The 285,126-nt window shown below is 46.3% G+C and overlaps 8 protein-coding genes and 1 long non-coding RNA gene across 15 annotated transcripts in view; 6 read left to right on the plus strand and 3 right to left on the minus strand.

The window, feature by feature from the left end:
* Positions 1 to 48,564: 48,564 nt before the first annotated feature.
* LOC108501202 lies at positions 48,565 to 53,302 on the plus strand. Of its 2 annotated transcripts, none has more exons than XR_001876147.1 (3): positions 48,565 to 48,808; positions 52,809 to 53,006; positions 53,114 to 53,302. It is a non-coding gene; the product is annotated as an uncharacterized LOC108501202 (long non-coding RNA). The 2 variants fall into 2 exon arrangements; XR_001876148.1 differs by having other exon boundaries at positions 52,809 to 53,002.
* Positions 53,303 to 90,140: 36,838 nt separating this feature from the next.
* Positions 90,141 to 92,732, minus strand: DUSP1 (dual specificity phosphatase 1). 2 transcript variants are annotated; one of them, XM_017823006.1, is made up of 4 exons: positions 92,282 to 92,731; positions 92,019 to 92,167; positions 91,705 to 91,924; positions 90,141 to 91,204 (listed from the first exon to the last, which is right to left on the minus strand). In XM_017823006.1, exons 1-4 carry the CDS (start codon positions 92,652 to 92,654, stop codon positions 90,834 to 90,836), a joined length of 1,113 nt encoding a protein of 370 aa, XP_017678495.1. In that variant the 5' UTR covers positions 92,655 to 92,731; the 3' UTR covers positions 90,141 to 90,833. The 2 variants fall into 2 exon arrangements, with proteins under 2 accessions (XP_017678495.1, XP_017678494.1); XM_017823005.1 differs by having other exon boundaries at positions 92,019 to 92,732.
* A 29,236-nt stretch (positions 92,733 to 121,968) lies between these two features.
* ERGIC1 (endoplasmic reticulum-golgi intermediate compartment 1) lies at positions 121,969 to 182,752 on the plus strand. 3 transcript variants are annotated; one of them, XM_017822959.1, is made up of 10 exons: positions 121,969 to 122,063; positions 143,727 to 143,788; positions 150,991 to 151,063; positions 161,306 to 161,400; positions 162,002 to 162,126; positions 164,572 to 164,676; positions 168,127 to 168,187; positions 169,313 to 169,413; positions 172,088 to 172,210; positions 179,057 to 182,752. In XM_017822959.1, the coding sequence occupies exons 1-10, from the start codon at positions 122,044 to 122,046 to the stop codon at positions 179,162 to 179,164; spliced, it is 873 nt and encodes a 290-aa protein (XP_017678448.1). In that variant the 5' UTR covers positions 121,969 to 122,043; the 3' UTR covers positions 179,165 to 182,752. The 3 variants fall into 3 exon arrangements, with proteins under 3 accessions (XP_017678448.1, XP_017678449.1, XP_017678447.1); XM_017822960.1 differs by lacking the exon at positions 121,969 to 122,063 and adding an exon at positions 122,172 to 122,191; XM_017822958.1 differs by lacking the exon at positions 121,969 to 122,063 and adding an exon at positions 142,368 to 142,464.
* A 1,559-nt stretch (positions 182,753 to 184,311) lies between these two features.
* RPL26L1 (ribosomal protein L26 like 1) lies at positions 184,312 to 188,991 on the plus strand. The gene is made up of 4 exons (XM_017822893.1): positions 184,312 to 184,380; positions 185,211 to 185,383; positions 186,299 to 186,439; positions 188,821 to 188,991. Exons 2-4 carry the CDS (start codon positions 185,216 to 185,218, stop codon positions 188,947 to 188,949), a joined length of 438 nt encoding a protein of 145 aa, XP_017678382.1. The 5' UTR covers positions 184,312 to 184,380; positions 185,211 to 185,215; the 3' UTR covers positions 188,950 to 188,991.
* Positions 188,992 to 189,955: 964 nt separating this feature from the next.
* Positions 189,956 to 201,168, plus strand: ATP6V0E1 (ATPase H+ transporting V0 subunit e1). The gene is made up of 4 exons (XM_017822900.1): positions 189,956 to 190,102; positions 192,132 to 192,179; positions 197,349 to 197,476; positions 200,187 to 201,168. The coding sequence occupies exons 1-3, from the start codon at positions 189,999 to 190,001 to the stop codon at positions 197,440 to 197,442; spliced, it is 246 nt and encodes an 81-aa protein (XP_017678389.1). The 5' UTR covers positions 189,956 to 189,998; the 3' UTR covers positions 197,443 to 197,476; positions 200,187 to 201,168.
* A 1,734-nt stretch (positions 201,169 to 202,902) lies between these two features.
* On the plus strand, positions 202,903 to 228,677 carry CREBRF (CREB3 regulatory factor). 3 transcript variants are annotated; one of them, XM_017822894.1, is made up of 10 exons: positions 202,903 to 202,998; positions 212,380 to 212,557; positions 213,535 to 213,660; positions 214,702 to 215,785; positions 216,279 to 216,380; positions 219,117 to 219,311; positions 221,318 to 221,507; positions 221,944 to 222,017; positions 222,404 to 222,526; positions 223,147 to 228,677. In XM_017822894.1, exons 2-10 carry the CDS (start codon positions 212,549 to 212,551, stop codon positions 223,260 to 223,262), a joined length of 2,019 nt encoding a protein of 672 aa, XP_017678383.1. In that variant the 5' UTR covers positions 202,903 to 202,998; positions 212,380 to 212,548; the 3' UTR covers positions 223,263 to 228,677. The 3 variants fall into 3 exon arrangements, with proteins under 3 accessions (XP_017678383.1, XP_017678384.1, XP_017678385.1); XM_017822895.1 differs by having other exon boundaries at positions 216,282 to 216,380; XM_017822896.1 differs by lacking the exon at positions 216,279 to 216,380.
* Positions 228,678 to 230,697: 2,020 nt separating this feature from the next.
* Positions 230,698 to 235,311, plus strand: BNIP1 (BCL2 interacting protein 1). Its single transcript, XM_017822897.1, has 6 exons — positions 230,698 to 230,810; positions 230,900 to 230,992; positions 231,258 to 231,349; positions 232,185 to 232,286; positions 232,954 to 233,072; positions 235,065 to 235,311. The coding sequence occupies exons 1-6, from the start codon at positions 230,724 to 230,726 to the stop codon at positions 235,259 to 235,261; spliced, it is 690 nt and encodes a 229-aa protein (XP_017678386.1). The 5' UTR covers positions 230,698 to 230,723; the 3' UTR covers positions 235,262 to 235,311.
* Positions 235,312 to 255,093: 19,782 nt separating this feature from the next.
* NKX2-5 (NK2 homeobox 5) lies at positions 255,094 to 256,879 on the minus strand. Its single transcript, XM_017822871.1, has 2 exons — positions 256,512 to 256,879; positions 255,094 to 255,719 (listed from the first exon to the last, which is right to left on the minus strand). Exons 1-2 carry the CDS (start codon positions 256,804 to 256,806, stop codon positions 255,112 to 255,114), a joined length of 903 nt encoding a protein of 300 aa, XP_017678360.1. The 5' UTR covers positions 256,807 to 256,879; the 3' UTR covers positions 255,094 to 255,111.
* Positions 256,880 to 285,095: 28,216 nt separating this feature from the next.
* STC2 (stanniocalcin 2) overlaps positions 285,096 to 285,126 on the minus strand; it is a 7,797-nt gene continuing 7,766 nt past the window's right edge. Inside the window, exon 2 of the mRNA XM_017822952.1 lies at positions 285,096 to 285,126. This exon is cut by the window's right edge and continues 3,583 nt beyond it. The gene's annotated coding sequence lies outside the window, so the exon portion shown is untranslated.

Below are 285,126 nucleotides of genomic sequence, written 5' to 3' on the forward strand. Positions count from 1 at the left end.
TTCAGGCTGGGAGCAGGGAGATGGTTCCCAGGCTGTCTTAGCATCCTTTATGGAAACAACTGCTCAAGAGGCTGCCCATCCTCTGAACTCCCTGCCTCATTTTACTGCCAGTCAGTTGCTTTTTTAACATGGCCCATGGATCCCCACCTATTCACAGAGTATAAAAAAGATAAAATCACCTACTACAGAGCAGTTTACATATTTAACAGGATCCACTAAAGGGAATGGCTCTGCTAGCAATGCCTAAGAATGCACAGACTAAACCAAGTTTTAAACACTCATCAAATGAGCCAGATTCTGATCACATTCATGGAAAGCACTCTCTGTTCATTCTCATCTCAAGACAACTTGCTTCTGCTCGCTCCAGAGTCCGTACCAAACAAGGTTCACTATGAAGTCCTGCTTGGAAGAGCTCCTGGAAATGGCTACAGCAGTCTATTGCAGCAGGAAACAAGTTTTTCAATTTTATTTTCCCCACTGAATACAATGTTTGCCATACCATCTGCACCACTGCATTCAAATGGCCACCTTGCTATCTAGGGACCACCACTCATGGTTCCCAACACCACTAAACCACTGGATTGTCCCTGGCACCTTGTCCAGACAAGCACTGTGCCCAGAAGGACTGGAGAAATTGTTCCTTTCTTTGCCCACTGGCTTATAAAATCTGTGGATCCCTACATATTCTGGAACAGGCAGCATGTACAAATGCCCTTGAGGAAAGGCCAAGTTTGTGTGCAAGTTAATTGCCCAAATCCCAGCATCCAAAAAAACCACAGAAGCTCCTTAGAGACAAGCCTGCTGCCTTGTGAAATTACGGATGCTGTTTTACCACTTCAGCAAGTACTCGGTGTCCCCAAAAAAAGGGGAGGTTGATTAAAACAATTTGCTCTTCAGCCTTCGTCCATCTGCTAAAACACACTGATCTTTCCCTAAGAACGCTTCAGCACAAGCCAAGTCAACAGGAGCAGAGATGATGGGAAAAGCTTGGATAATTGGGCTGTCACTGCCATAAGGGAACTGTATAATCTGGGAGAGGAAAAAAAAAGGCCTGGTGGCTGCCTGCCAGGAGGGCTGTCACAGCTGCAGGTGAGCTAATATTAGACTCTGGGAATGGAGTCAGAATGAGCCGTTTGGGCTGATCCTACACCGGCTTCCGCACGGCTCCAGAGACCGGCTCCCAGACCGGCCCCGCACATCACTCCGTGTTGGGAGTGCGTTATCTGGGAGCTATTTTCAGGCTGTGACAATGAGAAGCAGAGAGCCCTGTGATGCCCCAGCTGAGTGGCAGCCAGCAGAGTTGTTGCCGTCACCATTTGAAATCCTCAGCACCTGTCACCTCTGGATTTGGCATCCCTCCCCCATCCCTACCGGCATTATATCATCCGCTTTTCTGACTGTGTTTCAACATCTACCTAATGATGAGTTATGTAAATTCCCACAATAAAGAAAACCTTAGCAGGACATAGGGAATTTAAGGATGCTGCTGCTGTGGAAGACAGGGATCTCTACCTTTGAGTGTCAATCTTCGTCACGGCTCTGGCTGCCGATCTCCGATATCAGCACACAAAGGCAGACCAGACCTCACACAAGTTTGGCAAGAACTGTGATCTCTCTAGTTGGGAACCACTGGAGAAAAAACAGGCCTCCTGATATTTACATAATCACAGAATCATTTAGGTTGGAAAGCACCTCCAAAACCATTGAGTCCAACCTGTGACCCATCCCAACCTTGTCAAACAGACCAGAGCACTGAGTGCCACGTCCAGTCATTCCTTGAATACTTCCAGGGATGTGACTCCACCAGCTCCCTAGGCAGCCCCTTCCAATGCCTGACAACTCTTTCACGAGGAAATTCTTCCTGACGTCCAACCTTAACCTCCCCTGGCACAGCTTGAGGCCATTTCCTCTCATCCTGTCATTTGTCACCTGGGAGAAGTGACCAACCCCTACCTGGCTACAACTTCCTTTCCTTGATTTCCCCAGGTCACCAGGGCTGTGCATAAGAAGAAATCTGCATTTTCTCTCTGTTATCCGAGGATAGGGAAAGGCTTCTGGGGGAAGCTGCAGATGCACAGAGCTGCACTGATGTTACACCAGCACCCCACAGCTCTTGCTGCAGGTTTGTGCTTAGGTTTAGTGTCATGGTGGGTTTTCTTATTGTTTTACACACTCAACATTTTTCTTAAGTGGTGGAGGTCATTTGAAAAGTATTTCATTTTCAGGCTTGGACAAAGATTTGAGCTTTAAAGGCATGCTGGAGTGGCTGGTGCTTAATAAGAATTAGTGTGAGCTAAGGTAAAGAAGACAGCTCTCACTTCTAGCCTGGCAGCTAAGACACAGGTATGTCACTAAGCTGCCTGGGATTTCCAGGGAAGAATTGAGGATTGTCCTACAGCACTACTCACACAATCAGATGAAAAGCAATAGTTATAGAAAACAGTGTGTTCAGATTCCATAGAAACTGTCCCAATACCCAGCTGTTACCACTGGAGTATTGCAGAGGCCAAGTTTCCCTGGTGCTGACTCTGGACAAAGATCTGGATTTCTGAGACTGACTCTGTGCTATAGAAATGGCAAGACTTCTCATGGCCAAAGCTGTCCAGAGAAAATGCAGGAGATCAGAACAAAATACTCAATGGGGCTGGGAGCAGCAGACTGAGAGAAGCTTTCAGTCTCAGAGACATCACTTTGGAGGGTTTGAAAGATCCTTGCAAGGTTACAGCAGAGCTGGTAACTCAGAAAAAAAAAGAAAAGAAATCAATGAAAGTTTGCAACTTGATTGTTCCTAGATGTGGGGTTTTTTTAAAAAAATGACACTACACACACTGTCCTGAGCTGCTACTTGTGGGAAGGACCTGGAAGTACCACAGTGACTGGCATTTCATTTGTTTACTCTAAGGCTCAGCAACTGTGTTAACCAAGGAAATTAGTTTTTATTGTTCTTTATTCAGTCCTCAATTATTTTACACACACCTAGTGTAAGGAGTTTTCTAAGGAGCCTGACAGAATAACAGCTATTTTCCAAAATGAAAATCTACTTCTTGTTCAAAGCAGGACAACAAAGGAAGGAGATTCCGTGGGCTGCAGGATGTCTGACTGCAACCCAGCCACTGCCTCATGAATAGCCAAATTCAGCACAAGCTCCCCAGTCTCCTGTCCTGGGAGAAGAGAGGGCAAAAAAGGCAAGAAACAGCCTGCATCTTTGGAGAGCTCTGCTCTCCCACACTGCATTTCCACAGGGATGATGTGCTGGACTGATGGAGCACAGTCGTGCCTTGCCTGCCCTCAGTTACAGTATGTTTCACGCTTCCCCAAGGAAACATAGAATTTTTCTAATTAAGCGTTAAAGTGATTCAATTATGAGGAATGCTCTCTTGTGGGGCTAAAATCCATCCCAGACAAGAGTACAGCAAGGCTTTGGACAATTCTGGGGAGGCTCTGCTGACCGGTGGGTCAAGAAACAGCACATCTCCAAAATGGGATTTTTTTTCACTTATGAAAAGCACTGAATTGTGCTCTCTGAAAGTGCAAAAGGCAGTGGAAAAACAAGAGAAAATTGTACAGACAAGGAACGAGAGACACAGACAGGCTTCTTGAGCTGCAGAAGAGGGGCCAAGCAAAAGCACACACACGAGGATTTCAGGCTGCTGGGGCTGTTAGTGGGGGTGCTGCCCCAGTGCCTTCCAATCTGGCATGGACAGGACGAGGTTGCATTTTGAGCAACCTGACAGAATGGCTTTTGTCAACACATTCCTCATAACAAATCTCAAACCCCTTGATGAGACTTGCTAATTGGCACATCCAAGTACTGTGACTGACAGCTGTCAAGCCAACACAGTCCAGTGTCAGCTCTGCGAGGCAGCCAAAGTGAAAAACATTCCACATCTCATAAAAGGTGCATAATTATTTTTATCTTGAAAACAAACAGCCCCCCTACCCACAGGGCTGATGTCTCTGACAATACCAGCTCTGTGGTGGCTGCAGCCCTGCCTGGCTGTGGTGCTCAGTCCGGTCCCAGGAGGGGCTGCCAGTCCCACTAGGGCCAGGCTGCAATGAGCTGTTCAGAGAGAACAGCTACTCCATTACAAAAATAAAATAAATAGTAAAAAACCCATTACAGACACTGTCTAGACAAACATAGCCACCTTCCAGGCCTCTCTTCCCTCCCATCTAGTCCATTTGCCTTCACACACTCCAGCTGGCCTGTCCAACATCCCTTCCTGGTCTAATGCTCTGTGCTCATGACATCTCCATTTGTTTAAGTGTCTGGGAAGCTCCTTCCCAGCCAGTACCACACACTTGCAGGGACAGCAGCAGCACAGACAACCAGCCCCACAACTGCAGCTCCTGGAGCCAGGGCTGAGCCAGCTTTACCCTGGCTGGAGAGGGCCTTGGGAAGCACAAAGGTGGGGCAGATTGAAGCTCAGTCCAAATCCTCACCAAGAAACTGAATAATTTGCTGGATTGATGGGCTGAGGCCAGCGGTATGAGGTTCAACAAGGTCCAGTGCCAGGTCCTGCCCTTGGGTCACAACAGCCCTGTGCAGCACTCCAGGCCTGGGGCAGAGAGGCTGGAAAGCTGCCCAGTGGAAAAGGGCCTGGGGGTGCTGGTTACAGCAGCTGAACATGACCCAGAAGTGTGCCCAGGTGGGCAAGAAGCCAATAGAATCCTGGCCTGTATCAGCAATAGGGTGGCCAGCAGGACCAGGGCAGTGATTGTCCCTCTGTGCTGGGCACTGCTGAGGCACCTTGAGTGCTGTGTCCTGTTCTGCAAGAAAGACATTGAGGGTCTGGAGCATGTCCAGAGAAGTGAATGGAGCTGGGGAAGGGTCTGGAGAGTCAGTCATGTGAGGAGCATCTGAGGGAGCTGGGGGAGCTCAGCCTGGAGAAAAGGAGGCTCAGGAGGGACCTTCTGGTTCTCTACAACTCCCTGACAGGAGGGGGGAGCCAGGGGGAAGTCGGGTTCCGCTCCCTGGGAACAAGGGACAGGACAAGAGGAAATGGTCTCAAGCTGTGCCAGAGGAGGTTCAGACTGGACATCAGGGAGAATTTCTTCACTGAAAGGGTTGTCAGGCATTGGAAGGGGATGCCCAGAGAGGTGATGGAGTCATCATCCCTGGAGGTGTTCAGGAAATTACTGGATGCGTCATGTAGTGCTCTGGTCTGGTTGACAAGATGGGGATGGGTCACACGTTGGACTTGATGACCTCGGAGGTCTTTTCCAACCTAAATAATTCTGTGATTCTGCAAATATTCATGCAGGGAGCATAGCACAAGCTGCCTGTCATTGCTCTCTGCCATCAGCACAGCTACATCTGCCATGGGGACAAGACCCTACGACAGAAATCTCTGCCCCACCTCAGATCCAGACTCTGCAGAATTCAAAACTGCATTTAACTGATGAGGGTGGTGAAGAACAGAACAGGTTGTCCAGAGAGGTGGCAGGTGCCCCATCCCCGAAAACATTCAAGGCCAGTGTGGACAGGCCTCTGAGCAACGGATCTGGTTGAAAATGTCCCTGCTCTTGGTCTTCTCAGTAGACAAGTTGGATACAGCAAGTTCAGACCAAGAGCCAGCAACACGATGGATGTCCTTCCCAAACTCCTCCTCCACTGTTTATATGAAGCTCAATGAAAAAAGTAAATTTTTTTTTACATTTCCAAATCAGTCTGGGGAAATGGGTTTCTGTCCTGGGTGGTGGGGTGACGCAGAGTGTCCTATGTTCCCACAGCTTCAGGGCACCAGCTCCCATGGGAGCAGAGCCCAGAGGGCTGTGAAACAAGTGTATAGCAGTAGGTGACCTTCCATGACCCAGATAATTTGTGCCCTACTTTACTTAATCCCTGGAAATCCTGGACCATAACCTAAGGACCTGCCTTCAGCACACTGTGCTAAAATTAAACCAGACTTTTTCCAGTGAGGTTTACATACCTCAGCCATGTATTTCTCTCCTCAGAAGCCTTGCAATTTAACTATTTCCAGTCCAGAAAGGTGAACTGTGGATAGACTTTGTCAAGCACAGATGAACCACCTCTGTGGGCACAGGGGTCTGGGGCAGCATCAGTGTTGTCTGGTTGAACTGTAAGAGTTGAAGGCCTCAGTTTTGCCACCTGCCAATGGAGATGATGATACCCTTCTTCACAAAGCATCCTATCTACCCCAAATGAAAGTGTGAGGAAATGTCTAAGGGCTATTTTTCTGAATTATAATTACTATTGAAAAATTTGAGGACAGGAAAGACTCTGATTGTTACTTGGGAATAAGCAGCGATCATTGCTGATACATCCTCTCACCTAATTTTCTTTGTGTCCATACACATATCTTGGCTTGCTGCTCCAAATTTACACCTCTGTGTCCCCTAGGCAGGACAGAGACTGGCTTTCCATCCAGCTAGAGAAAATCTGGTGGCCAAGAAGCGCGTGTTCTCTTACCCCCAGCAGGAAGCAGGTGCCATGTTCTCAGGCAGGAAGATGCACCCTCAAAGGGATGAACTGTATCAAATGAATAGTTCAACATAATTTGGCCCAGGTTCAGCTGACCTAAATTCTGCCTAATTTACCAGCCTAGTGTGGTCTGTGGGAAGACCCACAGCTTTCAGCAGCATCTGCCAACAGCAAACATCAGACAGAGACAAAGGTGGAAATTAGGGCATCTGAATCTGGGCCAGTGCTTTTCAGTCCTGAGATCCCATCCATTGCTGTGGTCCTGTCCCTGCCACTGGGATGGGAGGCCAGGAGCCCAGCCATTCGTCATCCTGAGGATTCTGGATATTATTTTGCTTCTAACGTTGGACTGACAGCAAGAAATTGAGAGGTGAAAGAGCAGCCTTTTGGGAGAGAGAAACAGAAAGGGAGCCCATCAGCACCGGGAAAATGACACCAAAAACGTGGTGTAAAAGAAGATGAAAGACTGAAACCTTGTTCGCTCACAATTTGTTAATCAAAGCCTCCTGCCATGGTGTTTAATCCAGGCTGTGGTCCTGGCTGCAAGGCTGTTCACATCCAGAGCTGCTGCAGTTGTGAATGTGCAAACGTGCAGCAAAAGGTAAATCCAAGAGCAGTGGCCCATCAGCCAGCACGACACGTGCATCGCTAAGGCTGCCTGTGTGCAGCCTTCGTGGCTGTGCTCATCTCCTCTCCCTGTGCATTACAAGGCTAGGCCAGCATGTGATGGAGACCTGGAACTTCAGCTGAAAATCAGGAGCTACAATTCACAAGCAAATTGTTTCCCCATTCATTATTCATCCATTTCAAGCAGTGCACGCTACTTTTGCTGCCACTTCACCACGTTTCAATCATTTCCAGTAAAGCAAATCAATCATTTACATGACTTACTATTTGGTTCATCCTACACACAGCTAAAAAAGACAAGGGCTCTCCCTGAATGAGGACAGCACACTACTCGAATGAGGCTGACAAGAACAGGATCTCTTTGGCTCATCTCCTGCCACTCAGTGACAGCAATTTAGAAAGGTCTGTTTGACAGTAATTTCCTCTTTACATTCTTATTCTGCCTGACTGTAAAACTACCAGTGCAGAAACAAAACCGTTCAGAAAAAGACAATCAACCATTGGAACCAGGTGCCTCTCAATTTACCAGCTGAGATTTGCAACAGCTTTTTGAGCAAAAGCAGGGAAGACCACAGGCTCCATGGCATGCTACCAAAATGGGTCATACCTCCTGGGCATCATCCACTTTTCCCAGGGATCCTGTGACTTTTAAGTACACTGTATCACCAGGATGTCCCTCCTATATGGGGGGTACTGGCAGCCCCTGAAAGCTGCCTGGATGGTTTGCAGTGCTTGTTTTGGGACACTTATTGGGCTCACTGCTCAGGGCACTCTCAACCCTGGGCTCAGTTACGTGTGGAGGGACGAGTTTTGGAGCCTGACACATATTCCACAGATGTATCTCCCTGCTACAGAGTCTTTCTGATGCTTTATTATTCTTGAGATCTCACCTCTTGCAATCTTCTACCCAGGCACTAAGCCACTCTGCTGCTGAGCTGCCAGAGGATTTACTTATACATGTCTTCTCCTTGGAACAGTCTCAAAATCTGTGTCAGTCATGATCACCCTCAAATTCCACATCAGGCAGCTTTCCTCACCTACCTGGAAATATTATTTTAGCCTGCTGTCATAAAGAGACAGATTGGAATCAATTTTAGATCAAGCTATTTAAAATATCGCATCCTCCTTTTCAAATCTGACTAACTGCAGGCCACACACACCCCCTTGAGATGCCTGAACTGCTGGTGCACATCGTGGGCATAAATCCCCATCCTCTACAGGTTACACCTACAGAAGTGAATGATCGTGTGTAAAAACTTAGCCCTTAAGTTGTGATGTTTCAACAAGGAGAAAAATTACAACAGGGGAAGGGAATAGCTAAGATTATGAGAAAACATAAAATCAGGGATTAGATGGGAGGAAAGGAAGCTTTGCAGGAGGTCAGCTTCTCACAGACATGCTGCCAAAGGGCTAAATGTGCTATCTGAATGTAAATAAGATGATGCACAAACAGGACTGGGGAAGCCAGTCTGTTCTAATGCAGGTGAGATTGAGGTGAGCAGGAAATCCCTTCTGAGTATGCAAGAAATCATTTTCATCACAGCTCTGGCTGTGCCTGTATAGCCCAGCACATATGGAACTACATATACTAAGGAACACATGCTCCCCACTGGGGGGAGAGAGTCCTTCAACAACATCAGGACCTTTACTGCATCTTTTATGATACAGCTGGGGATGAAAATCCTTTCTCCTCTGCCTACGCCCCTCAACAAGCAGCTCTACCAGACATCTCTCTATCTATAGCTGCAGAGGTTGTCAGATTAATCCTAGCCCTTTTCAAAAATCCGCCCACTATATTTTCCCCTTAGAGACTTGTGTGTCTGCAAATCTGCTGTGTGGCTGCGAGTTCACGTCCCTGAAACCTGAGCTGCAAAGGGAAGAGACATTGCAGGCCTGATCACAGCACTGACACCACGTTACCTGTGCAGTACATCTACAGGAGGGCGAGTTCGGGGACCTTCTCTTTGGCTGTCGTGTCTCATCTCCTCGGCATTGCCAGAAAATATCTTGGAGGTCCACAGAGAAACAACAGGGATGAGATAAATAACAGGAGACTCAGCAATGAGGAGGAGGAAGTACCCTTAACACACACACACGCACACACACAAAGAAGTAATATGAAAGAGAACAGAGGATACTTTCCTTACATGCTTAACTTCAAGATAGACAGTAAGGCTAAAGAGATTTCTTATTCAATCTTTTTCTTTGCCCTTTTCAATAAAAGTATTCTGGTTTGCTTCTGACATTCTCCCTGTCAGAGCACAGAGAATCAGGAGTACAACAATACCAGTTTGTCTTCTGTACTCAGGAGAAGAAAACGGGGAAGAAAAGCTTTAAAAAACCTGCCCAGTTCCAGACTTCCTTTATGTACTGTGAAGAAGGACGCAAGGAGCAGAGCATCTACTCTTTCCCCAGTCACCTTCAACATGAGGCACACAGCAGGCTGTAGGGTTCAGTCTCAACTCTTGCATTCACTGGAGGAAAATGACTGATTTATGGGACTGTGGCATTGCTTCTAGGCCAAACACAACCAGAGGCTCAGCACTGAGATGTCTCATAAAGCATTAGCCTGGCTCTCTTTTCTGCCGGCCTTCTGTTTGTGCAGGCGGGAGGCACTTCCTCTGTGCTTTGCTGTGCTTGGCAGCATCTTGGGAATGCTAAGTCAGGCAGATTGCCTTTCAGGCATGGGAAGATTTCGGCTGAAACCATAAATAGATTGTACATCTTCATCCGCGGCTTACGCTGAGCTTATCAGCACACAAACAACACGGGAGAAAGCTCAGCCCATCACCCACACCCTGAAGGGGCTCTTCTGAGGGACCTGCACGAGCCCACATGAAACCTGGATGCCCCAGCTGCTCCCAGAGAGAGAGGCACAGCACAGGCCACATGCCAGGCAAACCACAATTTGCTGGATCCAGTGGAAGGGCTGATATCTCTAAGCCCAGGAAATACACTAATATATCCACTAGTATGCGATCAGCTGTGCAAAGGACTGTGCTGGTAAGACATAATACAGTAACTTTACTTACTGAGAAATTTTATGTACTTGATGCATTGATTTTCCTTGTCAGTATGGGAAGTCTGGAGAGCCTAAATATCTATGAGCACCCCTGCATATGCACTGTTTCTAGAGGCAGTTACTCTCCTCAGATCCAGGCATGAAGGCAAGGTTATTTCTGACTCCTTGAGTAACAAATGATTACCCATATCCTCCCCTCTGATGACAGCTCATCCTAATTTTACATGTTATATCCATGTTACATGTTATATCTCCCTTGTCCTCTTCTCAGGCCCAATGGGGTCCTACAGTTCATGTTGAGAGAGACCCAGTGGTTTCCCCAAGGAGGTGGCTGACAAACAGAAGGGATTACAGAGAGCACATAAAGGCTCACAGAAGTTGGATGCTGGAGGAGACTCAGGACAAGGAGTCACCAGAGGCAGCAAATTCCTTTCCTCAAAGTGTTTTTCACCTTTCTGCTTCTTTCCCTGGTCTCACCCACCAGCTCCTTGCATCCCAAGCCACAGTTCTCAGTCCCTTCTCTGGCATTGCATGTTGCTCTTCCAACTTCTCCCAGCAATTTACTCCAAACATTCCTCACAAATACTTTTTTCCCCTTCAAAAGGCATTAAGAAAACACATGAGGGAAAGCAGAGAAACCAAGTCTAAACAAATCCAGGGCACTTCAATCTAAACTTGAGATCACTGACACTTTGCCATTAGTCTTTCCAGCCTCCACCCTTTCAGCTGAACGCTTCCATTTCAGCTGCAAGCTCTTTGGGGCAACAATGTCTTTTTTATTCTGGCCTTAAGACATTCTTTGGGGAATGATTAAAGTCTGAAGTGGGCAGAAACACAGACTTTTTGGAGTTTACAAAAGCCCAGGATCTCCTTCTCTCATGTTCCATAGGCAACTGAATGGTTGCATATGAAACGCCAGGAGCAAGAGCTTGAGCTGAGCAACTGGCTAACTCAGGGCATGGCAGCTCACACACACCATCTGGAGCAAATCATAACAGTTTGGAGCTGAAAAGTGCCAACTGGCACAAGCTCAGACCCAGCCCCAAAAGCCAAGAGTGCAGCTCTGTCAGTGAGGACCAGGCAGTCAGGGGAACTCCCTTGGCTTGAGCTGGATACTCTTGGAAAATGGAACTGCTGCAACAGAGCACCAGAGGGGCTGTCCATGTGCTCCATTCCAAACCCCAGCAAAGGTTGCTCAGCTCAGAGGTTCCAGCAAACTCTGCCATTTCACCTCTTGTCAAGGAACTACCTCCTGTCATTTGCTGAACAGATGTTTGAAAGCAAACGTGAAGTGCCAAGGGTCAGTCCTGAAGTAGTGGCTGACAGGTTTCCAGGTTGTCTCACAGAAGCTTGGCTTGATGCCATAGGGACATATGAACCAGAAACTCAGAGGCTGAGCTTGCTGGCCAGGCTGTAGGCAGCCCTGGCTCTGGAAAACAGCCAGAACCTCCTCCTCAGCTTCCTCTGCTCTTTCCCCCACCCCAGCCCCCAGTTTTCTTCCCTGTTTTCAGACCACTGCCCTTCCTCTTGCAGTGCGTGTCCAGTGCTCTCACATGCCTCACACACCCCATAGGGACATCAAAATACACTGACCCCCCCCACAGACCAGCTCCCACCTCTCCTTTCCTCTCCAACTCTCCAAACACAGCACAACCCTACCAAGCCCATTGCAAACATATTTTTATGGGCCAACCTGTGAGTTACAGACCTAAAGCACTGACATACAGATGTGTGTGCCCCTCTGCACTCCTACACAACCTCAGAGATGATTCCCAGATATCCCAGCAACCATGGCACTAGAAGCCTCTGCCCTGGGAAGGAAAGGGACCTTTGCATTCCAACCTGATGCAGAAAGCCCAGGACTGGCACCACTGGGAATCTGGCTATAAACAAACTAGGGTGCAAGGCCTTCCAGTAAAGCCCAGCAGAGCAGTGCTGTCATGCAGGGACCACTCCACCTCCATGTCCCCCCTCTTCTCACCTTGAGCAAACCCCACCCTGGTCCTGTTGATGTGCAACCACAACACCTCCACAGTGTTGTCCTCACTGTCATTTTGATCAGTCATTCCTCTCCTATTTCCCAACTACATTGCCTCTGACAGGAAACATCAGCTATCCATCCTCTCACCCGTGTCCCAGTAGCAGCTCTCATCTCTCAGTTCTGATCTGCAATATTGCCTGCCATCACTTTTGCCCTGTTCCTTTTTCCTGGCACTTGGACAAAACACCTCAGTGTTGACTTGTAACATTTTTTGGTTTATTCTTTCCTAGGAGAACTGCCAGTCATGTCACACTGACCCACATTGCACAGTTATTTCTGTCAGGCAGAAACATCCTTTTCAAGAAACAAATGCTGTTTTCCCCTGTGATCTCAAAACTGATGGCAGCCCAGGTTCTTCTTGGGTGATGTCAATTTTATGAGTTAGTTACACAACCTCTTTGGCATGTCAGATGGAAAAAAAACCCCAAACAAACAAAAAACCAGAAGAGAGAAAACCTAATACGTAAGTTGCAAAAAAAATTCCAGGCCACAGAACAGCAGCTTTTCCTGCTGTGGGGCTGTACTGGCTCTGCCCAGTGTGATACAGAGGGCGTCCAAGCACCAGCAAGTGCATCATGGACCTGTTCCAGAGCTCAGCATGACAAATTATGCCCTTTACAAGGGGACCAGAAGACAATAGTGAACTTGTGACACACCAGATCCTAACTAGCTCTGACAGGACAATAGAAAAATTCATAAATAGAAAAGCAACATTTCTGGACTGCTTTCAAAGTGCAAAAAAGGGACAGAAGATTTTGAGTGACCTGAGCCGAGAGAGAGGAAGTCTGGATCAATGAAAAACTTTGAAAAGACTTGACAGAAGATACCCCTGGTCTTCTGACACAGGTCCAAGGCTGGAAAAGCCAACGCTTGTATGGAGCATCTGCCTGAAGCATGTCATGGTGAGCAGTCACCACTTGGTAGGAAGGATGGTTGGGAATCCCATTTCAGGGGCATGGTGGTATCAGGAGGCTGTTTCTCTGTATTGCATTTGTAACATACAGAAATAGGCAAACCACTCCAAAACCTCATCCTAAAGAACAGAATATATCCATTGTCATTCCCCTGAAAACAGGCTCTTAGTTTTCCCAGAGAAGCTACATGCTTAGTGTCACTTTTTTACATCACTTTGCCTGTAAAGCCAGGATGATCAGGAAGTATTTGAATCCAGATCTCTTTTAGAGAGAAAAAATAAAATTTATAAACTTCTATAAAAATCCAAACCAAAATAGATCCCACATAGATGATATTTTTAAGATTTAATTTCCAAAATTCAGTCAGAGAGAACAGCCATGACTAGTTAACAAAGGGATGTTCCCAGGTGGAACAGAGCACCCAACATCAACAAAAAACCGCAAAACTAACAGGTCTTAAATTTTTCCTACGCATTGGGCTCAATTTGTCCTACGCATTAGGTTCAATCTGACATCCAGGAAAACCTCCAACATCTAAAACCAAGTGCATTAAAGTGTTTATCCCTGCCATGGCAACAAAGAAAAAGCTGTGAAACACCTCCAGTCTGAGGCACACCCACTGGATGGAACCATCAGGCCTGTGATGAATTCAGTCATTTTGAGTAAGCGAATTAATGTGCCGTGGATGTCACAGTGAGGTGGTCTAAATTCGGAGCGTTAAATACACGCTGCGATTCTTCTTGTGTTCACCTCCACATTAAATTAGAAGCCAATAATTCTTGATCTATGGCCTAGTGTTCAATTTGCTCAGTTAATTTTGCAACTTAAAAGGCTATTGAATACCTTGGAGAAAGAAAACTACACACAGAACAAATGTGATCTCATCAAATCCTCTGCCCGCTGACTGCAGCTGAAGAGTTAGCACAGCCAGTTCAGCAGTTCCCACTGGGAAGAGAGCTCAGAGTGGGTTAACCAGGAAAACACTCTGTTGTATATAACTCCTCCAACCAAACCCAAAAATGTTTGCTTTTTTTTCACACCTATCTCACCCTTTTTCTAAACAGCCTCCTCCTAAGGGAGTTCTGAAATACCTGCTGCAGAGATACAATTCCAAACCCTGACACCTGGAGCGCTGCACTTTTGGGCGTCACAAAGCTGAGATAACAAAACTCTGCTCCAGCACCCTGTGTGGACATCTGGCACAGAGGTTTCCATGACATGCTTTTCCTATTCTCCAGCATCCTGGGCACCATCAGCAGCTCCCAGCCAGGGAACAATACAGGACTTGAACGACCAGGACCAGCAATTCCAGCAGGGAGCTGAGCACTTACACCTTGGCAAACCCAGACCTACACCGCTTCCTTGTGGTCAACCATAGTCTCATACCCGAGGGAATGGTATGAAGCTGCATCAGGGGAGGCTTAGGTTGGATCTCAGAAAAAGGTTCTTCCCCCAGAGGGTGGCTGGGCACTGAACAGGCTCCCCAGGGCAGTGGTCACGGCCCCAAGGCTGACAGAGCTCAAGGAGCATTTGGACATCACCCTCAGGCACATGGTGGGACTATTGGGGTGTCCTGTGCAGGGCCAGGAGCTGGACTTTGATGATTCTCATGGGTCCCTTCCAATTCAGGATATTCTATGATTCTTGCACAGCAAGAAACTAGCCCAGCTCTTGAGAGGCCACATAAGTGCTGTACCTAGAGGGCCACCACATCTCCTCAGGAAATGCTAGGCATATTTCCCAACTAAGTAAACTTGAACCCTTAGCACAGGGGAAAGAGAAAGAGGCAGCTCCCACTGGGCTTGGGGTGAATTCTTGGCAGTGGTTGTGTTTCTCATCGCCAGTGCAGCCACAGCTAATGTTTCCTTTAGTGAATTATCTTTACAGCCAGGAAGTGGGTCTTTCCATCTGGACAGTGTCAGTCTCTTAGCTTATTCTGCTTAAATGTTAACAAAACCCTGCTGCTGCCTTTATTTCCCCTCCTCAGGGATACTTGGAATTTTTATTTTTCTTCATAACCACTGAAGAATACATATTTCACAGAGTCCCATGATCTTATAAAAGGACTAAGAGCGAAAGAAAATCACACTGGGCCTCAAGGTTATCTGTTTAGCCTAAAAAAAAAAAAGCAGGCATAACACAAAACACAAAGACAAGAGGTTGCACAAGAAATTTGCGGGGCCTTAGGGGATGAAAGTCTCATTTACCAAATAGATTTCACAGAGAAATCCCATGAGAGAAAACAGATATAACTAGATATAAACATATTTGCACAAACAATGTGAAGGGTCTGTTATGAATGGATATCTATAGTTTGCTGGAAGTGAGATAGAGAGAGGCTTAAGGGCAAAAAAAAAACCCCATGGCTGAGCCAGCCTGAGAGAGTAAAAACTTTACTATCCTGAGAGGAGCTCAGGAGGGGTTTCACCCCTCTGCCTTATCCACAGGCAGCACAGAGGAGCCACTGTGGGATGAACAACTCTGGGTCTTGCACAGCCTCAGTGAATACAACCCAGCATATTTTTCACCTCTCACACAGCCTGGACACAGGAATCTTCTCCACAAACAACGGGCTGTTCTCTAGGGACTTTGCCTGGTCTCATCAGTGTGGAAAGCATTGGGACACCCAACACCTTCCTTCAGCACTTTAAGCCTCCTGTAGCAAGAAAACTTCAACCCATTTTACTCCACTGCAGTTCTCAACACTCATTCTCTTCCTGAGCACAGAAGAAGAAGGATGGAAGCACATTTGCATCCTGGCTCCTCCTGGCAGGGCTGGAGCAGCAGGAGGGACAGGATGAGAGGAAATGGCCTCGAGCTGTGCCAGGGGAGGTTAAGGTTGGACATCAGGAAGAATTTCCTCATGAAAGGGTTGTCAGGCATTGGAAGGGACTGCCCAGGGAGGTGGTGGAGTCCCCATCCCTGGAGGTGTCCAAGGAACAATTGGACGTGGCACTCAGTGCTCTGGGCTGTTTGACAAGGTGGGCATCAGTCACAGTTTGGACTCGATGATCTTGGAGATCTTTTCCAACCTCAGTGATTCTGTGATTCTGAGAGGAGCCCTGTAGGACCATGCTACTGGAAGCACTGTGGCTCCTTTGGGATTGGGAGGAGAAGCAGCTGTGCTTGGAAGCTATAAGTGATCACACTAATTAGGGCTGTGCAAAGTGCCTATGCTGTCAGCCACAACTCAGCTCCTTCAGAGCAGGAGACTTCTACACCCACAGCCCATCACTGCAGCTATTTCTGTCCCACCCTGAAGGGACCTGAGGTGCTGACTCAGGAGGTCACACAAAGGCAGAGGAGCCAAACTTTTGAAAAAAGTTGAGAAAATCTGCTCTGGTTTAACTCCCATCAGGTGTTAGCCTTTGGCATCAGCATCTGTGAGAAGTTTTCATCTCTCCCACATTAGCTGTCATTTAGCTGAAGAATTCTCATCAGCTTCCTCTTAATTCTTTAATCCCTGCTGCTTCCTTCCACTGGTGTCCCTCAATACTCAGAGGATAACCTCCACTCCCCACCTCTCCTACACCAAGTGGAAACAACAATTCTCCAAAGGGAGATGTAACTGGGGGAAGTATCCTTGGGTTACCAGACCACTGGAAGACCTACTGTATTTTAAAACATAGCTATGCAAATCAGTAGTGCTTTGCACTGCCTTCTGCAAACAGGGACAGAGGGAGAACCAATTTTTAAGTGGTGTCATTTCAGAATGCCCCCAAAGTATTTTATTTTCTCCTTCTTATTGGACTGAAAAACCTGTGAATCATAAATTCATTGAATGGTTTGGGTTGAAAGGGACTGTAAAGATCATCCCATTCCAACCCCCTGCCATGGGCAGGGACAGCTTCCACTAGACCAGGTTGCTCCAAGCCCCATCCAACCTGGCCTTGAACACTTACAGGGATGGAGCAGCCACAGCTTCCCTGGGCAACCTGTGCCAGGGCCTCACCACCCTCAGACGGAGGAATTTTTTCCTGATATCTAATCTAAACCCGATCTGTCAGTTTGAACAGTTAATGTGTCTCAGATACAATGTTTTGTTTGTCCTCGAGCAAAATACTTGGGAAACTTTGGCAAAGGCAAGCAAAGGATTAGACTGCACCAGGATCAGACTCCTCCAAAACAGCTGGAGAAGTTTCTCTTGTACCTCCCAACCCAGGGGTTAAAGAGCTCACCTGAGAGATGGTCCCATACAAACACACACGTGCTCCACATCAGGTGGAATCCTCCTCCTCCTCCCTTCCATGGGATCCCTGACAAAGCTGCTTTTATTGTGAGAGCAGGGGAACAGCCTTTAGGTAAAAGAGTAAATTGCAAAAAACCACTGTCTTCCACGCTGTGGGCATGTCAGGCACACCTCTGGATGGAAAGTGAGTATCACTTAGTCCAGCCCTTAGTTTTAATTCAGCTGTCCCTGCCCAAAACATTTGAGAAATGTCAAGAAATGTCCATTATAGATCAAACTTGTGAAGAGTTTAGTCGTACTCCAACTACATATTTTTCCATGGAAAAATGACTCATCGGGGCAAAATATCTATTTTTAAGTCAAGTTCATCTTCACCACAAAAAATACTCGGTTCAAGACAGGACCTAAGAGGGCAGGTGGTTGCTATGCAACTCCTGACAGAGAATAGCAAGTCAGAAAGGTACTTTCACAGAATTAAGATGTTTATAAAGTTGAACCAATCTCATAAAGTGCTATTTTCACTGTTTCACGTTCTATTTAATAATTATAAAAATCTGGCAAATAAAGCCAAATAACGAAAGGATGATGTTTCTTGGAGCAGATGAGCCAGGATGTTTAACTAGGAAAATTCTGTCTTTATGGAGAAAATATGTATATTTTCACAAGATAAGAACTGTGCTTTTCTAAAGGAAAAAATACTAAATAGCCAAGAGGGCTTTCTTGCCAAGTTGGACAACTTTACAATCCCACTCCAAGCTGCCTGCATAGAGCACTATGAAGTTTTTACATATAATGTAAGTCCTGCCTCTCCCTTTCAGGGCGCTTGTGCTCTCTAAGCCTTCCTGTAGCTTCCCAGCTTCAGGTGACCTCGCTTTGCAGAGCTCCCAGGCAAGATTACACCATATCTTCTCCTGAAAAACTCTCAGAGAAGCCTTAAAGACTGGCACAGAGACTCACAGGCAGCTGCTGCTGAGAATTGGAGGCAACTCAACAGAATTTGGGAGAGATAAGAGGAATATGTGTGTTTAAAGAAAAAAAATAAAATAAAATAAAAGCAAAGAGTGAGATGAGACGGAGCTCCCCAGATAGCTGAGAATCACTCACTGGCATATAAATATTCCCCCAGGTTTGCTCTAGCTAGATGGACAACACTCCTGCACTCATCCTGGGCCATTCTGCACAAGCAATGATGGACAGACATTGGGCAGTCATTGCTGAGCTGTGGCAACAGGACCAGTGAAGCCCTGCAGCAATTTGGCACCTCATCCATCTCCAGATACTGTTCTGAATTCAAGCTGCCCTGTAGGGCAAGGTCTTTCCATGCAGATTACTGTCATTTCAGGGTCAAAACTATATTTACTCATCCCTGGGCATTTCTGTGGTATCTCCATACAAAATCCAAGCTCATAACTTTAATCACTTTTCTTACTCCCTTCCATGAATCAGAGCTATCTCTTCTGTCATTTCAGCAGTCAGGCACAACACAGCAGCTGCAGACGTGACAGTTACTAGAAGGAATTCAGACTGATTTTGGGACAGGCTGACCCATATTATTCATCCCCTGAAGCAACATAACCCCTCTCAAGAAATGCAGTCAGGGAAGGAGAAAATAATGCCAGCTACAGCTTTTCAGCTCTTCAAGAAGCATTCCTGCATTGATCCTAATGACAGTCTGTGACTAGATCACTCACTAATGGGCAGAGAGAGAGATGTTAATGGGGTGAAAAATGGCCCAAAATATGCAGAAAGTTTTGGTATTGTTACTTCATAGGATATGTGATGCTTCTCCAGGTAGTGGAAAAGTGCTTTTAGCCAGGTAAGAGAAAGAGGCTGCTCATCTAATGCCAAGATGCCTGACCCATAGCACCAAGACAGGGAAGGAGAGGTTTGCTGGTTTCTGGTCATCCTCCAAGACAGTCTAATGCACTACTCCTATCAATCCATCATGATGGAGCAGGTCAAAAGCCCCAGCCCAGTTCCACCCAAGCCAGGAGTTGTTGTTGTCCAGCTCCGAACAATGTGAGGCCTTTGCCAGCTTCCTCCTCCAACACAAAGGAAGGCAAGAATGTCCCAAAGCAAACGCTGCTGGAACCAGCCAGCCCTGGCACACAAACCCCTCAGCCACGGTGCAATTGTGTGTCTTATCAGGGGCTTTCCCCACAAATCCAATACACGGAGGCGCCGTGTGCGCACTTGCCAGAAATAGCAGCTGCCTTTTAAATAAGGACAAAGCCCACGACATCCTGGAGGTGAACATCACGGGCAGCGAGGGAGAGCAAGTCTGGGGGCCAAGAGCCAGCTTGACGACGCAAAGTGCTTTCCAAGGAAAAACAGAAGGGCACCTCCCAGTCCAGTCCACCAGGGATTGCTGGGGTTTTGGTCCCCAAACAACTAGGCCAAGTGGCCTTTTGTTATTTGGATGATGGTGACTGTAACCTTTTGTGCCAGACATCAGAGACACACCCTCTGCTCCAAAGTCTGCCATAAACAAGCATGTGGACCAAGAATGCATTTTTCCAAAACAAGGAGGGGGGAAAAAAACAATAGGGCAAAAAAATGGTTAGGAATGGGAACACAGAGACATGGTTCTTTTCTTTTGTTCTGTTTCCCCAGAAGTTCCCAGCAGTTTAATCAACCGATTTCCAGGCCAGGACACAAGCCTGTTGCTCTTTTCTGCTGTCTCTGGGAGAAGGTGAAGTGTTAAAAGTGCAGAGGCCGGGGAGAGAAGGAGAGCACTCCATACAGAATACAAAAGCAGCCAACCCACAAATCTGTGCATCAGCATCTTCACTTGGCAGCAGCAAAGAAAACCACCACATGCAATTATGGTAGGTAATCTTATTTTCAAGTTTGAAATAATTTGTCCTGGGATGGAAGTTGGGCACCACAACCACTTACCCAGTAAACCACACACAGCAATGAACGGCTGCAGGGAGGGAAGGGAGGATATAATAATCTTATTTCTATTCAGCAAACCATACCACTCACATACTGATATTCCCACATATTTTAAGATGTCAGTGCAGGGGAGTTGCACTTTTTTTTTTCCTCTGCAAGATTGTCAGAGGAGAAAACACAGGGGAAAGCAAGACGACTCAATCCAGCCTGGAATACAGCTCTGATGGCTGCTCCCAGATGGGTTCCCAAACCTCCCAACAGGATGCTGTTGTGCATTATCAGCAAGGCACAACTTTCCATGTACATTAATGAGAAACACTGCTGTGCTACCAATTTGTCTGGCTTGGTCTTGGCAGTATTTCTAGGCTGGAAATCCCATAGTTCACATAACTGGTCTATTCACCCCGCTGCTTAATCTGTCTTCACTTGAGAAGATGAACTCCGTATATAAACATGCAGTGCTGTATATAAACAGCCCCCAGGCCCATGGACAGCAAGAATTAAGCACTGCTTGCTGTGTATATGTGTACATGCATGTGTGTGTGTGTCTGGGAAAGGGGCTGTTGTTTTCTTGTTTATTGTTGTATTCTAAATTGTAAATGCAAAGTTATCCAAACCTCAGGCTGGGCTCCAACCTCAGAGATAAGTCCTGACCAGAGAAGGGCTCACAGGGGTAGACTCACAGGCGACAGGATACTCCACTGTTTGTTGTGCTTGGCAGTTTAATAGAGATTTCACTCTTTCTGAAACTAAATTAGGGGGAAAACACCTAAAACCAAGTGATCCATCCTGATTTCTGGAAAAGAAGAGGATTCGTGGACTGCAGGAGACTGTATTGGCTGGTGGGGCAGGGGATGAACTGGCATTCTGTGAGAGGGAGACCCAGCCTGCTCCCCTGACCCATCCACCTGGAATACAGGGAATTTAGCTGCTTGGTGCTCAGCCCCCCTCCATTCCCCAAAAACACACATCCCCCACACACACCCCATGTTATGGCCCCACTCACAGGGCCCAGGCTGTTTCCTATAAAGAAATTACAACAGTGAAGATCATGTTTTCCTGCTTATTCTTTACAGAATTTGTGAACTTAAATGAAAACAAATCTCTGATTCTTGGAGATTTTTCTCATGCTTTTTTGGTTGGTGCTTTAATTCTCTTCTTGATGTTAACACTGGCTTCTCTCAAAAATGTCAGAAATTATCAATAAAGGGGGAAACAAAATAAAACAACAACAACAAAAAAACCCCTAGAAACTTTGAAGCCAGGGAGGGAATTCCCACATGCATCACTGAGCAAAACACCCTGGATTTCAGGAAGTGCACGTGGCTGGCTGAGCAGTCTGTCTGGCTGAGGCATGTCGTGTGAACCAGCAGCAGGTCTGGGCTGTGCAGGAGGAGCAGAGCACATCGTGTGCCTGTGACAAGCACAGACACTGTGAACATCTCTGCTGGGAAAAGTTCAAGCCCCTGAAATAAGAAATGGTGGAGGAAAATATGTGATTTGAGACCCAAACAGCCAATGCTCTGCACAACTCCTGCCTCATTTCCTCCAGTTCACTTCAACTTGGGGCAGAGGTTCCCAGACAGTGTCCTTTGAGAATCACCCACATCTCACTTTTTTCCTGAATAAAGACTGGAAAGGGAAATGAATGAGAAACTCCAAAAATGACTATTTTAAAAACTCCATATTTTGAAGGAGGGGTTATCACAGGCAGCATCCACTATACCAGCACAACTCCTTTGAGAAAAGTAGTGGGTAGAAAACCCTTATCTGCAGCTGATTACTATTCTGGGGACTGAAAAGAACAAAAAAAAAAAAAGAGGAAACAAAAAATGTGGCACCTGGGTGGGCAAGCAAAGGTTTTAAATTCATAGCCTACCCCATATCATTGCATGTTGCATTTCACTGGTCTCAGTCCCTGCTGTCTGCGACCAGATAACGAATTCACCAAAAAGAAATAAATTTAGTAGGAGATATTATGTTTATCCTGCATCCAAGCTAATCACCGAGTGCACAGCGTGTACTGTGCTGTTACTGATTCGTTCCCAAGTGCCTCCAAACAGCCTTCAACAAAACAAGAAGGGAATAAAGAGAAGCCAGGGAGATGACAGAATGAATAAATTAGACACACGTGGCCTCCCGTATTCATCTCCCTCTTTCTTCCTGAAAGGAACAGAAGCTGTGCTGTTACCTAAGCCCAGACCCACAACAACGAGGCGTGTGGTTGGAGCAGGTGCCTGCAGGCTTTGGGCATGCTGTGGGAGGTACACAGGAGGAGAGTGCCTTGAATCTCTCTCTGAAATGCAGACAGCTGGCCCAGCTCCAAGTGTATCACTGCATCCTCAGAAGAGCCACTTTTGCAAGCACGCGTCGAAAACCCGGGCGGCAGTTCTGTACCTGCACGCAGAACCCTCGGTGTGGAAGGAGCCGTGCCCTCAGCCTGCCCTTTGGCACACAATGCCCAACATCTCTCTGGGCTCTGTGCCCTCTCCCTCCTGCCATTACAGTGTAAACCACTGCTGGCTACAGGAAAGCTTCAAGAATTAGGTCTGGAAAATGTCTCCTTGGGCAGGTGCCCCTAAGACAAGGACTTTCAAAGAGGTTGGATGTATCTCGGCTACACCTGGAAGCAACCAAGGTGAAGAAAGTTTTTGGAGGAGGTCACCCATCTTGCAGTCAGAAGGAAAGTCCCATACATTAGAGTTGTGCATATAGAATCATAGAATCATAAACATCACAGAATCACAGAATCATTTAGGTTGGAAAAGACCTCCAAGGTCATCGAGTCCAACCTGTGCCCGATCCCCACCTTGTCAACCAGACCAGAGCACTACATGACACATCCAGTCGTTCCTTGGACTCCCCCAGGGATGGGGACTCCATCACCTCTCTGGGCAGCCCCTTCCAATGCCCAACAACCCTTTCTGCAAAGAAATTCTTCCTAATATCCAGCCTGAACCTCCCCTGGCACAGCTTGAGGCCATTTCCTCTTGTCCTATCACTTGTTCCCTGGGAGCAGAGCCTGACCCCCACCTGGCTCCCCCCTCCTGTCAGGGAGTTGTAGAGAGTGAGAAGGTCCCTCCTGAGCCTCCTTTTCTCCAGGCTGAGCCCCCCAAGCTCCCTCAGCCACCCCTTACAGGACTTACAGTAGAGACCTACATGGAGATGGATGCAAGAATTTGTTTGCAGTCACTTTTGCTGGTGATTCAGTGGTTGATGGAAACTTTCAGCTGAGGGAAGCAGCATTTTTTACTCAGAATTTGAACATTTCTAACAGAATTTACTGTCCTAAATTTGAAAGGGATTTCTTTTATGCTCTTCTGCAGACAGGAGTCTACAAAAGAGCTCCAGAAAGGAATCACCGACCATCGCAGCAGAGGTGCTCGTGGTTTCTCTTGATCTACGAACAGTCAGGAAAAAAAGTTTGACTGCTTTATAAATCACATTTTAATGGTGTGAAAAGCAGAGAATTTCAGAAACCACACGTCTATCTCCTTTTACATATCACATGACAAGGCACTGGACCAGTGTTTGTCACTTTTACAGTTGCTGTGTCTCAACACAAAACTCAGTATAAACTGAAGATTAAGTGCCCTGAATCAATGAACCGTGGCCCTGCCGTGTTCTCTGCAGGTCTCTTACCACGTCCATCACCTGAAAGACAATACAGCTCTGCTGCATCAGGATGCTTATTGGGAGGGAGAGATATGAGAATTGCTGAAATCAATCACAATCAGCTCTTTCCCCAGTGTCTTCAAACAGCCTTCAATAAAAACACAAATGGAGTAAAGGGGACCTGGAGATGACAGAGCAAAGAAACAAGACCCAAGTGGCCTTCTGCGTTCATCTGATCTGGCCAGGACACACTGCAGGAAAATCCTCTTGATGTTATTAAAGCATGAAACAAGGCATATTGCAGAGACAAGCTGGGCTTGTTTTTTTCTTAAACTGTACTTAGGCAAGATCTAAACATCAGCAGTTTTCTTGCCGGAGCCCAGAGCATGCTGGAGAAGTTGAAGCACAAGTAGCTGGCCCCAGACACCACAGCCTGACAAAATACCATCTCATTGCCTAGGAGGCAGACTCAGCTAAGTAGTAGGCCCTGGACCAGAAAGCTTCTGCTCAGAGTGGGACCTTTCCAGGACTTGCAGCTTGGCCAGAGCCCCGAGCAACTCCAGGGAGCAGAGCAAGGGAGGCAGCCCAGGCTTTCTGCAGAAGCCAAAAATCACAAGTCCCAACCTCACCTGCCCAGCCAGTGGGGAAAAGTGGAGTTTTTGCCCCAAGGACTGATATTATTTACAAAGGAGGTTCTAGAAATAAAGCAGCCCAAATCGACAGTCACGTTGCCAGTTCGTGTAAGCCGAGGCAGCTCGGCTGCAGTCACTTGAGGTGCATCAGCCTACCAGGAGGGATTAATTCAGATTCATTACTCAGCTTCGGGTGCAGCATGTCCTATCTGGAACGTAAACAGTGACTTGTACAGTCTGTCTAGCTCCTTCCATCACAGAAGATTTTAGCACTCTGGGAGGATTGTTTTACCCCACAGCACAAGGCAGGAGCTACCAGGGGAGAAGGCACCAGCTGGTTTCACAGCACACAGGCTGACTGCAATGGAGAAAGATGTAAAAGCTGGAGAAACTGCACAGGTTTTCTCTCCAGACTCAAAAAAAGTCCCTACAATTTGTCCAAAATGCCAAGGCCTTAGAACTACTCTGAGAAAAGTGCCTGTCTGTACTTTCTTTTACATGGATTGCACGTATTCCCAACACAACAGATTACCCCTGTGCCAAACACCTGGATGTGTTAATTATGGACATTTAGGGCAGATTTAGCATCCCTACCTTGCAAGCTGCTGCACTTCCCCCTCTGTGCTGCATTCCTCAGTGACATTGTGCCGTACATGCCCAGATACCTTCCTCAGCTCCTCACCACAGGGCTGTTTCCATCACAGAAGCCAAGAAATCCCCCGGCACACTCACATCCACTCTGCAAGGAGTGGCTCAGACCCTGGGAGAAGGTCTTGGCTCTGGTTTCAGCTCTTGGACACTGAAGCACCTTCCCAGGGGCTGAGCAGACAGCAGTCCTGCCTTCTCATCTCAGTTACAAGCAGGGGAACTGAACACCAGGAGCAAGAATGGGATTGAATTCCTGACAGAAAGCCACAGGACTTGCCTGCCATATGTGCACAGAGGGATTAATTACAGGTGTGCCAGGTGACTAGGTGAGCATAACCCGAGCCAGAACACTGGCAAGCGGATTTCTGCACCAGGGGGGTCATCAATTATGCACACAGGTACATAGTTAGTGTAGCTTGACCCACCCATGGGGTTATTAATTCTCCATCTCATTAACTCCAGTTGAAGGTCTGCTGATGGCTAATTCCTATCCCTTGAGGTTCCTCCTCAGAGCTCCTTTTCATCTGTTTATCTAGGAACATTTGGCAAGTATGATGAGATTTAGAGAAGCAGAACTTCCATTTTATGAGTGGGGAAATGGAGGCATCTTTTTTCTTACAAGCAACTTCCACTAATTCATAAAAACCCACAGAGCCAGGATCTAAGGCAAGCCCCATCAGCCTCTGTGACCACACTCTGCTCATGGGGTGACAAGGGCTCGGCACACATCAGAAGGAAGGAGCAGGGAAGCCAGTTGTGAACCACTGGGCAGTTCTAGAGGGTTCCTGCTTTAAACCATCACCACAGCAGAGAATTCATCCCCATACTGTGTCAGTTGAATGTCTCTTAGAATTAGTAGGGAATAGGAGGTGCTGGTGGTTTTCAGTATTAGAGAACATGTGACACAGCAACCTTGGAAATGAAGGTTCCTCATAGGAGTGTTTTTCCTCACCAGGCTATAAGGACCCCAAAATTTCATACTGCCAGCATCCACCCTTTTGTTGAGGGTCTTGGCCAGGAGGGCACCAAGATGTTTTGGGTGGCTTTGGGAACCAGGGAATAGCAGAGACATCCCACAGAGGCAACCCTGCAGTTACCCAGTGGAGTTACCCAAGTCTCATTGGAGCTGTCTGGGAATAAGAAGCTCTAATTCAATTTCCCGGTACAAATACGTATCCACCACAGAAGAGAGGTTTGCAATAACCACTAGAGGATTTCAGCTCTGAGGAAAATTCTCTGCAGGCCATTAGGCCATTAAGACACTTCTTATTCTTAACAAACAAACAGATGCTGTTTCTGCAATGACTGTGTTATGAATAAGTAACTTTACTTTTTAAATACAAACCAACTTTTCAGATGTACTTCGAGACATTCCTCAAGAACGAGACTTCATACTGCCTCAAGAGGACTAGATCCAATCCCTGCTCCAAGACCAATTCCCTCTGACCTGAGGCAGTTCACCTCACTTGCTGCTGCTCAAACTTCACAGGTCTCAGCGGTGATGTAAAGGTTTATGTCAGGGCATGAGTGCTTGGAAAGACATCTATATGTTCATTTTTAAGCACAAGATTGCTTAGACACCAGCTTTTAAGAACAGGTTTAGATGTTACCATCATGTCAGTGAAAAATACTCTGAGAAAATGGGGGGAGGAGGGAGAAGTGTTTAATTAAAGTCTTAATTAAGATACTTAAAAGCATAACTCATTTTTCTGTAGTTCATGGATATACTTATCAGGCAGAGGAGCAGCAATGCAAAGAAACTAAAAAGGAAAAGGAAAAGCAACAGTCACGTAGTGAATAAGGCAGATGTAAAAAACCCAAAGGAAAAAAAAATCTTATCCAGAGGTCACTGCAATATTCCAGAAACACTGAGAATGTCTGCCTCATAGCCTAGTCTAGGAGCAATGGTCCTGCTGCTGCTTCTTTACAGCCTCTGCTCAGAGGTTGCTATTGATTTCAGCAGGTCAAAAAAGTCCTAGAGATTGGCAACTGTTTGCTAGTCAAGGTATGTACTTTGATAAATGATCATCCTGCAGAAATCAGGCTGTGCAGGCCCATTAAGCTCCAAGTGGGCAAAAGACTACATGTCCCAAAAAATGAGCATCATAATTAATAACTAGACTGCTTGGGCTGCAGTCTTGGAGCTTTTGCTCCTCAGAGTAGTATTTCAAACTGAAAGAATTGTGAAATGGCTCTGCTGTACTACATACACATGGCACTCCAGCACCTCCACAAAACCTCTGCTAGAACAAACCCCAGTGACAGACCACTGTCCAGTGTTCTACATTGCTTATTCCAATAACAAGAATTACAGAGATGGCACAGCTAAAGTGTGACCAGTCTACCAAAGTAAGGGAAAAAGGAAATAGGTGTGCATTTCTGCTCTAATCCCACCACTTCACACAGCCGTACAGCCAAGGCAAGAGCTGGGCTCTCAGGGAGCAACCACATGGAGTTGTGTCCCCACAGCAGGTACCAGCATCTTTTCTCAAGCCACGTGTCACTCACAAAAGCTCATCTCCAGCCAAGCTTTTCATCCTCTCTTAATCTTCTGATTCACTTTGTACCACTCTCAGTTTTGTGCTTCCTTCCTCCATGGGACCAAGATGGGAATCCAGGCCAGAATTTTGCAGCAATATGTAATTAATTGCCACTACTCTCATAGAGGCTGCAATTTGGGCTGTTCAGGCAGACACACTCTGCAAGTAAGGGTTCCAAATCACTCCTCTTGTTCAGCAAGCTGTCGTAGCCCTGGCTGTTCTTTAGCACATTAAAGCTGAGAGCATAACATGGTTATTAAATCAACCTATGAAGCATACTATGGGTTTGTATTGCATGTAATACTTTATCTAGAGCAACACAACCCAGAAGGGCTTTGCACTTTCGAAGTGTAAACCACTATTGCTCGAGCAGGAGAATTAAATCCATTAGAGCTGACTCAGAGGCAGCTCCTTATCCAGAATGCCAACCGCCCACCGGTAAAGACATGATCTCTATACATTTAGCATATGTAGGTAGACCAGAGAGTGTGGCTGACTCTGAGGCTGATCACAGTATGTTCTCCTGCTACTACACAGCACACAACTTAATTAAAATTGTACCAACCTCCCCCCCAAAAAACCCAAACAAAACCATTTAATTTAGATACTTGAACCCCACATATTTTCAGAGTAGATTTAGAATCCTAAGACACTTCTGAGATAAGTATTCTGATTCCTATTAACATTTAACCACCAGTCAAAGAAATAAATAAAAGCCGTGTCACAAATAGACTTTCAATATCTAGAGCTCCAAGGCCAGTGAACGATCCAAGAGAATATTCTCCTTTGAAAAAGTCTCATTTGCCCTCACACTTACGGATTAAAACCTCATGCCAATATTATCACCACCAAGACATAATGATACTTTTATCTGTAGCCAACATCCATATCAATAGATACTGCTAAGGGAGTTATGCCAAGGCTAGTGAGTAGCTTATTTATGGTTTTCATCACATACAGTTTCAAAGTGGTCCACAAGAGCCTTTAAGAGCTACCAGCATTAGCATTCTAGGGAAGAAATTCAGTTGCAAGGGATTCATGGCTTGCTCAAGTTCACATCCTAAGTAACTAGCAGATCTAGATAGTAAACTAAAAAATGGCCAAGTAAAATAAAAGTATTTATTCTTCTTATATGTGCTAGACAATTTTACCACTAAACCCTTGAGATTAATTAGCTACAGCTGCTAATAATTTATAACCATTCAGAGAAACTTATGAGACATCACATGCCTTACACTTGCATGCAAAAAACCCAAAAGAATGCCCAACTCCTCTAGCCTTAGGAGAACTAATTCTGAGAAGCACAACTGCCCAAAGCTCCTGCTGGCTGATGACCCAGCTGGACAAAACAGGCCATTGCAGAGATCCACTTTGAGAATCACATTTATTCAACTATTATTTATAGAATCATAGAACAGTTTGGGTTGGAAAAGACCTCAAAGATCATTTAGTTTCAACCCCTTGCCATGGGCAGGGACACCTTCCACTGGACCAGGTTGCTCCCAAGCTCTGCTCAACCCGGCCTTGAACACTTCCAGGGATGGGGCAGCCACAGCTTCTCCAGGCAACATGTGCCAGGGCCTCACCACCCTCACAGGGAAGATTTTTCTTGTGTATATCTAAACTAAATTTCCCCTCTTTCACTATGAACCTATTCCTCCTTATTTTCAAACAGGATGAGTATTTTGTTGAGCAGGAAACTGTGTTGTTCTTTATGTGGGTGAGTGGCTCCTCATTTTCAGTGCATATTTTATGGATGCAATTTTCTTTTCTAAATGGTAAGGATAAGACTTGGAAGAAATATCTCAGGAATTAAAGGGTCTGGATCTCATGTACACAGGTTAGAGGCTGGAGTCAGTGCAGTGGCTTGGAAAGGACAGCACAACCCTGAGGAGGTTGGGAGTTCCTGGGAAAGCGACAGCAATGAGAGCTGGAGCTTTCACCTAGTTTTGCACCACTGCTATTACTAGAACAGTGATAACATCGTGCATTAAACAATTAGTGACTTCCGACCACGCATTCTCAGCACCAGCTCAGTATCAACCAGCCCCTCGGGCTGAAGTGGGCAGCTGATAAGGAGCCCCCACTTGGGATGTGGACTGGGTGAGCTCACTGCCTTGTACAGCATCTAAGGAAAGACAAAGGTCTATGTCCCGCCTCAGAGATCTAAGGGTTTGCCTAGAAAAGGCAGATCTCAGTGAGGTGGAGCACCAGTGCTTAGCACAGCCCTTTGGCTGCCCATCTAGAGACCTCCATTTCCATCTGCTCGGGTCAGAGGCAAAACGAGTTCATCAGCCTCATTCCTCCCAAAAGCAGCCGGTACAATAGGTCACAATCGAGTATGATGTACAGCTCTCCTGGGCCAAAGCCCAGAGCTGAGAGCAGATAGAGTGCAGGTGATGATCACAACATACTGGGGAAGCTGGTGGAAAGGCCACAGACAGAGCAAATACACCAGCCAAGCTCAGGGAGGGAGCTTTTTCTGTTGGATTAAAAGAGCTGAGATTTCTGGAAAGAGATCAAATCTTCCAGAGGCTTTGAGGGTGCTCTGGACAGAGGGTCTGGGATTTGTTTTTTCAAAAGATACAGTGGGGTCTAAAGGTGTGAACACCCTCCAGCTACCTACAACACATCTTTCTGACAAATGCTTTTCCCATCACAAAGCAGAGGGAAAGAAATACCCACTGGTTCTATGGCTGTGCAGGGTGGTTTTGGGGAGTCAGGGTGAAGAGCTTCAGGAAACAGAGTGGAAAACAGAGAGATATTAAGAGAAGGCAAACAAACTCGGCAGCTGGAAGAGTCACACTTTCTGCCCCAAAAAGTAAAAAAGCAGAAACAAACAGGAAAACCAAGGAGAGGCTGAGCAAGGGCAGTTCCATTCCCCATTTTTCAAAAATTAAATATCACAAAAAGAAAATAATACCTTACTTGTGATGTGTTCTGTCTGTGTCTCTCAAAATGTGTGTGGACTCCCCTGCATCTCTAAGTGAGCCTCATCTCATGCTTAAGCTTATTATTGCTGGAGTATTCTGGGATAGCCACTTGCCAACACCACCTTCGTCTGATGACACTGACAAGGAGATAAAGCTGAGGCCACCAGTGCCTGTCCCTTGAGATATGCAGGTGATGGTATGTGCCACTTCACCCCACATGGTCTTTGTCCTAGAGGGGTCACTCCTGGGGTCACAAAAGGGCATCGACGGATCAGTAGCTCAAGACAAATCATGGATATGAGGGATGGATTATGTCTCATAAGAAGTTGTATTGCAGCTGATTTATAGGCAGGAAAAACAGCTGGGTGCTCCAGCTTCCCATTTACTTGATGACAAAACCCTGTCAGCTCTGATGCAAGCAGGCTCTAAAATCAAAGGGCACTGGGTGCAGGTCTGACCACTGCTCACCCCCAGCGCCTGGACAGGGGCTGTCATTGCTCCCCTGCATCACTATTATCCATTCCCAGTCTGGGGTAAACAGGAATGTGCTTTACTGTCCTGCCTTAAGAAAAAATACTTATGGAAAAACTACTGCTGATGCACAGGAGTCTCTTTTGTTTGGAGATCTAAAGGCACCATGTGTCCAGACGTCCAAAAGAACTAAACACCTGAGCAATTCTCAGGGAGGGAGAAGCTGGAAGTTTGCACCTTTATCAACAGATCATGTTCAAGCTTCATGCAAATCTCACTGCAATACAGCATCATCAGGAAATAACCTTCCTTCTTCTCTTCCACTTCCCCCATTGCCTCAGAGAGGAAAGACCTGAGCATTTGAAATATTATTTCTGTCGCACTAACGCTGAAGTGGTTGGAGCAGCCACGGTTTTATTAACAGATGAGATCTTTCTAAATCACCTCCATCCCCCCCACCCCTGAAAAAAAAAAAAGGAGGTGGGGGAAGAAAACAAGACAAAGGCAAAAGGACTGGAGGTGGAGGAGGGTTGAAAGGAAACATCCATTTCACAGAGCTCACATCTTAGCATAAAGCCGAGCTGCGAAGAGGACAAAAAGCAGATATGAAAAGTCATCACAGCCTATTCATGAGCATGACCGTCTCTCCCTGGGTCTCTTCCTCAGTCTGCCTCTGACTTTCCCTGGGGAATGCAAGAACACATCCCAGCCTGCAAAGCAATTGCAATAGGGCTTTGGGGTTATTTTTAAGATAGAGTCATTATGGCCCTTGTGACTCACTCACTTGTAATGATGGAAGTATGTTGTTTGATCTGCACAGACACAGACATCCAAACACAAATGAAAAAAAAAAAGGGATCCTGGGGGGGGGAACATATTTCACAGAAATAGCAATAAATAGATGGTTCATTGGAGCATGGTCTCACGCTACCCACAAGCATAGAGCCAGTCATACCTTCTGTTTTAACCATCCATTTTTAACAGCTCCTCACCCTTGATGTCCTTGGCTTCCCAGGGCCCATTACAGGGCTGGTCCTAGGTATGGTACATCCAGAGGATGTACAGAGACAGGGATATATTGGGACAGCCTAATTAGAAAATAACCCTAATTGAGACCAACCTTTGAAACACACTTCCTTCTCCCCAGCTCCCTTTCTCCAAGAGCATTTTGTGAACCCAGTTTGTCCTCATTCTCCTTCAAAGTTCTTTTCCATGGATGGTCTTCGGCTGCTTTTCCTGGACAGAAATGGTGATGGAAGACAGCTGGCAGGAAGGACATCCAGATGCAAGCCCCCTGGATGCTGCTGGGTGTGCAAATGCCAAGGCAGGATCAAAGTATTGCTTGTTTGATAACCTCCAAGTGATATTCCTAAATTAGAAACAGCAGTGGCCCCAGATGCATTTCAGCCACTGCATGACTTGAAGGCTGATTTTCTAACATAGGCATGAAGAAACCACTCCAGTGTCTTAGAGAGCATGGCAGAAGCCCCCAGAGCTAAGCCTAACATGTGTGTTTTCACTGGTCTTTCAATTACGTAAAGGAGAAAAGCAGAGCTGTCCTGGTTTCTGCTCCATATAAATCATATGGCCAGGGACTGAGGATAATTTTGACAATGAATTAATATTTCTGGGTTGCTATTTCTGTTTCTTTGTTTGCCCAGACACAAAGGCTCAGCCTTTTGTAGTTCCCGGATCACAAAATCTATGTTGCATGAGATCATGTTTGTGCTTTTGGACATGTCTCTTTTTTTGAACAGCGCCTATTGAATTCCCTCAACTCAGCACTTTCCTTCCTCTTGCTCTCAACTGAACAATATCAAATGGAGCCCAGGAGCTACACACATCCATATCCTTGGTGTTTTTAATAAGGCTGGAGGAGGTAGTTTGCTCTGCATGGTAACTTTTTGGGGGATAAAGCAGAGGAGAAAGGAAGTACCTGACAAACAGGAAGCAGCTGGAAAGAGGTGGCTACAGGAGGAGATGATGGACAAAGCAGCAGGAGCAGAAAAAATCAGAAAGAGGTGACAGTGACAGTAAGGATGAGTGGGGCTGAGACTTGATCCAGGCGAAGTCTTTGCTTTGTTCATCTCAATCTCCCCAGAGAGAACACCAGGCAAGGGATAACATCACCAGGTTGGGAATCATAGAATCATGGAATGCTTTGGGTTGGAAGGGGCTGTAAAGATCATCCTGTTCCAACTCCCTGCCATGGGCAGGGACACCTTCCACTAGACCAGGTTGCTCCAAGCCCTGTCCAACCTGGCCTTGAACGCTTCCAGGGATGGGGCAGCTACAGCTTCTCTGGGCAACCTGTGCCAGGGCCTCACCACCCTTTCAGGAGAGAATTTCTTCCTAATATCTAATATAAACCTACTCTCAGTTTGAAGCCATTCCCCCTTGTCCTATCACTACATGCTCTTATAAAAAGATTACAGAATGCAGAGCATACAGGAATACACAGCAGAAGCAGCTCAAACTTTTAAAGAGAAATAATTTGTTCCAGGTGACTTTCGAAGATGGGGACAGGGATGCTGGGAGCATGTGGGCAGTGCTGGCACACTCTTGGTGCAAAGCACACAGCCCTTGGTGCCCAAGGGGCTGGGGGAGGAGCCCTGAGCCTGCAGGGACCCTGACCAGAGGATTTCTGTCTGTTCACCCCCACCCTCTTGAAACCATGGGACAGCTGAACATACCAGAGATCCCAGACAGACCTGGAGACTGCCGACAGTTTGGGATGGGCTCTGACTGCAGCCGGGGGCTCTCCCCATGCTGACACAGCAGAGGTGTGAGGCAGCAAGCCAAAATAATACTTAGGGTGCAGCAAAACTAAGAGAAACAGATTTTAAGAGAGACAGACGCTAATTCACTCAGTCAGAAACAAATCTCCAATTTCCTGGTCTCCCCACAGCTGGAGTTTTCAAGAGGAAAGAGGATCATAAAGCCCTGAAGGATCAGAACTCCTCTCTCCATGCCAGCTCACATCCTCCCCATAGGATCATAAATACCATATTCCCCAAACAGGAAAACAGTAAATCAGGAGAGCTAATTAGCAGAGTCTATCCAGTGTGTGCTTTAGAAAGAAGCACTCCCTCAAGCCCACATCTTTCATCAGCATCCCTCCCCTTTGTAATGAGCAGGGGAGGCAGGAACTGCCCAATAGGATGGTCCCAGCAGAGGGACAGGGTCCCACACAGGGGCTGCCATGACCTGCTGGGACACACAGGTCTGGCCCAGCTGTCCCACGGCAACAAGGACTGCCTATAAGAAGAGTTAATAAGATTTTAAACAACTACTACTAATAACCTTGCCTCACTCCAGTTTTTCCACTGACAGGCATCTTCAGTTTGTTTTCATTCCTTTAATTGATATTTTATTAAATTCCCTATAAATAGAGCTAACAAGCAAAGAGCACCATGCAGGCAGCTGGGGGAAGCAGTGCTACCAGCAAGATGCCCAAAGGAAGGAGAGACAAGACCTCACAAATTCACAAGGGAAATGAGTCATCTCCAGCTTTCCACAGAGACCAGACCAGCCTGGCATGGGGACCAGTGGTGCTATGCAAGATCTTCTTACCCTGATTTTGCACCAAAGTCACCAGTTCAGCCTCAGGCCCCCTTTGTGCTGTGATGCTGTAAAAGCCAAGCTACCATCTTTCGGAGGACACAGACAAGTCCCACAGCGCTCGTCTGCAGGAGGATTTTGGCCTCTGCTGCACACACGTCACTCGTGTTGGCAGAACTCCAACTGACCTCGATGGACGAGAGACACAAAACATCTGCACCCAAGTCAACACTCTCCAGCAAACGTTTTCTTCTTAAGAAAAAAGGCAAGGCTGAGTTGCCCTGTGTTCCCATGCTGGTCACCAGTGTACAAGGCTGTGGGGAGAAGGTAGCCAGGAGCCATCCTGGTGGGCTGTCCTCTCCAAAATAACCAGCTACTCCAACCAGTTCCTAACACTCACCACATCACCTCCCAAAAATCTTGTCATGTCAGCTCCATGCTCTGAACTGGCCACTCACGAAGAGCCAGTTGGTTGCAGGGTAAGAGAGACTTCATTTCATTCACAACTTCTTGTCTAAGATGCTTTTGTGGGGCTGATCTATGAATTTAAGTGTGCAAAGCTGGCAACTGCTTTATTCCCAGTTTTATTCCTCTAAACTGTTTTTGAGATGGGAAACCAAAGCAGAGTGGGAATAGGGGATCAATCTAAGCTCATACTGGAAGCAGGAGGCAGAAAAGGGGCAGTCCCAGAACAGAGCATCCTTCCTCTGCCACTGCAAAAGGGCTGGTGAGACCCCTAAGCAATGCAGCAGACATACAGCTTTCCCAAGCAGTGGAGAACTGCAAGGACAGCACAAGGGATGCTCCTGAAATGCTCATCAGGTGTCAGCAGCCCTGCCTGAAAACCTGCCCAGGTGTTTGCTCAGCGCCTGTGGTTGTACTCTGGTTCCTGCAGTGCCACGCACGGTCCCCAAAGTGGAGCTTCCCATCAGCTTCCCCTCCTCGACAGGAGAGCGTTAAGAAAAAGAAGACAGACAAATAAAACAGGATTTCTCTTTGTATTTTGCAAGTGTTACTTTTGTGCAGCAGCTGCCCAGCCCCAAGGCAGAGCCAGGAGAGTTGCAGGGCAGAGAAACCCCAATGTAATCATGTCCCACCAGTGGCTTTCTCCCAGTAACTAATCACAAGGTTTACAGAAATTCCTCACAATGTTCAGAAAGCTGCCCATAAATAACCAAATGGAACACTGACTGCAGAGCACTTTTACTTTCATTAACTGTTGTTATGACCTTTGTTAGCTCAAGTAGAGGGCTGGGGTTTTCCGGTCACTATCTGATAACCATATGGAAAAGCTGAGAGCTTTTTCCCAAAAAATACACTGTGAAGTAGTAACTGTAAATTAACATTTCCATTAAAGTTGCACTCCAAACTAAAACTGAGAAATAATTAGCATTGTGCTGATTTGAGATGGAGAACTGCAGCAGAGCAGGAAGGTGAGTGACCCAACCACAGACTCACAGTTAATCAGTCTCAATGCAGAGGAAGTAAGTCTGCTCTCAGCTGTACAGAAGCAACTCAGCTGCACAAAACTAATACGTTTCTTTCTTAATAAAATACCTAATGATAGAACTGTGCTTAAAAAAAGATTATTTACTTATCATCCAGTTCCCCAAAGAATTTTGGACAAAGTGGGCCCTTCTTGTGCTGTCCCTACATCTTCCCTGTGAGGGTGATGAGGCCCTGGCACAGGTTGCCCAGAGAAGCTGTGGCTGCCCCATCCCTGGAAGTGTCCAAGGCCAGGTTGAGCAGAGCTTGGGAGCAACCTGGTCTAGTGGAAGGTGTCCCTGCCCATGGCAGGGGGATGGAACAAGATGATATTTAAGATGCCTTCCAACCCAAACTATTTCATTCCACCACTGGCACCCCACCCCGCCCCCCATGTGATCCTGCACCAAGATCCCCCTCTATCTTGCAGCACAGACATGTGTTGTTACTCCACAAAGAAAGAAGCTAAAACAGATGGAGATTGATTGCTGCCCCAAAAATCACACTGGGAATTCTCTCTCAAAGCCAAACACAACAAGCAGAGCCCTCAGTGCTGTGCTCAGACAACCCCTGAACTCCTACTGCTGCTTCTATATGATAAATTCCATAATTTTGTGGTTTGTTATTTTTTTAGCATTGAAAATAATCCTTGCCCAGATATACAGGGATCACAGTGCCATGTCCAAACAAACACTCCACTCACTGGCAAGGAGCTTTGTTAGCACAACTCGATGTGCTGAACTATACGCACGGTTTGCCTGAACATGTGTTGAAGTTACAGAGATTGTCTGGAGCCTTGGACCCTGTTTTAAACCAGTCTCTTTGCAGGCTGCATTCAAACCATCTCCCCCAGCTGCTCTGCTCCAAGCCCTGCCAGGGGACCCACATCCAACATGGCACAAGATCTCTTATATTGCCCTGGTACAGTTCCTCACAGAGGAGAAAAGGAAAAAAAAAACCGACAAAAAAAGGGTGAACAAAAAAAATTGAAGCAAGATGAAGGCTTTGATCAAAAGATTTGCAGCCTAAAGTCTTGATAGTCCTTATACTGGTTTGTACCTATGCAAAAACTCCTGCTACATCACCAGCTGTGATTCCATCTTAAACCAGAGCACAGAGAGGAGTCAGAGACCACTCTGTGCCCATGAGCAGGTAATTCAGGTTATGTCAACCTGCTCTTTTCTCCATCCACACACAGCACAATTCTTACCTCCTGCAAGGAGAGCGATGTGCTATTCCAGATCACTTATCTGCCAATTTCCATTTTCAATCATACGCCTTCCAGCATTCCCAAACTGTTATCCTGTGTTTCTTTGCCTGACACATTGTAAAAAAACCCCAGACTGCAAAGCTTAGTTGATGTTTATAGGAGACTGTGGAAACTTACAGCTCACAATAATTAACTTTAAATAAAATGTTAAGCTACATTAAAAACAAAATAGAGGGCAATGGGGGAAATGCTCTGAAATCCACCGGTGGAAGACAGTGTACTCTGAGTACAAATTAGTAACATCTATTAATGGGAGAATCTCGGTGGATTAGGTTAACTAACAAAAGTAATAATAATTAACATTAGTCACATAAAACAGAATTGACTTCCAATTGCTTCTAACATTATTTTTTCTAATGAAGTTGCTGGAAACTCATCAGAGTTGGCAGGATAGCTTATCAGGGAACAGCCACAGTCGGCAGGATTAGCTGCTTAGTGCCAGGGCGTGATTCACCCTGAGGAAGAACTGCTCGTCCTTCTCAGCATCAGGAAGGAAATTTTCAGCAATCAACTCTTTGCTGCTCTTTCATCCCCTTCCCAGGCATCGGCAGCTCAGCCTGGGCAGGCAGGACTCTTGAAGGGCCCATGCATGAAGCTGCCTGCCAGGAACCAGTTGTCCTTTTTATAGCTCCACACTGATTTACTTGTGCTCATGGGCCTTGCCTCCCTGGTTTGTTTTGGGTTTATCTTGTCAGAGAAAAGTTTAACTTTGCCCCCCTTGCACATGAAGTTGTACATGCCATCTGCTCAAAGCTGACTGCTCTGGAAACCAGACCTTTTCCTCTGGGTTAAGTGCCTTTTCCACAAAACCTTTCTGCAAATAGCAACTTACTTCACATGTTACAGGATGACTCGTCAAACCCTGAAGACAGTCTTATATTGCAACTGCTCTGTGACACAAGCCACGCTCCTTGCTGGAAAGGGTCCTGTGGAAACCCTTTATGTCCAGTGAAGACAAGGACAGCCACAAGCTCCACAGGGCAGAGACTGAAAATTAATTTCTAGGCAAAGCGAACTTCACTTTTGCAGCAGTTTTTCTCAAGCTTGAATGCACCACTATCCCATCAGCTCCCTGTCTCCCGTCACCCCAAGAATATCTGTCCCTCCTGAAGTATCCAAAACACATCCACTGGTGTCCACAGTGCTTCATTAGCCCCCAGAGATTCACTCATTTACTAGAGCATTTATTTTCCACATGGAAAACAGGACTGCTCATTTCAAATCCCACACACCCTGATGCTGCCTGAAAAACCACATAGAAACATAAAACAGTTTAGGTTGGAAGGGACCATAAAGATCACCTAGTTCCAAAAGCCCTGCCATGGACAGGGACACCTTCCACGATTCCAGGTTGCTCCAAGCCCTTTCCAATCTGGCATTGAACACTTCCAGAGATGGGGCAGCCACAGCTTCTCTGGGTAACCTGTGGCAGGGCCTCACCACCCTCACAGTAAAGAATTTTTTCCTGATATCTAATCTAAACCTACTCTCTGTCAGTTTGAAGCCATTCCCCCTTGTCCTGTCACTACATGCCCTTGTAAGAAGTCCCTCTCTACCTTTCTTGTAGGTTCCCTTCAGGTATCTTGCATCACCCTGAACATGCCCTTCCCAGCCCAAAAGGAGACAAAGCAAACGTGCTCAACTCGCACAAGGGCTGGTAGCAGCAGCTGATGGTCTCCTCTGTGCCTCACTGACACATCAGGTGAGCTCAGCACAGGGCTGCCACTGTCATGAGACCACCCAGCAGCCACTCCTGGGAGATGCTGTCCCATCACCATCAGCAGCAGCACCGATGGGGTCTGTTCTCAGTGACTGCTGGGGACCACCAGCTGGAACAACAAGGATGACTTAGATTGTCATCTGTCCCTCCCTGAGGAACAATACAGCCTTTCAGCAATAACAGCTCTTTGAGAATTAATATCCTCAACGTGGCACGGTGTCACAGTGTCACAGGCCCCCTCCCCCTGCCCCGGCTGGTGGCCTTTGTCTGACATCACTGTTTGTTCCCCGCTCAGCAGTGGTCAGTCAGCTCTAACAACAGTGCCCCTAATCAACACCTCCCAAGAGAATTTGGGGAGGACGTTCCCACCCACCCATGCCTCTCTGCAAACTGCCCCTCGTCATCCTCAGGGACTGGGAGGCTTGGACTTTCCAGTCATTGCAAAATTCCAGTTCACACTGGCTCAGAGAGCCTTTGAGAGACAAGTTTGTTATGGAGAATCCAGATGACATTTTTCCACCCTGAACACTATCTTGTTTGTGCCCTCTCCACCCTCCTGTCCCTTCCTCTCTCCCAGCCAAGCTGGCAGGAAACTCCATGGGTTATTTTTTTCCCCCCAAGCAGATGTTTCATCTGCTTTTGTTGCTACAAGATGCAGGTCAAGTCCTGGCAACGCACACAAATCCTGAGCTGCACAGCTAATGACTAGCATCTGCATCCAAGATTAATCAAGGAGGTGGGAAAAGGCACATCCAACAACAAAACACAAATCCCCTTTTCTAATTATTTTGCACTAGCAGCAAAACATTTATTTCCCAGGATTTCCAAGAGGGGAAGAGGTGCCTGGATTGGTCAGCATCTCCAGTTTACTGGGCTGAGAGGGGAGCAGGGTTAAGAGAATTCCTTGTTCCATGCCAAAGCATTATGTTCTGGAAGAGATCCAGAGAGAGATCCTTTGTCTTCAAGAACAAAAGGAATGGCTCCCTGTTTTCAGGGGAGCTCTGCACACTGTGACATGACCTACACTGGCAGCATCACTACACAGTGATGTGAAGCTCCCCAGGCACTCACCCACAGGTGATGGAGCTTCTGCCACTCGTTGCACCCCACCACCCCACCTCCCTTTTGTCATGGCTTGCTCTGAACCATGTGCCACACTCCCTTCCAGCCACCTCACTCCAACACATTCCCTCGTCTCCTTCCAGCCCTATTGGCACCATCATTTTGATGATGTGAAGCTCAGAAGAGCTGCATCTCAGAGCAGTTTGAGAGGCAGTAATATTCCTCCATGTAGCCCAGGCTGGTCCCAGGTCTGTGAGGCACCAGAAGGGACTGGAGCCAGCCTGTCACATCCAGGCATTGCAGATTCCTGGTGTGATTCTCCAGCAATGACAAAACCTCTGGGACAAAGCCTGCTCAGCTTTGTGTCCCCACAGAGACATTGGGGATGGCAGTCAAACCCACCCAGTCCTCCCCTGCCCTGCATCTAGAGACCCATGCACAGAGCTAAAGATCCTCTGGGCTTTCCACTGACCTCCTGTCACTTCTTCTTCCCCACCCCATGTTCCCCGGAAGCCCCAGAGATCAATCTCATGCCATTTGGGGGGATAAGACTCATAAAAGCTGCCTCACACAAACAGAAGGGGAAGGCATCTGAGAGAGCTTGCAGCCAGCCAGCTCCCAGGGGTGATCCATTCCCCAAGGCAACATCTGGAGCCTCACCAGCAGCTGGCCTGCTCCCTCCTGATGGCCTCGGGAGGTCTGGAAGTATTTAACACCAAAAACTCAGGTCTTGTGTACCCTACCCTTTTTCCCTTAAAGTCTCTGTGGACAAGAGGCAATTTAGAACAAGGATATTTGAAGAAACAAGTCCAGAGGAACTGCTGACTGTTGCTAACTCTCCACTTCACTTTTTTTTTTTCTAAGTTCTATTTTACAGTCATGCCTGTTGTTCTCCTCATGGAGGACAAATGATCTGTTGACATCCTCAAGGCAGAGAAAGTTCCCAGTGGGCAGTTCTTCCTAAGAGACTGCAACAAAACCAACCTGACGTGGCATATTTAATATTTGTAAGGCTGAAAAAAAACCTAAGCGTCAAGAAAAAAGCAACAGTAATTTTGGGGCTTCATAACAAAGCAGAACAGTAAGCACAAGTTACCCGACAAGTCACCTTTAGGCTACAGCCATCTATTTTTAATGACAAGGCTCAAATAAATTTTTTATGACTGTTGTCTTAGTGTAACCATCACTGCAAAGCCTCCTGGAAATAAGAGGTGAGGGGGAACAGGAGGAGATCCCAGTTGCCCAAGATAATGTATCTCCCATGCAGGCTGCTACTGTGAGGTGCCCTTGCTGGGTGCGACTTTCAGCCCTTCCTCAAACACTTGGGGTGCCTGCAGAACTCCCAGATTCACAGAGATGGTTTGTAATGGCACAAGCACCCATCCCAGCTCCTGCTAATCACACAGGATTAGCATTACTTCCCTGTCCCTGCAGGACAACTCCATCCATGAATGTCTGCTGAGAGTCAAGCATGGAAAGGTCATTATACCTGCACTGAGCAGGGAGGAGAGACCCCTGCCAAAAAAGATTGCCTATCTGGCCTGTCTTCCTTCCTGCCACAGTGGTCCAGGGCCAGTTCACATGTTTCCCAGGACGGAGACTCCCACAGGGACATGTTCCTGCCTCACAGCCCCACCAGGGACCCCAAACTCCCCTGACACTCTGCTTTCTTCTGCCTGAGCTACACACAATGGCCTGGGAGGGTGTCCCCAGTGCCACACACAGGGCTGTCAGCTCTGATGTCTGTTCAGATGTCCACTTCCTGCCTCCCAATTTTCATTATTTACAGGCACTAACAAATTCGCTTCTTCATGGAGCTGGGCCAAAACCAGCAAACGACTGCTCCTTCCCCCTCCTAAGGGCCCAGAGCCCAGCGCACAGGGAAGGCATTACAACTATGTAACCTGGGGTCACATTTCACCCTGGACTCAATTACCAAGGGTTAAAAATGGAACAAGTCTTTACTTTCCCATAGGAAAGTTGCTCTCTGTTGCCCACTGCCTCCAGTGGCCTTCTGACACTTCTACAGAAAACAGCATCCTCCTCAGTTCTGGTTCATAGGGAATTTCTCCAGAGTGCCTTCCATGCTGGCGGCTCCCCAGCAGACAGATCCTCTCCAAACCACCACATCCTGCTCACATGGAGCATCCCTGGGTGGCTGGTCCTGCTGTGGGGGGAAGCTCCCGTCAGCCTTCACACAACAGCAGCAAAACCAGGAAAATCATCACAGTCCTCCTGTAAAAACCTCTCAGACAAAACCCCCTCCCATACAAGCGGCGCCAAAAGGAAGATGGAGATGATTTCTGCTGGGAAAGGGGATTCAGGAAAAATGCCTACAGAAGGGCATGACTGAGGTCAGCAGTTTGGGCCCTGCAGCCACATCAAAAACACTCAGTGAGAGGCTCTGCTCTCTTGCAGCACAATTTACTCTTCCCTGTCCCACCAAGATGCATCCACCTGAGGAAAGGAGAGCCAAAAACACCTGAAACCATAACGGATCTACTGATAGGAAGGTCCTTGTCCCAGCACAGCTCGTGGGACCAGGGGACCTGTGACTCCACAAGGTCACATCTGGAAATGCACAGGGAAGCCCAGACCATCCATGGACCACAGCAGCTCCAGCCTGCTTCTTCTCTCTTTTACATCCTTGTTCTGGGACAGAGTTTTGTGCACCATGACCACACTTCGTGCTTCTCACAATTACCCTCTTGTCACTTGGCTGATTTCACACCACTTGTCCTGTGTCCCCTACAGGCCTGGGGCAAGCCACTGGCTGAGCAAACACTGTCCAAAGTGCTCTCCCTTTAACAAAGCCTGCCAGGCAATCAGGAGTGGGAGAAAGTCTTAATTTTCCCAAATCTCACCCCCAGAGACCCTAGAGTGCATGAGTTCCCGTGGGAGGAAAAATATTACATATATATATTTTTTATATATATATATATATAAAAAATCGGGGCAGACAGTACACAGAGTGCCCAAAACACCCTTCAGCCCCTGCTTCTGCCCAGCACAGGAGGCACCAGAAGGTGCAGAGGGCACATGAAGCCACAGTCAATTCCAGCCCTTGCAAGAGCAGCACAGGGAGGGATTTTAAAACCCACGACTTGAATATAAGCAGAGGAAGCCCAGAGCATGTCCAGGGACAGCAACATGCGTGTAGAAAAGGAGAGGCAGGACCACATCTGTAAGTACAGCTGCCTCACTGTCTCAAGCCTCCAGGGGCAGAGGGGTCTGTTCAGCAAGAATTGAGCAGCTGCCAACCTCCTCTCTGCTTCCCCAAGCACCCAGTAGGCCCTCAGCCCCAGAAATTTTGGGATCACTGGGATCACAGGCAGCAGCAGCAGCACATCCAGCATGGGCTGGTAATCCAGGGACTTAGAAACAAGTGCCACCTTGTACCTATTAATTGCTGGGCTCAGGGAGGCCACTCAGTCCCTCAGCTCATCTCCATGAGGAGCCAGATTGGTGCAGGGGCCAGAGGCAGAGCTCCACACTGACTGCAAACTGCTGCTGGCATCCCAACGGTGGGGATGTGAAAATCACCCCCCTGGAGCACAGACAGCATCACCACCAAGCCCCTCAAAGCTGCCTTCAACCCTGGTGCAGACGGGGCTCTTCCAAAGGGTCCTGTCTCAGAACACACAACCACACCAGCACAACGAGGCTCAAGTGCATTGGGTTTTCTGTGCACGGCACCACTTGTTTACCCCCCACTGCTGCTCCTTCTGCATCAGCCAGGTCTCCCCTAACAGCTTCAAACAGCGTGACGTGCATCAGAAGAAAAATGAGAGAGATGTTTTACTAGCACAGCCATTGGAAGCAGAGCGAGAAAATGCAGCAGCCCTCGGACTGGAAAGGCTGAGCCACAGTTTGGGAGGTTTCCCAGCTGGGCTAGGGGGCTCTGGAACCACTCATGCCTGATCCCTGGGCAGAAAAGATTATCTGGTGGAAAGAGGAAGAGCTCAATCCACAGACACACATTGCTGAGCCTTGTTTAGAGACACTGCTGCTGTCTTTGCCTGTCTTGTTTAGCTCATGCAGCCACACGACTGTGTGGAGCTGAGGGAGCCCCCTTTGTGCCCACCCGTGACAGCAAAGCCAGGCACTTAAGGAGCTGGACACTGTCCTGCTGGTCAGGGCTGGGACAGTCCACCCCTGCAGAGGTGCTCAGACACCCTGGCTGCAACCAAGGGTGTGCAGAGGAAAGAAGAGGCAGCACAGGACTCTCCTGGGGTGGGGGTTTGGGTCTCCCCTTGCTCACATGGGCAGGATGGGGGCCAGGTCTGCAGATAGTTGACACTGACTGCAGGGGCCAGGTTTCCAAGAGCTGGGACACATCTCCAAAGAGCTCAGCACCCAGCACAGGAGGGGTGCCAGGAAACCTGGCCCCCAGGATCCAGAATGCTTCATAAAAATACACACAGCAATGTCTATTCTGTCTCCCACACACACTGCAGCATATATAATTTCCACCACAGTAAGGGGAGAGATCTACATCAATGATCCTCTTTCATTTCTCTTGCTGAAAGCTGCTGGCTACAGAATTTGGCAGCCAGGGAGCTGATGGTACAGCTCACACAGCCACTCCAAAGGGGAGCATCAACTCCACACGCGGTCCCATCCCCGGCCTCTGCCCTGTAGCAGGCCAGGCTCATTTCTATAGCTCATTAAAGAGGGATAAAAGTAACCTTTAAAGGTTGCTTTCATGTGAAACAAGTCTAAAACCAAACAATGACTTGGCAAAGGGTGAATTGGATTTTTAAAAGCAATGCATTTTACTGGAAATCTTATTTCTTTCTTCTTTTTTTTTCCCCCCTCTTTTTCTTCCTTTGAGCCTGATGGTGGATTATTTTTCCTTGACACAATCCCGCCTCCGCTGTGATAGATGACGGCACATTTAGCAGTGTTCAGCCAAAACTTTTTATCTCCATATGGAAGATGGATGGATGAGGACTCTGCAGCCCGCATCAATTCCTTCAAGAACAAACAAGGATCCAGCCCAAACCCCCTCCCAGGTTTGTTTAAAATACACGGAGCATAGGGCAGATGATGTGAACCTATAAAGCTCCATCTGGCACCGTTTTCAGTGTTTGTGAAGCAAAACGGAACGTGCACTGCCCGAGACATCCGGCCACCTCCCTGGAAAGCACGAGGGACAGCTGTAGCTTGGAGGGGCTTTGTGCTGGGGGCCAGGACTGCCTGCACCACCTGTGTCAGATGTATAACATGTCAAGCACTGCTCTGTGGGGCAGGGTGAGCGGCTGAAGAGATGTCCCCAGCCATCTGAGCACGGATCACACATAGCTCCTTGAGGGCAGAGGCTGCAAGAGCCAGAGAAGAAGCCAAGTGGCTCTTGTATAAAAAATAACAGGCAATGCATCACTGCAGCAGTCCTTCCTAGGAGCACACAATGCAGGAGAGTCATCCTGGATAAGCAAAGCAGAGCAGGAGATCATAGAATCACAGAATGGTTTGGGTTGGAAGGGACCTTAAAGATCATCTTGTTCCAACACCCTGCCATGGGCAGGGACACCTTCCCCTAGACCAGGATAAGGAGGCCCTGGAGCAGCTCTGGACTTTGAAAGTTCCTCACCAGCATGGGTGACTTCCTTGCATCATCCCAGGTCAGACCCCATTTGCTGAGGTGAGGGAGCAAGCAGGTGACATTCAGGATTTCAAGTGAGTAAAGGAAAATTCATCAGCATCACAGCTCATTCTTTCTTATCTTTACTTTTCATAAGAGCTGGGCCACAAGCCTTCAAAAAGCTTCTCTGAAAGCAGCTCAGCTCCATGTCCAGAAATGCCATATCCCATAGGACGACCTCCCAACCCCCTGACTACTCCCTTAGTTTCCCTTCCCACCTGACCCAAGAACTACAAAGAGCAGAGGTTATGGGTAGATTTCTTCCCTACAAGATGTTAGCAAAACTCCAGAGGAAACTTGCTGGGGAGCACTAACCCTGAAGCAGGTTGGGTAGGAAGGACACAAGAGGTGAAGGGGGCTGAGAGTTGTACACCTGTAGGAAAACACTATGGACACATCCTGGCACAGGGCTCAGCAGCAACAGCCATTACACAAAACAACACATGCACCATAGCACTCACACACCTCATTAATAATGTCTAGAGCTCCCAATGCAACATGCCAGAGAAGTTACCTAACCAGCAATAAAAACTCCTTTGGCCCCGTCTCTGGTACAAAAGCCAACACTCTTCATCTCGTAAAATGCAAAAAGCCCCCAGATGTTTATAAAACTCCATTGGGCGGCTCAGTGCAAATGTTGTTTAGCATCAAAGCACTAGGGATCAAAACTGACCATCCAGCTGATAGGAGCTTTGTAGATGCTGTCATGTAGCAGCAGGATGATCCTCTCCAGCTTCCCTCAGCATCAGACCAGTGCCCTCCAGCCCCACACCTCCCGTCACACCAACCCATTGAACACATCTTTCAGAGCAATTCCAGCACCTACTGCCCAGCAAGAGCAACAGGCAGGAACTAGTTTAGAATATGGAATAAATTCCTCCCAGTGAGGGTGGTGAGGCCCTGGCACAGGTTGCCTGGAGAAGCTGTAGCTGCCCCATCCCTGGAAGTGTTCAGGGTCAGGTTGGACAGGGCTTGGAGCAACCTGGTCTAGTGGAAGGTGTCCCTGCCCAGGGCAGGGGGTTGGAAATAGATGGTCTTCAAGGTACCTTCCAACCCAAACCAACCATTCCATTCATTCTATTTACACATGTACATACGGGCACATATGCACGGATGTATACACAGGTCAGTGGAAGATGCTGCCCACACGTAGCACATCCACATTGTGGATCCCAAATCATAGGAAGGCTTGCTGCATCCACGTGGCTCCTGCTGTTTCCTGGGGACTCTTTTGAAGGATGGAGTGCATGTGGGTGCTCTGCAGCCCACACCTGCAGGGCTGAGCACAAAGGCAGCTGGCACCGCTCTGTGCCACAGTCGGCAGCACATTGTGAGGCTTTAGATAGAGGAGCTCCCCAGGGATCTCCCAGTGACAAACACCATCCCAGCTCCATGGCTAAGACCAGGCCAAGTAAACACAGAGTATATTTATTGCTCCTAGGAAACGCTTTCATTTTTCCCCCCCTCCTCCTCCATGTTCAATTCAAGATAGCAGCAGCGAGCTACGAAACACTCCCTCCATGTGGTGCTGTTAACCATGGGAAGCGAATGCATGCTAGCTTGGACAGATCATTATCCCTTCATGCACAGGGCTGAGGAAGGGGGTGGCAGTCTATAATGACGCTAATTAAGTCCTTAAGTGCCTTGGTAAAAAGCAGGTAAGACTTCAGCAAAGGCAGAATATTCCATTAGGGCAGGCTTCACCGTAGACACAATGCTGCATAATGGGATCCTGTAATTATGCCTGCACTGCAGAGACTTTTAAAAAAAGGAATCCTGTTTTACATTCTCTAATGCAAACAGCATGAAATGATGTTGCTTAGAAACCTTTACACTCCTACAGTGTGTGCAAAAAAGTTATTCCAGACATCTGTATTTAAAATAAAATTTAAAAACAATCCTACCGCACACACTCACATGGATCTTGGCTTCACATTGAGTGATGAAGCCTATGAAATGTCAGAGGAAATTTAAATTAAAAAAAAATGACACATGCATTTAAAAACTTGAGCAGCTTGTTAAGTCATTTCAGGTTATGTCTGGTACTGTTCCACCTCACCCCTTCACACAGAGCTCCATCTCTGTGGATTGATGGTACCATTTGTACCAATCCAGACTGAGAGGCTCATAATTGTTTCCCGTGTCAGGCTGACCTCAAATACCTGGAAAAGATTTTCTTTTTCTAGTGAAGCGACCCCGGGTTTCACTCCAGGATTTGCACACACAGAACAGAGCACTGTCCAGGTGCTGGAGCCACAGGAAAGCCCCTCTGGTACAGACAGTGGGACAATTTTATGCACAAGTCACACGGCAGGGCACAAGACCCTAACACCCACTGCCGGTGGTCGCTGCTCGGTGCCTCACCTCAGGCTGAGCAGGGCAGAGGGACACAGTGGTGCCCTGAAATTTCCTACACCAAAGGCAATACAGTCAGATCTGCAGCAGCCCATAAATAGCATTTTTACCAAGCATCATCCTGATACTTCCTCCCGTAATTCGGGCATTGCACCCCACAGGGATGGCAGGGCCCTCTGGGGAAAGCTTCGTCTCAATCCAGGTAGGCAGGTGGGGATGGGGCTTTCTGCGCCCACGACACCACGCAAAGTGGGAGGGACTGTCAGCTTCACTCCATGTGTCCAAACCTAGCCCTGACCTGAGCCCCGGGCACAGCACAGCCCTGGGAGCCCCATCCAAGGCTGCCACTGCCTCCCACCCACCCATTGCTCTCCCCACCATCTCCTCCTCCTCTCAGAAAAGGTCACCCCTCTTTGCCTGGCAACAGGAAGGAACGCTCGGCACCAGGCACGGCTGATGGATGCGTCACAGCTGCCACCACGCTGTCACACGCCACGCAAAGGCCAGCAGTTACTACAAGAGGAGCGCTGGGGATGTGACAGACCTGAGACAGGGGGATGTGTCCCAGCCGGCTGCGCTTGGCACGACGCAGAAAACTGAGCTGATGTCTTGTCTCCTTTCCCACACCCAAACCCCACCGCTTGCAGGTTTCTAGTGGGTTTTTTTGACATTCCCTGCTGGCAAAGGGGGATGGAGACAGGAGATTGAACCTGAGCACCTTCATCGACAGAGAAATGTAAATATCCTGAGGGATGGGCAAAAGTGGAAACTCCTGTCCTATAGGGAAAGCCTTCAGTGATGGGAGACTGAGTGCTGTGCCTCTGATGCAAAGGCCAGACTCAGCAAGATCATCTGAACCATGCTAACAAGTTGAAGTTGTGTCAGGGGAAGGTTTAGGTTGGATATTAGGAAAAGGTTCTTCCCCCAGAGGGTGGTTGGGTGGGCACTGAACAGGCTCCCCAGGGCAGTGGGCACGGCCCCAAGCCTGACAGAGCTCAAGCAGTATTTGGACAATGCTCTCAAGGACAGGGTGGAATTGTTGGGATGTCCTTTCCAGGGCCAGGAGTTAGACTTTGATGATCCCTGTGGATCCCTTCCAACTCAGGATATTCTACAATTCTATGAACAAGACCCCTGCATAAAGCAACTTTTTTCAGCTCTGCTGGTACCCAACCTCTCAGTTCTCTCCCAAGACTGCCTTGATCCTCAAGACTATAATGGCCAGAAGACATTTGTCTTAAAATCACCCTTCAGAACTGCCACTTTTCCCTCTATCCACTGCAAAGAACCTCCTCATAAGAGCATGTTAACTGTTACAACATTTTAAATAGCAGAGAAAGCGCTTTCTCTGCTCATGCTTTTGTGCTGATACCTGGGAAGATCCTTAGGCAGCATCATGGGTGAACTCCAGCTCCTGTAGGTGTTTCAGCCTCCTGCCAGGGAGCTCTTAGTGGTGGTACAGGTATCTACAAGCTTGACTCTTGTTCACTACACGCTGCTTCGCCCACAGATGCCAAGGATCCAAATCTGGAGCCTCATTCTCCATATCCCCAGGCTCTGCAAATTCCTCTGCATTGCTCTGGGGCAGGAAGCAATGCCCTTTTGATCTACCCCACGTGGGTTACCTTTACTGGTTATTGCAAGCAGAAAAGAGCCAGAGCCAGACCACAGGCAAAGGAACCAAACAGAAGGGTTTAACTTTTTGGTTTCTTGCTGCTGTTACAAGTCCTCCTGCAATCACAGGGAATGGATGGGTCTTGAGGCCAGAAATGCATAAAGCACTAAATCACAGGTTTTCAGCTCCCCAGTTTGTCCCCCCCAAAGAAGCAGCTTTGCCTTTATCACCTCTGGCTGTCACAGAATTGCCATCACCAGTAAGGCTGAAGGATCAGCACCTGCACTGAGCAATCAGCTCCCTGCAAGGCACTCCAAGGTTGGTCAGAGAAGAAGAGAGAAGGTGACAGGAGGAAAAGCCCTACAGTGGAGTGCACAGACCACCTATCACCCCAGGGAAAGGGCTGTGTCCTGGATGGGTGAGAGCTCTCAGCTCTGAGACAGCACCAGGAGGATCAGGAGCTTACGGAGGGATCAGAAAGGAGTTCTTAGAAGAAGCACAGGGACAGCTTCCCTCCACAGACCCTTGGCTTGTCCACATCTGCTCTCGGTGCCTCTCATCCCCCACCACTGGCACATGGAGTGCAACAAAACTGCTCACACCTGGATGAACTGCTCACAAAGTGAAATCGAGCACTAAGACGCTTTAAAGCCTTCTAGTAAAACAGGCATGAAAATTATTATCAAGTTGTGAGACTTTGTACGTCATCCAGAAGGCAGATGTTCGGCAGCTGCTGAAGGCAGAGGGTTGGCAAATTCCCCACTGCACACTGCTCTTGTCCAACTGGAGCAAACTGCAGAAACACATCCTTCCTGGGGGAATGTGCACGGAGCGTGGCCCGGGCAGCTCTCCTCTGCCGGCTGCTCTCCTCCCACTGAGGGAGACAACCGACCTACAGGCACATTCTTCTTCCATCTTTGATTGTTGCTAAAAATAATCAATACAAACTACGTGGCTCAGCCTGTTCTCACCATTGTTCATTGTGGGGTGAAGTCCAGATCAGATCGAACGTAATTCCATGTGCGGAGTGCTGCTGGCCTCCCAGAGCTCATGTGGGAGCACAGTCAGTGTCTGTCTGTCCACCAGATACACACAGTGCTAATGGGCATGAATGTGCAGATAGATATAATGCACTGACTGGGCCTCCAGCAACTGGGAGATGAGAAAACATGCACAGAAATGGAAAATGAAGAAAAGGAGCTGGGTTTCCCTGTGTACGTGCAAGTAAGAAGTTGGAAATCCTGTGCTCTTCAAAATAATGGGAGAATGTTCAACCCATTACATCGTACAACATCAGTCATCTCCATGCTGGTATCTGCACAGCCACCTGAAAACTCAGTGTGTGCTCCCCAAATCTTCTGCTCATTATTGAAGTTTAGGTAAATGACAGCAGTTACATAGTTATTTTTCCTCCCGGTATGGTGAGACCAAACAATTAAAGGACAAGTCCCAAGTCTGAGAGATAACACTGCAAAATACAACATACTGGCAACTTCTGCCCATGCTCCAGAACAAACCTTAAAACAGCAAGGAGGTCTCATTTCTGCTTGCTCTTCCACTTCAAGGGGCCAGAGCACATCTGACTTCTTATAAATAGCTAAGCAAAGTACAGGTTTCATCTGGCTGCCCTCTGCATGGATAATGGATATTTTACAAGGGGAGTGGGGAGGTGAACAGCCAAGAGAAATAAAGTGAAAGTCTAAAACTGCTATTAGAGATGGGAAGTCGGATGAGTAGTACCTGCAGAGCCCACGGGATCTCTTTACCTTCTGCCCCAAGAAACCACTAATACCACTTGGGGTTATTTCTCCTGTGTAGTATTTAAAAGCCAGTTCTAAAGACTGGATTCAATGCCCACAGCAGTGCAGAATGTTCCCAACCAGCTCCAGCAAAGAGTTAAACACAGGAAACCTGTTGATTAATTTGCAGGCAACAAGCTGCACTAATAAAGCCCTGGGGACCTTAATCAAGCTGTTTGCTGGTTGCCAGACCAAAGCAGGAAGAGGGGCAGAGCTGTCAGGATGGATTAGTGTTTGCCCACTGGCAACGTTGCTCCTGAATGAAAGAAAGCGGGGGAGAAACACACACAGAAAGGTCTTTTCCAGCCTCAATGGCTCCATGATTCTCTACATGCAGCTGCAGAACACAGAGTGGAAGTGATGTGCCTGGTGCTGGCCGGAGCAGGGCCCGAGGCCGGATGGCTGCGGAGCTCCAGCCTACACAGGGGAGGTAACTCAGGAGATGGGTTTGGATCTTGGGTTTTACGTTCACCTCCATTGTTTGCAATTCCTTCCGAAAAGCTGGGAAGGAGAAATTTCTTCCTTTTTCTATTTAAAAAGATCCTGTGCTTTTCCATTCAGTAATTTTTGCTGACCTTCATTCTGCTCCTATTCCATGGAGAGCTGAATGAAATAAAGTTGTTTATGACTGACCCCATTTTGAAACGTTTTGGTGGCACACATTGGGGTAGGATGTTTTGCAAATTCAGCTTAAGTTAAAAAAGAACCATTTCCTTTCATTATGACAAGGTTTGACTTGGGTGCCTTTACTGTTCTGACACAGCACCATTGGGTTAATGCAGCAGAATCCAAACAAACCCTCTGCCTTCCCATCCCTTAACCAGCTGCAAGGAACCCAAGTGGAATCAGTAACAGAATAAGTAAGAATTACAGATATGAACTATGTTTCTGGTTATTTGCATGTTTTAAGCAGCTAAGCTTTATTTAACCTGATAATCCTTTCCATCAGAAGCATGTCCCTGTGTGCTGCCAGGGAGCATCTGTCTTGGGGTTCCAGTTCAACAGGCTGTTGTATGTCCAAGAGGATGTACAGAGCTTGTAAAACACCTGACTCTATACAGGAATCAGCATGGAAACCCAAAAGATTGATTTTATTTAGCTAAAATTTAACAGACCAGAACAAAGAAGGAGAGAATTGCTCAGCTGTGTATCTTACTTACACAAGGCCATTTCCCCCACCAGCTTTCTGCTGTTCCAGCCAGCAGGAAAGAAATATCCTGTGGGCATTCCTGCAGCTGGTGTAAGTTGCTATAGATCCACTCATCTCAGCACAGTTTTGATAATTTACACCCACCAAAGATCATCTTCTCCTGTGTTTACAGCTCCATCAAACATCACAAGGGACACAAGCAGGATGTTGACACCTCATGACTTGTACCCATGGATGAAGGGGATGGTGAGCACTAAGAAAATGCAAATGCAGCTGAGGATTAGCAAAAGCAATTATGAAAAACAAGTAGTGGAAATAATGATTCATCAGGAATTGAATCTGATGTTGAGCCCAGTCCTGCACTCGGTGGGTGAGGATTCCAGGCCTATAGAAATAATTTTTAAAGCTATTTAAATGAAAAAAAAATGCCCCTTGCTAGTTTTGCAATAGCATGTTTTTCTCTACCCTATCTTACAGACAGCTCAGGACCCTGGAAAACACATCCTTCTCACCCCACAGATACTCCTCTCCCCACCAAAACTTCGAGTCAAAAAGAAACACTGCATAACATTGAAGCCAGATAGGAAGATCTGTGTGAAAGTTTGCATCAAGCCAGAGGCCAGACTGAGTGGTTCAGTCTCTCTGAACAAAAATACCATAAATATACCTGCCTATATTATTTCCTAGCTGATCTCCGAGCACTTTCAATATACTTTAGAAAATATTGATGTCACAGTAATTGCTGGAAAACATGGACGCACAGAAACACAGATGACCTTGCTGAAGGTCAGGTATTCCTGAGACAACACTGGATGCTCTCAGCCACCATCTCCTCCACCTCGTGGGGAAACACACCAGGCATTTCCCCAAGCACAGCCCCAACAGCCAAATGCCATGTCAGCTCTAGCCAAGGCTGAAAGGATGTTCTCTTTGGGTACAGACATCAACAACAGGTCTGTGCCTTGAGCTGGAGAGAACCTGATAACCAGAAACACCCTCTCATGAGACAATATTTCCATTGCTTTCACTGGGAATAGGATCAGATCCAAAGCTGGGGAAAGGCTGGCACAGAACCCTGACAAGGGCTGAGGGCCATCAAACCTGGGTTAGCTCTCTTCACACCAACTGAGCAAAACAACCTTGCTCCGTTAGTGTCCGTCCTCCATCTGCAAAGATTCAGGTTAAAACATTGCAATTACAGGATAAAGTCAAGTGTCAAGGAGTCACTACCATAAAGATGAAATAAGATAGCTCGACTCGAATCCCTCCACCCCACTCCAGGGTCAGCAGCCAAAACATTTCCCTCGTCAGCTGCAAATTCCCTGCATTGCCAGTGAAATCACAAGCAAAAAGCCAATATTAGCTTTTTCCCCTCAGTGTTCAAAGTTGGATTCCCACAGGCTGTAATTTCACCACCCCTCAGATAACTCAAAACCCTGCCAGAAACACGTTAACGCCACACTGACACACTGCATCTGCCCGGCTGGTTCAGCTCTGCTGAGGCCACTGAGGAAGGACTGTGCTGGGCTGTGTACTGGGAACAACTCCTGTTACTCTGCCTGGAGTAAGGAGAGCTGGCAAGGAAGGGTTGGTCATATGGCCTCAGATTTTTCCTTCCAACAGCTCAGACAGAGGCACATGAATCTCCCTGAGGGAGAAACATGGGCCCGAGTACAAGGCAGAAGTTTCTAACATCAGCTCTCATGTCACAATGAGACTGGTGAAGTTATACTGATGAGGAAACTACATGGGATGACTAGAAAATGGGCTTCCTGGAAGTCCCTCACCTCCTTATATTTCCTTTGATGGAGCTAAGTGTCCAAATGGGGTCTTAGCCAGGATCTAACCCATGTTTGTCGGCCCCTGGGTGCAAAGCCACCAGGGAGAACCTCTGGGAAGGGGAAGAAAGAATATCCTTCAGGGCATTCATGCCCTTAACAAGAAGCACCTGGTACATGCCACAGACATGGACCATCAAGCAGATTCAGTATCAAAGTGAACAGCAAAGTGAACAGTGCCACCAAAAACCCTCAGCATCCAAGCTCCCAGTGCAACCAGTGCAGGAAGGTCCGTGTCACGGCCACACAGGTTGTGGTTGCTGACAAAAAGCCAGCTCTGCTCATAGGCTGCCTCAGCCCTGAGCTTCGCTGCTCAGTCCCCTCTTGTGGTCAAATTATTTGTTAGTCACCAAGGCACCATGTCCCCAAAGCTGTGGATAAGCCATGGGAAAGACAGAACTACTGATCCTGTTCCAGCTCCAGTTCTATTTAATAGTCCCAAGGGTCACAGTAGTTCTGGGACAAAACCCCAGGCAACACTGTCATCAAAGAGGAGAAAAAGCCTGGCTAGCCAAGAGTAAATCAATGGCAACAATTGAAATGCAATTTCCTAGCAAAAAGCCAGAACATAAAAACAGCAGGGGCAATCCATTATAAGATAGATAAAGATAATTCAGGGGAGACAAAAATCAGTAGGGAGAGGGGTGGGGAAAAACCCAGTGTTCAGAGCTTAGATCACTTACTGCAGCAGAAAAACAATATAAAAATACAGAATATAATCTTACTGAAGCCAGTGGAACATTACCATGAATTATAGGCTCCAAATAGCTGAAAACAAAATCAAACAGGGAGTTTGTTTGCAGGAGAATTTCAGATGACTCTGTGGGTCACCTCGATATCCAGCAGTTATGGAAGAAAAGGAAGGTAGTGAGGAACTAAATTATTTATGTCAGTCAAGCTTATCTGTCACAGGGCTACACCTTTCCTACCGCAGCACATTTCTGGGATTAATGATCAGGCACTATCTAGAGCTGGGCAGAAGAAGAAAAACTGAAGTGATTTGGCTATTGGGGAAAAAAAAAAAAAAGATGCATTACCCAGCTCAGCTAACACTGAACTTCAGAGGGCTATCTCCCTGAACCAATACAAAGATACACTTTGTGATAACTAAAAAAAATTAAGCCCTAAAGGATAGCAAGAACAAGAGCTCTGCTGAAAAGTGCATCCAGGAATGACAATTTGGTTAGTGTGGTGCCAACGCCTGATAAACTAATTAAGATGCTAATTAAAAGCAGAGCACTTTTCCATCTGGGGTTCCCAGCAGAGACTGGCTTTAGCCTGAACAAGTCTCACCAGGGAAAGGGGATAGATGAACAAAGAGGGTGACTGATTGACAACACAGTTAGGATTTTATGCCCTCTTTGATGAGACCCTTCACAAAAGGTTGTTGAAGAGAACACAAAGTCATGAGAAATGGCAAAAAAGCAAATTAATTAGGGAGTGGATAAAGAGGAGAAATAAGCAGGTGGTTTCATTAGGGCAATTTCCTCACCTTAAATTACTAACTCCCCATTGCAATCACCAGTTTACGAACCTAGAAAACAGCCAGAGGGGTTAAAATTCTCTCTTCCACAAGTTACTACAAAGGAAAGCTGAGAAAACTTCAGAGGAGTGAGACAAAAGCAGTGGATGGGTAGTGGTGGCCAAACTGACACCTTTTTCACCCACCAGGTTGGTCAGCACCCCACAGAAAGCGCTCTGCACAGCCCAAGGACAACACATCCCCAAAAATACAGGCAAGCAAACTGGAAATCAACTTAGTGATGTGGAACAAGGCTTGTGAGCCCAGTCTGTCCCCATGGACATCAGCACTGAGAACCCTGCAGGGCCTCAAAGGGGTGAGAGGAAAACATCCATCTTAGAAAGACAGAGCAAGGAGGCGACAGAACGTCCCAGCTTTCACTTTCTCCTTTCCGAGAAAGTCACTGATTAGAAAAAGATGTTGATGCTGTGAAATGAAAGTTTAGAAAGTTATTAATTGAAAACATTCGTGTTGTATAACCTTAACTCAGCATTCCTTGATACTCTTGCTTTCCAGGAAATGGAGCAGGTTTCTGTCAGGAGAGGGAGAAAGGATGCCTTTAAGGGTAGCCATTGAGTGTTTATCTTTGCAGCCTCTCAGAATGTTTATTTTTGTTTGGGCGTGAACAAACTCGTTAGAGGAAATTATTTAAAAGACACCATATAATTGCACAAAAGCACATTGTTTGGCAATAATCCTCCCATGAAATTCATCACTCAATGCACCATCACCACAGGGCTCCCACAAAAACCCTGCAGTGCAAACTTCAAAGGCTCAGCTCAACCTCCAGCCCTCCCAGGATGGCTTTCACCTGGCCCATGGTGGCACTGAGGGCCACTTGGCTTAACACAGGTCCCATGCAACTTGCTCAGCCCTAGACAGTGACAGGAAACCTTGCCCACAGCATGCACAGCACCAGTTGTGGTCACATCCATGAAGAGGGTCAGCAGAGCTAAAAGGATGTTAACTGGGAACAGCCACCAGCCCAGGAAAAGGTCTTGCAGAAGAACAGAGGCAGTAGCAGTGGAGGTGGGCATGGGATCTCCTAGATGGGTCTTCTCCCCTCTTTCCTTCGCTTCCCAGGGTTGGGGAGCCATGCGGTGCCCCAGGAGCTGAGAGGAGAATGCCACCAGCCCCAAAGGCACCCAGGGACCATCTGTCCTCAGGCACAACTCAGGTCTTTCAGCACATCTGAAGAACCAGGAGAAAATGATAACACGGTATCACTGCCCATGGCCAGCAATCAGCAGGCTCAGAGGGAACAGACTGCACAATTATCTAAATAACAGGATGATCCGGCATTATAAAAGATGCTGATAACGAGATTTTCATAAGTACTTCTAGGGCATGTTACTGCTGCCCTTAAGATAATCTCAAAAGCATTCAAATGACAGTTTGAGAGTCAGGGATACATTATTCCACCTGGAATTTTACAAGGCTCCTTCCACCATCTCCTGAAGCATCTGAGACTGGTAATGTTTTGGAGAAGGCTCTACTGGTCCATGGAAAAGGATCCCTGCAGCAATGCCTAAGAAAAGCTCCCTCCCAGCAAACCACTACACTGTGAAAAAGGTGGGTGGAGGGGGAAAGCAAAGGGTCACTTTTGGTTTCCACTGGCACCAATTATGCTTCTGGCACATTTATATATTTTTTTTCCCCGCAATCAAGATAGTGAGGTTAGGCTTTTAATTTTTAAATAAACAAAGGCTATAATGGGAATTTGTGCTGGGGCATGTCTGGAGCCTCCAGCTTATCAGAGCTGTCATGGGACACAGAATTTTTGTTCATTTTATCTGGGGGGGGGAAGTCACTGAAGCCCACAGACCCAGCCCACAGGAGTGGAAGGGAGGTCCCCCTTATTTCCAGCTGATCCTGGATTTAGCATGTCAGCTTTGACTGGAGGTGACAAGGGGGCAAACACACAGCAATTAGCAAACAAACAGCTTCTGCTGCCATCCCGAGCTCTGCCGGGACTCGAGCATTGATTGGCAATTAAGAGTTCAGAGGGAAGCCCACGACACCCATCTCCAGGGGCACATTTCTAGTCCTGAGAATGTCCCTTGCATAAAGATGCGGCTGAGAGGAGCTTCTCAGTGTCCCTACCTCATGCTCTCAAATCCTCGGCTAGTTTAATGTTCAGCCTGGGACCCCCTGGAGCCAAGCCAATGTTTTCCATGCTCGGATCTCAGTCCATCCAGCAACAAGCTGGCTCAGGTCCCCCACAGCCCCCTCCCCCTTGGAGGGGCAGTACCAGGGTGGGATGCAGAGGGGTCACTGGCAAAGGAGGGTACCCCAGGTTCTGTCTGGTCTTGCCTCTCCCAGCCTTGCTCTCCCCGTTTATACATTACTGGGGGAGAGAAGGTACTTGACAGCTGCAAAGAAGCAGATAATTCTGCCTGCCATGCCTGTGTTTACGCAAAAGCCGCTGGTTTATGAGGAGCAGCTTAGTCAAAGCACACAAAGAAACACCCTGCAATATTTTTTGAAGAGGTTGGTTTTTTTATTGCTTCAAGAAGTAAAAGGTTACCTACAGAAATAGAGAGAACAAGACAGCTTAACAAACAACTGCTTCTTGTTTTTCTTATTCTGCATCTTCTCTTCCAAACCCTGTTCACCCCCAGCTCCCCTTCCAGCTGCTCCCCACGCCCAGGGACCCTCCTGTTCCTGCCTGATGCTGTCAGCATGGCAGACCCAGCAAGGAGCACCCAGCACCTACAAAAACATGCAGCTGGGAAGGGGAAAAGCTTCAGAGCATGGTCAGAACAGTTCAGTTTGTATTTGTTTCTCCACATCACCGTAAGGGGAATGAGAGAAGCGGGAGATCCTCCATCCTCACTCTCCAGCCTTCTCCATTCCCCAGCTGTTCCCTCTGCCCTCACTCCTGACACCAGAAAACTTCACCAGCTTCAGCAGCCACATGGCACAGGTCCTGGCCTCATCCTGCCACAGGTGCTTTCCCCCACTTTGGTCTGTACACATGCAGGTATGGATATGAAGTAAACCTGGACTTAGTGTCCCTGGTATCAGCAGGAACCCTGAAGCATCTTAAAATCACTCTTGAATACACTGGTCATAATGGAGAGTCAGCTCAGCCCCACAAGGCTTGGGGTGGCTGTGACAATCCAAGCCATTCCCAAGGGACAGGGACCAGGCAGCACCACCGGCCACAGCCCACAGCAGGAAATACTCAGGTTATTGTTACCATGTGGCATCTGAGAGGGTTGTTTGTCTCAGCCCCATTGGCCTTCAGAAAATTATAGACAGAGAAAAACATTATAAAACAAAATAGTAGCAGCTCTCAGGCTCTGACCAACCTGCTTTCCCAGTTTGCAATACAGGCTCTGTTCCCAACACAAACCATGTTATCCCAGTCTGGGTAAGGAAAGAAACAACTCCTGCCCTTACAGCACCCCACCACCTTCAGCTCCTCTTTGCAAGGCACAAGGACAGGAGAGGAAGGGAGGGCTCTATATCTCCCAAAAGAAAAGTGTGTTTTCTTGCCCAAATGGAAGGTGTTGTGGCCATGCCCTTCCTCACATATCAAGGTGTGACTTGAAAGAGGAACCATGCTGGTTTGAACCCCATCATTTGGGAATCTCTGAGCTGAGATCCAGAGCCATCTCTGGATGCAGCCGAGGCGCAAAGGGCTGCATTTCTTCAGAGGGTTTTGCAGGTTGAAGATTTGAATTTATTTGCACAGGAGTGCCACATGCAGGAGAAGAGACACATACACATTTCTGGGAATTGGATTCTCCCACTCACAAGGCTCAAGTGAAAAACAAAACAGGTTTGACAGAGAACAAATTAATTCAGCATGAAGAAGCTCTAAAAAAATAAAAATTATCTTTGACACACGAAAAATAGATAAATCTTTGCAGAAGATTACTTTAACAAGGCCAAAAATCCATCACAATGCTGAAGAAAGGAGGCATAAATAAGGCTTTAAAATGTATGTGATGTTTTTATACCCATGAGCACTGAGAAGGCAGCACAGTTCAGAGATGACAGCAGAGATCTCAGCCAGGACTCCTGAACCGCCCTAGGATTTGGGGGATTGCTGCAGCCAGGAGAAGAGAAACCCTCCATCCACAGCAGGTATTATAAACTGCTACAGATAAGCTGTATCATCTCAAGCCTTAGTTTCCCTTCAGGCGATCAAGACAGTAGGACAACCCCACAGTTGTGGATTCTCTTAGTGTTTGGATGAGTGTTTGGTAGGAGTGTTTGCCCTGAAGATGCAAGGTGTGAGGCAGCCACAGCAGTCTGGGTGTAGGGTACATCATTCCCATCTCCAGTTTTCCTGAGCTCAGCGCTGGGTTTTAGACCCTCTCTAGCATCCCTTTTTATTGGGAATACAGCCCCATGGCACTACACCCAAACACCTGGGACCTCTCCCCAATAACTTAAGCAACTCTCTTGTCATGCTCTGCCTTCTTGGCTTTGCTGGTCTAAGATTTCATCCTTGAGGGCCACATAAAAGCTACTTTTCACAGCATTGACATTTTCTTGTAACTTCTTAAATACACACACATACTTTACTCTTCGAAAAGCAGGGGGATACAAGCACCTGTAGTCCTCCAAAAAAAAGCAACAAGAAGAAATACTCTGCCCCATCTCCTCAGCAAAGCTCTTCAGACTTGTTTATTTACAGACTCCTTCAGGATTCCAAATCCTGCTCAATTTTCAGGCTGCCCCCCCCACCTTGCAGCAGACTTCCTTCAGCTTGTGCCAGTCCAGAATTCAGACAGGTTCCCCTCTCCCACCAGTGCAGCACAACCCTGCTGGATGTCACCTCCAGCACATCCCTCTGTGCTCTCCTTTCCTCCTGGGGAATTTCCAGCCTCCCCCGAACAACCTGCGACAACCAGTTCCCTTCAGAACAGCCTTTAGCAAGTGCTTTTATTGTGTTCCTCCTACTGCCAGAACAAACACGTTCCAGGTTTGCAGCCTCTGCGATAGTTTTGTAGCTGCTTTCAGGCCGGGCACATGTTGTGACACTTCAGGTTTATATTTATGGATCTCCACGAGTTTTAAGTACGTACTCCTGGCCTCGTTATACAACAAAGGACACTGAAGGGTAAAAGGCTCGTCCGAGATTCAAACAGCAAGACAGAACAGAGCCACGAGTGGGAGACAATGCCTCAACTTCAGACCAGAAAAAGAGCACCCAGGCATGGGCCATACAGGTTACTCTGTAGTACAGGCTGCAGTATATTGTGTAAACTGCATCCAAGTTCCCTTCCACTGCCTGTTTATAATATTCCTCCTTGTATTAAAGAAATCCAAGTTAACTTGCTCAGCCCAAAGCTTCCACCTCACCAAACCCAAGTGTGCACCACGTCTGACCTTTGCATGTGTTCTAAATTCGAGTGCACATTGTATTTCGCTGGCCTCTTGTCTGTGTTTTCCATAGACACAATGACACAAAAGAGGCAGAGCCTGTGAGCCAAGCCCTGCAAAGACGGTAGCTTTAAATAGACTCTTTGTCTTGCTTTTCCTTGCTGAAATACTGCACATTATTTAGAACTGAGTTTTAGTTTTATCAGAGACCCAGAAATAGAGACAATAGAGGGCTGGGTGAATTTTTGCATCATTTTAGGACCTAAAGGTTCTCATTCCTTCCTATCCTCACCTCATCTCGCCCTCCACTGCAGGATTTGTGCCTGAATCCCAGGAACCAGCAGTGCACATTCCCTGAGGGGCTCTCAGACCCACAGGAATGATCTCATCCAGGAAGGGAAGAGGTGCACAGAGAAGGTGGGACATGTGTGAGAAATCTCACCTTTGCAAATTGAGGGCAGGATTGTAAAACCAAAGCTTCTGTCATTGATGGGAAAAAAGTCTGCAACTTCAGCAGACTTCAGGCTGGTACCCAGATGAGGTCAGAAAATAAAAGGTGTCTCAACACTAAATTAATGGAAAAACTGTCAAGAGAGTAACAGGAGTTATAAACATTTATGTTCCTATTCAAGGCAGGCGCAGGCATTTATAACTGTGTTATTTGAGTGCCAAACATGAAAACGGGAGTCCTTTCTAGTCAGAGCACATGGATGCTCCTTTTTAGGTATGTGCAGCAGCCATAGAGAAGATAAAGTGCTTGGCCCCAGTGAAGAGCCCCAAATAGGGGTGTTAGGGGTGACCTAATGGTAACTCATCCACAAAGGCATTCCCCATCTCCCCTCAGGGCTGCAATCACTGTGTGCCCCACTCCTCAGGACAGTCCCCTGCCCTGTGAAGGTTTGTTTCAGAGTGAACAAGCCCACAGGGCACTTTGTATTTGTCCCAGAGCAACACAAACCACAGCAAACCACAAAGAATCCAGATCTGCAAAAAAGACATCACTGGTAAGCATCAACTTTTCTTGAGCCTCAGCTCTGAGCAACCTGGTCTAGTGAAAGATGTCCCTGCCCATGGCAGGAGGTTGGAACGAGATGAGCTTTAAGGTCCCTTCCAAATCAAACCATTCTATGATTTTATGAAACGGGGCTGCAGGGAATCCCACATGGCCAGACTTCTGGGCTGATTTGAAGCAGCACTGTGCATTGAAAAGAAAACACATACTCTCTATCATCACCTTTGTGATAAATTCACATAAATGTTGTTCACTTATCAGTAAAAAATCCACCTAAGGCTATGGAGTACAGTTCAATCCCCGGGCACAAGGTGAGCTGAGCTTGGCACTTGTCCACGGCACTTTGAGAACTGCTAAACTGCAGCTCTGCAGAAGCAATTTGTTAATGAGAAAACAGACTCTACGGTGAGAAATGCAAGTGTCTCTGAGCAAATCATGCTTAATATGAAGGGAATGTGCTATTTGCCTCACAGCTAACCCAGCCTGCCCAGAGCCTAATGTGTGCAGGTTAACTCAGAAATGTAACTGCTGTGAATCCATGCGTGACAGGCAATGCAAGCACAGTCCATGCTGGAATTTACTGTGGTATGGAATATTTTGGCAGCTGGTTACAGTGACTCGGAGTAGGAAGCGCAGCAATAAGGACAAAATGTGTTTAGTAAGTTCCCAGCTGTGGGAATCACGAGATACCAACCAAACCTTTCGCTTAAATCCACGAGGCAGAACCAGCCTCGCCTCTGCTCGGCATCAGCTCATAGGTAAGGGATGGGCTGAGCCCAGATCTGCTCCACAGGGGAGCGGAGGTGAGCAGTGCTAAGCCCCAGGTCCGTGCTGGAGCAGGAATACAGGGCAGGCAGAGCCCAGGAAGGTCCTTTCTTGAGGCTCTGGCGCCACCTAAGCCCAGCGATGGGATCCTGCATCCTTCCTGCTGCCTGTCAGAGCAGACAGAGAGAGAACAAAACCTTTCCATAACAAACTCCTCTTGCTTCTCCAGCACAGGTTCCCTCGGGAGAACTTTCTGCAGAAGCAGAAATCTGGGAGCTAAGAGCCGAGAGAAGCTCAGGAAAGACACTTTTGTAGAAACCCAAGCACTGAATAAGGTCAGACCCACCAAAGAGCTGGGGGACTTCAAAATGGTTGTAGGGGCTTTTCCTTCTGCCCAGGTCCTGAGAGCTCCCCTAGCACATTTCAGAGAATTCTTGAATATTTGCTCATCACTATCCAGTTGAATACTGGGGTCAGGAAAAATTTTCACAAATCAGAAGTTCAGCTGTCCCAAAGCTGAAGGAAGACCAACACAGAATGGGCAACGGGTGCCCCAAAAGCCCTTGCGAGACGGTGATGGGGCTCAAAAATAAACCTCAAAGATCACATGAGTCACAAGGTAAAGAGTCAGAGAAGGACTCACCTGGCAGTTACTGACAGACCACACAGTGACAACACTGACAACAGTGTGCAGGACAACACTTCCCAGTTGGAGAGACAGAAGCATGGATACAGGAGCATGTAGGGTTAGAAGGGGCTCCTAAGTGAAGGATGGGAGGACAAAAACTGCATTCTCAGAGGAAAGAGCTGCTGACCAAGTGGAGAAAGTAAGCATGACAAGAGAGATGCACCTGTCAACATTTGCAGTCATTTTTATCATCCACCCACAAATACAAGCAGCATGTCCAGTGCTCCAGCCCAGCTGATGCTTAACAGGAGTTTTCAGACCAACAGTCAAAAAGTAACCCAGTACAGAAGTCTGTGTACTCTGTGCTGACCTGTAACATTCCCCCAGCATTGCAATTTGGTTTTACATCCAAAGACCATTAACAGAGTTCAATCAGGGAATGATTGTCTAATACAGGCATACATCAACTTGCACTATGCAAAGAAAACTTTCAGCAACTTTTGACCTTGTTAAGCTGCACATGATGCAAATAATTCAAAGTTTCTCCCACACAGAGACTTCCTGCTGTTCAGAGGGATGTCCATTGCTCCAGGAGGAGACTACATTTGGTCAGCTGATCTGATGGAAGGTTTAGGAAAAAAAAAAAGGAATACAAAAAAGAAAGTTGACATAGAGCCAGAAGCTCTCCTTGGACTCTCACTGAAAGGAGCACCTCTTTGGATCAAGAGATAATCACATCTTGAAGACTTCCCTGTCCGTTGCAAACTTTCCCAGAAGCTGAAACAAACCCTGGGATTTCCAGCCATCCTGTTCATATCTCAGCCAAATTCTCAACTAAAGCATCTCATTCAGGCATCAGCCCCCAGCTGAAAAAGTCCCAGGCAAGTGCCCTTTGTGATGCCATGAAAGGCACCCACACTCTGAGCAGAATAATTAAATATCTGTCCAGATGAGCACAGCAAAACTGTCCAAAGCCATCAGCCTCACAGAATCATAGAATATGCTGATTGGAAGGGACCCACAAGGATCAGTGAGTCCAACCCTTAGCCCTGCACAGGACCATCCCCAAGCCTCTGTGACTTGTACCAGATCCCTTAGGGAAAGGAGTTCACCTTCCATCTTCCACAGGACATGTGCACACGTGGACATTTGAGGAGTAAGAACTCACTCCCAGCTGTGTCCTCCTGAGAGATTTGCTCTCCTGGGACCAGGTCTGTACATGGTTATTTGCTTTTCTTTTGATCAGGCTCAATCCCTTAAGCAACCCCCTCCAATGTGTCCTTTTCATGGCATTTATTCAGCCTTTTTTTTCTTTCCCGGTGAGTTATGGAGTAGCAGTCCTGATTTTTTATCCATGGCTGCCCTCCAGTGACAGTGCCCACCCCCAGGGCCTCACTGCCCACTGGGCTCTCCTGTCCAGGACCAGGGGACCTGCACCCTCCACAGTTCACCTGGCTGCACATCCTCAGCCCAAGCTCCAGCTCTGCTGCTCCATATAAAAGACATGGAAAGCAATATTTCTAAATTGAAAACCTGTGTGCCTCAGTGACAACTCCAGCTTTCAAGGATTTACTGATTTTATAATCCCACATTCCTGCTTTCTGCCCAGTGGTACCTCAAACGTAGCTAAGAGAGGGAAAAAAACTCAGTCCCCAGCAAAATCAGAAATTCACAGCAGGGGGTGGAAGTCAAGGAGTTCAATATTTCCCCAACATTTTCTGTGTTTTATAAATAAACTGGGACAGGCCTGGGCTTTAGCTCAGGAGCAAGAATATTTTACTGTGAAGGCCACAGAGGAACAGAGTTCCTAGCCATGGCAGGAACACACTTGATATTAGAGATTATTTATTCCCTTTCTTATCCTAGAGAGAGATTAACCTTCCAGTGAGGCTTACTCTGCATAGAAATACAGCAAATCAGGTACCAAACTCCAAGTCCTACTGAAGGTTGGAGAACAGATAAAGTAAACTTTATCATAGTCTGAGAACGGTGCCATCAGCCCAGGATTCCAGCAGAAGGGGTGCTCACGTTTGGCAATCCCTGAAAGTTTCCTGATCCTGAACAGAGATCAGGCTCCAGAGGTTGCCACATGGCAGCCCCATGGAAGCTGTGTTGGAGAAGTTGAGTGGTTTGAGCATGGGAAGGGGGCACAGCTGAAACTTCAGAACCAGGAGAGCTACAGAAATCATCTGAAGGGGTTTTTTTAATTAGAATACAGATAGAGCTACTGGTTTTGGAAAGGGATTTCTCTCATTTCTGACAACTATATTGTGCAAGTGGAGAAATTACTTCAAATTGAGAGCAGATTGAGATCTGTATATGATCTATCTCAGCCCTTGACAATTATTTCCATCTTGGTTCAAATTCTTGTATCCAACACTGCAAGCATTACCAAATGCATTTATTTACCTTCATTGTTAAGCAAACGGTTATAGCCGTAGCTGTTGACACAATGTATTATTGAGGTCTGACTGACTTCATAGTTCATTAACTTTCAGAATGTTATCTCCAATTCTGTTTTGCAGAACTGGCTTTATAATCAAAGACTTGATGTTTGGATTTCAAAACAAAAACCAACATTAGGGAGCACAGTTATTCACCAGTTAGAAATAATCTTGCATTACATAGCAAACATGTAAATCTGATGGCGACCGACCACCCCGAAACCAAACCCAGCACAAGTAGCTCTCAGGAGAAGGAAATACAAGAAACGTGAGAACCTGCTACAGCAGAACATTACCTGCACCCAAAGCACTCACTCTTAGGAACAGCGAGCTCCTAATCCCCTGGGGTTAGCAACACCTCACGAATAGCAGAGACCCTCCCTTAAGGTACACACACCTCTGAACTCAGTGCTGCTCCACACACCTGAAAGCAACTACCAGTAGGAAACAAAACCCAGGAGTATTTTGTTTTGGTTTGTTCTTTTGGGTTTGTTTGGGTTTTTTTTCTGTCCATTGCCTTCAATTGCCCAGTTCCTGAAGGGAGGATTATTTCCTGCGGGTTTAGACACCCAAGTCTCCCTTTGCATTGCCCTCTATTCCTTTTTCTTCTGCTGGAGGCAGTACTCAGCATCAATGGGAATCTGCTCTGGATTTCTGCCAATGCACTTGCCATTCAGGGCAGTGCAACCTCATGTTCCAAACGTTCCTGGCACAGAGCCAGGGGGTCCTTTCCCTCCCCTCCATACCACACACACCTGTACAGAGGCTCAGGCAAGAGTATCCAGCAGTGCAGCTTCATGGCTCACCCAGCTGCACATCACGCTACTGACACATGAAGTAAATGACAAGACCCTCATCCTGCCAGCAGCAAAATATTTTGGGCTTCCCCAGAGGAAGAGAAGAGAAAACAAAACTAAGTACTTAAAGCTTTTTGAAAGAAGTCATCAAATCAGACCGTTGCGTAAATGCCTGAAAAAAGCTGATCAAATTTCTAACACCAACGTTAAGAATCGACTGTGAAGAATGACAATGTTTTATTTAAAACTGAAACTGTAGCAGGTCACAGATCTGAAAAAAAACTGTTTTGCAGTTTTTGCAAATCCCAAATGCAGATCCCAAAGGCCCCAGGCCAAGGAGAGGTTAACAAGAAACAAGTTCAGGCTTGCTGAAACTCACTGCTATACAGTAATACAAGTAACTATGATGCTGCTTCACATTAACTTGCACATTACTCAATACTTTTCTTATTCCCACCCAGGATTATTTGTATTCCAGAGCACTGGCACCTCGTCCCGGTTGGCTGAGCTCAGTTATCAGCTCCCTTCAAATCCAGCCAACCAGGCTGGCGGCTGTTGGACTTCTTGGACACGAAAAAAAAGACGCATAAAAGGCAACAAGAACCTGACACCCAGCTGCGCGGCCAGCGCCAAGCCGTTTGTTTTCCCAGGTCTGTTTTCCCAACCCTGGAGCTGGGATTGGCAGGCGATTTTGGAGCGAAGGACTTTGAATTACGGCGGGTGGATTTGGCAGGGCTTTTGCGCGGGCAGCAGCTGCAGGGGATGAAACTGCATTTATGGCCTCATTTCTGATTTGGGAGGGGGAGAAAGAGCTCACAGTCCCCCTCTCTCCTCCCCCCCCGGCGCTGTCTGGGGGTCGGTACCAGCATGGGTGAGCAGGGGCTCAGCCCTGCGCGACCTGCCCTGAGCGCGGCCGTGGCTCACCTTGAGAGCCACTGACATTTTACCTGCCACCTCCCTCCGTGTCGCCGAGGCCCCTGTCACATCCTTCCCACCCCGAGGGACACCCGGGCCCCCCCGGGTTTTGCACCAAGCGATGCGGTAGCGCCAGCGCTGAGGGAGCCCCGGGCAGGACCCGCACGAACACGCAACTTACCGGTGCCGGCGGCGCCGCGCGGGACGGACTCGGCGTTGCCCATGGCCGGACGGAACGGAGCGGAGCGGGTCGGGTTGGGTCGGGTCGGTGCGGGGCGATGGGACGCGCTCGGGCAGCGCCGCGATCCCGCCGCGATTCGAAGCTGCCGCCCCGCCCCGCCCCGCGCGGCCACCGCCAACCGCGGCCGCGGGCGGGACAGCGGGCGGGACAGCGGGCTGCGCGGGGCTGCGCGGGGCTGCGCGGGGCTGCGCGCCTGGCTCGGACCGGGCACGGCGCTGGTAGGCTTGCTCGGCTCGGCTCGGCTCGGCTCGGGTTTGGCTGGGCTTGGCTCGACCCGCCTTCGACTCGACTCGACTCGACTCGGCTCGGGTTCAGTTCAGGCTCGGCTCGGCGTGGATCGGGGTCAGCTGTGCACTGTCGGGGCGTGGCTGGGCTCGGCTCAGCCCGGATTCGGCTCGGCCCGACTCGGCTCGGCTCTGCCCGGTCTGGCGCGGCTCCACGGCACCATCCGGACCGGCACAATCCGGGACGGGTCGGGCCAGTACTGATCGGAGCGGTGCCGCCCCGCAAAGGGCGCTCCCCGAGCCCGTGGCAGCCAAAGACGAGGCGCCCACCCCCGCGATCCTGCCCGGGCTGACCCCCCGCCCACTCTGCGGCTGTGGCCGTGCCCCCGCCGATCCCAAAGGTGCCTGTTCGCATCCCTGTGCTCACACTGTGCCCGTGCCAGCCCCAGGGAGAGTGTCACTTGTCCTGACATGTTGAGTTACAGACCACGGGCACGAGGTAGCAGGTTGCTCGGGGCTGATGTGGACTTCAGAGGAAGTAAAAGAACAAAACAGAAGGGTTGAAATTTCTGAGTGTTCCTACTGTCACAGCAGCCCAGCCACCCCTGGGAGTAACAGAAAGAAGGAAAATGACAGTGGGGAGGCCACCATTTGTCCCAGTGCTGATTTCCTCTTCCACAGCTGCATCCAGAACATCAGTACTGGGTACTAGCAGCTTTGAATTGCTTAAATAGAGATGAAGACACATCCTGCCCTGAAAAATATGGACAAAATAACGGAAACATGATGTGCAGATTAGAGTGTTGCTGCTCTGAGCCTGGGAACAGGCTGAGTCCAAGAGAAAAGCAACAGTGATGCACTGCTGCCTTCCCAGTGCCCATATCAGACACCAGGGTTATGGGTTGGGATGTATTGCTTGAGTGTGAGCAAGACCAGCAAGGGGGTGACAGTGACATGTGGATACTCCTTATCTGCCTGCTAATGCACTTTTTATCTCCTCCATTACGTGAGACCAATGTGGCAAAGCCTCTCTGGTACTTGAGCAACCTTCAAAGCAGCCTCCTGAGCTGTCGGTGCTGTCCTCACACACGGCAGTTTGTTGTTGCCTCTTGCCTCATTGCCAGGTTTGGAGTCATTAGTGTGGCTTGGGTTTCTAATAATAAATCCTGTAACAACCATCTCAATCCAGTGCAGCCCGGAGAAGAGGAAATTGAGGGGAGACCTCATCGAGGTCTGCAGCTTCCTCACAAAGGGCAGCGGAGGGGCAGCTCCAATCTCTGCTCTCTGTGACCCAAGGGAACGGCTGGAGCTGTGTCACGGGAAGTTTAGGTTGGATATTAGGAAAAGGTTCTTCCTCCAGAGGGTGATTGGGCACTGAACAGGCTCCTCAGGGCAGTGGTCACGGCTGACAGAACTCAAGGAGTGTTTGGACAACACTGTCAGGCACATAGTGAGATTCCTAGGGTGTCCTGTGCTAGACCATAGTGGGACTTCAATGATCCTTGTGGGTCCCCTCCAACTGAGGATATTCCGTGATTCTATGAATAGTAACAACAGCACAATGCAGAACTGCTGAGCATTCGCAGTGGATCACAAGCAAGTCAGGACTGGCGGCAGGATGCGAGCTCAGCCCTTGGGAACACCAGCTGGTGCTACAAAAAGGCACAGATTTCTCAGACTTTCTCAAAGCCAAAGGGAGGAGGCACTTTGCTCTGTTTGTTCCCAGAAAATACTTAGACATACTCACATTCCTGAGGAGGGCGAGTAGCACACAGAGCAGCTTTCCCAGCCCTCTAATAACAGGGAAGTTGCTTCCACCTGAGCAGGTGCAGTGGGAACCTGACTGCAGAGGCAGCACGTGCAGAATTGCCTCCTGCCAGGCAAGGGGCCCTGGAGCCAGGTGCTGTACAAAACCTGCCCTTTTTCTGCACCTGGGCCTTGTCCTCCTGGCAAGAACTTCCCAGCTGATCAGAGCAGCCCCCTTTTATCTACATCTTCTCCCATCATTGCTCCAGGAGCTACTGGGTTGTCCCCAGGAGGAGGAACAACCCTGTGCAGGTCACATCATGTCACTCAGCCAGACACTCGCTGGCAGTCTGAGGAGGCTAAAGGGAGGCTGACACCTCTGCTCTGAGGGGTAGACATAAAAACCCTGAGAGAGGGATGCAGAGGAGTTGTGTGGCTCCTTCCCATTTCACTCCCACTGATCACTGCCCAGCTCCTCTGGGACAGGGCTCTCAGGAGGCATTGCCTCAGCTGCTGGCACAACACAGAGGTTCAGAAGATGATGTTCTGACAGAGATCGTCTGTTTTCAAGGGCAGCTGCTGTCTCATCACTTTAATCACCCCATGCTGCTTAACCCCATAAAGGAGGGATAACACTGCTTGGGGAGGGCTGCATGATTGGTGTTTTAAATTGGCCTGTAATGTTTGACAGTGTCTTGAACAGGCAAAGGGCTATTGAGCATCGGATTGCCCTAAATAGCCCCTGCATAATCCTGGACTGTTCCTGTGTCAGTGTCATGCTCTGGACAAAGGCCTGATTAGGCTAAATTTTCTTAACATTTTTTCCGCAGTTGCAATATCACAAACAGCACGGATTTCACAAAGAGATTTGGAGCCAAAATGCGTCGATCGTGACTCGAAGAAAGACTTCTTTATTCTTCCATGAAGTCTGGCTAGCAATGATCATAGTAAGGATTCCTTTAAAACACAAACATCTGTCTCTGCTGGGAACCAAACTGAGGTTCACCAACTCACTCCATGCCAAGACCACCAAGCAGCTGTCAGGCAGGGCTAACCCTTAGCATGTGTTATTGGCCTGGAACCAAACCCCTTCAGCAAAGAAAGCATCAGCTCCCCTAAACCCCACACCTCAGCTCTAGGGACACAGCATCTGCATGATGAGCCAGCCACACAGCTCCATGGTGCAGTTTTCCCAGCAAGAAATGAGGAGAAACATATTGCTTTGGAGTTCAGCCCTATGTACACACCCTTGATCATTTCTGCAGAGGTAGAAGGTCCAGTCAGGGGCAGATAGGCCTCACATCTGCAGAAGTAGTAAGAGGATGTCAGCCTTAACTTCAAAGCTGAGCACTGCTCTAGGTACAGACACCAGAGAGAGGTTACATGAGGCCACATCCTCCAGCAACAACGCAGTGAATTACCTCAGTGAGTACGAAAACATGCCCTTTGCATTCCTCTCCTCTCCCCAAAAGCCCTCACTCCAAGAGCCCTGAAAGAATAACTCAATACAAAAAACACAGAAATGAGAGCAGCCCTTACACAGGCAGAGCACTAGGGAGATTGCCTGGGGCACATCTGGGCTCAGCCCAGCCCCTGCCAGCACACAGCAGTTGCATTGCCAGTCCTCGGGTGGCTGTGCACTGGCAGGTGGTTATGGAGAAGCCCTTGAGATTGCCTGTCCCCTTGCATTGCTGGAGAGATGCTTGGAAAAGATGCAGACACACGGGTGCAGAAGACACCCTGGATGGAGCAGTGTCTGGTAGTAAGAATCAGGCCCTCATTAATGCAGTGATATAGTTGGTTCTGTCAGTGTGATCCTCAAAAACACATATTTTCCTGTCTGAAACTGACAAATGCAGTAAATAGCAATAATGTTTAGCTGGTTTTGCAGCAATTTCGTCAACTTTACATTTTTCAGTGCACAGCTCAGTTAAGGGCCACTTGCAAAATGACAAAACTTGGTTCTCTCTGGGAAGAACATCTTAGTGATGTGACAGATTAGCACATTTGATTCAAGCGAGGTTCCCTCCAGCATCACTTGAATCCTGACCTTGGATGACTTCAGCAGGCCAGGTCCTTCCCCTGCTTTTCCAGCATTCTCTCTCTCTGTAAAAAGCGGATAACAACAATACTGAATTCTCCTCTCAGGATGCTGTAGCAATTAAACAGACACTTATTGCTAAGAAAATTAAGGGATTACTAAAAATGCTCTGAAAACACAGTTATAAGGGCTGAATGGCTCAATTGCATCATGACCTCTGTTCTTGTTACAGGCAATTTAATCAGTTATGAACACCCTTGTGCTGGTTGGGCAGAGACATGCAGTAAATGCTTCTGCTTTGAATTTCACAGAATCACAGAATCATTTAGGTTAGAAAAGTCCTCCAAGGTCATCAAGTCCAACCTCTGACTGATCCCCACCTTGTCAAACAGACCAGAGCACTGAGTGCCACATCCAGTCATTTCTTGAACACCTCCAGGGATGGGGACTCCACCACCTCACTGGGCAGCCCCTTCCAGTGCCTGACAATGCTTTCTTTGAAGAAATTCTTCCTGATCTCCAACATGAATTTCTCCTAGCACAGCTTGAGACCATTTCCTTTTGTGCTCTCTCTTTTTCCCAGGGAGCAGAGCCTGACCCCCACCTGGCTCCACCCTCCTGTGAGGGCGTTTTAGAGAGCAAGAAGGTCCCTCTTGAGCTCCTTTTCTCCAGGCTGAGCCCCCCCAGCTCCCTCAGCTGCTCCTCACATGACTGACTCTCCAGACCCTTCCCCAGACACGCTCCAGCCCCCTTTCTTGCCATGAAGAGCCCAGAACTGGACACAGCACTCGAGGTGTGGCCTCAGCAGTGCCCAGCACAGAGGGACAATCACTGCCCTGGTCCTGCTGGCCACACTATTGTTGATACACGCCAAGATGCGTGTGTGCCAAGGTGGCCTTCGTGCCCACCTGGGCACACCTGTGCTCATGTTCAGCCGCGGTCGACCAGCATCCTCGGGTCCTTTCCGCCAGGTTTTCCAGTCACTCCTCTCTCCGGGAGCGGGGAACACTCTCCGGCCGCTGGCGCTGCGGGGATCCCCCACTAGAGGGGAGCTTCTCCCTACAAACCGCCCGTCCTCCAGCGGCAGGAGAAGCATGTCTCAGGCTAAATTGGGAGAGGGATTTGCGCGGGTTGGTTTCAACAAAAACGGTCCCGGCGAGCACCGTCAGTCGGGTGAAGGAGTTTCTGTCTCAGTTTAGCTCGTGGGAAGGAGCTGGTGGCATCTGCTGATGGTTCCATACACACCCACAGCCCTGCTGGTACCTCACTGTTCACCTCTGGAAGTGGATAATGTCACTCCAGCTACACAGATGTACAAAACCAATGTCAAGGATGTACAAAAGTGATGTCAAGGCAGCCAGCAACAGCCGAAGAAGGATGACATTCTTCCAGTGAGCTAGTCCAGGGACCTCCCCAGACAAAGCTGAACACTTTCATGTCTTACACTGTTTTGCAAGATGTCAAAAACTCTGGGAAAAATTTCAGCTCTCTGGGGAAGCTCTCTGGAGTAACCAGAGACTCTGCAGGAGGAGGGAAGGGAGGTGGTACCATGCAGACATCCCTTCACCTTCCACTGCTGCCTCCTGCAAACAATCTTCCCTAGGACACGGGTGGGCAGGGAGAGCACAGACTCCTTGCTGAGGCAACAGCAGACTTTTCAGACACCTTTGGCAGGTCATGCGTGGACCTAAATGTCATCTGAGAAGAGCATGGAAACCCAAAAGAAAAAAACAAAAAGCATGTGGCTGCAAGGCCACATGAAATGAGGTCATTGGCAGTTCCCCACCCTGGTCCCACGGCTTTGTCCCCCAGAGACTTCCCCAGCCATCATCTGAAGGGAGCCATCCCGATTCATAGCCCAGCCCAGCAGAGGGCACACAGACACACGGAACACGCTGGAATTACAGACACGGTTAATAGAGCGATACCCGACACCTCCCAGCCACAGTGCCAAGTTTTATTGGGCTGAGCATGACAGGATGATGTTTCTATGGCACTTTTCACCCCAGAGCTCATTCAAGGCTGGACATGCCCATTTCTGGCCTGTGAAATAAATGCTTTTTATGTTCAGTGGATGCAGACAAGTTTACATGCATTACCCTGAGGACTCGTGCACTCTGCAGCCTGTCCATACTGAGAGATGCTCCTCTAACCCACTCATTCTGTTCCCTCATCCACAGCAAACCTCTTTTTGGCAGCTCCCCAGCGCCCAGAGCCCATTCAGGTGAACACTGTTCTGGCCTCATGAAATCCAGGAATCACAGATGAGTGTCCCAGCTCCTTGAATTCAGCCTGTAAAAAGATATCTGTGTAGGAAAAAAGATCCTTCCAGAGAACACAATGAGCAAGGTAGCCTTATTTAAACTCCTGAGAGTTATTTATTTACTCATTTTGCCACAGCTATTTTAGAGGTTGTCATATGAGAAGCAAACTAAAAAAAAACTCTTTTGGTTAATGTGACAGTGAAACCAGACAAGATGAATCTCTCTGAAGGTGGGATTGTGTCTCTGTGGGTGGCTTAGGTGGCTTCAGCCCAGCTCTCTGGGATGAACAGTGGTGTGACAGTGACAGCAGCACCGTACAACAGCCTAAGGCAGGAGATGAAAAACGAAAAGTCAGATCATGTTTAATGGGGTTCTCACCAACCTTTCTACCAGACTGAATATCAGGTATGACATTTTCTCATCACACCTTGAAGATATGCTGTTTACTACTGCTGATACAATGCCATGTAAGAGTGGGGTAGTGTTGCAGGTTTCAGAGCAACACAGACAAGTGTCAGCAACAGTTTGACGTGGGGCTGGAAGTCCAGATGTGTCAGGTGTCTGAGAGCAACTTCTGCTTTGACTTAGCATGAGTCACTCCATCACTCCCATAAGTCATAGGATTTAGTGTACTCTCATTTCAGATGGAAAGAAATGGTGGAAAATGTGCTAAGGGATATTTCAAATTGAGTCGGAAGACGATAAAAGCACTGGCATTTTGTGCCTGGGACCTGGCAGAGGTACTTAAGGGACCTGAGCACCACTTCTCTCTATCCCTCTCTCTCTCCTTCATTGACTTTCTGGATGATTTTTAACAGGTCATGACTCAGTCACCCCTTTCTTTTGTGTAAAGATGGTGGAGACTCACGTCCTTGATAAAGCACAGCAGGTTCTACAGTAGATGTGACTCCTGTATGAATAAGAGCCTGAGATCACTGAAACCCGTCATACTTCTGTGGTGGTCACTGCTGATGCAATGTCTCACAGAGTGGCAAAGTATTTACTAACAAACCAGGCACATCCACTGGTCACTCAGCAGGTCCTTTCTGGACTGACACTGCTGGACTTCCCAGAGAGGCCATTCAGGTGGGCACAGCAGAGGTTTTCTCCCCAGGTGGCAGAATTTTGATTGAAAAGAGGCACCTGGGTTTATTTTTCTTCCTTAGTAGGCTCCAAATGCCCTGTTAATGTCCTATCATGGCTCTGGAGGTACAGGTCAGCGAGTCACAACCTGCTTTTCTCCTCCCTATTCTCTCTGCTGTATGGTTTTGCATCTAGGTTTCCACTGTGAAAGCCTTGAGTTATCCAAGCATACATTTTACTGTGTCCTGGGAACACACAGCTCAAGGCCACACAGAGTAGAGCCCTTCAGTGACAAAAATGACACAGATACAGCACAGCTGGGACAAACCTCTCCCAGGGCCGAGGAAGGGCCTCGCTTTACCCAGCAAATAAAGTCCAGCAAATAAAGTCCAGAAAATAAACCCCAGAAAAAAGATCAAGCAGCAAATAAAATTAGCACTGTGGGCAGCACTTACCCTGCCAAGAGCTTATTTAGTGTGGGAAGGGGAAGTGCTGGAGGTAGCATGACCAAGGTATGTGGGAGGAGGCAGAGAAGGAAAGCTGATCCATCGTACTCCTTTGCACTGCTTCAAAATAGGAGACCCAGCAGCCAGAGGGGGAGGCTATAAATGGCTGGTCAACTGAGGAGTGATGAAAGGACCTGCTGTATCTGCAGCACTCAGCAAGCCTGAGAATGCATGGCCAGAAGGGTCAAGAGAGCACAATTGTGCAAGCAGATTTTAAAGGACTGTCTGTTTTTTTCTATTACCAGCATTTGAAGTATGATGGCACTGAACTCAACTCCTGCTGCATGGCATCAGCTGGTCAGTCTTGGACCAGTCAGGTGAACTCAGCAGGACTGCCCCTCCCTCCCTCCCTCCTTGACCAAGTTGTTTCCATCCACATCAGAAGCAGGACACTGATCAGGGCAGAGGATACGATCCAGTGTGAGGGCTTCCTTTCCTGACATGCCTGTCTGCACCCCCTCTCCCATCTCCCAGTTTTCTCTGCCACCTAAAATGGTTTTCAGGTTCTTCCTAACAGGAGGTTGTACAGAGGATGACCAGCTTCCCTGTGCCAAGTTTGCATGTAGCCTGGGACCTCTCCTGCACCTCTGATCCCAGTTTCCATGCATTAGAAGGAGCACTGGTACCTCTGGGATGGCAGGGACTGGCATGAGGTGCACGGCAATGTCCTATCCAGGAAGGCTGTCAGGTTGGGTTTAGGCAGGTGGTACCTACTCACACAAGGACTTCTCTTTTTGTGGGTCAGAGTCCCCTCCTGAGCTCCCACAGTTCAGGACGGCCAAACACAGAAGACTAGTTGGGCCCACTATGGAGACAGGGAGCAGATATGACAGATATGACCTCACATTTCCCTGGAGTTCCCAGCAACTTTGCTCCCCTTCTGAAGTGTATCCCAGGACTCAGAAACCCTCTGGAACTAAGGTCCAAGTAGAAGCCTTCAAGGCCAGGTTGGATGGAGCTCTGAGCAACCCAAGTCTAGTGGGAGTTGTCCTGCCCGTGGCAGGAGGTTGGAACTAGATGATCTTTAAGGTCCCTTTTAACCTAAGCCATTCTGTGATTCTATGATGGATTCTGTGATTCTGTGACCTTCTCCTGGGGCAGTAGCTAACCCCCTTACTTCTCCCTTTGATCCTGTGAAGGCTCGAGGGGGACAGCAGACGACTTGCACATCTGCCGTGCCCAAATGAAGTGAATGGGAGGTCACTGCTGAGCTGTCAGTGAAGGAGGCAGAGCAGGACAGGCAGCACTGAGGCTCCTGCCCTGCCTGCACAGCCAGTTTCAGGGGACAGCTGGGCCAGGGAGGTTCCCTGACTGCCCAGACCAGAGCAGCACTGCCTGAAACGCTCCCTGTTGCAAGGGGTGGAAGTTTTCAGAGCATCCATAATGATCCCTTCATGGGCCAACATCCATTTCCTGGAAGCTTTGCCTTTTTCTGTGCTGTGAAGTCTGGGCAAGCCTGAAAAACCCGTCTGGTTTTGTTTCACGTTGATTTTTTATAATTTTTTTTCCTCTTTGCACGGGTGCCAGCGCTGCTGTGCTGTTGCTATGTTTTGTGGTGGTTAAGCACAGCACAGTTCTCACTGCCAGCGCTGACGCGAACCCTGAGAATCTGGAACAAGTCAAACCAGCCCTGCAGCACTGCAGGGAGAGCGTGGGGCTGCTCCTACCCCACAGTCCCCTCCTCACACCCCCAGCACCCTGCAGAGACGCCGGGAGGGGAGAAGCAAAGCGGCAGCTCCACATCTCCAAATTTTCAGGGAAGGCTGTCGCCAACAACAGCCCCAAAAGAGCTGGAGCTTAGCTCAAAACCTTCTTGATGACAATGAATTTTTAGACCCTCCAAGCTGAGGTTGGGATAAGAAGGTTGTAGCCAGGGGTGGGTTGGCCTCTTCTCCCAAGCAACAAGTGACAGGACAATAGGAAATGGCTTCAAGCTGTGCCAGGGGAGGTTCAGGCTGGACATCAGGAGGAATTTCTCCACAGAATGGGTTGCTAAACTTTGGAATGGGCTGCCCAGGGAGGTGGTGAAGTCACCATCCCTCAAGGTGTTCAATAAACAACTGGACATGGCACTCAATGCTCTGGTCTACTTGACAAAGTGGTGGTGGGTCACAGGTTGGACTCAATCTTGATGGTCTTTTCCAACCTAAATGGTCCTATAATTCTTTGACTCTGGCAACACTGCATGTAGAGAACATTCCCAGCATGGGTCCGTGGGTCTGACACCCTGCAGGGACATCACCCAAAGCTTTCAGGGCTGCATGTGCTGTTTCACAAGGCAGACACAAAATACAAGCCCCCAGACCCTCATCACCCCAATACCACCCATTGTAGGGTGGGTGCACAGGGCAGGAGGAAGGGGCTGAGGTGCTCCCCCCACCAGCTCCCTGTGCGTCAGGAGAAGCGCAGGGCTGCTGCTGGGGTTGCAAAACACTCGCCTGTGCTGTGTTTGAGGCTGGTTTTTGCCAACGTTACTAGGGTACAGGAGTGACTAATTCTCTCCGAACTTTCAGTTTCAGCCTCAAGCACTACATTTCAGAGGGATCTGGTGTGTGTTGTGTGGGTAAAAATCCCTGAGACAGCTCAGTGCTGTGGCTATCTAGGGCAGAAATACCCAAATCCAGAGATCAGCCTCATCACCGTGGTGCTACGCCGAGCTGGCAGAACCAAGCCCGGCCCCAGATTACAGATGGGGCAGGAATGAGCACGCTGTCCCCTCTCCAACTTTCCTACAGCTGCTGAAGTACTGCTGGCCAAAAAAATCATTTGTGTTCTTGTAAGGCAAATGAAAGAAATGCTGCAAAAAGGAGAATGTTTGCAGGCAGAAAACTGAGCAAAATACAGCGAGCAACAGACCTTTTAAGTAACTTCTATAAATGCAAACTCTGGACGCTCATTAGACCTTAATCAGCAAATAAGGAGCAGAAAGAGGGGTGAAGGGCACAAGGACATGGATGGTTTTACTTGTGGGGAACCTGTTTTCAAGCACCAGCCTGTGCATCCCTCCTGCTTTCCAGGAGCCCTCAAGGAAGCCATGGGGCTCTGTCCTGCCTGGCAGACACAGCAATGCTCTGCACATGCTGGAAAAGTACAGCCACTGCGAGAAGTCTCTGGATGAAGGCTCCAGGGCAGGGAGGGGGGGTTTGCTTCCACCCTGGCGTGTGAAAAGGAATACGGGTCTGGAAAGGTGCCATGGAAATGGTTTTCAATAACAGGCTCTGGAGACGGGCTCATGTACCGGGGGGGCCACAGCAGGGAGGGGGTAAGGGGGCCCCACACAGCTATGGGAGGAATGTCCCCTCAGGAACTCGCTGTTCCTTCCTGCGGCACCGACGTCACTGGGCAGTGCAGGAGTCAGGCAGGAAGGCTCTCACAGCCCCTCTGCTCCCAGCCTCCTCCTCCAGCATGGATCCTGTGTGCTCAGCCCCACACAAACGGCCCCACTCTTGGTGGGGAAGGGGGGGGGCAGGGGAGAAGAAGGAAATGCATGGACCTACGGAGCCAGCTGCTTCCACTGCTGCTGCTGAGCTAAAGAGAGTCCAGGGGCACACACACTTCTTCCAGCGTCATGGGCAAAGGCCAGTGGTGTTGCAGAGCCCTCTCTCCAAGGGTGGGCATGGCTGTTGGCAGGCGTCTGCTCCACCTTACTGCGAGAGGAGAAATCCAGCGCACCCAGCTGGTTCCTCTCCCACCCCTTGTATGCTTGGAAAGGGGCTGGGTGGCCACTGGTCCCACATGGCCATTTTATCTATGTGTTCAGCAGGAGGAGGCTGTTCCATGCCCATGTACAGAGACTTGAGAGGTCCCCTCCCATGTGCAGGGATAACCCAGCGAGGAGCATGCCAGTAACAAGCTCCTGTGCTGGCAGCGATCACAGAATCATTTAGATTGGAAAAGACCTCCAAAGCCCATCGAGTCCAATCTTTGACCAATCACCACCTTGTCAACCAGACCAGAGCTCTGAGTGCCACATCCACTCATTCCTTGAACACCTCCAGGGATGGGGACTCCACCACCTCCCTGGGCAGCCCCTTCTACCGCTTTACAATCCTTTCAGTGATGTGCTCATCATCATTCTTCCTGATGTCCAACCTGAACCTCCCCTGCTGCAGCTTGAGGCCATTTCCTCTTGTCGTGTCCCTTGTCCCCTGGGAGCAGAGCCCAACTCTCACCTGGCTCCATCCTCCTGTCAGGGAGTTGGAGAAAGTGAGAAGGTCCCCCCTTCACTTCCTCTTCTCTAGGCTAAATGATTCTGGCATGGACACTGCCCAGGAGCATCTTGCTGCTTGTCTGGAGAGCCGACCCTGTGACACCCACACTCCCCTCACTCCCCGTGCAGGCTCTGCACCCCCCGGCTGCAAAGCCGCTCCTGCAGAGTGGTCGGCACAGCAGCTGGGCCATCACTTTTTATAGCCACTGAGCAACAGCACCTCACCTGAACTTTGCAGCATGAGGGAACAGCAGTTCCTACAGCTCAGGAAGAGGATAAACATATCACAGCAGCCTCCAGGCAACGGGACAAACAGCACGGTGCATCTGCAAACATGGCCCTGCGCCTTTGGCCGTGACAAGCAGTGGCTCAGCTGGACACCACACTCCTTGCAAAGCCACTTCTCATCCCTTTAGCTACCTTTCAGAGATCCATTACTGGCTTGGAGGGGAGGAGGAGGGGAGGAAAACTGAGATCTCTGGCCAGATCTAGAATTGGTGATTTGGTATGAAGCCAGGTTGAAAGGGGAACAGCCTGCAGCAACTGGTCTTACTTCTGACACGGTGATATCTTATATCCACTTATGTCATTCTGGGAAGGGCAACAGAAGGGAGAATCAGCAACTTTTCTCCAAGGGTTAAACTGTCTTCCTGAATGGAAACTGGCTCTTGCAGGGGAAGGGGGAAATGGAGCAACAAACCAGCCAAAGCTGCAACACTAGGTGAGCAGCCTGAGCAAGCACTGTGACAGATTTCAGGCACTGCAGTCAATATTCACCCTTTATTCACCCAGATAAAGCACACGGCTCTGCAGCTTTACCTCACTCAACTCCTCCTTCCCTCTCTGTTTCTCCCAGTTGCATAAGGAACAAACAAGGTCTCAAAGGCTGAAAATGCTGTGGCACCATGTGCAGAACCTGCCCATGAAAGAGAAGTGCCCCAGCTGGTTGCAAGAGAAATCCAGCTGCAGCACTGCACAGCCCAGCACAGACCAGTTTGTTGGGAATAGAGACTTTCCTGAGAAAGAGTTCTTAGAGAGTTCTCCCCCTGAAGGACCCCATCTGGACATGGGTGCCTAGCTCTAGATGCGAACACAAGTCAGAAACATTTCATCCAGTCTCAAAAAACCTAAATATTCCTCCAAAAGAACATCACAAAGAAAAAGCTGTCAGTCTTGTGATGGATTTTGGAAATGCCAAATATTTCCACTTTGAATTTATGGTCGAGGAAAAGCTCTTCCTGGTGCACAAGCGAGAAGAGGTAAAAGAACAGTAGGTTTCGGAGAACAGGACTTGAATTAACACCACGATTTAGTGTCACATCGTGGTACTTTTTATGCCTACTGCCGTTGCAGAGAGGGTCCTTATAAGGCAGCTGAAAAATTAAGAATGGCAAATTCTTCTTAAACTTCAAAGAAAACTCTTTTACATCCTTTTCTATCTTCTCAGAAGCCTTTGTGTCATCACCAGCCCAGGAAGAAGGAAACACTTCAGACCTCCAGTTTCAGATGTTGCACTGGCAAAACCCACAGCCATGAGGAGTCAATCCATGGCCCTGCACATCAGTTTCTGTTTGTAAAAATAGGTTCCTGCAGTGAGAAGCCTGGCAGACCATAGTCCATCTGCTTCAGCACCTGGAGGCAGGAGCAGAGCTTTGTTTTTGCTACCCCAGGAATGTGACATCCCCACTATAATGGAGCCTGCAGCACTATTCTGGGCCTCTTGGTATCACTGCAAGGCATGTAGTAAACAAACAACTCCTTTTGGTAAATTCTTTTTAGGAGCTTCTTTAAGCCCTGGTGAACAAATGGTGTTCTCCTGCTCTTGAGATCTAGTTGATCTGGATTTAGAAGCGGGTCCAAAATTGGTGAAAGCAACCAGCAAGTTTACAGCTCTGCATTTAGCATCCCTATTCATCCCTTTCAGCCTCATTAAATGTTTTGGAATCTCAAACTTCCCCAGCAGCCTATTTCAAACAAATGCAAAGCCCTCCAGTGTCCTCAACAAACCCCAGCTGTAAACCAAACCCAGACCTTTTTTGATTCCTGATCCATGAGCAAACCATTGGCAACAAGCATTTGAGAGCAGCAGCAAGCACAGATCTTTCCCTCTGGGAGAGACCTTCATGGCCACCAGCTCTTCCTGCTTTTTCTTGTGCCTCTCTTCCAGTTGTGCCCAGCTGTTTCTTTCTCTCCCTGTCTCCAAACCCATGTGTTTCATACAAAAAAAAAATCTCTGCGCCCTCCACCCAGGAAGATCATTTTGCACCAGAAATAGAGCACACTATACTTGGGATGCAGCCCAGGCATCTTAAAAATAGCTCAGCGCGTAGCTCGTGGTGCCACATTCGGCTGTGCCAGCTGCCTGGACAGACGGACAGGGTGCCAGTGGGCAGGCCCTCCCCTCACAAGGCCATAAATGACCATGGTGCTCCCCAGAAAACCAATTGGTGCCTGGCAGGGAGGGCAGGGTGGGCAGCATCACGCCGTGCCCGACTGAGCGCTGCCTGCCTGCCTCCCTCCTGCCCTCCTCGGGCCCCCTCTCCCTGTGCACTCCACATTCCTGCCGCTCATGGAAGGCATTAACACCAGATAAAAGTATGAGGAGCCCAAATGGAGCACCCTGACGTCAGCCATCCCTGGAGCCTGGAAGGGAAGCTGTAAACAGAGGAACAAAAGGCAGTTATAAACAACCATCTTCATTGGCGCCTGCGGACTGGCACTTAAAGGATAAAGAGAAACAAGGGAAGGTGCTGAAATTTGGGGGCTGCTCAGCGCTGAGATGTCTGCTGGCTCCGCGAGGGAGGAAAATCTCCTAATGGAGTGGGAAGAGTGAAAGACAAAGATCGAAAGGATTTTTTTTCTCCTTGCAAATAGCTTTGTTCCCTTCTGTTCCTCCCAGTCAGTAGGAAAGGGTGGGGACTATTGTTCGATCCTGCTGTTCAGCTGGCTCCTCGCACAGCTCCCAGGGCAGCCAGAAATCCTTCGGCTCAAAGCATCCCGGTGATGCAAGAGACGTTCCAGCCAAGCTACAGCAGCCAACAGGGTTTCAACATTTGACCAACTTCGACTGTCCCACTCACCCTGTGCTAAACTCTGATGCTGCAGTTTGCATTAGTGCACTTTGGAAAGCCCTGAGCAGTTGGATGCCTCATATTCAGTCACCAATGAGACCTACAGGTGTTTCCAGGTGTCATCTCCTCTCCTGAGGTGCCAGGTGTCATCCACCTAAACATAGGAGTGGAAGAAGTGGCCATCACACAGACATGGTTATAGGATCACGGAATGGTTTGGGTTGTAAAGAAGCTTAAAGATCATCCAGTTCCAACCCCCTGCCATGGGCAGGGACAGCTTCCACTAGACCAGGTTGCTCCAAGCCCTGTCCAACCTGGCCTTGAACACTTCCAGGGATGGGGCAGCCACAGCTTCTCTGGGCAACCTGTGCCAGGGCCTCACCACCCTCACAGGGAAGAATTTCTTCCATACTGCTAAGTTAAATTTCCCCTCCAGGATCCTTCCAGGCTGCAGAAGAGCCAGGCTGGCACCCGGACCATCGGCCGGGGGCTTTGATCTCCCAGTAAAGCTCAGCAATGCAGAGGAAATGCCACATGTGCCCAGACACAGACAGAGTTCACAACTGATGCTATCGCAGCCGACGCGTGTAGGACTCATGTCTTTGTTTTAACAACAAAGACCAAGAAAACATCCTGTAATGTAACATTTAAACCAGCGCTTATGTGATTGAAAAAGAAAGACCCACCAGCCATGGTTACATAGTTTAGGCCACTTGTTTATATCGACAGTGTTCCCATTGCCTGGCTAATGGGAACAAGTGCTGGGCACTTTAAATCACTAAAAAGCAGCAAAGTTCACATATTTTTGTCATGTATTTTATATGCAAGATGGATTCATAGGACATCCTGAGTTGGAAGGGACTCACAAGGATCACTGAGTCCAGTTCCTGGCCCTGCACAGGACACCCCAACAATCCCACCATGTGCCTGAGAGTGTTGTCCAAACACTCCTTGAGCTCTGTCAGCCTTGGAGCCGTGACCACTGCTCTGGGGAGCCTGTTCAGTGCCCAACCACCCTCTGGGGAAAGAACCTTTTCCCAATATCCAACCTAACCCTCCCCCGACACAGCTTCGTGCTGTTCCCTCAGGTCCTGTCACTGGATGAAAGATTGTACATGCACCATTTGGGACTGCCAACAATAGTTCCAATTTTTAAGATACTTATCACTCAAAAGCCCCTGAAATATATATATCTGCAATCACCAAGATCTCATTGCAGAAGACAAGAAAGGAAAGAAGTTACTAGTTGCAAGTATTTGCAGACTTGCAAGTCTGCAAATATCACAGAGTCTCAGGAAAAATTATTAGAGATAATGAACATCTGCAGTTTACATTAGAAAAACCTGCCATCAAAACCACACGGTGCTATGACCCAGCTGTCTTAACAAGAACCTTAACAAGATCTGAAAGAACACTATACTGATGTGTGACACAATTTTACCATAGATGATATTTTGACAGGAATTTAGAGAATATACTGAAAATAAACCACCTCTTTTCAGTGTGTAAAAGGCACGAAAAAGCCATCATTAGTTATAACCACAATTGCTGTGGAACAAAAAAACCTCCTTTCAAATAAAATTAAATTATATCAGATATTAAAAGTCTAAAAATTAACACTGTAGTTTCTTATTTTAGTACAAGTAGGAGCTACGTTGGGCTCTGAGACAGACTACAATGCAAAAAATAAATTGTGTAGTGAGAACCTGTTAATTTGTAGCCAACTGGTTACTGAGTTAGAAGGCAACTACGTCATATTAGAGTCCTCTGGGAGTTTATTTTTAAACATGGCCTATAGTTTGGGAACGAAAAGGTATTGAAATGAGAGGGACTGGTGTCATACATAACCTTTTTATGAGAAATGAAGCATTTTCTGCAGCAGTCGTGGTAGCCCCAACATGGTCTATACAATGTGGATACTGGAATGAACTGGCTGCTTACTGTTCCCACAGGCCTGACTCACCCAGCCTGAGCACCGAACAAGACCTGGGTGAGATATAACGGGGTTACTAATGTCCACTGTTATTAGCTGTGCTTCATCCCCGCTCCACAGGCCAAGCACATCCACGAGCATCTTCCCTTTTGGCTCTTGAAACACCTTCAGTCCTCCAGATTCCAAACCATCACCACTGAGCACCCACCTGGAGAACACCCCCACCCACTGCCAGGCCCCGGGGCTGAAGGTGAGCTGGAAGCTGCCCATGGGTGTCTCATCTCGCCCACTCCCCAGCGCGCCAGCGGCTCCGAGGGGAAGCCCAGACCGAGTCATCTCCGCGTCTGGCAGGAAATACATGCAAATGCACGAGCTTGAGAGCCCCACTCAGGAAACCCCCGTCCCATCAGGCTCGGGGGGCCCTCAGCCAGCCCTCAGCCCCCTCAATTGTGCCCTGGTGCTGGCCAGGCTCAGCACACACAGCCTGGCACTGCAAGAGAGATGAACAGCCACACGCAGCAACGGGAAAACCCTGGACATGAAAACTCCCACAAGGAGGAAAAAAAACCAAACCCACACCTGGAGAACAGGCTGCCCGCACCATGTAAGGACAAAGAACAAAACTTCTTTTTCCCCTGGTTTTGGCCACGAGTCTTACAATAACAGAGCCAACTTGCTCCACGTAGGGCCTTGGCGCTGCTTTCCAGACAAACACAGGTTTGTACAACTGCCCTTCCAAAATGGGAAGCAGCTCCCAAAACCAGAAATCCATTGACCACCCCAGCAGCAGAGCAATTCGGCTGCTTCCCCTCAGGTTCATTTCCTGGAGATTGTGCTCAGAGCCACATGGCCACAGCCTGAGCCAGGTCCCCAGCAGTGCCAAGCTGAAGTCCCCACAGCAACACCAATTAAATCAGTAAAATATCAGGAGGCTCTTCTTCTCCCCCAGACTCTCAGATTTCTCACATCAGGGCTACTTTCCCTCCTTTAATACCTTGCTCCCACTTAACCTTTTATGCCCCTGATAGGTGCTAATGGGATCCACCTTGTCCATGCCTCCCGGCTGGGTTGCCAGCTCCCCATCATCTGTGGCCTCCGGCTCTGCACTGTAGTAAACAGAGTGTAGTGGGAACCACACGCAGCACAAACCTCAGAGCTAATTTATTCTTTCAGCATGAGTGGATTTGAGGCTGTGCTTAAGCTGTTTTCCCAACCTCCCTACAGCCTTGGATGGGAGCAGATTTGGGGACGCCAAGGCCCTGGGTGGAGTCTCATTGGCTGCACTCTGAGTAGGTGTCTGTCACAGACATTGCTGCTGGACAAGCAAAACGATCAGAAACACGTTTAGATGGGGTTTGAGGTGTAGTGATTTCTCACCACACTAGACAGTCACACACCACAAGCTTCTGTCCTTCCCCATTGCACTGCGACTCATCTGCAGAGCTGGGGAGTGGGATCTATGGAGCTGCACTTAAACACCACTTCCAAATGACTCTCAGTGCCTTTTCTGCTACCCTGGAGCCAGGCAGAGCTAAAAACCTAGGTGGTAACCAGGCAAACAAGATCTGCCTGTGTGTGAACTGGATGTAATGTTCTTTTTTCCACGTAATGGCATCACACATCCTTGTGGCCCTGCGAGTCTGCTCCTGGGAGTGACTAATACAGGATAGTCCCTAAGCCTGAGTACACCCAGCGCCTCTCCAAGTGCTGATTACAAAAGAAAGGCAAAAGCTTTGAGACAAGGGGATTACCCAAGTCTAATCTGGAGCTTTGTGTCTGTTTGTCATGTGATAACTGGGTATATACTGTAACCCCTGAGTATTGCATCTTGCTGGGAATATTACTTGTGGCTCATGTGCTGTGTCCCTCTGTGGGTTGGCCATGGACACCCTTTGGATGTGTGGACCCATCTATGGGTGCTGGATGGAGGCCCATTTGTAGGGTTAAGTGCTGCCATGTGTTCTCTTTGTAACCTTTGGGGTGTCAGTGTCCACACTCTGGCATTTTGGGGGCCCGAAGGTCTTGTCTGTGTGTCCCCATCCCTGCTCTGCACAGCACACAATGGCCATTGTTTGCCTTCGGGGCGGGTGAGCAGCCTCTGGCTTGAGAGGAACAAAGCCCGGAGCCAGTTCCTGAAAACACAAAACATGCCTTTTTATCACTTCATGACAAATTGGTTTGTCAGCAGCAGGAAGTGATGTTACTGTTGCTCTCACCAAGGGGAAACTCCTCGTGGTTTCCATGGGGATGTATGCAACTGTAGAGCTACAGGTTTATATAAACTGAAAGCCCCATGCTTGCCTGCTGTGTGCCAGGATTCTGTGGATTGGATACGAGTGGATGGCTCTCAGCTGAGTCCTGCTAGCACAGTGGGACAGCCAGCTCATGTTGGAGCCAGGGAAATGGGAGTTCAAAGCCCTAAACCAGGGTGAGCTGTATGCCTTGATATTCCAAACAAACAAAGCAGCAAAGCTGGGAGAATAAATAAGGGGCAAGAAGGAAAAATGCCTCCCTAACACATCCACAGCTGGAAAAGTTCAGCCCAGCTGTGTCATCAAGGCGTCCTCCAGCTCTGCCACTGCCCATCTCAACCCCTTGTGCCTTGTTGCCCAGTTGATGCCTCCTCCTCTGCCCCACACCTTGCCAGCCATCCCATCCCACTCCTTCCCTCCTACTCCCAGCAACCCCCCAGCTGAGCCCATCCATTTTCCCCAAAACTGTTGCCCCAGAATCACGTTTGGTATTCTCACTCTGATATCTCTTCCCCCCTTCTCCTCCCCTTGTTTGCACAGAGCTATGTGCGATCTGGGTGCAATCCCAGAGTTTGCAGGAGTCTGAGACTGGGCACTGTGAGACTCCAATTACGCAGAACGGCAAAAGGATCACAATAAAGACTTGGAAAAGGACACTGGATGTGCACAGAGCTGGAAGTGCACATCGGTGCCTTGCTGGGACTGCAGCCCTGCTGTCCTGGCTGGCTGATCCACAGAGGGCTTTGTGCTGAAGCAGCTCTCTTTTGCTCCCCTCTGTCAGGTGCCTGTTTAGGTTATAAAAGCTGATCGGCTGCCAGGTAATGAGTTTTATTGTTCCAAGAAACACATAAACAAGCTCCTGCGGCTGACGGGGAGCGGATTTCTGTTTGAATTGCGATTAACAGGCAGGATTTTTTTTATCAGTTGCATGGCCAGGGCTGCCAAGGTTGTATTTTTCCACTGAACAAGCTCTGCTTTGCTTTGAAGGTGAAAGTTTGTTCCACCCTTTACTGCAGGTGTAAAAAGGCTCACGTAGTCAGTCTTGCATATTTAACCAGGAGAGCAGTGGTAGGTGCAATGTGCCAAGGGAATTTCCACGGATGAAGGGGGTTTGCAGGATTTGCAGCATGGCACAGGTTTTGGGGAGGATATTCACTTTGAGGTTCGGGTACACTTTAGGGAAAAAAAGGGTTTCTAACTCCATTCTCAGTGCCCAGGGATCTCTCCTCCTTTTAGCCGCTCCATTTTTTTTTATCCCTTGCTGTCAGGTTGAAACTTGGTGACGGCTGACGCGAAGTGCTGACGACAGAGCTGCATCCGAGGGGCAGCTCACGTGGAAGAACTTCAGAGGCAGCAGTGCATCATCCAGTCCTTCAAGGGCACCTTCTCCCAGGAGGAGAGTCCTGGATTTTAGCACCATTAATACTCCAAGTAACTTGCAGGATTTCGGCTGCAGTTTGTGGTGCTTTGCTTGTCTCCAGTTATGTGACAAGAGCACAACTGCTTTATGCTCACAGAAATCTTCATCTGTACACTTAGGATCACAATGCCTTGATTAGGATCAAATGGCTTGATTTTACAAAGTCACAACCTGCTGTCTGCCCAAGCAAAACCATTTTGGACAGGGCAAGCATAGTATCTGACTCCTTGAATATTAGATTTGCAGGGACTAGTGGCTCCCTTCTGGAGCAAATAGAAACACAATGTCCTACTGCTCCCTCAGCATCCATCTCCCTTTTACTACCATTACTACTCTGCCTAGCAAATCAAGCTTTCAGCTGCATCTCATCCCCATCAGCTTCCGGGGCAAGGGGATGTCACAGCAGTGCTACTGCCCTGCCCCACACAGCCCATGGAGAGGTGCAGTTCTGCCAGAGCACCCAACATCAACCCTGCTCCCTTTGCTGCCTGTCACTCTCACCCTGCAGCTCCTGCCCATGGTGCTGCTGCTCCAGCTCCTCTGGCTGGCTTTTGCTATGCTACATAAACTCTTCATTGCCTCAGCTGCAACACTAGATACAAGTCACTCTAGTGAGAATCTCCAGCAGGAAAGAATTCGTGTCTGGGTAAGAGAATCGGTGGCTTGTTGGTTACCTGATCTCTTGTCATGCCCCAGTTTGTTTACAGATGGCCTAGCAAGCCAAATACCTCACTCCAGACACCAGAGGCTTTTGAGTTGCAAAAAGGAATTAGGAAGGTGGGACAGAAAAAGAAAATACCCTGTGAACTTGTGCCAAGCCTTAGAGATCTGTTACTAACAGGTTAATTTTTAGACTTAACCTCTGAAGCATTAAAAGTACACAAGGAATAAAGACTCTTCTTCCTCCTTCTTAGAAGAAGGACTATTTTAAATTCACTGTAGCCCAGTGCCCAAGTCTCAGCTGGTTCAAACTGTTACAGCTCTGTGGCCATCACTACAGCCAAATCCACCTCACAGCTGAGAAATCAGCCTTGGCTCACTGCCACTGCACATAATTATATGGGGACAAAGAAAAGCTCAGGTTAAGAAGCTGCACTAGTTTCTAGTCAATTATGTTGTTTAAACCTATTTTTCTATAAGTCAAGCCCTGAGGCCAGCAGAGTTGAAGATTCAGATTTCTTACAGCTCTTGATCAGGGAGCTTCCACAAGAGTTTTGGGACTGTGAAATGCAGTACTTTAAAGAACATATAATACAGATCAATAGAAATATCATAATTTATTCCATTTGTATAAAAAAAGTTATAATCATGTAACAAAACTATGTCTTCATAAGAAGAAATATATTATTTCACATCATAAATAAATCAGCAAACATACAACCCTTGGCAACTCAAAAAAGCACTCGCCTGGTGCTTTCACGTCAGTGCTTGGGAAACAAGAAGAGCTGACAAATATACACACACAGGATTATAGTACCAAAAATATTGAGGTATTTGGTTTCTCTAGAACTGAAACTTTAGGTTTGTGAAGGCAAAAAAAACAAACAACAAACCAACAAACAACAATGCACTAATGTAAAAATAAATAAATAGGACTGTCATATAAAAGGGGACAACATCAGTGTTGCTCAAAGTGTCCAGGAATGGGAATACTGGTGAGCATGCTACTATACACGGAGCAGGCCTAGGACAGACAGAAGACAAGGAGGAAGAGCTCAGGAAGAGCCACTGTCCTTTGATCTCTGTGTAGACATCCAGATATTTGCTTGAGAAGTCAGAAACACCCAGTTCTCTGGCATTGGGTGAGCTCCTCTCCATTTAGGACACTGTTCTGGGATGCAGGAATGACTCCCCACAAAACACAAGTGACTGGTGACACTGTCCCTGTAGTTATTGCACTTCTGAGACAGCAAGTCTGAATTCTGACCATGTTTTCAGCTGCTTTTCAGCAGCTTGGGGAAGTAGTGATGGGGCTCTGAAGGTAGCTTAAAGCACTGGATGGGGTGTGAACAGGGATGGAGACCGGGAAGTTAAAGACTGTGGTGGTGGATGCTCCTCTGTCCAATACTGCCATAGCGGGGCTCCCGGCCTCTGCTGAGCAGTTGGGGGCAAGGACCTGCGACTCAAACTGAAGCAGCTGCCCCATGAAGCTGAAATTTGGGGAGATGATGCTTCTCCTCTGCTTTACAAACTCAAAGGCTTCATCCAGTTTGACTCTGTTGGTCCTCATGAGATAAGCAAGGCAGATGGTTGCTGACCGGGAGATGCCAGCCTGGCAGTGCACAAATACCCTTCCTCCATCGTTTTTAACAGAGTCTGAAAGAATTAAAGCACACAGTTAGCAAACAAGTCCCGCTGCTTCCAGAGGTGGGAAAAGCACAGGCTGCTGTTTTACATTTCTTTAATCCATCCCTTCCTAATAGGTGCACCCGGAGGTTTTGAGACAAAGGGAGTCTTTGTCTTGAGGAAAACAGCTATTTTCATTCTGGGCTCCAGTTCCAATTATACTAATAGCTCCTCCAGGTCACTTTAGCAGTCTTGCAAGATTACTTTAATACTGATCCGCTTAAATTCAGTAACTCTTTTCTGCAAGACCAATGCCTCTTGATTCAAGATTTCAAACAGCCTTATGAAGCTAAGATTATGCCTCTGAGTAAAATAAAATTAAGGGAAATGTTCCCCAGGTATATCTCTCCAATGGGATGAAATTCTCCAATCTCAAATACAGGTTTTACTGGGGAAAACAATGCCCAAAAGTCACTTGCCAGGATACAGTAACCCAAAAAAAGAACAGACTGTAAAGAGGGCTCATTTACCTATGAAATCAATCGCCTCGTTAAACCAGGAGCTGATATCCGCCTTGTGGTTGTCCTCTACAGGGATACTTTTATACTGGTAGTGCCCTTCGAAGTGGTTGGGGCAGTTGGCCGAGACATTGATTAACGCCGTGATCCCCAAAGCGTCCAGCATGTCTTTTCGGGAGGCGTGGTACGCGCTGCCCAAGTACAGGAACGGCAGGATTTCCACCGGCCCGCCCTGAAACACAGAGGACAGACCACCGGTTACCCCCTGCCCGGTGTCCCGCGGCATCCCCCGCTCCCTCGCCGTGCCGGACCCCGTCCCCGCTCACCTGGTCGTACAGCGGGGTCCCGCAGGAGCTGCATCCCGAGTCGGCGCTGCCGGGCGCGGGGCTGGCGCTGAGGGGCAGGCTGAGCCCGGCGGGGGCGGCTGGCTTGGTGCAGAGCTCGGAGCAGGCGGACGAGAAGGCTTCGTAACCTCCTGCGGGGGCAGAGCGGGGAGAGGGGCGCGGGGTGAGCGCCGCGGGGCCGGGGGGCGAGCGGGGCTTTCCGAGCCAGCCCCCCCGTCCCCTCCACGGGCCGCGGGGCCACTCACCCTTGAGGAAGCAGATGCGGGCGCCGCGGGCCTCCCTGCAGAGGGTGCCGAGCGCCAGCAGCATGGTGCTGTCGCGCTTGGGCGCGTCCAGGTCGGCGCTGCGCTCGTCCAGCAGCACCACGGTGTGGAACAGCCCCTGGCGCAGCCGGGCGCGGAGCTCCTCGTTGGGCACGACGTGCTCCAGGGCCAGCGCGCCCTTGGCGCGGCGGCGGACGATGGTGCTGAGGCGGACGTTGCAGGAGCCGCGGATGTGCGCGGCGTTGAAGGAGAAGAAGGAGCGGCAGTCGAGGACGAGGCACTGCGCGCCGCGCTCCTGCAGCAGCAGCGCCCGCAGCGCCTCGCACTCCAGCGCGCACACCCGCAGGTTCACCATGGCTCGGGGTGCGGGGCAAGGGAAGGCAGGCGCGGTGTGTGCCGGCAGTGCCACTGTCCCGGGACGTCCCTGTGTCCCGACCGCTCCCGCCCTTTATATCGGGGCCGCGCCGCCGGGACGGCGTTTTCTCAATGGAGCGGAGTCACGTGGGAGGGGGCCGGGAGGGGGCGGTGACGTCACCTTGGCCGCGCGCCAACGCGGGCGCGCCCGGCCCCGCTGGTGTGACGTCACCGGCCGCAGGCGGGTACGCGCGCGCTGCCCCCCCCGGAGATGCAGAGACGGGAGCGCGCACGGACAGACACACAGATGCGCGTGTATGTACAGTGTGTCTGTACACACACATATATATGTGTATGTATATGTTTGGTTGAAGAAAAACACAGCATGATCCAGCCGTGTGCGCTCACAGCCCAGAACCCCCCCCCGTGTGTGTCCTGGGCTGATCCCACAGCGTGGGCAGCAGGGGAGGGGATCCTGGCCCTCTGCCCAGCTCAGGTGAGACCCCCCTGCAGAGCTGCCTCCAGCTCTGGGGACCCAGCTGGGACACGGGCTTGGAGTGAGTCCAGAGGAGGCACTGAGATGATCAGAGCGATGGAGCACCTCTGCTATGAGGAAAGGCTGAGAGAATTGGGATTGTTCAGCCCGGAGAAGAGAAGGTTGTGAGGAGACTTCACAGCCCCCTACAGTATCTGAAGGGGGCCTACGAGGAAGCCCGAGAGGGACTGTTCATCAGGGACTGGAGGGACAGGACAAGGATGAATGGGTTCAACATGAGAGGGGAAATTTAGATTAGATATTTTTCCCTGTGAGGGTGGTGAGCCCCTGGCACGGGTTGCCCAGAGAAACTGTGGCTGCCCCATCCCTGGAAGTGTTCAAAGCCAGGTGGGATGGGGCTTGGAGCAACCTGGGATAGTGGAAGGTGTCCCTGCCCATGGCAGGGGTTGGAACTAGATGATCTTTAAGCTTCTTTACAACCTAAACCATTCTGTGATTCTATGATATATAACATACACACATATACACACGTGCATGTGGTACATGGGACCACAGGGACATGGGTTCCTGGTGGACTTGAAGTGGTGGGTTAAATAAAGGCTGTACTCAATGACCTTAGAGGTCTTTTCCAAACTAAATGTTTCCACACTGTGCCCTTTTTCACACTCATCCACCCAACCATTCACACCCCCCACCCCTGTGCCCACCACTCCCAGCCCAGGAGCCACTGGGCTGGGTCACCTCAACTGCTGGATCTCCAGGCTGGGGCTGGGGCAGCCTTTGTCCATCCCCCAATCTCCCCAGCACTGGCTGCTCCCCCTTTCCCACAGAGATCAAGGGGACGTAGCTGCTGGAGCAGCAGTGTGGGGGGCTGTCAAGCCTTGGGTGCTGCTGTGCTTATTCTCCCAAAATATATGTATAAAGGGACCAGCATACACATACATATATTTGTATTCATGCATAGGCATATATACATGTACAGACATATCTACACAAATATATATGTGTATACATATATTTGTATACATTTATTATGTAAACAGATATTTGAGAGCTGTTCCCATCATGTTTTATGTGTAAGGCAAAAAATGTAGCAGACCCATGCAAAGTTCATTTTTCCCCATTGAGATCACCCCCAGGGGTTGGGGCTGCCCAGTAACTGGCAGCACAGTGGTGGGAGGTTTCTTTTTTCCCCTCTTTGTTAGCGCATCAGCACTTCCCAAAAGTTTTCTTTTTTTCTGTGGATGACTGGCTTTCACCAAGCCACTCGGGTGTTTCTTACTCAGGACTTCCAGTCAGCACTGCTGCCACTTCCCCTGCCTCCCCTTCACCCCTTCCTGCCTCCCCTCCATGTCTCCCCAGGCTTTCCATCTCCCAGCCACTCACTGCCCACAGTCACCGCTGTTCCCAGCACCTCCTCCCACTTAAGCCCTTTCCCCCAGCCCTTCTCCACCAATTCCTCTTCCCCCCACACTGCCCTGCTGTTCCTAGCTGCTCCTTCTTCATCCCTTTCAGCAGTTTGCTGTTTTCACTTCCCCCCTTCAGAGGAGATCTCTCCATCCGCCCCTCACACCAGGGCTCCTCTCCCACTCTCCTGCCCCACCAGCCTCGAAGGCTTCCAACCATCACTCCTCAAATCATCTATCTCCTCCCCCACCAATGTCCCCCAGTCTTTAACCACCTCAGACTAGCCAGGCTCTGTATCTGGCTGAGATCTCCAGGGTTTTCCATGTTCCCACAGGGACCAGGAGGAGGGGGCACAGAGAAGGTGAGCGAGTGGCAGCTCCTGCTCACCCGCTGTTGCAGGGCTGTCTCTGCTCTGCTGAGCAGTGAGGTTTTTGCCAGAACTGCAGCCTCAAAGCAAATCTGTTTTTTCAACACATTCCTTAAAAATAAACACAGGATTGCACTTTTCATTCCATTTATTTATTGTTGTTCTTTTTAACAGCGGGTTGGAAACAGATTGCAAGAGAAACACTCATACGCTTTGGTGCTGGGAAATGACTCTGCTCGACCACACCGTCGCCCACTCTGGCAGCAGGACCCCCCAGCCATCCATGGTGGGTCACTGGGTGTGAATCATGGGGACCACCAGTTGGGCAGGTGACACATGTCCCTCCACTCCACGAGTGCACGGGAAGCAGGCAGGGACCACACCATCTGTCCTCAGATGCGCTCCAAACCAGCACCTCAAAAGATGTGATATCGCTGTTACATCATGCCACGACCAAGCTCTGGTGACCTTGCATGTCATCTGTCCAACACGAGCCTACCCAGATGGTTCTAAGGAGCTGAACAGCAGGAATTCTCAGTGATGACTCCTTGCCAACTTTCTGCAGCAGAAGCCAATACAACAGATGGCCACAAGACAGGACTGTATTCATCATCTTTTCCTAGAGGAAATGGACCTCAGACACTGACCTTTCTGTAGGTCTGTACCCAGCAATCACTTCACTTTACTCCTCTGGAGTGTGATGCAGGAGCGATTTAAGGCATCACCTGGCAGGAGCACAGGAGAGGGAAAGACTTGGCTGAGCCACAGCAAAGTAGCCCTGTGGGATTTTAAGCTGGGAACATCCTTAGAATCATAGAATCACAGAATGGTTTGGCTTAGAAAAGACCTTAAAAATCATCTCATTCCAATGCTCTCCCACAGGCAGGGACACCTTCCACCAGACCAGGTTGCTCAGAGCCCCATCCAACCAACCACTTTTCCCAGGGAACTTGATCAGGATGTTGCATTACTCCAACCTTGCACATTCCAGAAGCAGCAATGGGTGGGGAAATTTCCCTTGAATGCTTGGATGGAAACCAGTATTTTTAATGTGCTAGTGGCACAGCACCATGTTAGTTATGGGAACAGCCAGCCCTGACTCACAGACACAGGTATCCCTGTGCCACTGACAGGCTTTTCTCTTCTTGTCCTAAACCCCTCTCAGTGTCCTACACAGAAAACAAAGCTAAAAGACAGAGATGTTTTTTCCCCCAATTTGGAGAAAATCACCATGTCTGACACCTGCCCAGCCAAGTGACCATGTGCTCTCAATGACAACCACTTTTCTCATCACGATGTTAACCAGCATCGCAAAAATGTTGAATATGAGACAGACACTGTGGGCCAGGTACCTTGGCTGCTCTGATCCAGTGCAGAGATGACATCCCATCTGTTGCACAAAGGGAATTTACCTCCACAACAGCGATAATTGCTCTTCGATGCACTTATGTAACTGTGAGACTTTTGAATCTGGTCTTGTTTACACCCAGTGCAAATCAGGAAGAAAAAAATTCATCACATGTGGCAGTGTGTACTTAGTCACTTATAATCCTGGACTAGCTATTTCCTTGCTTTATTTTTGTTTTCTTTTCTTAAATAAACCTGCCATAAGAATGAAAGAAAGGAAAATACAAAACAGGGCCGAAGTGGCTTTTAGAAGCTCAGACTGACTTGAATGACTTTCTTAAGGGTTAGTTTTCCTGCCCTAACAAAAGCCAGGAAATACAAAATTAACCCCTTCCTCCCAAACAATCTGTGTTTGCACTTGGGCCACAATGTCTTTGTAAGGGTAATAATAGAAACATGAGTGTGAAGTGTGGGGGTGGGAGGTGATGCTTTGATTTGAGCAGATGGGACCCACTGCTGACTCCCTTTATCCCCCCAGGGTTTTAACGGTGTTGCTCTGCCAAAACATGTTCAAGTCCATAACAACAGCAGTGTGAGCCCTCACTCGAGGCATTAAAGACTTCTTGGGAAAATGACTTCATGGCAATTTCATCATGTCCCAGCCGAGCATGTTGTCTTTGTCTCAGCAGGACCTAAGACCTGTTTGGTTTTCTCCAGAGACCTCAGGTCTCCCAGTGCAACCTGGCTGATGTTTCTCAGAGGTAACAGAGACTGCAGAGACCTTCTGCACAGCCTGACACGGATGCCAATTTGTCAGCAGCTTGGTGACAAGTGTAGATAACCCGTGGCCTGGAACAGGCCCATTGCACAAACCAGTTACCCAGTAACACTGGTTATTCAGGTTTTTAACTAGTCACCCATGGCCAAAAATCAAATGGAACAGCTCCAGCAAAGCCAGAATTACAGCACCACTGGACCTGACCCGGGCTTGGATCTTGCTGCCCTTGGTGCAAGTTTTGCCTGAATAAAGATATGAAGTATCAAGCCTCAACACTTGAGACACAGAACAAAAATGCATGTGGGAACATTTGGAAACCGTGCTGGATGCATTTCTTCAGCATGTGTAACATTTTCTCTGAATTCGGTTTCACAACCCAGCATTTCCTTTTGTAAATATTTGGACAGATTTTACAGAGACACAGATTCATAAGAAACAGAAGGAAAAAGAAATGAAAGATACACAGGGAGGGAGGGAAATGAAAAGGAAGGAGGGAGGGTAGGAAGGAAGGAAGAAAGGAAAGAAGGGAAAAAGAAAGAACGAATGAAAGAAAGAAAGAAAGAAAGAAAGAAAGAAAAAGAAAGAAAGAAAGAAAGAAAGAAAGAAAGAAAGAAAGAAAGAAAGAAAGAAAGAAAGAAAGAAAGAAAGAAAAAAAGAAAAAGAAAGAAAGAAAAAGAAAGAAAGAAAAAGAAAGAAAGAGAAAATGATTCAGAGATGAAAGGTCGCAGTAAGTAGCACAAACAATATAGAATTACTGATGACTCACACTGCAATGAAAACATTATTTTTTATGCATTTAAATCCTGAGATTTAACCCTTTGGCCAGGGTTTGGCTGAGCTCAGACTGCCTCAGATTTTTCTTGTTGGAGTTGATGAGGTGGGGGAATGGGGAGGCAGAATCGTCAGTCCCAATAGCTGGGGTTGGGGTCTCACTCCTGGAGAGACTGGCTGGAAAACCTGGTACATCTTTATTTCCGTGTGACACGTCCGATGCATAAGTGTTCCTTGCTGAGTGGAAAACTGTTGGCAGAGCAGCTCGGGTATTTCAACTGAGGACACATCCTGGATACTGATGTATATTGGGGAATAAGGAAAACCCCTTTCTCTCAGCCCTGCCTAAGGAAATCTCAGCTCACTGCTTCCCTGCCTGCCCCAGACTGCTCAGTGCCTCCTGCTCCCAGGGCTGTGGCACAAGGGGGGACAGCAGGTGCTGGCAGCAGTGGGTGCCTGTCTTGCAGACCACAGTGGTCACTGCCTGGACTCCAGGCTCCTCACCACGAGCCTTTCCCTGCTGCTCTCAGCTCCCGTCACCTCCTGACGCTGCAGGCAGCACTCCCCCTGCTCCTGTGGGCCCCCAGAGCTCTGCATCTGCCGCTCGGTGCCGCGACCCGAGGCGCCCGGATGGCACTGCACGACCCCACACGTGTGTGCTTGCCTGTCACATATGGTTGTCATGGCCTGAAACCCAAGACACTTGGGAAGCTTGCAGCGTGGACAGTCCCCCATCCTAATTTTGCAAGTCTGCTCGAGCAGCTAATGCAAGTCAGAAGTTGTGCTTTCTCTTCCAGTGACTCACTGAGCTGCCTCGGGCAAGTTGCTTAGTGCTGCTTTTTAACATGATTACAGGCATTAGAGAGCCAGTCTGGGATACCATGGATTTGATATTCAAAATCATTAAATACCTGCCTCCAAAGGAAAATCTCTGGGAATTAGTGGCACTGATACAGTTCACAGCTCTGGGATCAGCTTAGTAGGGCAAATGGTTTAGGCAATTTAATCTTACATTTAATTGCTTCTATTAATCTGCTATGAATCATGCCTTGCACTAGGCATGAGGGTATTTATTCAATAAAATCACTATATTTGTAAAGTTCTCATATTTCAAGATGAAAGGTATTAGATATACAATAAAATATACTTATGGGAAATTATTCTTCCTACTTCTTGAGTGTGTATTTTCTCAATAACATCCTCTAATGGCTGGTAGGGTAAGGCAAGGCTTCTGTGGGAGGAGGCTGAATTTGAATTGAAAACAAATGACGTACCTCGCACCAAGAAGCCGGGAGAGGCGTGTTCTCCTACCCAGAAACATGAGCTCTGGGTTTATTGCTTGTCATATGATGTCAGCATTTTGTGGGCACAGTGACTATGTATGAGCTTCAGATTCCCAGAAGCACCCACTCTCATAAAGATTGAGATAAGAGCTGCTGAGGCACTGCCATTTGTATGTTGTTCTTGTGTTCTTCCTATCTCTACAAAGAGGCGAAGGCTTCATAAATGTACGTGGCACACGTACACTCAGAGAGGCTGATTTTGAGCCTGGGATGACTCTGCCCATTAGGATGGAACTGAGCTGGAATGGGTAGAGCTGGAGTCAGGCATCTTGTTACCTGTCCTGGAGGGACCACAAACCTGTTCTCCACTAGTTATAGCTACATCTCTTCCCACCAGATCGTGGGTGCAAGGCTCTGTAAAGCCAGTGCAACCAGCTACTGTGGGAAAGAGTTTCCTGCTCAGAGTCCTCGCACACACTAACTGCTCCCAACTCACAAATAAATTTGGGCGGATGAAGCCAGCTTGGAATAATATAGGGCTTTCAGGGCTGAAAGCCACAGAGCTGACGGAAAGGTATTTCTGTCTCCTCCTGAAGTCCTGTGCTAAGTGCAGGAATCAAGGACCCAGAAGGCAGGTCCTCCTACTGTACTCCCAATGCTCATCTAAGCCACTTCTGCCATCCTCCAGATCTAAATTTGTCTCACCGTCTAATGGCGCTGAAAGGGGTTATTTGCTGAGGGGACAGAAGGGGAGGATGCAACAGCAAAAGCAACTGGAAACTCTCTGAAATAAAGTGAGTTTTTTTTATCAAAAGCCATGATTCCTGCACTCTTGGACTATGGAGTAACTCAGTGTGGGGACCCAGAAGTCCAGGAGTGACACTTCATAAAAACTGATGTTAAAATACAAAGAAACTTGTAAGGGAAGCAAGGCACAAAGAAATCCCAGTGGATATTACATTGCACATGCTCCAAATGAGTCCCTTTGTTACTCATGTATCTTTTTCTGCGCTTTCTTAGTATGAGCTCCCAAGGTGTTTATAGCCAATCTTTGTATTTAGTTTCTAACTGTTAAAAAATACCCCCATATTGTTAATTACAGAACCGCTTATTCATTTTCTGCTATGCAGTTTGTGAAAATGTTTGCAATATGACATGATTCTCTCATGTGATAGAGTGAGGTGATGTTTGTGTGTAATAGCGGTTAGTGAAAACACAGCGTTAGTCATAGGGGAGAATAACACTTAACTGTTTAGAATATGAAAACCTTTAGGCTGTGGAAAAAGCCAAACTTTGGCCCACTGTGTTGTTTTCAGAATTACATGAGAACACACAGGGCAGAGTGACTCACAGTGTAGCATCCTCTCAGTGTCACTGGAGTGGGATAGGGCATGATATCCATGGCAGGAATCTAATCATCCGTTTCTTTGTCCATGAAATGCCTTGTCACGACCACCCACGACCCTCCCACGCTGCTCATGGCCCACCTGACTCCATGAAATTCAGCACTGAGCTGATCTCGTTGCCTCGCTGTGAAACCTTCAGGTAAGTCCATTGACTGTTCTGCCCTTCTCCAGTGTGCTGGACAAACTGTTTCTTGGTGGGGATGAACGAGGAGTGAGGTCATACAGCAGCATTGGCTCAAGTGAATTTGCCCAAACATGGGATGTTTCTCCCTGGGGGTGGCCACACGTGTGGACAGACGCCCTGTGGCTCTTGGAGCCTGTCACAAGCTGTGATTTCACCTCAGCTGCCACACAAAATCCAGAGCTCTGTTTAGACAGAGGCCCAGCCAAAGGGACACTCGCAGGAACACACTTCTGAGAATGTTTTTTTACAGATGCTGTGGTATAAAAAAAACTCTCTTCCCAATAAAATCACATAAAAGCAGCAGGATGAGGGGAGCCCTAAAATGGAAGGGGTTGAAAGCTGAGGGAGATTTTCCTTCGAGCGTGGCAGCTCCTGGATGCCATGAACAGCCAGAGAGCCCCACGATGGTCACAGCTTCAGCTGGACAGGGACCCTGGGTCTGGTGAGGGCTGCACTGGCAGTGAGAGAGGGAAGGCAGAGATGTTCCCTGAGTTTAAAACTCATCTCATTACTGCAAGGTTGTGCTGAGAAGCACAGTGTCTCAGATGGAAAGTGGGGACAAGAGTCCAGCTGTTTTCCCAAGGCCTGACATAATTATTTCCCTATGTTCCTATATATCTTCTGGCCGTCTCCGAGAACTCTCACATGTAATCAGGTAAATCAATAATTAATGCCATCTCCCAGTTAATTGGTTGAGCCAGTCACAATCATAATCAGGCACCAGAGAACACAAATTAGAATTGAATAACTACATAAAATACTGTTAAACAATCAAAAAAACCCATTATACTGGTTATATTTGAACACACATATTTGAACACAACCTCTCACTTTAACAGTGAAAGAGAACAGTGAACAGAATTTCGAAAACATGCGAAATGTGAGCCAGGGGCTGAACTTCACAGTTTGGGCTCTGATCAATTTAATAATTCAAGGTGTTTTTTTTCCTCTCTTTTTCCTCTCTTTTCGATTCGGGTTTAGTTCACGTGCCAGGTTCACCAGTGGGGTATGTCTCATCGATCAACAATCACTATACTTCTCACAGCACTCTTTTTTTTTTTCTCGAAAAAGAGGAACAAGAAGTGAAATTAGTTAAAGGAATCGGGCGCATTCTCAGATGGTAAATACAAGAGGAGCATGAATCATCCTCTTATAGAAATGACGAGAAAGGATGGAAAAGGTAGTGGTTTGGGAGAAGCAAGTTAAGTTCTCCATGGCTGATTCAGCTCTCCGGAGTGAAAATGAATCATCAGAATATTTAAATCATATTACCAGTATTAGGACACACAAAACCCCCAAGCTCAGGAAGCCTTTGTTATGAAACGAATTTGATAACGGGCAACAAAAGAACAAAGGACAGATTGCTAAAAACCCTTTACTAGCTCAGTTCTGCTGCGTGTCCCATCCCACAGAACCTCGGAGAACTGGAGTTTGCAATCGCAATGCCCCAGCCACAGCAGAGCACTGCAGAGCCTCACAGCCCCAAATCCTCCAGAAACCAACAGACAGACTCTCCTGTACCTTCTAGAGCTTTTACACTTCAGCAGTGACACTAAATTTTTAAAATGAAGGAATTACCCACTGGAGAGTACATTCTCCAGGGTAATTACTCCTGAGTAAGGATTCATTACTCCTGAGCAGCATCGTTAGCGGGTGATACAGACATCAGCTTGGGGACCCGAGTGGGAGGTTTGACACTGAACCTTTTCTTATCTAATTGTACCCAGCCCAAGTTACAGCATTAATGAAGCTGTAACACATCAGATTTCAAACAGACTCCAGGTGGAGATAACAGAAAGGTTAAAGGATGGTTTTAAATCCCCTTTTTTTCCTTCCACCATTCTGGCTCAGCTTAGCTCATCTGGGACAAAAATATGTTCAGGGATCTTTTCCTTTGCAAAGGAAATATCCTATACCAGGATATATCACAGCAGAGACAGCAAAGCAAACCTGAAGACTCTTTTACATAACGAGATGCAAAGGTGTTGTAGAGAGGTATCTTGTTCATATAAAGTACATTTGTGCATTCCATAAAAGTCTGTCACAATAAAATTTCTCACTACCAAAAGAAACATGTTTGTCCAATAGCTGGAATCCTCAGAGGGATGAAGATGGGGTGGAAATCCATCTCCAAGTTTTGGTGTGTTTTTTAGTTTAAATCTTTCAGCTTCTTTCTCCGATCTCCAGTTTAGTCTTTCAGCCCTAAAGAATGAAAGCTTTCATTCTCTGCTAGCAGGCAAGAATCCTAACAAAGATTAGCCAAAAATCCTGACAAGCTATTTTTAACAAAAACTTTTTAATAAAGGAATGTATATTCCTGAAGTAAACACGGACAGGAAAGACAGAAAGGGAGACTGACAGGCCGGGAGACAAACGCTTCTTCTTCGCAAAGAGGCCTTTGAAACATCTGGAATGTTGCAGCGAAAGGTTATTTACCAGGAATGTCAGCCAGTCCCAGAGCAGATGGTTCTCATTAGCCTGAGATCAAGAGACCAGCAAGGCTAAAAATACGTGTTTGCTTTTTTAGTAACTGGACTTCGTTTTTTGTACTTTAAAAATAATAATCACTCTTACGCAACTTTTGTAACTTAGAAATATTTTCTTGGAATATTGTTTGGCATGCTGGTTGGGATGCAGGCTCTGTGCCATTGCTATTACTCACACAGCCTTTCCCCTTGAGGATTTTGTGATGTATCTTCTACTTAGAAATAGGAGGATGGCACATTACACTGAAACCAATGACTTTTGTTTATAAAGTGTCAGTGACAAAATATCTGAACTGCTGCTCCAGGCCAGCCTCTTGCCTGGTGTAAACGTTTGCAGTTTCCCTGGAATCCATTGGAATATTGTATTGAGCCACTGTGGGGGCCACAGAGCCACTGCCCCCACCCAGACCAGCAGCACATGCCATGCCAAGCTCTACACCTGGGGCAGGTTGGGAGTGGAGTGCTCACAGTCTTCCTGGAAATCTATTTGGGAATAGTGGGTTAGAAGACTCAATGGAAAAACATTGAGTTACATAAGGCAGGAGCCTGACTCAGTGGGAAGGAGAGCAGGCAATTGTGTGAACAGATCCTCACTTCTGTACCTAAGGGAAGATGAGAGGCTCTGACTTCTACTGCCACTGTTTATGAGGCACATGGTCACCTTCCCAGAAATCCACCTGCCTTGGAGGCATTTGGGACTTGAATAAGATAAGCAGATCTATCATTACTCATCACAACACATTTTATATTGAAAGCTCTGATGGTCAGCCAGCAGTCCCCACAGCACAGGGAGAAAAAAATATCATGCCATAGGGAAAGGTTCAAAGGTTCTCACTGGGGTTTTGCAGCTTCAATTCAGACTTTGAAACCAACCAATTTGCTTTCTCAGCATGGGTTTAGCAGAAGGGAAGGAAAGGAAAGGGAAGGGGAAATGTGAATGTGGTCTAATGAACAATTCTTAACTAAAAGATTTGAGCACTCAGTGGAAATAGTGAAGAAAATTGTTCATGTCTTTTCTATGGACCCCAACTGAAAAACAGGTTTTGGAAGAAGGCATTTGATAAAATGGTTCCCACTGTCATGGGTCTTTCAGTGGTGACCAGTCCTAAGCAGAAGAGAGTCACAGGAATGAGTTCAGCTTATTGGAACCTGTTACTAAATACAACACTTTTGTTTGGGAAATAGAATTTGGGAGGACACCTGAGCATGCAACATGAGCGGGGCCTGGCCACCCTGGTTTTCCTGGCTGTGTCATGTCCTGTCCATGACTGACAGCAGACACTAAGGAACCTGGACACCTCAGCTGTGACCTGATGCCTCAGTAACCTTCTTCTATAAGCCAGCAACTTTCAGTCTGCACCTTGAGGGCAGGTCACAAAGCATCACCAGCCACTGGCATTTTCGTCTGAGTTCGGATATCACCAGGACCTCTACATACACATGAACTAGTAAAACATAAACATTGCCCCAAAGGCCTTGACTTTTAAGCCAGGGTACAGCAAGGTAGTGTGACAACCAGCAAGAAAGCTAATCAGATGATTAGGTGCGTGTGCTCTGTCAGTTGGTTTAGAATAATTTCCTTTTTTTTTTTTTTTTGCAGTCAGTACTGACAGAAAAAGTAATGTTTCAAAGGGGAAAAGTGATTACTACTTCTCTCATTGAATTTCAATATTTGAAAGATTATTTCTCAGAGATAGTGGCTCTCTGAGATGGGAAATGCTTTCAGATCTTTCCTCCTGGACAGGCAATATATAAAAATGAGTTTGTGGGCTTTTATTAGTAGCTTTTGGGGCTTTTTCTGAGTGGGATGGTAGAAAAAGCACCACTGGTATCTTTCTGTCAGTGAAGAAGCCTAGTTCAAGTAGGCTGCAATGAGAGCAAGGAAGTGTCTTGTTTTCTTAAGAAAACAGGGGTGAGAGGCAACAAGAAGTTGATGCCCAGGAAGTTCCACCTGAACATGAGGAAGAAATTCTTCCCTGTGCAGTGATCGAGCACTGGAACAGATTGACCAGAGAGAGTGTGGAGTCTCCCTCACTGGAGATATTCCAGAACCATGTGGACACAGTCCTGTGCCATGTGCTCTGGGATGACCCTGCTTGAGCAGGGAGGTGGGACCAGTGACCCACCAACCCTTCCAACCTGAACCATTCTGTGATTCTGTGAAAAAACAGAGGCAGCCTCAGCAGGCAGAGCAGGGGGAATTTGCCACTGCCCAGGCTGAACATCCTGTACAGAGAGCACTGGAGCCTGGAGGGATGTCTTATGGCACCTACCAACAGCATCAAATTCACCTCAGGAGAAGAATAGAAGCAGATGCAAAAAAGTGAAAGTCAGAGTGGTGCAGAATGAGTAAACAACCCCCAAAGTATTCAGTGACAAATTCCAAGTCCTCTCACCCACAGAGCTATTTCTTTTTGAACCCAACACTAACTATTTCTTGAAATAACATCAGTCCCCATCCAGGGCTGTGCACTGTTCAGCAGGGCTGTCAGCTTGGCAAGTGGGCGACCTTCTGTGTAATGTATAATTCAAGTATCCAATACACAAATGATTGCAGCAGAGTCAGAGAACATGCAAATTATGTCCCACATCCTGCTGTTAGTCATCCTCTTGGGGGAACTCATCCCTACAAAGGCAGTATCCCAGAACACACTGTATATTTGCTAATCCTCACTTTTTAAGTGTTTCGACAGCAGCAGAAATCTCACCGCTCTTCACTTGAAAATGTCTGTAACCTAAAACTCCTGGAGTAAAATACTCAGTCCTTTCCCTAAAAATAGCAAATGAATTATCCATATTTCGTTTTACTGCTGCATAACAGTTAGAGGTATTAATTTAAAATATGGTAGCAAATTACATAGAATCTTCCATCAAAGGGGATCAAAGCACTTTGCATATTAATTACATTTCAAAATAAGACTCTGAGCTAAGCTTTATTATAGGAGATAGCAAGTTCTAGGGATTCGTATGGGTGAGAGGAAATCAGGACACCTGGTGATTTACTGCCTGTGACTTGCTGCCTAACCTTGTACAAGTCCTTCACATCCTCTGTGCCTCAGTTTCTCTGTCTGTAGGAGAAAAATGGTTATATTTAACTTTGTTTTCAAAGGCTGAAAAAAAATCCTCTGGCAAAAGTGATGTCTGATGGCTTATGTGGCAATTACAGTGCCAGAGCATTACACATAGTAGGTGGAGAGGTGAGGTGACAAACTTACCCAGTGGAGTCCTAAAGCTGCTCTGTCTGCCAGGCAATTTCCCCCTGGGAGAGGGTTGCCTTGGAAATGCCATGAGCACTCCTTCCCCCTTCCTCCTTCAAATGCTCCTGCAGGCAGAACAGAGACCGCCTAAACGACCCTCACCATCCCAGCCCTGAGCATCTCATGGGCTTGGGAAGCTGCCACTTTCACTGTAACTTCCTAGGATATAACCTGCTATTTCTATTAGACAGCTCAATGCAGTCTGAGGATGAGATTGTCAAGGTTTCAGGTGCTATCAACAGGAGCTAGGTAACAAAGTTCCTCTAAAATTTCAGTTGAGAGTGATCTACAGGCTTCATGCATGCTGCCCTGCTAGTGTTCTGTGTGCTCAAGAAACCTTCTTCCCTTCTAGGAGAGACCAGAAGGAGAAATTCTGCTCATTTCTTAGTGTATCTGGGACAACATAATTCATGGAAATTAATCTAGAGTCAGTTTCTAACACTGATGTCATGAAAAATTACCCCATTTTACAACACCGATAAACAGCAGCTTATAAAAAAAGAATCAAGAGAAATGCCTTGGACAAAGGTTATTTTCATTTGTACATAATCTAAATAGGTCATGTAGAATAATAAATGCACCTGTGAGTAAACCTGAATGGCTCCATATCACAAGACCAATGATAAAATCATAAAAATCAGGAATAATAATCATCCAGCCCAAGAATGAAAGACAATGGGTCAAGGAGCATTTGCTTCCTCATTATCAAATACATGGAGAACAATCAAAACAAACATTTAGTCCAACCTCAGGTGAGTATGTGATTAGATAGGAGAGTGCAGAAGTATATGGTGATCCCAAATGATGGCAAATATCAAATTCCACTTGGAATTTAGCAGATGAAGAGATGTTTTTGAGTGATACCTGAGTGCACTGAGATGTGTTGGACTTTGTTTGCTCTCACACAGCAGGGTCATAAGTCCACATACTGGGGGGAGGTCTGTCCTGCTATTGCCAAAGCCTATTGCCTAATCACTTGCTGGAATTAAACTTGGTGTTCCCTGAAACAGCAAAGAAAGTATTCCTGTAGACATGTCAGTGCACTGGGATGGTTTTTGTTCTCTTAGAAAGCAGAGTGGCCCACATGGCATCTGGGAGGAAGGGGAGCACAGCTGGTCCCATTTTACCAGGAGAAACGCAGCCAGTGGTAGCTGAACAACTGGAGAGGAGAGCAGAGGTTTGGGGTGAGACCAGACCTTTTGCAACCAAACCAGCACCACCCACAGGGCTGCCCTTCCTCTTTTCTACCTGACATTGCCAGCAACAGGCCAAGAGAAAAGCCACAAACATCACTGTGGTCTTGCTTCAGTTCCGTTTGACAACTGGGAGAGCCCCTTCCCCAGACAGCAGTGGTGCACAGTTTGGGGCAGGTGCTTTCCGTGGTTTTCATGAAGAATCCCTTGGCAAAGTGCTCTTGCAGAGTGTCAGTCCCCACTGGAAGCAAACAGATCTATTCAGTGACCCCCATCTATCCCTAGCAGGATGTGACAGAGACCTCTCCCCCTCTTGTCTCATCCTCGTGCAAACAAGGCACAGCATGACCAGCAAAACAAAAAGCCTGAAGGCTTCTGAGTTGCCCCTGTCAGCACCTGACAGAGCTGTTCTGAGATTTGGCTTGCTAATGTCTGAGAAGTTGAGAACGATTATGGAAATCAGAGACAAAAGTCTGGGATGAATGCTCCTGGATTGCTTCTTATGGTGCATGTTCTCATCTGCAGTCCTTTGTAATTGCAAAAAGTGGTGCCTTGCAGATACCTTGAAGAGACTGGAGACAGACAGATGCATCTCATCATCAGGAAGTCTGTCTTGATAGTCAGCCAAGATCCAAGGGGAGCGTGCATTATTTACTATTATCATCATCATCACCACTGCCACTAACCTCATTTCCCTAGAGATTTGACTCCAGTAGAAATGCATGAAGCCCTATCCTGGCATTCATGATGTTTTTGTTAACCATACTGTCATACAAAGCCTCCTTCAGCTTCTCATGGAACTTTCTGCCTAAGGAGTGGGTTACACACAGTCTAAAGCCCTCTGAATGCTGCTCTTTTTCATTGCAAGCTGCACTTGAAAGCCACGTGATAGGAAAGCAAAAAACTGGATGTACCATGAAATGCCTGCAGGGACTGCCTGGCTACCTGGCTCCCCACAGACATCGACTTCAGTGGAGAGAAGCAGGACAGCAGAAAATCAATAGCAACAGGCAAAAATTGTTTATTTGTGCCAACATGGAATTATGAACCCCGAGCTTTTTGCACTTTGCATGTGCAGGAACATGATGTCAACACCTCCGTACTGCAACAGGAAACAAAAGATAAGACTCGGTGCAGCATCAGCTTTTCCTGAGCACCGACCTGTCACTATGATTTTGTTTATGTTATGCTTCACAAGGCCGAGGTTACCAATACAAATAATCTTTTTGGCAACTTCAGCCTTAGTTTTATTCCACAAACTGTTTTAAGCCGATTGCCAGCGCATCTTTTATTTTTAAATACCTGCCTAATTTTTAGCATGTATACAAATGCTACACTATCTGCAGTTTGGGATGTACAGTCACAATGTAGAACTTCTTGACTGGATGACAAAGAGAAATGAAAAAGAAAATGAAAAATGATGTGCTAGTCATAATTAGTAGGCATTGCAGAGTATATTTCCGGAGAAGTTATTTGTCCTAAAGATTCATATGCCTGCTTTATAATTGTCAGATGACTATGCAAATATTAGCAGTGACATGACAACAAATGACATTCCCCCACGTATGGAAATGAAGCAGAATCTAAATTTACGAACCCCTCATTTTCATTACTCATCTGAGCCTAATCACAAGCACTGGGAAATATCACTGTAAAATCCAGTGAGTGCTTTTTTTCTGAACTGAAAATCAGGGGGCTGTTTCCCTACTTTGACAGCACACTGAATTTAGCACACGCTGCTCCTGGTGTGCTCTGTGAAATGGATCATCTGAATTTCTGGGGCACTGATGCTTGACAGCCCTGAGAGCGATGCTCCATGAGAAGCACTGCTCCTGAAAGGAAGAGAACCCGGCACAATGGAGCCACTGATTAAGGAGAACAATCATGGAGGATTTCCTATTATGCCAAGCTCCAGAAGGAAACAGTAAGCAACGCAAAGGAAATGAGTGCATTTGCTCAAAATGAAAAGGTCAGCCAGCCACAATTTTTCAGCTTTGATATACACATAACATTTCAACTCCCATTTTTATCACAAATTATAGCTTCCCAAGGTCCTCAGGAAGTTGACAGGGAGATTGTAAGGTTATTGGGTGGTGTGAGAACGGAACTAACTATGATTTACAAACTTGTCATTGCAGCATATCCACTTCTGTGTAGTGAAGAACAAAGCAACCACCCTGGCAGCATCCCTTTTGCATCTTCATCACACAGTTTTAAATAACAGCTCCTGTCAGTAGCAGAGAGAGTCAGACCTCTCCCCTCTAAGCCTCCTGCAAAGCCAGTTTAACAGAATACAACATGGACAGGCAAAAGCTGGGACCCTCCTGTGAATTGCAACTCCACACAGATTCTGCCAGATGCTTGTTCACATCAATATCACTCAAAGGTAAACAACAGTGACCGTAAACACAACAAAATCTTTCATGCAAAATGTAGTTACATTGGGAAAAAAACCATACAGGGCTCCTGGGTTCCATCCACAATATTTCCATTGCCTCCCTACCGCAACTTAATCTCCCCCAGCCTTAATTCCATTGTTTATAAAATGGAAACAATAACATTTAGCTTTCTGTTGTGGGCCATCGTGAGAAGTGGTGAATCTTCACTGCTTCTCTGAAAGAAAACCGAATTAGTATTGCCTGAACAAATGGACTATTTCTATTAATGAAATAGTACCAATGGGATTCATATTATTTCGTTTATGTCCCAGCTTTCTCAGCTTTTGCACAGCTCTAAAAATCAACTCTAAACTCTTTGTGTCGAGTGAAAACAGCCGCTGAACATATCATGATGCAAGTATAAGGCAGTTTTATGTTTTTTTTACCTAAGGAAGCACACAGCACACAGAGTGAAACCATGGCACTGCTGAAGTTAATGGGAATACTCATAGCATATGATACAAAACAGCTCCTTGTACAGCATCTATTGTATCTCAAGAGCCTCACTGAGACATAACTAAAATACCGAATCAAAAAGACTTCCAAACACTTCCTCAAGACGAGGCTGGTAGGACAAAATTTCAGTCTATGGTACTTGAATGTATAATGAAAAATCCATTAGTGACTCACATTTTCTAAGGATAGAAGGCAGCATACTTTATGAGTCAGCTTTCTGCTGAGAAAAAAGTCCTACCTTCAATGGAGCAGGAGCTACACCACTGAAAAGAGCTCAATTATTAGCCATTACGCTGTGGGACAGAGTGGGGAACAGGTAATGAAAAGAGAAAAAATATATGAAGGACCCAGCTCATGGAGGAGCTCTTAGCATCATAAGACTGACCTTTAAATTCAGTGAAAAATTCATCACCTGTCTGGAAAATTTACTGCAGGCTTTTCTGGGAGTCAAAGCACACTTTGATGCTGTAGCTGCAATACTAACATGAGTAGGGTTAAAATAGGTAGGACTGCTTGCCAAAGATAGATGTCTGAATCAATTAAAAAAAGGGAAAAAAATGAAACAAAGGTAACAAATAAATGTACTGAGCACTATCGAATTAGGATGACTGTAAGGGATGTGAAAAATTTTGTATAGTGTATCAGTCAGATAATACCTACAGATAAAGAAACAGAATCAAATAGAGGAGGAAATGTGCTGAATACTGACAAAAAAAAAAGTTATATGGGCTCTGAAATGATCTGAGGGAAGTTACTTGCATCTCCCTGAAGAGACCTGCATGGAGTAAATGAAGGGAATCACTCATCTGTGAGCTCTGGGCTAGCAAGGTACATTTTTTTCCATCTCTCACTTCAGCTCCTAAGCCCTTACTCAGGCAAAACTCCCACTGGAGTCAATTAAATCTTCCTTCTGATTTGAAACAACTAAGGCAAGAGAAATCCTTTCAAGTTTGTCAGCTTTTTCACACCTTTTGGTTCCTTGCAGTCATCTTCAGCAGTTGAACTGTCTGCTCACCATACACACACATGAGTCATGGCACCCTAGAAATAAAACAGCTAAAGAGGTCAACATTTTGGAGGTTGGCATTCTGTCTCAGATTAGTTTTACACTAGATTAATTCCATTGTCTTCAGTAAACTTCAGCGTGATTTTTGCATGGGTGAGTCAGGGAGTTTGGCCTTCTACTTGAAATAATATTATCTGTGGCTTTGGAGAGACACACAATTCAACTGTGCTGCTTTTTCACGCTTCCACTCCTCCTCAGGGCTCCTGCCTGGGACACGCTGCCTACACAAGGCTGTTAGGACAGGGAATGCAGCATTAGGCCACTCAGCAGCAGGACTTTTTCTCGTGCTTTGGATAAGCTAAATCAGATTCTTAGCTGTGTCAGACATGACCCATAAATCTTACTAAGACTCTAAAACTGACTTATTTCCAGCAAGAGAACGCTCTGCCTTAATTCAATATTTCCCCCTCAGAACTGACCATCAGTGGCTCAATCACTTTTGCAATAAACAGGAAAATGCAACAGAAAATTTTCTCCGGGCATTGCTGGTGGGAAGGAATCTTCTGTTCCAGGGGTTCACTACCAGCTTTGACCTTTTGCCCTCTCTGGGGTAACCACAGTCACCTTACCCCATTTCCCTGCCCTGCCTCGCAGTCGGAGGGGACACGGGAACGCAACGTCACTGACGTGAACTTTACGTGGCCCCGCTGGCACATGGGATGAAACGCAAGAGGTTCCCCATTTACATAAAGCTCCAGTCATGACTCATCTCTGTCTTCTGCAGCTCCAGCTTGTCACTCTGACGAGCCTCCGGGTGGCAAGTGAACGCACTGTGTCGTTTGTCATCATACGCTCCCAGCGTCGGCCTGGCTGTTGCAGCTCCTGCAGTGGGGAAACAGCAAAATGTGAAATGTGCACAGAAAATTTCCCTGCAGCGTGGGAAAGTCTCGTGTCTGGCTTCTTGTACTTTCTTATTTGTCAACTCACACTGTCACAAGACAACACCTCAGCTTCAAGCCTTTGCTAACACTGAGTGGTTGAGTGCCCATCAAGTGTCCATGAAACCTCTGTCCTCCTGGAGGAAGGTCTTACATTAATTAACATAATGATTTACATATTTTCCACGCAGAAAACTAAGGCTGGTAGCCTCCTGTCTCAGAACTGCTTAGAAAAATCGTCTCAGAGCTGGGAAGAGGACTGAGGGATGTGGTCCTGTACAACAAACCAGTGGTCACTCAACCGAGAACATCTCTCTCCATGTCAGCACAAAAGGCACAAGTCTACAACAGTGGGATTAGATACATGTCTGCTGTAACTCCCCTGGGCAAGAGTGGATTTCAATCTTTTAAAGCTGTTAAGTTTTAGGCTTAAGGAGTTAATCTCTCTGGATAGCCTATGTTCTCCATGGAATGAGGTTACTGCTCTGAATTGCCTCTGGAGGAAACCTTTCCCTGCACATAGGCCTGAGAGGGAATCTAGGAAAATTGGTTTCATTAGGCCAACGTTAACCTTTGTGAATGCCCTTGTAATGAAGTTTTCATTTTCCTGATGCTGTTCACACGACTGTTGCTGGCAAAAAACATCCACTGATACGGAAAAAGGACATCAGGGAAATTCCATTGAAATAAGTAGAATTGGAAAGTTCTAAAGTTCTCTTTCTTTTTTTTGCATAGTGTTGTTCCCATGACGATTTCAGGGAAGAGAGCATGTGAGTAAGAAGATGAGGAAGGGACAGGGAAACACCAAATACTTTGAGTGTAGCACCCTCAAAGACTGGATAAAATATGAAAATATTTACTGTAGAATGGAAGCATTTGGGATGGAGAGTGGAAGAAAGTGAAACACAAATGATGAGAGACTCATATTTCAGTGCTGGAAAAATCATGATGAACAGGACAGTCATCTTTATGTGTTTGTTATACCCATACTATGAAGCCAACCAAAAGGGAAGGGGTTAAATATTGTATCCAACCCAATGTGCCAAGGTTTAGTATCTTGGGCTCAATTCTGTGATAACCAAAACCTGTATATATATTTCAGACTGAGAACAGGCCAAAGAATTTCCCTGGACATTATAATTTTGGCAACCAATATTGCAGAATGATAAAATATGAACTTTAAGAGAATGGAATATGGATATTGTCTAGGCCTTCTTACTCACAGAACCTCACCAAATGCCTGTAGATTGCATGTCAGGCAATCACAATCTGCCCAAGTCTCTGACATGTTCCCTTTAGTAGCCTCTGACCCCGAAGATGAAAGGGTACAGATATCTTTACACCATAGGATGCACCAGAGCCAAACTACATTAACTTATGGCAGCTAAGATTAATGTTTGGAAGTAGCCCAGTCTCTGAGTCAGACTGATCTTTTCCGTTCCTAAACTTTAAAGTGCCAGGAAAAAAGTTAAAAAGTCCAATTAAAATAAAGCCTGGCTAACTCCAGGCTTATCATCACGGCATGAGGAGGGCAGGATTTTGTTTTTTCTTCTGCAAGAAACTTGAGAAAGAAACCATGAAGTGGCCTCACAGGAGACAGGGTGAAAGAGGTCTTCTGTGCCGAGGGTGAAATCTGGAGACTGCTGGATTTGGCTTCCTCTAAAGGACAGAGGAGTTTGCTGGAAGTGTTTATCTGTTGCTCTGTTCAAGTCACTTTGGTTTAGTGATTTCTGATTTTGCACATTGTCATTTGAAAGGGACCTTTCACTTGAGCTTAATTTTTGATGACTCAGCTCCTCGGGTACATCTCCTCTTAGCTTCTGCCATAAGCTGAAACTTATCCTCACCTCTTAAGTTCCTGCACAAGCCTGCTTATGTGTCTGCTTTCATTTCTTCCCAGTTCCCTAAATCATACCCTAACAATGACACTTCGAAATTGCAGAGTCCATGGGCTCCAGGTGAAACCAACACAAGGTCAGAGACAATGATTTCTGGCTTAATTCATTAGAGGGTTAATAAAACCTCTTTATGAAAGACTTTCTCTAGTCACGCCCTGATTTCTGCAGCAGATTCTTTAGCACTGACAAAACCTCCCCAATCCACTGACCATCACAGCACTGCCAAGAGATCCAAGTGAGAATGAGGAAAACACAAGTCCCACTTGCAGGCAAGGCAGCAATTAAAAATCCATATCCTTACTACGAAAAAGATGAAAATATAGGTATATACCTCTTGTCTGTAACATCCCGGTGGGCTTACTCAGCTCCCCGAATGCTACACAATATCTGGAGGAAACCACTGAGAATGCTGATAAGGCAGCACAGAGGACATGCCAGAAGTCAGTCAGTGAAGTGCTATTTGACATCTGACGCACACGGCCGGCTCCAGTGGGCCCAGTGATGGGTGAGAACCCGCTCAGCTGCAGCAGCACTGGCTGCCCCCAGCGCGGCAGTGGGGTTTGGCAAATCTTCCAACAAAACTTCCACTGCCTTGTTGGAAAATTCCTCCTTGTCAAGGTTTTGTTTTGGTTAACTCGTTTACTGCCTGAGGGTCTTTGTGATGACCCAGTGCTGCTGTACCCTCACGTACTGATTCCCTCGTAAAAAGCTGGTTTCCATGTGTTGCTGGGCACGGGAGAGCATTCCCTTGTGCTAGACATGAGCACAGCCTAACTTGCATTTGGGTGCCTGAGCTGGCTTCCAAGGCTCATACCTAAAGAAGCCACCCATTCTGAGAAGGTCAGTCTTGATGCAACGAGTGAGGCACAGCAACCCCAGTCCCTGCTGAGCCTGTGCACTGAGTGCCCATGGAGACCGTGCCGATGCAGTGTCTCTGGGAGAGATCCAAAATAGCACTCAGGCACCAAAGTGCAACTTCTGCAGACTGCTGGCGCCTGTGCTCATGAGAGCAACCCAGGAAAGCTCTGCCTCCCCTCCTCAGCTACGTCAGATGCTGTAAGTGCCTACAGCTTCTGGGGAAAGCTTCCTTAGGCGCCACAAGGTCTGGCGCCTTTTTGTGCCCAGCTGCTCTGGGTGGGCTGAATTCTGCCATCTACTTCTTGCCTAAGTCCATCCAGAAGTCAGATGGGGGTTTTGCCATGAAGGTCTTAAGGACTCAATTTCCCAGGCATGCTGTACACAGCAGAATGGAACTCTCAGGAGGACTTACAGGTATTTAACATTAGTGAGTCATGGGCCCCTACACCAGTATCCGAGTTCTGTCAGTATCGTCGCTGTTTCCCACCTAAAATCCCTAACCAGTCACCCTATTCTGACACCAGAAATCTTGTGCTCCTGGTTAAACCGTGGCTCAGCTTTCAGAAGCTGGGCAGAGTACATTTTTATCCCTTCCCTGCATGCCCTCAGGTTTCTCAGGGCACTCCCTGTTCAAAGGTCCAGAACTGGCTTCCAGGGCAGTGCTCTCCAGCACTTGGTGAGTATTTAAAGCAGAGGGGTGGCTCATCTGCCAGGCATATTTTCACTGACAAGACTAATTTAGATGTTGATGCCAAATGTGTTACTTAAACACATAAGCAAACACTTTTTTGGTCCTGTATGAGTTCCACAGTGAGATATCCATAGGTTCCCTTCTCCTGAGCATTTTCTACTGCCTGATGTAGGCATCTCACCACTCAGAGTACAGGCTAAGGGCACTCAAACCCTGAGATTCTAAGCTATTCCTCTCCAGTGTACAGGGGATTTTAGGCATTTAACTCACTTGAGAGCACCATGCCTTTGAGAATCAGATTCTAATCCTCAACTCTCCCTTGCTGCTAATCCCAAATCTCTTTGAGATCCGGCCCTCTTAGTGTTCAAAGTCCTCTATTACAAGACTTCAACTTAGTTAACTGTTAACTTGCATTTGGCCATGACCTTTGGTCAGGTGTTTGCAGTCTCCTGAACTACACTAAACACTCACCAATATAGGATGCTCTGAAAGCACGAGGTAAGTCTGTGACAGGACCTGAAACTTCCTTGTGGAGTTCATTTCCATAGTGGAAAAAGAAATCAAACACAAATTGTTCTGCTTGCTGTGACTTTCCCATAGTAAATTCCTTGCACCCAAAAGGTGCCAGGAGACAAACTTGAAAACAAAGAGAAATTGTATTAAAACCAGGGTAAATTTTCTAGGGGCTTTAAGAGTGGCAGATTCCCCTCAGCATTGCCCAACAATGTGCTGGGTTACTGTCATAGGACAAGGAAGAGGCCACGTGGGTGCACAGACCCTCTTCTCCATACTCAAACACACACATGGCAGCTGTACCCAGCCCTGTGATCTATCAAATAATTAGATTATTTCTTCCGCCTATTGAGCAGGAAGAAGAGAGGTTGTTGTTATGTCTTCTAAAGGAAAAAGCTCAGCTACTCAATAAAGAAGGAACTTACAAAGTAAATTGAGAAGATACAAATTTAGTTTACTCTGTTTTTTATGTCAAATCTCACAAAAATAGATGGACAGCATAACATATGTGATAATGATAAACACATACTGCATTTAAAGACTTAAGTTCTTTAAGACAACGCTTCAAGCTTGCTTTTTTGTTCCCTGGAATTTGGAAAGTACTGCCAACATGCAGCTTACCAAAATCCTAAGAGGAAGGGCTGAACTTTCATTACTGATTATACTTAGCACAGCACTTGTATTTGAATTCTTCACCTCCATGCGCATCCTGTTCCTTCAGAAAGATTTCCTCACACACTGTTATTTATATTTTTAAAATGCCTTATAACATTTTCTCTTCATTCTCTGCAGTGTTTTTTCCTTTTCCTGAACGGCAGTTGTGTTCAATGCCCCTTGCAGCCAGCGACACACCCTGCAGAACACAACACATAATCAAGCACACACGCCCTGCAGAGCAATGCGCTCACTCCAATTCCCAGCCCACCCCGACACGAGTGCTACAAGCATATCCTGTGAATAAAAGCACAGGGGGAAATGTCCTGGGGTGGGCCCTGGCACACAACACCCCCCCAAAAAATCCACACTTCAGCTGGGAGCAAACACACCTCGGTAGCAGAAAGGGTACAAGTGAATAAGCACTGCACCTTCTGTAACAGTCACTGCACATTCCCAGTTGATGAACGAAGCCTAATTGACCTAAACGATGACTGTATGTACTCAGCTTTACCTTTAGCAAACAATGCTGCTCATAACCCAGTCACAGCACAGTTCCCAATGCAAGAGATGTACCATGAGCCAGAGGCTAAAATAAAACTCAGCTGTGTGTAAGGAATCACAAATAAAACAACAAATGAAATCATATATGAGCGTCACAGAATGTTATATGATGCTGAACAGGTAAGGATCAAGGTTACACTTTTCTGGGAAAGAGGAAACCTTGAGATCACAAAATAGAGATAAGCAAAATTCATAGATCCACAGAATCACGGAATATCCTGAGTTAGAAGGGACACACAAGGAGCATCCATCAAACTCCTGGCCCTGCACAGGACACCCCAACAATCCCACCATGTCCCTGAGAGCATTGTCCAAATGCTCCTTGAGCTCTGCCAGCCTGGGGAGCCTGTTCAGTGCCAACCACCCTCTGGGGGAAGAACCTTTTCCTAATATCCAACCTAACCCTCCCCTGGCAGAGCTCCAGCTGTTCCCTTGGGTCCTGTCACTGGTCACACAGAGCAGAGATTGGTGTTGCCCTTCCACTACCCTTTATGAGAAAGTTGTAGACAGCTATGAGGTCTCCCCTCAGTATCCTCTTCTCCAGGCTGAATTACCAATTATTAATATAAACTCTACAAATTTGTATTAATATAAACTCTATTAATAGGAAGTTAAAACTAAAGAATAATGTATAATCTAGAAATTAAGAATATCTCAGAAACCCGAAGATGAATCATTTTACCTCCATAAACAAATTTATGAAATAAATATCCAGGAAGATGATTCAAACAAAGCATTTTTTGGTCACTTTTTTTTAATAGGAAGGAGGTATCAGTTTTGTTGCTGTGAGGCATTAGTTAGGAATCCAGATAGAGTCATCCATGATCTGATTTATCTATAAGAAAGTGAACTGGAATGAGGAAAATATTCTTTTTTTTTTTGCATGAATTATGAACACAGAATTACGAATAAAGGGATTTGTTTGCTAATTATAGAGCTGAAGTTGATCTTACTCTGTAATCTTAGGTGAGTCAATTCATCCCCCTGCTTTGGTTTCTTCACTGTTAAAGAGTTCTGAAAATACTGACTTACTTGATTTCAGAGTAGCAGTTTTGCTCAATTAATGTTCCTAATGCAATTTGAAGAGAAACGATAGTTTTAGGTCTACAGTTGTCAGGAAAGTGTTGGGTTTTGCTCACATGAAAAAGAAAATGAACTTTTAAATCAGTTGTCAGTATCAGTTTACTCATTCCAGTTCTAATGATTTGACAACCACCTCGAATAAACCCCTTGCTTTTGGTTCCCTTTCTAACATACAACATGAGCTAAGCTGCCCCACCCAGCTGGACTGCTGACAAATTCCTGTTCTTATCTCAAGCTCGATAGAAGATAGAAGCCTTATGTAATTAAACAATACTGTGACGAGGGTCTTATCTCAGGGCATTAACTTCTTCTTCCCTCGACAAGGATGTAAGTGAGCTGGACCCAACTGGAAAGCGGCTGTGAGCCCATTGCTTTCTTCAGAGTTTGACCTTTCAGTGGAAAATAAAACCTCCACAATGTGAGCTCTCGCTGTGTTGTGTTGTTGACACTTGAGCCTGCAGGAGGAAGAACTCTTCAAGGCCACCTCCAGATTTGTCTGCAGCACAAATGAAGAGCTTCTGTAAATCCTTCAGCACTCTCCTGAGTGTTGATGTCTTTGCACAAGACAGTTAATAACAGCTAATGATGTCGGGGCCTTGCCAGAAGCTCAATGAGCACTTGGTTGTGTAACTCTAACTCAATAGGCACTGTTTGTTTTGGGTTTTTCCACCACAGATAGTACCCCCTGGCTATGCCAAGGCAATTGGTTGACCTCATGAGAGATGAGAATTGTCTCATTAATTTCAGTGGGTTGTTCAGTTTTGGAGCACAATGCAAAGTGCAGCAGGATTCGTGGCTGATCTGGTAGCAATCTGCTGAATATGCTTGCACACTGCGGTTGGACAATTTAGGTGGCTGAGATAAAAAAAAAAAAAGAATTAGCTATTTTTATCTATTCCCTGGGGGCTTCTGAGGGATTATGCCATGTTATCTCATATTCGTGATTGCTCCAGTTTAGTTTTTAACACTCCTAACATGAATTATTATATCTTCCTTTGAAAGACTATGGCATTGATTAACAACTCTGAGTCTTTGGTAAATTCAATCTGAATTTCTTTTTTTATCCAGGTATGCGCCTAGTTTGTGGGTGAAAGTTAAAAATGGAAAGATGTACATCTCTAAGTAAAGAGATGATGACAGCAGGAGGAAGAAAGCTGCAGAATCAATTAGAAATGCAGTATGTTGCACAGAGCATATTTAGATTGCTGTCATTTCCCTCTTTCTCTTGCCCTGCTTTTAGATTTAAAAAGCAAGAGTAGCTGTATTTTGTTCCTGCACTGCAATTTAACATGCACTGTATGTGAGTGACAGCAGTTCTGAATAGAGGAGCAATCACACTACCTACAGCAAAAAGTCCCTGATGGATGCTACAAGCTGGTGACATTAATATGGGAAGCACCTGAGGTGGTGCATGAAGCAATGCAGGATTAGCCATGTGTATTGCACTGAACCTGGCAGGGATGCAAGAAAAAAGCATTTAGGCAAGATGGCAAGACTGGGGAAATTTCTCACCTAATTAATGGAGAGCTTTTCCTTATTTTAATTCCCTTGCCTCCAATAAAAGTGCAAAAAAGATTTTCAAGAGCAAGTGAAAGAGCCATGCTGGCACCAAAGGAGCTCATTATAGAATCACAGAATGGCCTGGATTGGAAGGGACCTTAAAGATCACCTCATTCCAATCCCCTGCCACAGGCAGGGACACCTTCCACTATCCCAGGTTGCTCCAAGCCCTGTCCAACCTGGCCTTGAACATTTCCAAGGATGGGACAGCCACTGCGTCTCTGGGCAACCTGTGCCAGGGCCTCACCACCCTCACAGGGAAGAATTTCTAAATCTAAACCTACACTCTGTCAGTTTTGAAGGCATTCCATTCCCCCTTGCCCCGTCACTACATGCTCTTGTAAATAGTCTCCCATGCTCTGCTGGGAAGGATATGTGGAGGTGCAGGAGTTGGTGCTCCCCCTTCCTTCACGGGCACTTGGAAGCGTGAGACTTTCCCCGGTCTGTCACCGTGGCTTGGCTCTGTCTCCAGACACAGATCATGCCACATTCACACGCACAGGCCGTTGTTACTGCGATGCTGAGGATTCAAAAGACGCCCGACAAAGCCTGAAGCACCGCACCCATGCGAGCGGCCACGCTCTGGCCTGGGGGCCTGGGCAGTCCTGCTGGGCTGGCGGCCGTGTCCACAGGCAGTGCAGGACGGCTGCCAGGAGCCGAGGGAACGTGGGCAGTGCTGAGGACAGGCGAGCACAATGGGCTGAGCCCGCTCCACTGGGCATGGTCAGCGCTGGGCAGCCCCAGCCCTGTGGCAGGTGCTGAGAGGGTCTGTGGGCACTGACAGGGCCCTTGGGATGTAGTGAGGGGACAGTGGGGCTCAACAGTAGGATGCCCTGGAGTGCTCCTTGTACTCAGCACTTCCCACCATGCTGGGCACTGGTGAGGCCACAGCTCTAGTGATATGTCCAGTTCTGGGCCCCTCATTGCAAGGGAGACATTGAGGAGTGGGAGCATCTTCAGAAAAGGGCAACAGAGCTGGGGAAAGGTCTGAAGAGTCAGTCACATGAGGAGCATCTGAGGGAGCTGGGGGGGCTCAGCCTGGAGAAAAGGAGGCTCAGGGGGGACCTTCTCACTCTCTACAGCTCCCTGATAGGAGGTCGTAGCCAGGTGGGGGTCACTGTCTTCTCCCAGGCAACAAGTGGGGACAGGAAATGGGCTCAAGCTGTACCAGGGGAGGTTTAGGTTCAACATCAGGAGGAATTTCTTCACAGAAAGGGTGATTAGGCATTGGAAGGGGCTGCCCAGGGAGGTGGCGGAGTTTCCATCCCTGGAGGTGTTGTTTAAGGAAAGACTGGACGTGGCACTCAAGAGCTCTGGTCTGGTTGACAAGGTGGTGGTCGGTCACAGGTCAGACTCGATGATCTCGGAGGTCTTTTCCAACCTAAACGATTCTGTGATTCCATGCTGGCAGCGCCCGCGGGGCTGAGCGGGGCACTCCGAGCCGCGGGGCACCGCGGGCATCGAGGGGACCCGGCAAGCTGCGGGGGAGCCCGGGGTGCTGCCGCTGCCGCGGGCTGGGACCAGCCGCATCCCGCAACCCGCATCCCGCATCCCGCTCCCCGCATCCCGCATCCCGCACCCCGCGCCCGCCGCTCCCGTAACCCGGCGGCGGAAGCCCCGTCCGGCCCGGCCGCCCAATGGGCTGGTGCTGCGCGCCGGGGCCGGGGCCGTCACTTCCTGGCCCTGCGGCGGCGGCGGCAGCGAGGCGAGAGCCGGGGCCGGGGGCGGCGGCGCCCGCAGCCCGCCCGCCACCAACATGCCCTTTGACTTCAGGAGGTGAGTCGCGACAGCGCCCGCCCGCCCCGCGGGGACCGGCCGCGCCCGCCCCTCGGCGCTCCCCGCCCGGTGGGCAGGGAGGGATGCAGGGATGCACGGACGGACGGATGGATGGGTGGATGGGTGAAGTAGGTGTGGGCAGGGAAGGGCCGTGGGAACGGGGAGGCTCTGTCCGACGAGCGGCTGTTGTTCCGCAAGTTGGTTGTGCAAAGCCAGAGGAGTTTGTTGTTTGGGGCTTCCCCGGGCAGGACCTCGGGGGGAGCAGCAGGACCTCGGGGGTCATGGATGTGCGTGTCCCACGGGACCCCGCAGTGGGTATCGGGGTGAAGGTGCGGGGACCCTGCTCCTCCCGCAGATCCTTGGGGTCCCGCTGCAGCTTCACGGGGTCACGGTGGGACTCCCACAAAGCTTTAGGGCATCACTCCTTATGGTGGAGCTCCCACAGCATCCTTAGGGGGTCATCATTCCTTACAGTGGGCAGAAAGCAGTGCTGTGTGTCTGATTGCTGGGAACCAACATTGGTGCCTCCACCTTTGGCTTTGCCATCCTCAGCAGGTATGAGTTGTAGGATTTGGCCTTTCTGTGGGGCTCCTGCATCCCCTGGGCCATAGCAGGCAGTGTCAGGTACCAAAGCAAAGTGAAAAAGACCCCTCTGGCTCAAGTGGAGCTGAAATAGCAACTGTGGGTTCATTTTGGTTTTGAGCCATACTTGAGCCAATGATTTGTAACTTTCCAAGTTCAGAGATGCCAGTGGGAGGATGCACAGATGAGTTTTCTGATGTAGGTCTTACTAGAGCATTAATATTACAATAAAAAATACATGCATTTTTGGGAATATACAGTCTTTTCCATGTAGGATCATCATGATCTGTACATGTGACCCCTTTGAGATGACAGGGGGAAGTGGTGATAATGCAGGTATTTAGTTCTCCCAAACAAAAGTTGTGTGTTATATTTTCACTGTAATTCTAAACCAGGCCTCTCATTTATACAGGCTGACAGGATCTTGTGTGATCCATGGGGCACTGTTGAACATGGAGGCAGTTGCTTCTGAATGAAAACTTGTTGAAGCTGGAAACAGTATCTGCTGGATCTTGTGGGATCTGGGGCCCAGAGCCTCGTTTCTGCTTTTGCATAAAATTTGATAGAAAAAGTCTTCTCAGCTTTGGAGACATTCTGCCAGCTGTGAATCTTATTACCATCTATTTTCAGACTTGTAAAATACATGAACAATAAGGGACCCTGGGTTGTGGCTGTCACTTTGTAATAGCAGATAAAGCAAATGTTATTTCTGATGTCTTTGAAAATGTAATTTTTGTTGGGTCTCAGAATACGTGTGTGGAAACACTGGCTCACCAAGAGAATAATCACCTTAAGAGACAGCACTAGTGCTTCACTTTGGAATGGAACAAAGACATTAAGTAAAGACTGAATGGCAGGGTTTGTGTTAATGAGTTACAAAAAGAGCGGCATCAGTTCAGATCTGCATTTTAAAGATTCACAATTGCAAATAACTTCTTTGTCATTCAGACTGGAGGATTAGAAATAGACACTTCAAAGCTCTTTCTGAAGTAGTAAGCTTGCTGAAGTTCAACTGTTCTCCAGAGATGAATTTTTAAAAGGTTGCCGTTGATATCAGGAATTTTATATTTAAATTACAGAGAAACTAATGTCACGTGCAACAAACCACTTTCCTGTTTTAGAAGCATGAACAGAGTTCAGGGCCAAAATGTGAAGGTTAGAGCCCTTTTTAGATGCTGTGGGTTTTGTTCATTGTGCAGTCAGTGGAACAAAATCTGCTGAGGCTGGAAAATTTTACTGTTGTAGGTGAAGTATGATGCATACGTTAAAAAAAATGTACAGGTACTTCCTGACAACTCTAGAACATACAATACAGTGCTCTTAGAGAAATGAGGTTAGCACCTTGAGTGAGTTTCTGAATGAAGAGGTGACTTTTTCATCGTGTGAAATACAAGGTTTTTCTCTCAGAGATTTCAGCTGGATGTTCTCTGTGGCAGGTACAGTTTGGCACCTTGTCTTTAGCACACACTTTGGAGTGGGTGTTACGCCTGTGTATGATTAGAGGTTTGAGTCGTTAAGCAACTTTTAAAAGTGCCCCTTTATATCTGCTAGAGTCCCAAAATTCAGACGTTCCAAGTGGAATGGAGTTTTGGTGTTCTGGAGGCCACAGATTTTGCAGGTCTGTGTTGCTAATGCAGCTGAAAGAATCACTGTCCTTAACTGCTCTTGTCAGGACATTTGGGAAGGCAAGGTCTTCTTGTTGTTGTATCCTCCCTTTACTGAGAGCTTTTATTTTTGATGTTTTAGATTGGCAGGATATTGACAGCTGACATCAGTAGAGAGGGGCATAGACCTGATAGAAGTTCAGGCCTCAAGCTCTGTTTCCACACAAGGCAGCTCTAGCATGAATAGGTTTCCAGAGTCTCATCTGGAGACGATAGAGACACCAATGACAAGTAATTAAAACAGCCCATGATCAAAAATATGCACAGCCCATGATCAAAAATATCCCTATTCTACACCAACTAAAAGTCAAAGAAAGCCTTTCCATCTATGGGATTAAATCTTCTTCCTCTCACCTAGAATTACGGGTTCATATCTGGCCTGACTGAAGAACCCAAAGTGCCTAAACATCTTTCTTGAAAGTGTCTCCATCAGTTAATCTGAGCCATATTTATTGGTTCATGTCATGGTTCCATATTGGAAGTAGCTTGTTTTGTTACTTGTAATTTTTTGTACTGTTTTTTTTTTTTCTGTAGGACTTCTGTTTCCTTGGCTTATTGATAGTTCCCTTTGCTAATACCAAAAGCACTTAATTCATAAATAAAACAATATTTTCACAGTAAATTCACGTGAATAATAATCATTCTGTCCCAAGTATCTTTAGGGTTTTAATAATACTTAGTACCTACCTAATGCTTTTCATATTTCAAAGCATTTCATTCACACTAATCTCTCCAGTCCTGCTGTGATGTTGGTATGAAACCAAGATTTTAGCTTCCAGATTGGAGCCTTCACTGCAGGTCTGTTCAGTGCATGTCACAAGATACCAGCCCTCCTACAGAATTCCTAAATCAGTTTGTATTTCCAGAAGGCCTGGTTCTTTCCTATTTTTTAAAACCCATTTGGCTGAAAGAGGCAGGCAGATTTGTCCTTGTTTCCCATCCCCTGGTTCCTTAGAACTCGTGTCAGCAAAGCAGCTTCGTACCTATTTTATTGGGGATTTTGAGTTATCTCACTGGAGCTGAAAGGGTATTTCCCCCTCAAGCCTTTAAAACCCAGTGTCACCTGCACACTTGCAGCATCTGAGGATGGTTAAAATCATAATTAGATTAAACTGTAAGCCTGGGTCATCTTGAGTGGTGATTATGGGCCAGAAGGTTTCTCGTATGTTGTGTGATCCTGTTAGCGGGAGCTTGAGCTGGTGCTGGGACTTCAGACTGCTCTGGTGTTGAGAATTACATACATAAAACCGAAAATTACAGGTGTAAAAATAAGTTACTCCTTTGCAGTGGATGTGGACATGATAGAGAGAAACGTTACTGCAAGTTCTCTGACTTTGGTGGCTTTTCTTTGCACCTGCCTATTTGCATGAAGGAGTTACTGATGGGTTTGTAAGATACTGAAACTTATAAACTATTCTGGTAACTTTAATTGGTTAGACTGAGAAAAACTAAAAGAGACCACTCTGAAACCAAGTTTTTGTTCTAATTCTGGGTAATTCTCAGTTGTGCCCTGGCGAAGTGTTTGGCAGAGAGTGGCAAATATCCATGAGTCCTTATTTTTATATTTAACTGAGAAATTCACAATTCCTTTCCCACAATTAATCATTGTGATGTTTTCATTAGGGATTTGTTGTTGTTGATTGGTTTTGGGGTTTGGTTTGGTCTTCTCAGTGTCATAACCTGTATGAAGTAACAGTGTATTATATCCAGATTTTGGAGGTCATGGGAAAGGAACCAGGCTTAGAAAGGATTTAGATTTAAATGCTGATGTAGTGTGGAAGGCAAAGACTCTTATTCCATCGTCACAGTACAATGGGCCCCCACTGTCAGCTGTTCTTTGGCACATCTGTGATAAATGGTATTTTAATGTGGGTATTCTGATTCAGATATGAAGTACATTTTTATTGTTTTGAGACACAGGCAGGTCTTTGCTTCAGTTCCTGAAGGTCTTTTTAAAATCAAATTGTTCAGTTTTAGCAGAAGCTGACACATATCCAACCTTATTTTGGGAGAGAGCTTATGTTTGGTTTTAAATTAGACCTAAGAGTTGTGATGGTGAATAGGCAAAGTGATGCTCAGACATCTGACCTGGAACAATTGTGGAATCAATTCCTGACCAAATTAATGACGACAAACCAGTGGATTGATTATAGGTGATTTTGAGTCTGAGGAGAAAAATCTTTTCTGAACTAAGCAACCCCTTGGACAACTTCTCATTCACTTGTGAGCTTAAGGAAAATAACTTATTTTAGGTTTTAGCCTTCAGAAAAGAAGGAACGAAGTAGACTTTCATGATCCCACCATTTTCCTTTTGACAGATTTGTGAGGGTCACAACTGAAAATCATAGAATCAGCTGGGTTGGAAAAGACCTCCAAGATCATAAAGTCCAACCCTTGATCCAACACCACCGTGGTTCCCAGACCATGGCACTAAGTGCCACATCCAGTCTCATCTTAAAAAGCTCCAGGGACAGTGACTCCACCACCTCCCTGGGCAGCCCATTCCAATGCCTGATTACTCTCTCTGTAAAAAATTTCTTCCTAATATCAAACCTAAACCTCCCCTGGTACAGCTTAAGACCATGCCCTCTTGTCCTATTGCTGGTTCCCTGGGAGAAGTGACAAAATCTTTCTGTAGCCCCTCAAATCTCCCTTCAACTTGTCTGGGATTTGTTTGCCCTGTGTTTGAACATTTGCCAGTCGTTATGCAGAAATGGTGACTACTCGATGCTTTGGCATTGCCTAATAAACATCAAATGTTAGTGGAAATGTACACGTTTGCTCAGGAATTTTCAGTTGCAGTGTGAGCCAGCACTGCGTTTCCCGGTCGGATCCGGGTGCTTTGTGCTCTGTGCACCTGCTGGCACCTTCCAGCACCTCCTTTAACTGGCTGCATCAACACACACACTCCTTCCTTTGGCAGAATTACTCGCTGAACTTACTTTGGAGGAGAGGCACCGTGAGCTCATTTGTTAGCAGGTGCATGGCGGTGATAGCAGCAGGGAGGCGTGTTCTTGGCTGAAACAGAGTGGGGAGGGTGAGAGGAGAACTAACAGCTCAGACTTGCTGGTGTGGCATCTCCTGATTGCATGGGTTGTGCTGCTGGTTTGTGCAGGCAGTGGCACAGCAAAAAGGGTTGTGTGTGCCCTGTGCACAGTCACTGTCGCAGTCGCAGACGTTGCCACTTGTACAGTGATTTGGTTCACAGTCTTAAATCCTGTATGTGATGGAGCTGGTAGCCAGCACTCCCTCAATTAGTGTCTACACCAATAACTAGCAGCCTAGCACAGCTGGGTATTGGGCAGTTGCCTCTCTACGCTCTGCAGAACCCACATTGTCTCTCTGGCTGCTGAAGTGATACCTGAGTTCTCCAAAGTGCCTGTAACTGCAAGTGAATTTCATCCCGAACTGCAGCCACGTCTGGCGAGCAAGTTCCAGTTCACATTGTGCAATGTCGCTGGTAAACAACCCTTCCAAGTGGTGTTGCTGCCACCTTACGTAATTACCAAAGTGGTTTTGGTGCCAGGCAGTACCATGACTAACTTTGTTTCAACAATAGCCCTTTGAGGGCACCTGAGAAATTATTCTGCAGTCACAGCAGTCAGATGGGCAAGCAGAGCTGTACAGACAGAGTCTGTTGATGTTTGTGCCACAAGTAACTGATTATACATAGCATGCATGTATGTAGATATTTCTTCCTAAGTCTCCGTGATACATCATTTCTCTTGAAATACAGTTGGAGTAGAAATTTTTTTCCTAAGTATAGAAATATTAAAGTCCGTGTCTTTGTAGGAGAGTTCTGTATTGTTCCTTCTGAACTTTAACTGTCCTCCTTTGCTCAGTCCTTGGTGACACAGATGCTTTCTTCATGCCATCATAGTTCATTGCTGTGAAAATGTCTGAATCACACTGTAAACAGAGCTGAAGCAATACCACCAGCGTGGACTGGGAAGCTGTGGATGTTGTTGAGCTTGTATTTTGAAGACTGCTTGTGTATTTTTTGGGCATGTAATTCAAATGGTGGAGGTGGTGAGAAAAGAATAGTCTTGCAATGAACGAAGAAATGGTGGAACGGTCTTGTTTTTTTTGTCTTCTATCCAAGCACAAACCCTGAACTGTCGTCTAGGTATTCCTGTACAGAGCCAACTGCTCTCAAAATGGAAAACTTGTTCTGCCAAAACATTAACCACAGTCTTGCCATGACCTACAAAATCTTGCTTATACTGAAATGTTTGAGTATTTTAGTAATAATCATGGCAGACACACACACAAGATTGTAGTCTGTGTGACAGTGCGACTCGCTGTGTTTGAACTGTGTGCGTTTGGATATTTGCTTTTCTGTTGGTGTTTTTTAAGGATGTTTCCAAATCAGATCTATTTAGTTTAATTCAGAGAAGCTATAAGGATTGGCATTTAATAGAAGAGCCTTCAAAATGCCCTGTTAATGCAGGCAGGCAAGTATAACTGCTGACAGGATTTCAGGAGGTCATGGCTTCTTAGTGTTTATTTAACAATCATATCCCAAGGCAGCTCAAATTGCTGTCCATCTCTGTAGACCACTGGGTGCTGTGAATAAAGCAAGCCCACCACTTCAGCCAGTAATGCAAATATGACTTTGTTTTCTGATAAACATGAAGTTTCAGAGCCTTGGTCAGATTCCATGTCACTCTAAGTCAACTGTGACCCTGTTGCATTGAAATCTGATTCTGGTTGCTGCATTATAACAGGTTGTATCTGGACTAAAAGCTGCTGGTAAACCTGATCTCCAACGATAACTTGCAGCTCTTGGGCCTGCATCAGTTATGTTCTTCTACTGGGATAACATCCATCAGATGTTTCCTGGAAACTGTATCAAAACCAGGAACTTCACTTGGAAGCCAGATGATGCAGGAGAGCTGTACTTGCTTGTAGGTAATACAGTAACATGCAAATAAAAAGTGGGACTGAGTTGTAGAAGCATGTACAGGAATTCTTGTCTCCTTAGACTGGAATTCAAATAGGAGAACCTGAGCTGGTCACTGCAGGTTTATTCATATTCTGAAAAAGTACAATATATTTGAATCCCCAATTGATGCTTTGGGAAAGGATCTGCCTTTTTGTCTATAAATCTTGTGTATTAATGGATTTTGTCCTATAGAAATTCCTTTGGAGGAGGAGGAAGACTTGGTTGTGAGTGAGTACCAATGTCTGCTCTCTCAGGTCAGGGTTCTGCTGTTCTTAACCTGTGTCAGCTTTAGACAAGTACCAGTTCCTGTCTGAGCCTCAGTTACTGGATTGTTTCAAGGGAACCTTCCTGTGCTTGCTCACTCCGCAGAGCAGTGGTTGAACTGGACTGGTCCAGCCTGAGATTGTGAGCCTGGATGATGTGTAGGAGTTTCCCTCATGGACCTGGAGAAATCTCTGTCATGCAGTAGAATATGGATTGGTCTGTGTGCTTTTGAGGGAAGCTTTAAAAATATGGAGTTGTTTCCTTCACACATCCCTCCCTTGCCTTTTTTTTCCCCTTCCCCAGATGTTTCATTTGTTCATGCTCTTTTGTACCAACGTCTGACTTTTGTGCTGAGCAAGTGCAGCTGGGACTGAAACCAGAAAGTAGCTTCCACAAATAAAATTTACATGTCTCTGTTGCTAATTTTATCTTACCAGATCTTGTTTCAAGGTGTTCAGCAGTACAAGGCAGCAACAGAGTCTTACTGTTCTGTGATTCCTGGAAGCTACAGGAAAGACTACAGTACAACTCTTTTTTTTCCATAGCTCTGCCTGGATTATGCTCCAAGTTGTGTGTAGGGAATTTCTTGGAAATCACAGTCCAACTTTGAATTTTGTTCAGTGTCTGCTGGAGATCAGGACTGTTGTTTGTGGGGAGGGCTGAGGAGCTGGCCAGTGAGGCCAGTAGCCTGGCAACACTGGGAACCAGCAGCTGTGGGCAGTGGGTTGTCGGGCATTGGAATGGGCTGCCCAGGGTGGAGTCCCCATCCCTGGAGGTGTTCAAGGAGTGACTGCACGTGGCACTCAGTGCTCTGGTCTGGTTGACAAGGTGGGAATTGGTCACGGGTTGGACTCGATGATCTTGGAGATCTTTTCCAACCTCAGTGATTCTGTGATTCTACGAATGTGGCAGGAGGTAGAGGAACCCTGAGCTTGCAGGTCTCAAATTGGGAAAAGAAGGGATGTTCAGGACTAGGGGTCTCAAAAAGGATGGAATGGGTGATGGTGGGAGGTGTTGGGATGTGCTGGGGAGCTGCAAGAACAAGAATCTCTGAGTTTTAGTTTACTTATGACATTCAAGTATCTGAACAATTTACTTAGTTTGGGGAGCAGCCGTGTGTGTTAATCCTGATTCTCTCTGATCTCCAGAATATGCTGCTCCCACTCAGGAGTACAATGGCTCTTGTTCATAGTCCAGAGAAGGGTTGGATCCCTTTGAATACCAGTCCCCTTACTTGAACATTTTTCTTCGTGACACTTTTCTCCTGTTTTGATGAAGCAGAGTATAATTGGTTCACTTTATTAAAAATACATGTCTCTTCCATCCTTCATTTTGACACCTACTTCACTGCCTAAAAGGAAAGAAAATACTTGCTGGCAAGAGTCCACCTTTGAGTATTTGAGATTATACTTTCCTCCTCCTCCTGATTGCTTTTGAAATTTGTTTGAGCCTAATATTTTATTTGGAAGGAAAAAAAAAGGTGATGTACTGCTTCCTGTTTTCCATTCTTCAGTGTCACCTAAAATAGTTGCACTTCTGGCGTATTTCAGCAATAACAATTGTAGTGTGTGTTCTTGAGCAGCAGAGAACAAGCTTAATATGCACTGAAAGAATAAAAGCACAGAATTTAGAACATAGTTGACAAAAAGGTGTTATGGAGGGACAGCATGATGACTGGCAGGAGGGAGCAAACAAGAGAACCAGCTCCTTGGAAAAGAATCAATTTAAATGGGAGCAGAACTTATGAATTTTTTGTGCCCTTTTTCAGCAGCTGTTGTGGAGATTCATAGTCTTTTGTCCTAGAAATAAATGGGTTTGTTTTTTTGTCCCTGTGCAAATCCTTTACCTGCTAAGTAAGGAGCAGGCCAGATGACATAATGCTGCAGAGGCTGATGCCTCCGATGTTCTCTCAGCCCCTTTCCCTGTGTCCAGTTACCCAAAGGCTGGATTATATAATTAATGATAGTACTCCTGGCTTAACCTTGTTTTCTTGTTCTCAGTACTCCTCCTTGTTTCAGAAACTTCCTCTGTTAGTTTCATTATGTTCTTGGAACTAGAATTAAGAGGGAGGAGCTGGCTGGCAAGGAAACCTCTTCCTACATTTCATTCCTGGGCTTAAAAGTGTGGAGAGTCAGCAGGTCGAAAAAAATAACTATTTGCTTTGAAAAGTGGTGTGATGTTGTGAGTGAGAAATCAGTCATACAGAATTTGAAAATTGCAGTCTTCACCTAGTTGCAGTCCAGATAAACTGGTTTAAAACTTCATTAGCCCCTCCACATCCCTATCTGGTCCTTCCTGTATCAGAGCTTGCTCAAAGTGGTTCAGGATTAAACAGTTTCCGATATAATTCTGAAGCCTTGCTAGTTTGTCCATTAAAGCTCAAGTTGTGGAGTATATGTATTAGTATCCCATTGTGTGTAAATGAGGACTAGCTGATTACTTAATGATGTGTGTGTTATCTGCTGTAATGCAGGTGTTAATCTTATAAAATGTGTTAATAACTGCTTGGTATTTACAAGTATCGGCTTATTAGTCCTGCTTTGAATCTGTGTTTGCATCTGGAACTCACATTCCCAGCCAAGCTTTGGTGTTTGTATATTCAGTGTTTACTTGCTGTGTGAAACTGAGATTAACAGGATCACTTATCTTACTTTCCATGTGCTTCAAAGTTTGTGTCCCAACTCACAAAACCATCAAGATTGTTCATAAACGTGCACTCCAGGCACAACCCTGTTAGTGAACCAAGGTTCAGCTCTTGCAGAGCACATCCAGTTTGTTTTCATAAGCCACCTTCCTGCAGCTTTCAAAGAATCACAGAATATTCTGAGTTGAAAAGGACCCACAAGGATCATCAAAGTCCAGTTCCTGGCCCGGCACAGGACACCCCAACAATCCCACCATGTGCCTGAGGGTGATGTCCAAATGCTCCTTGAGCTCTGTCAGCCTTGGGGCCGTGACCACTGCCCTGGGGAGCCTGTTCAGTGCCCAATCACCCTCTGGGGGAAGAATCTTTTCCTAAAATCAACCTAGCCCTCCCCTGACACATCTCCAGCCATTCCCTCAGGTAGAAGTTGGAGCTTTGCTCAGTGATCCTTCATTATTTGCAGAGTTTTTCACCCACAGATTTACACGTGCTTGAGGAAAGGTGGGCAGATGTTACCAGATGCTGCTGTGCAAAATGTACAAGCTGAAGAAGAAAGATTTAATTGACTGGAACAGAAATTGCACAGTGAGTCAGCGCCGGGAGCAGAACAGAATTCAGGTCTGTTGGCTCCCACTGCTGCATCCCATCCCTGGGATTGTAGTGTGGCTGTCCTGGAGCTGTCCTGAGCTGCTCTCTGCACATTATGTTCTCATCTGCCAGCAGACAGGAAACATAGAAATGTCATTCAAACAAAGAATTAACCGAATTAAGGGCTCAAAATCAGTAGTTCCTATTTTCTTCCTCTGCTGCTGACTTCCTACCATTGTTTTCCCACCCAGTAAAACAGATTTCACCTACTTTGCTGTATTGGAAGAAGAGTTATTGCCTTTTGTCTGTGCTGGATTGTAGGATCTAAGTGTTCCTGCAGAGTTGTCAGAGCATGCACTTGTTTTTGGGTGGGAAGAAAAGCAGCATGAGCTAAAGAAAGGATTTCAGAATGAAATCTTGAACTGATATTTCCCCATGAGAAGTGAAAAAGCAGTGCTTCCTATGCATGTGTAGAGGAAGGCATAAGAATAAGGCAGCTCTACTTCTTTGGACTGTTTTAGGGTGAATTTACTTGTACGTAGAAATTCTTCTTTCCTTGCTAGATCTGTGGAACAAAATTCTGGATTTTTACCCAGCATGGATACAGGAAGGATCAGAGGAAGTTGAAAATGCAGAGGGAGTTGGAATTCACTGCTTTTTTAGAGTAAAGTAAGAGAGGTTTTGCTTAAAAAGACATGCTGTTCTTGATGTTTCCCCAGTTAAAGCCCATCTTTTCCTCGTTTAGAGACTTGCTCCAAACTGCTGGTCAGACCGGGTCTGACTTTTTATTGTAGCAGCTTTCAAGCACATGGGGTACAAAATCCAGCCCACAGCGTTGCTGAGCAGCCTCTGTCACCTGCCCAGCAGTCTGCTCATTCCTCTCCCTTCTCCCAGGGGAATCTGGTGATTTCCAGCCCCTATCAGGGTCACCATGCAGAGGAGAGTTGTGTCCTGCTTGTTCCTTTATCATTGTTGTTCCAGGTACCAGCTGTTCTCTAAGTCACTGTTTTGATTATTTCACATATTCTGTTGTTTGGCACATGGAACGGGATAACTGTTCTTCCAGGACATCTCTGCATACCCCAGGAATCAGCCTGCTGTTGCACTACTGAATAAAATCAATTTACCAAGTAAAGAGGTTAATCTTTTTATCTCTGATTCTGGGCACAGTAGTTCTAGGTATGGTTTTAACAACTGTGAACGATAAAAATCCCTCCAACTACTTCAAACAAGCGTCTGGGATTTTATTTTTATTTTTTAAGTAAAAATGGTATTTTGTTAATCAAAAGAGCACCATGTGTGCAAACCTGACTCAGCTGGGCTGTTTGTTCTACCTATACATTTCCTTCAGCTTGAACAGCCACATTGAAAGCTAAATTGGTGGGCTTAGATTTTTCCTTTATACTGAAGTAACAGCTTTGCTTTTCAAGATCTTACCACAAGTGTCTGATGTGCTTTTTAGGAAGGAACAAAGCCAGCAAATATGCTCTGACAGAGGTACCTGCCTACCTTTGGTGGAGTGAGGGTGTATGTATAAGCCTGCTTCGTTTTATTTAGAGCTGCATGGCCTCTGAAGAGGTTAAAAGCCACCTGAGTGCCTGATGGCTTGTGCTCTTCAGCTGGTGTGGTTGGGTGCCTACTGCCCAGAAGCTTTGTTGACAAAGTGGGGAGGAATTGTCCCAAAATCATTGTTTGAGAGCAGTGACCCAAGGAAACAGAGGAACAGTTGCTGCCTGTTAAACGACTTCGAAGCTCTTAGCTAAGTGACTTGATTTTTGATTTAAAGTCTTTTATTCTTCAGGTAGCACTGGATTATTCTCTGTGCCTTCCTAGCTTCTCTCAGTTCTTTTGAGCACCTTATAATCTATTTTTTTTTGCCTGTCTCAGTTAAGGAAGCACTGAGAGATAAAGTCCTGGGGCAGCATTGTCACAGAATGGATCAGGTTGGAAGGGACCACAGTGGGTCATGTGGGGAGTGGACAGGGAGTATTTCAGTGGGTGATCACAGACCCACTGTACCTCCCCTGGTGGGGAGGCAGGTTTTCTCTTACACACTTAGTGCTTCTAATTCTTACACTTAGGTTAAATGACCGAAGAAGATGCCTGAGAAGTCAGCAGATCACGCAGACAGAAATGCTCCTTGACACTAAGCAGCATGCCTTTGGTGGGAAGGTTTCTCTAGAAATACCACTGGGGATTAAAGGAAGGGCGTTTCCATTTGGCCATTGATCTCCAGCCTGAATGATCTTGCTCTGACAGCAGTCAGAGCTTCCTTTTGATTCCGTGATTTCAAATGGAAGATAACTGATGTGGCCTCTTTTTTTGCCCCTTCCCTTCTGCCTCCAGGCTACACTGATTTGGGGAGGGGGAGAAGGAAAGCTTCTGATCTCCCCTTTGTAACACCAACCTCCGCTGAAGTATTTATTCCTGGAGAGAGAAAATGGAGTCTGTTTGTGCACAGTCATCTTTGAATGTCAGATGGACTTAATCCAAGTCATATTTACCATGGCTGAGTTTCTTCCTGCTTCCCATGTCCTCTTTGTAAACGATAAAGCATTTTATGCAAAGAGAGCTGCTGGATTCTCAGCTGTAAGTGGTATCTCCGCTAAGAGCCTTAATCGTAGCAGGAATTGAATGAATCTGTCTGTAAACCCTTCTGCTATCTCTAGGGATGCTTCTTCCAGAGGTGGTAGTGGCAGGAATACAAGGAAACAAAGCTGTGTGGTAGCCCATGCTGTGGGCTGGTGGAAGACTCTTCAGACCCATCATTCCAGCTCATTTCATGTGCACTTAAACGTGTTTCCTGAAGTGGGGTTGAGGTTGCTCATTCTCTTCTCACTTCACACCTGCCTTGGTTTCCTGAACTGCTGAAAATCAAGAACATACAGTTATACAAATCTTGTGGGAAGAGCTGACTGTCTGTCTTTGCATCATATCTGTAGCTCCTGTGGGGAACCAAATAAGGGGGATAGAACAAACCAACTCTGCTTTCTGTCTGGGACAGAGCGATATAACAGAAATGTTTGAGGAGGCAGATAGGAAATGGTAAGAGAAAGAAAAGAAGTATGCAGAGTGACAAATCCCAAGGTTATGAACTTGTCCCCAGGGAAAACTAATCCTTCTCAAAGTTAAGGATGATTTGTCTCTTTAATAGCAGCTGAGTAGAAATTGTTAGTTGGCTGGATTCACTGATGTCTATGTGAAGTAATTAGAGAGTCTGGTGTAATTCTGAGGGATGTGGCCTAAAAATGAATTTGTTTAGAATGTCTAAATGGTAGATGCTCTCAAAGAAGGCAAGACATTAGATGTTTTCTAACCTGTTATCAGACAGAGCTGCCTCAAGATGACTCTTGTCAAGGATGAAATGGATGTTGGCATAGGCTTGACTGTCCAAGGTTGTGTTTGGCAGCTGCCTTGCTCTTTGTGTATCTTCCACTGTGCATGTAGTTTTTTTGATGTAATTTTCATCAAAAGCAGTCTGGGATTGTTGTTTTGAATGAATTTATGTTCCCAGAAATGCACAGTGCATCATTTTTTCTCTCTACCTGAAAAAGAAAAACCAGTATAACAAACAGAGTGCTTTATCTTCTTATGAAAAAAAGCACCTTTTTTTTTTTATTAAAGACTGAGTTTCTTAAAACTTAATGTGTCTGCATGGGCTACCTCTGTGTCATTACATTTCTTGGATGTGGCAAGTACAGTGTGTAACAGTAGAAACTGCCTCTTCCACGTTGTAACTCCTTTTACTGGTGAGTGTGTCATGAGTGGACTTTGTAAGGAACAGTCAAGTTCTTTGTTAGATTAGTCAGGAATTGGCATGTGTGTGGAGAAATAGTGACCTCATGCCTTCTCAAATTCTTGGTATTTGAGATCTGCAGCCATACTCTGATCCCCTTTTCTTTGGTTTGCGAGAAGGACTCGACAAATGGGGAAAACCAGAAGGAATATTTCACTAGAATTTACCTCCAGTTGGCAGCTACTTGCTCTCAAACTGGGGAGGAGCATTACCAGCACATGAGCAGAAGTGCAAACAAGTTTTGGAAACTGCTTTAACCGGCTTATATTCCCCTGTGGAGTGTCAAGGAAACAGTTCTTGCATGAAATAGTTCCTCAAAGACCAGCTTAATCTAGTTTCACTTTGTAGAGCAGAGAGCTTGGCCTACAAATGCAGTGTTAGCTGGTGTGCCAGGTTTTGGAGATTGCTTTCTTGATGTGTAAAAGGGTGAGTGGTTTTAGTGGCAGTTGTGTTTTTGAAAAGGCTGTGAAAAGACTGACATTCCTGCTTTCTGACTTAGGCACTCACTGTGGGAGTGAATGAAACTGCACTGCAGATACATAAATATTGTGTGAGAAGGGGGAATCTCCACAGAAATCTGAGTGGTACAGCCCAAATCAGTGGCCCACAGCCTCCCACTGAAGGGTTGATGCCACTGAAGACAGGAGTTGATATTTCTTTGCTTCTTTGTGCTGTGATTTAAACTTGAGCCCTTGACCAAGGGGTTTTGTTGGTCCAGGAAGCCATCTCACCTTGGCAGGGTGTGTTATTCTTCATTTCTTTGAGAGGTGTTATGGCATCTGATGGATTATGGTGGAGATGTTGCTCCCTCCTCATAAGCACTTATCCAGCACCGAGTCTCTAACATAAAGCATGTTGGAATACAAACACTGGCTCGACAGTCCTTCAAATTTCTTATTGCAGTAACAACGTAGTCTCTGTAGTGTTTTCAAAGTTAACCTTTCTGTATTTGATAATTCCCCCTTTGTGTAATTCAGTCACATCTGCTGTAGAATTGCCAGCTGTTTGGTTAACTTAATAGTGAAGTTCTGGTTTTGCTGGAAAATATGTTGTTCCTGCAAGTTGTTCCTTCAAGTGAAGTTATTTGTTAGTGAAAGAAATTGTTCCAGCAGCACGAGGTTGTCTCTTTTTTTCGGAGATCTCAAAGCTACTGATGTGTAATAAAATTAAGGTAGTTGTTCACTGTACACTGGACTTGTTACTGAGAGTGAGTAATGTCACCAGGAATTAGTGACCTCAACTTCAAGTGTGGTATCTGCTGAAAAATAGATGCCACTTCTAGAAGCTGGTTAATATGGGAAGTGAAGAATCAAGTGTTGTTTCAACATTCACATTTTTCTGTGTGAATCACAGCCATGGACCCTTTGGTGCTGAGACAGGATGACATGATGGATTTGCACTACCATTTACTTGCTAAAGGTGGAATGTCAGCCATGATACTGATTGGGTTTTAATTTTTTAAAATCATCTTTGACATCAAAAATGTAATTTGCTGTAATGGATGCTCATGTCCTCTAACTTTCAGGATGTGCTGCAGAAGTACCTGTGATAAAGTCGGTATGCTTCAAAAAGACTAATTTTTAAACATTCAGTTCTTCTGGGGAAAAGCATAATCTGCCCAAAGAACAAAAGCATTTTTCCCCTGTCTTTGAGCATTAAAGATAAATTTCTGAATCATCTGAGGAGTGGAAAGGGACAAAAATTAATCTGTTTGCTGCTGATTTACGGTGCCTGAATTCTATTCTGTGACCCAAGTGCCACTTGAGAATGTGTTGCACTTCTGCTTGATTAACTGGAATCCAAAATACTGTCCAGTAAACAGACTTTCCCTTGCCTCTTAGTTAAATCAGTAAAACCAGACCATGCAGAAGGGTACATGAAGATGTGCCCACTCCAGAGTTGTGTTTCAGTGCTCCACGGAGCTAAAGCTTCTGCTGTCTCTTTGCAGGAACTTCACACAGTGCATCAGTAATTTAGGGATAAACTACTCCTGGGGGCCAGGAGTTGGACTCAATGATCCTGGTTGATCCCTTTCAACTCAGGAGATTCTGTGATTAAATTTAACCACCATCCAGTTAGTTCAACTTACAAGGATTTGTTTTTAACCTCAAGTTCTTTGCTTCTTGCTCATGAAAAAGTTAGCAGCATCTTACAGACACGTTACAAAAGCTCTTTTCAGCTTCTAGAGATGTCAGAGAAGGTTTCTCTGTTCGGAGGTGTGGTAATCTTCAGTGAAATAATGTATTTATTACTTCATTTCCTGAAATATTTCAGATCCAGACTTGAAGCTGTTCAAGTGTACATAAAGCACGCCCTGGAAGAAAGCCTCAGCTCCTGCTGAGGGAGTGAGCTCATCCCCTTCTCAGGGCAGGCAGCTGAAGTATCCACTTGAGAAAAAACTTCAGTGTTTGGGTAGATATCTTCTGCCCTCCCTGTCACTCGTCCAGCACTGTCAATCACAGAGGTTTGAAAGGAAACTCAGGAATCACCCCAGGGCTGATGATGTCTACTTACCTTGTTCAGTTGGGTTTGACCTACCATTGCCTCTGCAGTGCCAGCCTCGGTGATGATGGTGGCTCAGGTGAGCACTGCTGTGTCTGGCTCTGGGTTTTAAACACTTCAGTGCTTCCTGTGGCTCTAGGAGATAATGAAAAGCAAACATGAAGAGCAAATATGCGATGGCAGCCCATAAACCCCCCGTGTACTGGGCTGATCCCACAGCATGGGCAGCAGGGGAGGGGGATCCTGCCCCTCTGCCCTGCTCAGGTGAGACCCCCCCTGCAGAGCTGCCTCCAGCTCTGGGGACCCAGCTGGGACATGGAGCTGTTGGACCAATTCCAGAGGAGGCACCAAGATGATCAGAGGGATGGAGCACCTCTACTGTGAGGAAAGGCTGAGAGAATTGGGATTGTTCAGGCTGGAGAAGAGAAGGCTTTGGGGTGTCCTAATTGTGGCCTCCTTGTACCTGAAGGGAGCCTGCAAGAAAGATGTAGAGAGACAATTTTTACCAGTTTGTTTTCATTCCTGTCAGGAAGGTGAGAAAGTTTTTTGTTGTGTCCTTTCAGCTATTGGATTGAGGAAAAGGTATCATACCACTCCCTCATGTTAGTTATGAATGTTGGTTCCTGCGAACCTCTGACATTTCCAAACAGCCTTTTTTCATTTCTTTGTTTGCAACCCTGCTCTCCATTGAAAGAAAAGACACTTTAGATGTGTCAGGAAATTGCTTTGTTATACTGATGACAGCCTAGTTCTATCTTTAGCCTCGTATTCTGGAATTGCAAGGTCCAGCCTTCCCTTTATGCGAACACGTATGACCTGGAGGAAAAACTTTCCTAGCAGTAGGTTTGTTGTTTCCACTCTGAAATGGTGTTAGCTGATTAACTCACAGATACTGCTTCACCTTACGAGTCTTGCCTTTCTGAAGGGAGGAAGAAAGTTGCCAAAAGCTAAATATAAATATTGTGCAGTGGAAAATGCACATGTGCCTGCTCTGTAAGTGTGAACTGATGTCTCCCTGCTGAGAGCAGCATGAGCTGCTGCGCAGGGCTGCAGGTTAAGAGAGTTCACTCATCAGTGACTGCAGGACATGCTGTAAATCTACACCCTGGTTTCTCATGGTCATTTAGGATCTGACTCCAAGACTCTCCAGGTGGTTTTTGACACTGTGGTACAGTGTGTTCACAGTGTGGTACAGTGCTATGAGCTGGCTGGTACAACCCTCTGAACATCCAGTCTTCCTCCAGTGTTAGTAATACCTTCCACTGCTTTGAATGAAGTAGGAATTTGTAAGGCAGCTTTTGCAATAGGCAGAGCACAAAGTTCCTCTCTGTTCCCAGGGTACAGATGCTCTTCCAGGTGACCAATGCCTTAGGAACCTGGAGGCTTGTTGGAATTTTTACTGCAGGTGGTTGCAGGAACATCTGACCTGAGGGCAAGTAAAACCTGTTCCCCTTTACCACTCATACAACTCCATGGCCTCCTCCCTCATACATTGCAAATCATCTGTGCTGTCTAATCCTCATTCTTTCCTCTTCCCAGGACAGTGTAAGTGATCTCCTGAAATTGCTTTCAGCTCTATAAGGTAGGCAAGAAGCCAGCGGCAAAAAGAGAAAGGTTTGTCAGGTGGAGACTAGAAATTCATCAGATTTTTAACCCTTAGGCCTGATTGGAGCTTTCACAAATCTCTGATTTCTTTGGGCTTAGGGTCTCCTGTTACAATAACTCTTGTCAGCTTCACAGATTTGTTTGAGAAGTTTGCTTGATTTACTTATTTTTATAATTATATGTAATTAATGAAGCCTTCTTTGGGGTTCCATTCTCTACTCATTGCTAGGATTTAACCTTTCTTGTGTCTCACAAACATACTTTTCAAGCTGTCATTAACTGCTATGCATTTCACATTTTCTTCTAAGTTGGTGTTTAAATCTGAGTTAACAAAGTAGCCCTGTTTCCTGGCCGTGCCATCTCCATCATTCTTCTCAAAGTCTTTTGAGCTTCCACCTTTCCCTTCTCTCAGTGTGTAAACACAACTGCTGTTTTCACCAACCAGGAGCAGACTGAATAAATTGTATAAATTGTAGCCAATGTCAGATGCCTTATTGAGAGGATGCCTGGTACCCTGAAGAGTATAAAAAGTATAAATCCTCCTAGCTCAGAACATGTGTTTTCCAAGCAAATGACTGTTCTGCCAGGATACTTACACAGTCCTTTCTACCTTGGGCAGGTAGTCATTTGGATGTGAGCAAAATCTAGCCAGCAGTGTTTGTCTCTTATTCCAAATGTGTCTTTTTCCATTCCCTTGTTGATTGTTGTTTCAGCATCCTTGTGCAAGCTTAAATACACCTTCCATGCTTGCCTACCCTTTTGCTTGAGTCAGGTTCTGGAAGTCATCCTTCAAGCTTCTGCCTTTCTCCATAAGACCTCAGCTGAGCCATCCTCCTTCCTCCCCACATCCAATCTGATCTCGTTGCCTCTTTTCCATACATTGTCCATTCTGTGCTATTCCATAGTGTCTGTCCTTATCTAAAAACATGTTAAATCTAGAAAACAAAGCCATCAAACCTTTATTCAGTTCTCTTGTGTTGTTTTGTACTCTTCTTGTGTGTGCCTCTAGACTGTAAATTCAGGCTGGGACATGCTTTGTCCGATGTTCTTTGCCCAGATGTGTGTCATGGTAGTAGAAGAGAGGGAACATAATGTGGTAGGAGAGATGGGAAGCAGAATAGCACAGGGAGTGCACTGCCTTTTAAACACTTAAAGCCAGGTGATAAATGTGGCTGGGAGCCACCAAACCCTTTCTGCAGTGTCTTTGCCTAATCCAAGCTTACTTACACCACATAAAAGTTAATTTGTGGTGTTGGGTGTTCCTTATGTGATCAAAATGGCAGCCTGAGAGGAGAGAACCCTGCCATGACATCAGCTTTCCAGAGAGCTGTTTAAAAAGCTAGACTTTTTGCTTTTAATCCTGTGATGGGTCATCATTTTAATACTAGTAAATATTTCTCATTGTGGGAGCAAACTTCCTTTTATAGTATCCGCCGCTGTTTTTACTGAATCCAGCGTAGAGCTGTTTCCTATTTCTGAGTGTTCGCTCACACTCAGCAGCTCTCGTGTGTCCACGTGCTCTGTCTCTTTCTCAGCTTTTTTAGCCCTGTTGATCTATTATTGTGACTTTGGCCAGACGACGCCAGCGCTCGGCGTTTAATGGGCTGAGAGCAGGAGGGAGCAGCAGCTTCCTCTGCCTGTGAGACCATGATGTCAGCAGCTACTTTGGGTTCCTTTGCCATCCGCTGCTGTTGCTTTGGTGTGCGTGGAAAGAATTCGAACAGCACTTTCCAGATGTTCTCAGGGCAGCTGGAAAACCGTAAATGGATTGTTTGCTTCGGGAATATTGCTGATCTGCTTAGGACACGGCAGTGAGTAGAGTCATAAAAACATACAGCTCCTGAGCAATGTTGCTGTCAAGTGTGTCACAGTGGGTTGTTAGGGTGTTAAGAGAGTTCATAGATCATTCAGGACTTGAGCTGGGCAGATGAACTATATACCTGCTCTCCTTTCCCTCTCTTCCCTTCCTTCCTCCAGCTTCAGCTCCTGAATTAAACGCAACCACATCTTTCTGATCTCATGCAAGGCAAATGCTGTTTTGTTCATCCAGAGTGCCTTCAAGTTATCTCAACAGTTAAAGAATGAAGAAAACAAAGATGATCTAGTTTTAAAGTCCCAGTATAGTATTTGGTGTAGTAGGAGCTACTGATTAAACATGGGGGAGTTTCATCTTGGTGCACTGTAGAATAGGAATTTGGGAGCCGGTGTTTCTCATGCCTCTCCAGGGCTGGAAAAAGCATCAGATCTCACCCACTTGTAGTATATCCAAAAAAGTCTATTTTGGGGGGAGAACCAGTCACTTCCTTCTTTAGGGTGGGTAGGTGTTTTTAATGCATTAATTAATTTTTATTGGGTGATGGAAAAACTGATGTCAGAGCTGCATTGCGGTTGGGCGTGCAGAAACACAAGGTGGTAGGAAATAATATAGCCAACACATAAGGGCAGGGAAAGTTTAACCATGGGGAGTTTAAAATAGCAAAGCTGAGCTATATGGATATTAAAAGCTATGACTGAATCAAAACAACGATCTAATATTAAACTGGATTTTGCTGGGGGAGTAGCAAACTCATCAGGTTCATTTCTCTTGGGTATCCAGTGTCCAAGGGATGGTTTCTTGTCTCAACACCTGGATTTCTGACTTTGATGTTGTCTATTTTGGTCTATTGCAGGATACAAACTATAAGCTGCAATATAGGTTGTGTCTCACTGGTTTTTTTTGCCAGGCATCTTTATTCAGGAGTCTGCAGAGTATCCTTTTCCTTACAGTGGTCTATAAACTTGTCCAGCATGACTCCTTCCCTGGCTTCTCTCGCAGTTCAGATTGCACAGATCCATGACAGCGAGGCGGAGGGAAGTGCTTTGGAAATTGGAGCCAAAGCAGAATGCAGTTACATAACTGTACAAAAGTAAAGGGCTTTTTGTTTTGTTTTTCCTTCTCATATCCTCCTGCGTACTGAAAAAAATGTTGTTGGAAAGCGGGATGGAAAAACTTCAGCATCATTCATCCCTGTGGGGACATGAAATATACTGAAATGTTCCACCTGTTTTATGGCTGTTGCTTTTCCTCTTTCAGGTTTGACATCTACAGGAAGGTGCCAAAAGACCTTACACAGCCAACCTACACAGGGGCCATTAGTAAGTAACTTCTTTTTGATGTCCTTGCATACTCCTGGTCTAAAATTAAAACTCGTTTGGCCTCTCTGTCTCTGGGAAATTTTTTTAAAGGGATATTAAACATTGGAAAGGGTGTCCTTTGTTGCTGAAACAGGTTGTTTTACTCCATCAAACAGTGGAGTAGTTTGTATGCATTCAGAATCGTAGAATCACAGAATGGCCTGGGTTGCAAGGGACCCTAAAGACCATCTCATTTCAACCCCCTGCCATGGGCAGGGACACCTTCCACCAGACCAGGTTGCTCCAAGCCCCATCCAACCTGGCCTTGAGCACTTTCAGGGATGGGGCAGCCACAGCTTCTCTGGGCAACCTGTTCCAGGGCCTCACCTCCCTCACAGGGAAGAATTTCTTCCTCATATCCAACCTAAATTTCTGCTCTTTCAGCTTGAACTCATTCTCCCTTGTCCTGTCACTCCAGTTCCTGATCAACAGTCCTTCTCCAGCTTCCCTGTAGCCCCTTCAGATACTGGAAGGGGCTGTGAAATCTTGACACAACCTTCTCTTCTCCGGCTGAACAGCCCCAACTTTCTTATCCTCTCTCCATAGGGGAGGTACTCCAGTCCCCTTCTCAACTTTGTGGACTCCTCTGGATTTATTCCCATAGTTCCATTTCCTTCTTATGTTGAGGGCACCAGAACTGTACACAATATTCTGGGGGGGTCTCACCAGAGCAATGAAATCTCAAAAAGAAAATACAGTACATATATATTGTCATGAAAGGAAGCTCCTAAAAACTGGTGTTGAAACTCCCACTCTACTATCTCCTGAAGTAGCTAGAGAGCTTTTTGCTGGTCTCTTCCCAGGAACAGAAGCTGGGAGTCTGCTCCAAACACTGGGATGGGGATGACTGCAGGTTTATTTACCTCTGACAGGCACCCCCTCAGTCACTGTGAAAAATTACTGTTAATAGTTGCATTCACTGTTGGTGTTCCCAGGCTTGTGCTTGTGGAAGAGACTTGAGGAACTAAACCACTACAAACAGGGAATCCAGGTTCTGGATCCACAAGGAGCAGTGTGGGGGGCAATGTGCAGTGGCCAGTGGTGAAGATGATGTGGGAAGCATGTATTTTGCTCACAGTGTACTCAGGGAATTAATCTGATGATATAGGTGGGACTAATGAGCACAGATGTTATTTCGTTGTTATTTGTCGTGCTTTTAGAGAATTAAAATTGCTTGGGCAACCGATAGCGATCCACTCTCACTCCTGTGTATCAATACATAGACTTTGGCTGATACAAATCTCTTGCCTTGGGCCCCTTTTCCTTCCTTCCTGCTCCTGAGGGAGGCTGGAGGCTGAGTAATGCAATTTCACACAATTATGTGCAGGGAGCTGCTGTGCGGGGCAAACATCGATCAGGTTGATCCTGCCAGGCCTGTAATTACACTCCTAATGCAGCTTTCCTGTTCCATTGAGCAGGCACTTCCTTTGATCACAGAGCTGTGCTCCATTCATCCATTCTTGTAGATGGGTCAGTAGTCTTGTATGTCACCGCTGACGTGAGTGATGTCATATCCCTTGGTGACAGCAGATAGAACTGAGTCAGGGCCAGTGAATCAGTGGACACAAAGGAAAGCCCTTTGTGGCCTTAAGAAACTCCTTGCTGTAAGGATGGTTGAAGACTGGAACAGGTTGCCCAGGTTGGTGTGGAGCCTCTGTCCTTGGAGATGCTCAAAACAACCAGACCTGGCCCTGAGCAACCTGCTCAGAGCAGGGGAGTTGGACGGGATGATCTCCAGAGAGGTCCCTGCCAGCCTCAACTATCCTGTGCTCCTGTGAAGATAACACATACCCTAAATATTTACTGTCAGAGTCCTTGTCTTCTGTGTTCTCCTGACTGCTGAATTAATTGTATCCTGACTCCCTTTTAGGTTTGCTGAAGCTGTGAACAAAGGGCTTGACTAAAACTGTTTGCTAATTCAGGGGCTATGAGATTTTAGTGTTTTGAAAGAACACTTTGAACTTGTGAGTGATCCCGCCTTCCCTTCTGTTTTGGAAACTAAGAGTTCCCACACTGTACCTGGGCTCCCTTTGAGAATTTGTCTTGTTATGAATCACCTGCAAAAGAGTATTTTAGAAACAAAAAAGCCCATCAAAGGCCATCCAGTGTTAGGCTTTCTGATCTGCAGTAAACAGCTCGAGTGATAAGTCTGTTGTGGGAAGGCTTGAAGGTTGTGACTCTTACTTAAAATTATTAGCTGACTTATTTCTCTCTATTGTTATTTGCAGCTTCTCAGGCTTTGATTTTCTTCTCTAACTGGTTCTCCTTCTTTTCCTCAGAGTGGTTTTAGACAGGCTTTAGATAGAAGCTTTTGAACCACACAGGCAGCCAACAGACTGGTGGCTTTGCCTGTGAGGATCTGGTGAGCAGCTTTCCTAATGGGCTTTCTGTCTGACCAGGCCTGTGGCTTGTAATTTGAAAGCCATTAATCTTACATGTTGTAGGAGGCCATGAATGAGAGAGCCCAATGCCAGGCCAGTTTGAAGCCTGGGAAGGTTGCATGATTTTGTGATAAATGCTTTAGGGAAGTCAGCTCATAATAACATTGGGAGCTTGAGCATAGTGGAAGGTTCTGCCTCTCAAAAAAACTTTCAGGGTTTAGTAAATATGTGAAATGACTATGACTGCAACTGTATTTTGGCTCTCTTTAAGTCCTTCAAGTTTTACACAGGAGGTATAAAATAGTCTATAGTAGCCAACTATTACTTTAGGCCCTTCCCATCTGATTTCTGCTGAAGCTGTAGTTCAGTATCGCTTCTGGTGCTGAAGGCTTTCTGGAATAGGAATGGATTTACTGCAGGATTTCTGCAGTGGTTCTTGGATGGTAAAAAGGCCTTTTTAAAAAAAAAAAGTTTGAGGTTTATTAGGGAAGAAGTCAGAGATCAGATTACAGAAGGAAAGAGATGGAAAAGAGCAGCTCTGCTTCTGACACCAGGGCTGAAGAGGCCAGGGCTCCTAGGGAGGAAGCAGCTAAGGGAGAGTAAGTGTTGGGGAATTTTGGTGGAGGAGAGCAGGTGAGCTCGAACACAAGCAAGTTCAGAAGCCAGCTGGAGGGTTATTGAGGCTTTATTGGGTATGGTTTTGTGATTTCCAAAGTTGCAGTGAATGCTGCATACAAGATATTTGAGCTCTGTGTAGCAACCCTTCCAGCTACGAACATTTTTTTAGGAATGAAGTAACCTGGAACAGTCCACTGCAGTTTACTTGGAGAGAGGTTTTTGTAGAACAACACATCCCCTGCTGTGGACTTCTCTGAAAAAGTGTATAGAAGTTACTCATTCCTTTTCCTCAATAAAATTCTCTTTTTTTAGGCAGCATTCCTGTGCCCTCAGCCAGTCATGCCCTCGTTGTACCTCTTCCACCAGTTCTTTGCCAGCTTTCCCACCCCCATGCAGCGTGTCCATGGTGCCACACAGGGCCACTCCAACAGACCTGACTAACGTGGTGACAGCTTGGCCATGTTTGGGTATGGAAGCAGCAGCAGCAGCACACGCCCTGGCTGGCTGACAGTTGGCATCTGGCTGGACAGGAGCAGTCGGACACAGCTGCTGGAATGATCCTGCTATTTAACAATCCATGTGGATGCATAGTTTGAATGCACATGTTGTATGCACACATGGAAATGTTATCCAGAAATACTCGGTGCTGTTTGGGGGCTGGAGTTTTAAATACACATCAGGAAATATCAAAGTTATGATTCACATGGCGTCTGTAACAAGACCCGTTCCTTGGACTTCATAACAGTTTGCTCCATTGAATAATAAATGCTAATAATTTTATGCCTTAATATAGACATGGATCCACGTTCTCAGTCTGTGTGATGTGTTAAACACTTTTCCTTTCTTTCATTTCTTGTGGGGTGGGGAGAAAAAGCCAGGAATGTACGTAGATGGGATGTGTATCAGAAGCGATATGTACGAAAAGGTTAGTGTAGGAATGAAAAACTTGGCAGAATTTCCCATCCTTTTGGGATTAAAGGTTAGCCAACAGCAGTCTGTCTCTACCTTTGATATATTGATTGTGTTATCATATTAGGTATTTAAGAAACCTGTCTTAGATGGTCCTTCGAGCTCTGTGGGAACGTCGCAGTGCTCTTGCAGTTACGTGAAGCTTTATGCATGAATTGTTTGATTCTGTCTGATCCTAGCCTTTAATCTACTTTTCCAAATATCATGCAGTTGTCAAATGTGGGTGGTGGAACTGCACATTTGCATGGAAGCAAGTGAAAGCCTTCACTATGAAATAAGCAGCTGAAGTGCATAAATTCTTATGCTGGGAACATCATCTGTGCCCGCAGCTCGTGTTCTGCATCTGGGAAAATACTGGCTCTGGAGACAGTTTAACACATGAGGCTTTCATGTGAGTCTCATGCCAAAGACACCCCCTGTCCTGAGAATGTGTGTGTGCAAGAAGAGTTTAACATAGGAGCAGCCATGGTTGATGCAAGTGTCGTGCAACCCAGTGTCCCCTTGCCAGGAGTGGTCAGCAGCAGATGCCAGAGAAAGAGCACAGGGACAGGTTAAACACTTTACCAGGCTTTGCTCGTTTGGTTTCTGAAATTCCTGAGCTATAAGTTGTTCCTTTGTGTTTAGTAGCCCTTAGTTGATTTCTTCTTCAGGGCGTGTATGATTCCTTTTTGAAATCTTACAGATTTTATTTTTTAAGCGTCCTCAACACCCATAGTGAAGAATCTTCAGAATTTAGTTAAGTGTTCTGTAAAAGAAAACCTTCTCCTGTTTTTAACCTCCCCTTTCGTTCCTGTACTGGAAGAGACAGTGAGTGGTTGTTGCCCATTCATCTCCTTCAGATGCCTCGTGATTTTATATTCCCCTCTCATACCCACCCTCAGCAATCTCTTTTATGGGCTGAAAACTGACTGTGCAGTTTGAAGTCTGGCAAAAGCATTGAGGAGCTTTGAAAGTCAGTCCCTGTCAGGTGCTTCAGGGCATTCCTGCAGGATTTTTTAGATGTAGGTTAGTGGAATTTTACTGTGCTGTATTTGGTAAGTATTGTCATAAGCCTTCCCTGCAAGAGCTGAATTGAAAGATGGACTTCAGGCAGCACATACTTTCTGTGCTGGAAAAGAAAATAATTTGATGATACAAGTGGCAGAGAAGAAAGTTAAAAAATTGGAAGAGAGAGGAAGCTCTGGGAGAGAGTTTAGAGTTAGTAGTACCAGGCTTGCCTGGAAGTGCTTGAGAGCAGAGAGGTCTAGCTGACGCTGTGGAAAGCCTTTATGGGATGATAACAAGCAGTGAGGAATATGGGAAGCAATTAGAGAAGAAAGGGTTGTCTATGTGAAACGCTCTCCCCTGAATTCTGCCACAGCTCAGAGATCTCATGTCTCTGCTGCTCTGTGACCAACAGTACGAAACGCTGGATCGACGACTCTTGTGCCTCGGTCACTTTTTTTGGGCTCTTATGTAGGTGTGTAAGTTCTCATAAGAATTTGCTGCTGTGCTTTAAGCAAACAAGCAGCAAGTTTCTCCTCCCCCCACACTGTGTGGTGCCCCGTGCCAGGGGCTCAGCTGGGTCACAGCCATGGTGATCTTCCGTGCCCTGAAAGCCAAGACTTGGAAGCAAGTGTGTGACCCTCTGAGGTTTCTCTTTGGAAATTAATATCCCCTCTTGCTTCCAATTTTCCTACTGGTCTTTGTATTTTTTTCTGTCTTCCTTCATCCTAGCTAATGGATTCTTTGGGATCTCTTTTAATGCCTTGCACTTCACAGAGGGTCAGTAAACGAATCCACCCTTGAAATTCTTCTGATGAGGAAGGGGAAACAACGCATTTCTCTTTCCTCAGAGCTGTCGGCTGACTAATCTGAGGAATGAGGCACAAGGCTTTAGGTCACTCAAGGGTCTGTCTCAGTACTTGCCCTCAGTACCTCTTCTTTCCTTCCTGTGCCTCTCACATTCTCTACCGAGGGAGTTTGGACCGATGCAGTTGTGATAAAATTATTCCCTAGCCTGTTGTTGCTTGAGCTTCCTGAAAGAATGGATATTTGGGATGTACAGGTCATGTGATATAAAGTTGAGGAACAGGGTTTTTCTAACGTGTTTCTCAGTCCTAATTAGCAGCTCTGGTAACTGGTCATTTCACAGAGTGCTCGGTCACTGCAGCTGTGCTGGGATGGAGGGATGAGCCGGATTGTGCTCTGGTTGTCACAGCCCTGGAAGCTCCTGCCAGTTCCTGCTTTACTCTTTTGCAAGTGGTTCATGGTGGACTTGGGTATTTTATTTAATACAGATACACATTGTAGCCCTGTCTCCTTCACTTGGCACAGCCTTGTCTACTCCAGTCATCCCTGCTCCATAGGATTTACGGCTGTACTTCCTTCTAGCCCCTCTGTGTGGGTCAGTGACCCTGTCACTGCTGTGTGAATGTCACTGCCCAATTGTTTGAATAGTTTCCTGATGAAGAGTAACCAGTAACATGCCAGTTACTTTGGGTTCCCTCCGTGGAACTCCAGGTTCAAATTCTTAGAAAAGACATGGGACTTGTCCAGGTACTTCACAATTCCTTCACTGGGAATTTTCCCTCTCTGAAGAGTCAATCTATCAGCAAATGGAGAAATTAGAGAAGTATCAGGCATTGGCTACACTAGTCCATTACCATTATTGCCATTATTGTCTCTGCTGTACCAGCTCTGCCAAGACCAGGCTGTGAGGTGACTTACACAGAGCTTTGGAACTTGAGAAGAAACCAAAATGTCTCCTAATCCACAAAACACTGTGTTATCTGACTGTATGCTTTTGAAGCAAGGAGGTGCTGATTTTTCTTCCTTTCTGGAGGTTTTAATTAATTAAAATGTGGAGCAAAGGCTCCAAAGAAGTCATGTCAAGCAGCTCTGTAAAGAAGAGGGAGAGCTGGCAGACCAGCATTGTGTGCTGGAGATGGAGAATGCAAGAGCCATGGGGAGATGGAAATCATGGTGGAAAAAGTGGCCCAAAAATGATGATACCCCTCAGGAGTTTGCATATTGGCATTTTGGTGAAGTCACAGCTCTGATGGCTCCTCTGGGTCATAGACTCTCAAGAGTCATAGTTCTCAAGTGTGTCTGGTTGGCAAATCCATGAGGGGAATCATATGCCTGTGTGAAAACAGTTTTTGGCTTTGTTAGTGAAACAAAACTAACCTTTTCCTCTCCTTGTCTCTGTTCCAGTCTCTGTCTGCTGCTGTCTCTTCATACTGTTTCTCTTCCTGTCTGAGCTCACCGGATTCATAGCCACTGAAATGTAAGTAAAAGTCATATTTTCCCTTGTTTGTATATATGTGCATATATGGATCTTTACAGCTTTACTGTTACCTGAGAGAAATATTCCTGTAATTTCACTAAGTCACTTAGTTGCCTGATGGGGTTTGGATTCCTTTTGGTTGAGTCCAAATTTTCAAACATTCATTCGGTTTTTTAATTTACTAAAATACACTAAGCAAACTTGGTTCTAAAATATTTCTGATAGAGAAAACTGTTCCAGACCTGCTTGATCCTTTATTAGCTGCATGCTGGACTGTTCTGTGAGTACAGTGAGTATTTTTCACGTGACCACAGATCACATCAGTGCTGTGGTGACCCAGTGTAAGGTAACAGGAGTGCCAAGGTGATCAGTGCCATCGGGTGCAGTTTCCCTCTTCCTCCTTAAGCTGTTGATTTCTTGTCCTCATCTGAGACTTGTTTCCCCTCTCCTCCTGAATAGGCACTTTCCTTTGTACTTGTTTGATTCAAAGTGGTTCTCAAAAAGTTGTGTATTTTTCGTCAGTGATACCATATGTTTAAGTGTGTGATGCCTCCTGGTTGGATTCACATGGCTCTGAGTCTGGGGTCCCATTGCAGATACAGTGGGATCTCTGACAAGGTGTTTTCTTTCCCCTCCCTTCCCTGTAGATAAATGGGTATCACATGCTGCCAGTCTTCCCTGAATACTTATGCAGATGCTTTTCTGAAAAATAAATTGCATAAAATATGAGTTATTATTAATTTAATATAAGTAATTCCTTTTTTTAATGTCAGAGCTGACTCTGATACATGCAGATGGCTTTATTCATGTATGAGTTTTTTTCTTCTTTCAGTTGAGCCTGACTTGGAAACCTAGTTGACAGGTTTTGTGCCTGAAGAGTTGTTGTCCCAGGTAGAGACAGCTTTGAGCAAAATGGAAATGATTCCTGCTCTTAAAAATTGCTCATAGAACAAGTATTTTAGTTAATCAGATTTTATTTTTTCCCCTGTTCTCATGTTCCTCCTGCCATGAACTAAACTTTTAGTATCTTTTAACACAGGTACCTTTGTTTTGGGCTCTAGGAAACGTTCTCCATCATCCTGCTGATGTAGCAGTGAGCTCATTAGACTGTGATGCACAGTTCCTGGATAGTTAGGAAGGGTGGAACTTCTGTCAGACTCACATGATGGTGCAGGTAGCAACAGATGTCACTGCTGAGCAAAAAGGTTCTGAAATGCATTGGGCTCCTGTGCTGTGTTTAGATTGACCATTCTGATAACCATGAGGCTCTTTCATTGTTTTTGTGCAGCTCTGTCTTGGGTCAAAAATATAATTTCAGGAATAATTTTGACCTTGACTAATGTTTAACCTAAAGACAGAAGTGTAATCAAGCTCTAGCTGATTTTTCGTGCCTGTTGCGTCATTCCTTCCGAGATGGTATCTTAGGTTCCTTACTCGTTCCCTGTTTCTTTGAATTCAGTTCCGTGTGTTTGCTTGTGAAATACTGGGGTCACCTTATCAGTCACTTCACAAAGCTGAATTTCCTTGGATTTCTTGTTTTAAAAAACAGAGAAAAGCTGGACAAATTGCTTCAAGTAAAATAGCACTTTTTCTTGCTCTCCTCTTAGATATCCTTCTCTCATCTGCTTTTCTTTTTTCTTTTAGTTAATGCCTTACAGGAGGAATTAGGAATATCTACCTAATTTTGATCCAGGAATGCACATGCCTTTATGTGGTACTTCCCTGGCTAGAAATTTCTTTTTGAACAACAGAATTGTATGATTCTCTGAGGGCTCTTCATGCTTTTTTCTTAACTAGATGATGCATTTTCCACAAAGGTATTGGAGGTGCTGCTAAGTTCCTGCATGCTCAGCTGACAAGTTCCTCACTAAAACCTCAGAGAGATGGTAACTACCTTTCCCAGCAGGAGCTGTGTGGGGAGAAGGTGTTTGCAAGCAGTAAAGCAGTAAAATCTTAGAGGGGGTGTCATGGAAGAGTCTGAGACAAATGACTGCAGGAACCTGATTCGTCATGGACCGTCCAACACAAGAGCTCAGAGAGTATGAAAACCTCCTTGTGATGAGTTACAAGTCATCAGACTCTTGCTGGGAACATTCACCCACAGCAGTTGTGAAAAGGCTCCCCCAGGACAGTGGAAATACTTCAGAAAGTCACTTAAAGTGCTTCCCAGTTCAGTGACTTCGTGAAGCAGGAGTAAACTTTTCTTTTTCTGTTTCTTACTCATTGCTTTCTCTTCTGAGAAACCCAGTACAAGTTGTTGTGAGCCTCTTGTGCTTCCCTTTCAGTCAGGTATTGCTGGCAGTGCATTGTGACAGCATTGGGAATAATGAGAGGGGAGCTCTGCGTGATCTGGAACTGTGTGAGAACTCTGTGCCTCCATTTAAACTGAGTGGTAGCAAATAACAGGGGAGATATTATCTCACAAAGATTTTTGAGCCTTGTTTGCCCATGATTCAAATACTTAAGAAGATATGGAAGATTCCTTATGTGCAAACTGTTCAATTCTCTTCAACTTTTATTACGAGCTTCAAGTTTCCTTTGTATTGAGTCTCTCACAACAGATATCTCCCCCAGAGTGAAGTTTCCTAATATCAACCAGGATCTGAATGATTAATAAGAGTGTGCAGTTACATGGGATGAACTTTCCTGCTTCACCAGCGCCAGCTGTACTATGAGACTGCATCACTCTTTCTCCTGTTGTGTCATATTTCCCTTAAAGGGAAATATGGCTTGCCAAAGCCAGGTTGAATGGGGATAGCTGCACATTTTTGATGGCAAAGTGAAACTGGGAGCACTTGGCCTGGTGCCTCCTGTCAGACACAGCAGGTTCTCTGCTGTGGACTCGTGGTTACCTCACAGCACGGTTACAGCCAGTAATTGTGCGTGGTGTGTGTGCATGGCCAGCCTGCTGCAGGGCAGGTCAGCACCAACCTCAGCAGTGGTGCCCACAGGATTCACTGTCTGACTCTCACCAATGAGAGGTTTCTTTGGTGTCTGCATTTAAAGCAAGAGGTTACTGTGGTTTGTTGAACTCGTGCTGCAACGTGAGAAAAGAAGGTCTGCTCTGCACCACACTAACCCCTAATACTTGCTGGCTTCTACCCATTGTTGGACTTTCTTCTACATTCATATGACTGTAGCAACTTAAATTCCTGGTATTACTAGAAATCTCAGTTTGGTCACTCTTGCCCAACTTCAAAGCTGTGTTTCCTTGACCAGCCCATTGTCATGGCATTTAAGTCTCAGCTGCTAAAGACTTGTCTGGGTGGCAGAAAGCCAAAAAATTACACCCTCATCTCGAGGATCACAGTCATAACACTAAACTACAAGGGGAGGACAGTGTGCATCACAGTAGCTGTGTCATAACTCGTGTGAGCATTTCTAATGAGCACTAAGATTGTGTCTGTGCACAGAAGTTGACTCCAGTTAGGAAGTCGAACTAAGACACTGTGGTGCGTTCCAGGGGACGCACAGGAAGCTCATAGAACAGGTAACACACTGTAGAGACACATCCTATTTTGCTGCTGACTGATTTCCTGTGGAGATGAGCCCTGAGTAGGGTAGAAAACTCAGCTCATCTTGTAGGTTTATCGTGTGACCCTAACAGGCCTCTGAGCAGCCATGAAGGAAATCAAAGCTTGGTTCTTAGGTGGGGCTACATCCTTCTCAGGAAAAACACAGTGAAGGGCTGGTGAGGGAAGAGAGTTTTTTCTTTGCTCAGACACAACACATCGTTGGCATTAAGGGGAGGGGGAGTTTAACTCTGGAAATCAAGGATCTTCTTGATTTTTGTCGTTTTTTTTTTTTATTTGTCCAAACTGAGAGTGACTGAAGACTTAGTCCAAACTTCAGGCATTGGAAGGGGCTGCCCAGGGAGGTGGTGGAGTCACCTGGGAGGTGTTCAAGGGGCAACTGGATGTGGCACTGAGTGCTCTGGTCTACTTGACAAGGTGGTGAACAGTCAAAGGTTGGACTCAATGATCTTGAAGGTCTTTTCCAATCTTTATCATTCTATGATTCCAAACCAAGAACCTAGATGATGAATCCCCTCAATTCTGTAAAAGACAAATAAGAAAATGAGGTCTCTGTTCCACATGTGAACCTCTGCAAAATGAACAGCATCACTGTTGTCCCACTGAGCCAATGACTCAAGTGGCTGAAGAAACAAAGCTAAAGTGTTAAATGTGTCTGGTATTTCCTGGGTAAGAGGTTGAGAGTAGTCTGAGGGCTAGAAATGGCTCGTCCTGCCTTCAGCAGCCGTCCTCATTCATCCTGCTGTTGTGTTGCAAATCAAAAGCATAGAAATCACCTATCTCTCTTTTAATTAACTCAGATCTGCGCTAGACGTTAATAGCTGGCAAGATGGTAATCTTGCAGTTTTATCACGGTAATTAGGTCATGAATTATGTCCTGTAAGATCAATAATAGTTTTCCAAGTATTCCATCATTAAGGAGTAAAGATGTAATTACCTACTCTCATCTGCCTTGCATTGGCAGCCAGGGGAAGGGGTAGGAGGGTATGAATGTGGTGCTTGTGGTATGAATGTTGCTGCTCAACACTAATTCATCTGCCACAGCACACTGTAGAAAGCAACAGACTGTTCCTGGTAGTGGTTTTTTTTCTTTCTTTTTTTTTTTTTTAATGTAGTAACGGACAAAAAAACTATCTGAAGTGACAAGTTTGCTAATTGGAAGGCTGTGGCCCCCTGCAAGCCAATTAATTACTTCAGCAGAATATCTGTAATAAAATTACTGTCTTTGCAAAAAAGCATAAATCATGAATCATAGAATCATAGAATATCCTGAGCTGGAAGGGACCCACAAGGACCATCAAAACCCAACTCCTGGCCCTGTGCAGGACACCCCAACAATCCCACCATGTGCCTGAGAGTATTGTCCAAATGCTCCTTGAGCTCTGGGAGGCAATATCCAAATAATTTCTTCACTTAAAGTGACTGGATCATTAAGGTAACTGGGGACCCTCCTTGCTTTAATCTTACAGAAAATACCTTGGCCAATGAAGGAACATCCCACAGCTCAGCCCCTCAGCTGGGTTCACGTCCCATGCAGCACACCCTGACTGTTCATGTTCAGGCTGTCAGGAGTGTGGGAGGAAGCAAAACACTGGGAGTTTCAGAGACAAATGTTACTTGTCCACACTGGATTCATTTGCATGCCCAAGACTGATCCTGCAGTGAAGCAGAATTGTTATCAGATGTGCCTTCAGAGACTTTTTGTCCCAGAGCTCTCCAAAGTGTGTGGGATGTGTCTTGTGGCTCTTGGCCCATGAAAATTTTAGCAACCTGCACATGCAGCAGTGTCATCCTGGTGCAACAAGGGTTTCTTGTGTTGTAGACCGTAATCTTGGAGCATAAGCCAAGAAATGCCACAATTCATGTGTTCTGACATTAAGCTGGAGATGCAACTCCAATTCTACCAGCTCATCCAGTTGAGGCAGATGAAATGCTGGAGCAGACTAGACCAGCATGGGCAGTAGAGCCTCATGGACAAAAGGGGATGGAGGTTGTAATCCTGCTCTTGCCACGGACTGACCTTGGCACAGGCAGTTTTCTGTAGAAGGATGTAATACTTAGCAGCCCTGAGAGGTAGGCAGGTAAGAAGCTTAATTAATGTTTGCGTAGTAACCTGGAGATTACCTAATAAAAGGTGTTATACATTTGTGAGGGGTTGTTGTGCCGTTTGTCCCCGTGGACGTGTGTGGGTTACAGGAAGCGGAAGGTCGTGTCATGATGTCATTTGCAATTTCTGACTCAAATCTACATTGGCGTCTTTCGAACCCTTCTCCTTCTTCCTGCCTCCTGGAGAATTGTAATTCCTTCCTTTGTAGGACAGCGTGTTTTCTGTGCCTCACAGCTGAGCCGAGACCTAATCTGGGACAAAGACCTTCACAATGAAGAACTGATTGAGATTCAGGACACAGGAGGAAGATCACAAATGGCAGAGCAATAGACGCGTGCACAGTTTATTACACAGTAGAGAACTTGCTGACCTGATTGTTGTTTCTTCATACAAACTCAGGAGAAGATGGGTTATTTGTCCTGTGTTGGATCTTCTCTGGTCTGGTACAGCTGAAAAGATGGTAGTGCAGGAATATCAGCTTTGGATGGTTGTATTTCTGGAAGGTGGTTGATTAGAGCTGAAATGGCAAGTGGAGCCAAGAGAGCTCGTCTGAAAAAGTGTTTTGAGAAGCTTTGGGCTCTCTCAAGAGAGAATAATTATTTTCCCTCTTAAGCTTGGGGTCCAGAGAGTGCCTCCTGGGAGTTGGAGGACAAGGTAAAATACAGCTTGCTGGAGTAAGTGGTTGTATTTTCTCTGTGGCTCGTGACATGGGAGGAGGCTGCCTGTTTGTTTGCTGAGAAAGAGGGAGAAAAAAGGCTAAAACTCGAAGCAGAGACTTAGGACAAGGAGGACAGAGGACAAGGAGGATTTGTTTAGAGAGCACCCCAGCAGCGTGTGAAGCTCAGAAAGGTTGATGCAGTGCCCACCCTTGTATTCAAAGGGCCACAGGTTCTTCAGCTGTTGAAGTGTCTAATGTTAGCGGCCAGGGCTGCTGGGTGGAAATAGGTTACTGGGGAAGTTTTGTTTCTGGGGAAACAAAGCTGTTGTGTCATAAATCTGAGACCTAAAGTGTGGGGAATGGGTCTGACTTTCTTTGGATAAAATCTGAAAGCGATGCCCTGCCCTCTCGCTGCGGTTGTCCCCTTCCCTTCGTGCCATTTGCATGATCTGCACGCTTGGCCAAAGGGTCCCTCTATCTTTTTCCATGTAATGCTGCAAGTTTGTAAGCAAATGGGATAAGCAACTGAGAAGCCCCACTCAGGAATGTGAAGTATTTCCAAGTGGCTCTTTCCAGAAGTGAAGCAGATTCCTTCTGTGTGGATCACGGCTCCTGCTGCGCTGAAAAACTTTTCTCCCTTTCCTTGGATCGGTGGTGGGAGGCTCCACAGGGGAGAGGTCCACCTCTCACCTCTCCTGCTGCCCTCACTGTACTTCCAGAGCTCTGCACCTCACCCCTGCTTTATTGTGCTGCTTTTATTCAAATATTCCTTAGCAGCAGCCAGTAAAAAATACCAACTCCTACAAACTTGGGGTATTTGGGGAAGGTACACACCGTCTTTGGAGTCACAATATGACCCTGTACACTGTCTCTCTAAACAACCATAGGAGCAGCTGCATTTACAGTGTCTTTCTGCCTGACCTCAGGTTTTATTTCCATTGTGACCATCCCACGTTCACTGTTAAACCACTGTTACTCCTGGAACACTTTATGTTCCAGGAGGGACAGCTATAAATTAGAGACAGCTTCATTTCTTCCACAAGAGACATTATGGCTAGAGGTGGTAAATAGTGCTTTTCCCAACATCCCAGGATAGTCTGATTAAATAAGAGAAAGACTGTGTGCAGTTTGGCTTCTTGGCCCTGGGGAGGAGGATAGGAAGGAAGGTGTGAGTGCCAACCTTCTGCCAGCTTCATCCAGACTTGGGTGGCAGTGGTTCATGAGGAGGTCCTGGAAGGAGTAGCCTTGACCCTGAAAGTTTGTTTTATCTGTGAGGTTTCCAGAATGTATTTTGGGAGTGAAATGTCCAGTTTGTTGAAAGCATTGCTTCTTCTGATGTTTCTCACAGCAAGTGTTGTAGCCTGTGATGTGTTGTCGTTGTGCCCTTGGTTCCCCATAGTGAGAAGGAACCTCAGTAACAAACAGAGGATTCAATCTGGAGCCCCTGATAGGAAACCTTGCCAGATTTGTCAGCTTGGGCCCTCAGCAAGGGCTGATGCTGCCATGAGGAGGCAGTGGCTGGAGCTGGGAGGGAGAAGCAGGATCCAGCCAGCCAGGTGCTCCATGAAAGGCAGCACTGCAAGTTGAAGGGAGGGGAAGGAAGGACCAACTGTCACGAGCTGTCAGATGTCTAAAGAGTGATAGATGGGGTTATGAAATTTGGAACGTGAGTGGGAGAGGGGCAGGGGGCTACTAGGTAAAGAGGAGGAGGAGGAAGTGGCCGTGAGACTTGCCAAAGGGACAGGCTGGGAACCATTGGTCCAGTGACCGGACTGCGGGACAGGAAACCAGTTTCCTTTATCTGCAGCTAATGGGCTGTGTGACGTGGACAGACTGGCCTACTTCTCTTTGCCTCAGTGATCCAGTCTGCAACCAAGTGACCTCATCACTGGCCTTCCTATGTGAGGGCTTCCATAGGCTCCCTGTGCACAGTTTATCCTTTGATTTGTTCTACCAACAACCGCCTCTTGCTTATCACTGAAAGGCTCACACGTCATCGTCATCAGAGCGCGCCTGGAGACGCAATTTCTGCCAGGTTCAGAGTTAGAAATCAGCAAATGCGAACACTGACCTTGCTAGAGCTTTTCTCCAAAGAGCTGGGATGTTCAGCTGAGCTGCTGAACCTGCTGCTCTTCTCTGCCAGCCCTGAATGCTTGTTTTCGCCACTAACATTGAGTTGCCTGTGGCACTGCCTGGGCATGGCCCATATCTTGGACTGCAGAGAGCTGGGAAGCAGCCAGGCATTATGAAATAGGTTGGCTGGCAACTGGGATATTGATGGGAGGACTCAGGGAGCACTGAGAGGTGCACTGCTTTGGGGGATTAATGCCTGTCCTGGCTGGAGCTGCTCCTCCCAGCCGTATTTGGACATATGACTTAATCCTGATCCTACCCGATCTGTCAGTAATGAACACGTAGAAGACAGAGTGCATTCCACCCAGGAGAAGAGGGCTCAGCCAAGAAGCTTCTAACTAGGTCACTGATGAGCAATCTTTCCCCTCCCTTTGTGTCATTTTTATTAATCACTTGAAAAATAGGTTGAGTAATGATTGCAAGCAACTTGTCAAGCCAATTAAAAACAGAGAAAGGTAGGGCTGTGAAGCTGAAGACAAATGCTGTGCTGGTTTTAAATGAGTGTCTGTAAACCCCACTGACCTGTGAGTAATTGCCTCCGAAAAAACTGGCAGCGTGCGTGTTTCTCAGTGTGAAGGTTTGTTTCTTCTGAATCCACGGGGCAAACAGTTCATTGTGGTCCAGAGAGGTATCACCAGAGCAAAATCACTTTGAATCTGTCTTGTAGCTTAGCCTTAGTCTGGTTTGACTATTAGCATATAGACTCTTCAGCAAGGGATTGTCAAAGGGTTTCATACACTTTGGGCATGAAATAAAATAATACAGAGCTCTTGCTAGTGAAGGTAGCTTATTTTATGTAGCTTGCTTGAACATGAGTTCCCATAATAACTTTATAAACTGTCTAACTGGAAGATAAATTGTCAAATCTTCTTATTTGTTGAACAGTGTTGGACTTCGAGGGAAAAGAGCTGCTAGGCAATCTCAGCAGCATCTTGGTTCAGTTTGTTGAGTTTCCCCAGAGTGGATTCTCTAGGACCATTCAGCTAATTCAGCGTTGGGTCTTTTGGGTTTATTTTTTATGTCGGATGGATTGTATGTGCCAACAATAAATATTTATACTCTTGTGTTCCTTTTACTCTCTATCTGTAGTTTGTCTCTTGTGAAATACGTGCCAGCACTGTGGGTGCTATGAAATAGCATTACTCTTTGGGAGACTGTTGTATAGTGTGTTAGATCCTGCTGTCCAGGATGTGTCTTCCCATCTGTTCCTGGCTCAAATCCTCTTCTCCTCAATTTTAGTTGTTGCTTTTGGTTACCATTCATAGATTGAAATGTGATATTAAGGAGGAAGATCCAAGTTATGCCCTGCTGCCTTCTCTTGCCGCTGCTCTGTCAGCTGGGTGGCAATAACAAAGTGACACAAATAAGCTTTCCTGGGGGATGGTTGAGAGCAGCCTTCTTCTAAAACTATTTATGAAACAAATGGAAAAGCACATGCTTCCCTCCTTCCTAAAAGGAGTAACAGCGCAGGGGAGTGGAGGACAGCTCATGAGCCTGCCAGCTCTTCAGCATTAAGTTCTTGTTTTTTATTGCTTCTGGAAGTTCAGGTTAGGGAAGGGTGCAGGAATTTTGTTTTCTGCTGGGACAAGGGACTTGTTTAAAGCCCCCTGCACTTGCCAAGCAATTAGTAAAGTTAAGTGATTTGCCCCCATGCCATTGTGGAGAGCTCTCTGTGCTCTCTGTAACTTGGTTGTAGACATCACAGTCAACCCCTGGCTTCCCAGTCTCCTTTTTTCCCTCCTCATGCAAATTGTTGGTTCTTTCCCTGTGGAAATGTGTGCCTAAACCCACCTGTGTTTTCTGCCCTCCAGAGTTAATGAGCTCTATGTGGATGACCCAGACAAAGACAGTGGAGGTAAAATAGAAGTGAATTTGAACATCAGTTTGCCAAACCTGCATTGTGAATGTGAGTACTCCTTCTCACTTAGCAGTTTTTCTTTGTGTTTTAAGTAATACTTCAAATGAGCCCAAATTGGTACAGTGGCCCTTCTTCTGTAACAGAGTGGATGGAGATCAAGTAGCTGCAGCCTTTGCCAATATCCCATTGCTTTCTGTTCCAGGCCAGGACACTTGTTTTCTTGGACCTTGTGCTCACTCTGCAGCCTGTGTTAGTGGCTGCTCTCCCTCACTGGCTTCTTTCTAAATCTCATTTCCTTTTTTTTTTATAGCAACCTTTTTGTGTCTGGGAGCAAGAAACCTCCCAAGTTTCATTCATAACTGAATGCACCAGCTGGTTGTTGGTTTTTCCCAAATCACCTGCTTGTCTACCTAAAGTTTTTCTGTTTGTGTAATTGAGATAGCAGTCAGCTGGCAGGACATGGGAGGTATATTTGTGTCAAATAGGCAGTGTGAAAAGTTTAATGACAAGGTTCTTTCAGGTATAACAATATTTGAGATGTCAACAAAAGAGATATGGATTTTTTCCCAGTTAAAAGCAATGTATGCTTTTCCTATGCAACTTTCCTGGTCTTTTGATTTTTTTGTCTTCTCCCTTCCCACCCATGCAGTGGTTGGACTAGACATCCAAGATGAAATGGGAAGGCACGAAGTGGGTCATATTGACAACTCGATGAAGATCCCTCTCAATAATGGGGATGGCTGCAGGTTTGAGGGCCATTTCAGCATCAACAAGGTGAGTAGGAATGACAGTGGGTGAGTGTGTGGGGACAGGGGAAATGCTGGCAAGATCCATTTGTAAAATGCTCTTGAAAATCTGTGTGTCAGCGCCTCTCCTGCAGTGTGTATGTTCATGTCCCTGGTCAGGGGGAAGGTTAAGTCTCGGTGCTGCAGATGGTGTGGGGAGAGGAGGCTGCGTGGCCAGACTCACAGGGAATGTGTTAGATCAGGGGCTTTCTCTACTCTCCAAAACAGATAATTGAGATAGAATTGCTGAACAGCAGAGAGCAGCTCTGTGTTGCAGCCAGTGCTGCCTTTCAGTGCAGCAGCCTAATGTTTAGGCTGTGTGTGCACTCCCTACAAACGCCAAGCGGCTTCTATGTTTACTTGTCATAACTTCTGCACCTCCAGAATGTGACTCACTGTGGAGAGGTCTTTGGCAATGTCTATCCAAGCCCTCTTTTGTTCCGAGAGCCGCAGAATGACAGGAATGTTCCCTACTAGAGGGTGCCAGTGCAACAGAAGCGGCTCCGTGCTGGGATGTTTGGAATACAGCACGAGGCCTCTGCGCATGCTTTGCCAGGATGCTCCGCTTCTGTCTCAAAGAATGAAAATCCAGGCCTGGAGGAGGCTCCTCTCTGGGATGGGTGTGTTCAGGATTGAATAATCTTGCTATGTAATGCTGGAGATGACTAGCTGGGGTGGGGGAGGCAGTGCTGGGACCCACTGATGTCCTAAGAAGGGCACACCCTTTATTCACTCCTCTCCATGTACCACAGGCTACAAAATCCTACTTCCTTCTTTTCCTCCCAGGTCATGTTCAATCATATCTAAAAATAACAGGCAGAACCTCTTACTGATTCTGTGGCATGGAAAGGATTAGGGACTTAAAAAGAGGACGTTTGGTTCCTCACCTCTAAGCCACCAAGATTGCTGGAAGCTGATAGTCCACAAAACTGGGAAAGAGCTTCTTGCAAGGTAGTTCTTGTTCAGATAGTTCCCGAAGGATGGAGCTGGGGGATTTGTCTGCTAGATGTCGTGTGTCCTGCTCACCAAAGCAGCTCAGAAGGGGGGTGGTGTATATGGCAGTGAGGAGCTTCCTTCAGTGCTTAATTTGTGTCTCATATAGTGGCTGGGACAGCTGTTAGAGGAGGGGACCTGATCCAGGACTTCTGGCTCTGGCAACCTGAACCTCTTGTGTGTGACCTGGAGGTCTGCATTCCCTTGGCAGGAATTGTACAGGCTTCTGTGTGAGCTGGGACCTGGAGTGGGACCTGGCCAGGCTTTGAAACTTGACCGAGGATTGCACTTGGGTGTTATTCTCAAACCTGAGGAGGGAGGACAAGGTGACAGTGAGATGATTGTGTGCCTCTTACCGCAGAGTCTGCCGCCCTCTTCACTGAGCTTGTTTATGACACAGCCGGTGTCCACACCTGAAATTGTTCCCAGGAGTGCACTGCTGTTCCTCAAGTCATTAAATTAGCTTTCCTGAAAGCACATGGAACTGGCATGTGGCCTCCCGTGGCCCTGCTGGTGCTCTCTGCAGAGAGCACTGTGGGCACCAGTTGTATAACCATCCTCCCACACTTGTCTTAGGCCATGCCACATTGCTTCTCAGTGTTGCTTCATTTCACAACCTTTTCTCAACAGAAAAATATTCTTGCACCCTCCATAACAGATTGAGCTGTATCTGCTGAAAGACTTCACGGAACAGGGCTGGTGACCTGAAAACTGTGTGTATGCTGGAGTGGTCCCATCAGAATGACACCAGTGCTCACTTTCTGTCTTGGAACTGAGTCCTTAAATGAAATTTGTATTTTGCAGAACTTTGTATTTGCCTCCATTTAAAAACTTAAGATTAAAAAATTAAGACTCCTGCTGTCTCCTGCCAGGGCTAGAAACAGAAGATCTAGATTAGCTTGTATGGGAAGGCCCCTTGGGTTTGGTGGGTTTTTCCTCTTTTTATCTAAAACTCATTCTTAGGCACAATCTCAAATGTAAAGTTGCTCACGACCAGTACTGAAAGAAGAATATATCCACAGCTTTCTGGACTGTTCTGCAGCATTGGGGCACATTAACGAATGCAAGATGTGGGAGTAAAACATTAAGCAACTGTTTGTTGTCTGTCAGAGACAGGAATTTTATTTTAATAGGATGAAAGACATAGCCTTAAGTGTTGGGAATCCCTGAAGTTGGGAGTGATCCACTCATCAGTTCCTAATCAGCAGCGCTAGCACCGTGAGGGTGCCAAACTCTTGGGCTGTGGGATGTATCCGATCCGAGTGTTGATCAAGTGCAGGGAGGTATCCCAGAGCCTTTCTCTGACGTGCCAGAGGTTGTCCACTGCTCACTAGGTACAGCCTGGATGGATCCAGGCACTTCCATGTCATATCACAGAGCCAAGCAATGCCTTGAGGGGTAAAATGTGAAATCCTGTCTTCCCTGTCCTGACTAATTCCAGGTCCCTGGTAACTTTCACGTGTCGACGCACAGCGCCACTGCACAGCCCCAGAACCCCGACATGACTCACGTCATCCACAAGCTCTCCTTTGGGGACAAGTTACAGGTGAGTTCTCGTCCCTGAAAATTCCCTGGCTGCAGGGGAATGCAATGAGAGGGGTTTAACATTAGACACTTTGGATTTTATGGAAGGGCCATGTACAGTATGGGGAGGCCGTAAGAAAGGACTGCCTGGGTCAGCAAGCCCATCACTTGTGTCCATGCAACATCTGGAAGGGTTCACAGCTGGTTCCCTGCCACCACTTCAGGGAGGAGCAGTGTCCAGTCATAGAGTAACTTTGCTCTTTTCTTCTGAAACTGAAAGTGCTTTTGGAAAACTGCGTGGCTGTCTTCCTGCAGGGAGTAGGAATGAAGATTCATGGCTCAGCAAAATCCCGTTTTCAGTATTAACACAGCAAACAAACCTTTCTGCCTTTGTGGAGGAGCAGTGAGTGTACTCAGGGAAGATGTGTGCTTGCTACTGTCTTTACCAAAGCACCAGACAAGTTCTTTTTAATTCACTTCACTGTACTCGTATAGCAGACACCTATTAGTCAAATTTGTTCTATGAAAACACAAGTTAGACTTGGAACTGCCAATTCCCTGCTGGGAAGAAGCTGATTGTGTGCACTTGCCCAGTGGATAGAATTTCACCAGGTGTTGCAAGTTATGTAATAATACCTGATTTCTCAATAAAGGCAGATTACAGCACTTCTCTAGCCTACTTCCAAGGAGCTGGCATCACAGGTGGGAGTTATGCATGTGCACACCCAGTTTGCAACTCACCCTAAACACTGCTTACCCATAGTCTCTCTGTAATCTTCCTTCCTCAGCACAGACGTCTCATTAGTCTGCTTCTTGTACACCCACTTCCAAAACCCTTTTTCATGCTAACAAGTCTAAGCGTTGCTTTGTAGTCTTCTGATTCTGCTCCCGGCTTCTTTTAGGAAATATCTTGTGTGGGAACGGTGAAATATTAGCATATAAATAAGCTTGGCTTAATGGCTGTAAAGCACACTGAGATTATGAAAAATATTAGGTAAGTGCTAATAGGGAGTTCTGCATTTTGCGTGGGAAGTCAGTGCTCTGAGGTGGCATTCCCATTGTTTTATCATGGAGTCTTGGAGTAAGGGAGCTGAAGTGTGAATCAGCATGAAGGAGGAGCCTGGACAGTTGGGGGCAAAGGAGCAAGTGTCTTCAGTTGTGGTGGTGAGAAACCTGTCTAGCAAACAGGTAGTTGGCTCCTGATTTGGACAAGTTCAGATTAGTATTTTCAGAGTTCAAAATAACTACTCATCGTCTCCATACACAAGAAGGGAGCACGTAGGTGCTGCTGATCCTGTAGGCAAACAGGAGTTCAACAGCACAAATTAAAGGAGGATATGTTCTCTAAACAGGGGCTACCAAGACTCAGCAAGCACTTGGAGCCAGCAAGTATGGAGAGCTTTAAACCTGTCTGGATGCACCTTTGAAAATTTTGGGTTGTCTCCACCTGCTTTGATGTAATACATGCTTATATTTCTTAAACAGGGTGAGAAGCTTCTCATTCACTTGTGTCATGTGCTGGGAGTTAGTTCTTTGTAAGTTGTTACTGACCCTGCCAAAATGATCCACTAAGGTACAGGCTGTGTTCTCCAGAAAAACCAGTCTGTTTGAAACACAGATTTGAATCTCATCATCTACAGATGAAGCTTCAAGTCTTCATCAGTACTTCATGCACAGTAGTGGCAGACTTTTTGTAGATTTTTTTCCCTCATTGAGATGAGACTGAAATTCAAAGATGAATTTCAAGGATGAAGTTCTTGCATGTCAGGTAACCCAGTAAAGAAAGAGATGTGGGAAGTAGGAGATTATGCATTTTTAATCATAGATTTCTCTGAAGTGCTGGATCATGATGTTGAATAATCCTGGTTTTAACCATGTGAGGTATCTTCCCATAATAGTTACAAGGTTGGAAGTTATTTTAGCCTGCTGTTGGTCTCCACCCAAGTGATATGTCCACATATGTTGTATGTCAACACTTAATTCTTCTGTAACATGGGTCTCAAAAAGATGCTTGCCAGGACCTTGGACACCCTCTGCTTTAACCTCCACAAGCATATGCAAAGACATATAACCGGACATATAACTCAGGCAGAGACGAAGAACAGGCTAAAATAACTTCCAGCCTTGACCTATCAAGGGAACACAAAACCCCTCACAAGGTTAAAACCAGGATTATTCAAGACCATGATCTAGTACTCAAGAGAAATTATGATTTAAAAGGCATATTTTCTTACTTTCCACATCTGGCTTTACTGGGTTACCTGTCATACAAGAATTCATTGGTTTGAATTTTGATCTCATCTGCATGAGGGAATAATCTACATGAGGAAGTTTGAAGTGGATCTTAAATTCTCTGGCTCAGATATACTGTGAGAGACTTACTTCCTACCTGTATCAAGAACAGAACATAATACTGAAGAAGGGCCTTCTCTTTCTTCATATGCCTTTTACAATGAGTAAAGAGTAAGTACAGCCTGCACATGTAGTTTGGAAATGGTTGCTACTGTGTAAAATATCTGAAATGAGGTGAAAGGCACTGCAGCAGGTTTGGCTCTTGCTCTTGCTCTGCTCCTGTTACCAGCACTTTCCACTTGAACTTGGTGATGATTTTGTCTCTCTAGAACTTCCTTTCTACTGAGCAAAACTGGCACTGCCCTGTTGGTGAGGTGAAACCCTGTCATACCCATGACCAAATACTTACTCCAAACTCTTCTTCCCTGTTGTCTGACTTAAGGTCAGGAATTTCTAGGCTGTGGAGTTATTTGTCCTTTCTGTGTAGCTTAATGTACATTGTGTGAGTGACACAGTGTCTGAACCTACAGCTCTTGCTGGGGGATTTCCCTGTCTGGAGTGTTCACAGATTGATTATTCTGTTGGTGGACATCAGACTGCAGATCACAGTATGTGCAAGGCATGGGATGGAAATCCTGTTATTCTGGGCAAACAGATACTTGCATGCCTGGGATCAGCTGCAGGAAAAGTTGAAGGGATGGCAGTGATGGCATGTGTCCTTCCCATCTCCAAGGGCACAGTGTGACAACTGGCCTAATGAGTGCAAGCTGTACAAACCCAACTGCTCTGACATGAGCTACCTTTGCAGCAGAACTCCTGAGTTTTAGCCTGTGTGACTCCCATTTAGTTCTCTTTCAGCCCGATAAATTAATGTCACAGTTAACTCTGCTCTTAGGAAATAATCTCATAATGAAATTTCACAACTGGCCTCTTCCAACTGTAATTCCTTTAGCTTCGGAGTGGTTTCGGAGTTTCATTTTGTAAGGTGTTGTGAAATCAACTTTTTTACTTGGAGCCAACCTCTGTGATGATGGTCACTGAAAGATATTTCAGGTCATCTTTTACTGGGTTGAGGCTTTGTTTTCGCAGAGGTTGAATCAGGCTGATCTAGTTACAGGATAGGGAAGCAAAGATCAGGAGTATCAAGTCAGGTTTCTTCATGTGCCTTTTTGCTTTCCAGGTCCATAACGTTCACGGAGCATTCAATGCCTTGGAGGGAGCAGACAAGCTCAGCTCAAATCGTATGTATTCCTGGTGATTACAGGTCTTAGCCACTCTCTGCAGGAGGGAAAACAGGGCTATTCACACAACACTGGTGTATCCAGAAGTCTTTCATTTGCCTCTTTAGCCAAAATGATCCAGATGTTGCTGGCTGACATTTCCATTTTCTCCGGTACTACAGAGAGGGCTTAGCCCAAAATGTCCTTTGCAGCCCTTTTGCAAACTGGACGTTGTTTCCAGCTCTGTTAAAACTGACTCAGAACTAGGCAGTTTTTTATCCATGTTCTATTCCTATCATTCCCCCACCACCAGAGCTTACCCTTATTCTCGTGTCACAAGTTAGCTCCTACCTGAAGTTCTACACTGGAAGGAGAGGGATTTTCATTCCCCTGCTTTATGACCAGCACACAAAGGGAAATTTCCAGTGCAGGCTACAATTCAGCACAGATTTTTCTCTCAAGTGTTCAGGCTCCTGCAGGACATCAGTCCTGTCCATTTCTTGGAACAAAACTTCTGTGGCTGTTCCTGAAGATATACAATTGTGGTTTGGGTTTTTTTTTTTTACTTCAGGAGCCAAATGTCGTGTTACACTTGGCTAAAGGATCCTGCAGAGAAGTAAGGTAAAATTCTGGTTTAGAACTGTTTTAGCAGACACAAAAAATGACACAAGCCATTTAAATAATGAAAAAAAAAAAGGTAAGCAGCTGTAGGAGAAGGAAGAAGAGAAAGAAAGATGGGTGCACAAGAAATCACAGGTTGTGATGCCTCAGCTGCTTCTGTCCAAAGGAGCTCAGTGAGCTGCAGCTCTAACCTGAGCTGGTTCCTGATTTAACCAGGCTTTTGTGGTGGTGATAAGTGTTACCATTTATAGTTGCAAGCAGTTAGGAAGGTTCAGGTAACCCAAACCCCGCGGGTTGTGGTCCTACAGAAGTGGTGGGTGAGTTCTGGTGTCATCCAACTACCTGACAAAGTTCTGTAGGAAGGACATAAATGTAGGACGTGAAATTGTCGCTTTGTCACAGAACTTGAGATAAGGAGGAGGGAGGTACCTTTTTTGTGACTTCCTTTGCTTTGAAATGTTGTGTAGGCTGTGATTCCTTTCTCTGAATGCTAATGTGTACTTTCCTTCCCTTTCTTGACCACAGCCCTTGCATCTCACGATTATATACTGAAGATAGTCCCGACGGTGTACGAAGACATGAGCGGGAAGCAGCGATACTCCTACCAGTACACAGTAGCAAACAAGGTAAAGAGGCAGGTAGTTCTCAAGGAGGCTCTTCGTTGCAGCCCAGTGGATGCCTGGAGGATGTTCAGTCACCATTCTTCCCCCCCTGCTCTGTGCTGTGCCATGTACATGTGTTTGTAGGGGAGCAGTAGCCTCTGCTGGGAGAAGGAGGAACTGAAGCTCTTCGGAGTGGGGCTTCCTGGTGCTCCTGGTGCTGGCATTCACCAGGATTGGGGTTGAGAGGGCTTGTCAAAGCAGATGATGATATTGTTTTCATTCCTGAGAAAGGTATTCTTCCTGCTGACGTTCTCATCTGTCAGTTTAACTGATCTAGATTTATGGGAGGTTTTCACGTGCTGCAGGAGCTCTTGTTGTTTGTGTCAAGATGCATCTGAATGGAAACTGTAACCCAGCTGAAGATAAAAAACATCACTTACACCTGGTTTCAGTTATAAAACAGTCTTATTTTTGATGGATGTATCAGACAACATAAATTAGCCAAGTTTTTAGTTTTTTAGAAATGTTGATTTCAGACATTAAGCCACTGAACCTGTAGCAACAAATATATACTGGTTGACTCTTTCACAGTGCCTGCTTTGTTATGGTGGATTATCACAGAATCATATAGATTGGAAAAGAGCTTCAAGATTGCTGAGTCCAACCTGTGACCCACCTTGTCAGCCAGACCAGAACACTGAGTGCCATGCCCAGCATTTTAGTATTACAATGTATTGAAATTTTTTTTTAAAGGGAAAAAAAAAGACCCTACTTACTCTTTAAGGTGAAAAGCATCTTTCAGTTTAAAATTATTTGCCAGTTGTATGCTAAATGAAAATCCAGAATCTGTTAATAATATCTAACTACTGCTAGTTTGCCCCAACTGATAATCAAGCACACACTCTCCTGGACTAGTTCTCAGATTTATGTTCCCGTCTAGTGACTTTTGGGCTTGCCTGTATGGTGTGTCTCAGGGATTTGGACATCTCCCTGTGTTCAGATTACAATGTATTTGTTCTGCTTAATGTCACAACTGCTGTTCTGATAAGACTCTTGCGATAGAAGTCCTGAAAGTACTCTGGAAAATAGACAGGAGGAGCTTTTGACACTTCTGTGAGCTTGGCTGCAAATGGGGGCGTTCAGCCAAGACTGACTCATTAGGGCAGGATTGCTGTGGGGAAAAGGGGAGAGGAAGGAAAAAATGAGGTCAGTTCTGTCAAAACTGAAGTGCAGAGAAACAGTGCTGCATCTGCATTTTCTTCTTTTGTTGCTTTAGTCCTTTACTCCCAGACTGATCAGTGGGAAAGAGAAAAGGGAAGCCATTGCAATAGTCTGCCACAGAGTGATAAGTATGAAGAGATGAAGAGGGTCTTAAGTGTGGGCTGTGTCTCCTCTCTTACCTCCTACACCCTCTGTTTCCTCACTTCCCCAGATAACCACAGTCCCAAGATGTGCTGCAGAACTCCAATAAGAGCCCTGAAAATATTATAACTAGAGGCTTCTTCTCTTGTCATCCATGGGAAAAAAACTCAATAGTGGGAAATTTGGGATTTATATAAGATTAATGAAGATAAATGCTGTTTCATTAGCTCCCTCAGAGCTCACAGAGAGCAAAATTGTGTTTTTTGTATCATGCTCATGAGTGTCCTATTGCTTGTCTTTTCTTCATCTTTTTGAAGTACTTGCCTCTGTGTAGAGGACAATTGAAAGAGAAGAGGTGATCTGAGTTGGCAGCATGTCACAGGGCTAGAGAAGGGAAGATAGAGAGGCATCGTATGCCACGCTGGTGCTGATGGCTCTCCTTGGATTGCTGAGTCCCCAGCCTGCTTTTCTTGGATTTTTCTTCGAGCTGTGAATACCCTGATCATTGAAAACTGATATCTGTTTCCACTGAGAGCATAACCAAATTATTATCTCAAAAATATATGACTTTTGATACTAATATGATGTTAATATCTGTTCTGTATGGGCACTGTGCAGTGTGTCTTGCTGGGGGGCTAGCCTGTGGCTGATGGCCTTGTACCTGTTAGGAAAGAAATGGATTAAAGGAGATTATCACTGGCAATCTGAAGATGTCTCTCCCAAACCAGCCTGGAATATTTTTTGAACATTTACCAATATTTTCTGTATACAGTTTCATTTTAGCTTGATTTTTAAACGTGGTTTAAACATGGCTCCACATGATTCATACTGAGTGGGCAAAGCACTCCCATTGTTGGTCCCAGTGGGAAGGGGGCCTTACAGAGGAGTGCAGGGATTTTCAGGTTCTTGCAAACTAAATTCCATTTGTTTGATAAATATCCCAGTATATGATATATATACAAAATATATTTACAGTGCAAAAACTTCACCTGCAACCACTTAGAGGCTGTTTGTATTTAAATAGAGCATCTCTAAACTAGAGAATCAATGTCAGCCTTTCTGTTTAGTTCTGCAACTTTGAATGAAGGTGAGAGTAATCACCATCACTCTGTTCCCAGCTATATCATTATCAGACTGTAAAGAGCTTGTTTTCCTGTTTGATAAGGATGGGGGGTGGGCAGTAATACATGAATTCACTGTTTGCGTCTTTCTGTCTGGTGATTGGTGCAAAACCGTGGAGTAAGAGCCAAATCCACAGAAGCAGTTTTATTGCAGGCACCCTCTGGGATGAGATTACTCACATTTTCTGCCATTTTCCCCCCTCTTTCTTTTCTAGGAGTACGTAGCCTACAGCCACACCGGCCGCATTATCCCAGCCATCTGGTTTCGTTACGACTTGAGCCCCATCACAGTGAAGTACACAGAGAGGCGACAGCCTTTGTACAGGTTTATCACATCGGTGAGTTACTCTAAACCTCTAATTCTCCCTTCTCCTGCCTGCCTTTCATTTATCTTCTGAGCCTTTCTTGCCCAGAAGAATTGAGTTTCTGCTTCAGAGCGTTGTGACATGATTGAGATAAAGCAGCACATCACTGCGGTTGTACTGAAGTGTAAGTGAGGTGACTGGTAAGTCCAGTGCTCTGACAACTTGATTGAATAGCTAGGCACAAAAAGAAGGAAAATTATGCTGTTCCAGAGGTGCCAGGCTCTGTCTAAGCAGAATGGGCTCTATTGCAGCATGTCAAAAACTTGGAAGTAAAGCTAACATGGTGTGCTGTAAAGCTGCAATAAACTGTTTGCTAATGATGAGATCAAACGTGCAAAGAATCATAGAATAGTGGGGTTGAAAGGGATCTTAAAGCTCATCTTGTTCCACCCCCTGCCATGAGCAGAGACACCTTTCACTAGACCAGGCTGCTCCAAGCTCTGTCCAACCTGGCCTTGGACACTTCCAGGGATGGGGCAGCCACAGCTTCTCTGGGCAAACCATGCCAGCCAAAGTCATCCTCTTCTTACCTAGAGAGGTTTGCTCTGTGAAAAGTTCATGTGAGGGAAAGAGAACTGCTTGATGACACAGAGCTGTCTGTCCTTGCTATCTGCTGGTTATTTGGATGACTTTTACAGTAAAGAGACAAAACTGGCAACAGAGATTTTACCACCAGCCACATCTCTCCTCTCCTACAAGACACTGAATGCAAGGCTGTTGTTTTACTCAGTGCTGCTGCTTGGCTTAATATGGGAATTCCAGTTCCAGGCATTTACTTCTGGGTAGAAGTGGAGAAGAGCTACATTATCAAATTCCAGAGGTGTTTTCCTGACGAGTTACATTTTGATGTGTCCAGATAGCATCCTGCAGTACTGATCTCAGCATCTATGACAAAGCTGTGCTGTCCAAACTGCTGGTTAGGAAAAGAGCTATTTAAAGATCCTTTAAAAAATGAGTCCTCAGGGAGTTGGCTTAAAATTGAAGCTGCAGTGTGCTGTGCCAGTGAGGCAAGGTGGAGTGTGAAGGAGTTGATAAATTGGCTGGAATGAAGACCTCAAATTTTGACTTTTAAACTGTTTAACTATTTTAATTAGAAGTAGCATAAACAGTGTAGCTGCGTTGCACTTTAAGATTTTGATTTTACAACTTCTGATAAACAGCAAGTTCCTTTCACTTAGCTTCAGACATGCTTGTGATCTCTAGGATACACAAATAAGAAGAGAAAGGGACTTGAAGCAGAATCTAAACGTCGTGGTTTAAGACTTTCTCTTCTTACCGTGTCTGATTTCAAAACATAATCCTAAAAAGGGACAAATATCAGCATTTCATGACTTGGCATCTCCTACTGCATCTACATCCTTCCCTGACAATATGCTCTCAGAGCTTTCCTATGCATCTTGTTGGGGGTGAGGGTGGGGAGGTGTTTTTAATGGGAAACAGGGTTTGGAATTGATTAATAGGTGGGATTCTTGTCATGTCCATTGCAGCATTGATTCACTGCTGATATTCCATTGTGTGCATATAAATAGCATCTTTGTTGAATTTGATATCATGCTTCCGAGTTTACATAAGGGATCCACAGGAGAGGGTCTCCTCCCTGGTTGCCACAATGACCTTTTGGATTTGTATCTCTTTGGATTTGTATCTCATAACCTCAAAAACTGAAACCCTTATTTCCTACTGAGAATCCAAAAATAGAACAACAGATTCACTTCTATTTCCAAAAAGATTTTCAGGTTGATTAGTTTTCATCAAATAAGGAATTATGATAAAATATGAATTTCAGTTACTCCTCTCTTCCTCCCCAAAATAACAGTCCTCTCCACATGCCACATTCCTCACTGGTCTAAGTTTGAATTTTGCATCACTGGCCCAAGCCTGAATTTTACCCTGTCCTGTCTTTAAGGTTAGCCAGGCACTTTCTGGCTGCTGGACTGCTTAAGAAGAGTTTTACAGTTGATTTTTTTGGTCTTATAAATGGCCATAGTGTCAAGCAGCTCTCTTGGGGCCTTTCCAGTTGAATGCCCTTCCCATGGAGGCTGTGGATGACGCTGGTGCTGCAGTGGCTGCTGCAGTGACCGGACCCTCGTCAGACGGGGCTGATGCAGAGGCAGATCCTTGTTCCAGGTGCTGTAGCCTGGCTCTGTCTGGCCCATCTGGCTCTGGTACAGGTGACCTGCTCTCGCTCTCGTTTAGGCCAGGAATGTTGTACAGGAGGGCAGCCCTGGCTGTGGATGTGCCACACTTAAGGCTGTACAGCGTCCAGGGTGGCATTGAAAAGGCTGGAAGGGGGAGCAGAGGATCAAAACACCTTTGTCCTCGGTTTCCTTGCCCTGTTTTGATGACATGATCTGTTCTGTTCTGCTTTAGCCCCTTCCTGTATCCCAGTGTGGCCTTTTGCATCACAGTTTCCCTGGAGACCAGTCAGTGATGATCAGCACTGGGCTGAGGGCCAGACAGAGCCTGGGCTGGGGCATGCGGAGTCATTCCCAAATCCGGCTGGCCATGGAAATCATCAGCTTGTTCTGAGCAGCAGCTGTTCAATTTAAAAACCACAAGGGAGGCTCTGGGATAGGGGCTCTTTGATTGTTTACTTGGGCAATGTGGCTTTCAGTACATTTAAATTTGTCCCAGGGATGGGGGATGATCCTGTGGGCTTGAAAGAGACTTTAGGGAGGAAACGGTGTCAGAGGGAAGGACACAGTGTTGAGAGATGAGCCCCATGTGAGAGATCAGATGAGACAGGGGTGTTGGCTGTTCTGCAGAGAGCCAAAGGCATCTCCTCCTGCTGCTGAGAAGGTTATCTTTGATATGATGATCTTTGATACTAATGAGTTTGCCCTCCAAAACTTCAGCACTGCTAAGAGCAGCATTATAGCGCTGTAGCAGCACTCCCAGATCTTCTCTGTTCCCACTCTAACTCATGCCTGCTCCTTAGATTTTTTTTGTGGTATTAAAAATTATCCTAATTTTCTGTACGATGTGAGAGGTGCTTGCTGTGCAGGACAAAAGGCTTTGGTTTAGCATAAATTTTACTTTACATGTTGTACTCCCAAAAGTTCAGTACTAAGTAAGATTTTATGTTACTTGTGGGTCAGTGCTGCCTCTGTCACTGTTCTGTGAGTTTTCCAGGGATCCTGGGTTTAACCACAGAAATGTGGCAGTGTTAAACACAGTTGGTTTTGCCTGTTAAACTGTGCTGCTTAAAATCAAGGCATCTCCCCATAAAGAGAAGCCATTCAGGACCTCATGGCTGAGGTTATGGAGCAAGGGGGAAAGTTTCACTGCTGAAAATTTATGAGTTCCTGTAAGTGGCCAAACTGAAAGAAGGTTTTATCATGAGGTCAGTCTAGGGGCTGGGAGGGGAGAGCAGGCAGAAAAGCAGCCAAAGTTCTGCTGAAGCATTCAAAATCCAAAGAAATTTTTTTTTTTCCTGGTATGAGAGGACTCATCTGGTCTCTAGGTGTGAGAAAATTAAACTGAAAATAATGGGATGGAGGAGCTGGAACGGAATGGTTGCAGGCAGAATAATTTCAGCCATGGGAGCTGTTACTGGCAGGTATCAGATTCGGCCCTGTGGTGTTTTTGAAAACAAGACAGCGTTATTCTGCAAGATGTGCTGCAGGTCAGCCAGAAATCTTTGTGTGGGATTTTGCAGCTTGCCATACTAGGAATTACCTAAGGGTCCTACTGGTCCCCTCTGTCCTTAAAAGTAATTTTCATACTTTAGGACATCCCAGAGGTGCACAGTCATGTGTCTGACACTTGTCTTTCTGTCACTTTGCTTGCAACCTTGCCTCCTCCTACATATCCACTCATGTTTTCCTTTAGGCCTCAACCTGCATCCCGGCTGCTCTCCTGTAATAACCTTCTGTTGCAAACCCCTGTGCATTCCCCATGTTTCATGAGCTCTAACAGCTGGAATTATTCCACTTCTGTGTTTCTTTTCCTTCATCCTTTAATGGTTGGACCTGACTCAAACTGTAACCTCATGGAGCCAAACACAGATCATTCCTGGCATAAAACCACATTAACTATAAGTAAATGCCTGATGCCTGCCTTCCATATGTGTTAGAACTGTGATGGTAAAGGAACACTGTGGTGCAGCTTCTGTGCTGACCTAGAGCCCAGTGCTGGTGCTGCCTTTCTTTATTCACAAGTACTCAAGGCTGTTTGTATTGGGGTCAGGCCCCAGGTGATGCCAGGTGTGTGTGACTCACACTCAGCGCTACAGCTGAGCTGTGCAGATGAATTTTATTTTTTTTCTATTCCCCACCCCCTTACACTGCTGCACTGAAATCACATTTTCCTACCGTATGATGCAAAATCTTCGCGTTGGACGGGTTTTGTGTTTGTGGTGTGACATGTCCTGTCAGCTGAGCTGTTCTGCACTGAAATAACCCAACTCCGTGGTGGTCGTTTTCCTTGAAAAGTCACCCTGTGTCATGCTCTGAGGGATGGCGAGGAGGGGTGCACAGGGGTAGGAGTTGGACTTGTCCCCTAAAATTACTAACTTTGCCTCAGGCTGGTGCTCTGGTTTTAGAAGCCTTGTTCTGCTGGAATGCCAAGTGTCCTGCTAAAACCATATATCCTTCAGCTCCTCGTCTCACTGACCTCACTAAATGCTCATATCTCAGTTATAAATACTCATGGAAATGAGCTTTAGTTATTGCTGCCTTCACTCACTGTTAATGAATTGTTTGTTCCTTTGCTGCTGTGAATCCCTGCTGAGCTGCTGCTGCTCTTATGTTACTTTTTTGGTCTGTTATTTTTCCCATGGGGGACAGTGCTGTGTGGGAAAAGAGACGTGGCAAGGAACGTGTTATGTGGCATTGGTTGCCTCCTGTGCCAGTTGTGTTGCATTTTTGTTATCCATATATCACAGAATCCCAGAATCAGGCTGGAAAAGACCTCCAAGATCATCAAGTCCAACCTGTGCCCGATCCCCACCTTGTCAACCAACCAGTTGTTCCTTGGACACCCCCAGGAATGGGGACTCCACCACCTCCCTGGGCAGCCCCTTCCAATGCCTGACAGCACTTTCAGTGAAGAAATTCGTCCTGATCTCCAACCCAAACTTCCCCTGGCACACCTTGTGGCCATCTCCCCTTGTCCTGTCCCTTGTCCCCTGGGAGCAGAGCCTGACCCCCACCTGGCTCCACCCTCCTGTCAGGGAGTTGGAGAGAGTGAGAAGGTCCCTCCTGAGCCTCCTTTTCTCCAGGCTGAGTCTCCCCGGCTCCCTCAGCTGCTCCTCATAGGACTGACTCTCCAGACCCTTCCCCAGCTCCACTGTCCTTCTCTGGACACTCTCCAGCCCCTCAATGTCTTTTTTGTCATGAGGGGCCCAGAACTGGACCCAGCACTCGAGGTGCCTCAGCAGTGCCCAGCACAGAGGGACAATCACTGCCCTGGTCCTGCTGGCCACCTTATTTTTGACACAAAAGCATATGACATGCTGAATACTGAGTTAGTACAAACCACCTGCTCCTGAGGAGGCAGCAGTCAAATACCACAGGACGGGAAAAACCCCCCAGGGTGCCAACCCCAACCCCGGGCACTGCACTGGGCAATGTTCACATGGAAAGTATGATACACAATAACGTAACCTAATAATGTTAACAGCCAAGTTCTAATTACACAGGACTTGGCATTTCTTAACTCCCACGTTTTTTGCTTCTTAACTGTGATGCTCTTTTAATTTGGTCTTGTACATCGTGTAGGATTAGGTGGTTCTGGGAATAACAACATGGGGTTGCGGGAAGGGCACAAGATATGGAACTTATCTCCTGATAGGGACCTGCCTAGGAAAAAATGGGGATTTTGCCATGAACTAGAAGCCGAGAGAGAGAGAGGAATCCCAAACCAGTGAGCCAGTGTAGCAGGGTGTTAGGGAAGTATTTTGTATTGTTGGTCTTTTCCAACCTAAATGATTCTGGGATTCTTTTTCCACGGAGACTGAGACCACTGTTGAACCCTTCAGATGTGTTATCCTTCAGTTTCCCTGGGAGGCAAGTTTGGCATTGTCCCCATTTCATAGATAAGGGAATTGAAGCAATGTTTTGCAAAGTCTGTCACTGCTGCCCCCTGATTTTTGATGCTTGAAGACGTGGTACCTTTGATTTGATGTGTCAGAATGTGTCTGTGTTTTTCTAGCACTTAAGAAGTGAAGTGGGCTGCTATGCTAATCAGGAGATTAATTTTTTCCCTAACTCTGTTCTCGAAAAACGATTTTTTGTTTTTACTGGTGTTTAAATAATTCAACCCAAGACAGCTTGTGTGGAAAACTTCAGCCCACAAAGAGTTAAATTGGCTTCTGTGAGCAGCCTTTGTCATGGAAAGTGTTAGACTAGCTGAGCTGTGGGTGTCCCTGGGAGCTGGGTTTCTCTGTTAGTCACTGCCCTTCACGTGCTATTTAAGTGTCTTTTGCCTGTTTGCAAATACTGAATCTTGTAAAATGGGGAAAAGACTATAAGGCTGTGGTATTTATAGTAGAAAACAGTAATAGGAAGATATGAACAACACAGAGCTTCTAGAAAGCTGAGTTGGGTGGAGTTTAGCCCGGAAAGGAACAGAATTCGAACTGTAGGAGCTGGGATTTAGGAATGGCTCAGGCTGTGATGAGTTCAGGATAGCACTAATTTATTCCACTGTAGGGAATGGTTTTTCTGAATGATTTTCCATGTAATTCCATCCCCAATACTGTTACTTAGTTCTTGCTGTGCTTCTAGAAAATACTCCAGCAGTAGAATCCTCCCTTCAGTTTAAGCAGTGTAAAAGTTTCCCTCATCACTGACAAACGTGTTTCCTCTGTAATTTCAGATATGTGCCATCATTGGAGGAACATTTACTGTAGCTGGGATCCTGGACTCCTGCATTTTCACAGCATCAGAGGCCTGGAAGAAGATTCAGCTGGGGAAAATGCAGTAGCAGTGAAACTCTACCCTCGTCTCAAAGGACAGGAGAAAAGATAGAGAAATCTACCACTACCTGTTTTTGTCTTTATTTTCTATTTGATTGAATCAGTATGTTTTTCTCTAATCAGGCTGTTCAGTGAAGATGTCTTCAACAAATCAAAGAAATCTCATGCATTTCAGAGCTCTGAGAGGGAAAAATCAGTGGAATCAGGGTGTGGATTTTGATTCCCTCCCCCCATAAAGAGAGGTTGAAATGCCAAATATGAAATACACCGTCAGCTCTAAATAAGGACAGCAGTGTGTTCTCTGGGAGGTTCCTATGGCAGTGTACAAACTAGGTAGTAGATTGCAAAGAGTTGAACTGTCTTGTGGCACTTTTTGGAGTTCTGTTGGATTTGCATGATTAGACAATCGACTTTTGTATAGGGCAAAATTATACATTAGGAAGAAATTCCACCCATGGTGCCAAAAAGGTGATGTATCTGTTGGTGAGGAATGGAAAGTGTTAGTCCCCATGGCAAACTTTAGAGACAGAGGGCATAAATAACATCAGGAAATGTTTTGTGCTTTTATTGAAAGCTCAGTTGTTCAGATACAACCTTTCAATGAAGTGGACAAACAAGAAGAGGAAGCCTTCTCCCAGCTACCTTTTCGTGGGTAACCTGTGATCCCAGCAGTGGAGGGCATTTCTTTTACTCTGGATTTAAAAGTGGTTTCATTTCTTCCCAGAAACTGAATATCCAGTCTTGTGTTTACAGGTGGCATGAAGTAAAAACCAAACTGAGCAACACAGTTTTATGTGGCCTTTGCTTTGAAAGGGAATTGCTGTCTTTACAGCATAAGCTTTTATTTTTTTCTTATGTTTTTAAACACAGACCACCCAACAGTCTGGATTCTCCACTTCTGCTTTATTATTATTGCTGTTGTTTTGTTGAAAAGAGGTAGTATATTCTCTGTGCTCAGAAAAATGGTGCAGCCTTCTGGGTGGATGAGCACAGCTTCCTTCTTGCATTATGTGTGTATATTCAGTACACCTGTCAAACACAGGAAATCTGACTTTCCAGGATTTAAGGTGCCTCCCTTTTCCTTAAAAACTCAGTCAGGAATCTTTTCTGAGCCCTGGGCTGACACTGTTCTCCCACAGGTACAGCAGTAGCAGGGCAGCATCCCCACAGGCTGGCCCCTGCTTGGAGTTTTGTTCTATTGCTTAAAATGGTACCTGAGCTTCCCTGTCCATTCCTTCAAGCCTTGTCTTCTGGGGTCTCCAATAAATGGAGGTGTGAGGGGAAAACTGCTGCCAGATGTGACTTGCATGTCATGGTGGACATGAGTTCACTAAAATTAGACCAAATGCCCACCAGTGCTTTTTCCATGACCCCATCCATGTTCCTTGAGTAGTAACAGTCTCCGCATGCGTTGTAAATGTCTGAGCTGAGGACACGCAAATTTTAAGTGTTCCAGGATGGATAAAAATCATAAAATAAAAATCCTTAACTCAATGCTGTAAATTCTAAGATGGTTGCAGGGTTTCTCTTTGATAATATCTACTGCCCCCTTTTCCTGGAGGCAAACATTATGCTGTAATGATATGAATCCTTGAATATTCAGTGTTATTGTTAGAGTCAGATGCATTTCAAAACAATTTTAATACATGTCTGTTGAAATTGTCTCATTGCTGTGGAAGTAGGGAAGGTGTAGCCAGTTTTATCCATGCACCAAAAAGAAGCAGCCAATCATCTGCCCTGTAGTGACTTGAGACAAACGACAGCATTGGAATTTTTCCCTGTTCTTATTCTGGACTGATTGCTATGACTTTAGTTGTAAATTGGATTGTGTAACTTCCTGTATCTGTTCATGTATGGATAGATTTTATACATTTTTTTTCCATTTACAAAAATCAACTTGAAAATGAGATGCTTGTCTTCATTTGGGGGGTGTCCGTGTGCCTGCGACTGGTACCCACCGGGTGGCCGGGATTTTCCATGGCAGTTGCCTGAAGGATTCCCTCTAATCCACTGTGACCAGTTGAAGCTTACAGCAAAAATGTCCTGGTTTTTCCTTTTGGATTTGGTGAGTCTTTGCTCACAGCTTGTGAACCCAGTGGATTACAAAGATGGGATTTTTAATATCTGAGTCATGCATCCTTCTCCTGAGCTGGGCCAGGGGAGATCTTTGCAGTGCAGTGGATTGTACCAATCATTTTCTGAAGTTTCTCCCCCGGTACAATTTATTAAACACAAACAAGTGAAGGTGGTTGCAGATTCCTTGTGTCCCCTGGTGTGTTATTTCTGTCCTTCCCCCCACTCCCTGTCTGTGTTAAACTGCCTTCTGTGCAGTCCAGGCCAGTTCTCTAAACCAAACCAGTGAAATTATTTGGCTTTTTTTTTTTTTAATAACATACATGTGCCTGCTTTCTCTGCCAAAATATCCCCTGCAATAACCTCATAAATCACTTTTTTTTTTTTTTTGCTAGATGTGAAAACCAAATTGTGTTCAAGTTCTGGCAGAACTTGGCTGAAGAAACAGTCTGTACCTTGGTTCTCTAAACCAGGTGTAAGCCTTTGAGTGCTGCCAAGCCAAGGCCACCTTCTGGGGCTGTTGGAAGTTGTGATGAGCTTGTCCTTCAGATGTGGGTCACACAATGGTACTGAATCATGTGTTTACAGAAGAATCTGCTCTTCATCTCTCTAAATGTGAAAGTGAGGCAGTTACAGCCCCTGCCTTCATGTCTCAGTAGATTTCACTTTTATTTTCAACTTTCTAGAGACAAAATGAGCTTAGTTATGTTTTTAAACATCATTGCAAACAAGACCAATTTCAGGTCATAGTCGAAGGGACTATGATTGATCATAGGTGCTCATCCCTGTTCCTGACTTTGCTCTTTCACATCAGTGTTTTGATAGAAATATTTGGATTTCCAAGAAAGACATCCCTGCGGGAAGTAAAATATTTGGAACTTCCAGTTTAAATTAATTTAATTTAAATTCCCTCTAACTCTAGACTCCATCCCATGGTGAGAACTTGAGGCATAGGATCATTTGCAAGGTGGAGTTAAGACTTTTAGATCTGTGGGAAGTGTGCTTAGGTGTGTTCTAGGCAGTACTGGACTGCTGGAGATGATTTTTTAAGAAAATAAAACATAAACGGGGTACGAAAATTTGGAAGAGATGCACTTGTGAACGTTTGATCTGGTTTCTCAAATACTTATGTTCAACTACTGCGCTGTAGAACGTGAAATCTGCGGTTTTGGTGGCCAGTTATCAATTCCTGAATATTTCTCATTTAAAGTTGTTCTCTGTTTGTGTGACACACAGAGCGTTGGGGCTGACAATGACTGTGTTGAGTCTGTGCTTTAGAATAGTCCTTTGAAGTTGCAGATTGAGGATGTCAGTGAGGTGTTTCCCCTTGGAAGGTAAGAGGAGGGGGCAGGGGAGGAGGACTCAGCCCTGCAGTGTGTTACAGTGATGTTCAAAGCACAAGTCTTTTGCATTTCTACAGTGGAGACTATTGAGGAATTCTGGCATTTGTTTTTTAATTTGCAACCTTATGTTAATAAAATATTAGCCTTTTTAGTTCTGTGATTAAAATAAAACTCTTACATGATTTGATTGGCTTCTTGTTGCACTACTATTGCAAAACCAATCTAAAGGGGCTTTTTTCTTTTGTTTTTAATTATGATTTCAGTGAACTGAGTGTTATCACACGGTGAAATCACTGTAAGCCAGGTCACTGTGGTGAAAGTTATCACAAGGCTCTTTTGTAATAGGCCCTGAGTCATGTCTGGACATTCAGTGCTTGGTTTTGTACAGTACCAAGTGTCCTAACCTCCCTTTTCTAATGAAAGGTGAGTGGACTGTGCTTGGGACTTGCTGGGTTTGGCTTTAGTCACTGTGCCCCCTTGGTATATGAAATAACCAGATTTTTATTCCCTCCCTCCTTTAATGTCCATTTAGCCTTGCTTCATAAGTATTTAGAAATAAGTGTCTGAGGCAATTATTAAAGATTAAATAGTAAAGGGTTACAACACAGTGAATTTGGGCTCAAGATATCTGCACCATCTTAAGGAACCAATTCCCTTTATGTTCTGGTGTTGCTGACTCATGTTGGTGTCAGCTGTACAACATCTTTGTGAAGGAAGAGATCCTGCCTGCTTCCAGTGATTGGAACACAGACTTCCAGAAGTGGTGGGATTGTGGTGAAGGTTCCTTATTCTGTAAATGATGAGTAAAGGCACTGGGGAAGGTGTTTGTCCAAACCTCAGCCTGCTGCAACTCAACAGTCCAGAACTTTTCCAGCCTCTGTTAATAAGTCCAAACCCAACCAAGTGTCTGTGCTGCATCTCCTCCAATTGATTGGTTCGTTTCTACCAGTTTTCTTTGAGAATAAATTAATCTGTGTCCTGAAAATATGTACTAGGGCGACATCTGCCTGAAAGGCAAGTGGTATGTGCAGGTAAGGTGGTTTATGGAGGAAAGGATGAGGTGACAGGTGATACAGGCACAGGACCAGGGGCTGAGCAGGGGGATTTGAACTTGGCAGAAGCCCCAGGGAACTGGTGTCCCTTTGGGCTGAGGGACAAGGGGCTGGTGTCACTGAGGGAGCTGGGCTGGGCTGGAGAAGAGGCACCAGCAGTATGGTCCTGTTTTCATCCATGGCCAGGGAGGGGCTGGACATGGAGAGAAATAACTGCTGCTGAATAGCTCTGATGGACAGGAGGGGATGCACGGGTGGGTACCAGAGATGATGCTTGGGTGGGCATGGGAGGTGATTCCTGTGTGAGCACTGGGAGATGGTGCTCAGGTGGGTACCAGGGAATGATGCCCAGGTGAATACTGTAGGATAATGCCCGGGTGGGTCCTGGGGGACACTGCCCAGGTGGGTGTTGGGGACAATGCCCAGATGGGTACTGGGGGCGATGTCTGGGGTGTTTACAGGGGACGATGCCCAGGTGGGTACCGGGGGATGATTCCCAGGTGGCTGCCAGGGATGACGATCAAGTGGGTTCCAGGGGATGAAGTCCAGGTTGGTACCAGGTCGCTATGGGGGATGATGCCCAGGTCTGTCCCGGGGCCGTCCCCGGTCTGTCCCCGCCCGTGTGGCCTCCCGGCCGCCAGGGGGCGTTCGACCCTGCCCGGCGCGCGGGGTCTCGCGGGGTCTCGCGGTGCCGCTCCCGGAAGCGGAAGCGCCGGTGGCTCCTTTTCCGGGCGGGCAGCGCGGCGGCGGCAGCGGGTGAGGGATCGAGGAGAGCATCCGGGATAATCCGGGACAATCAGGGGCCGTTCCGCGCCATCCCCGGCCAGGACCGTGCGCAGCGCCCTGCGGGGCCCCCGCAGGGGAGCGGGAGGGAGCGGGAAGGGGCCCGGGTCGCCGGGGGCCCGCCCGGAGCTGTGGGGCGGGTTTGCCGGGGAGAGCTTGGGCTGCGGAGAGAGGTCGGGCTCCAGGAAGGGCTCGGACTCCTTCGGTCTGTGCCTTGGTTATGGATTATTAAGTTGATACAGTCCAGCTCGCATAGGAGGTGCCAGTTTGTGCATTGGGAAGTTGTGGAGCTGAGCAAAAGCACCCTTTTATTTGATTTATCTTTTAATTTAATTTATCCTTTGCCAGCAGGATGAATGGTGCTATGACAGGCAGTCTTGCAGTACAGTTGTTAAAATTTAGGAAAGGCCAGAAGTGTCTTGAATTTGCAGGTGTGTTACCTGTGCGCTCTGCCGAGGAGCTCTATTGAGGATGCCGGAGCAGGGCGAGTTCCCTCCGCGAGCTCAAAATATACATCGAGTGTATATAAGTGAGAGTGGTGTGACTGCAGGGTGTCCTGACTGCTGGGAATGGGGAGGTTTGGATTAGAAGGGTCCAATGTGCACGTGTGTAGGAACAGGGTTGTTATCAGTCATAGAAGAGGCTTAAGCATTTGGAGTCAAGGCTATGAGAGTCCATTAACCAGTGGGTGGATTAAAAATAGCTAAAAGTGCTTTTCTGTGCCCTGGCCCTGTGGGTGGACGGTGAAACACAGTGTGTGTGAGTTATGAGCATCTCCCAAGCTGCTGTTCCTCTCTGTGCAGGCAAAATGAAGTTCAACCCGTTCGTGACCTCGGACCGCAGCAAGAACCGCAAGCGGCACTTCAATGCCCCTTCCCACATCCGCAGGAAAATCATGTCCTCGCCCCTGTCCAAGGAGCTGCGGCAGAAGTACAACGTGCGCTCCATGCCCATCCGCAAGGACGACGAGGTCCAGGTACCTCACTGCCCTGAGCTGCTCTGTCGCACGGGAAGCTGTCTGGGTTTTAGTTTTCAGAAGAAAGTCTTCACAGAAGGGGTTGTCAGGCATTGGAAGGGGCTGCCCAGGGAGGTGGTGGAGTCTCCATCCCTGGAGGTGTTCAAGGAACGACTGGACGTGGCACTCAGTGCTCTGGTCTGGTTGACAAAGTGGTGATGGGTGACAGGTCGGACTCTGTGGTCTCAGAGATCTCTTCCAACCTGAATTATTCTGGGGTTCTGTTTCCATATGTAGCCTGTGCAAAAGGGAAGGACAAGACACATTCACATTGATGCTGCAGCTTTGCCTTGGGTATTGCAGAAATAATGCAAGATAATCTAGTCATGACTTGAGCTTTAGTCAAGCACATTTTGTTTCTCAAATTCACATCAGTGACAAAGACAATACAAGGAACGAACACAAGTGTGTTGGCAGTTTTACTACACTTCACTTATATGCAGTGATTGTCGTGCTGGATTAAAAGCTTTCAACACTAAAGCACAAAAAATTGTTTCTTTTTTATAGACTATTTGCTGCCTGTGATATTTAAAAGATTGATTTGGAAATGAATCTAAGTTAAGTGGCTCTTTTTATATAAAATGCAATGACAGGTGAAAAAATAAGATAACTGTTCAAGTTGAAGCCTTGTGGCTGAGAAGTTACAGAGCTTCATTAGGGTTTACTGCAGTTCAGATCCATTATATTTTAGTGATGCAGGAATTGTAAAGTCAGTGATGTCTTTGTGGCATGTGCGTGAAAAGAACTGGGATGGGATTTCAATCTGTGCATCTCTGGTGTCCTGCTGGATAACTCATAGTGGTTTATAAGGTGTGGTGGTTGTTCAAGGGGTGTTTTTGGAGCGTGGGTCAGTGTGTTCCCTGTGCTGGTGTTCAGGTTGTCCGGGGACACTACAAAGGGCAGCAGATCGGGAAGGTGGTGCAGGTGTACAGGAAGAAGTACGTGATCTACATCGAGCGTGTGCAGCGGGAGAAAGCCAACGGCACCACTGTCCACGTGGGGATCCACCCCAGCAAGGTACGGTGGGACCTGGGATCTGTGGGCTGGGCTGGGGGCCACATAAGGGCACTGGTATGAGTAGAACTTGTTACCAAGTGCTGGTGCTGCACTTGGATCACGGCAACCCCCAGGATCAATCCAGGCTGGGGATGCACAGATGGAGAGCAGCCCTGGGAGAAGGACTTGGGGGTCCTGGTGGGGGAGAGGCTGGACGTGACCTATCCCAGAACACTCCCGTGTCTTGGGCTGATCTCACAGCGTGGGCAGCAGGTGAGGGGGGGATTCTGCCCCTCTGTCCCACTCAGGTGAGACCCCCCTGCAGAGCTGCCTCCAGCTCTGGGGGCCCAGCACAGGAAGGACATGGAGCTGTTGGACCAATTCCAGAGGAGGTACAAATATGATTAGAGGGATGGAGCAGCTCTGCTGTGAGGAAAGGCTGAGAGAATTGGGATTGTTCAGCCTGGAGAAGAGAAGCTTCGGGGAGACCTAATTGTGGCCTTCCAGTACCTGAAGGGAGCCAACGAGAGATGGAGAGAGACTATTTACAATAGTCCTGGAGTGACAGGACAGGGGGATATGGCTTCAAACTGACAAAAGAGTAGGGTTAGATTAGATATGAGGAAGAAATTCTTCCCTGTGAGGGTGGTGAGGCCCTGGCACAGGTTGCCCAGAGCAGCTGTGACTGCCCCATCCCTGGAAGTGTTCAAGGCCAGGTTGGATGGGGCTTGGAGCAACCTGGGATAGTGGAAGGTGTCCTTGGCCATGGCAGGAGGTTGGAACAAGATGATCCTTAAGGTCCCTTCCAACCCAGACCATCCTGTGATTCTATGTATAATGGAGATACTGCAGCACTGGGTGGGTAGTAAACCCAAATAAAAATAAATGTTACAGTGTTGTGAGTAGAGAAGTGAGTTGAAACCAGTAACTCCTCTTTGTTTCCAGGGTTACAAAGCCATTAGAGACTTTGGAGTCCTGCTAAAACACTTTAAAGGGCTTGATGTTTTTAAACCACAGAACAGATCGTTTAGAACAATCCTTCATCTTTGCTGTGTGGCATTTGCACTGGCTGAGGAGGTGTTAGACATGTTTAAATAGATGCTCAGAATCAGAATTTGTTCTTGTGGGCTATTGTGAACTAAATTCTGAACCTGGTTTTAGCCTGAAGTGTTGAGTCAGTGAAAACAAGGCAAAGTGTGTTTTGGTTATAACAGGAAACATTTCAAACTAAACAGAACCACTCACCAAAACCTGGTTTGAAGCAGATAAATTTAGTCTGCTTCAGCCTTGCCATGTGGGCACACATACGGAAGTGTTGGTGGAAAAAATCGAGTTGTAACAGGTTTTGTGCAGTAAATGGTTGGTGTGTTCAGCAGAGGGAGAGCAGAATTATTCCAAAACAACATCACGACTTGTGTGCAGCAACAACATCTGATGGACAAGGTGACATTGTGGTGGAGCCTGTGCACATACTTGTTGTGTGGTGAACAGCAGTGAAAGAAACTGAATTTTCTGCTGGTTCTTTATTTCTGGGAAGGTTTTCATTAATTGGGAACCAGACCTTGACAAAGCTTTGCACAAGTTATTAATGCAAATGGAGCAGAGGAATGTTTTGTTACAGACTTGCAGTGGGCTGTATGAACAGTTTGTACCTCTGCTGGGTAGAGAGGTGGGAATTACAAATTAGAGAGACCTAAATACACAAGGAACTGAGGAGGAGTGTGAAGTCCTGCTGCAGCTTTTATGGGATTTCTAGGATTTGATTGTCTGGTGTATTTTTTAAGTACTGCTTTCAGTTATACCAACACACTTATTTCTTGATTCTGTGATACAAGAAAAATGTGAAGGCTGCTTTTGGGATGGAAATCAGAGCCTCAGTTTGCTGGTGCTTTGTTTGCAATCCCATCAATTGGCAGTGGCGGGTCTGCACAATTACCCTTTATATGTCAGTTATATTTGATAATCACAGCTGTGCCATACCAGGCGTTCTTCAAAGTGTCTCTATAGTCACTGTGGTGCTTTGACTGTTGCCTTTTTGGTGAGATCAGCTCTTCTGTGTTTCAGGTGGATGTGGTATCCATCACGTTTGAGCTGAATAATGGAAAGTATATGTACTTCAAAGTCAGTATTTTATTATGTAGTTCAGTAGAAATTTGGCTGCTTTTCACTTTGTGCAATGTTTTGGCTGTGCATTGAAAGAACTGTCCATGTAGTCTGATTCCTGGGTGTGCCTGGGAAAATCGTGGAATGGAGTCAATTCTGTACCTCGGGTTTACTCAAACCAAATGAGATAATCCCTGGGAATAACACTTTTGTGCCAGGGCCCAGCTGCAGTACCACGGGTCCATCGGGTTGCTGTCCTTAACTCTGCAGGGACACTGAATTCCTTGTCCTCTCCCCAGGTGGTGATCACCAGGCTAAAGCTGGACAAGGATCGCAAGAAGATCTTGGAGCGTAAAGCGAAGTCCCGCCAGGTTGGGAAGGAGAAGGGCAAGTACAAAGAAGAAACAATTGAAAAGATGCAAGAATAGGTGGCTCCTGTTTGACACCATTAAAAAACTGCTAAAACTCAACCTGTTGTGTGTCTTCTCATTTAGAAAGCCTTGGCCTAATTTCTTCAGGCCTTACATAATTGGTAGAGCTTAACAAGGGGGTTTATCACCAGTGCTTGTGAGGTAGAGCTGACTGGTTTGAGAAGGGTAGGGATGAAGCAGTCTCAGTGCTGTTGCTGGTGCTATTTTGGATGAACTCTTCAGTAAGAGGAAGTTCTTTTTAGCACTCTATACCTACAAATTGAGAGTGGCTGCAGCGTGTTGAAAACAGCCCTGAACTTAAGAGAACTTACTGCCTTAGTGAGTGGCCCTCTCACTGCTGAGACAGAGGCAAAGAAATTCGTCTTCCTGCAAAACACCAGGATCTGAAAAATGGGATGCTGTGAATTGAGAAAAATTGCATTTGCACTTGGGAAGTCATTCATAAGCCTGAATGCAAAGCTTTTTTTGGTGAGCTGTGAATGAGGGTCTCATGCAGGCTCATGTTTGTCCCTCCAGTTCATGCTGCTGAATACGAGGTATCTTTGCCTTGAGTCAGTGCTTGAGGAAGCCCATGGGGTTCCTTTGCCACCGGGACCTCTCCTGGTGCAGATCTGCCCTGTGGGACCCTGTCCCATGTCCCCAGTTCCCTGAGGAGCTCAGAACCAGCCCTTGGAGCTCTGTCCCCCTTACCCGCCAGCCTGTTTTTCCTGGGGTCCCATTGTGAACATCAAATGGAGATGTCACAGCATCGGGTGGGCAATAAACAGGGAGATGATATGGTGCGGTGAGTAGAGCAGTGGGCCGAAGCCGGTAACTCCTCGTTGTTTCTGGGGCTGGAAAGGCGCCAGAGCCTTCGGGGTCCTGCTGAAATTCTTTTTTAAAGAGACTGACGTCTTTGTTAAGAAGCGCGGAACAGACGGATCCCTCCCTCCCTCCCTCGCTGCCGCCGCGGCCCCGGCGCGCTCCCGCCCCGCGCGCTCCCGCGGTGACGCGGCGGACGCGGGTTGGTGCGGGCGGGGCCGCTCCCGGTCCCTCACAGCCCGGCCATGGCGTACGGCGGCCTCGCCGTGCCCATCATCGTCATGAGCGTGTTCTGGGGGGTGGTCGGCGGCGTCCTGCCCTGGCTCGTCCCCAAGGGCCCGAACCGCGGGTGAGTGACCGGGGCGCGGCGGGCCCGGGCCCGTCCGGCCCCTCGGGTGTGGGGGGAGGCCCCGGCGGAGGTTTCCCCGCAGCCCCGCGGGCTCCCCCGCAGTGTTGGCGCAGCGCGGGCGGGCCCGGGGCCGTGACCGGAGGGGCCGGGGCTGTGACCGGAGGGGCCGGGGCCGAGCGGTGCCCCCGCAACCCCGCACGGGTTCGGGTTTTCCCCTGAGGCCCTGGCACGGGTCGCCCAGAGAAGCTGTGGCTGCCCCATCCCTGGAAGTGTCCGAGGCCAGGTCGGAGCAGCCTGGTCTGGTGGAAGGTATCCCTGCCCATGGCAGGGGGTTGGAGTGAGATGATCTTAAAGATCCCTTCCAACCCAAACCCTTCTGTGAAACCTCTGCAGACACAGCACCCTGTGTCAAGGAGGTTCGCTGTTAGTCAGGTGGTATTTGAGCAATAACTTCCTCTTTCCTTCCTTACTTACTTGACCTTTCCTAACTTACTCCACCATCCTCTGTTTTCCCACTGGAAAAGTTTCTATAGGAGATCTCGGTTCTGTGTTAAATGTGTGCTGGTGCCCTTGTAGCAGAGGACAGCAGTGGGGCACCTAAGCAGAGGGTTTTCCTGCGGTGGTTGTGGCTGCTCAGATTAAAAAGCAGACAAGTTTTTGTCTTTCTCTTTTCTCTAGGAGATAATGACTTCTTAACCTCTCTTCCTCTCTCTGACACCCTCTCTACTCCACAGGTACCAACTGTCTTTTCACTCAGTTGTTTATCTAAACCCAGAGGAATATTCCTCAGGCTCTGATATTTACTGCCTCACTTTTAAGCCTTTTATGCCTGGAAACTTGTCTGTCCTCAGAAATACCTTGTAAATATGTCTTCCAGGCATGAAAGTATGTGAAATATGTGGGTGACGAACAGGTGGTGTATCCTTATTCCAAAGTGTGATTGTTTAACAAGCGTGAATAGAGCACTGCTGTGTTCTAATTCTACAGCAATACCTTGTAGTCTATTTACTTCCCATCTTCTTAAAAAATTATGCAAAGTTTGTTTCTAGATAGGATTGCTGTTTTCCTAACAAAAGAAGTTAGTGCAAACTTTACCTGACCTAAGAATTCCCATTGCCTGGGTTAAAACTCCCAAACAAAGGCTCTGGGACTCCTTGGAAAGGTTCCAGGCTGTGTTGGCTTTGTAGCATTCATTTGAAAGTTGACAAAGTGGATGAGTATTGATAGATGAAAAATATTGAAGTTCTTGTGTCACAAAAGGGTTGGAAGATACTGTCCTACCGTAAGATTTTGTTACTCATTTGGGGGAGGAAAGACATAGAGGGAAATTCTATTTTATGACTTAAAAATAAAAAAAACCCTCCACTTTGCCACTGAGTTCCATGAGCTGCAGAGATCACTATTAGAAAACCTCATTTCCTTTCTTCCCATTTCAAAACCATCTCTGTGTGTAGCTGCAGTTTTACTGTTTTCAATTTCAAGAGCTTGGTTCTTCCTTCTTTTCAGCTTCACTGTGCTTTCTGACACAGTTCTCTTCCAGCAAGAAAGGGAAATCTTACACTACACATGGCTTTGACATTTTATTTTGTATTCAATTTGTAAAACCCTCATTTATTCTATAAAATTATAAGTTATAATTTGACACTGAAATTTTCTGTAAATAGAATTCTGCAAATGAAGAAAGTGTTTACTGTGTACAATAACATCCAGTTTCAGTGATTTACTGTGCTGGCAGCCTTGGCTGTGAAATGGAGCAGGGACACTGCATCAGATTTGCTCCTCCTCACAGTGATTTTTGTTAAATATAGCTGTAAACTTCTGTTTCCAGAGCTGTGTCAGTCCTTTTGCAGAGTCTGTGCTGTGCCTTTGTAGTTTACTCAGCTGGAAGAAGTCAGAACACTCATGTTGAGTCATCTTTCATATGATCAAATTTAAACTTGTTCTTGTTTGCTGGGATTATTTTTGCCAATGTATCTTGTGGTCAGTCACAACATGACACCTGATCAGCTGTTTCTCTCCTTCTTTGCAGTGTTATCAACACAATGCTGGTGACATGTGCTGTTTGCTGCTACCTGTTGTAAGTATAAATAACGTCTTGCCTTCTGACCGAGGCCCAGTTCTGATGGAATCAAAGGTTCCTCTTTTAAAGCCTCAGAACATTCAGGAAGAAGCTTTTTGAATGTGTCACATGGTGTTCTTTGACAGCTCTTAGAATTTCTAGTTCTGAAGACCTCCAACGGGCCAAAGAAAACATCTTCCCATTGGAAAACACTGAATTAAAATGAACTTGAATTCCTTTTGTGGTCCTCTGACACATAACTGTGAGCTGTGCTCTGTGAGGACTCGTTATTCCTCCTCTCCAGTTCACTGCCTCGTTTACTCGCAAGTGTAACAGCAGTTGCTCAGTTCTAGGATTTTTCTGATTCACAGATTGGGGTTTTTTGCCTTTTTCCTTCTTTATACCTTACACTGATTTCTGAGGTGTTACTAATTCAAACCTACTGAAGAGTTTTTTGCCCTTAGTTTGGTTGAATTTATTCTGGAAATCTGGTAGAGCGGTGGGTGGAAAAACTTCTGCGTGGGGATTTTTTTAGTGATACTTTGATATATTAAGACCATTTCTGTTTCAATGCACAGTATATTTTAAGGGTGCCTATTTTCCGTAGGAGAGTTAGTAGCAATAACAGTGACTTGCTGAGAACTCCTTGTATCATGTTATTTATCAGGAGGTAAGCCAGCTGTAGCTGGAGTCTGCAAGAGAGAGTGTGCTTGTTGTTTTCTCTCTCTCTCTCTCTTTTTTTTTAAGACTTTAGAGACTTAGTTTGTAAAAGAAAGTTCTATGCAGAAATAACTTTGGAAGAATTTGTTATGGAGAGTAAATTGGTAAAAGTCTGGTTCAATCTTAAGGATTAACTTGTAACAAAAATCATTATTTAGAGTCCCATTTGAACCCAAGTAGTATTTGCACTTTCCTGAACTATTTAGGCATTTTTTATGCTACTCAAAGCAGCTTAATATGAATATTTAGAGAAATGCATCTCTAATCTCAAGACTTATTCTGAACTGGCAGCCAAATGTGATATATTCAGTGTTGGCATGTTCCAGGAGAGGCCTGTTTGGTTCTGGGTTGGGTTCAAGCTTATACAGGTTTGGTTTAGTCTAATAATGTGATATTCAGGTTTTATACAGGTGAGGTACTTTTAAACTTCATTTCTTTATTCAGAGTATTTGACAGGTGAAGTCTTGAGAAATCATTCTGTCGGTTAACTGTAAAAGTCCAGCAGACTTTGTTTTGTGTTTTATATCCATGACAGTTTTTAAACTAAAGTTTTGCTGAGTGGCCACAGAAACTTGAGAAGAGCTTTGCAGTGCAAGCAGCTTGAATTTGGGATTGAAATCTGGGAGTCTCAGTGCTATGAAGATCTTCTTGCATGCACATAAAGTTTGTAGCAACCCAGCCTCACAGTAGGTCCCAAATGCTTGGCTAAGAAGGGGCAGCTTTTTGGTCATTTTTACTGGGTTACTGCATTTAGGTTACAGAAAGTTGGGTGGTGTTTTTTTCTTAGGGGGAGAGTTGAGCTTTGTTATGGTTTTGTTTGAGTTTGAAGTTCTCACTTGTTTTTGTCCTACAGAAATAATGTCCCACTCTTCTAAAATCCTTGAAGCTTAGAGTTTGTTGTCTGTATTGCTTGAAGAAGAACAGTTTCCTTGAAGTAGAGGCCACGTGGCATCTGCAGCACCCTCTGGATTATGATGTGGAATGTGTTTGTTGTAGAATTCCTTAACTTTTGGCTGAATGCTGTGAACTTCTCAAATGTACAGTGATATTTCCCTTGTAACTTTAGTGGATTTTGTACCTAAACAGACCCATTACAAATCATTATCATGTTTTATAATCTGTCCTTGCATGTCCAGTGAGGGGGTCCGTTGGTAATTTTGTGGGCTCCAACTTGTTTTCTAAATTTCCTTTGGCTTTCTCCAATTATATCTTGGAAAAAGAGAAGCAGCCAAAAATTAGGATGTTTTAAGACTTCAGTAGTTGTACCCAACCACATAAATGACATTTGTAGTGTCTGCTTGCCAGAATGCAACAAAAAGCCAATTTTTCTTCTCATGTTCCAGGATAGAACTTGCCTCATCACGCAGTCTTTATTTTTTTTTTTTTTTAGTTTATTCCATATAAAACTGTAGAACAGCCCTTGTTGGAAAGGACCTTGAAAGATCATCTGGTCCAACCTTTCTTTCCTCAGACATATGGAAGTTTGTTGATCCTGTGTCCTCTTCCTTTTGGGGGAGAGGAGGCATTGAAAACATTTCAGACCTTAATTTTTGGTGACTAAAGAAAGACACTGATTTTTCATACCAGTCTTGAAGGAAGCCCAAAGAATGGTTTCTGAGGATTCTTTGTTAGATAATTCTTGTTGTCCCAGGTATGGTCTTCTGTATTTGTGTGTCCTTAGCAGGTGGCTGGTGCTATTATCTACTTCTTTGTAGAGTTTAGAACTCTGCTGGATCTGCTTTCATGCTCTTTGATTTATCTTTGTGGTTGAAAATAGGAAAAAACCAATTTCCTGTCTTCATTAAACACCACTTGATTGTCAAATTGATTTTCAACAAACCGACTTTGTCCTAACAAAATTTCAAGTCAATCACATTTCAACTCAAAACTGTTTATTCTGTGCTTAGATTTAACAATAGTAATTTTGAATAACCATATTGATTACATGGTGTTCACTTGGTCGTTCTGTGGAAGATATTTGCATGGGTAAGTGCCTATTTTGTGTACAGATCCTGTACCCAGCAGCCTTTTGAAGGAGAATATACAACCCTCAGGAACCTCATAAAATACAGGGCAAAGTCTTACTGCTGCAGAAATTATAGGTTACACCATATTGGGAGGTACTGTCAAAGTCTAAATCTATTTTGCTGTTTACAAAGCAGTTCCTGAACAGTACCATGATGTCCTAGCAGAGGGCAGGGTGCTTGGAAAATGGTATTATTTGCTACTGATGCTAAGAGGATTAAAATACGGATGCCCAAATTGACATTTAAATAGAGATAGCGGGACCTTAATTTGCAACACGAGCACAGACAGATGGCAGTTATGGTGGAAAGACCTTTTAAAAAATCTTTCTGGTACAGCAGAAGGGACTTTAATTTCCTTGTCTGAGCTGGGTAATTAACAGTAACTGTTCTAAGTGGGATCTGGTAGAATTTAAGGGCCTGTGGGTGGCTCAAATGCCATACCTGCTTTTAGCAACTCCAGAACATTGCCTGTTGGATACAGAGGTTTGTTTTACTCTGAATGCTGCGTTTTGTTTTGTGTTGTCAGGATTGACTATTGTGTAAAGCAGCATAGCTTAAGCAAAACATGGGAAAAGCTTTTCCATGACTTACCTTGAATGCAAGGGAGTCATAGATTAACTACTGTTTTAAATTACCAGGCCCTCACAGAGCAGGAGAAGGAATGTACTATTGCCCTAATGCCTCCATGGCTCAGAGCTCGGGTATCCAGCATGGCCCCAACAAATGCCTTTTGAAAACTGCACAGTGCTTTTCCTAAAGCCTGGTTACATAGGGTGATATTCTGAATGTGTTCCCAGCTCATTTAATTCACAGCCATGCTGGGCCTGAACTTGGGAAGCAGCGAGAGGTGAGAGATTTGTGCGTGGAGTTCCTTCCTGCTGTACAGTGAAAAAGAATAATGTGCTTTAACAGGCTTTTAGTGTTCCTACCCTCCTCCCACTTGTGTTACTTCAGGATGCTGAAGGCAGATGGCACAGTGCTCTGGCACCTTTCGATCTCTCTGTTGTATCTGAAAATTAACCCTCACAAAATAAATTCCGTGATAATTTTAAGAGCTAATTTGCTTTTCCCTTAAGTAGATTTAACACAATGATTAACATGGTCTCAAAACACATTGTCACTGCTTTGGACAGCAGAGTAAAAACGTGTCAACCTAAGGATTGTTGGCTGCTCTCGGAGATGTCTCGCTGACGTTTTAATTCCTCAGTAGAGCCTGCTGCGTATTCCAAGGCTCCTGTGACTGATGGGCTGCTGCAGGATCAGCCTCTTGTTTTAACTGGAGTTCTACTCCCTGCAAAACTGAAAGGGGCATTGCAAATAAATATTTGTAAATTGGAAGAGGATTGATGTGTTTTCTTTAAGCCTGACCCACATCTTTTGCCTGTGGCTGTTCCAGGCGTTTTGCAGCCGACCTGCACTTGGTTTGTTGGTCGGAGCATCAAGGTTTGTGTGGAATTTTCCATGACTGCCTAAGCACTCTGATACATTTGTGGCAGCTCCCATTACAAAGCTGCTCTGCTTTTTCTCCTCCTTACAAAGCATTCTAGAAATAGCAGACAGATGAGCCAGTGTGTTCACTAAATGTGTTTATATACTTAGTATTTAACATAGATTTAAATCCATGGAAGCATCCATTGCTTTCTCTGACTCTTATAACATTTACAAAGCAAATATATCTTTTAACAGTGGAATATTTATTTCTGTTTAGCTTTCCTGGATATTTTCCACAAACTACATTCCTCTTGTTCTCAGTTCTGGCTGTGGCTTCTGCAGTGTTAGTTTGTGCTCTGCTCCGATGACAAGGCCGCTCTGCTCAGGGTCTGGGGTTTGTTGTTGTTTTGGGGTTGTTCTTGTGGTATATTTTTTTGTCTTTTTTTTGTGTGTGTTCCTATAGCATTGTACCCTTTTGCTTCAGGTCCCTGTTCCTTGACCTCTGGGACGGGTTTAAATTCAGTTTTGTTCAATCTTTGAAAATATACCGTTTTCTGCAAGAGCAGGTTGTCATGCAGTGAAAAGCAAATGAGAGAGAGGATGTTTCTCAGAGGTATTTGTTTAAAGGATTCTTCAAAGGCACTGAAGAAAGGTCTGTTCTTTTATGTTTCTGTCTTCTGAGCCCACAAATACCTGAGTTTTGTGTATCTAAAAACACTTTCCTGTCAAAGGCAAAGTACAAGGGAAATTCTGTCAGGTGGTTTTGTGTTGCTTTAAATTGAACAGAACAATTTATTTCAGTTGCAGAAGGATTTGGTGCCATACCTTCATTGCCTGTTTCTGGTCCTTGTGTATGAACTTGAGTAGAATTTTTATCTGTTCCTAGACCGTCTTGAAAATGGTCTTTTCTTCTCTGCCAGCCCTTGTGCTTTGGTCAAGCCTTTCCATTATCATAAGGTTTGTAATTTGGCTGATGTTCTCTCTGTTGGGTTGGGGGGTTGTCTTGCAGTTGGCTGATTGCAATTCTCGCTCAACTCAACCCCCTCTTTGGGCCGCAGTTAAGCAATGAAACAATCTGGTATCTCAAATATCACTGGCCTTAAGGATGTCTGTCCTCTGCTGCAATTTATTGACTAGGTGAGTATGATCAGATTTATTAATATATTTGGTATGTTAAAGCTTCAGGAGAAATTGAATGGTGGTCTAAGCAGTGTGATCAGAACTGCTGTAGCTCTTTTGCAGGAGAAATCTGTCTCTCTGTAGGCTGCAACAAAACATGTTTTGGGTGGTAATCTTGACTGGATACGTGAAAAGCTCGGACTGAATTCTTGACAGTTATTTTTCTTTCTATCCTGTCATGTAGTGCTGTGTTCAGGGGTTTGTAAGGAGAACAAAACATTTCATCTAAAAACATTAAAAAAAAATTGGGCTGGGGTGTTTTTTAATAGCTAGCATAAGTGGATTTCCTAATCTTGAACAATTGTTAAACCTCTCCTCAAGCCTACTACCATTTCATCTAAGACCTGTCCTGATTTCCAAGGCAACCTACAGTTGCCCTCATTTATCTGGGAAGTCAGAGCAAGAACAGTGATTAGTGTTCTTTATCTCCTGTCAATATATATCTCTAACCCTGAGCTCACAGCTGGATGGCTTATTATGTTTTTAATGACAGCCTGTGTGCAACTTTAATCCCAGGTGAGCCTGGTGGTTGATATCTGGGCTGTGCTGCTGGAATGTGGTTGTTGCAGTTCCTGGGCTTTCTGACAGGGCCAGCAAAAATAAAGTGTTATTCTGAAAGTACCTTGATGCTGTTGGGTTTCTCCAGAATGGCAGCATTTGGAGTTGAAGTTTCAAATGAAGGAAATGTGGAAACAAGCACACATGGTTTTAGTTTGTATGCTGGTAACTGAATAATCAGACACACCAAGTTTTTTACCTGGGTTGTTGGGGTTTTTTGTCTTTTCAAGTTCAACTGCCTACCCCTACTCCCTTGCTGGTGTTGCTTCTGTTCCCAGAACTCAGTACAGCAAACAGTGAGAGCTGATGTTATAGCTCAGTTAAATGCTGTCTGTAAAGTGTCCTGGACATTTACGCTGAAGGAAAGCTCCTCTGTTTCAAAGAAAGCTTCGTGGGAACCGTGTTGTTGTCAGACTGGGGGCACGTGAATTGTGTCTGTAGCTTCTTTTAAGCACCAAGCAGAATCTAAAGGTAGAGTTGGCCCTGCTTCAAGTCGAGGCCTGTAATTAGCTAAGTCAGTCAAGCAGAATTTCCTAGGAGCAATTTCACTGTTCGGGTGCTAACATATAATTAGTGAGCTAAAACAGAGAACAGCGTATTTTGGTAATGGGCATACAGATCCCTGAATCCCATAGGATGATTCAGTTTGCCTGGGATCTTGAAATGTGGTTATCTGGACAAGCGGATGCCTCGGAAATAAAAATTTGGCTTCATGGTATGTTGAAACCAGCAAGGACAGCCTGGAGGTGAGATACAACTCCTTAAGTGCCTGCTAAAAGAATCAGGCCATTCCCCCTCCAGGATTTCCCAGAGAACTGAAGTTAAATTAGTACCAAGGAAGAGAGGGAAGTAATATGTTCAAACATGGCCAAAGAGTTTGTGAGGAACTGCCATTTTTAAACTTTTTAATGAAATATGAGACCTGCCATAGCACATGCTGTCGTGTTACATGACATAGTTTGTTTTAACCTTTGGTGCATCTGATTTCCTTGGCTTAATTTTGGTATAAGGTTCTTGTTTCTGTGAAAAAGAATGGTTTAAAAAAGTAAAAGCATATAATAATCTCGAATATCTGTTCTTTTTTGCTTGAAATGTGCTGTCACAGGACACACCACTCTCCATGGTCTTGTTTGAATTCCTCCCATAGTGTTGAGGGAGGTGCTCCGTCTCTTTTCCTTGCTCTTGTGTGCGCTCGGAGTCTCCTGTGGACTTTGACTAGACAGGAGCTGTGAATTAGATTCCATCTGATAAGAGTTGGAATATATCCCTCTAACACTGCACAGATTCCCATAAATACAGCAACCAGTTAATTCTGGCTTCTAAGATGTGCTTTTCCAGCGTTAAAGTACTATGCTTTTTTCTGCCTTCTGTTTCTTTCACTTGAGGTTTGGATGGATTAGTATGGATAATGCAAAGAGAATGAAGTACTAAGTCCCAAAGTGGAGAGATCTTATTTAAAACCAGAGGTGATCTAAGCAAACCCATTTTATTTTACCAGCTGAGCAAATCAAAAATGCTCTGGTGAGCTCCTCACATTGTAGAGGGGAGTTCTATGTGTGCTGACCTGATTGATCCATGCCAAATTACACAGGTTTGGTCTGTATTTTCAGTCAATCTCCCTCCAGTTCAAGGGATGATTACACAGCATCATTTCATGTACCCCCAAGTTAAGGGCTCGGATGGCAGCACGTCAGAGCACACAAAGCTCTGTATCCATGATGAATATGGGCTGTGGTCTCTTCCAAAGAATGTGGTCCAATGCTGCCTGTTCTCCTTGACTCAGTCAATTCATAATCTGTGTTCTCAGACCAGGAACTGTCTTCGTGCAAGTGCAAGAAGGGCTGTCATCCAGATCACTGGATGCTGTTACAGCAAAGAAAACATTCTGGGGAAATAGTTGTTCTACCAGCTTATAATGTAACTAAAACTACTTGCAGTAGCTCCAGAAATGAAACTGCCAAGAAAACATCCACGTAGATGAATTATCTGCAGTTCTTGACCATTTCTCCGTGCGTTTGTGGAATGGAAATAGGTGTGGTTAACAACCAGGTCTTAAGTTAGTAAATTGTCTCCATGGAAAGGAATAATGAAGCTGCCTCTTGCTTTGCAGGTAAAGAAGAGATTTCCTCCAGATGAAAAACTCCACTGACCCAAAGATGCCCTTTACGTAGCTGGTTGGATACCAAGCCTGCAGTAATGCCTTAACCTTTCTATTGTGCTTCAAGGGGCTTGTTCAAAGCCCTGTATTTTTCCTACCTTACCATTTAACAGTGTGCCTAATGCAATTTATACTCCTCTTTGGTACTGGCGATTTTTGACTGTTAACTCCAGACGTGGTGAAAATTTCTAAAGTTTTTACGGGTCATAAAGTCATTTCCTATTCATTTTCCTCACTCTTTAGGAACACTTCATGTATCTTGCAGGTCTTAGATTGTCTGTCATTGTGCTGTTCACCCCTGTTCTGTTTGCACTTGACAAAAATGTGTGCAATAAACTGTATGAGGAGAGGAAAAACAGTGGTGCCACAAGCTGATGGCTTTTTTTTTTTTTTCTCAAATGAGTTGTATTTCTGAGAAATTTGCTCTTAAATTTCTCACGCCTGGAAATAAAAGTAATCCTCTGCTTTATACAAAATGTTCTTGTGCCATGTTTAACTGTTACAATGTGCCTTTCTGTGGGTTTAATCAGTAGCTGGAGTTGAGCTGAGGAAACTTAGATGATAGGATGGGAATGAATCTAGTAAGTCGTTTGCCAAGGAGTAACTTCAAAGGATATAAAAGCTGTTGCATGCACAAGAGCCTTTATGAATTCTTCCTTACCTGCTTCCATCATGTCCAGATAAATTGCAGTTATTCTCTGCTGTGTTTCATTGTTATGCTCAAGGACATAATGGAGTGGTTCTTTTTCTTTTCCTTTTTCCCCTTGGATAGCACCATTAACTTGTTCTGTGGGATAGTGCTCATTACTATGCAGGAAATTCCAAGACCCTGACAAGTAACTTGCAGTGATCAAAAACTGGACAGTGTGAATTGCAAAAGAAGGAAGAATGTGTCCATTATTACAAATAAACATAGCAACTGTTGGGACTGGAATAGTGGATTTTTTTTGCTACATTACCTTCTACAGAGGAGCTGTGTTTTACCATGCAAGACATTGTACACCATCATGTTCTACAGTCTGTAGCAAATAGCTCCTAAGAAAATTGAAACCAAATGATCTTAGAAAACATTAAGTGGTTGTTTGGATTTTTTAAGTGTGTGAAGAATAAGACATGTTGACATTGTGTGAGGGGGGGAGGGAAAATACTTCAGGACATCACTGACAAATCTGAATGCGCAACAGATTTAAAAATACATTGATCTGCTTGTCATATTTACCCTAAAGTGAGATATCCAAAAAGAAAACACTCCGTGACAAACAGTGCTGTTAGTGTATTGTATTACCACTTTCTTGAACAGCCTTTCTATTTTAGGTTCTAAGCTATCACTTGCTGTAGAAGAGAGAACTAAAACAGAATTCCCATGGTGTGTCTCACTGTTGGTGAATTTAATGGAAAGAGCTATTCCAAGCCTGGACAAAGAAGCAATAGAGCAGTTTTCACTTAGATGCTTCCCAGAAAGAAATTCCCCTTTTTCAGAGGGATTAATATTTCCTCTGAAGCAGATGTCAGGTAGTGGCATGACTGAAGAAGCTGAAAAAACACCGTTTTGTCTCTGTTCTACTGAATGTTGTGTGACCTACTGTCTGCATCGTGGTCGTGAGTGGTGTCCATGTGTGCCAGGAACTAACAGTGCTTTGGATAATTCCTTTTCTTTTTGCATGACTACAGGAAATTAGAGCAGATTCAGGGTATTTTAACAAACAGTGCAGGTATCAGAGCCTTTAACAGTTCCCTCTTGGTTTTGCGACAACATGAGAACACAAAATGTTCAAGGAAGCTTGTGTTGCTTGTAATAGGAAATCTGTGTTTGCAGTGAAACTGGTATTTTAGGGGGAAGGTAAAAAATAAGTAAGATTAGGGAAACTGGCTTCAAAGTCTTGAAGACTTTTAAGTCGTAAACACTGGCAGTGTGTAGAGTGACGGTTCAGGTCTGCTTACAAATGCTTGTAACTGCTTTTGTTCATATTGTTTAAGAAATGCAAATATCTGCATCTGTGTCCTGCACAAGATATTGTTCTGGAGAGTTTCTTGAAGTTTACTTTTCCTGTACTGTAAATCATGGAAGCATTTTACTCCTGTGCAGGGCTGAGTCAGTTGTCAGAGGTGGGTGGCTGGTCCCTCGTTTCCAGAATTAAATTCTATGGAGTCTCTGGGGAAAAAAAAAAGCAATACGGTGAAATGCAAAAGTTGTCTAAACAATAGAAGAAATATTCTTTACAAATGGCAAGGTAAGAATGGCTGGGTCTTTTTTTTATCAGTTTTATTAGCAGTGATTTCTTCAGTTGTGTCTTAAGCAGTCCAGGCCAGCCACCTGTCACTGTGAAAGGTGGTTGTGTGGGTAGCTGGAGACAGCAGGAAAAGTACTGAACTGCAGATACAAAATGGGTGGATGGATGAAGGGGGTAAGTACGTGACCAGGGCTCCAGGGGGGGCAGGATCGGGGGACTGGATGTCGGGGCAGAAGCCCAGCACAGCCCCAGGAGCAGCGGCCGCACCGCCCTCTGCCCGCGGGCACCCGCCACCCCTCCTTAAATACCCTCCGCGCTCCCCTCTGCCGTCACGTGACGGGGCGGCCGGCGACGATTGGCTGGCGCGGCCGCCTTCCCCCCGCCCCCCGCGCGTGCCCGCCCCCTCGGGCCACGTGAGGGGCGAGTCACGCGATTTCCGGGAACCCGTCAGGAAGGGACATAAACAAACAAACCCGGGGCCGCATGGAGGGGCCGGGCCGGGGCGTGCGGGGCGGCGGCCCCCGCTGAGCGCGGTGAGTGGGGGCTCGGGGGGCACCGGAGGGGCCCGAGGGACGGGGAGACCGGGGGTTCGGGGGGTCCGGGGCGTTCGGCGGGAGGAGGCGGTGTGGCCGGGCAGGGGGCTCCGGGAAGCGAGAGAGGGAATAGAATGGAGAGAGGGCTGTGCCTGCCCGGGGCACTGGGACGGGGATGGTGCCGGCGGCCCCTCCGCCCCGCTCGCCCCGCGGGGGGTGTGGCCGCCGGGGGAGCAGCTGTGCGCGGGGGGTGTCCGGTCCCGGAGCGGAGAGATTTGCGGCCGGGGGGACGCGGTGGGAACGGGCTGCGGGGACGGAGCGCGGGCCGAGCGGGGGGTTGTCGGCGCTGTCCCCTCCAGCCTCCGCCCGGCAGGAACAGCCCGTGCCTTTACAAGGAAAGCGAGTCTCGCCCGCAGAGCAAAGCGCCGTCCTGCCAGGGGAGCACTGGGTGTGCTCGGCTGCCCGGGGAGGCAGAAGGGCTCGGCAGTCCCTGCGCTCTGCTGCCTTTCGGGCTTGCGACCTGTTTGAGTGTCCGAGCGGGTCGGGGGTGACCCGCGGAGTGCGGGCTCTCTGTGCCCGGGCGCGCCGGTGCCCGGCGGGCGGCTCCGCTCCGGAGCGAAGGCTGCGGGGCAGAGCGGGCGGAGAGGGGTCCCCGCTCTGCGAGTGCGGGGCAGGGCGGCGGGAGGGACCATCCCCGCTCCGGCGCGGCGTTTATGTAACGACAGCGCGGGGGGGACGGAGGTTTCGCTGGCGAGCGGGAGCCCCCCGAAGGGGCTTCCCCCGGGGTCGCCCCGGCCGCCCGCAGCCCTGGCGGGGGTCGCTGGGTGGGAGACGCTCCACATTGGACACGGGGGCCCCTCGTTGCCGTCCTTGCTCCGCAGGGTCCGGGGGCGGCCGGGGGAGCCCGCGGGGCCTCGGGGGGCGCGGGGGTCGCGGGGCCCCGGCGGGAGGGGGTTTGTTTACATGTCGCCTCACCCAAGCTTGAAAGGGCCGCTGGGCGGGTGAGCGGCGGGCGTGCCGGCCAATGGGGGCGCGCGCGGCGGGGGCGCGGGCCAATTAGCGGGCCCGGGGGGCGGGGCGGCGGCGGGCAGGGGTAGGGTGCGCCGGGCGCTGGGCGGCGGGGCGGCCATGTTGGCCGGAGGTGTGTTAGTGGGTCAGGGCCGGGCCGGGGGCGCGGGGGGGACGCGGGCACCGCCGGGGCTGTGGCTGCCGGGGGGCACCCGCGGCCCCGGCCCCTCGCGGCGCTTTGCCTCAAGGGGGTGTGTCCCGCCCGGGGGTCTGCACCGGCGCGGGGCGGTGCCCGCGCGCGGGGGTCCCGGTCCCCGCGCTGACGGGAGGACGGGGCGCGCTCCCGGCTCCCGCCCCGAGCGCACTCCCGCTGATTTGGGTTATAAAACATCGGTGGGTTCCACGGGCCGGCTCAGGAGCCGCCTGCGGGGCTCAGCGTGTCCCCTACACGGGTGTCCGACACCTCTGCGGGTTTGGATTAAGCTCACTGAGGCTCCGAGCGGGGGCAGCTCGGAGAAAGCCCCTCCTGTCACCGAGGAGTAAAAAATCTAAACTTTATTTCCCCTCCGTCCCGAGGGTCCCCAGCCTGGACGTTGTTCCCTGCCCTCGGCGTCGCTGCCGTGCCCTACCCTCATCCCTGTGAGCCCACGGCATTCTCAGGGCATTGGCTGCTGTGACTGAGACCATGTCACAGATAATTTCACTGTGTCACACTCAGTACAAGACACACGGTGCTTTTTCAGGCTTCTCTGTGCAACAGGCTGAACAGCTTCGAGCTCGCAGCTCTGCCTGCTGAAATGTGCAATTCTCGCTTAAAGTAGTCGTAATTTTGCTGTTGCTGCCACTCGAGAAGAAACTTGTTGAAATCATGCAGTACATAACCTGCAAAACAGAACCAGATTCCTGTATTATCTTTCAAACACTTCTAAATGTTTTAAAGATTGTGATTAAAATGCCTCTGGCCTAAGGTAGCTTAACCAAGGGCTTCTAAGCATCCATGTCGGGATGATTAGTTATGATTTTTTTTTAAATATGTGTTTTCATAGTAAAAATTACAGAGGGGCACACACAGGTGCTTTAGAAACCTGGTCGGTTTTTATTGTTGACAACTTACTTGAGAAGTGAGAATTTCTACGGAAAATAAGTCACAGAATCATGGAATGGTTTGGGTTGGAAGGGACCTTAAAGATCATCCAGTTCTACCCCCTAGTGTGGGCAGGGACACCTTCCACTAGACCAGGTTGCTCCAAGGCCCATCCAACCTGGACTTGAACACTTCCAGGGATGGGCAGCCGCAACTTCCCTGGGTGTGACTGTTTTAGCAGGAAAGATTTCCTGCAGAGGAGACATCTTTGGTGAGGGTACTTTTTTAGAGGTATGAAAATAATAACTCAGAGGCCTCATAGAGTGTCGGTAGCCAGAAGTTCACCTGAGCCAAGAAGGAATTGTCCTGTGTTTAATGGGAGTATTCTCTGATAAAAGCAATCTGCAGCAGAGGCATCAGGCCATTGAGCACCCTCCCTGTGTGTTTTTTAAATAATGAGAGAAGCAAACAGGTCTGTGAAGGACAAAGGTTTGAAGTCCCTTCAGCATTAGCAGGAATTAATTGGAACGAAGTGAAGCTTTTGTCCAACTAATAGACTGATAGTATGGGATAAATAAGGGAACCCACTCGTTTAGATTCCCATGGTCTGTATGTCCATGCTGTGTGATTTGGGAAGCTTAACTAAATGATGTTTTAACAAAAAACGTTGATAAGGAAATTTGGTGTTGGCATTGGCTTGAAACTCAAGGCAAAAGCTTTCTGAAAATCGTAAATTTAAGGTTTAGACTTTGCTATAATTCCCCTGACTGTATATTTTTTTCCTTCGTCATAAGAGTTGTGTTGCTTTTTGTTTTTTTCCTGGGAACTACAGAATTAATTTTTTAAGCCCCAAAAGGCTTTGCCCTGTTAGAAAAAAATACAGAAACAACATCCTCTTGGGAAATAGAATATTGCTGGAGATTGGAAGCTGAATTGTTGGTTAGTTTTGCTTTGGTTTCTCTTTGCTTTCAGCCCACTCTGCTTCAGGGGAAATCTGTGGCTCAAAAAAAAATTGAATGTTATTTTACTACTGATTCTCTTGTGCAAACAACTCTCCTAAGTCTGCAGTGTTATTTTAATAATGGTTTATGTTATTAATATTTTAACTATAACAAGTTTTTTTTTAATTAATTGAAGTGTGTTAATAGAATTCTCATAAGTTTAACATGCTGCACATCATACTCTTGCCACTAAAATAATAATAAAATCTCAGTCTTTGTTCCAGAATGTACAGAAAGCTACTTCTAGTAGGAATATATTAATCTGGGCATAGTTGTTATAAAATATGTAGATGCTTTATGTTTGTTGGTTTAAAAAATAACCCCTTTTCTTTATTCTGCCTCCTGCATAATGGTCGATATCAGTCCAGGCTGGGGTATCAACACAGCATGGGGATGCACAGATGGAGAGCAGCCCTGGGAGAAGGACTTGGGGGTGCTGGTGGGGGAGAGGCTGGAATGACCCATCCCAGAAACCCCCCATGTCCTGGGCTGATCCCACAGCATGGGCAGCAGGTGAGGGGGGGATTCTGCCCCTCTGTCCCACTCAGGTGAGACCTCCTGCAGAGCTGCCTCCAGCTCTGGGGACCCAGTGCAGGAAGGACATGGAGCTGCTGGACCAATTCCAGAGGAGGTACAAATATGATTAGAGGGATGGAGCAGCTCTGCTGTGAGGAAAGACTGAGAATTGGGATTGTTCAGCCTGGAAAAGAGAAGCTTCAGAGTGACCTAAATGTGGCCTTCCAGTACTTGAAGGGAGCCAACAAGAGAGATGGAGAGAGACTATTTACAAGGGCCTGGAGTGACAGGACAAGGGGGAATGGCTTCACACTGACAGAGGGAGTGTTAGATGGGATATTGGGAAGAAATTCTTCCCTCTGAGGGTGGTGAGGCCTACAGGAAATATGGAGAGAGACTATTTCCGAGGGCCTGGAGTGACAGGACGAGGGGGAATGGCTTCACACTGACAGAGAATAGGTTTAGATTGGATATTAGGGAAAAATTCTTCTCTGTGAGGGTGGTGAGGCCCTGGCACAGGTTGCCCAGAGAAGCTGTGGCTGCCCCATCCCTGGAAGTGTCCAAGGCCAGGTTGGACGGGACCTGGAGCAACCTGGTCTAGTGGAAGGTATCTCTTCCCATGGCAGGGGGTTGGAATGAGATGATCTTTAAGGTCCCTTCCCACCCAAACCATTCTATGTTTCCATCAGTTATTGGGATCTGCCTGTTTGCTGGCACAGCTGTGGAACATCCCTAAGCTGGGTAACAGCATTAGCGGGGGGGTACACGAGTGCTGTGTTCTTCTGGTGTCTCAGCAGCTCTGCTATGGGAGGCGTTACATGTGTGGAGACCAGGGCTTCTGTTTATTGGTATCACTTCCAGGTCTTGTAGTCTGTCTGCTGTGGGCAAGTAGTATTAGAAAAATAATACTGGAGGGGGAAGGCATGGTCAGCGACGGAGAGGGAACAAAGACAGTGAAGTAGCAGTTTCCCTCTCCTGAGGGGAAGAGCCTTAGCAGAAGTGAAAAAGCCTGCACATCTTTAGTTCTTTTAAATGGCAGTGCTTCATCAAACTCAGGGTCTGGGTGTCTTAAGCAGATGTTGTTTTCTGTCCAGGACAGAAAAACCAAAGGGCACAATGTTTTAGATGCTTGTGCTGGCATTTGAATACAAATCCATCACTGAGAAGATAGAGGGATTTGGCTGCTTTGGTGAACAGGTGAATGAGGCTTTGGTGGGTGGAAACACAAGAAGACCTTTTACAAAAGTGTCTTTGCTCACTGCTATGAAATAATAATAATAATAAAAAATTAAAATGTAGTGTCTTTGTGGTAGGGGAGAAAAGTAAAAGAATTTTTTTAAGTCTGGGTAATAATTGAAAAATCATGCAGAAAGGAAAAAAAAGAACATTACTCAGAAACAAAATTAGGAGAAATACAGAATTACAGAATCATTTGGGTTGGAAAAGACCTCCAAGATCAAGTCCAACCTTTTGACCGATCACCACGTTCTCAAACAGACCAGAGCACTGAGTGCCACATCCAGTCGTTCGTGGAACACCTCCAGGGATGGGGACTCCACCACCGCCCTGGGCAGCCTGAACATTCTGAACTTGAAGACTGCACTGAGCTGAGGATGTTCTGTAATAGAAAACAAACTGGCATAAACTCTGAAAGGAAAAACAGTTTTAAGAGAAGCATAGGAGAACTTCTTGCATCTCTAATTCTAGTACTTCATAAAATGCCCAGATACAGCAAACCCTGCATTGTACATAATGGTTCCTTTCAAACACATGGCGTGGTTTTCGTCCACTCGCTGAAATTCAGAGTTGGGCATTTGGAATGTTTCAGCCTGAGTTTTTAAGTTTGGTATTGAAAGGCTCTTGTGAGCTATTTTTTTATGTCTGCATCAAAACTGTGACTTTGACAAGCTGTGCTGTGTGATGCAGTCACCATCATGAAAGTGTAATTGTTCATGTAATGCACTTAGAGCAGGCATTTAGCTGCTGGGATAATGAGCACTGTGCAGCCAACAAACCAGCACAGCCACGCTCCATGTGCCTTTCCAATGGCACAAAATACACATCTGACGGAAATAGCAACTTCAGCTACAGCACAAATGATTCATGCAGGTGGCTGAGGAAGACTTTCAGAGGTGCCAAGATGAAGCTGCATTTTGGGATTTTCTTTTACAGGGCCTCCTTTGAAGGTGCTGTATTGTGGCAGGAGGGTGTTTTGCCGGCCCAGAGAAGTGTCACATGCACAGGAACTGCTGTGTGTCTCCTTAATGCTGCATGTTTGGAGTTTAGGTCCCGCTGTCTTCTGGGTTAAATGTGCTGCTGCATCAGTAATCCCACGTAATGCACCTCCCATCCCATTGTGTGAAGCTCAGTCTTCCAAGGCATCTTGGGACCACTGCTCTTCTTCAGAAAGTAAATATTAAATACGGAGGATTATTTTTAATTAGGATTTGTCCTTAGGTAATTAGTTACAAACTCTCTAGAACAGACTTTGGTTCCTTACTGATGACTGATGGGATTTAAACCAATGTACACATGCATGCCTGCATCAGTACCCCAGATTCTTAAGTGTTAGACAAACACAGCTGCTCCCAAGATCATGGAATCCCAGAATGGTTTGGATAGAGAGGGACCTTAAAGATCATCTCATTCCAACCCCCTGACGTGGACAGGGACACCTTCCAGTAGACCAGGTTTCTCCAAACCCTGTCCAACCTGGCCTTGAACACTTCCCAGGATGGGGCAGCCACAACTTCTCTGGGCAACCTGTGCCAGGGCCTCACCACCCTCACAGAGAAGAATTTCTTCCTCATATCCAATGTAACCCTACTCTCTGTCAGTGTGAAGCCATTCCCCCTTGTCCTGTCACTCCTAGCCCTTGTGAATAGTCCCTCTCCATGTGCCTTGTAGGCTCTTCTCAGGTGTGTCTTGCCCTTCCTCACACTGCAGTGAAGGCAGGAGCCTCCCCCAGGAGCAGGAGCACAGCTCTGCACTGATGTGTCTCAAGAGTCTGCAGACACAGAACCAACTCCGGACTGGCTCCTTAATCACCTTAATCTGATTTCCCTGCAGGCTGCTGCCAGAGGAGTGGCACCCTGCTGCCCGTGCCTCGGGCTGTGTATTCCACCTGTGGTTCAGTCCTGCCTGCAGTCTCACCTCTGTGTCTCTGCTTTGGGGAGGGCTGATGTAAGGCACTAATGGAAATTGTCCTGAAGTAGACATTCCTGCTATATTTATCTTCAGTAATTCTTAACGCTGCTGTTCTGCCTCAGCTCTTTTAGTTCATTCAAGGCTGCATTCATTATAGATAACACAACAGCTGGACTATTCTTTTGTAACTCAGTCTTGGGCTGAAAGTGCCAGGAATGATGAATTCTGTAAAAACAGGACTTTAACTGCAGCCTACAAATTACTTTCCTTAACAGCAAGTTCCAGTTCTACATCTGTGCTTCCATATGTGTTGTTGACTTCTACTATACATCTTTATTTACCAGTTCATGAAAAAATCCTGGTGGTTACGTGTGAGCACCAGGAGACTTTTAATGAAGATCTTGATTGTTCTGGGGAATTTGGAAGGCATTTGGAAGTAGGACTGCTTTGTTGGGAGCATGAAGCATGCCCAGATTGTGCAACTCCCTGAGGCAGAGTCTTTCTTTTTATGTCCTCACCATGTTTTCCCCCTCCATAGAGCTACCAACAAAAACCTTATGTTGTTGAATCCTGGAATAGATCCTGCTGGGATTCAAGTCACAATTAAATATTAATATTATAAAATATCAAGAATGAAAGATAAAGAGAATTACGGGAATAATCAGATTAGCTGATACACTGCTTTGACCTGGGAGGACACGCACTGTCATCCTTAAATGGTGCAATAAGTTTATCACTCCAGTCTGTGAGCTGGTTAAAGTATTTTGAAGGTTTAATGTTTATTTGAGGATTTGTAAATGATCCCGAAGCTGACACCTGGAAGCGTGGGTCAGTTGTTATTGAAATCAGTGTCAGTACAGAGGAAGTTTCACCTCCTCTTTGCTAGCTCTGTGTGGAATGGCTTGAGGTTTGTGTTTGAACAAAAACATGATAAAGAATAACCAGTGAAGAAGCAGCAAATGGTTCCTTTCTTTGCCTTTTATATCATGCAGTGGCAGAACTCTGACAGTCTCCATGTGAACGCAGGTGGTGGTGGTGGTGGTGGTCTGGTGGTGATGTCAGAGTATTAATCTGATGTTCTGGTGGAAAAGGCATCAATCTCTGCATGGAAAGAAAGTGCTTGGGTATAGATTTATGTGGAAGATTATATCCTTCTCACCTCTCTCTTTGTGTCTGCGAACATCATTTATTTGTTTTAAAGAACAGGCCTTTTCTCCTAGATCAGGTGAGGCTGAGAAGTGACTCAATCATCCCTGCCAGGTTACCAGTGACAGAAGGACCAGTTCTGCTGTGGTGTGGCCTTTACTGGGTGAAGGGAGATGGGGTTGTTAAGGCGAGTTTCCCTAGGAGACAAACTTCACTTTAAATGCCACTTAAGTAAAGAATTCCCTGGAGATTTTAGAAGAGAAAGAAACTTTTCTCAGGAGGAACTGGCTCTCATTCCCCACAGGACCCCATGAGGAGTGCCTCAGGCAATGGTGGGGTGGATACACTGAGAACTTGTGTGTTACTGGGCGTGTAACTGTTGTTTTTTATTTTCCAGCTGCTTTTTGCAAAACACGTTTTGATAAGTAAAGATTTCTTTGAATAATGTCTGTTTTCACCACAATCTGATGGACTATATGCTGAATATAGCAAAATAGCTGAGATACTATCTGAAAGTGGGAATAATCATGGGGATGCCATCATGTGCTGCTGGGAGGAGGGTTCTCAGTGTAGCTTTGCTGTAGGAGAATACTTATAGTTTACTATTTGTTTTTCAAAACAAGAAAATAAACATAGCCTGAGCAGATTGCTCCAAAGTCTGACTTAAGAGCAGTGCTGAGTGAGGTTTTTCCTTACATTGTTAAAAATGCAGGATTAAGCAGGATATGAGGCTCATCTGAAGTAGAGCAGGTCTATAGAAACTACTAAACTGGCAAAACTACTAGCAGATAAATTGGTCCAATTTCAATATGTGCCTTACTTGAAATAATAGAGAAGATATTTTATTGGACAGCTGTGAATGTGGCACAATTTTTAATTAGTTCTGTTGGGGAAGTCTGTCTCTTCCTCTCTGCTGTTGGATGGTGTGAGATGCTTGCTGTGATCCTCTACCACTAGATGTTGCTATGTGAGTGATTGATATAATCTTATCTGATGCTGGACGGATTCATCCCTGAAAAAAAGGAGGAGGTATTGCTGAAACAGTATTTCTGCCTATTCTGAAATTCTTATTTTGAGCCATTTGCCTGCGACATTTTTAGAATTTATTGGCTCTGTTATATTAGTCATAAAGATTATTTCTCTCTTGGGTGCCCAGCAGTGTGCTAGTTGTTATTTCCAATTTGGCAGGGTTTTCTCTTCAGGTGTCTATAGAGCTCGTGGTCTCAGCAGTGAGGAAAAAAGGCAATAAAATGTAGCTCGGCCGGAAAGGTTTCTGCAACAGCTGTGTTCTGCAGCATCAGTGGCTTTTCAGTCAGTGAAAGATGGCAGGGGGAATAAAATCCTTATGCATTCCAGCGTAAGGAAAAATCACTTTTCAGGGGAAATTCTTCCTTCACTTTGGCTGGTTTTTAACCTTTCACCTTTTTTGGTGGAGGATTACTCACTTTCTTGGGGGTTTGCTGTGTTTATTCTGCACAGAAGTCTACAAACAGAACAGCTCCATCAGAGTGAACTGAAGTTATCCTAAGGAAAAATTTCATTGCATGGATAGTGTAAACTCCCTGAGACTGAATTAAAGCTGGAAAGGAATCTACAAGTGAATAAAACAAGAAGTTTGGAATTGGATTTGGGGAATCTGGGCTTGGAAATGCCTCAGGTAAGTCTGTTAGGATTTTATTTGATTCTGTGAATAATTCTGCTTATGTATTAAAAACAAGAGAAAGTTTAAGAGCAAATTTGGCTGGCAATAGGAGGGAGAATTTGTAAGAGATCAAATGGTGTATATCTTTCAGAGTCCCAGTAGTATCTGTGTTGGAAGCTGTGGTGCTGCTCTTGGTGCTGTGTTTGTTCAGGATTCAGCCAGGTTGTCTCTTGACGAGGGCGGATGCCTGGAGAGCAGAACAGCCTTTTCTTGCTGCAGTGATTCACACATCAGCACACTGAATGACTTTCAGCAGCACAATGTTTCTCCCTTCCCAACCCTCAGGGTGAGAGTGTCTAGAAGAGAAATAGAGGTCTGGAATTAAATGTAGCAAAAGGCCGTGCTGGCCATTCCCTGCATGCCCAGTCATCCTGAATAATGTTTTTTTTTGCTACAAATTCCACTTGAGAGAGGGGTAACACTCTTGATTTAGTTGTCATAAATTTTGCTTCTGCTACAGTTTCGTATGGAAGCTTTATGAGTTCTAATGGTTCTAAATACAGTCAGCACTGCTTTAGTACAAAATTATTTGTATTAGTGGGAAGACCCTGCAAGCATGTGGTGCCTGCTGATTCTCACAGATCTTGCCAGTACTTGCCCTTGTCTTCTCCAAATGCCAGCGTATCCCAAAACTTGTCAAATGCGTGAGACTTTCAAACTCACAAGAAAGAATGAATGAGCAATGCTCTTGCAGCTCTGTAGTGAATAGAAACGTCCTTGGATTGAGGAGTTGTATGTAGTCAGCTGCTCTTAAAGCATTCTCTGGCTCTGGGAAATGACATGCTTATCTGTGTAGGTAAAAACCTTCCAGATGCAAGTAGAGCAAGAGTTCAGAGACTTGGAGGAAATGGTGATATACTCTTTCTGTTTTGTTGAGGATGATAACGTGCCTTTTTATAGCATGTTTCAAGTGTCTGTCCATTGTGTTGTAGCCCAGTGTGAGTGGAATGGACCCTCCTTTTGGGGACGCCTTTCGGAGCCATGTGTTTTCAGAGCAGACCCTGATGAGCACAGATCTCTTGGCAAGCAGTTCAGATCCAGACTTCATGTATGAACTGGTAGGTCACATTTCTGTGTGTGTACAGAATTTCCTCTCCTTGACTAATACCCCAAGTTCCTGTAGTAATAGAGGGTTATTTGTTCAAGAATGCTGGGAGATTATTCATTGTTGCTGGGTACTGGTTAGGGAAGAGCCCAACTGCTTGTCCAGCAAATGTGATGCTTCCTCAATAGGCATTTGAACAAGCTGGCCATCAGGACAGGCTCAAGTAGAGTTTGTGATGGTGCTTGAGACTCTTCCCTACAGTCTTTTTTTTGCAAGAGGAGCTATATAGAATCACAGAATGGTTTGGGTTGTAAAGAAGCTTAAAGATCATCCAGTTCCAACCCCCTGCCATGGGCAGGAACAGCTTCCACTAGACCAGGTTGCTCCAAGCCCTGTCCAACCTGGCCTTGGACACTTCCAGGGATGGGGCAGCCACAGCTTCTCTGGGCAACCTGTGCCAGGGTCTCACCACCCTCAGAGGGAAGAATTTCTCCCTGTTGTGTGCTCCTTCACCCAAGCTGTGAATGCAGGGGAAACAAAGTAAAAGTTGGCTTATGAGCTACTTATACAAGCATTCTCTTTTTGTTAACCCCTGCATCAAAGGAGAAATGTCACTTGTAGTCATTAATTGGTCATGTTAGAATGAGGTTTTTCCAGGAACTGGTAAACTTGAGCATGTTCTGTTAAGCACATAGCAAAGATTGACCTAGATTAATAGAGACTTAGCTTGCCTGTGTGATGCCTTTCATATTTCAAAAATGTGGATATTGATACTAGTTTAGTTACCGATGACCAGATGAATTTGCAATAGCAGAAAAAGAATCCAGTGTCATTGGAAGAGCAATCTTTTCAGAAGGATCCATTGCTGAAGCACAGAAGCTGTACTTCATTCTGAACCTCAGAAGAAGCTTTTAGTTGAAAGTTGAGGTATCTTCGTATGTTCCCTCTCTCTCACACTTCACTGGAATGGAGCTCTCCATATTAGATGAAGTAGAGGACAGAGATGATTGATATTTGTTGTGTATTAATTTTTAACTTGTCTTCTTATGCACAGGATAGAGAAATGGACTATCAGCAAAGCTCCAGGGACAACTTGCTTTCCATGGAGGACTGCAAAGACCTTGAAAACTTGGAGTCTTTTACGGACATCCTGGACAAAGAAGCTGCTTTCACCTCCAAGTGGGAGCAGTGGGATACCTACTGTGAAGACTTAACTAAGTACACTAAATTAACCAGCTGTGACATCTGGGGAACAAAAGAGGTGGATTACCTGGGCCTTGATGACTTTTCAAGCCCATACCAAGATGAAGAAGTGATAAGCAAAACACCGACGCTGGCTCAGCTTAACAGTGAGGACTCCCAACCTGTCTCGGATTCACTCTATTACCCTGATTTGCTCTTCAGTGTAAAACAAAACCCTTTAAATTCTTTGTTACCTGGCAAAAAAATTGCAACCAGAGCAGCAGCCCCGGTCTGTTCCTCCAAGAACGTTCAGGCTGAGGCGCCGCTGTCGGACTGTGCTCAGAGGGTCAGCAAACCTGCGACCCAGCCTGCTGCCAGTACACAGATCATGGTGAAGACCAACGTGTACAATAATGAAAAGGTGAACATTCATGGGGAATGTAAAGACTATGTTAAAAAGGCAAAAGTAAAGATCAATCCTTTGCCACAGAGCAGACCAGTGCTGAGCCAGGCACATGCTGACGCAGCGAAGGAAAACACCTGCTACTGTGGTGCTGTAGCAAAGAGACAGGAAAGAAAAGGACTCGAATCCCCACATGGCCACAGCACACCTCCTGTTTTGCCTTTTAAAGAGACTCAAGAGCTGCTCCTCAGCCCACCCCAGGAGACCCCAGGGCTTATCGTGGGGGAGAGCAGCCTTTCTGCCAGCACCTCCGTGTCGGATTCTTCACAGAAGAAGGAAGAGCACAACTACTCTCTTTTTGTAACAGACAGTTTGGGTGAACAGTCAGCCAAGGGAGACCCTGAGGAAGATGAGGAGGATGAGGACGATATTGAAGATGAGGACCATGATGAAGGATTTGGCAGTGAGCACGAGCTGTCTGAAAACGATGATGAGGAAGAAGATTATGAGGATGATAAAGACGACGACATCAGCGATACCTTCTCAGAACCAGGTACCAGCAATGTTGGGCTGTGTTAACGTGGAGGTGAATGGATTTGTCTGCCGAGTGGGAAGGAATGCTGTTGAACTCCTGATAGATCAGTGTTGCTCACCTGTAACTTAAGTTGTGAACTTCCATCCCAGATTTTCTAAGTGCTTTGCAAAATGCAGTTAATTCAAGATCTCTGTTGCCCTGTTTGGTGAAAAACTACATCAACCATGGTCATGAAACAAAAGTAATAATAGAGAATACAGGAAGCCCAGCTGTAGCTTGAGGTTAGAGCAACTCCAACAAGTGTTTTCTTCTTTTTTTGTGGCTTGGTGTGTGCAGAGCTTTCTTGCACTTCTTGTTGCTTCGAATTTATCCAGAGTTCTATTTCTCAGTATGAAATCATATCCTGAGTGATTCCATAATTACTTAAGTCCTGCTGTAGGTACAGTTTTCAACAGAATCCAAAGAATAGCTGCCACTGAAACTAATAGAACCATTTCTTGGTGGTTTTCAGCAGTAACACTTAGTGGGTCTTCAGAGGACACTGAATTTCCCTGTTCTGCATGTAGAAATGGAGCCCTAACAGCAGAAGTAAGAACTAACCTTCACGTAGAAGGTAACAAAGGGGTAACGTTGTATAAAAATAAAATCAGAAGGGAAAGAGACAGGATTGTAACCAAGGATTAATTTCATTGCAGGAAGTGTTATAGCATTCACCTTTTATAAAAACTTCATAGTAGAGTATAAGAATTAAGGTATTTAGACATTTGGAAATATGTAACTGTGGGGTGGGGGGGAAGCAGCTGAAATTTTTCCCTTTCAAGAACAGCTTCTGTAAAACTTGTCAGTGTTTGTCATCATGAATTCTCAGATGGAATTATTTTCCAATTAGATTTCCTAAGTTGGCATTAAACTTGGTAAGCATTATGCCCTTTATGTTACTTTAACATGCACAGAACACATTTTTATTAGCATTTTAAAACCTCTTTCTCCTTTCTGAGGTGAACTCCCTCTGCTTTCTGCATTTAAACGTGGGGGGCTTTGCCATTACTTAGTATATTTTGCCTAATAGAAGTACTGTAAATGGTTGCTTCTCCCATCAAGTAGTCAAGAGATTCCAGAAATGGGAAATGCAGCAACTTATTCAGTTGTCAGTAGCACTGGAGAAGAAATAGCAGAAAGGGAAAAGTGCTTGTGAAGGAACAGAGATTGTTTTAAGGAGCTGCATTGCATCACCTTTGTGCACCTGCACCATCAGCTGAGGGAAAAACACTCCTAAATGATTTGGCAGAAGTCACTGTGACCAAGTGGTTAAGAGGAGGGGTTTTCTGGTTTTGTTTTGGTAGGGCTATTTTTGCTTTTAATCTGGTAAAATGAGGAAGTCATGTCTATACTGTTCTCTGTTCACTTAACCTTGGTAGATTTAAACCTGAAGCCACAGTAAGGGATGTGAACAAAGATTTTTAGGAGGGGCTTTCAGAAGAAAGAACCTTTCAGATTTCATAGAAGCCTGCCCTCATATATGATCTTTGCTAAGAGGAGGAATCAAGGAAGAGGAATAAATACAGCACAGAAAATCTAAACAAGTTTGTGTGTTACAGCCCAGGTTAAGACACTGTGCACTGGATTATTTTATGTAACTTTAAAATTATAGCAGGTCAGTGTGCGAGTTGCAAGGCAGGATGTATTAAGTCAATCTAATTTCAGTTGCTAACTTAATTATAGTTCAAATAAGCAAACAGGAAGTCTTGATTTTAACCTTGTTGTACATTTGTACACATCAGCTCTTACAGAGATTTGTTTTCATTGGTTGGATTAGTTCTGTGGGATTCTGAAGATGGGCTTAAATTCATACATTTCTATCTAATGAGTTGCATAGCTAGGCATGTTTTTTCAAGGGGAAAGTCAATGGTCTTTTTGGGAGTATTTTGATACTCATGTCAAACAGCATTTGGGTACAATGGAAGTACAGGTACAAATATTTATGGTATTTGAAACTATATTTATTGTAAATTTGTCAACAATTTTGGCTATACAACAAAAATGTTTATAAAATTATAAAGCGCGTTCCATTGTTTGATTTGACTTTAAAATCCTGCATTTTAATAAACTAGAGAATCAAAGTAAATGAGTTGATGAAATGATTAGAAACAGAACTTCAGAATGGATTTCATCCTTCTGCATACTTGGGGTTATGAAGTGAGAGTCAGACCAAATCAAGAAAGTTTGTTTTTCCTCTTTCAACTGGTTTTTCAAGTGCAAACAGACTAATTGAATGGACTGTTTTAAAAGGAAGAAAGTGTTCTTTGTGCTGCTGTTAGAAGATGAAGCAGAGCTGAAGCATATGGGGTCAAGGCTTGCTGAGCCTGCAGTCCATGCAGTGGCTTTTCCTTAAGCTCCATCAGAGCATGTGATGCTTTGAAATGCTCCTGTTTTTAAGTAAATGTAAACTATTATGTAGCATTTTAGTACAAAAGGCAATGCAGTGGTTTGGGGTTTTTTTAACCTTAGTATAGGTTATCTTTATTTTCTAAAGCATATCTGGGGTTTTAAAACCTGTGGTTTGTGTTTATAGTTATGGTAAAATGTTTCTGTGATGTTGGACTGCATTACAGTTTCCACATCCTTCATGAAAAGTTCATCATATCTAGCACAGCGTAATTTAACACTAAAATATGATACAGAGGATCATTTCATCCCATTAAAGAGGAGAGGAAGAGACTGATCTGTGTCCAGATCCCTTCAGTTTAGATGGTCTTTTTGTCACTGTCTTGATAACAGAGCCTACTTATTCCAGTCTGATAGGGCTCAGTGGTTTGATTTATTCCCCAGAGGTGTTCAGACTCAAGGAAGAGCGGGATTTGGATTCGATGATCCTAGTGGGTCCCTTCCAACTCAGAGTATTCTGTGATGGAATCATTTTGTTTTATTGTCTTTTGCTAATCCATCTTTATTATCTACTTCTCTTTCCATGCGTTTTGTAAAATGTGGAGGTGAGCTAGGATTGTATTCCTGCAAATTCATGGAGAAAATTGTAAGGACGGAAGAATACTGTCTAGTAGCTGCTGTCTGTGGAATTGTGAGGGACAAGAGCTTAGGGGGTCAGAGAACATAAAGGGGCTTTCAGTGCATAAATATTTTGTGTCTTTTCAACTAATGAAGCACCATCAATGGCTCAGTGTCTATCCCTGGATTTTAGGCAAGTACTTGATGCTGAAAACCAAGTCTGTTATGTAATGTAAAACAGGCCTCATCTGTGGTTTTGCTCTTAACTTGAATACTCAGGCCATTGCTAGAGGGCTACAAACAAGTTCTGTCACCAGTATATAAACAACCCAATGCTTCCTTTTAGGGTATGAAAATGATTCAGTGGAGGAGTTAAAAGAAATGACTGCAATATCCTCTCGGAAAAGAGGCAAGCGAAGATACTTCTGGGAGTACAGCGAGCAGCTGACACCGTCACAGCAGGAGAGGATGCTGAGGCCATCCGAGTGGAATCGGGACACCTTGCCCAGCAACATGTACCAGAAGAATGGTCTCCATCATGGTAAGGAGAGAGTCCCAGTCACAAGTGTCTGTCTTTCGTTCTGACACCTTCAGTAGCCAAATTCCCATACTTGCAAGTGCAGAGAAAGTGGTGTTTTGGCCCTGAAAATCAGTTGTTTAAACACTGTAAGTCTGTTGCTCAGTTAGCAGGGTTCTGCAGTGTCCAAGGAAGGCACAGTGAACGCACAGTAGGGACTTTCAGTGTGGTTTCTTCCAGAGGAGAGTGGATGAATTGAGAATTGTAACTTCCAAAGGCTCTCAGTGGAAACCCCAAGAGTTCAAAGTTTTCTCAGTGATACTGTAAACATTGGATGGGTGGTTTGACTGATATTTGCTCCTTGTAGCTGTTGGTTTCGGTCCTGCCTGTGTTGGCAGGAAGCTGGAAGGGATCCGGGATGGATGCTGAGTTCAGGATAACTGTGGTATGAACTGAGGACAAGCAATAAGGCACAACTGTCTCTTTTTTCTCCTCCATACTTATTTCTCCCCCCATGTGAATGCAGCACACTGAAGCAGTTACTCTTCTGGGAATAAACTATTTCCTTAAAATGCCCTCTTAGAAACTTAAACCAATTGCTCTAATAACTCTGATTTATTCCCAATGAGCAATTACTGCACCACAAACATGACTAACATCACCACTGTTAGGGGTATTTTTGTTTTCTTGTCACAGGACCTCTTTTAGGCTGCTCTGTTTGATTTGGTCTTTGAAGGAGAAAGTGAAACCAGCTTCCCTGTTGTAAGGTTAATATTCCCCTTACAGTTGAAAATTACTGTCTTTAACATGACAATTGACCTTCTCTTAAACCAAAAGGTTTTTTTGTTACTGTTAATTGTAGATTTATTCAGAGAAGAAAACATGTTTTCCTCTAAATCTTTTTCGTTTTTAAACGCTTATTTATCTTGTAGTGAAATATCAGTACCTAAAGTCCCAGCCTCTGCTCCTTCTCATGATGGAGCTCTGAACAGCCTCATCTAGTGGAAGGTGTCCCTGCCTATGGCAGGGGTTGGAACGAGATGAGCTTCAAGGTCCCTTCCAACCCAAACCATTCTGTGATTCTAAGATTCTGTACTTGTTATTAAACAACAAATAACCAAACATGCCTTGAGGACTCGATCCCACCAAACATGTGAAGCAAGTGACCTTTCAGTCAGGTGTTTGTGCAAGGGATTGGTGAGACCAAACCCTGTTTAACATCCAAAAGCTACAAATATAACATATGCAGGGTTGTTTTGGTTTTATATGCAGATATACCCCAAGGTCAATAAGCATCCACCTCAGATAAATCATGTTAAAATACCACCTCTGAAATAAATATTTCTGGAGCAGGTTTTGTAATTTTATTAATATTTTCATGCAAGTATCTCTAGCAACCAGCATTTTTAATAGAAATCTAGAAAAGACACATAGCAGTGGCAGAGAATCTTAAGGAATAAAGATTTTGTCTTGAATATGTGTATTTCCTCAGGAAAACCAGGCCTTAAATAGCTTCAAACACACACAAAAGGGGTTAACTGGCCTTCATGTGGATCATTTATGCTCAGCATCACTCAAGATCGTTTCAGGCCTCATCATTCTTTCTTAATACAGAACTTTAGCAATAAGATTATTTAGGAATTTAATCAAATTGAGTGTGCAAGAGGATATATTGACTGAACACATGAGTTAACAAGTTTACTGCTGGAGCAGAACAACAGGGTTTGAACTTGTGACATACATTTTTCAGTACAGTTGTGTGTATATTGTCTGTCACACCCAGTAGCCTGGCCAGCAGTATTTGCTCTTATCTGATCTGGATAGAATATGAATTGTACAAAGCAGTTTGTCTGGAAATGCTCTTTCTATTGTGAAAGGCCACAGGGATCACATGATTCCAGCCCATTCTCTTGTAATGAACAAAGGAACTTCAAATGCACCCAAAAAAATGACGTATTTAGGAATTTTCTCACAGGTCTGTGTGCCTATTGTGTCAGTTCCCAACCTGTTTTTCTGCATATTTGAAACAGGAAAATATGCAGCAAAGAAGTCACGGAGGACTGATGTAGAAGACCTGACTCCTAACCCCAGGAAACTCCTACAGATTGGTAACGAACTGAGGAAGCTCAATAAGGTGATCAGTGACCTGACACCAGTCAGTGAACTTCCCTTAACTGCCAGACCCAGGTCAAGGAAAGAAAAGAACAAGTTGGCTTCCAGGTATGTGTTAGCTGAAGCTGCAGGGATGAGAAGATTTGGGATTGCTACAGTCTCATGATTAAAGTCTAAGTGATTTTTGCCTGAAGAAATGCTGCTTCATGTGGTAGCTCCTGCAATGGGCTAATTACCAGTTTATCAAAAACCAGGGCAGCTAGCACTTTGGAGCTGTAGTTTGCCTGTTCCCTAGATAAGGATGTATTTCCACTGGAAGTTGGCTTCCTTAGCTGCAGGGCAAATGACTGATACAGTGATAAAATCCACAAGTGTCAAATGTAATCAAATGCAGGTAGCAGAGTGTTTTCAGTGAAGGGGAGCAAGGATTTTGTACATGACAGCTCTGGGTGTTTTGGTTAATAAGTTAGTGTGGCAAACAAACAGATCTTAGTATTCTGGAATTTTTGGAAGTGTTCTAATTCTTCCCCTCTTCTTACTATAGGGCTTGTAGACTAAAAAAGAAAGCCCAGTATGAAGCCAATAAAGTAAAACTCTGGGGTCTCAACACGGAATATGGTAAATACAACTCTTCACATCTTAATTTTTCTTTTGTTTGGACGAGTGTGTGTTTTGCACCGTGATGTAACTCGGGTCATAGAGAAAACAGAGTTGGTACAAACCCAACAATTCTGTTGGTACAAAACCAGTCCATTCCATAAAGTGTGTGTAAATTTGGTTACCTGCAGTGTTGAGCTACTTTACAAATATAAATTATGTAAATGCATGTAGCGTAAATATTTTTGAAAATATTTGTAATATTTGATATAAACTATTACATTTTAATTTTACAGTAAGTTTCATGTGACACTTTTGACACAGATAGCTGTGTGTGGATAACTCTGAATTTCTTTTGCTCCAAGAGGAATATGCTGTAAATCTAATCCAGGTTTTTTTCTTTGCAGATAATTTACTGTTTGTCATCAATTCCATTAAACAAGAAATAGTTAATCGGGTGCAGGTACCTAAAGATGACAGAGGAGTCAACATGGAACAGAAGTTGAACATACTTATTAAAGACACTCTTGGTAAGCAGTAAAACTTCATTGTTTGTCTGTATGTGAAGAGACATCACATGATACTTTGGACTGGAAGAAACCTTAAAGCCCATCTTGTTCCACCCCCTGGAACAAGGACACCTTCCACTATCCCAGGTTGCTCCAAGCCCCATCCAACCTGGCCTTGGACACTTCCAGGGATGGGGCAGCCACAGCTTCTCTGGGCAACCTGTGCCAGGGCCTCACCACTCACACTTCAGTGGGAAGCCATTCCCCCTTGTCCTGTCACTCCAGGCCCTTGTAAATAGTTTCTCTCCATCTTTATTGTTGACTCCCTTTGAGAACTGGAAGGCTGCAATTTGGCCATCCCAAAGTCTTCTCTTTTCCCAGCTGAACAATCCCAGTTCTCTCAGCCTTTCCTCACAGCAGAGGTTCTCCATCCCTTGGTGGCCTCCTCTGGATTCACTTTGAGCGCAAACAATTTCTGAAATAGAGAAAAGAAAGAAAGAACCCTTTCCTGGTTTCGGTTGTCCGTACCTTTAGCTGATCACTGACCAAAGCATTCATTGGCTTTGTGTCACTTGTAGGGACATCCCAGTCCGTGCCATGAGCAGTAACCTGACAGCACATTCTCTTACCCTCCCCTTTAGGACTCCCTGTAGCTGGACAGACATCAGAATTTGTGAATCAAGTCTTGGAGAAGACGGCGGAAGGAGACCCCACCGGAGGCCTCGTAGGGCTGCGAATACCAATGTCAAAAGTTTAAGACGAGACTTGAGCTGTTCACGGGTCAGATTCCGCCTGTGCTGTTGAGTTCTTCGTTGTAAATCCCGTTCTGGTCTGCATGTCAGCTTAGCATTCTGTAAACACTCACCATTAGGTTCCATTGTTTGGAAATAACAATGTAGTAAAACAAATCAAAGCGTGATATAAAATGCTTCATAGCATTTTTGGACCATAAACCAGATAGTTTCAAAGCTGCTTTAAGCTTCAATACAGAAATGAGAGTTCTTTTTCAAGTGATCTAGGACCAGAATATATCACTTTTGTTTTAGAAGCAAAAACATGGTTTTGCTAGTGAAATTTTTTAGCATGTGCCAGACATTGTGACAGGCTTATGGTCCAAGTAAAATAAGAGGAAGCGTTTTTTTGGTAAAACTGTCAATTTAGAGAGTTTTTTGTTCCTTTTTTTTTTTTTTAATAATTGGGTTTTCTTTTCTTGTTCTTAAAAACCAATAAGCTTTCTTTGCAACCATTAACTTGTACATAGCACACCTGGCATTAGAGCTAGTGTGCCATATAAGACTTTAATTTTCTGAGCTTAATATAGTATTTAAATGTCTGTGCAAGCAAGAGAAAAAAAAAGTATATTCTTTGTGCCTTGTATTTTGGGGGGAGAGCTATCAGTATAAGCTGGTAAAGTTTTGTATGAAGAAAACCCTGAGGGGCAAAACCAAGCTGTATAGATGGTAAGATTTTAGGTTTTAATGTATTTGTTCCAGCTCTTAAAATTTTTGAATGTATATAGGAATATGTTGAAAATGTAGATATATGCCACAGAGTCTATGTATTGTATAAAAGATGGCTCTAGAAAACTCAATTTCGGTACTTTGGCCGGAAGAAAACAAATACTTGCACATTAATGCGATTGTTTATTTTTGTACCAAAGACAAATGCAACTGATATGGCGAACTGCCAGTCTAAGTAAAGTTTTGCACAGCTTATATGATACTGTACTGAATGTAAAAACAAAAGAAAAAAAAAGAAAAAAAATTAAAGGTCAGGGTTAGGGATCTTACTGAACTGTGAATTTTTTTGTTTGGGTCCAATTATCTACAGAAGGAGCATTCATACATAACAATATTATTTTGCTGTTCTTGTAGTTCGCTTCCATGGTAGATAAGTTGGTGGCCGTCTTGGAGTCTTTAAATCTTTTTTCTCTGCACTTACTGTAGGAGATTTTAATATATTTGGATTTTAGTAAGCTATTGGTAAAATAGTTTTCAACTTTGAGAATTTAAAAAAAAAAAGTATTTAGCTTGTTGTAGTATACTTCCACCAAACAACCAAAATAAAATTATTTTTATTGTAACTTGTATATATGTAAAAAGAAAAAAAGAGCTACAAATATCTAATTCCTTAGTTGCCACTTTTCCAGTTGATGTATTATTATGCATGTGATGTTTCCAAGGATCAACACAGGCTTCAAACAAAACAAAAAAAAAAATTTATAGACTTTTATATTTTTGTACAGGTATTTCGAAACTAGCTTCTTCAGACTTATATGTGACTTATTCTTGTTAATTCAGTAGTTTCTATGATTGAGGAATATTAACACACAGTTCTTATTTGCTATTCTGCTAATAAGAGTTGGCTTTGTAGTCAGTGTTAACGTACAGATTAAAAGCTTTAGCCTTTGATGAGAAAGTCCTTTATCTCAAGGCAAGATCATTCTCTGGTTTCATGGACCCCCCCCTTTTCCTCCCTGTTCTTTCTCTCCCTATTTAAAAATGACAAAACACTGTTTACTGAAAATAGAAATACCAAATATTTTCAAATGTAGCTGCTGAAAAAAATGCAAAAGTCCATGAAGGCTTTCTCCCCACTCCCTTTGGGGAATTTCTCCACTTCATTTCTAGTTTGTCTAAGTTTGTTTGTACTGTGATTGCTTTTTGTTTATAAGTAGATTATTTTTATATCCAAGCTTGTACTATAAAAAAAAAAGCCTGAATTGGTAACAGTGCAGTAAGAGTGGCCGATGGAGGTGGTGGCCCTGCCACACTCGTGTGCACACAGCTTACTTTGTACCTAAATATTTTGGAAGACTCAAAAGGGAGGAGGAGGCCAAAATACCACTACTGAGCTGTACAGAAAGTCTTTCCTACAAGAGACTGAACAAATACCCAGGGCAATTTAGGCAAAACTTTGTAAATCCACTTAAGACTTGCAAAATCTGAGTGGAATGTGGGTGTTTTCCTTTGAGGTGTTTGTGTTGTTGTTTGGGTGAGGTGAGAGTTGGCTGCTGCTTTACACAGTGGGTCTGGTGTATTCCTATTGTAGTTGTTGCAGTTATTCTGGAGCTGCAAATGGCCCATAAAAACCCCGACAGAGAATGTCTCCTGAAGTTCAGGCCGTGTCTGTACCAGGGCTGGCACACTGTTGTTCCTTTCCGATGGACTGCTCGGATCCCAGAGCTCCTTGTGCTCCATCCAAACCCTGCAGACAAGGCAGCATTTCTAAACATTAACAGAGAGCAGTTTGCAATCAGGTAAAAACTTCCGTGACAAATTAAACTGACAAGGTATTAAAAAGCCCCTTTTTACTGCTCAGAAATGCTGGGCAAACACAACTTTATAGCTTTTTATTTTTGTCTGAAAACCAGACGATGATTTTGGTCTCGCATTTCAAAGTAGACTTTGAATCTTTCGTGAGTTCCATACCCTCGCATTTCAGTGTTTCCTATGTATTATTTTAAGTTAAAGCTTTGAAATAGTTGAGCTTTTTAATGTTGACACTTTATTTTGTAACTATTTATATGTATGTATATCTTAGAAAAGCACTTTGTTTAAAAAAAGAAAAGAGGAAAAAAAAAAAAAGAAACTGCGTTTTATATGATTCCTGCCACTTGCTGCTAACTCTGGGCTGGTCAGAATGCTGCAGCGATACTTGAGATAAATAAAACCTGGCAGTAAAATGTAGAGTAAAGATAAGACCTTTTGCTGGTTTAACTTTATCATAAAGGTGACATAGGCAAGCTGTGCAGCTTTACATTTTAACCAGGGGACTCTGTGGCATTTAAACCGTCTAGAAATGGTTGTACTTTAATGCCAGTAACAATCTGCTTCCTCTAGTGTCATTAAAATATATACATTTAGTGTATACTTATCACAAACAAAAATCTTATAAGGGTATAAAAACCAACAAATGTACATGTTCTGTTTTTTGGCAATTGTGGCATGCGTTTTTTGGGTGATCTTTAGAGAAGACCATTTTCTAAAGATTTTCAGTGTTCATACATGGTATGTGGATCTTAACGAAGTCCTGGGTTTTTTTGTTTGTTTTTGAGTGTAGGCATTGTGAATATTCACTTTTAATCCTATATCCAAAAACAATGATATATTTTTTGATTTAATACAAACAAAAAGCTCTTCCTTTTTCTGATACACTGGATTCTCTAGGATTTGTTTCCATATTAAAAGCATGCTGTCATAACTGCTCTTGTCGAGATCTCGTCAGTCTGAACGTAGGTGCCACACTTGGAATCGATGGGCTGCTTGTTCTGCTGTACCATGTATGACCCTCGTCCTTCCCCACTTCCTTCATGACAGATGATGATGTGGCTTTATATTGTGCCTTACTTGTACATCTAGAACTAAATGTTTTTCATTCCCTCTGAACTCGTCAAACCCTCTGAAATGGAATCAGAACTGAAGAGAGCGCGGATAGGTCTGATTTCAGTTTCTCTCACTAGTCCTTTTGTATTTATATGGAAGACCAGTTTTTGAATGGCCTTGCAAAATGTGGGGGTGCTCACGAAGGGTGTTTTTTAGCCCGAAACCCCTTTTGCTAACGCTTCCTTTTCTGGTTTATTGAACACATTTACTGATACTTGGTGAGTACTTTTCTTTTTCGGATGAGAGAGACTTACTACTAAAGCTATGTTTACGTGTGGATGGGCTGGATTTTCTTATCATACCAGTTGAAATCATTGTGATTTAATAAAGTTGCATTGCTGTAAAGCTGATGTGAGAGTCAGGCTCAGCTGTGTTCAGTTCCTAATTCTTTATCGATTGACTTTTTTCCATACTAAGAGGGCCAGGGAAAAGTTTGGTTTTTTAGAAAACAAACAAACAAAACACCAACCTAAAATGGATGAAAGGTCTTTTAACTAACTTAAAAGCAACCAGACACTTCTGAAACACAGTGGTGTCAGTTTTAATTTTATTTTTAAAAGACCCCCCGTATTTATCTGATATTTGCCTTCATTAATAAAACAGTTAGCTTATTCATGAACTATAATGACTGGATGTGCTTTTCTTTTCCATAAACCATTTAAACATAGCTATTTTTTTAAAAGCTCTAAAAAGCTTTATCAGGAGAATTTCCAAGGGTTGTGTACAAGTTGCCTTCAGCAGAAATAGCAAATGCAATTCTGTTCCTCAAACGTGCTTGCTCGTCTTCCTGAAATTCTGTTGAGGCACAACCCGTTTATGGACCGTGAATGTCAGGATCTGTATTTGGCCTTGAGACCTGAGTTTCAAGAGTACATCTAATCATGATTTTATTTTCTTTTTAAGTTGGAGGCTTCAGTTGGAATCACCTAGTGAAGTGTGCTGCTAGATGTGGTCTTGGCTTATTGACACAGCCTTGCACACAGCTGAGGTTTATTTTGTTTACCCCAGGGAACGTGTGAAGTACATTTCAAACAGTTACTCAGTGACTGATCCTTCTTGTAACTGTATTAAGGGCATTAGTATGTTGAGAAAACACCACTTTTGAATATCTCCCAGTGTAAATTGGGATTCTTAAATGTCATTAATGAAAGATGGCACTTTTTAGGTTGTATCTTCTTTGCAGCATACAAAAATGTCTCTATCTTTCTACTATTTACATTTCACAATATGCCATGTTTTTCCCCCCAATGCTTTTAGAAGTTGTGTGTGTGCATTCTGAATTATAACCCTCAGCCTCTTAGACATTCATGGACTTCCACGGGAGCAAATACTGACTCTGCATTTACTGTCTTTCTAAGGAGCTGTGGAGCCAGAGGTATTTTAAGCCACACTTTTTCTTCCCCCTTTCATCCCCCCCTCAAAAAAGGAAATACAACTCCAACCTTTTAGATAACATCTTTATTCAGAGTTTTTCTGGAGTTAAAAATATTTGTTGTCTTTGTAAGTCAAATTTGAGTGACTTAACTAGCTCCTACAGGGAAAACTTCAGTATTGGATTTGGTATTGGCAAAAGCACGTTCCACCCTATCAAAATCTGATTGGGAAAGAGAATCTAGTAGTAAAACTTAATTTTATTAATCTTTCTCATAATGATCAATATTCATACATTCTGATTGGAATAGTGTATTCTCCAAGAATATTATGTCCAAGGAAAACTTATTGCTCAGTATTTGTGGTTGGGTGAACTCTTAAGGCTGATGGCACATGCAGATGCAAAAAAAAAAAAAGGCATTTTAAATGAAACATGGCATCCTGTTCCACCTATGCTTGGGGTCATGATTGTAATGCTGTCCTTGATATTCTATAATCAACTTCCAACTGGAGCTCAGAAAAACTTACTAAAAGTCTTGTCTCTGTTAGAAAATAAATTTACCTTGTTCAAAGCATGATCTGTTAAGAGTTGCAATGTTTAATGTTGGTTAATAGTTGTGCAGTTTTATTTTTTTGAAAAGAGGCACAATTAAACTATTGACTTTGTTTACTCTGTCACCCTTGATCCCTAGCACTTCTATTCAGATACAAATTCATCAATGTATGCAACATCCTTTGTAATTTAAAATAAAAATTGTGGAGGAAATAATGTCTTGAATTATTGTGTGTGTGGAGTGATAGCGAATGGAATCAGGTCTCTTGAAGTAAGTGCCTTTGGTCTTCTGGTATTTTCAGGAATTTTCTTTTGGAAGTTGAGAGGGAAGAAAAGAACTTGGTTTTCCTTTCTCATGCCAAAAGCTGCCTCTTGAGGCTGGTGGATCAGCGTGGTGGTCCAGCAAGAGAATCTGGACGGGTCATCCAACTGGCTTCCTGCAGTCTCTGTGAAAATGGTCTCAAACACCTTTATCCAAATGGTCTGAGAGCAGGAGAGGGAGGACACAGCACCAGGGGAGGAGTTTGTGGAAAAAGTAAAGGGCCATTGCCCTACATCTTATTTTGGAGGAACAGAAGGGACATCATGTGTGTCTCCCCCCCTTGCTCATGGCCAATGTCGCTCTGGGTCTGTCCACCCAGAAGCCTCAGGAGGGTATTGGGTGTAAACCTGGAGCTTCTCAGGGGAGAACTTGCTCTCTTCAACTCCCTGACAGGAGCGTGGGGCCAGGTGGGGTTCGGGAACCTAAGGGAACAAGGGACAGGACGAGAGGAAACGGCCACAAGCTGTGCCAAGGGAGGTTCAGAATTTCTTCACTGAAAGGGCTGTCAGGCATTGGAAGGGGCTGCCCAGGGACGTGGTGGAGTCCCCATCCCTGGAGGTGCTCCAGGAAAGACTGGACGTGCCACTCAGTGCTCCTGCCTAGTTGACAAGGTGGGATCCATCACATGTTGGACTCGATGATCTTGGAGGTCTTTTCCAACCTAAAGGATTCTGTGGTTTTGTGATTCCAAGCCCACTGCAGTCCTGGAGTGACCGTTGGTTCTCCTGGGTGTCGGGGAGGTGCTGCTTTGCACCTTTTTTTACCATGAGTCCAAGGGCCCCCCATTTGCCCTCAGCCACTAATGAACCACCTTTGCATGTTTCCCACAGTGCTCAGCGGGACATTTCATTGCCCAAAGAACTATAAAATATGCAGTCCCAGCAGCACTACGGGAACACAATATGTGTTATCTGCAGTGCTGTGTCCAGTTCTGGGCTCCTGAGGACAGGAGAGACATGGAGCTCCCAGAGCGGGTACAGCAGAGGCTGCGGAGATGATGAAGGGATGGAGCATCTTCCTTACAAGAAAAGGCTGAGGGAGCTGGGGCTGTTCAGTCCTGAGAGGAGACACTGAGAGGGGACCCCATCAATGTCTGTCAGTGTCTGCAGGGAGGGGTCAGAGGATGGACCAGGCTCTGCTCGGGGGTGCCCAGCAATGGGACAGGAGGCAACGGGCGGGAACTGGTGCCCAGAAAGTTCCACCTGAACACGAGAAAGAACTTTCCTTTGCGAGTGACAGATTGCCCAGAGGTGTGGAGTCTCCCTCACCGGCGACATTCCAGCACTGTTTGGACACAACCCTGCACCACGTGCTCTGGGATGACCCTGCTCGAGCAGGGAAGTGGGAACAGATGACCCACCCTTCCAACCTGACCCAGTGTGTGATTCTGTGCGACTCTATTATTCACCACGGCCCGTTATTCATCACATCCCCTCTGGAGCGGCTCGTTCCCTACGGAACAACGCTGTCGCTTCCCCGCGGCCCCTCGGCCCCGCCCGCCATGGCGCCCTCAGGACGCGCCTCCCCCGCCGCCCGCAGGGGGCGCTCGCGCGCGGCTCTGCCCGCGCCCCGCCCTCCCCTACCAAGATGGCGGCGGCCGCCGCGGCGGTGCCGGTGCGGGTCTGTCACCAGGAGATCGTCAAGTTCGACCTGGAGATCAAGGCGGCCGTGCAGGTACTGCTCGCCCGCCCGCCCTGGATCACCCCGGCGCGGCCGCGGGGGGAGCCGGGGAAAGCCGCGCTGACCGCGCCGTTGTGTTCCAGGACATTCGGGACTGCCCGGGGCCTCTCAGCGCCCTCACGGAGCTCAACGCCGCCGTGAAGGAGAAGTTCCGACATCTGCGGGGCTGCATCCAGGTGAGGGTCGCCCCGGCTGGGGGCTGCTAAGGGGACCAGTGGTCTAGGCCCGTGCCTGCGGCTGCCCGCGAGCTGAGGGGGGTCCGGCCGTGGGTTGGGGGTCCTGGGTTTGGGTTGAGGGGTCCCAGCTGCGGGTTGAGGGGTCCCGGCTCTGGGCTGGGGATCTACCGGATCAGTCTGCTCTGAATGCGCTCCCTGGCCGGGGTTGGGGTGTGCGAGCTGCAGGTGGTTGATGGGGTTTTGGTGTTTGTGGTGTCTGCCGAAGGAGCTGGAGCAGATGGCGAAGGAGCAGGACAAGGAGTCGGAGAAACAGGCCTTGCTGCGGGAGGTGGAGAACCACAAGAAACAAATGCTCAGGTGGGTCGGGCAGCTGGTGCTGTTCCCAAGTGCCCTGTACCCCGAGATAGTCTGACTTCGATAAAGCATCTCTCAGATTCTGTTTGGCAAACGCAGTTGCTGACAGGATATGTTTTGCCGAATACCAAGAGGTCAGGGATGGAAAGGATATGACTCTCTCTTCCTTTCCAGACTCCTGTCCTGGCTCCCTAACTCTGGTCTGTCTCTTTGAGCACTTGAGCTCAAAGTAGGTGGCTTGAGAATCTGTCATTCAACAGCTGGCACAGTTTTCTTCTTCCCTTGCTCCGTAAATGATACACTGAGAAGGAATGTTGGGGCAGTATATTGTTACTCGGTGTTGTAATACTGAGAAAGTGAGCGGCTGAGGGAGCTGGGGGGCCTCAGCCTGGAGAAGAGGAGGCTCAGGGGAAAACTTGTCACTCTCTATAACTCCCTGGAGAATGGAGCCAGACGAGGGTCGGGCTCTGCTCCCAGGGAACAAGGGACAGGACAAGAGGAAACGGCCACAAGCTGTGCCGGGGGAGGTTCAGGTTTGACATCAGGAAGAATTTCTTCATGGAAAGGGTTGTCAAGCATTGGAAGGGGCTGCCCAGGGAGGTGGTGGAGTCCCCATCCCTGGAGATGTTCAAGGAACGACTGGACTCAGTGCTCTGGTCTGGTTGACAAGGTGGGGATCGGTGATCTCAGAGATCTTTTCCAGCCTGAATGATTCTGTGATTCTCTGAGGGTCCGTGCACATATTGGGGGTGCCCAGGTACAGTAGTGTTTGCTTTGTGAAAATTGTGCTTGCAAAGTGTTCCCATCACGTTACAGCACTTTGTTCTTGTGATTCCAGCAACCAGGCAGCTTGGAGGAAGGCAAACCTGGCCTGCAAAATTGCTATTGACAACTCTGAGAAAGATCAGCTGCTACAGGGAAGAGACTCCTTAAGACAAAGGTATCAGACTGTCCCACTGTACTCTGAGAATCAAGCAGTGTCTGCTGTATTCACTAGTTTTAAATGGAAGTGACATAAAGTTACTTAAGTGTATCTGGAATGTGGCTTTTCTTTTATGAGTGCATTTTCCTTCTGTGGAAATTTGAACTGTTAAGGATTGTGATAATTTCAGGTTTTCTTGGCACTGGCATCTCTAAGGAGAAAAGGGGGTAAGTTAGCCTTTATAGTTTTTCTTACTATCTTTTACATTAATTCCAGTCAAGATTCTAAACAAGTAATAGATCATTAACCAAGCTGTTTTCACGTGCAGACCTGGATCCAAGTGTATGTAAGTTGTGTATTGAAAGCAACAAATGGGATACCTAGGATAATAAAGTTGTAGTTTGTTTGAGTACTTCCATAGCAGCTCTAAGTTACACAGTCCTGGATGAGTAAGTAGTGAAATACGGGCCCATGATTCTTTAATATTTTGTGATTTTTTTTTTTATTGTTTAGTGAAGATAATCTGAGTTTCTTGTGCAGTGAAAACAAACTCTGTCTTTTGTACACTGGCAGAGATGTTTGGTGCCAAGCTTTGTTCTAGGCTCCCTGGCAGCAGCATTTTACCAAAGTACCCAAAGAAATAATTTTATCCCTTCCTGCCTTACTTTTTCCCTTCCCTTTTCAGGAAGACTACGAAGGAAAGCCTGGCAGAGAGTGCAAGTAACATCACAGAGAGTCTGATGAGCATCAGTAGGATGATGTCACAGCAAGTGCAGCAGAGCGAGGAGACCGTGCAGACCTTAGGTACAGATGGAGTTTGGCCATGGATTGGGTGGTGGAAGCACCTTTTGCCAGTTCTGTCAGGAGAGGGAGAGGCAGACCAGCAAATGTGGAGCAGAGTGGAAAACTGCTTTGCTGTAGGAGAACGTGGTACGATGATAATTAAAGGACTGTCCAGCAGAACTTCTGTAGCAGTTGGACATAAACAGGAAATAATAATGTACTTTGTGTGGAGCTGTTTGTTGGAGTTTCTGTTTCATAATTAAGGAAAGGAAAAGGGGTCACGATGAGGAGCTTTTGTTTTAGTTTCACATAAATGCAGTTGTAAAAGCAATGTGAGCTCACACAGTGCCAAGAGCGTGTTTGATGTTATTCTGTGCCACTGTCCTGGCATGGATTTGGTAATGGCAGAGAAAATAAAAGCGTGGGTACAAGTCCATGCACAAAGGAAAGAGTCTGGCTGGAAGGCTGTTTCCACCCAGGCTCCAGCTGGGATGACTGAGAGATGAGGAGATCAAGTGACTTGAACCCAAGGTCACTTGCTCTGTCAGCAGTGCATCAGGGACTGTGAAACCAAGATTTCACCCAGTTCTTTGGCTTAGACTCCAAACCAATAAATCAAGTGACCTGTCAGAACTTGTGATTCATGAAGCATTTAGAAGTTGAGTTTGTGCTGCCTGGGCCTCTTCCTAGCTGTGCTTTTGGGCAGAAGGGAGAACAGTTTAAAGATGAGGATAAATAACACAATTTTGCCCTCCTTGCTTTCTACCCTGTCTGAGGGTGGCAGCTGGGCACATTTTGTTCCTGCAGAAGCAGCATGTTCCTTCTCCAATTAAAAAGACAGCTTGGCTGACACTTTTTCACCCTGTGTCTGACTGAACAGCACTTGGAGTTCATCAAAGGAAGAACTATCAAAGGTCATTTTCAAAACCCAGCTGCAAATTCTGAGTTAGCAGTTAGAATTCTTTTTTCCTGAGCAAGTCCTTCCATAGGATGCAATGAATGTTTGAGGCTGTGGAGCAGGGAGGCTCTGCTTTGTCATTAACTCTGGGAAACAAGTTTTCTGTTTTCACTTGGATCAAAATGCATCTTGAAATGAGATGTGATGGGACAAAATGTTTTGTAAAATACTGCAGACTTATTTCTACTCTTCTTATTTCTGTGAACTAGACAAATGTTGGATTTGACCTTTCTGTAAGCAATCAGGGCAGTGTAGAGTGGTGCACCTTTCACTCTCCTGTAGGCTGTGCATTCTGTAGTGGAGGAAAAAGGGAATTCCAGGGCTTTTGCTTTAATTGAGTAATTTGAAAGGAGAAAGGCTGAGGAGTTCGGGGCATTTGTTTGCTTGTTTGTTTTCTCACAGGGAAAGAGAAGTTGAGACTAATCAACACACTTTTTCTAGTTGACTCTTCTCATTTTTATTAGGCAAAAAATATTAAGTTTGTCAGAAATGGCTATTAAAATCATTATCATTCTATTAAAAATCTGTTACTGCTGCATGCTGCTTTCTCACTTTCTGCAAGCCCACCTAAATCACACTGTTCTACTGCTCTGGCTTGGGAGAACAGTTTCAGTTGTGCAATTGATGTATTCAAATATTGCCCTGTCCTGCTGCTGCCAGAACTGCTGCTGATTGTGCCGGTGATTTCTCTCTCTTCAGTTGGTGGTTATTTTACACTGTTCTTCTTTCACTCTGCATCCATCAAAGTCTCAGCACTGACTGAAAAACACGAACTAGATTTGACCTGGTAACCTAAAAACTAAAAATTCAGGAACTTTAGTAGGTCTTGAAGCTTTTCAGTGCTGTTGTTTTGCTTTGCCTTTTTCCTTAGCACCGCTGAGTTGTGACAACTTCCATGAGAACAGTCCATGTGTGTCTCACCCACAAGCGAGTCTGACCCAGCACAGGATCTCTCGGGCACTCTCTGTACTGCCAAACATCTCACCCTTACATACTTTGCCTCGTATTTTTGAACTGCCTGATTTTATTTTATTTTTTTTCCCCCTTAATTTCAGCCAATTCTTCCAGAACCATCCTGGAAGCAAACGAGGAATTCAAGTCCATGTCTGGGACGATTCAGCTGGGGCGGAAGCTCATCACCAAGTACAACCGCAGGGAGCTGACGGACAAGCTGCTCATCTTCCTGGCCCTCGCCCTGTTCCTGGCCACAGTGCTCTATATCTTGAAGAAAAGACTCTTTCCATTTTTGTAAAACAACACTAAGCTGAACTATTAAAAAAAAAAAAGAGAGAATCAGAAAAAGGTGGTTGATAATGGTGGGGCTTTGAAATGAAGCAATAAAGGGATGCTGCAATAGCTGGAGGAGCGTTAGAGCGGGCAGGGCTTTGTGCTGTCCCCATGGAGCTTGTGACCTGCCTTGGAAGAGCTTAAAGGAGCAGGATTTGGGAAGAAACAGGTGGATCCTGGTGTGGAAAAGAAGAAATGCCGATTTGCCGGTAGATTGGGGAATCAAACACTTGAGGAACTGGTCACTCAAAGGTGCCAGTCTGAGCTTTAAACCTCTCATTGTTTTTTGCCTTGAAATTAACTTTTGTCCTTGGCTTGGACTGGAAGCTGCTCTGGCATCTGTGTGTAAGGTGCTGAGAGTAAGAGCAAGGATGGAAGAGAGAAATTCACATACATTCCACTAATAAACTATTTATTGTATTCATTTAAACAGAGTTTTGTTTAAAAACAAAGTCTACTGTGTTGAAAGAGCCTTCCAGTGTAATAATTCATATTATTTAACAGCAGTGGTTGTTTATGGATTGTTTTTCCTGGGAGCATAACACATGTGCAGCCTGGCTCTGCTCCTCTGGCAAAGCAAAAATGGGAACCCCATTTGTTACTATTAATTCACACAATGTATTTAAAAATTACATTGCCAATCTGTTGAAATCAGAAGCCTTTTTGTTCCTTTTCATTATGAAATTTCACTAAATGCTTTATATTTGCAAAATGCTGCCAAGTTGTACATTTGAAAGTTGGGTTTTTTATTGAGGCAGGTGATCTCTTCTCAGTAAAATCTTTACCTTCCCTATCTCTTTTGCTTTAGTAATGTGAGTTTATTTGAATTAACAACATAAATGCCAACCACCTCACTTCAGGTAGTACCTTGAGGTACCAAAACCTGCACTGCAATGTTCTTAAAGTTGATGTTTCATTGCTTCTTCAGAGCTGGCTGGTAAAGCTGACATTCTGTTTAGGAAATTCTCACAAAATGGTTAAATACTGCCTTAATTTAGTAATAAGAAGTAACTTTTTTAAAAAGGAGTGCTACATGTATCCTAATAAATAAGACATCAAGCCAATTGCAGTATGTAAGTTTGTGTGAAATTTGAGGCTTGGTCACCTCTGTAGTCAGTTCTCAATGGGACATTTAGAAAGGAGGTGACCAGTTGATGATCTTGTCATTGTAACTCAGTCACCAGATCTCAGTGCAGTGCTGGTTTATGCAACTTTGGAGCAGTCAGTAAAATTCTCTTTACAGGGACTTGCTGCTCCTAGGCCAGATGTAGCAGTGTGGCTTTATTTTGTTCAGTCAGCTTGAAAACGGTCTCATCCTTCTGAAGTATTGTGGTCAAACACTCTCTGCCTCTGGACATAGATCAGCCTTAAAAAAAAAAAGCAGCAGCTTTCTCACAGTGCTGAGAACTTCAGTAAAGGTTGTTTTTAAAGGGGTGATATTTTGGGGTGGGGGTTGTAATGTAGAGTTTGGGGGAAAAGAAAACATCTGTTGCTGAGTGTCTTGGTTTGTGCTCGGTTGTCATCTTGATACTGAAATTGAACCTTTCAGACCTTGACCTGCTGGAACAGTCTGAAGGCAAAAAAAACCCTTATGGCATTTGCTTTCTGTTGCATCCGGATTTAATTTAAAAAAATAATCCAGTCCTTTTGTAAACATACCTACCTATATAAACTGACTCAATTTACAGTCCTGAGAGACAAGAGAATTAATGAAAAAATACTGACAACTAGACCTTTTAGAAGAAGGGAAGAGTGGAAATACCTCTCCACTGCCCTGGATGCAACAGCTTGGTCTGCAGTACCTGGTACTTGAATCATTTGCTTCCATAGGCAGCCAGAAATCATGCAGGCTCCTGATGGGCCACAGACCTGGAAAGAAGGAATCAGTGGAGACAGCAGGATAAATGTTACTTCCTCTTCAGGGTAAGAAGGGTGATTTGGTGAAGCACCACCTCTACTGTGGGGGGTGAACCAAATCAAGTGGTTGCTCAAGAGACACCTGGGACTGGAGCAGAGCCAGAGCTGGTGGGAGTGCCCTGGATCCCTCCTGGCACGGTCAGATCCCCAATCAGCCCTAATAGCCCACAGCTGGGGGTGGCTGTGCCCAAACTTCCTCCCTCCACACTGCAGGGCGGTGTCTGCCTTGCTCCTCACCTACAGACCTTGCTCCTGGCCTGAAGGTAGGGATATCTTATTTTTTAATATTTATTTAAATATCTTATTTTTTGAATAAGTGAGCGAGAACAGCACTGGGGGAAGAAGAGGTGGTTGTGCCTTTTTTTTTTGCTGTCTGATCCAGGGAGTGTGGAAAGTTGTGCCTGTGCAGTTTTTCTGTGTCTGCAGAAGGGTTTATATTTGCACACAGGATGATGTGTCTTGGGGTCTTGCTGCTGTGTGCCCGAGGTTGTGTTGGGAAGGGTAAAAAATGGCATCACACTGGTTTTTCTGAAAGAGTAGCATTTTCTTAGGTGCTTCACCTTTCAAGTCTGCCCTGAAAAGTGCGGCAGAGCCATCAGGGAGGGTGAGAAGGGGATGGCCTCTGTTCCCTCTGCACTTTTGGGCTTGGGCATGACTTGGGGACCAAGGGTTGGAGTCCTTCTGAGACCACAAACTCCAGGACTGCAGAAGCAGCAAGTGTTTGGGAAGAAAGAAAGAAAGAGCTCTGGAGAAATGTTCAGGACTGTGCTGGAGGGTTCATACACAGGTGAAAGCAAGCAGGAGTGTTCCTGTTACTCCCTGGGCCATCTCTCCCCAGAAGGCAGCAGGTATCAGATGTGGTTGCTGCAAGCAGATGGTGGAATTTATTGTCACAAAACAGTTGCAGTAAAAATCATTTTCCTTTGAAGAATAACACTCTTTTAAAAGAAGGAGTAAGGAATCACTCTGAGCTTAAAAAGGGGCTGAAATCTTGCTGTGGAGTTCAGGGGCTGAGACAGGCAGCTGGCAGCAATCAAGCAGCTGTGGGTTAATGAACTCATCAGCTGAGTGGTGGTTCATTAGTTGTGTCCTCCAGGCAAAGGGGGCTGAAGCCATTTAGAGGGTTGTGGGTGTTTGGCTGTGCAGCTGGAGCCACTTGGGGGTGAGGATGAGGCGTTTCTGATGGATTCAGAGGTTTAGAGCTTGCAGGTTTGTGGAGTCTATATCAGGTCCTGCCTGTGGAGTCTGACCCACTCCACTAAGAGCAATTTGCTTTTTCTGAGCACCGGTGGAAAAAGGGAAAATGTCTGGAAGTTGACCGTGGATGTATCAGGAGCCAGATGGTGCTGTTGGATATTTGTCTGTGTTGCCAGCACATGGTTACTGGACTGTGGATGCAGATACAATCCTGGTCTCAGTTCCCACGTGGCCATGGTGAAAAGCCTGTGGACAGGAGCAGGTGCCTGCCAGGTATCCAGTACATCCCTGAAATCTGCAGCATGAAGGTCACTTCCTAAGCATTCAGTTAGATGTATGTTTCCAAGGAAAGTCACTTTTTAGTGACTTGCAGTAGAACATAGACCTGAGGAAAAGAACTGGAAATAGTTTTAACATGGGTGTAACTGTGCTGAAAAGACTGATTTGATTTGACTTATTTTATTTTTGATTACGGTGTCCGGAAATACAGAAATATTACAGGATAACTGTGGGAGAATAAATGAAGAGTCTAATATTATTTATTCCCCCTCCTGTGAGAATTGAGGAGAAATTAAGTTTGTATCTAAAGTTGTGCTTTTGAAATGCTTTCCACATAACTGGCTTTACCAAGATGGAAAGGTGAATTCATAGCTTGGAAGTTTCTAAAAATGTCTCTGCCAAATGTGCATGGCTGCTATCACAGGCCGAGTGGCCCAGAGCAAGCCAGGCTGGAATCTTTGGGGGCTGAGAATATCCAGAGGGCATGTGCATACTTGTCTGCAAATATGTGGGGCTCTTCTTTGGAAAGAGGGTGCAGAAATCAGCTTAGTATTACTTTGCCTCCCTGTTTGTAATGGAGTGATTCTCCCAGAAGAGAAATCTTAAGCTGAATCCAGGGGCTCTTTCATCATCCTGCCACTATGGAAAGCTGTTTGTGGGCTGGCTCAGTACAGCTGATCGTGGTCTTGTTCAGGCTGAGGCTGTTACACAGAATAAATAAAACTTCATTGTTATCTGCTTGCTTATATACAATGGTACAAACATTGTCTGGGCTGCTCTGTGCCACAGGGTAAATGACAGTCCCACCGAGCTGAGGTTTGGTTTTGTCACAGGAACATATGATGGAGACTTTGTGCTGATTTCTTCAGGTGACATATTGAGAGAGATGCTCTGGCTGTGGTGGAGCACTGTAACTAAGCCTTCAAGACTTGATCCTCTTCCATGTAAAGAGAGAGCTGCAGTCTGAGGAAGGGACTGGATTCTTCATTTAATTTGGTTTAGGGCCTGGCCCTTTGTGTGGTGTCCACTGAGATCTTAAGTTAGCAGAGATGCTGCACATGTGATTAATTTTCAAGTCCTTTACTGTCTGTAATTATTCAGGCTTCTGCAAAGGCACTGAAAAACATTGCCTAATTGTTCCTCTGTGTGTCCATGTAAATGCACTTTGTTCAGTGCAGCAAAGCCAGCATGGATCTCCCAGGTAAGGCCCCTCCTCTGTGCTGTGGACTGGGGCTGGTGCTCCCATCAGTGTGAGCAATGTGTGGAATAAACTCCAAGCTTTTGGCACCATGTGATATATGGTGCCAAAGCAGATATATGGTCTTCACAGTAGCAAACCTGAAAAAGCATATTTTAATTTTATTTGGCTCTGGTTTGGGGGTTGCTTTCGATGTCATGATTTTAAGCCTTTCATGTAAGTGTGAAGTGCTTAAATCATAACCCTGGAGAATTTGCAATTGCCCATTTCCCTCTGCCTGGCTACATCCTCGCCCACTGGCTATTCCCACTTACTTCAGGGGAGCAGGAGTGTTCCAGCCTTTCTTGGGCTCATCTGGTGTTGAAGAAAATGTTGTGGTTCCAGTGTGGACCTTGGTTACTACCGCAAAGCCAGAGCTAATTGTGGCCACGTGTCTGCCTCCAAGTGGTGCCTTGGGCACCAAAATGCTGAGTGAATCGTGAGGCTCCTGGAAAGTCATAAAAAATACTTGTGTGGGAGTTGAGAAGCAAATCTGGTGAAGGTCTCCCTGGGGTGCTGTGACATCTTGCCATACCTTAGACCACCACAGCCTTTTGCTTCCACTTGGGCTTCCTTTTATTTTTATCCCCACAACGTGAGGCCGATCAGATGTTATCGCTCCTGACCTTTGTCTCCTGCTGCAACATCAGAGCTGACTCCCGTATCCCACTTATCTCTGGCTCCTACAGCCTGCCAGGCGGGGTGGGGGCCGTGCCGTGGTGCTGTGGGATGCTTTGCCCCGTGCTTGGTGTCGGTGGCTGCATGAAAGGAAAATGCCACTCGGCTGCTCCGAGCCTGGCCCGGCGATAATGCTGCGTGTGTCCCTCCGGGCCCGCGATAAGCGCCCAAAGGGCAGGCAGGGAGAACGTCTCTGCTGGGATCAGCACACACCAGGCCCTATAGATAGAACCACATATATATAGAACAACATGAAAGCTTTTTGCTTTCTTCTTTTCAACAGCATGATGGCTGAGTGTCACATCCAGGGACGCTTTCGGACCTGACCCCGCCGGGGGTCTGGTCTCGTTGTACGCGCAAGTTCTTCAGTTTGTGTCGTCCCAAGGGGGCTGGAGATTTGAAATCAAAACCCACACAGGCTGCAAAGTGATGTTCTGTAGTCCTGATAAAGGCACTAAGACCAGGGAGGGGTGAGTTGGTTTCCCTTTATCTTCAAAATAGACAGCAGGACAAAATATTCCTGTTTGGGTTATTGGCTTTTCGTAGGTGTCACCGAGCAGTTATTGCTGCTGCTGATGGGAGATAACTCTGTCAGTGGCATCTGGGTGCTGACATTAAGGCCAGCCAGCCTGAAATGAAGATAAGATTTTTCTATATTGAGTAAGTCTATTGATCCGGTCAGCCTCCTGTCCTGTGTCTGATAATAACTTCATGTTTCCAAGAGAAGCAAGCCTTCCCCTGTCCTCTATATTGAGATATATATATCTATATAAATGATCCGTTGTATGTATATCAATGCTGTGTACTTTGGATTAAATAAAGAACAATTCCTTTCTGAGCGATGTTCTTAGAAGCATGCTGCTTTTCCTTCTTTTTGTTTGGGCATAAAGTTGCAAATGCTACTAAGAATCATAACATTATTCCTGTTTGTTTGCGTGTCAGAGATGAGACTTGAAAATAACTGAAATTTGCAAATGGTTTAATGCCAGGGAGTCCTGGCTTTTACTGGCTGATTTGTGCCAGTAATCTGCTTATTCAAAACCAACCGGCCAAAAATAGGAGAGAAATAAAAATTTAAAAAAAACACAAACAAACACAAAAACCCCCACAAGCACACAAGCATTTTTCTTATCTTCAGATTTGTTTAAAATACTTTTGTCTTTGGTAATTGCAGGCTTTGACCCAAAGTTGCTTCCTGATCTTTCACAGACTTAATGGTAAACAATTTTGTAGAACAACATATTGGGTAATATTCATGGTGAAAGACAGCAAGCAGGAATTTGAATTTTTGTTACTGCAAGTTAATTTTTATGAAGTTGTGTGTGGATATTTAGGTTTGCAGATTTCAACAAGAGTTTCTGGTCTTATCACCTTGTCAAAAAGACACGTCTGTTAGAGGATTCCAGAAAAGATAGACAGGAATTGCCAGTTAGGAAAGAGTAACTCCTGGAACAACAAGCAGTAAATATAAAACAAGAAAAAACTTTTATGTTCGGTACTAAACTGTAGATGAAAACTTTGTTTCTGCCTCTGCAAGAGGGGAATGGCAGCAGAGCTATTTTTGTGGATTAAAGCCAAAAGATAGTGGCAGTCCTTTCTGCACTCACCCAGGGCACTGGATGTAGTGTCTGTAGTAATAACCACACATGTATTGTTAATTCACATATCTCAGTCTTATTCCTGTGAGGTTCCCTGCCCGTGACCCCACGGGAGGAGAAGTTCCTGTGGGTGCACAGAGCCGAGGGGTCCCTCGTATGGGCCGGGCTCAGCAGCTCCTCTCTGAACGTGTTCATCAGCCCCAGACACCGCTGGTGACAAATGACATTTTCTTTGCCTTTGTCCTCCAGGGCGTAAGATGTGACGTTTACATCCAAGATCAATTATTTTTAACTGAAGAGTGATAGCCCCGCGTCTAAATTATCTCAGGGCTTAATTCACATCAGTTAAAGCTTTTCAAAGGCTTATTAAAATTCCTTAAGTGTGTCCAACTTATCAGCAGTTGAGTGTCAATGGCATTATACAAATGTTGCTATTGGAAATAACTGTTAAGTATTGTTTGGCTGTATTATTCTCATATATATATATATATATAATGCCTGTGACTATTAATACTACTTAGTACTTACATGACTCCTTTCATCTGGTGATCATAAGGCATTGCCCAGGGAAGCAAGGACTGTTCTCCCCTTTCTAAATATGGGAAAACTGTCTTGTCTAGCAGCTGTGTCTCATACTTAGATTTAACATCTTCCACTGAATCCTGCCAGGCTTGGCTCTTGGTCTGACCTGTCGGTTTTTAACAGGACTTCATTTCATTGTGCTGCTGCAGCACCTAAACCTTGTCTTGTGTGGGCAAACACAGGGCAACAGCGCTGCTCCTTTGCCAAGAAATTTGTGATGCTGGAAAAGGTATGGATCAATGTATAGATCAATATAGACTGACAGATTTGTGACAGGGAGGAGGTGATATTGAGCTGCCCCAAGTCAGTTCAGCACCCCCTGCTATGGAACAAAGGAAAGTTTGAGAGGAACATGGAAGGGTTTTTGGAGGGGAGGAGGCTCCCTTGCTCTTTCTGACGAGCGTCCCCATGCTGGCAGGAAATCTGGGAAAATCTGAGCACAGAGCTGGCATTAACATTTGGTGCTGTGAGAGAGGATGAAAAGGGCAGGAACAGTCTCTGAAGGGCTGTGAATGCCACTAGTTCCATGTTCCTGTGCTAATCCCTGGCAGTGGTGCGAGGTAGGAAAAATCCTGGTGGTTGCATAAAGGTGCTGCCTGTCCTGGCATCTGCTACAGCTGCAGGAGGCTGGGATGGGATTTTTGATGTGCTCATGTGTATGAATATCCAGTCAGAAATACTTGGGATTAATTTGCAAGCGTTCTTTGCGGTTTTTTTCCTTCTTTCTTTTTCCCTTGCTGCAATTTTAATGTACAGTTCCTACCCATTTCAGGCAGTGGTGGAGGTTTAGATTTTATACACATTTGTACTTAACTCCACACCGAGTTCTGTCTGGAGAAGCATTTTGAGGAACTGATCATTTGTTCCAGAAACCACTAGGTAGCACTGTGAAATAAAGTTCTGCACCACGTTCTGCTTCCCTGCTCTGCTGGCCCCTGCACAACAAAGACCTGCTAATTCCAGCATTGTTGGGCTCAGTATGGATAAAGGCAGCAAAGATAGGATTAAAACTCAGAACTTTCTCCAGTATTGGGTTCACAGTCAGGCATGGGAGAAATGAAGCTCTGTCAGGAGAGGTTTAGGCTGGATGTTAGGAAAAAGTTCTTCTCCCAGAGTGCTCAACCATTCAATGGGTGAAGAATCTTTCCCTAATATCCAACCGAAACCTCCCCTGACACAGCTTCATATCATTCCCTTGGGTCCTGTCACTGCTTACCAGAGACAAGAGATCAGTGCCTTGCATTGTCTTGATTTAATATGTTAAAGGATTATTCTTCCAGAAAAGTGGAGTCAGGTAAAAATTTGGGTTTGATTATTAACTTGTTTTTATGAAAATTAGTTTAGTTTTCGGTTTATTAATTGCCAAAATTACTCAAAATAGATAACTTTCCAGTTGCATTTTTAAACTTTTGAGCTTCAACAAGTTAGTAAGTTACCTTGCTGCGTTTTAACTCAACCCCATATAGTCACTGTACAATATCCCAGCTGTGGATCAGTTTATGCCCGTTTCTATTTCAATTCCAACTGCAACGTGTGTGCCTGCAGCAGCACCATATCACTGCTTTTTAAAATTAGCCCTCGCTCTGGCTGCCACAGGGAGAGGATACGTGATAAAGGGATTGAGCATCACTCTCTGCCAGAGCTGCTGGGCTTAAATCGTCGAGTTACAGGAACCCCGAGCTGCTGCTGGAAAGAGCCCCTGGCTCTGGGGGTCACGGTGTGCACGCTGGTCACTGACAAATGCTTTGGAGAACTTCAGCATCAGCGTTGGCTGAGGAGCTGGAAATTCAGATGAGGAGATTCTTTTTATGTGTCTGCTGTGGCTGTACCTGATGCAATGGTTTTTCTACCTGCAAAATTCCATAATTGGACTAGATGGTCATTGTAGGTCCCTTCCAACTGAGTTATTCTAGTCTAAAATGATTCTAGAAGGACGTGGAACTGCTGGAGCAAGTGCAGAGGCCACAAGGTTGATAAGGGAATTAGAGCACCTTCCCTATGAAGACAGGCTGAGAGACCTGGGGCTGTTGAACTGGAGAAGAGAAGGTTGTGGGGAGACCTCACAGCCCCTTCCAGTGTCTGAAGTAGCTACAAGGAAGCTGTAGAGGCACTGCTCATCAGGGACTGTAGTGACAGAACAGGGGGAATGGCTCCAAACTGAAAAAGGGGAAATTCAGGATGGACGCATAGAAGAAATTCTTCCCTGTGAGGGTGGTGAGGCCCTGGCACAGGTTACTCAGAGAAGCTGTGGCTGCCCCATCCCTGGAAGTGTTCAAGGCCAGGTTGGATGGGGCTTGGAGCAACCTGGTCTAGTGAAAGGTGTCCTTGGCCATGGACAAGGGGGGGTTGGAACTGGATGATCTTTAAGGTCCCTTCCAACCCAAACCATTCTGTGATTCTGTGATTATGTTCACAAAAGCACTTTTTGAGCTGAGTATAATTCACAACTGTCAGGGAAATGCATGGAAAGTGCTGACCAAAAAGGGCAGCTAAAGGCTGTCTCTTGTCTTGTACAAGCCAAAGACATCCCAACTTGAGCTGAAACAAATGTGGTTATTTTACCCTGACAAAGGCCTGAATTGCTTGATGTTTTCACCTTTTTATAGGTTTGGCCACCCTGGCTTAGAGCAAAATAACATTGTGGCATCACCTGTTGCCCTAACAGTGTCTGTTAACATTTGCTGGGTGGATGCTTTTCTTTATCTGGTTACTTCTGCAACATCTGCAAGCAAGTTATGTGGTATTTTCATCCCCCTGAGGATTTATGGTGACCTCTCAGGGACCTCAATCATTGGATCAATACACTTCTAACACCTGTAGATCAACATAAACTTGACCCTTGGTCTTGACTAATCTATCACCACAGTGGCCTTTCTGTAAAGCCTCTCCATGGCAGGGAGGGGGTTTGGGCTGGACAGAAGCAGCAGTGGTGGCACAGCAGAGCCCCCTCCATCCCAGGGTCAAAAGTCAAAATGATAAAGGAGCGGAGTGCCGGGATAATAAGGGGGGAGCTGCTCCAGGAAGGTCCCTCCAGGTGTTTGGGGTACAGGCAGGTCCCCAGGACCACTGGCTCTCCCTGTGGGTGATGCTGGTGCAGGGGAAGCTCCATGGTGGTGAAGCTCCATGGTGGTGGAAGTGCTGTTCCCTCCTCCAGGGTTTGTGATAAGGGGAGATCTGCTGCTTTAAAAAGCTGCTCCCTGTGCCCATCCTATCTTTAGCTCAGGGCAGTGGAAAGCGTTTTCTCTTTTGAAAAGTCAGTTCCTCTCTGTGCAAAGGCTTTCCTGTGCTTACCCCCCATTTTTCCATCCAAAGCAGGGATTTCTGTCCATATCTTTGCAGCCTTCCCGTGTTTAGCAGGCAATGGAGGATCCTTCTTCCTCACCTGAACTCTCTGCCTCTAAAGCCACATGTGAGATTAAATGACCAATCTCGAGATTCAGCAAATGAATGTCAGAGTTACAATTAAAATAGTCTTCCCAATTTCAAGATCTCACCAACTCTGAGCTTACTGAAAAAAGCAAAGCAACAAGCAGTGGATGCTGCAGCAATGACAAGCACAGGTGAAGAGCACTCTGCAGGGCTGTATTTTCACAGACCGCTTTTTATTTGATTTTTCCCCAAAGTTTTTCCACAAAATGTCATTGGCTAAAAAAAAATTCCCAAGTCATCTGTTCTGTATTTAAGGAAAAAACAGAAATACAGAGCAAAGTCTTGAGGCCCACATTGTTTTTCTCAACTGATTTTGAACTTCTATTTATTTTTATTCTCCTCAGAAGGTGGGTGGGATGCTGCTTATCTTGGTTGATAAAACAGGAATTATCTCAAAGAAGACTTTTCATTTGAGAGCATCTGGTTAATGAATTTTGAAGAGGATGATGCTCTCCAACTGGCACATATCAAAGTCTGAAAAAATTGTACAATGTTATTTCATCTTAAAAATAACGATGGTCTAAGAGGGAACTAATTGCTTAAATGGCCTCTCCAGTCCCAGGCACCTGTACTTCAGTCCAGACTTGACTTTTGTCTTTTACATTGGCTTCTGGGTGAAAGGACCAAACAGAGCTAAGGAATCCCAATGTCTTGATTTCACATGGTGTTGGGGACAAATGCACAAAGGAAAGGAATCTTTCTGGAAAATTAAAGGAATGGTCATCTGGGAGGCAGAGGGAAGAGGAGAAAATAGTCAGGAGACATTCCTTCTGCTCTGCAGTTAGTCAGGGTCTCTGTCATTGAAGACAGAGGGCCAAGGTGGCTTTCCTGGAAAACAGTCTTTAAACCAACTAATTATCCTTAGAGTAAAGGGGCATTTTAATATTGAGAGCAAATAAGTGCCTGACTTTGACAAAATATCCTCTCTATTCTGTTTTGGTTATACACTGAGGTTTGAATGGATCTAACCCCAAAATACCTTTCTGCACAAGACAAGTTGAGCACAGTGGTACTGACTTCCACCAGAAGAGCATCCTATGTTCCCAGAACTGAGATCATGGCTTCTCTGTGCTATGAAGGGCCTTGAAATCAAGTTTGGGTCTGAATTACATGAAATTTAGAAGCTTGTTTGTATCCAGCCTTTGCTTTGGGAGCCTGCTTGGTCCATCTAAAGGTTTTCAAGGCCAAAAGAGACAAGTAAGATGCTCTAGCCTATTGTCTTCTATTATATAGCTGAAAGTGTCTTCTGAGTAAAAGAATCTATTTCAGATGCCAGTCTTGTTTTAAACCCCATAAAAATCGCTGGGGAAATGGTATTCCTTTTACACACACAGAGTTTCCCTTATTTTTTCCCTGGAAGATGACTATTTGATTCTTTGGACCACTGATGTACAGGGACTTCAGTTTTGCCTTGACTCCACCTACTTACACTTAACCAATACCCATTGTAGCCATGACACAGAAGGTTTCTTCTCCAATGCATTTAACTTGCTGACTTCTTGGTCATGGCAAGGTCTGTTGCAAGGACAGCTGTGTTGCATAGTGGGTACCATTTTACTATTTTATCTACTCAAACAGAAAAGAGGTTGGAAATCATAAGGAGGAAATCCTCATTCCACCAGGGTTAAGGCATCAGCGGGAGCTTTGATGGGAAACTTTGGGGTTTCACCTCTGACACTCTCTGGTTTTCTGAGTAACTTGAGTTCAGTTCCTGTTTCTGGATGTATCATTTCATGAGCATGTGAAATGGTGGTGCTCAGATAAGTAACACTCGTGGGGGTTTAGTATTTGGGGGATTAGTATTTGAAATACTTATCTGAAAGAACTGAAGTGTAGTTCATTATCATTTTCTAACAGGACTTAAAATAGGTCTTTGGTGGCTGCAGACATGGGATGCTGAGCGTGCCCTGCTGATCCCCCAGCACAAGGACGGGATTCTGCCCCACAGGTTGATTTTGGTGTGTGTAATCTGGACACACACTGCCAAAAGCCATCCATCATCTCCTGCTGTGACCTTGTGCCACCTGTCTGTCCTGTGCAAGGCCAGCAATTAAAATGTAAGGTAATGAAGACAGTGAGACATGAAAGGGCTTTTCAGTAGCTGATCAAAGGGGCAGAGCACAGTATTTTCACAACCAGGACATTGAGACCGGTAGGACTGGACATGTGATCGGGAAAGATAGAAAAGCAAAGAGGATATTTTGAAATTAACCTACAATTTTCCCTGTCATTCCAATGTGCTGCACTGGGGGGTCATTCTCTCACGTGCTCTTACTATTTTTTTGGTGTGGAAAAATACCAAGTATTTACTTTCATCTTGTTACATGGGAAATAATCTTTGTGTGTATAAAAATGAAGTGCTCTAGAAAATGTTACCACTGAGGACTGAATAGGGAAATTTGATTTCCAGCTCTAAAGCTTCATTGTGTAAGAAATGATTTAAGATTAAAGACTCAAGCTGAAATACTGGTGGGCTATGAATTGGTGGCTAACCAGGCAAATATAGTCATATCAGGCCTGGCTCTCAGAGATACCAATGACCAGGACCTCTTGCTGATTTTTTGATTTTTTTATTATTAATATTTTCTGTGTGTGTCTAAAAGGAGAACTTAGCCTCAGTCCCAGACAAGCACACTGGATGCCTGTGAGTGTTAGATGAGAGATATGGCAGAACATCTCTTTTTATAGCAGCAATTACACTTTCATGTCTTCAGAACTAGGGTTAAGTAAAGCTTTTTTTTTTTTTTGGCATTGCTTGAAAAGGGCTGTTTATAGAGACAGCAGTGAGGAACCTGCATTCTGAGCAGGGCTGTGTGTTTAGTGGCTCTGGGATGGGGAGTCCTGCAATTCCCAGGGATGTACAGGCTTTCTGGGCATGGAATTGGGCAGAAAAACCCAGATATAACCCAGAACAAGTAAGAAAACTCCTGTAACCCTCATAACCATAAATAAATAGCAGAGGCATATGAAAGCCTCAGCATGGGAGGATGCCAGAAATGTAGCCAAGTGTCAGCATGTCCGTCTACTTCCACTCTGAGCCCTCGTACGCCGTCTGTGTTGGTATGGAATCTTCAGTGGGATTAGCCATGTCCGTAAAGTGAAGTGTGTGTAATTGCAGGATGGATCTGGACCTGTCTCTGGGTATGTGGCAGAGAGGGAAGCAGCAGCTGACAGTGCACAGTGCATAAGGGGGCACATGAAACCTCAAGTCAACCAAGACTTGTACCTTCCTCCTTCAGTTCTAATGATGTCGAGGAGATGATTTATGCTGTTTTGATTTGCTGAAGCCAGGCAGTAGGTCTTAATTCTAATTTCTTTGGTGCTTAAAAATGTAAAAAACTTATTTATTTGACTGAAATGAGTTCGATTTTTTTTTTTGTGACCTGTTTTTTAACGGCCTCTCTTGCTGACAGCCAGCACTGAGCACATGTCTGTGCCCTGCTCCTCCACCGACCGCAGCCACTGCTCTGAGAGCAGCTTTTCTTTTTCACAGATAGTAGGGAGTACAAAAACATCCTGGCCAGGAAGGTGGGGTTTGGGGGCAATTTCTAGGAGCCACTACTGTGACTTATTCAAAGCTTATGCTGAAGGACAATGCAATCTATTTAGGAAATGTCTACTGTGCTAAAATAAATTCTGGTGTATTCTTGCAGCGTCAGAGAGCAACAAATCCTGCTCCAAGTATGCAGAACACCTAGAAAATGCTTCTGAGAATAGGTGTTTTTCACTGTGGAAGTTTAATAATTTGTTCAACAACCAGATTTGTTGGTTCTAGGACTAAAACTCTAAAATGGCTTTCTAAATTCTGTTTTTTATGTTTGTTACTAACTAATAGTTAGAACAATTCACAGAATTTGAATCACAAACTTGCTTTTCTTTTGCTGTTTGAGCCTGTTAACTCCTGACCTTGCCCACTGTACAGTAGTGTCATTCATGCCTTCAGCCTACCCATCTCCACAAACAGTAATTTAGCTCCAGGATGTCTCCCCAAGACCAGTTAATTTTAACCAACCCCAAGAAATAAAATTATTTTGGCCCCTAAGATTCTTCCCACTTACAAGTTTTTCTCTTGGACAACTTATTTTTCCAGTACATCAAACTGAGCAGGTATCAAGTGATGTCTGAAAGTTTTGTTGGGGAACCCCTGCACTTGCACAGCTGGGCAGGACTTGAGGGTCTGTCCGTGCTGAGCCTGTTGCAAATATGATGCCTCTCTCCAATGGAGTTGGGAAAAGCCCCCAGTCTCCTGATTTACAGACCTGTGGTTTGGCCATTTGACCGTGATTGTTTGTTGACACCAAAAAAATGTTATTTTAAGCAGGGATGACTTAACAGACATGTCTCAGTGGAGTCAGTGCACCAACTGCTTGCACGCAGAGCTGGTTTAAAAATGTCCTGCTTCGCTTTTCTGAAGGTTCATCTCTCTCCTTGGGCTTCTGTTGGTTTTTCCTCTTGCTCAGTCTCTGGGAAACAGTTTATTTTCTGTCTTAACCTAGTCATCCAGACTCCACTGACATGCCTTGTATCTGATTTGAACTCATTTATGCAAAGGCAGATAAAATCACCTATTTTTACTCATCTCAGCCCAGCAGTTCTAGCACCAGTCTGGGGCAAGTCCCTGCAGTACTACAATAGGAAAGATCCGTGGCTAATGCACTGCTCAGGATGATCTTTTTGCTCAGTGGGGCTTTCTTATTGAATGAAACTCTGGAGTGGCAGAGTTTAAAATGACTGTAGGAGGCAGGTAGAGATTTTCAAGTAACATATTCCATGTCACTTTGCTAAACCTTGATTGACTAACTTTCATAAACCTTGACTAATGAACTTTTCACAAATGTACTGCCAGTGCTTGATCTTCTGCTTGGGAGAAATCTCCACTTCCCTCTCTTTCTGCATCAAAACGTAGTATTAAGTTTGCTTTGGAGGCAATAAGGAACCACCTAGGAATGAAAAATTGGACTCCAGTCTGAAAGCCTATCCCTTTCTTGCTTTGGAGACAATGTGGAGTGGCATTTTAAAGGTGTTGATTCTTCTTAATAATCCCCATTAACAAGAAATCACTTACTGCTGATACTGATCTAAACTGATGTCAGTGAGATGAATTAGGAGCAGGGGACTAGAGAGAGCGCCTTGTTGATCTGTTGTTTTCCTGCTGGGCTTCTCAGGAACACTGAAACTTTTCACTAATTCCCACCTGGACCATATCTCCTCATTTTCTGACTCCAGTGAATAACTTTGGATGTGAAAACTCCTTGAACTGAAGGAATAAAATTCTGGCCACAAAAGCACTTTAGGAACTGCATGGGTGTTATTTGGGAAAAACAATTACTTCAGTTCCTACAAAACTGGTAATGGCAAGGGATTTGATATCAGTCCCTTACAGCTGACAACTTGTTCCTGTACAAATTGTGTAAATTCCAAATAGTTTGTACAAACCTACCATATGCAGTTTGTCTCAAGAAGACAAGTGGTGCTGAGCTGCACTTGCCCTGTTACCTTCAGGTAGAGCTGGGGCACTGAATTCTCTGAAAAAAAGCTGTGCTGAAACAGAGAAATGAATGCCAGTGCCAGGCTGTGTAATCCCCAAAAAATCTGAGGAAAGAGTGAGATCAAATCCAAGTGCAAATCTTTATTAAAAGCTCTTTTCTACACCCCTTAATATGCCCCCAAACACTGAGAGGATCTCTGATTTCAGGTTCCCTGGGGAAACGCCAGTATCCTGCAGTTTCCTCTGGAATAACCTTTTCCAAGCACAGGCTTTTCATGTTGCTCTAGAGCTGTGAATCACTTCAGGCTCAGACAGAGGAACGTGCCAGGTCTGATGCATTCAGTTTTTCTAAGCCATTGAGAGGACTGGACTCAGGAGAGCACATCACCGTGCTGTGGTGTTTGCCAACAGCCCTGGTGCCTTTGGAAATCCTGGGCAGACCCTGTACCCCCACCTGACCCTGTTGGCTGTTCTTGCTGCTGAGCTGCAGCTACAGGTGAGGCAGACCTGGAGAGCAGGGATAGTAGCAATGTGTTTCTGTGAGGACAGTGAGCCCCCCTTGGCCGAAATCAGTGTGCTGGGAGTTAATTCCTACTGTATCTCTCTCGTACTTCCCGTTAATCCAGCTATGGAAGGTCTTTAACCGTCACTGCTGGTGCCCCTGCCAGAGCTGGGCTGCCTCGGCCTCAGCCAGCTGTGCTTGTGTCCTCTCCCTAAATCGCTTTCTGAACTGGCTCCAAGGCTCCAGCTGCTGTTCCAAGCCCTCATGTCTTATCCTGCCGTGCATCTGCTCGTGATGCAATTCCCCCGGGAGTAGGGAAGCATGGGGGGGGAGCGTGTGAGCAGCAGTGTGGGCAGGAGCTGTACGTTCATCCCCACTGAGAAGGAGAACAGGGCAGTCCTGAAAATCAGTCCCAAACCTGATGCCCAGAACAACCCCTGCAGAGCAGGAAAAGTCCCACTGGACACTCGGATTCTCTGATAGCTGTAGCTCTGAGATACCACGGGAGGAAAATAAACAGGCTCGAAGAAAATGAGGGATCTGAGGAAGGGAAAGGATGCTGGGAATATGTGGAGAAGGGTGCTGTGCTGATGTGAGGAGTTACTTTTTCCTGTGGCTTTTCCTGAAGCTTCACTGCAGTCTATCTTGGTTGAACACTTAATGAAGGGCCCTACTCAGGGCCAGCTTCTGAATGCAGTGGTTCCAGTTTAATGCCTTCTGCCGTGTTAACTCAGGACTTGTCCTGCCTTCTGAGGGTTCCCTGTGTGGTCTGATCTCGGCCAAGCTCTGCAGTGGCAGAATTCAACTGTCAGTGACACAGGGGGCATGGAGTGGGAGGGCAGCATTGTTCCCATTTTACAGATCAGGCAAACTGAGGCACCAAACTGTCACTCCCTCCACATCATTCAGCAGTGGCAGAGTTTAAACCCAGCTTTCTCCTGCCCCCTTGCATGTATTTTCTGTCTAACCGCTGCCTCTCTACCATCTGCTGAAGTCTGTGTGTCCTTCCAATGCGGGAAGATGACAGAAGTCATCATGCAGCCAGCTTGGAGAGGTTTCAAATAAGGAGTAGCCTTTGCTTCTTCCTGGATTGCACAGCTGTGGGGCTGCCCTGTGTCCCTGCTTCAGGCTGGCAGACTCTGGTCCCCTTTGTTGTGACAGACCCCATGTCCCTGTGGCTCTCTGGGTTGAGTACCCCCGAAGCAGACCTTCCTTGGGAAGAGGCAGAAGGCCCCCCTTTGCCCAGCTCTGAGCCCCAGACAGGTGTCTACACTCCGTGCTGCACTGGGGGCTTTGTGAGCAGCACTCAGGGCTCCTCGTCCATTTGCAGAGATAGGAAGGAGGTGGGAGCTCCTTATCTGTGCAATCCTACCTCGGGGTGTGTGTGAGGTTGGTCCCCTTGGGAGGGAGGGATAGAGGCTTCAGGCAGCTTCCATTCACCGGCAGCCTTTCATCCCATGTCCCAGGGCCACAGCCACCCTGTCTCCATCCCTGTTTACTGATGGGGCCGATATGGCCAAGGCAGGAGGGGTTGCAGGTTGTCCTAATCGCCTTGTCACCGGGCCGGACAGTCTCAGACACTCAGAGGATGTTGTGACTGCGCTGAATTACAATGTTTGTTGTTTCTCACTCCCAATAATTGACATTTGATAGCGACTACTGTAAAAGCGGCCGAAAGGCTGCCGCTGAGGGAGAGCAGAAACAGGAGCCAGGCTGTGGGGAGTCCCACTCGCTGCCTCTGGGCAGTCTGGGGGCAGGCGGGGGTCCTTTGCCCCTCTACCTGTTCGGTGACGGGATGTGGAGGGGCTGCGGAAACCTCCTGCGGATGTGCTGGGGGCAGTTCCCTCTGGTTCATAATTTCGGGGTATCGGTACCTCCCTGGCACTGATTTTCTGTGCAGGGGAGAAATCAGCCGCTCGGCACCGGAGTCTGGGAGCGAAAGGGTCACCAATGGGAGGGAACGGGACCCGTCTCGATCCCAGCCCGGCGTGGGGGACGGGACGCGGCCGGTGCAGAGCAATCCTGCCTGGGCCGTGAGCTCGAAAAGTGGCTTTAAAATTATTTTTGAAAAACTTTATAATACAAGCGCCGTTTCCAGGCCGCGCAAGGAACGCCAGGGACGCCAAGGTTCAGCCACTCTCTTTAATGACAACTCGCTGACCTCCGTCAGCTTGTACAGCAAAGGGTGACACGTAGGAAGGGGCGGACAGTGCATTTCCATACTAACTCACGTTTTAGTGCATAACCCTACGGGACCTGGCGGGCCGCAGTGTCCGTGTCCCTCGGCCGGGGTGGAGTGAGGGGGGTCTGTCCCCATCGTGTGCGGGCGGGAGCCGCTCCCGGCCCCGCTCCCGGCCCGCAGCCCAGGCCGGCGGTAGCAGCCTCGCAAAGGGAGACCTGGGGGCGGAGAGATGCTGAACTGGACGAGCAGCGGGAACCGTACGGGAAGTGCAAAAATTAAATGTGGATGTCAATAATAATTAGTATAGAGTAAAAGTTTAAAAAAAAAAAAGAAGAAGAAGAGAGAGAGTTGCTGGGCTTGGCTAGCTGTCGTTGGGAACAAGTCCAGCAAAATGACCGGCTGGTTTGTAGGAAGGAAGGAGAGGAATTACCAGGGTGAAGACCCAGGTGGAACGGGGAGTGAGAGGGGCCGGGAGCTGCGGGCACTGTCGGTCCTCCCCGCCGGTGCCCGCCCGGCCCCGGACGGAGCGCGGCCACCGCGCGAAATACCAAAGACCCACCCCCGTAAATGGCCACCACTCCAGTGAACTCCGCCGGGATGCTACACTGAACCGTCCTCATCCCGCAGCCTGGAAATGTCCCGAGCCCGGCTCGCAGGCGCGGCCGGAGCCCCTCCATCCCTATGGCCGTGGTCCATGGAGGGAGCGGGCCGGGTGCGGGGTCGGCTCTACCAGGCTCGGATCCCGTGCAGTGTGGAGATCCCCGCGTTCCCCTGAGGGATCGGCGTCTGCACCGAATTCAAGTCCCCTACGCTGAAGTTCATGAAGTTGTTGCCGGCCGCCGAGGGCTGCATGGGCTGCATGGAGGGGTAGTTGCAGTTGTAGTTGGCGTTGCAGGCGGGGCTGTTGTAGTTGGTGTATGCAGGGTAGGCGTTGTAGCTGTAGGGGTTAATGCTGACATTATAGGGCGAACTGTAGGGAGAAGATTCCCCCAGGCAGGGCTTCCCATCTCGCACCAGCACCGGCACTGCTATCCGCCGGGGGGGAGGGATCCCCACCATTTCCAGGGTCTGATCCTGTCTCTGCCTTTTGCATTTATACCTTCGGTTCTGGAACCAAATTTTCACTTGGGTGGAGGTGAGCTTTAGGACGTTCGCTAAATGGTCTCTCTCGGGGGCCGAGAGGTATTTCTGCTGCTTGAACCTTCTTTCCAGTTCGTAGACTTGGGCTTGAGAAAAGAGGACGCGAGGTTTCCTCCTTTTCCTCTGTCTGGGGCGCTCGGGATCTTCCAGGTCTCTTTTCTCCTGCTCCAGGCTCTTGTGCAGGGAACACAGCTCTGCAGCAAAATAAACGGGAGAAGGAAAAAGGGGAGGAAAAAAATGTGCAAAAAAATATAAAGCAATGTTCAATAAACAGTGTGCAACGTGAGCGAGCCCTGGCTCTTCCCCGGCCCTTTCCCGGCTCCGTGTGCCTCAGCCCCGCAGGCCGCCGCGGTGACCCGCTCCTGCAGCAGTGGGACCGGCCCTGCCCCGCTTTTTAAGTACCTCTTCAGCAAAGTTTCCGTCTTTTTTGTTTGTTTGAAAACAAGAATGCTCAGTGCACTGACTTGAGTCGCGACCGCCTGTGCCCCAGCCTGGACTTATCACGTAGCCTTTGTATTTATTGCTCTGGCTTTGTACCGAATCCCAGCCCGACCCACGGGCTCCAGTACGAGTTCGGCTCAGCCGAACGAATTAGAAATCCGATTTGTCACCTAATTTCTGTACAAACTCGACACCTCGCGTATCCTCCTGCAGCTCTACCCGTCCCGTTGGGTGGGAGCTCGGCCTCGGCCCCGCTCGGGGGAGGTCTCCGGCCCGGGGTCACCGGGACGCTCCCCGCAATGGGCCTGTCCCGCTCCTGCACTGCAGCGCCCGGGAGGGGATGAAGATGCTCCCGCTCTCCGCGCTCTTTCTCCCCCGGCCCCTGAGGGTGGTAGCAGCCCTGCGCTGTCCCCTCTTCCCCCGCAGCCCTGGGGACACCTGGCCGAGCGCCCAACCCCGGCTGGAGGGGTCACCGCTCCCCTGCATTCCCTTTTTCTCCTCCCAAGGACCACCGGCGAGCCCCGGACAGCAGCACTTGGCTTTACCTTTCTTGTCCGCCTTTCCCTCCTTGGCCGAGTCCATCTCCACGTAGTTTTTCACGTAGTAGGAGCCGGGGAAGGCGGCGGCTGTTTTGGCGGGGGGCGGCTCAGGCAGCTCCTCCCGCAGGTCGGGCAGGGCCGGCGGCTCAGCGCTGTAGGTCTCCTGCTTGAAGGTGGCCAGCATGCAGGAGGGCGAGGCCAGCGAGGAGAGCTCCATGGAGGCCAGGCCGCTCTGATGCTGTTCCAGGTTCAAAATATCCTTGACCGAGAAGGGTGTCGTTGTCACAGGGCTAGGAAACATTGCGGAGGAGAGCGGGGCAGCAGCCGGAGCCCAGGGTCATGGAAAAGTAGTTGAGGAGCAGCCAACCTGGAGCAGTGGTGGAGCGTGGGCTCACGGAGGGGGCACATAGCATTCCTGCGAGTAGCCTTGACTTGTGCACTGGAGGCAGGTAGGACCAGACCATAAGGGAAGGGAAGGAGGGACTAGGCAGTTTTTGGGTGACTTTAGCTTTCTATTGGCCAACATTGCAGTGATGGTATGAGAGATGCAAAGTTCCATGTCACCTAATATAGTAATACATCTCAAAAACATCTCCGCTCATTTAAAGGGGCGGCAGTGCATTTATCCAGCTTTTCTGCGCTGAGTTTTTTCATCCATTAAAAAAAAAAAAAAAAAGCGAAACGGCCTAATGTGTACAAAGGCACTATCTGACGCTATCTATCATACAGTCAGATTAAATAAACAGGCCGGGAGGAAGCCATCAACCAAATATGTGCTGATTTCATATTTTTTTCTAAGTGATGGAACGGAGGTTTCGTTTTTAGTGTTCTGCAATATCCGATCGCAGGAACTAGAGAGCGGGAGTTCACTGCTGTGTGAAGCGCGCTCAAGGGGAAATCCGCGCTTAGGGTTTATACAGATATTCTGAAGCAACACAACGCTCGCAAAATCTAGCTGATAGGAGAGAGGTCCTGAACAGCCCCTGCCTGGCTTGGGAGAGGGAAATGCCGATTGGGTTTTCTTTCCGTCTGTTTGTAAAGCTTTCAAACAAACAAACAAACAAATCAACCCCAAAATCCCAAACAAACTACCACTGTCTGGGGAAAAAAAAAAAAAGAAAAGAAAAATAAGCCAAAACAAGCGGGGATTGAAGGTGTTGCAAAATATAGAGGGGTAAGAGATGAGTAAGCCAAAGCAACCGGCCGCTGGGCTGCCGTCGGGAGGCAGGGCTGGCCCTGGTGCTAGCCGGGTCCCCGCAGCTCAGTGGGCACGGCTGCCCACGGGTCCCGAGTTCACGGGGCGGAGGTGGGTGCTCTCACTCGTTTAACTTGCATGGAGTGGCTGAAATAAACCCTAGCGGCAAAGCCGAAGGTTGAGAGGGGGCCTTACGGCGCTTTCTGGGCTCGGGGGTCGAGAAAGAAAATAAATTTTAAAGGATCTCCTTTAGCGCTCCAGCGCCCGACTGAGAGAGACACGGGATGGGCTCGGCCCGGGCGGTGGGAGCCGAGAGGAGAAACCCTGGAGGGATGCGATGAGTTTGGGGGTCCCTCGGCCGGGCCCTGCCCTGGGGAGGCAGCGGAGTCGCAGTTGTGCAAATCCTTCCTCCGCCCGCAGGAAGGGACCCTCCGAGGCGTGTGAAAATGTGAGCACCTGCCCGAAGCTGCCCTGCCCGGGCTGCTCCTGAACGGACCTGCCAGTGTGCCCCCCGCAGCTGACCCCCGAGATTTTTGTCTCTAGGCACCTTCGGGCTCGCTTTTGGGGAATTTAATTCAGGATGTTTTGGGGGGCAATGCTGTGACCCGTCCTGCTCTCTGGGGATCGCTGGCCGGAGCAGCAGCAGCAACCCCGGCGCTCGCAGCCCCTCGCTGCAGACGCCTGCGGGTGTCCTGGGAGCAGTTTTTTGGCGAACCAGATCCGGATCTTGCGATGACAGTCGGTGCGATCACTGTGAATGGGGAGGCCTGAAATATTGCCATTTAATTACGGGAGGAGGTGGCTAAGCGGCCATCTCGCTCTTCGCGGCTGCGCTTCCTGCAGAATTCCCTGGGACGCAACTCGGAGGGGATGTTCCTCGGTTGTAGGAAAAGGGGTGAAGCGCCTGGGGAAGGTAGAGGCAGCCTCAGCAGCCCGGCTCAGGAGAGGGGCCTGCGGCGGGACTTTGCCGGCTGTCTGGGGCACCCCTTGCCCTCCGCATTGCCGGCGGGTTTTCTAATCTCGTTGCCTCCTTTTTAATGCAAGCTAATGGGGGTAAGTTAGATAAATACTAAAATAGAGAAGTGATCCCGATCCCTCCCAAACCCAGAGCCGCGGCCGCAGGTTCGTCCGCCTTGGTGACATCCACCTTCCCGGCAGAAACGGCGTCCACCGCTCCCTTCCTCAATCCCGGACCCAAAACGCCCTTCCCAGGTCAGGTCGGGAGCTCGCACGGCGGTGCCTGTCCCGGCGGTTTCCCTCTGTCCGACCTGTCCCCCTGCGGGCCCGGGGCTCGTCCCGGCGGGGCGGCCCCGCCGCGGGCTCCGTGTCCGCGGGGCGGGCACTGCCGGCCGACAGTCCGCGATTCACTGAGGGTTGACGGGCTCCTTCCAGCCCCCCAGTCACACGGCGGCTCCCGATCGATGTGGGCCCGGCTGCAGAGGGTGGAAGTGATTAATTGAACGATAAGCCGGAGCTATCATTTGGAATGTCATTAATGCGTCGGGGAGACATTCATTGGAGACAGACAGCGTTATCTCCGCTTTATCTTCAACAATGCATCACTTTTAATACTGCGGTTTAGAAACAAATGGGGGCTTTAGCCTTAGCCCTTCTCTTCGTGTTTATATTTTTGGAAGAATCACAACTAGTGGGAGTCCCGGGTTCGGCCCCCTGATAAATGAACATTAGCACTTTTTAGAACTACTGTATCAACAAAAAGAGCTGCAGGGCCGCAATAATTGGTGAAAAAGCAAACACTCCGCAAAGAGAGGCCAGGTCTGCTCTGTGTCCGGCTGATTGATGAATAAGTTACTGACATACAGCAGCTCACGGACTTTCCGGGTCGGGGCTCCGCACCCATTCCTCCCCCCTTTCCCTCTTTCTCCTTTTCCCGGTGCTCTCCAGCAGCCCGCTGAAGCCAAGCTCCGACTGTCCAGCGGAGTGGACAAAGGCGACCGGTTCACCCCGCTCCGGACTCTGCTCGCAGCCCTCAGGCGCCGCACTCCGTCCCTGCCCGGCCCGGCCCGGGGGGACGTTCCCGGGTGCCCCGGCTGAGTCGCGGGGCAGAGGTGGAGGGGAGGGATCCCCGCACCTCGAGCTCTCCCGCACCGCTTTTACTTTCTGCGGGGTCGCTTTTGGCTGTGTTTAATTAACACGCAAAAAAGAGTAAAGGGAGGCAGGACCCCGGAGCAGAGCCCTGAAACACCTTCTCCAGCCCACTCCTCCAGCCGGGACCCAGGCCCTGTGGGTGTGTGGAGGGGAGACGGGCCGAGCAAAGACGTTGTTGTTTTTCTGGCTGGCAGGGAAAAGCGGGGGCGTTCTGTTCTCCCCCGGTCGCCTTCACGTTGTTTGCAAGTTGCTCTCGCTGACCCTTCAGGACTGAGCCTGCTCTGGCCTCCCATGCCCAGGAAAGCCCCTCGCAGGCGAGGGTTGTCGTCCAAACCCGCTCGCGGCTTCTCTCCGGGATTGCTAAGTGCGATTCGTGTTGGGTTTGTTGTGTTTTCTGTGCGTTTTCTTTTTTCCTAAAAAAAAAAAACAAAAAAAAACCGATACCACAAAAATTTAAAACTTTTCTTGCAGAAAACAAACAAACAAAACCAAAAAAATTCCAATCCCGCAATTAACTCCAGAGAGCACATCCTCTCTACCCCTGAGCTTTCGACACCTCGGACTGTTTAGAGAGAGATGGGACCTTTTAAAAAACTTTTCCTCTTAATCCCAGTCGGTTAAGATGTCCAGGGCCCCCTCCCGCTCTAATTCCCGGCTATCTCCCGAGGACTCTGTTTATACCTCGCCAGTAAACGCCGGAGTTTGAAACCTTGTCACTAATTGAGTGCTAACACTTCAGGTGCTATAGATTTGTTAAGAGCCAGTAGTCCAGAAATAGCCTATTAGGGTTTCCTTGCGAGAAGTTGTGCCAATCTCCCTGTTCTCATCGTGGCGGCGGGAGCCGCTGGGACCCCGGGGCCTCTGCGGGTCCCCAAGGGTTCCCCAGGGTCTTTTGGTCAGTTATTCCTTTCAAACGCTTGGAAAGGGATGCTGCAAACCGGCGAGCCCGGGCTGAATAAATCCTGCCGGCGGGATCTCTGTGCTGATGTGCGTGTCTGCCGTGGCGGGGTCCCACCGGAGGTCGCCGAAGGCGCCTGAGGGCTGCGGGGGGCGAGTGGGACCAGGGCAGGTTTTGCTTTCACCCCTCCGGAATTCTGCAGAGGAAAAAGATTTTGGAGCTGTCCAGGTGCTCCATCTAAAAACATTCTCCTTTCCTTGCTACTTTTTTTCTTTTTCCTTTTTTTTTTTTTAAATTTTTATTCTTTTCTTACCCCCCGATCCTTTCAAGCCCTAACGAGTCTCGCCTTTTCTGGCCGTCAAAAAAAGAGTTTTGACCTTGACGTGAAGCCGGCCTTGGCGAGGGGCCTCCCCTCTGCCCGGTGCTTGGGTCGGCTGTGCTGCGAGCCGGATGGGAGCTCCTCGACAGCTCCGCTCCCCGGCGGCGGGGCAGGTACCGGGCCTTCGGGGCTCCTGCCCACCGCTGTAGGATCCCAGCTCCTCCCGCCGGGCACTTAGGAGATCGTCGGGCCCCTTCCCTCCCGGTTCAGACCGGCTGGAGAGCGCGGATGAAGCCGGGCAGGCTGGTGCCAGGGCACAGCACGCGAATGCAGCAGCCAGACAGCACCGAAGTGCCTTCCCTTTACTTCAGGACAATTTATGCAAAGCCCGGAATAAAACCACTCCGGTGTTGTTTCGGCTTTGGCACCCCCAGCCCCGCTCCCCCGGCAGGCCGGGGCAGCACGGGGGGCGCGCCCGGGGGATGGCCCGGTCGCCTCTTTCCGCCTCCGTCGGGACTCGGATGGGGTAACTTAGGCAGGGGGACTTGAATAGCAAATGCCACCGTGGAGTTCCCCCTCCTGCCCTGGGCTCCGTGCCTGGAATCTGACAATTAAGCTGGTTCTTGCACCTCGGGCTCTGGAAGTGGTTTTTTCCCCCTGCTGAAGCGAAAGCTGCGAGCCGGGCCGATAAATGAAAAGCTTTAATTTTACCCTGCCTGTTACTTTTTTTTTCTGCCTGTAACTGTGCTGGGTTCGCTGGTGAAGGGAGAGAGATGGGGTTTCGCCGTCCTTCCCGCCTCCCTCTTCCCGTTCACGGGAAGCGGTCGCGTTACTAGCGCTTGTCTCAGACCCGCCGGTTTTCTGCTCTCCAGAAAAAGCTTTTTAACGCGTCCAGGTAATCCCAAAAGCGCTTGTTCGTTATGTTTCCTTGGGGAACGCACTCAGGGCAGGAGCGATATGGTAATTTTTGGGGACGGGGAATTAAACGACAGAAGAGATTTTCACGTAAATGCGACAACGTTTTGGCACACGCGTCCTGCAGCCGGGACGCACCGGGGTGTGGGGACGGTCAGAAAAACTGTTTTAAAAACGAAACACCTTCCAGACACTATGTAGTCTGGGCTCTTTGGAAGGACAGGGCTCTGAACGCGGCGAGGCTTTGGCCCGATCTGTCTCCCCGGGAGGAGGGTTCCCACGGGCTCCGGTGGGAACGGCAGTGACGCTTGGCCGGGAAGCCTGAAATCGCCGCAAGATTTCAGGGTGTTTGCAGCTTTTCTGTCCGCACGATGTTTTCCCGAGGAGATAAGAGTCTTACTTCTCGGATGCTTCCTGCGGGCCGTGCAAATCCGATCCGTCTTGCGCTGTCACCATACGCGCTCGGCGCTCCCCCGGGAGCCCGGGGTGGCCGCAGCGGGCAGGGCCGGTCTGGGGGAGCCACCTCTAACATGAGACGGTGTTTGGGCTTTATTTGTCTTAAAAGTGATCTATCCCCTACACATCCCCGCGGAGATGAGGGACCGTCCGCGCTCCCAGCGCTGCCCTGCCCGGGGTGCCGGCTCAGCCCCGCAGGTTTAGCCCGGGACTGCGGGTTCCCCCGGCACTCCCGCAGCAGGGCCCATCCCGAATCCTACCCTCTGGAAGAAAACCTTCCTGAGGTGATCAGCTCCGCTGAGACGGATGGGAGGATGAACCCGGGCGAGTAGGGTTACAGCGCCCTGACCCCCAGCTCCTCTACGGCGTCTCCCGGCCGTGTCCCCTGTGCTCCGGCAATGCCCAGCCTGTGACCCACAATCGGAGAGCCATGAAATCGGCTGTCCCAGGGGCAAACCGCGGGCGGGAGGGGCTGTGTGTCCCTATCCCTTTCCCCGTCCATGTCGAGCTGCCAACTCCTTGTCGCGCGTGGCCTCGTCGGGATGGCCGGCTCTGCCTTTCCTCCTCGTTCCCCTGCTCCAGGAAAGAGGATTCCTGGGACGGCCCCGCTCCTTTTCCCTCACTTGGTCCGGGGAGCCTCACCGCTGCCCTGCAAAATCCCCCGCCGGTCCCCAGGGTTACGGTCCTGATGGGAGCGCCGCGCCTCTTTGAGATAACAATAAGCAATTTTTAAAAAACACAGCAAAACCCCTCAAACAAACGAAACTCCCTCCAAACTTAACAAAAACCCACAACCAACTCAAAAAAAAAAAAAAAAAAAAAAAGGAAGGGAAGGGATACCCCTACTACCGCGGGGCTCTCGTACCCGCGTTTATTTTTGCCCTGAGACGCGGGTTTGGTGGAGTCGGTTCCTCCTTTCCCACCCTTGAATCTCGCAAAGAGGCACTGGGAAAACAGGCTCCGTGCAGCCCCTACGGGGCTCCCGGGTAGGATCGTTCCGGAGCAGGACCAGGACTCTGAATTTTTTTTTTCTCGAGGCGGGGAAATTGGGTTTTGGGTTGCGTTGTTGGGTTTTGTGGTGATCTGACGGGAAACGAGTCTGTTTCTCCAAATGGTCCCGTTTCTGCATCCTCTCTGGAAAGCTAAAACTTCGGGTGCTCCCGCGGCTTGTTTTGCAGAGATATAAACGGCTATGAAGAAATCCCTGCAAAATTAAAATACATAAGAAAGAGAAACCGGCAAATACAAGCATGGGAAAGTGCTTTCATCAGCCCGATGAATGTACAATTCACTGAACATAAAACACGATATATTTGAAGTGTGTATCAAGAAGAAAAGGGTAGAAAGAAACGAAAATCTTGTAAAACTTCTTCTAAATTTTCACCTTTTTTTTTTATTTCTGGGTAAAAATTCCAAGTTTCGGATATTTTCACAAGTCCTTATTTTTATTTTTAAATTCAAAGGCATGTCACATAATAAAAACAGATTTGCATTTTTATTCCCCAAATCCTGCATTAATTATCAGCGGTAGAGGGAAAAGCACCAATTAAACGGCAGCCTTTTTTTTTTTTTTTTTTTTTTTCTTGGAGCCTCGGCAATACAGCAAAAAGAACTGGAGGAAAGCGGGGAGAAGCGCCCGCGGTTCCTCAGTCCCTTCCTCCCCGCCAGCTCTGAGCGATCTCCGCTAGTCCCTAAGCCCAGCCGCTGCTGCCTTTTCTATTTCTCAGTTCAAGAACGAGAAAAAAATCCAAGTGAAACGCACGGAACGTTAAGCACCCTTTTATTTCGACGACAGGGTTTATTTCTAATAGAATTGAAAGTATTTGGGGTTGGCTATTGACGTTTTCTTACGCTTTTAGACACTATTCTCTTGGGCGGTCCGCGGGAGTTACTTTGGTTTTTAATTACACCGTATCTTTCTGAGAGCTAAAATCAGTGAGAAAAGCCGGCGGGGGCCGGTGCCAGACTGTTTTTGGGAAGGGGAGATCCATGGGAAGGGATGAATCCCGAGGAGCTGCCCGGGAGAAACCCCAGGGCAGCAAGGGGGAAGGGACTGGCCGGATCTTGGCTGGGCTGGGTGTCACCTGGGGGTGTCCGGGGCCAGGGGGGCAGGAGGCTTCCTTCAGAGCTGATTTTGTCATCCAGGACAGCGATCTCCAGCCCCTGATTGCATTATTGCTGTGCTCAGTCTCCTTGCAACCCCTGGAATGCATGTTTCCAGAGCTCTGCAGATCCAGGGTTACAGGTCCACAGGGATGCACATTCCTGGGGCAGCACCTGCTGCAAGTGGAGGGAAGAGGTAGCAAGGGGGGTGCTGGTGCTGGAGAAGCATGACTTGGGCCCATCCTCCAGGCCATCTCTCTCCACCTCTCTGAGGCACTGATCTGGGAAAAGGTCCCTGGGAAGCAGTGCAACTTTTTGGGGCACCTTCACATGGAAGGTTAGAGCCAGCCAGAAAACATCCCTTCCTCCCGTTTCTGTTGTGTTTTTGACCCTGCCCCATCGCAGTTTTAACATGCAGCCTTGATCAGACTCAAGAGGATATTTCCTCCTCCAGTGTTTCTCTGGGCAAAGAGGCACCAACAGATTTTTTCCATAATGATGAAAACATCTGGCCGTCTCCAAGCTGTCAGGCTCTGTCTTGCTTCTTCCCAGATGCCTTCCCCACTCCAGCCCTGTGGCCACTCCATTGCAGCCCTTCCATGCCCAGGGCACTCCTGACCCACATCTCCAGCTCAGAGACACTCGACACTGTCTGCACAGGGGCACTGAAACCTCCAGGATTCCCTACACTCAGGTTTGGAAACACATTTTAGGCACAGTCAGCCCAGGGAGATGGAAATCTCTACCCTGAATTCTTTTCTGAGGCTTTTTCCCTTCACTGTGTCCAACAGAAGTTGTTTCCACCACTGCCTTCATATGTGTAGTTCAGGATTAGCTGCTTCCAGCTCTCCTGTTTCAGAGTCCATCTCAGAGAGGGGAGGTACATCAATGCTTTCAGCCAGGGCACTGATCTTCACTGCTCCTGCTGTCAAAACATGCTTTGGTACAAATGCATCCTTGGTTTTGTGTCTGTCAGAGCTGGATTATGCATCCACTTTTAGGAAAAGTAAAAAGACAATAACCTTCCCGCCAAAGAGAAATAAGGAAGTATGTAAGCACTTATTCAGTAAGATCCTAATGTGTTGGTCAAATTTTAAACATCTGAATTACAGGGTACTCATGTGCTTGAAGTATCGGAACTGAGGTGAAAAATTAGAAACTTTATTACATATTCTGATTTAAAAGAAAAAAAATCATGAAACCGAACTGTTTCTGAAAAGTGAACAAAGGTACATCCAAGTGGAATGACTGAAAAGATAAATATGTTCTTAGGCCACAAGAAAACACTTTCAAAGATGCATTTGGCTCCAATAGTCAGAACAGCCTGAGCCCTGTCTAGAGCAGCTCTCAGAATTTCAGCGTATAAAAGGAAAGGGGGGATGTCCTATGTTTAAAAATATGACTTTACTTACTCCCAAGGAAGAATAAACAAAGCAAAGACAAAATCCTAAATGTCTCTAGAGAAAAAAAGTGTTTAACCACAATTCTAAACTATCCTTTTCCTTGTCTCTCTCCACTTTTTAAAAAATGAACAACTAACAGCCAAGCTCCAAAGCATTGTGTCATATTCCAGCCTCTCTAGCTTTGCTCTCATTGATGCCAAAGTTCATAAAAGAACAATAATATTTACAAAATATGAACCTGATCCAGTAGTTCACATTCAGGCAACGCTCTGCACTTAAGGTGATGGAAGCTGTGGCAAAGCAGGGCGGAAAATGGCCATGTATCTCCTGCCTTGGGAACTTAAATTTCATCAGGGATGTGGAACCTCTGCTGGGCTGATCCTTGGCTGTGTTCGTGCTCAGGCTTTTGGTGTTGTGTAGGAGGAGGCAATCGACTTGTCACTGCTGGTGTAAGATCTAATGGAAAAGGAATACATCCATTTGCTTAGTTGACTCTCCCTCCTGTTCTCATTCCTACTACATTTATTCTGAATGACTTGTTAGCATTAGCCGGATTAAAGTTCCAGTAGGATAAAATGTCCTGCAATATGGATTTCTACACTACAATTTGATGGGAGTAAATGCTGTTGAGTCTGTGTACATTTTTATTATAAGCTCCAGTAGCCCTGGGGTAAATCTGCATTTTGAAAAAGCCAGTATGACTGGAGTCACTCTGAATTGCTTTTTATATGTATCACACATAAGCAAAAATGAGGCAAAAGGGACTTTGTGTGAGCTGCAAAGTCAGGCCCTTGGCAGTCAGGACGTGACTCTGTTGTGTCCATTCCCTGTCAGGCTTTTGGGTTTATTTCAGCTTTGCTTTTTTCCCCAAAGCCTCGTGTCTCCCAAAGTGCACAGGATGCACAGTGCTTGTGCAGCAAGCAGCCATTCAATATTTAGTTTTATCCCTCTTATTGAGCTCCCAGCCTTGTTAAACAGAGATGGAGCTTTTAGTTCCTCTGTCATTTCAAGGGTGTCCGAGTGCTTTGAAGGTATGAGAGGTTCTGCCTTTGCCTATCCCATGTGTGGGGAGGAAATAATCCAGGAGTTTTACCCCTGGATTTAAAGTGCAGAGTTTGAGGTTAAAAGCACCCACTGATTTGTGGTACCCCATGTGACATAGCTGCAGTGTGAGTTAAAAAAATCTTTGATGTTAAAAGACACTACAGTCTTCCAGACATGGAGAAAGCCCAGAGAAACTGCTATAGCAGGGGGGTAACTTGGATATGTTTACAGTGATTCTCGTGTAGGTCACAAAAATGGCTGGTCCTGGTGCAAAGTTCAGATCTTTTCCTAAATACAGAGGTGTGCCATGGTCTCTCAAAGCAAAGATCCCCAGGATTTTTCTGACGTGTCATTTTCCAGCCTTGCTCTCCCCCGTGGTTTTCAAAAACAAAAAACCCCAAACCAAACAGGTAGATACAGGTTCCAAAAAACTGGCAGGTACCATTTTGGCTCAGCTGCTAGGAAGTGTTCAGTAAGTGGAAATAATGGAAATACGAGGCAAGTTTCCATTAGGTGGGAGAACTCCTCTGTCCAGAAGCAGTCACTGTGTCCTTGGGCTGCTGTCCCTCACGCTGTGCCAAATGCCATCCTGTGGGATCTGCAGCCCTGCTGGGGAGCCCCCAGGGCTCGCAGAGTTTGGGGAGGGGGTACCCAGGCTGTGGGTACAGGCAGTGAGCAGAAGCCTTTTTTTGCTGCCTGAGAATCTGGGTGTCCTTGAGGGGACTGAGGAGCACCAAGAGAGAATAACCTAGGAATGAAATCAGGAAAAAGCCCAAAGTGGAGCAAACTGTCCTGCAGCCCTCAACAGCCATGGAATTCCCCTGTCTTTGTTTAACTGAGGCAGGTTTGATCTGTGACCTTTGAGGCAGTGATGAGATGCTGTCTATAGCTGACCAGCTTAGGAAGATTTTGTGCATGAGCAAGCAACAGGCAAAAAAATAAACTTACCTTGGGTAAATGCCCATAACTGATACTTTATGAACTGTCCTCCCACTTAGGCAGCCCCTTTTTTTTTGTGGGTGAGAAAATCCGCTGCAGACAGGTGCCACCAACATGTGCATCTGCCCAGTTTGCAGACACCAGGACTGTTCTGTAGCTAGAAAAAAAGTGGAGCTCCTCACTCGCTTTTTGTTTTCTTACCCTTTTATAAAAGTTAAATCTATCTAATATGGTTCTTCAAGTGAATAGTCCATCTGTGTGAACTTTTAGCATCCTGCCTACTGCTTTTTACAGGGAATACAATCTCAGTCTGCTTTGTATCAGCTCTGTCTGCTTTTGGACATCCCATCCTTGGAGTGGGTTTGCTTTTATCAGTGGTGGTGGGACATTTTTCTGATGGGAAAGGCTATCCTTAGGAACAGAAGCTGTTACCTCATCAGAAAGGTGTTAGGTGGGCCCAGCTTTTGATCACTTTATTAACTCAGACTCAATGGGACTGACTGCTGTGGCAATTGCATGACCAATATCCCAACGCATCCTGTCAAACCCATCCCTTTCTCCTTCCTGCCATCGAAGGCTTGAGATAAGCAACAGTGAGATGTCTGTCTGGCTGATGGAACCAGCAGTTTCTGGTCTAATCCATGCTGGACTACAGCACAAGTGTCTACCAAGGATCACAGAGTAGTATGTTCTCTGCTGGTGGGTAAATTTAGAGTTGACAAGTCCCTTCCACAATTGGAGGACTCAAGGACAGTCCTATCAGGTGGCAACTGGCTGGGGGAGTATTTATAATCCATTTGCTGACTGGAATTAATATGAATCTGTCATCCCTTGTGCCACTTGGAAACCCATGTAACCGAGGGCTGATGATGCCAATAGCTGTTGTTGGTCTTTTTTGGCAAGAGCTGAACGTGTTTTTCCCAAAAAAAAGTTGTCACCGAGATAAAGCACTGTCTGGATCCTCTTTTTTTCCGAGCTTTGCGGACTCGGGTAAATGGGACATTTGATATGGACAGTAGATTGTGGTGTGGGTGCAGCCAAAGCCCAGCTGGTGTGTCCGAGGAGCTGACAGCTGTCTAGGGAGCAAACTCAGAGCTTCTTTGCTCTTATTGCAGAGCAGCACCTCATGCTTCTGTCTGATGTTAGCAGGTAATGCACTGTGTTATCTGTGTCTGCACACATGGAACTGAGTCTTACCCTGTGCTAATCAGGTGAAATGCAGTCTGGGCAAGTTCTCCAAGGAAGAGAAATTCTTGGCTCCTTTTCAGCCTGAACCGCATATTCAGTCAGTCTTCTCCTACCTGTTTGATGAATGCCTTGATTTTAGTTTCTTACCTCTACCATTTGGCTTTTGTATATGTAAAAAACAGTCGTGAGTTTTATTTGCAGGAGTTCCCTGAAATGCTGTACTCCCACAGTGGGGAGGTCTGTGGGCTGTGAGCAGCCAAACACCCACATACTCCTGTTCAACAGAGCCTGCCAGGTGGGAGCTGTTGCTCACCTGGGAGAAATGAAAATTGTGTATCAAGGTTTCCTGACAAATAGCATCACTTGGCCTCGCTGTTGAGTAACTCTGTGATCAGCATCCCTAGCACACATCCTCCTCTGATCTCAGCCTCTGTGGATGTGTGTGAGGAATGCTGCCTCAGGATGTGCTGCAGAGCAAGTCTCAGCCTGATGTACCTGTGGTGGATGCTGAGGAATCCCTGATGTGATAGCACAATAGAGAGATTGTGGGTAAAGTCACAGGGTGTGAGAGTCGATTACAGGCAGTCCAGGATGCAAAACAAGCTGCCATTAATTTCAGAGTGGGGAGCAACCTTTATTTACTACTTGGCAGGACTCAGTCATGTCTGCAGCCACAGACAGCACTGAGCATTTGAGAATGGGTCAAAATGGTGATATGACCCTGGCAGGCTCCTCAATGTTGACGGAAAAGTCTTTGGAGCATGACCTGCCTTTTAGTGGATGTTTGTGCAGCACTTGCACCCCAACACGGTCCAGACTGGGCTTTTCCTTCACTGAAAGGATTGTCAAGCTTTGGAAGGGGCTGCTCAGGGAGGTGGTGGAGTCCTCAGCCCTGGAGGTGTTCAAGGAATGACTGGATGTGGCACTCAGTGCTCTGGTCTGGCTGACGAGGTGAGGATCGATCTCAGGTTGGACTTGATGGTCTAAGAGGTCTTTTCCAATCTAAGTGATTCTGTAATTCTGTAACCTGTTGTAACAGCTTTTATTTAAAAAACCCCATAAATTACCTATGCAAATACTTTGCAATATTATTTTCATGTTCATTGTCAGACATTTAGGTTTTATTTTAGGCTGACTTCTAAGGTGGTCATTTCCTAATAGGAAAAATGAAGCATAGGTAAAAACTTCAGTGAAAATCATGTACTTCTTTCTGGCTGTTGGAAAAGAAGCAACATGATTTGCTGATTTAAAAATTTTTCCTTAGGTCTCCTACTTTAGTAGATCTAATAAATGACAATAAAAGTTGGGACTGTTATAGCTGAAAGGAATTTTATAAAGTAATTAATTTCTCTTCAGTTTTGATGTCTATTTTTGCAGTTAATTCTATTCACAAAGGTGAAGAGACTGCTTCTATTTTTTCCTCTATTTAGACACAAACCTCTTTCCTTGGAAATACTGTTTAGCCACAGTTTATCTCCAAGCAACAAAAGTCATGATATTTTTTATCCATAAATAACACACTTCAAAACCATCCACCCAAATTTTAGACCCAGAAAGATGAGACTTTAAGGAAAAAAGTTTTATTTAGGGATGGTATCCTGGAGAATTTTCAGACAAATAATGGGAGGCTGGTGGCATCCCCCAGGGAACTGCTTGTCCTCTGCTTAATCCTCTGACGACCCTCAGCCTGGAGAGCCCGGCTCCCTCCTCCTGCTGGGGCTCTCTCCCAGCCTTGGCTGTGCAGCTCCTTGCCCATCCCAGATGGACATGGCCAGGTTTCAGAGCTCTGTCAACAATGTGCTGGGACATTTGGAAAAAAGATCAGAAATCTAGCCTGAGGTTTCCAAGCAGGGTCTTAGATTTCATTTCCTATTTTCTGCCCATAGGCCGGGCGGAACTGGGACTGGATAGTTGCAGAGGCAGTGCAGGTCATTAGATGAGACTTTTTTTTCCCCTGCCTGTGTCTCCAAGGCCCTGTGCATGCACTGATGGCTGAGCATGACAGTCTAGTTCTTAAAAGTTTCAGATGTTGCTTCTAAAACGAACACAGGCTGATGCACAGGGACAGTTGTTGTTCCTCTAGGATAGTCTACACTGTCTTTTGACTGCCACATCTCCCAAAATGGGAGGTTTTGCCCCTGAGCTCTCTTAGCTTCTTGCAGTTAGATTTTATTTTATTTTTAAAGAAAACTTAATTGCCTGTAATTGTGCCTGCTATATCTGAGGAGGATCTTGCATCCCACAGTTTCAAATGAAAGTTCCTAGAATTTTTAAATGAGACTCCAGACAGGTTTGGTGGGCTTAGGGCAAGTAAAGTAACTGTGGATAATTTACAGAATTGACCACTTAGCCTCAGACTGTGGGGAAATGGATGTAAATCTTTCTAGTTTGACATATTGCAGGCACATAGAGAAAACTGTACTGTGACCCACAGCTTGCTTCACACCAGATCTTTTCACTGTCTGAATTTGACTTCAAGCCCACATACGTTTCAGAAGAGAACTATATTCTGCATCCCTAAATCACATGAGCTGCTGGAAGTTGGCACAGATTTGTCCCCAAACAGAAACCAGAGAAAAGGCTTCATTCCAGAAAATCTGTTGCCAGATGGTCATTTTGAGCAGAAGGGAAAGAAGAAAATGTTAAATACTGCTCTGCTTTGAAGAGTGGTTTCATAAATGCAGCTTAATGCACAGTAATGTTGTTGGTTCTTTCCAAAGTAGTGTCAAGAGGTGGATGTATATAATTTATCAATGTGTCTGTTCCCTGAAATTAATGGGAAAGACATGTTTAAAGCTCTGGACTCTTGAATTCTTCTATATTGCCTCTTCTTGTATTCTTTTTCTCTGCATAAACCCCATCACTTGCTATTGACCAGTTCACAGGTCCTGCTATTCGTCTTGGGTGTTTTAAGGTATTTATTTATCCTGATGTTTTTCCTGGCATTACAGTGAAGGAGACAGGTCTATAATTGGTATTGCTGGGATAATTCTATGATTGCCTGTTTCCTCTCATCCCCTGCTTTTGAGGAGAGACACTACCTTTGCCCTTTGCCCGTCTGCTGGTATCTCACCTGTCCCTCACAAGTTCACTAATGGCCGAGATAACTGGCTCCCCGAGCATCCAAGGATAAAATTCCTCGGGGACAGCTGATTAGGAAATATCCCTCTTTCCAGCTTGTTCTGTCACCGCTCAGAATTGAGCTCCTGCACTGTCCCTGCTGTTAGTTGTGGTCTCTGCTGGTGCTTTACCAGAGCCAAGGCAGGGGGTGAGCACTGAGCATCCCCCAGGGACACGTGTGTTCCCCATGTAGCTGCTGATCCTCTGTCCTGCTTTTTACAAGACTGTGGTCAGAGAGTGGTTAAACCACCTTTAGAAGACCTAAATGAAAATCATCAGTGTGCAAATATTAATGAATCAAACCTTATAAGAGCAATTAAGCTGTTTCTCTGCAGAGCCTGGAGCTCATCTCTTTTTTACCTGCGAGGGAGGGGTCAGAGCATGGACCAGACTCTGCTCAGGAGTGCCCAGCAATAGGACAAGAGGCAACGGGCAGGAACTGGTGCCCAGGAAGTTCCACCTGAACATGGGAAAGAACTTCTTTCCTGTGCAGTGACTGAGCACTAAACAGATTGCCCAGAGAGGGTGTGGAGTCTCCCTCACTGGGGATATCCCAGAGCTGTCTGGACACAACCCTGTGCCATGTGCTCTAGGATGATCCTGCTTGAGCAGGAAAGCTGGACCAGATGACCCACTGTGGTCCCTCCCAACCCTTATCCATCCTGTGATTCTGTGATACCTGCTGGGTGAAGGAGCTGCGATGTTTCCCCAGCCCCTTTCTCTTCACAGGCATGTGCGACGCAATGTTGCCTTCAAGTGAAAGCAGAAAGGTACTGCAGGGAGGGAGGGATGAGGGCTATGGATTTGGAACGACTGAAGCAAATCTGGGAGCTGCACTCGCAGCTGAAGCTCTGGAGTTCAGAGGACAAGAGGGTTTGTGAATAAAAAAGACACAGGAAAAAACCCGACCCCAACAATTTGAGAAAATTGACATAACTTTTGTAATCCCGATTAGAATCCACGGCTTGCACAACCCCCTGAGTTCAGAGACAGTTTATACTCATTTCCCACTGCTGCTCAGAGGTCCAAGCTGTGGCTTTGTGGGAAAAGTTGGTGTTGCCAAAAGGAGCCAAAGCTTTGCCTTTGAGAGTCAACACACGACGTGGTGGCTGTTCTCAGCCCTCCTCTGGTTAAACACAGGGTTTTTTTCTTCGGTTGAAATCAGTTTTGTGTGCACTCACACTGCCTGACACAAAGGGGCAGATTCTCCCTGCAGTGTGTGCAATGCTAAGCTTTGCTCTCCTTCCCAGCAGCACACTGCTCTGCTTTTCTTTTAATGGAGAATTAGAAAATCTGATGTCTTGGTGATAATTTTGGTCCATTTGGATTATTTTTCTTCCCCCCAAAATGCAACTAACTTCAGAACTAATGACACAAATGGTCTGAGTGTAACTTTCCTGAAAATAGCCTTCTTAAATTTAATTTTCTTTTATTAAAAAGTTTCTTGAAATAATATCTTTAAGTTTACTTATAGCTAATATCAAGTTTCCACTGTTTCAGAGCCCACTGGCCATTTTTTGGAGGTTCTAAATTAATACTCTTCCTGTTTCAAGTACTTGCACCTCCTCTGCTGTTATTCTCAGAGTTATACGAGAAATCTAGATACTGACTGGAGAAAACTGTCCCTCTCCAGAACTGAGGAGACCTAACTAAGAATGTCATGAAACAAACTGAAAACCTGGAGCAAACACATCCACATGCTCTGTGTCCTCTCCCCATCCTTGTCATCTGAGATGTTGCTTAAAGACTTGGGAGGTAGAAGAGTGTGAAGGGTCCTTTTGCTGCTGCTGTTACACTTCCAGTTACATCCTTTTCTCTCCCTGATGCTCTAAGTCTGCCTGGGAGAGGGTGTGGAAAATCTGGGACTGGGGAACAACATGTTACAGTTTGGGGAGCCCTGTTAGACGTTTTGGAGTCCCGCTGCTGCCTTTGTGTGGACAAGTCACACTTGTTTCCTCCCTGTCATGGATGTGGCAGGTTGGTGGCTGCCTGAGAGCTGTGCTGGAGCAATGCTCATGGGGAGGTTTGAGCAGAGAATTTAGCAGATATCTTTTAGCTGGGTAAAAAGCAGCCACCAGCAAGGGAGGTGGGCAAAGGAGTTTAACAACAAAATATTGAATTCCACAAACTATTCCCAAGTTCAGTTGAACCCCAAGTTCAGCTGCACTGGGGTTTGTTTGGGATGCCAGAGGCCATAACTCACCATCCCTAATCCAAATCTTCCATCTGTTATCTGTTTTGCTCCTGGTTGTAACTGCAGCCCAGACTGCAGGTCCTTCGGGTCCACCTCACTGTGCTGCTGCCTGTGGAAGGTGTTTTCCTCCCTCTTGCTGAAGATGGTGCTACAGAATAGGGAATTGTGTCTCTGGGAGATGAGTGTGCGGTGGGCATTACTGCTGGGGGACGGGGCCTCCCCTCCAAAGTCTGTTCTTAGGGCTGTGAGCAGGTGCAGGAGCTGCTGGCAGCATTGGGGGGTCCCAGTGGGGTGGGGTGAAAGAGGGTTGGTGAACTCTGACAGGGGTGGGGTGGGGGTTGCATCTAACCTGCACTGATCCTTCCTGCCCAGAGAAAACCAACTGACTGGTGATCCCTCCATGTCCTGCCTGCTCCACAGTTATGGGGTTGTTGGGGTAGCAGTTTAGGATGTTACTGTCCCCAGTTCCCCACCTTGTGTTCCTGTGGGACAGGACAAGCTGCACTTCATGTTCCCTGGTCTATAACATGGTTTCTCTTGGGGACAAACTGACCTTTGTTAATGGCTTGAGCTGCTGTAGCAGCTGGAACTCCCGACATGGAGGTGTGTGTCCCATGGTGCTGGTTTTGCTGTAGGAGTGGTGACCATCAGCAAGCCACAGCAAAATCCTTTAGGGATCTTAAACTGGTCTGCTGTGGTTGACCAGAGGACGTAGGTCAGAGCCCTAAATACAAGCCTTGCATTACATTTGTTCTGGGGTTTGCCATACCTGTATACATTTACCTACAGTTATATCACTTATCATGTGTTTATTCAGATTCTCAGGAGAAGACCTTATTCCTTAAGGAAATGATCCACGGCACCATTTTTGCTTTTCTTTTTCCACTTTTTTTTTTTGTCAAGTCTCGGTTTTCTTTTGCGATTTATCTTGAAGTTTATTAGGATTAAAATGGGAAATCAGAAAAGAAGTCATGAGAAGGAATTATTATTTAAATTAAATTGTCATACATCTGAAAAATAAAGTAAGTATATAAGGGCCTGTTCTGTATGTAAAGCTGATGTATTAAGGTTATTTTTAAATAGTAAGTTAAATGAGGTATTTTTCCCGGTCAGGGTCTTCACAGTTTTAGTACTAGTAGAATGTATTCTGAAAAACTACTTAATGGCTAGAAGGGGAAAATAAGCTTTCCGGATTTTCAATTTATTGATTAACACCTGAATGACAAAGTACCTCAATCAAACTCATTCAATAAATCAGAATGAATAATTCTGATTTTTTTCCCCCCATACTTGCAGTAAAAGTTATTTTCATCAAAATCTTGTTGATTTTCTTGACACGTTCTGATCATGGTCTGGGATTTCCACCATTTCAGCAGTTTGACTTTCCTTTAAAACGCTGTCATCACATATAGTTTGTGCAATTTTTCTCTATGGTGCAAATGATGTCAAGAGATGATGGTATAATTTTTGATTCTATATCTAATGTAATTTAAAATGTATGTATGTGAAATGAAAAAAAAAAAAAGAGTTAATGTACATCTACACTGAGAGCCCCCACTGGCTGCCTATATATAAGTCAACAGGCAGTTTGAGGCTGACACTGGTTTTGTTGATGGCATTAGCCTTGACTGGGCAGGATATCTTGTTTTCTACTCTCACCCTCATGACATCTATTCCTAAAGCACAGGGCCCTAAGAGTTGCTGTGAGAGGTTTGGACTTTTTCCCTCTGAGCCCACAGGACTCTTATTGCAAATACCATCTGGAGGTGTTTCCCCACAGTGCCCAGAGTTGCAGCCTGGCATGGGGAGAGAGCCTGGCCTGGGGCACAGACACTGCTCTGTAAGTCAATTTTGCAAATTCTGGTGTCCTGCTTGGCCTCCAGCTGCTGCTCCAGAAGGCCACCAGTCTCCAAGAGGTCCTGGGCCATACCTGCCAGCCCGGGGTGGATGTCTTGGATAACAAAGCACATATCAGTTGGCTCTTGACACCTGCATTTTGGCAACAAACCCCTTCTTCCTCACCCCACACACTGCTGTTGTGCTGCGTGCTTTGAGCAAGTCACTTCTCACTGCTCCTTTCATCCTTTGCTGTGGCTGTTTTCAGCGTCACCTCCTTGGTCCATGGACTCTTGCACCATGTATTTACCTGGACCTGAGGAGGAATACCAAGAGTAATAATCATGTTGCCCAGACCCACCTGCCAACCACAGCAGGTCTGACAGGTCCAGCTGGCTGAGCAGGGGCACAGTAGGTTCCCTCCCGGCCTGTGCAGGGCACAGCTCGGGCACTGTGTGTGGCAGCTGCCCCAGAACTCCTGTCTATTTGAAGCTGGGACCATCCAAAAGCTGGAAATTGAATGGGGAGTAAAAGACAGACAGGGGAACCAGAAAATTGCTGAATGGGTGCAGGAATAGCAGGGGGTGTGGTGGTAGTGGATGCAAAGTTATCAGTGTTTGGCTTTCCCTTCCCATCCTGCTGGACAGACACATCCCTTGGCTCTTGGGGCAAAGTTTTTAGGGACCAGAGCAGCCTCCCTTCTGTACTATGCTGTGTGCACAGGCAACATATTAGCTGCTCATTAGTAGTCAGTGGAGAGGTAATATGTGGCCTCCCACATATTCCTGGTCTCTCCTTGCTGAAGACAGACCTCCTCAGAGAAGGGTCGAGTTAAATCTGCCTCTTGAAATCCACACACAGAAAGCAATTTCTGCCATCAGCTCCACTCTGTTGAAACCCCCATAAGAGGGAATTGTGCAGCAGCTAATTAATGTAATAATCCCATTTGTTTTCACATCTTTCCATATCTTCTCTGTATCTTCCCTTTCTGTTCTGACTATTCCTACACTTTCCTTTCTGTTTGCTCTTTTCCTCTCTGTTCCTTCTTTATTTTTTCCTCTACCCTCTTTTCTTCCTTTCTCTCTTGCTGCTGGATATTCTGAGCAGTGACAGCAGCCGCTGGGAGCTGGAATCCAGGGAGATAACAGCATTGCCATGAGAATCAGTGTGCTCAGCTACAATTAGCCCTGCTGATATCTTTCACCTGGGCAGAGCTGCGTTATCATTGCTACTTCTTGGAAAACGAAGGGTCACAGATACCGATCACAGATAGCATGACTCTGGCATTTCCCTCTGGTTTTCATGTTGCTGGAATCCCTTTTTGGCTCCCTTCTCAGTACGATTAGTTTTGCATCTCTCTCGTTCAGCTGTGCTGCTGTCAGATGGAAAGCAGGCACGGACGCTTTCCAACACTTCATGGCTGGAACAGAGACCCCGGGTAAATTCACCTGGTGTGACCAACACCACACATCCAGGAATTCTGTGTGTTCCCGAAGTTCAAAGCCAGAAATAAATAAGGTATCAGTGCTCCACGGTCCCTTTATGGTAAATCGTTGCCCTGTCTTTGGGAACTATCGGGAAGGGCACAAGGCAGAGCCAGCTGGGCTTGTTGGAGTGGGGCTGATCCACCCGATTGCGCAGTTCCTGACTAGTGACATGGAGATGTTGGCAAACGCTCCCACAGCCTTTTCTTCCCACCACAGATGGGCTTTAGCACCTGTTTCTAAAGTCTGGAGACCGTGGGGTTGCCCTTCCTGACCTTTGTTTTGGTAGCAATTTTACCTATATCATAAAAGGAGACCAGTGCAGTTATCAAGCCAGTCCCTGCTTTGCATGCTCCCTTTATTCTGATATTTTTCTTTCTATTGACCTTATAAATACAGCTCTGCAACAGGAATAACTCTAATTAATTCCTTACCATTCTGGAGCTTGAAAGCATCTGAACTACAGGACAAGCTTAGCAGCAGGGCCACATATAGCAGAAGTGTCCCTCTTACAGTGTGTCTTCTTTCTCTCTTGCTTTTAATACCTCAGAGACACAGTTGCTGTTGTGAGAGACCTGTCAGTTGCAGTTAGATATCAGGTACAGAGATACTGGAATTAATTTCAAGGCCAGATTGGATGGGGCTGTGAGCAACCTGGTCTAGTGAAAGATGTCCCAACCCATGGCAGAGGGGTGGAACAAGATGGTCTTTAAGGTCCCTCCCAACCCAAACCATTCTGTGATTCTATGATTGTGAACTAATGGCACTTGGTCATAAACAAAAGAGAAAATCTAGACTGGGAGGGAATGGGTGCCTCACTGACCATTTTACAAAGCTAGCATTCAGGACAGGTGCAGGGATGACTGTTAAGGAATTATCTCTCTTTCCCTCCCTGTCTGGTTTTGCTGCAGATTTGCTCCACTTGCAGACAGTACTAAGTGGGAATCAGCACAGTTTTGTGGAGAAGACCTGCTATTTCTGTGTCTTCATTTTTCCTTGTCTACCTTTTTACCTGATCTGCTTGGACTCTACGTCCTTTTCTGCCATATTCATAGAACTCAGGACAAGGGTATTTTGGCCTCTGTTGTGCTGTTGTACTATTACTACCAGTAGCAGCATTTTAGCTGATTGCAGGCTCTGTGACTGTAGCCTGTGAGCTGATGCCATGGGGTTCACAGCCTCCACTGCCTCCATGCACCCCCAGATTGCTCTGGTGGTACCATACAGACAGTAGAGATGCACCACATCAGCATACTTATATTTTGGTCAGCACAGAGCACAGAGTTTGGAGCCAGCTTTATGTTTTCGTGGTGGCTTTTTTGTGGGCTGTGAGATTGCAATCAGGATAATTTTTGATTTATCCAATACCAAATAGCAGACTGGGGTCACCAGCCCTCCTACCACGCTGGTGCAACACGACCAGTGCCACGGGAGGGTCCCCGTGAATGGCCCGGCTGTATTTCTGCTGGAGGAGTGAGCTGGGCTTGTGGGTGTGTGTATCATCAAGCGTAAGAGAGCCAGGGTTGTGTAACCCTTACTATGTGTGTACTGTGGTGCAGCTACACCTGGGGCACCGTAGTGGCAGCCAGGGGACAACCTTGGATCCCACGGCGGCTCCTGTCAGTTCCTGCCCTAAGGACAGACGTGCTCACCACAACAAACATGCCTCGTGAAGGGTGCACGTGGGGACAGGGGCTGGGGATCTCCTGGGTTGAACTGGCCTCTGCCTTTCATGTAGCCGCCCCTCCACTGACCTCGTTTCACTCTGATATTGCTAGGCAAATGCTGTGCCTGTTGCAGGTGAGCCACCTCCCTGGATAAATCCTGCTAGTGTTGCTCCAAAGTGATCCCTCACTGGCAGTACCTGGTTTTATGGCCCCTGAAGGATTTTAAGTTGGCTCATTTTCTCATCCTTGAGAGAATTGCAAAGATTGGAGAATACTTGTGTTTTTCTTTTGAAGATAAGGGTGGGTGTTGCTCTGGAGTTTGTTTTTCCTGTGAAGCCTGGGCTTCCCACTGTGGCCTCTGCCCTCTCTGTCCTGCCTGTGCCTTGTGCTGGTAGAGAACATGATCCTCCTGTGAGCTGCCCACCATCCACTTGAACTCTCAGTCCCAACAGAACAAAACAGGTGAATCGCCAGGGGAATGTGAGTCCAATAAATTGCAACATTTGTATGTTTATCTGACCTTCAATGTTTACAAATTTGGCTGGCAGTCTCACGAGAGAGGGTTTGACCAACTTATTGGTCAATTGGACCGTAATGGTGTTCTTGTCTCCGGTCACGCTGGCAATGCCGTAAGAACAGCTTGTTCCTAGCAAGCTCCTAAATGAGTTTATGTGCTTAAACAGCATCATCACATGTTCTCAGTACTGTCTCTGGTCCTTTTTTAATCCACCCTTTCAAGTTTTTGTCATCTCTGCTATTGCTCAGAATAATTGCTGTATTTTCCCAAATAAATGGTATCATCCTGCTGCCGTTTTCACTGGGGAGGTATAGCTGGTGTTTTCTCCTCTGAAGGGCCTGACCTTTTTTCCAGGCTGTACTAAAGCTGTGATATGTGACCAGCAGAAGGAAAGGCAGAGGCCATTATGTGTAGGATGGCCACAATTCAGTTCTGGATTTTGTGGAAAGGTACTATGGATTGCCTGCCCTTTCATGGTTTGCAAATGGTCTGTGCTTAGGGAGTGCTGTAAAAAAACCCTGTGCCTCAAATCAGGCATGTCTGAATGTGGGATGTTTGAGAACAGATTATTTTCAGCCTCATCTATTTTCTGATTTTGACAAGACTATCCCTGATAAACCCATGGAGTCAAGAAATCTTCAGTGATTCCCAACTCCAGCAGAAGCCTAATCCGATTGTCCTGCTATTATCAATAAGATGTTTTACCAGAGGCTTTGGTGAATGCAAGATTGGGCCTTTAATTATTATCCAAACTCATTCCCCAGTCCTGGATCGTTGGCTGTGCCCAGCTTTCACTAGTCCATGTAATGCAGAGAGCCACAAAATACATCTCCTCTTCCAGGAATCTGCAGAGTCAGCCATGGGCTGCTGGGACCCTCAGGAGCCCTTTCTTGGTGAAGAGCAGTTTCAGCTTCCCTGGGCATTCTCTGTCCCCTTCAAGGTATCCTGGCTCCTTTAACTCCCTCTTTCTGTACAGGCTAAAATGTTTTTAATGGGCTTCTGCAGACTCATCCTCAGTGTCAGCTTTGGGGCCAGCAAGTGTAGGTGGTAGATGTGAGCAAAAACCACGTAATTCCTGTCATTGCTGTTCCAAGGCATCTTGTGCAGTGAGTTAATGCTGAGTGCCCAGGTAGGCACTATTTCGTGTTCTGCTTGGGGAGGCAAAGGGCAATGTTTCCTTCTACCAACGGAAACTCTTCTTGGCCAGGATTTTCTCCTGTGATACATGGATCAGTAGCCCCAAGGTTGGGACTTGCTGACAGCCAGGAGCTGCTGCAATCATAAATAATAATAATATTTTACAGAAGGCTTCAAGCATGTGCACTGCATCCCTCTGCAAACTGATTTTGTAGTGACTTGGTTTCATGTCAGTTTAACAAAATGCTGAATGTGCATAGTTCCTCTTCATTTTATCTTAAAATAGGACATCTAAATAAGGAGCTCTGTAGGCCTTTCCCAGTCTCTCCTGGCTGTCAGCTTTCACTGAGCTTCCCCACACCTCCCACTGCATTTTTCTCCAGGGTAGGAAGAGACTCTGCAATGTAAGTGGGATTATTCATGGGTGACAAATGTAGCCTGGTGCGACTGTGGGATAGAGAAAAGCAGATACAAACTGCAGAAAATTTGAGAAATGGAAGTGGGGTTTAGAGAGGGGATTACGTGCCATTATGACTTAGATAGCAGAGGGCTGATCCTGTGCTGTGTTAAAATGCAGCCTGGTTTTACCTCTTCCATAAGCTGCTGTTTCCAAAGACACTGGGGAAGCTGGTGCTGTCTGTGTCACAGGGGCATTTTGTTCTTGCTATGTGAAAGCAAATCCAGGCTTGGTTTCGACCCTGTTGAGGTTCCTCTTGCGGAACTACAGGTCAGGGCTGATCTCTGTGGTGTCACCAGAGCCACTGACACTCCCACCAGCATATCCAGAACACTGGTTCCAGTGGCACTGCCCCCAGGACACTGCCTTCCAGCAGTGTCAGAATACCCTTAAAAACCCCCTACATCCCCGTGTAAATGGAGAACCTCATAGCAGGCTCTCCAAAGATGACTTCTTACTTGAAAAGAATTTCTAAATAAACGCCAAGCCTCGTTTTTATAAGGGAGGATGGTATTTGCAGAAAAGGTCAAGGCTGTAACAGTCGGTATCCTCGGAGATAGGAATTCTGAGCCCCTGCAGCTTCCCATAATTTGGCACATCTTTCAACTCTCAAGTCCCCATTTCACATACCCAGTCAAGAAAGACATGAGGTTTTGATTTCAAAATGCAAAGCTCCACTGCCTGGGATGCTTTTCCATAAAGAAAATGTACAGGAACAAAAATTTTTAGGATTTCACTGATTATATGGCTATGCTTAGCCCCAGCCCTGCGCCAGGATCTGTTAGTGCTGGGGCTGCAGGAACAGACCCTTGCAAGGCATCAGTGGAACTTCTGCCTCCGGGGAGGTCCAGCTGCAGCCCTTGCATCCCCTCTCCTTGATTCAATTTTAGCTGGTCACAGGACAGGGGAGCAGGATGGGTCAGGCTGCCTGGCATTGCTCAAGGCTGGAGATCTGCTGTACTTGTCACTGGGGGAGCAGGCAGCAATCTCTGACTTTAGCAGGTGTGAGAGAAGCCTTTCCTGCGAGAGTCTGCGAGGAGAGCATGGAAACACGAACATAACTAGCAGTGAAAACTGAGTGGGATTTGTGTTTCTGGTGAGATGTCAGGAAATAGCTTTAAAAATGCAGCGCTGAGAGGCTTCCCAGGAAGCTTTACCTATTCCCTCACCTGGGAAGATCGCTGCGATGAATTCCTCAGGCGTGACGCAGCAAAGAGCTGCTCCGGAGCTGCCTCGGCTCTCCTGGCAATTCCAGGCGTGGGCTCAGGGAGGAGAGCGAAGGGCAGTACCTGGGAACCTGGGAAGATCAGGCAGAAGCGCTGGCAGTAGCTCTGACTCAGCTCACCGTGTGGGCTGACATATGTATATTGCCATATACATTTGTAAATGTTTTGGTATGCCTGAGCAAGCCAATATCTGGAATTAATTTTGTTCTTTTGGGAGGCAAGACAGGGAGCCCGTAAAGAGAATAAATCCAAGTGGACCACATGTATGAATCTTGCTGGGGTTTGTTCAGTTGGCTGAGACCTGTGTGTTGATGTGCATTTGCAGTTTGAATTGCCTGGATTTGATTTTCCTTACCTCACTTATAGAGTGACTCGGACCAAATTGAAGTAAGATCATTCCAGTCTTGAAGCAGACTTGTCATCATCATGGCTAGGCTTTGCAAATGAAGATTTGGGAAGGACTCTACCCACATTTGCTACAAGCACACTGGTGGCTAAAGAGGCCAATGTGAGATGGACAAGTCTGGTTGCAGAAGCAGACTTATATGCTGGTATTAAACATACATTAGAGAGTTGTGCAATGCAGAATCCCTGCTCTGCAGTCTGTTTTAGTGTTTCTTTTTGTCTCAGTGCCTCTGTACTTTTTAATGTCAACACGCTGATACTGGCTGTGCTATTTTGTGAGACATGATGTCCTAAGGGGAGGTGAGGATCATTTCTCTGTCACTAACGTTTGCCACTTTTGGGAGCAGAATGCACTCTCACCATGTTACACATTAGAAGACAAAAAATTCCTTTTTAAGGCTGAAATTGCAAGGAGGATGGTAGAGGCAGAATGCAGCTACCTCAGCTGCATCAGAGCTCCTGCAAAAAAAAAAAAATGCAATGGGCCAACGAGGGGTCCAGCACCAGCACAAGCTATTCCTTGGCTGTAGCCTGACTGCAGGATGATCTGGGTTCACATCCCATCAAACTCTCTCACAGTTCTGCTGGCAAAATGCACTTTCTCGTTGGTGTTTGACGACAGTCCATGACAGGATTATAAAGAGCTGCTGCACTTACAGGCAAAGAAATGCTACAGGTCCTAGATTGCTGCAAATCACATTTATGCTTGTGAAGCCCATCTCATCCGAAGGCTTCAACTGGATTAGTTATTTTTAAACCCCACAGAAGGAGTGTTAAAAATGTGCTTTTTCATGCAAGCAGCCTTAAAAAAAAACCCCCGTGCTTTATGTTCTGAGGTGCTTTCTCATAATTTCCCCATCCCTTTGCTGCCTACACCCTGACACTGTATGAAAATTACTTTGGAGACAACACAAAGGGCTGTTTCTGCAGTTTGCTTTTTGTAAACCTTAGGATTTTGCTTTTCTCCTTTGCTGAAACTCCAGTAACCGTTTAAGATTTTGATACCTGATTTGAGAGAGAATTACAGCTCCTGCATGTGCCTGTTACATCCCTGTATGGAGCCACTGGCTGGTACTTATTGATATATTATTAATAGCTGACAGTGGAGAGCCAAATGAATGTCCTCTGGTTCTAAGGTAAAATCGTGAAGGGATAACTCTTGCTGTTACATGAACTGAGTCTTTTATACATGCAGAACAAACCTTATCAGCTATTGCAGCTTTTAGAAAGTGTTGCTGTTGTATTTCTTAATGGGTCTGGCAGAAATCCAGCGCTTGGGGCTTTGGGGGCTGCCAACACCTTGCCCACAGGCAGGTGCTGTGGTCAGCCACAGATCCCCTTCCTGGTTCCTATGGGATGCACTTATGGATGCTGAGTTGTGCCTAAAGCCAACGTGGCTGAGCAGAGTGTGCCAGCTCGCAAGGGGCTTTTGTAATCCAAGATCATCAGGGCAGTAAGAAGAAACCCTTAAGTACCTGCACTCCCTGCTCCTTTCCTAAGGTGAATACAGACTAATTTAAAGCAGATGAGGTGGCTCTGACATGCTGCAGTGAACCCAATCCATGGCTCCTGCTAAGGGAAAAATCTCCTGAAACAAGCAGAGGCTTTGTCTGAGCTTGAGAAGGGCATGAGCTTCTGCTCCCTGTGTTTTTCATCCTATAATTTATTCCACATCTCCCTTTCTGCCCTCAAGCCAAGCTTCCAGGTCCCAGATAAGCAGTGAGCGAGGTCTCCCTCTCCTAGGGGAATGACAGGCCGGGGACAAAGTCTCTCTTCTGGCTCTCCCTGCTATACAGAGGAAGGGTTGGCTCTGTCCCCATGTCCTGCCTGGCTGGCACAGGGGACGGGCTGTGGGGGGACGAGCAGACAAATTACCTCTGCCCCTCTTGGCTGAAGCTCCTGGCTCAGCTTCAGAGGGCTTTTCTTACCACCTTATCACAGCAGCTGAAATTCCAGCTAAACAAAACCCAGCCACAGACTTATTCAAAACATTTATTAGTGTTTAAGGA

The sequence above is a fragment of the Lepidothrix coronata genome, unplaced genomic scaffold (assembly GCF_001604755.1).
Source record: "Lepidothrix coronata isolate B3197 unplaced genomic scaffold, Lepidothrix_coronata-1.0 Scaffold100, whole genome shotgun sequence".
Lineage (NCBI taxonomy): Eukaryota > Metazoa > Chordata > Aves > Passeriformes > Pipridae > Lepidothrix > Lepidothrix coronata.

Coding starts and splice junctions, on each gene's coding strand:
- DUSP1 (XM_017823005.1), bottom strand. CDS start 92,654: ATGGTGAACCTGCGGGTGTGCGCGCTGGAGTGCGAGGCGCTGCGGGCG. Junction 91,925..92,018: donor GGACCCCGCTGTACGACCAG/GTGAGCGGGGAC, acceptor TCTGTGTTTCAG/GGCGGGCCGGTGGAAATCCT. Junction 91,205..91,704: donor CGAGGCGATTGATTTCATAG/GTAAATGAGCCC, acceptor TAATTCTTTCAG/ACTCTGTTAAAAACGATGGA.
- ERGIC1 (XM_017822958.1), top strand. CDS start 142,388: ATGTTCTCAGGGCAGCTGGAAAACCGTAAATGGATTGTTTGCTTCGGG. Junction 151,064..161,305: donor GGATTCATAGCCACTGAAAT/GTAAGTAAAAGT, acceptor TCTGCCCTCCAG/AGTTAATGAGCTCTATGTGG. Junction 164,677..168,126: donor CCTTTGGGGACAAGTTACAG/GTGAGTTCTCGT, acceptor TTTGCTTTCCAG/GTCCATAACGTTCACGGAGC.
- RPL26L1 (XM_017822893.1), top strand. CDS start 185,216: ATGAAGTTCAACCCGTTCGTGACCTCGGACCGCAGCAAGAACCGCAAG. Junction 185,384..186,298: donor GCAAGGACGACGAGGTCCAG/GTACCTCACTGC, acceptor GCTGGTGTTCAG/GTTGTCCGGGGACACTACAA. Junction 186,440..188,820: donor TGGGGATCCACCCCAGCAAG/GTACGGTGGGAC, acceptor TCCTCTCCCCAG/GTGGTGATCACCAGGCTAAA.
- ATP6V0E1 (XM_017822900.1), top strand. CDS start 189,999: ATGGCGTACGGCGGCCTCGCCGTGCCCATCATCGTCATGAGCGTGTTC. Junction 190,103..192,131: donor CCCAAGGGCCCGAACCGCGG/GTGAGTGACCGG, acceptor CCTTCTTTGCAG/TGTTATCAACACAATGCTGG. Junction 192,180..197,348: donor GCTGTTTGCTGCTACCTGTT/GTAAGTATAAAT, acceptor GTTGTCTTGCAG/TTGGCTGATTGCAATTCTCG.
- CREBRF (XM_017822894.1), top strand. Junction 215,786..216,278: donor CGATACCTTCTCAGAACCAG/GTACCAGCAATG, acceptor GGTGGTTTTCAG/CAGTAACACTTAGTGGGTCT. Junction 219,312..221,317: donor GAAGAATGGTCTCCATCATG/GTAAGGAGAGAG, acceptor TATTTGAAACAG/GAAAATATGCAGCAAAGAAG.
- BNIP1 (XM_017822897.1), top strand. CDS start 230,724: ATGGCGGCGGCCGCCGCGGCGGTGCCGGTGCGGGTCTGTCACCAGGAG. Junction 230,811..230,899: donor AGATCAAGGCGGCCGTGCAG/GTACTGCTCGCC, acceptor GTTGTGTTCCAG/GACATTCGGGACTGCCCGGG. Junction 230,993..231,257: donor ATCTGCGGGGCTGCATCCAG/GTGAGGGTCGCC, acceptor TGTCTGCCGAAG/GAGCTGGAGCAGATGGCGAA.
- NKX2-5 (XM_017822871.1), bottom strand. CDS start 256,806: ATGTTTCCTAGCCCTGTGACAACGACACCCTTCTCGGTCAAGGATATT. Junction 255,720..256,511: donor GGGAAAGGCGGACAAGAAAG/GTAAAGCCAAGT, acceptor ATTTTGCTGCAG/AGCTGTGTTCCCTGCACAAG.